The 288,358-nt window shown below is 38.8% G+C and overlaps 12 protein-coding genes, 1 long non-coding RNA gene and 1 pseudogene across 18 annotated transcripts in view; 7 read left to right on the forward strand and 7 right to left on the reverse strand.

Moving 5' to 3' along the window:
* LOC132154214 (melanocortin receptor 4-like) overlaps positions 1 to 1,204 on the reverse strand; it is a 1,459-nt gene extending 255 nt beyond the window's left edge. Inside the window, exon 1 of the mRNA XM_059562799.1 lies at positions 1 to 1,204. This exon is cut by the window's left edge and continues 255 nt beyond it. Coding sequence (XP_059418782.1) covers positions 1 to 898 — 898 coding nt within the window. The 5' untranslated portion in view covers positions 899 to 1,204.
* A 16,067-nt stretch (positions 1,205 to 17,271) lies between these two features.
* Positions 17,272 to 24,851, forward strand: gad3 (glutamate decarboxylase 3). The gene is made up of 15 exons (XM_059563625.1): positions 17,272 to 17,371; positions 17,898 to 18,049; positions 18,644 to 18,886; positions 18,966 to 19,056; positions 19,656 to 19,768; positions 19,884 to 19,999; positions 20,261 to 20,340; positions 20,431 to 20,485; positions 21,765 to 21,881; positions 21,964 to 22,028; positions 22,978 to 23,056; positions 23,537 to 23,686; positions 24,136 to 24,243; positions 24,396 to 24,485; positions 24,560 to 24,851. The coding sequence occupies exons 1-15, from the start codon at positions 17,364 to 17,366 to the stop codon at positions 24,731 to 24,733; spliced, it is 1,641 nt and encodes a 546-aa protein (XP_059419608.1). The 5' UTR covers positions 17,272 to 17,363; the 3' UTR covers positions 24,734 to 24,851.
* Positions 24,852 to 27,588: 2,737 nt separating this feature from the next.
* On the reverse strand, positions 27,589 to 34,392 carry LOC132154903 (E3 ubiquitin-protein ligase rnf152-like). Of its 2 annotated transcripts, XM_059563627.1 has the most exons (3): positions 34,289 to 34,362; positions 28,944 to 29,305; positions 27,589 to 28,865 (listed from the first exon to the last, which is right to left on the reverse strand). In XM_059563627.1, exon 3 carries the CDS (start codon positions 28,732 to 28,734, stop codon positions 28,126 to 28,128), a length of 609 nt encoding a protein of 202 aa, XP_059419610.1. In that variant the 5' UTR covers positions 28,735 to 28,865; positions 28,944 to 29,305; positions 34,289 to 34,362; the 3' UTR covers positions 27,589 to 28,125. The 2 variants fall into 2 exon arrangements, with proteins under 2 accessions (XP_059419610.1, XP_059419609.1); XM_059563626.1 differs by lacking the exon at positions 28,944 to 29,305 and having other exon boundaries at positions 34,289 to 34,392.
* A 3,415-nt stretch (positions 34,393 to 37,807) lies between these two features.
* buc (bucky ball) lies at positions 37,808 to 41,003 on the reverse strand. Of its 2 annotated transcripts, none has more exons than XM_059563628.1 (7): positions 40,850 to 41,003; positions 40,645 to 40,698; positions 40,344 to 40,499; positions 38,771 to 40,267; positions 38,530 to 38,631; positions 38,326 to 38,427; positions 37,808 to 38,242 (listed from the first exon to the last, which is right to left on the reverse strand). In XM_059563628.1, the coding sequence occupies exons 2-7, from the start codon at positions 40,649 to 40,651 to the stop codon at positions 38,211 to 38,213; spliced, it is 1,896 nt and encodes a 631-aa protein (XP_059419611.1). In that variant the 5' UTR covers positions 40,652 to 40,698; positions 40,850 to 41,003; the 3' UTR covers positions 37,808 to 38,210. The 2 variants fall into 2 exon arrangements, with proteins under 2 accessions (XP_059419611.1, XP_059419612.1); XM_059563629.1 differs by having other exon boundaries at positions 40,645 to 40,719; positions 40,850 to 40,924.
* A 191-nt stretch (positions 41,004 to 41,194) lies between these two features.
* On the forward strand, positions 41,195 to 60,848 carry LOC132154905 (E3 ubiquitin-protein ligase RNF31-like). 2 transcript variants are annotated; one of them, XM_059563631.1, is made up of 23 exons: positions 41,195 to 41,329; positions 42,024 to 42,223; positions 43,574 to 43,720; positions 43,804 to 43,959; positions 44,052 to 44,108; positions 44,820 to 44,973; positions 45,081 to 45,240; positions 45,334 to 45,479; positions 45,647 to 45,789; positions 50,618 to 50,851; positions 50,938 to 51,252; positions 52,394 to 52,579; positions 52,888 to 53,094; positions 53,448 to 53,621; positions 53,785 to 53,883; positions 54,048 to 54,137; positions 54,435 to 54,549; positions 55,303 to 55,415; positions 55,638 to 55,748; positions 55,911 to 55,959; positions 56,653 to 56,749; positions 59,481 to 59,646; positions 59,735 to 60,848. In XM_059563631.1, the coding sequence occupies exons 2-23, from the start codon at positions 42,026 to 42,028 to the stop codon at positions 59,783 to 59,785; spliced, it is 3,168 nt and encodes a 1,055-aa protein (XP_059419614.1). In that variant the 5' UTR covers positions 41,195 to 41,329; positions 42,024 to 42,025; the 3' UTR covers positions 59,786 to 60,848. The 2 variants fall into 2 exon arrangements, with proteins under 2 accessions (XP_059419614.1, XP_059419613.1); XM_059563630.1 differs by lacking the exons at positions 54,435 to 54,549; positions 55,303 to 55,415; positions 55,638 to 55,748; ... (2 more) ...; positions 59,481 to 59,646; positions 59,735 to 60,848 and having other exon boundaries at positions 45,183 to 45,240; positions 54,048 to 54,332.
* Positions 60,849 to 63,675: 2,827 nt separating this feature from the next.
* Positions 63,676 to 65,793, forward strand: LOC132154907 (uncharacterized). Its single transcript, XR_009437207.1, has 2 exons — positions 63,676 to 65,032; positions 65,438 to 65,793. It is a non-coding gene; the product is annotated as an uncharacterized LOC132154907 (long non-coding RNA).
* A 12,294-nt stretch (positions 65,794 to 78,087) lies between these two features.
* On the forward strand, positions 78,088 to 134,703 carry LOC132154908 (XK-related protein 4-like). Its single transcript, XM_059563632.1, has 3 exons — positions 78,088 to 79,357; positions 118,439 to 118,638; positions 132,301 to 134,703. Exons 1-3 carry the CDS (start codon positions 78,672 to 78,674, stop codon positions 133,251 to 133,253), a joined length of 1,839 nt encoding a protein of 612 aa, XP_059419615.1. The 5' UTR covers positions 78,088 to 78,671; the 3' UTR covers positions 133,254 to 134,703.
* A 3,156-nt stretch (positions 134,704 to 137,859) lies between these two features.
* LOC132154909 (monoacylglycerol/Diacylglycerol O-acyltransferase-like) lies at positions 137,860 to 144,446 on the reverse strand. The gene is made up of 8 exons (XM_059563633.1): positions 144,340 to 144,446; positions 143,934 to 143,989; positions 142,044 to 142,435; positions 141,146 to 141,313; positions 140,231 to 140,424; positions 140,091 to 140,151; positions 139,839 to 139,978; positions 137,860 to 139,065 (listed from the first exon to the last, which is right to left on the reverse strand). Exons 3-8 carry the CDS (start codon positions 142,363 to 142,365, stop codon positions 138,961 to 138,963), a joined length of 990 nt encoding a protein of 329 aa, XP_059419616.1. The 5' UTR covers positions 142,366 to 142,435; positions 143,934 to 143,989; positions 144,340 to 144,446; the 3' UTR covers positions 137,860 to 138,960.
* A 479-nt stretch (positions 144,447 to 144,925) lies between these two features.
* On the forward strand, positions 144,926 to 159,815 carry LOC132155416 (trimethylguanosine synthase-like; annotated as a pseudogene).
* A 5,755-nt stretch (positions 159,816 to 165,570) lies between these two features.
* On the forward strand, positions 165,571 to 174,909 carry LOC132154910 (tyrosine-protein kinase Lyn-like). Of its 2 annotated transcripts, none has more exons than XM_059563634.1 (13): positions 165,571 to 165,728; positions 168,908 to 169,041; positions 169,196 to 169,247; positions 169,332 to 169,428; positions 169,529 to 169,627; positions 169,723 to 169,826; positions 169,909 to 170,058; positions 170,388 to 170,540; positions 171,703 to 171,885; positions 171,977 to 172,053; positions 173,026 to 173,179; positions 173,371 to 173,502; positions 174,426 to 174,909. In XM_059563634.1, the coding sequence occupies exons 2-13, from the start codon at positions 168,913 to 168,915 to the stop codon at positions 174,626 to 174,628; spliced, it is 1,533 nt and encodes a 510-aa protein (XP_059419617.1). In that variant the 5' UTR covers positions 165,571 to 165,728; positions 168,908 to 168,912; the 3' UTR covers positions 174,629 to 174,909. The 2 variants fall into 2 exon arrangements, with proteins under 2 accessions (XP_059419617.1, XP_059419618.1); XM_059563635.1 differs by having other exon boundaries at positions 168,908 to 168,984.
* A 966-nt stretch (positions 174,910 to 175,875) lies between these two features.
* On the forward strand, positions 175,876 to 184,316 carry LOC132154912 (uroporphyrinogen decarboxylase-like). 2 transcript variants are annotated; one of them, XR_009437208.1, is made up of 11 exons: positions 175,876 to 176,038; positions 177,051 to 177,163; positions 177,267 to 177,346; positions 177,433 to 177,495; positions 177,586 to 177,783; positions 178,166 to 178,327; positions 178,458 to 178,595; positions 181,347 to 181,447; positions 182,635 to 182,701; positions 183,262 to 183,478; positions 184,096 to 184,316. XR_009437208.1 is itself a non-coding variant. In XM_059563637.1 (10 exons), the coding sequence occupies exons 1-10, from the start codon at positions 176,016 to 176,018 to the stop codon at positions 183,424 to 183,426; spliced, it is 1,110 nt and encodes a 369-aa protein (XP_059419620.1). In that variant the 5' UTR covers positions 175,877 to 176,015; the 3' UTR covers positions 183,427 to 183,523. The 2 variants fall into 2 exon arrangements, 1 of the variants encoding a protein (XP_059419620.1); XM_059563637.1 differs by lacking the exon at positions 184,096 to 184,316 and having other exon boundaries at positions 175,877 to 176,038; positions 183,262 to 183,523.
* A 5,096-nt stretch (positions 184,317 to 189,412) lies between these two features.
* On the reverse strand, positions 189,413 to 229,692 carry LOC132154911 (zinc finger SWIM domain-containing protein 5-like). Its single transcript, XM_059563636.1, has 14 exons — positions 229,124 to 229,692; positions 201,282 to 201,638; positions 199,978 to 200,126; positions 199,429 to 199,579; positions 198,103 to 198,279; positions 197,839 to 198,015; positions 195,396 to 195,542; positions 195,067 to 195,204; positions 193,330 to 193,587; positions 192,606 to 192,741; positions 191,260 to 191,417; positions 190,983 to 191,146; positions 190,584 to 190,665; positions 189,413 to 190,332 (listed from the first exon to the last, which is right to left on the reverse strand). Exons 1-14 carry the CDS (start codon positions 229,620 to 229,622, stop codon positions 189,470 to 189,472), a joined length of 3,456 nt encoding a protein of 1,151 aa, XP_059419619.1. The 5' UTR covers positions 229,623 to 229,692; the 3' UTR covers positions 189,413 to 189,469.
* Positions 229,693 to 271,984: 42,292 nt separating this feature from the next.
* On the reverse strand, positions 271,985 to 274,971 carry elovl8a (ELOVL fatty acid elongase 8a). Its single transcript, XM_059562800.1, has 8 exons — positions 274,651 to 274,971; positions 274,428 to 274,494; positions 273,962 to 274,149; positions 273,807 to 273,887; positions 273,609 to 273,665; positions 273,399 to 273,513; positions 272,349 to 272,476; positions 271,985 to 272,253 (listed from the first exon to the last, which is right to left on the reverse strand). Exons 1-8 carry the CDS (start codon positions 274,663 to 274,665, stop codon positions 272,086 to 272,088), a joined length of 819 nt encoding a protein of 272 aa, XP_059418783.1. The 5' UTR covers positions 274,666 to 274,971; the 3' UTR covers positions 271,985 to 272,085.
* Positions 274,972 to 277,186: 2,215 nt separating this feature from the next.
* On the reverse strand, positions 277,187 to 280,397 carry LOC132155417 (uncharacterized). The gene is made up of 3 exons (XM_059564267.1): positions 280,248 to 280,397; positions 277,857 to 277,982; positions 277,187 to 277,770 (listed from the first exon to the last, which is right to left on the reverse strand). The coding sequence occupies exons 1-3, from the start codon at positions 280,395 to 280,397 to the stop codon at positions 277,396 to 277,398; spliced, it is 651 nt and encodes a 216-aa protein (XP_059420250.1). The 3' UTR covers positions 277,187 to 277,395.
* Positions 280,398 to 288,358: the final 7,961 nt, after the last annotated feature.

Below are 288,358 nucleotides of genomic sequence, written 5' to 3' on the forward strand. Positions count from 1 at the left end.
AGATGAGAGGGTCTATGACTGAGTTGCACATAATGAGGATCAGATACATGTTGAAGTGGGACATGAAGCAGATGCAATAGGGATTCCGGGGGCAAGATATCATGAGGATGAGGTGCAAAAAAAAGGGAGCCCAGCACACCACAAATACTCCCAGCAGGATAGTGATTGTGATGGCCCCTTTCATATTTGCCGCCTGCCAGATAGGGCCATTGCCAGGGAGGGCGGCAATGCGCTTCATGTGCAGCCGGGCTAGAAGAAACATGTGGACGTAGAGTGAGGCCATAAGCGCCAGCATGGTGAAGAACATGCTGATGAGGCAGATGAGAACGGTGGTGCTTTCAGAGTACACAATAAAGAGCACGCCAGAGACCGTACACAAGGTCCAGATGCAGGTGATGATGGTGCCTGCCCGCCGTTGGGTCATGATGTTGTGGTAGCGCAAGGCGTAGAAGATCGTGATGTAGCGGTCTACCGCTATGGCCAACAAACTCCAAATGGAGGCCAACAGTGAGCTGCAGATCATCGAGTCAAAAATGTTGTCCATGTTCTTGATGATGCTCTCGCGATAAGTTAGGTTGCCCCCCGTAATGAGTGCCATCACTACCGTTTCGGAGGCATTGGAGACACTGACCAACAAGTCTGCTACAGCTAAACTGCAGATAAAGAAGTACATGGGAGAATGAAGGTTCTTGTTCTTGATAATAGCAGCAATCACTAAAATGTTCTCCAGGAGACTGACGAGCCCGAGTGTGAGGAAGACCTCTGTGGAGATGAGTAGCTGCTCGTAACATCCAGAGGTTGATCCTCTCTCACCTTGATCAGGCTTTCCCACTGGCAAAGCCCCCAGGCTGTGATTTCGGTATGAATGATGCGGTCCATGATGATGTGAGGTGTTCATTTCTCTGAATATCCGTAGTCAGTGCTTTGATCTCTATCTACTTCAGTCTGATAAATTCAAGTTGAACATCATCTGTCATATGGATCAAAGAAAGCAGGAGCTGTATGAGCATCTGTCACCTCACCTCAGTGATAACATCCGGCAATGGTCTGCAAGAGCCTCCTACACGAAACGCACACCCACAAAAAAAAAACAACAAAAAAAACAGAAGCATGCAGAATGAGGATCAGTGGATAGGAGACAGCGGCAACTGACTGAATCTGAAAACACTGACTCTGTTTCAAAACTGTTGAAGTGCAAACAGAAACATGCAGCATTCAGAGTGAGGCACTCAGTCTCCAGAGTGTGTCCAGCACTTAGCAGGCAGGCGAGTGAAATACTCACAACCACTGAGTGGCATGCTGCGCCCAGGCTCCTCCCCCAGCTCTCTTAACCAATCAGAGGAGAGTTTTAATGGTGAATGTATGCAAATATCAGACGGACATCAGTGCATGGATTGGATTGCCTCTGTTTTTGACAAATAGATAAAATCCTTTAAAAAAAAGTAAGTGTAAAGCATTTAAGGCATAAATTTTAAGCATTTTGGTGTCATGTTAATAAAATCAAGGAACAAGCACTGAGTGTGAATCTTGCAACTATGATTATATTTATTTATATATAAATGATTCAGTGATTCACTGTGACAATCACTTGTTTAATTTCCGAATGAATCAGTGTTTTGAAGGAATGTTATATTAATGATTCCGTGATTCACTCAGATTCTGAATTAATCTGAAGATATTAAAGAAATTGTACAAATCTGTAAAATAAACGATTCAGTGATTCACTCATAAAGACGGACAATTGTTTAACAGTTTAATACCTCAGGAATGCATAAAAATGTGAAAATTATTATATTATATTATAATTAAGTAATTGGTTATACTTGTGTTCTGTCATACTGCAAATCTACTGTATACACAGCAAAAAGCAGTTCCAGGTTCCATTTCAGCTCCAATATTCCCACCTTCGTCTCAAATGCAGCAAAAGAAGTGTGTAGCACCAGAACATCAACAACCCCACAGTGAGGTTGACCCCATTAACCTGCAGGAATTCTCAAAGGAGTGAAGCAAGTTTATGTATGACTGCTAGGAAAATGACTCATGCTCATTCCGAAGCCCAGTAAACTCTTTAATTGGTGACAACAGAACACAACACCTTGACGAAATCTTGGTTTAAACTGTATGTATAATGGGAATGTTCAGATTCAGAAGAATATACAGGTCACAGAGTACAAGGGGAGAGAAAACACAACAAACAGTCCTGGGGTGTGACACTTGAGAATATCTGATTATGTTCTGAGTTCTTTCTTTGAACTACTGTAGCTAATGCACAACATGAAGGAAGTTTCTAACTTCATTTCTAAATTAATCAGTGTTTTAAATTATTTGGTTATATGAATGATTTAAAGAATCACTGGTTTTGACTGTGAATAATTAAATGCGGTTGAACCAATTTCTAATCAGATTCGAGTACTGGAACCCCACATGGAAAAAACCTATATAAACATATATGTTTCAATATAGGTTTTGATATAGGTTTTTAATATATGTGACATATATAAAATTGGCCGCTTTCCTATATTATATGTACATATATGCATGTATATATGTACCTATATGTTCACCTATAATAGTAAAATTAAAATCCATAGCTGCTAGGCAACATAAATAAAAGTCCAAAATGTAGAAATTTACATTATTTATTTACTCAAGATCAATCAAATAGTACAAAACAAAAAATATAGTACAAGAACAAAAATAAGACAAAAAACCTGCCAGGCAACATAAATAAAAGTCCAAAATATAGAAATGTACATTACGTATTTACAAGAACAATCAAATAGTACAAGAACAAAAATAAGACAAAAAACTGAACAGAAAAAAAAAATGATCTTTATTATTCTTTGAAGGTCTGTCAGTGTCATGACGCGCCTCATCCTCCTCCTCCTCTTTCTTCCTGCACTATCCAATGACGTTTGATAGGGTGTCCGAGATTTTTATTTTTTCGGTGCACACATTTTTTTAGCGGATAGGCATTTTCGTCCACACGGAACTGGCGTTTTGGAAGAGTGAAACCGATGTTTTGAAACCGGGTCCCAGAGTGGATATATTTGAAAACGCCGCCTTTGCGTTTCATCTGGATTGCGAATCCTTACATTTTCTGAAAATATGACGTCTTCAGCCCACGTCTCGCCCCTAGTCAAACACCACTACATCACGTAACAGCAACAAAAACACTGAACGCTAACATTAACACAGATTAATAAATGTATTGTTCCATGTTCGTTTGTGTACCACGAGCAAGGTTAATCAGCAAATCCATGTCTTCTTCTCCGTTTTAAGTGTATCTCTGTGGCAGAATTACAGCGCCACATGCTGGTCTGGAATGTATACTACATCGGTTGCGTGTGGATGCGAGAAGGGTATTCCTCATAGGCAGTGTTGGGAAGGTTACTTTGGAAATGTAATAGGTTACAGATTACAAGTTACCCTGTTTAAAATGTAATAGTAGTGTAACTTTTTCAATTACTTTATTAAAGTAATGTAACTAATTACTTTTGAGTACTTTTTGATTACATTTCTTAATTTGTGAAAATTAAAGAATAATAAATAAAAGCATATACATCAACTTAAATACAGTTATCTTATAAGTATGTGACATATTCTGTGTAATAAACTCCTGAAACATTGGTGGTTTTTTTTAAACTTCTGTCTCTTGTATATGATGATAGTTTTCTCAAAATAAGTAAAATGCACATGAAGTGACACAGAGCAGTTCTAGAAATTGTGTTTATGTGCTCGTGTACTCCTATATTGAAGCGGCAGAGGTTGAAAACACTGCGAGCTTCAGTAGGCCTATGTGTAGTAAATGAAACCATGTCTTTGCCATTCATTTACAGGAGGGGCGGACTGGGAAAAAAATTCAGACTGAAAAATTCAAACTCATACAAACAAATTCATGGACAAAACTATTTTTTATGTATTTTAAATCTTTAATTTGGGGACATGCAAAATAATTATAAGTTCTGTCCTGAACTGCACCTTCACTTCCATTTTTCTCATCAGTCTCTTTATTTTGCCCTGTTATCCATCTCTCTCATGACTTTAACTCAAGATTGAACAAAACTATACTTTACAATACAATACTCTACAATACTACAATATCTTTATAGAAAAATCCTAATACTGTACACGAGTCATATTTTTCCCTTACAAAAATTAAGCATGCTTTTATTAGCCTATATAAAAGTAAAATAACCTTGTTTCATTTTTTTTTTTTTTTTTTTTTGCAAATGGATTTGTATTTATTTTTAAATAAATACATTTGTAAAATAATTTTACATTTTTGGTTATCACAGTTAAACAATAGTAACCATTTTCTCTGGATTTATAGTTAAATATTAAAATGTTAATTTTCGTAAGGGTTGTGTTGTTGACTGTCGTAGTTCCCCCTAAACCTATAAAAAAAAAATCGGAATTTTTTTCAGCTAAATTACTACTGTAACATTACAACTGCTAATAATGATGTCCTTTATATAGTATTTTGAGTGATGACTGATGAGCAACGTGCTGCTGCTTGATTAAATAAATAAAAAAACAAAGACATAAAAGCATCTTTACAGATGAAACTGACCTGAAACCCTGAAAGCTTCTTTGCTCCAGCTGTGCGCTTCCACAGTCCACTCTATTCTCCCTCTCTCTCTCTCTCTCTCTCTCTTTCTCTCTCTCTCTCTCTCTCTCTCTCTCTCTCTCTCTCGCATTGATTACTCTGAGTCTGATCCAAACCGTTTGGCGGAGGCGGGGAGAGCGCGAGTCATGACTAACAATTCATGATTTATTAGAGATCAAATGGCGGATTCGCAAATGATCGCTTTAGTACATTCGGCAGGCAATTATACAATAATGATATTAAAATAGCGGGCAAAATCGACTGCCAGGCCACTGGGAATTGTCCCGGTTCTCCCGGTGTCCAGTCCGCGCCTGATTTCCACAGACACGCAGAATGTGCAAGTCATATATTGCATTTTTGGGGCTTACTATTCACAGACACTAGTCCATGTCATGTTTTGATTGAAGTGTACTGACCTACTTTTGATTTAGTCATCCAAAATGTGGCATATTGCGTCCGCGTTCCGTTTTAATGACTGGATTCTACGAACCAGACTGTATTTCCGCATCCCAGAAATTATTAGGGCGGTATGTCTTAGAATAGTCAGTGCAATTTGGGAAAGAAATCAGTTAAATCTGTATGTGGATGTGTGAAAATATTCAAATGTAATCCCCTTTGTAATCGTTAAAAATTTCATAAGTAACTGTAATTTAATTACTCATTTTTTCGTAGTAACTGTAACTAATTACAGTTACAATAATTTTGTAATTAAATTACGTAATGCCGTTACATGTAACTAGTTACTCCCCAACACTGCTCATAGGCTACGTTCACACTGCAGGGCTTAATGCTCAATTCCGATTTTTTTGAAAAAAATAGATTTTTTTGCAAGGTTGTTCACATTTCCAATTAAATGCGACCTTTTGTGATCTCCTGTGTGAACGTGAAATGACCCAGAAGTGATCCGCATGCGCAGAAGAGTACTCAATGGCCAACGACGTCACTCGTTGTTTGCGGAAGTAGCTAAACATGGATGTCAACAACAGTGTAGTCAACAGCGGAGCTCGTTTAGCAATATTAAAGTTATTTAAGCAGCATCGTCCGCCATGGTTGTTGTTTATCTTCTTATTCCCGCCTACTTCAACGCAGAATTATGACGTTTGTAGCGTATCAATGACGTACGGGTCGGATACATGTGACCTGGCCGTTCAGACGGAGGTCGCATTTCAAAAGATCGGATACGTATCGGATTTAGGACCACATACCCAAGTGGCCTGGGTCACATTTAAAAATCTGATCTGTGTCGTTCAGACTGTCATGAAAAGATCAGATACAGGTCGCATAGGGGCAAAAAAATCGGAATTGGGTCGTTTCAACCTGCAGTGTGAACGTAGCCATAGACAGTAAAAGAAATGGACACAACGACCCCATTGAAACTCAATTGAGACAAGTGAAGCCCATTTTTAGCTATTTTTAGCACTTCCGTTTCTGACGCGCAGACTCAAACTAAGCTTGATGATGTCAGCAACCTGTCTGACAGATGTAAATCTTCTAGTAGCTGTGCGTGCAAACTGCCATCGTTAATCTTGCAGAGACGGCGAGCTTGAGCGGGGAGTTCTTTGGCGTGAGTGAGCAGTATAGTATAGTATTTTAAAATGTAACGCCAGTACGCCATATTAAGTTAATTGACTGCGAGCTTCTACTCCTGTCTGTACGGTAATTTCTCTACTGTGCGACAGATAGTCGAGTGGTTATGACGCAATCGTTAGCCTATTTTTACAAAAACTGTTTCTACGGGGCCATAATGTAACATAGAAGGTAATGGAGCCCTTTATACATTGTCGTGTATCTTTAGAAATAAATAATGGACAAATGGAGTCTTTAAACGCCTCAGATGTAAAGTTATTCGCTGTCAAAGTGATGCCAAAATGAATGGAAGGTCAACGGGATGCTAACGCAAGTGAAGTTCTGCTACAAGATGGCAGCACCCGGCCGACTTCAACTTCCGGTCGGCTTCCTTGCCGCCTGGTATTCCTGCACAACCGGAGGCTGCAGTTTCAGGACCACAGTTCTTGGACCACAGCTTTAGGACCCTAGTTTTTTTGTGACAGCGCCACCTACCGTACTGGATTAACACTAATTAAAGATGGACGACGTGGACCGCAATCAGACGGTGAGTACCGATATTTAATTAAGTTTTATTTTATAACATTTTAACGGTGCGAAGATTACATAGTGAGAACTGCTAACTATGAATTAATGATTAATTCCCACCAAATTAAGAATTTGTGAGCTAGTTTTATTAATTACTACGACGTTAATTCGTGGCCATGATTTCATAAATCCTTGTTGAGTTTTAATGACTCAACAAGTTTTAATGAAAAGTATTATAAGTGAACCTAGCCTGCACATTAATTAAACTTATCAGATGACAAGAGTATGGTTGATGTAAGGTTTGTAAGATTTACCTGCAGCTTAATGTATTAGTGTGAATACTGGCTTAATAGTCGTTGTTTTACCATATTTATGTATAACATATCTTTCATAATTAAACTGCACTGACTGCCTAGTTGCAGTATGTGTTAGCCTGTTGTTTTGGCATTGTTTTGCAATGATGAATGAGGCGTTTGGCAATTTTAATAGCTTGTTACAATTTGGCCTAATCTGCAGGTCTACTCCATATATATTCCATTGATATCATGTGTTAGTTCTGTCATGTTCCGCATGGCCAATAGGAAATGATTTTATGGATTTGGTTAGGCTCATTGTAGGACAGATGATTAAAAAAGCACTAGGGATATTTTCATCATCTCAAAATATTCTAACAAGTAGGCCCCCTTTTTTTCAAGATGCATATAACAATCCAAAAAGGGAGATCCCTGCCCAAATTGAAGAGATGCACCACATGCTGCAAGGACTTTCACTTTTCATATATATATATATATATATATATATTCCAGTTGAATATGTTAAACAAATGTTTCTTATTTATCTCTCTCTGTCTCTCGCTCTCTCTTTGTCTAGAGTTGAAGCCTACAGCCATTCTATCCATGCAGCAACTGACGGAAAAGGGGTTCACTTTGGTGCTGTTGTGATGTTGTCGCAAAAATGACATATATATATATATATATATATATGTGTATATATTTATATATAAATAAACATTCTTGAATCATTCTTGTGTCTTGTCTTGCCTCTCAACAACTTTTAAAATATTGGCTGTAATTTAGTGACTCCATACACTGATTCCAACTTTACATTTACATTTAATCATTTAGCAGACGCTTTTATCCAAAGCGACTTACAAATGAGAACAATAGAAGCCATCAGACCAACAAGAGAACAACTACAGTATACAAGTGCCATGACAAGTCTCAATTAGTCTAGTATAGAACGCATAGCCAGGTTTTTTTTTTGTTTTGTTTTTTTATAAATGAAAAGACAAGAAAAGGAAAAGTGCTAGTGTTAGTTGGTTAAGTGCTGGTGAAAAAGATGAGTCTTTAGATGTTTCTCGAAAATGAGTAAAGACTCGGCTGTATGAATTGAGATTGGGAGGTCATTCCAGCAGCTGGACACAGTCCAGGAAAAGGTCTGTGAGATTGATTTTGAACTTCTTTGGGGTGGCACCACAAGGCGTTGTTCACTTGCAGAGCGCAAGCTTCTGGAGGGCACATGAGATTTAACCAGTGAGTTTAGGTAAGTTGGTGCCATGCCACTTTAACTTACCTGATAATGAGCTAATTCACCTTAAGGAGGTTAATCAATATACTGTATAATTCAAGAGACTAAGACTTTTAAGGTTCTTCATTTTTTACAATTGTTTTAAAATTGATATACATCAATTTTACAAAATTGATATTTCATTTATATTTTGTGTAAATTCATGTTTAAATTTAAAATTGTGACTCAAAGCACACTTAGTAATTAACCTCTGCTGCATTTTGAATCAAAAACCACATTTAAAAACAAATACTACTGAGATTAATATATTGATGCTATATACAAAGTAACATGACTGCAAACTAAACCAACAGGGTACTAGAACTGCAGTCCTGAAACTGCAGCCATCGCTATATCGCCCAGTACGGTAGATGGCGCTGTCACGAAAAACTAGGGTACTAGAACTGCGGCCCAGATCTGCAGTCCTGAATCTGCAGCCTCCGGTTGTGCAGAAACATACTATTGTGGATGTGGATATTTCTTGAGACGAGGGAAAAAAAAGATCGGGGTTCCATCTTCGTGTGGACGGGGCCGAAGAAGAATGGGTACTTACGGTTATGGATAGAAATGTAGCGGAGTAAAGAGTACAATATTTGCCTCTCAAATGTACTTGTGTAAAGTCATGAGTACTCCCCAAAAATCATACTCAAGTAAAGTACAGATGCCTCAAAATTGTACTTAAGTACTGTACTCAAGTAAATGTACTCCGTTACTGTCCGGCTCTGTATATCATGTTAATATATTGCCATAGTTAAATTCCATAACATGCCAATTACATGTGATACCAATTTCACATGTTCGCACATAAGTTCTTGCATAATTTTTTTCGTTAATTCTTAGTTTTTGCCTTGATAATCGAAAAATATGAGCTAGGCATCATGAATGACAGTCAAAAATGAGATATGAGCTACAAAATGACCAGATCCTGCCATTAGCTATATAGAAGACATATCTTGTATGTATAGGGCTTATATGTGGATATGAAGAAGCAATGCAGGAGACCTATATTTCCTGTATATGCACATATATGCACCTCAATTTTGCCTATATGTGGCATATATACGCATATATGCAGCATATATGCAGTATATATACGCATATAGGTTTCATATATGCGCATATATCCACATATAGGTTCTTTCCATGTGGGACTAACTGTTAATAATAAAATAATGTCCTGTTGTTTTATTTACAGGTTCAGATTAGAATCTAACAAATCACCTCGTTCACATTTTACAAAAGCTTAATGAAGCTCATGAATCAGAGCTGACTCCTCTCTCTTTAGCCTATTGATTATACTATTGATTATATATATTTTTATGTCCAAATGTAGAAAAGTAATTACAGTCAAAAGAGGCTGATGAAAGGGACTGACCCCTTCTGTGATTACCACATGGGAATAGGGACTATGAATACTGCACAAACAACAGCTTATCCAGCTTAGTGCACAGGTGAGAGAAATGTTTTTTCATTGAGCAAAAAAAAAAATAGAATCCGGGAAAAAAAAAGATTTTCGTAATGCTGGTATGTAAGCAAAAATATCTTTCTTTAGAGAACTTGACAATCATGACATTAAAGAAACAGAACCAATAACAAAATTATCTGAATATTGCTTAATAATGATCTTATAAAAGTGTATAATAAAAGAGTATTATATATGCACACTTTCAATCCCCTGAAACAGAGCATACTTGATATCTTAATTTCTATCAAACCTGTAGTGAAATGATAATGACACATGATCCATGTATATTTTTACTTGCAAAATGTAAAATTAAATATATTCTGAATCTGCCTATTTTCCCTGTGGTTCAAGTAGGAGTTCTCACAGGGAGAAGTAGCCAGTGGTGTGCCCCCAAGCAAAATCTGCACATAATCCACATAATGCCATACATATTTCACATTCAGATACATTTTTTAAGGCAAAAATAAATGAAAAAATAAATACATTTAAAAAAACAAAGTTGCAATAATGGGTCTTCCAGAAAAAAAAATCTGAACTGTTATATAATACAATTCCACATGCTTTAAATTCCTTGTGAAACCCTTAAGCAAGCTAGAAGGTAGAATGTTGGATATGTTCTTATCAGAGCAGACTTCTTACACTCTTTATAGCTTCATGAGGTATTCTACCGGAACATGTCACTAAATTCGAAAACTACCACCTTGGAAACTAGAAGGTTGATGTCAGGAATGTGGGCCTGTTTGGTTGTGTTTTCTCCCATGTGCTCCCCGTGACCCAGTTTTTCCCGTCTCGTTGATTTGTCATATGATTCACCTGTGTCTTGTAATTACCCCTCGTTAAGCCCTGTATTTTAGTGTTGTCTGCACCCTGTTTCCCTTGTCCGGTATTGTTCATCTCCTGATGGCTAAGTGTGTGTTCCTGTCTGCCCAGTGTTACCCCTGTTTGGATTATTAAAGACTCTTTTTTCGTGACGCTCCTACACAGTATGCTACTGTGACAGTTGAAACTAGAATGTTCATCTCGCACCAGCACTGTAACATGGTCTAAAGCAGGGATCCTCAAATCTGGCCCATAAAATCCACTTTCCTGCAGGATTTAACTTTAACCCTAATCAAACACACCTGAGCATGCTGTCTTCAGGATCATTAGAAAATCACAGGTAGGTGAGTTTGATCGGGTTTTGGAGCTAAACTCCAGATTTGAGGAACCCTGCTCTAAAGTGTCTTGGATATTACTATTCATCACTGACCCCCAGTTTAATACCTCAGAAATGCATAAAAATGTGAATATTACATTATATTAAATTATTGTTACGTACATGGACTATGAGTTTCCTTATTTGGTCTTTTTCCTGTTCTAGTTTGGTTGATTTGATTAATCCCCACCTGTCTCCATTTCCCTGATTACCCCCCGTGTTCTTAAATACCCTGTCTGTTTAGTTCCTCCTCGTCCGTGATTATGTCTGTATATTGTATTATGTTGGATGTGCCCTTATTCTCCTGTGATTATTAAAAGTACCCTTTATATATCTTCTTCCTCGAGCGCCTTCAATCACACACCAACAACCCGTAACAATTATATTATATTATTCAAAGTGTTTCTGTAGGCCGTCTATACCTTCCTATATCATCTTCTTATGTTGTCACGTAAAGTGTAGTTCAGCAAGCCTTTAACTTTAGCTTTAGCTTTTAACTTTAGCTTTTACCATCCACAGATCGATGTCATCTCCTTGAACTAAATGCCACAGAATCACAGAATACAGAAAAGTGTTCAGAAAGAGCTGCAGTGGAAGAATGTTCTAAAGTAATTGGTTATACTTGTGTTCTGTCATACTGCAAATCTACAGTATACACAGCAAAAAGCAGTTCCAGGTTCCATTTCAGCTCCCATATTCCCACCTTCGTCTCAAATGCAGCAAAAGACGTGTGTAGCACCAGAACATCAACAACCCCCCAGAGGTTGACCCCATTAACCTGCAGGAATTCTCATAGGAGTGAAGCAAGTTTATGTATGACTGCTAGGAAAATGACTCATGCTCATTCAGAACCCCAGTAAACTCTTTGATTGGTGACAACAGAACCCAACACCTTGACGAAATCTTGGTTTAAACTGTATGTATAATGGGAATGTTCAGATTCGGATGAATATACAGGTCACAGAGCACAAGGGGAGAGAAAACACAACAAACAGTCCTGGGGTGTGACAATTGAGAATATCTGATTATGTTCTGAGTTCTTTCTTTGAACTACTGTAGCTAATGCACAAAAATGGTACAATAAAACATCATGCTTCTTGCCATTACAACCACCATCTAGTTGCCTGCCACTAGGGCCATAGCTAATATTTTGGGGAGAAAAAGTGAATGTTCCTAAAGGCTCAAATAATTAGTCCACAAAGAGTACATGATGCAAGTAGTTTCAATACTACTAGCTATGGCCCCCTTTGTCAGGATATGAGATCTTTATAATAAATATGCTGCTTATTATTTATTCCATAAAAGCTGCTCGAAGCAACCAATACAATGTTGTGGTTGACTGAATACTGCATGCAGCACTTTGTCTCTGCTGAATTCCAAACATCAAGAAATAAGACAGCTTTGATTTGACAAATAACAAGATAAAATATATTTTTTTTATTTGTTGGGATTCACATACACAACACAACATGCTCTCCACCAGGCCAAATCCTAATATTACTTATGTGCATTAGAAAGCAATACACAGGCTCAGAATACCAGGCTACAGCTCTAATTACCATGTAAATTGATCAGTAGATGACGCCACTCTCCTACACAGTAACCGAGAACAAAGCCGGACACATCACAACTCTGACAACTGGCTACTACTTTGCCTTTAACGTCATCCTATTTTCTAAATCTCACACCTCAGGCTGTTAGATTAGGCCACCAGAGGGGTTTACACGGAGCATCCATACACTCTCTCTTCAGTCTTGAATACATACCTTCTCCCAGCTCCATTATCAAGTGTAAAGGTTCAGCACAAATGGTACAAAAAGACTCACAAACTCAATAATTTCCAGTCTGATCAATTTTTCTGACAAATCCTGAATAGATAAATTAACTCACTGAATTAGTCAAAGACTTTCACACTTCACTTCCATTTCAATGCATCATTTATATATAGTCATTAGGCTGTTTACCCTTGCTATGTTCATGGCTATCCTAATTTTAATAGTTCCCCATAAGCCTTAATTATGTGTAAATGACAATAAGACCTACACATTGTAATAATACATTTCTCACTAAAATGCTATTTTTGGGTATTGAAATCAGTTACCTCTTTATAGGTCCTAAACACCTTCTGTATACTTCAGATACTTCAGTGTCTGTATATTCAAATATGAAATCATACTATGAGTATGCATAAAAATTAATATTCAAGCACATTTACATTATCTGACCTTACACACTCATTCTTACATACACAGGAAGTGAAGTTGCAGAAATGCATCTAGGTAGCTTTTTTAATGTTATTCAAGACATCCTTTATGAAATTTCATATCAAAACTGAACACTGAGTATAGCTGCTTTTAAGCGAACAATGGCACAGAACAGTGAATGTATATGTACAGTGCATAGAGTTCATATATGCTAATACCACACAATAACTGACTTAATGCACTCACCCTCTCTCACTAATGTAAGCTTATTTCTTTTCAGTATATAGACCTGCTTTTCTTTGAATTTATTGTTTTGGTACATGCAGCATCTTGTTTTTGTTGCTTTTTGTTGGTTTAAATTAAGTATTTTTAAACGTGTGCAGTGGCAATTGGAGCTTGTGTTCATGTAAATCACTTGTACCGTATGTTTACTTGATGAGAGAAATTTCTCTGTAGCCTTTGTAGAGTTGTCAATTCCTTCCTTTCTCACAAGCACCATTACATTTTAGCCTTTTGCTCAGTTTTCAGCTTGCATTTAAATATCAGATTTCACACAATAACATTATAAAACATATTTTATTTGTATTTTTGCACAGCATGACAAAATGACATTGATTGGAAAATATGAACAAGAAGATATACACACAGTATATATATATATATATATATATATATATATATATATATAAACTGGGATGTGTTGAAACCTTTCCTCAGATGAACTACACTGGAAATAGTGAGTAAATTAAACAAAATCAGGAAAATGTTATTTAAATTGCACAGGACATCAGAATGCACAAGCAACTAATTTGGTTCTCAGGAACACTGTGGTATGCTATAAAGTAAATAAAGAAAACACAGATAAAAGAAGGAATAAAATAAGCATTTTAATGCATTGTACTGTATCAAACCAGTTGTGTGCTGTGCCTTCATTGGCAGATCAACTATTCAGTTAAACAAAACTTTTATTCCTGATGTGTGCAGTCCTGTACCTTCTTAGGACATTAAGTTTAAAAGTCTTTGTTATTATGGATTTTCATTGTTCCTTATTCATAACTGTTAGACTGTCTGCATATGATGTGTCTAAATGGAGTGTGGGATAAAACACCATGTGAAAATTTAAAAGTTAAAATATGTTATTAGCATCAATTTTTCTAATTGCACTTAATCAAATTTTTATCAGCATTTTGTTAAAAGCCATTAAGTATTTTACCTTATAACAAAACCCTTTTATGAACTACTAAATCTAAATGAGAAGTTTTTTCAGTAAAATCAGTTTTGTTGACTCAAAAGTGTACTATTTATCAAGATTTTTGTGCTATAAAACTTAAAATGTTAATTCTTAACCCATTAACTTTGGCAGAATATAAGAGTGCAGATCTGTAACGGGTGGTTTGAAAAACTCCTTTCCTCAGGTAATTTCACCTGGAATGAGCCAGCAAAGCAAATTCATGTAAATAGCATTTAAATTGCAAAACACTATTTTCAAATGACTACATTTGCTTAAGTGACTTGTTGTCATTTACTTTGTTAAAACTTCTATTTATGATCATGGTGGATATGTGGTAAAGGCCCACTGAACTGTTAAGAAAAGTTCATTTGTGAATCTGGTTATCCAAAAACACATGTCTATAGATCCTAACTTATATAGCTAATTAATCCCAAGCTTGGTGAAATTTAAAAAAAAGTAATTTAGAAACCGTACAGGCGTGCTGTGAATACAGTTTTCACAGTGCATAAAAAATGCTAGGTGCTCAAGCAAGCACACCAGACTGCGAGGCCTGCTGGGATGGGAATTCTGGATGCCTGCTTGAGGAAACAAATTGCTTTTCAACTTGACTGTGCACCAGAGGAGTGATTTTCAACATACCTTTAGACCTAGGAAAAGGAATGAAAGTGTGGTATATTTATTCATGGTCACATTACATGGAATTTTACAGCGGGCTATATCACAGGCCAGCTACTGCGTTTTTTTACTCGTATTTGCATATATCTGGGATTCCTGAATCTAAAACCAGCTGCACATAGGCCAAGTCTACACAGTAGAAGCAGGATGTGGTTCTTAGTCCCATTTTCAGTACTTAATTTTGTTATGTCACTACTCACAACGGTAATTTTTCACAAGCCCCATTTTTACAACAATTGTCTGAATGGAACTTTTCTAGACTGGACATCTAATCTAATCTCCACTGTGTTTTACACTGCATATTTACATCTGTGGTTTCGTTAACATACAGAGAGAGAGGTATGATATGAACTGTATATCATCTGAAGGTTTCAGATCTAGTCCCTGTCTTTAGAGCTGCTCCTGTCTGAACTGTGCGAAACTTCGATAGTATCCAGCATACACTCACGAACGCTAAGCTATTCGGTTCTTTCTGTTTATTGTCTGGTGCTGGTTGTGTTTTGGCACACACGGTTGCTTCGTTACTCATCTTTTGTGTGGTTTAATTAAACTGTCTCTACTATTGGAATGTATTCCTTCTCTTTGACATCCTTGGTGGACAAAATTGTGACAACTGTATGCACGTTTTAAATGGGACCGTTTGTGAGTCTCACTTGTTATAAAACACAGTTGTCAATTCCAGACACTGTTTGTGTGGATGTAGCAATTTTTGTTTGTGTGCTTTATTGCTTTAAAATTATGTCAGTAGCATTGCTAGGTTTTCTGGGGTCCCTTGTACATTTTATTGCATTGGACCCCTTCTATGGAATTGCTAGAAATGAGGGCCCTCACTCACACTTTTTTTGGTGACACTGTTCTTAAAGACTGTGTACACCGAGGTCAATAACTATAATGATGAATAAAAGTTATCGAAGTTATAATAATCATTTTATGAGAAAAGCAACTTCCACACAGTAGCTAACAATAATGAAAAAGAGAACTGGTTTTGCTTAAGCTGATGAACAGTAAAAACATTTATAGACAATCAAAATACATCCCACTTTATAGAGGTCAGGCATTTAAAGCAGCAGTGCATGCTTATAATAAACATAATGTTACCATCTCTTGGCTTGGACACTAATATAGCTATTTTTCTCTTTATAGTTATCATTCTTGGCATGAATGATGAATGAGGCCTTTCTGTGCCATGCTTGTCCTTCAGTTTCTACTTGTTATTTCATTCATTTTGATTTGAAGCACACTTCAAACATAGAAAATTAAAAAATCTTGCAGTATAGTGGGGTATAATAAAAGATAAAAATCAACCAATTATACAAAAAATAGTATGTTGTCTCTCATGTCTTAAACAAAAACAGCCATCCATCCATTAGTGTTTTACCAATGTGTGGAATCTTCATTTACAGATTAATGCACAAAGGGATTCTTCCATTCAATGAAGTTACCATTGCTGCACTTGTTCTAGGTAAGGTAATGTTTAAGCACTAAACATAAGAATCGTTTAAAAATCATGAAAATAAATAATAAAAAACCTTCATATCTCACTCACTGTGTCCTCTATTCACTTTCTCCAAGCTATTTGCACACCATTTGAAAGACCGAGCTCCTTTGTGCTCCTTTTAACTAGGATCTCTGCTGGCCTGCCCTCGCTGCAAAGCAAAGTCACCAGCTTTTATATCTCAAAATGTAGACATATGGACGAAATTAAATCTGATTTGCATCAAAAATCTGAAGAGGTTTTTACATTGTATCTGTTCTGTCAATACTGTGAAGTTTTAAAACATTTCCTGAATTGCAGTATGCATGGTGTATTTTGTTAGTTATTTGTCAGTAAGAATTTAGATTTAGACAGAAGCCTCCTTGACTTTTAGCAACAGGTCGGAGAGTTTGAATGTTTTCCTGATCTACATACAGCTTGTAAAAAACAAGCCAGCATGATTTATAAATGGGAGATCTTTGGCTTGAAAAGTGAAGCTTCTGTCGACTGAATGCCTCAAGATTTGGCCATCTTCACATAAACCTGTTTTTTTTTTTTTCATGCCTATAGGCGTCTGTCAGTGTGAAGGCACGGCAGAGCATGAACACATTCATATCAATTAACAAAAGAAGAGACACAGGGTCATAAAAGGTGATGAGGCCATGGGCGTTTTTATCTTTATGTAAAAGCATTGCTTCTTCTGGGAAGGAAAGCCATGCAATATGACCACACCCAGTTTGACTGAGGGTTGGTTGATTTTCAAACCTGGGACAGAAGCTGGGGCTTTTAGAACTCTCAGCCATTTGACACAAACTCTAGATATTAAGAGTCTACGAGAGTGGATGCCTCAATGAGAAGGTAAGCTACTTTGACCTAATGTTGTATTTTTATTCTAACATGTTAGAATGCCATTCATTACTTTCGTTTTTGCCATTCTGTAAAATTTCCGAATAATTTTATGCAGTTATTTTTGTTAACGTAAAAAATGGCTATTCACAGTGTGCTGATATTAAACCATTTCATTTTGGTTTTCTAATTGAAGTGGAATGGTGTCATTTCTGAAGTTGTGTTTGTGTGCATCTGTCAGTGTTATTATTGTTAACTAAAACTATTAAAAGTTGTTTTTGTTAGTTGAAATAAAGTAAACACCAAATATTAGATAAAAAAAAACTTCAAAGGAATTTAGACATTTTTTGAAAGTTTTCTGAAATAAAGTTGAAAATGAATTAGTGAAATTAGTGAAACTAAAACTGAAATGAAAATAAAGCTAAATAGAAATATAAAAAATTAACAAAAACAACAGAAACTAAAATACCTGAGAGTAAAATAACAGGTGGTCTCTGTGCCTGTGGGAGTTTGAGCTTGTATGTTGATGTGTGTGCAGGTCTCCAGGAGACATTATGGAGTTAACACAAGCTGACAGGCAGCATTTAGACAAGAGCAAACAAGACACGGGTTCTTTAGGAAACACAGATGACGGCCTGAAATATGATAGTGGGCGCGTAGCCCATGACTTCAGCTGCATCCACAGCAAAGGTACAGCAAATAATCAGATGAAAGGGTGTTGAAATGTCTGAGCTTCTTTCCTGCAGTACAACAATGGTAATAGAAAATATTTCTGAAAAGAAATAGAGCCCAGCATTGTGGGATATTTTGCTCTTTTCAGTTTAATACCAAATGTAATGAATGTTTTGAGTGAACATGCTCAAACGTAGAGAAAGCTTGTGGAAATAGCATTGTCTTACATTCAATTATCTATTCAAATATTGTTCCAATGAAATTAATTGCTATAATGTATAAAATGCACACTAAGCCGTCTTGGATAAAAGTGTTTCCAAAAAAAATTGTAAATGTAATATTGATCTAAATTAAATAATGCTTTCAAGAGACTCATTTTAATTCAGTTACAATTACTTACACAAAGTAAATATTGTCATTCAATATGGTGCATTCAAATAATTTTCATTAGCAACGCTTGCAAGTGTTTTACAGCTTTCAAATGAAAAATGCAAAATAAACCACAGAACTGTTTTGCAGTGGCTCTGGATATTGTAGCCAATACATAGTGCTCATACTGGATCTGAAACACAAAACATTTGTAAAAATGGCGTGCATTTTGTGTTTGTTCAGATCTGTTCCCTGCTGAGGATGGAGAGGAAGCAACCAAGCACTTCCTGCGGGAGCTGGTAAACATCTTGCTGGACTACATCAATAAATCCCTCAAACGCAGCTCAAAAGTTCTAGATTTCCACTATCCTCACCAGCTTAAGGAAGGTCTGGAGGGATTCAGCCTAGAGCTCCCTGACCAGCCAGATAACCTAGAGCAGCTGCTGGTGGACTGCAGAGACACGCTTAAATATGGGGTTAAAACAGGTTAGAACATGCAAAATAACACAAGTCACAGTTGTGTGTAGTGGAGGTTTTTGTTAAAGCTGCCCTTTAATGTTGCCAGGTCATCCGAGATTTTTCAACCAGTTGTCAACTGGACTTGACATCATTGGTCTTGCAGGCGAATGGTTGACTTCCACAGCAAATACAAACATGTAAGGCAGCTGTTTAATTTCTTCAGCATTCATATTATAATTATAGATGAACAAAAAATAAATGTGTGTCCAGGGATGAAATTGTAAATTAGGTATAGGGATGAAACTATATATATATATATATATATATAGATATAACTTTTATCAAAGCCAAACTCTTAAACAGTGTAACATGTAGGTTTTTTTAGCTGCTAGTTCTGGGGAAATTATTCATTATACTTCTAATATCAAGCTTAAATAAGAAACTATTAAAAAATAGTATAAAAACAATGAGTTATGTATGTTAAAGTACAGATCCTTTCTGCCACATTGTGAGATACACCTGGACAAACATAGTATGCATATGTTAATTGGATTGAGGCAGATCTGAATGTGAGCTTTCAGTATGTGGTAAGTGGACTAAATGATTGGGGAAGTCATGACATTTATGAAATTTTTATTATAAAGTATGAGGTCAAAAAAATCTATAAGATTTTCTGAAAATAAATGTTCCTTTTCCAACCTGACTGAAAGCAGCGTTTGTCACAGTTCCCATTATGCTCGATTTCTTTTACAGCTCTTTAGAGCACATATGAGTCTAAGTTCTTCTCTTTTTACAGGTTCACTTATGAAATATCCCCAGTCTTTATACTCATGGAGGAAGTAGTTCTGAGAAAAATGCATTCAATTATTGGATGGCCAGAGGAAGATGGAGATGGAATATTTTGTCCTGGTAACAAGCTGAAAGCACAAAAATACAGGACACATTTATATTTGTGTTTTGAAAATGAACATTGGAACTTTTCTATCATTAGTTTTCATTAAACAGCTAATGGCTTTCTCTGCAGGAGGCACCATGTCCAATCTGTACAGTGTGTTGTTGGCTAGGTTCCATCTCTTTCCGGTGGTGAAGACCCACGGGATGTCTGCCATACCTCGCCTGGCACTGTTCACCTCCGCGCACGTACATAATCTCATTATTGTTTCCTCCACTCTCAGCGGGCATGCTGTGGCAGTTCCACTTACTCAATGAGACACATAGCTCAACACATTTCAGCTATTACCTTCTCACCCACTGATTGGGAGGTCAGACGTAACGTGTCACAGCACAGCAAAGTGCTGATAAACTGACGTTAAATTAAATATTTCTTGTTATGGTAAAGCAAAAGGTCAGATCATGTTAGCTGTTTGCCTGTGCATGTTTAACATACGTTTTTCTTATTAGAGTCATTATTCAATCAAGAAGTCTGCTGCAGTTCTCGGCATCGGCTCTGAAAATGTTATAGTCGTCAGATGTGATGAAAGGTTAGATTGGTGGATGGAATCATAGGTTCATAATGTGCAATGTGTCCAGTTTAGCAAGAATAATACAACATTTTGGTTTCTCTCTGTGAGGGGTAAGATGATCTCATCAGAACTGAACTCCAGCATCGAGACTGCAAAGTCTAAGGTTGGTCAAATGAGCTGACTTTGAGCTGAATATTTTTATTTGTATTTTTTATTTATATTTAAATATTATATTTAAATTTATATTTATATTTATAAGTTTGTTTTCTGGTTCCTGTACCATTTACGGATAACAACTCCATATAACATGCAACATTCATATAACAGACCTTAGTCAGGTTAGACGACATACTGAATTTAACATGAGGCAAACAAGACTGTTGACACCGCATGAAAGCCCTAATTTTTCCAACTAACAATTTTCTAAACTGTTTTATGGAGTTTTAGTTTTATTTTGTTTTGATTGTTTTCATCAGAAAAAATCATTATGTTGTTAAACAACAGCACAGTCCATTGAACGTACTGTACTTCTATTTATCACAGTCTTGTTTTAATTCCTGTCAAAATTAAATATGTCACTATCCTCATCAGATCAGTAGAAATGTATCATATCAGTCCTTCAGTGAGCGCTTGGAAACAATTGTGATTTTATTTCACTTCTATCTCTTTATGTTTTCATTATTGGCAACAACAGTATATACAAAATGTGGGAACTGGGTTACTGGGAGATAGTTGCATCACCTACTGATTCCTTTCAAATAAATGCAAGTTCTACCACTTTAAGGGGTAAGCTATAACATGCAAAGTGAGGGGTTTATCTGTTCTACTGTAGCCAAAAACTTTGTTTATTATAAATATATCCTGCAGTGTAATAAATGTTCATAAATGGGACATTTTGATGCTTTTCTTAAGATTTTCTTGAAGGGTTGGTACAACTATTAAGATTTTCTTGAAGGGTTGGTACAGCTATTAAGATTTTCTTGAAGGGTTGATACAGCTATTGCATATTAAATTAAATGCCAATGAAATGTAAATTTCTGCAGTGCACACATAAAAAAAATGAAGGGGAAAAAATAGTCTAAATCCCAGCAGCTAGGACCTTGCACACCTGATATTCAGGTCAACAATAATTTTGCTCATGTGACTTAAGAAATTTCACACAGAAATTGTAAACATTTACTAAAAGACAGTAAGTAACACTGAATTAAACAAAAAATAAAATAAACTTTAAAAAGAATATTGGAATATGTTTAACAAGAATTTCTGTTTCTGTCTTTCTATTTCAAAATTTCATGTTTAATTAAATGTGTTATTTGCTGTGTCTTTGTAATTAATTATGAAATTTACTGGCAATTTCTGAGTAAAACGTTTTCTATGCCTAATTTTTTCAGTGTATGATATATTGTCTTCTACATTTAGCAATCCCTGTTTGCTGTCTATAGGGTCTGGTGCCATTCTATGTCAACGCAACGGCAGGAACCACAGTCTATGGAGCCTTTGACCCTCTGAATGAAATTGCAGACATCTGTGAACACCATGGCCTATGGATGCATGTGGATGTAATGCATTTTATCTTATTATGTACATTTTATTAAATGTAGTCAAAATGAGGCAGTGCTTTAATATTCTCATCTGATTTAGGCTGCTTGGGGTGGAGGCTTGCTTCTGTCCAACAAACATTGTGTGAAACTGCAAGGAATTGAAAGGTAACCTAAATCAATCATTATGATTGTATAATGCGTTCCTGTTACTCAATGGCACAAGCAACGCAAAGGTCATCCGTTTGATTCACTGGAAAATCATTAAGTGATCAAATTTATAGCTTGAGTGCAGTGCTTTGCTTGGATAAAAGCCTCCACTAAACGCGTAATTGTTAACTGGGAAACAGAGAAACATTCAGTCAATTTAACTGTCAGGAGTGCAGATATCAAGGTTTTGTGATGTAATGCTTTAGCGTAAGCAATGTCAAACTCCAAAATAAATCAGTTACCTTTATCTGAGATTCATTGACACTTGTAAATTGCTGTGTGCCATATAACAATAATAGGGTGACTGTTTACAAGGCTTGTAACATTTCCTGATCCCACTGTCTCTATTGATAAAATGGCCAAATATTTTTAGCATTTACCTGATCACGTTCCTTTTTTACAAGCTACCTTGTTGGACTCTCACGTTGCTTTTAAATCTTGTTGGCTAATACAAGCATGGACTGCTTCATCTACCTTAAATGTCAGCAGTCAATTCTCGGAATGCTTCTTTAACATCCCTCTGTTTCATTTTCTTTAAATCAACACAAAGTGTTGCCTTCATTGCCATTACATTTGGTGTTCTGCAGAATAATTCACATAATTTCTCTACAATTTTAGCTCAAAAAGGAGTGTGGTGAAAGCACATCGACATTGACTCTGAACATCGACATTGAACTGTCAGCCTAAACACTTTCTTACTTTCGTTTATTTTGTACTGATGGTTGGCCAGAACCTGCAATTACAGCATGCTTCTACATAAAATTGATACAAACTTTGTGTCTTATGGATTCCACCTCCGCTTTCACCTCCATTTCAGAAATCATTTTATATTTTCAATGTGTATTTTAAATTGGTTGGATTATTTCAACATCTAACATTATCGTTTTATTCATATGCATTCATCCAGAGCCCATTCTGTGACCTGGAACCCACACAAGATGATGGGCGTCCCACTGCAATGCTCAACCATTCTAGTGAAGAGAAAGGTGAGCTGAGAATAAGGAGATATAATATGCAAAAAAAATAATCATGTAGTAAAAATATATATACTTTTGTAAGTTTTACTGCTCTGAAGAAGCTGATTAACATACATTTACTTAACATATACAGGTATAGGTGAATTTACACAAAATGTTTTTTTTCAAAAGCACATGCCTTTGATGGCTTATATAGTGCCTCAATGTCAGTAATGTCAGCCTTTTGTGATGGTTGGATTTTTCCCTAAATTTTCCTGCATGACAAAGTTCACAGATCTCAATATCAGTATCTGAACACAAATGATGCAGACTGCAAAGCATGCAAGACAGTCACATCTGGAATCTAGGTTTTGTCAAGAACAGTGGGCAGCTTTACTGCTCAGGACAAACCAGAAATTTCATACACATCACAACAGGCTGCATAGAGTCATTGATTCTTGAGGAGGTATTGAAAACCTAGGCTATGTTAAGGCCATGTGTTGTTCTCAGGGCCTCCTGCAGGAATGTAATCAGCTGTGTGCCGAGTATCTCTTTCAACCTGACAAGCACTATGATGTGTCCTACGACACTGGGGACAAAAGCATTCAGTGTGGACGGCACGTAGACGTCTTCAAAGTGTGGCTCATGTGGAAGGCAAAGGTCTGACAGACAATCTCCTTATTCAAACTAAATGTGCTTTCAACGACCATCAGAAATGTGATCTGGAAAATGAGAGCTCCCAGATGGAAAACACATATTTATGTACTTATTTTTGTGGAGAAGTGAAGAAGAAAGAGGTGGAGGCAAAATATTGTTTGAAATAGTTTAATATCCAGAACTGAAAAGTAGGAATTGTACCCCAATTATTAAAAAGGAAGAAGAAGAAACGACATATTTGATTTATTCTTTGATGTAACAATATTCTATTATTGTTTTCTGGCAGTGAGCCTTTGGTTTCATCTACTTTTAAAATGTTTATTTCTCTTTTTTGAAATGTTTAGTTCTCTTCTGCATTTTTAAAGACTTATTCAAAGATTTCAAAGATTTACATATGGTAGAATGGCACATTTTCTTATCGAGAAAGCAAATATTTAATTAATTCTTTATAGGGTTCTGAGGGTTTTGAAGCACAGATCAACCACTGCCTGGAAAATGCAGAGTATCTTTACTACAAGCTGAAGAGAAGAACAGACTTTCAGTTTGTCTTCAAAGGAAAGGTAATTGCCATGTTTCTGTCCATTTTCAGCATATTTCAGTTGAAAATTGCTGAATAATTCCAACAGTTGTTAGAGCTCATGGTGAATTATTGGTTCCCCGTGCATGACTTAAATCATTGTTTTATGATTTCATGTTTCACATATCATTTCAGCCCGAGCACAGTAATGTCTGCTTTTGGTATCTCCCAAAACGACTGCAAAGCATTCTTCCAAGCCCAGAGCGAGACAGAGAACTTCATATGGTAAGTCAAGAAATTAAGCCGTTTCATTTCATAATTAACCAGTAAATTCAGGAAGGCATTATGAATTCCCACAGGTGGCTCCAAAAATCAAGACGAAGATGATGGAGGAAGGATTCACAATGATTGGCTATCAACCTCTCGAAGACAAAGTGAATTTCTTCCGTTGTGTTTTCTCCAACCCAGCCACTCAGAGGGAGGACGTGGACTTTCTAATAGATGAAATCGTTCGTCTGGGCTGTGAACTGTGAAAATCTTTCTTATAATAATCACAGGATAAATATTTATTTATTTATCGCCTTCTTTCTTCATACATCTGAATCCAGTTACCAGTACATATACATGGCATTGTGAGCAAAATAATTTACAGAATAATTCTTTTTTAATCTTTATAATCTATATATATATATATATATATATATATATAGGCTATATATATATATATATATATATTAGCAATTATTAATAATTTATTCTTCATCTAGGTGAAGTGTGCTATATGTGATCTCCTTTACAAATCCTGTAGCTTTTGACTAATGAACGTCTGAATTAAGTTATAAATGCGGTTTGAAAGACATATTAGTGGAGCCACATTGACCAAAGGGAATAGATGGTCACATGCTGATTTTCATTAAACCAACATGCTGCTTAGAGATGAGTCATTCCTTATAACGTGACTAAATGGCACCTGCTCTTTATCAAGATCAACAAATAACGTGCATTTTGAAGGAGAAGAATTCCGTATTTCTGCTCATTTGTTTTGCAGTGTAGCCTACTAGTGCCCCCTGCTGGTATGATCTACTAATGGTCGGGGCTACTAAATTGATAACTTAATTATGTAATTGTGAGAGACTGAACACTGTAAAAGTCGCAAATATTCGTGATAACATCATAAAAATAAAAAACTTTTTCAATGCACAAATCAATCACATTTTTTTATCTCTGTATGTCTGAATTTGTTTGTAGCTTGTTGGTTTTCATGCTTTGCTCTTTGTCCTGCACAAAAGGAATTTTATATGAAAGTGATTTTACACATTTATTTATTTGTATACCACCTCCTGTTCAAGCTCCATTAGTAAAAAAAAAATTATAGAGCATGCAGGTCCCTCTGAATTTAGGTTTCTTATTGCAGCACAAGCAGTCAGCTGGGATTAATTTGTCTTCTAGCCCACAACTGACAGTTAAGATTGAAAATCAGTCAGAACAGATGATTTTTTTAAACCCTTTTTTATCCCAAGCTCTTTGTCCTGACAATATTTTTAATCTGTATATTTCCCAAATATATTTTTCAAAAGCAGATGACAACATCCTTGCACAGAGCATACAAGGATTTGTAAGGGTGTGTGACTGTGAAGATGGATTGTGTCAGTGTTGTGTGTTAATGGCTTGTTAAAGGCCCCTTTGGATAGGTGATTTACTCAAGTTTGAGGAGAAAACGACATGTGGACAACACCATCAATCATGTACAGTGCTGCCTGGCACTTTGCATGATTTCAGCAAATGCATGCAGTTCTGTAGCATGTTGACATACAGGCCAAGGTAAATGAGGTGTGCCCTTTTGGCAATTTTATATCCATCTACTCACAAAATAACATGCTTAAAACAAACATATTTTCATATGAATCATTTAATTTCAAAGCAATGCAATTAATAAGTTGTTCCTTTTTTTGCTGCTGTTAACAGCTGTCACTCTTCTACATACACACTTTATTTATTTATTTAGCAGATGTTTTACCAAACAAAGCCCTTCCACTATATGTACAATCAAATTCTTTAAAGTACACTGAAAAAAAATATTTTACCTGTATTTTTAATTTGCACTGCATTACATTATGCTGTCGAGTTAACAGAAATGTCTGTAAAATTAATGGATAATGTTCTGGCAGAACATTTCCAGTACACTTTCCTGAACGTAGCTTTTTCACATTTCTGAGTTTTAAATGTGGAATTAAATGTAGCAGGATGAACGTCTATGGTACACATGGAAGCCCATTTCTATGCAATATATTTCTTTAAATTGTTACATAGAAAGCTGAAATTGATGAATGAGAAACAGTCGTGACATACAAAGTCAAAAGTCACAATTATGACAAAAAATTACATTAAACATTTTTAGTTTTTCACTAACCACGCATACATTTTTTTTTCTCAAAAACACAATCATGCACATACATGCTGCACACATATTATTATAGCCCAGTATGTGCTTATTACAGTGAGATTAGACTTTAGCCATTTAGGTATTTATAAGAAACTGAAAAAAAGCACAAATGTCAGGGCATGACAAAACTTCTCCAGGCCCCAAAAATACCCTTAGACTCCAGAGGGTTAAAAGGACTTTGCTTAGATGTACATATATTATACATGAATCAATACTATTGATTTAGGCTTAAAACAATAACATAAAACTATTTATTATGAGAGGAATCTAATTTAATTTAATGTCCAACAAGTTGCTGATAACATCATTCATTGTGTCTGGGGAAAATACATCTGTGATTCATACTACCATTAACAAATTTGGGGCCAGTAAGATTTTTAAAGATTCTGAAAAAAAAGTTGCTTAAGCTCAAGGCTGCGTTTATCGGATAGTAAAAACTGGAATATTATGACATTTTAGTATAATTTACAATAACGGTTTTCTTTCTTAATCTATTTTTAAATGTAATTAATTCCTTTGATGGCTAAGTTGAATTTTCAGCAGTCATTACTCCATTCTTCACTGTCACATGATCTTTCAGAATTCATTCAATCATTCTAATACTGCTCAGGTGCTCAAAAAAAAAACCTTTCTTATCAGTGTTGGAAACTGCATTTTTGTGGACACTATCATATGTTCTTTTTTTTTCAGGCAGGATTCTTCAATAAATAAAAAGTTTAAAATAAAATGTCTTAGATTTTTTTTGTATCAATGTAAAAGTCTTCACTGCTGAATAAAAGTATTAACTTTTAATATAATAATAATATTTGGCCCCAGTGATGAACAGTACTGTATTTGTGCAGCTTCTTAAGCAGCATGTAGAGGAGTCAAAAAGTTCTTTCTTGTCATATAAATATTCATTTGTTTTGAATGAAGTATAAATTGTCAAACAAATCAATCTGAGACTGATGTTTTCTCTCATTTAATCAAAGGCAAAAAAGTAAAAAATGTAAAGAAACTGCTTAGTTGAAACACCATAAAACATACACCAATCAAATACATAAAGCAATGATCATTATTTAAAGGCAGTGCAGCTATGTAGTAATATGTAATTTCATTTCTACATTTTATTTTTCTGTCACAAACTGCACAACTCAATAACGCACAACTCTACTCTAGTATTAGAGACCAAGTTAATTTCCCTCAGGTACAAGACATGCAAATACATGGAGGCAATACTGCTAAAGAATACTTCTTTAATGACATTTCTGCACATTCATTGAACACATTCCCTAAGAATGAATGAACCAGGGCTTTCATAGACTTTTGAAATTCCACAGATTGCATAGATTGTGCCCTTGACTTCTTTCATTCCCTTCTGCTCATCTACTGTATATAATCACCATAGGTATGTGATGTACCTAATCACAATCACATCTGAAATCACATAAGAGATTGAGCCATATTGGTAGGTCCTTTACAATTGAATTTGATTAATCGGTCTCATCCACAGGAAATAATAGTGAAGCGTTTGGACACACAGGACATGTTATGCAACACGATACCGAGCAGAAAAATCAAAATGAATGCCACAAGTAGTACAGTGCAAATCCCTGTCCATGCTGTGGTCTTAACTGCCACCTCCTCCATCCCCTCCATCCCCTCCATCCCCTCCTCACCCGTGTCATCTCCCAGCACAAGGCTCCGGCCATCAGAGATGTTTAACACCCCAATGCTTTTAGGAACAAATCGGCATGCTGGTTCTCCAGGAAGTAACGCCCCATCTGTGTCCAAAGGGACAGGCAGCAGGTAGCAACTGCTATTGGGTAAGTGTATAAAGATGGGAGAGTGTTCGGAGGAGTGAGACAGACCGGCATAACTGATAGTTACTTCCGGGTCATCTGGAAGATGTGAGACCGAAAGGCCGCCGGGGATCTGCGTCACACAACGACACCAAGGACAGCGGAGCTCTCTCTGGCGGAGCCTCATCTGGCTCAGACACACGGAGCAGCAGGTATGCTGGCAGTGCAGGAGTTTGGGACGGCGCCATTGGCTGAAGTAGTTGAAACAGATTTGGCACTCAAGCCTGGAGCTCTGGGACAAGGTGTCCATCGTCCTTAAAATGTGGCTTCTCGGTTGCTTCGATGAAGGTATTCTTGCCGATGTGTTTTGCCAATACACTTCTCTGTCAAACACTCTGTGTTGATCTGGTCATCAGTGCTTTAATCCACATCAAGCTCTTCCTGCGGAAGCGAGACAAATATGTTGCATAAAAACAGACTGTCAAGGATTTAATCCAGGGAAAAAGCTTTGGCACATACACATGCAGGCAGAGGGGCTAATTTATCATGCGCTAGCTGTGAGCTGGATCGAAATTCTTGTCAGGCTCGAGTTTGATGTAGACGCCCCGGATAAGTAAACAAATCAGCAGGGATTAGGACCCACACAATCACCCTAGACAACAATGGTGAAGAATGCGGAGGTTAAATCGTGTGTGTGAACTAAAAACAAAACATCTTAATTTGTTAATTATCTGTGATTAATTCTTTGATTATGTGAAATGACTTGATCGCTTCACGAAGTGATTCTTACCATGGGTTTAGCACAGATCCAAGCAGGGTTTCAAATCATTCAATGAGCACAGCTGGAAATAAAAGCAGTCTACAGGAATATCCTTCCCCATCTAACAATACATGATAATAAAGAACAAAAGAAATAGTAATTTAACAGGCGTAAAATGAATCCCTTCCTAAAGTAGGGAGAATGAGGTTAAATGTGCCCGTTTTTAAGTTGTGCCCTAAGTGAAGAGATATTAGAGGTGAAACTAAAATGCCTAATAATATTTTATGATTAAAATTTTAGATTTTAAAATAGAAGAATGCATCTATAACATGGCCACACAGTATGTCTATAAATAAATAAATAAACTTGCCCCATGTTACTGGTAAACTGTTTCATATCAAGAGGTAAATTCATTGGGGAATATGCAAGAACATTTTGTGAAATAAAAAAAATATATATAAATCATAAATGGAAACAATATTTACTAATGAAAATAACATTCTAACGTAATTTTGCTGTACATTATTCAAATTTCATAAACCAATCAGGAAAACAGCATGTCTGAAAAGTGAAAAATGTTTTATTATTTTCTAATAATACACAGTCCCCAAATGCATCTGACACTTTCCACCACAGCTACATTTTTAGAGATTTATTTAATAATTAATTTATTCTTAAGCCAACCATGCATGGCCATACTTTGTTTAAATGCATTTATATTTTACAAAGAGCATATTTTAAAAACACATTTAGCATTTTCTCAAATTGTATTTCAAAATTGGAAATGTACTTTCTGCCCCTTTAAGCACATTTTCTGGTTCAACATTTTCAGTTTGAAAAATCTGCACTGTCAGCAACCTACATTCAGCATTTATTTGAAATATTTTAGCTGGAAACAATATTTTTTTGCTGAATGGATAAATATTTGCTGTATGATACATACAAGTTAATGTAATATGAGAAATACTCATCACTTTGTGCATCTCCCAATCTCCGCAAGATGAATTATTCCTAAACACATGATTGATAAGGGGGTGTCATACCTCGCCCAGTGACACATCCAATACTCATCCTCTCCTGACTTCTGATCTGGGTCCGATGTTAGTTTTGTCTTCACTTATATGGTTAAATATTATAATATCATGGAATTTAATGTTTCAAACCAAACTATATAAATTAAATACATTAGTATTATGGTTTCTGTTATCAATGTAACCTTGTAATCAGGGTTGTTTGTTTCATTGCCAAAAAAAGCTGTTCTACTCAATGGGCAGTGTAATCCACGTAAAGTGTTTATACTAGTGCTGTCAATCGATTAAAAACTTTAACTAGATTAATCACACATTTTTCTGTGATTAATCGCAATTAAAAAAAGAAATGTTTTTGTACGTTTTTAATATATTTTTAATGTAATTTCACAGTTAATCAAATTAATGTAGAAACAACAAAGAACAACATAAATATTTTAAATACTTGTTTAAATGGCATCTTTTTATGAATGAAGGCCAGTATTACTGATATTAATACAGCTCCTGATTTTTTTTATTTTTTTACATTTATTAATTAGGCTTCAAAAATATAACAGTTTTTAATTTAAGTAAACTTAAAACAATGCTAACATAAACCCATAATAAATGTCATGTTTACTCCTGCCCTTCCTGTCTTAACAGTTAGGAAATATACAGAAATTTAATAAAGTTATCAAAGTTATATGCAGTCTGCACTGCATAAACTATAAATTAAATAGTTAATCCTTATTAAAACTACAAAAGTTATTTAGTCAAGAGCAGCGATTCATTTTCTCTGTTCCCTTTGTTCTTTAACTTTACTGACAGGAAGCTTTATTGGCTGCTGTCCCTTTAAGAGCAGACAGACACGCGGATCTCACAGTTTATATACTGTCTATGGATCTCACTTCATTCTCTCACAACTCTTTTTGTTCATTTTAGACTTTATATAAATCATTTAAGATTGCTCTTATGAGGATAATCGACAAAACTGGCACTTTGGGATGTTTATTGTTAGTTCAAGCGCTTAGGAGAACTGGATTCTGGCGCCCTGTCTATGTGTGTGTGTGTGTGTGTGTGTGTACGTGTGTACAGTATGTGTCACATAAGGGCATTCACAGACAGCGCATTCTCTTGTCTTGCCGTGCTTGAAATGTTTAAAAGCATTTAAATGAATAAGAGCGTGATCATATAATGTAAAGCTAGCCAACGGATGGCAGAAAATACGGATGCTGCGTTAATTGCGTTAAATATTTTGACACGTTAAACCAGACAAAAATTAATCGCATGCGTTAACGCGTTAACGTTGACAGCACTAGTTTATACGAATTTTCACTGGATGGAAAACTTCCTCTTACAAGCAAGAGCAAAATGTTACCTAGTTTAATTTAAGCCCTTAGGCACAATTTCTGAAACCTGCATGACACATGAATATTTGCATGCATGAAGCTGACCAGTGAATGAGAGTTCAAAACCCCCTCCGGCATTCATGCCTCCTTCTGACCATAATCAATTCAGAGCTTAAAAATATTTCCTGACCTCATCTAAAATTTATTTGGGGGCATTTGTTTCCTTCAGGTACTGTACAGCTAATATGCATTTTAATTACTTGGCTCAATGCTTGTCACTAAGGGATGAGTATTCAAGGCGAAATGAAGTGTGCCGGTACTACACGTCAATCACCTGAGAAAAGAATGAACACTTACCAAGTGACTAATTTAAAGTTAAAAGACTTGTGGTCACGTTTTCAGCATAAACTTCACTCCAGACGTCCTGCTGTTACACTTCTAACTGACCATGACATGCAAAACAAAAGTTACCACATCGTGTTCTTCTCTTTCAAGTTCAAAGGTTTATAAGATGTAAGTAATTGCTCATATACATATAATTCCACTTCATCCCTTGAGGGGAAAAATAATTAATAATGCAATTAAGCCTGCTATTGTGGCATGAAAGGACAGACGCCTCCGAGGGCTTATCCGTTATTAGGTGCACATTATCTTGTGACGGAGAAGTGGAAATATTTCCTTTCTCGTTGGGACTTCCAATCAAAACGCATTACGTAGAAGGCTTTAGAGACTTACAGACATGAATACTTTTCATTTACCAAAACCTTTTGGCTAAATGAGCCCAGTTCATCATTTGAAGTCATGATTATTTCATGCTCTTCAAATTGGTGTCATTAAAAATCTGAAAAAAAAAGTGCAGCGAAAATGAAACAAATGTGAATGCTACCAATCCAGATCACTGTTATAGAGAATTCATGTGGTTCGTATTTCAGTAACCATGAAAACCATTCCAGCTCAATTTCACACAGCATAATTTCCTTCGGCACACAGGGGAGAAAACGTGCCAATCTATTAAACATCCTGTGGGCACATTTTCCAAATCATATGAAATATCTGAGAAGGTGTACCCTTGTGAACATGTCCTTTGAGTTCTCACTTCTGCACTGGCATCAGTATCTCATTTTATACTGAGCAAGCTAGCTTTCATCTGCCATATTTTCTACACAAACTGGAAATATTTGCTTATTTTACATTTACTTTAAAACAATAGAGGATTAAGAGTATGACTAAAGAAATGCAATGGGACTGGCACACTAGATGTGCCTCACAAAAAATATTATCAAATGTGAAACTATGCCTTTACGATTATATCTTTAAAGAAACATGAATCCCATGGTGGACGCTTCACTGAGGGTCAATCTTCGGTCCAACGTCTTGAAAACTAAGACAATGAAACAAGCAGATAACAAACCGTCAGCTGTGCACTAGCATCAACCTGATGGATGCAGCTGATTCAGGGGATTTGTCAGAAAGAGGGGAAATGAAAGGGGGGAAAATGAAAAAATATTAAGGCCGCGAGACATTTCTCAAGGGTCATGCGCTGACTTGAGCAGGTGGGGAGGGGCGTCATTCATGCATGCCCTTGGCATTTACTTTTTGATGCCTTTTTTCATGCAACATAACACACCTGTGGGATGTTGGCGTTACAGCTTGCCACCTCCAGCGTTAACCTGCGTAAACAATGCAGAAAAGTGAAACATCCCAGTGTGACACAATTTATGCGGCAAAGTCACACAGATTTTCCTCTGTGTTTATTTTTGAATCGAAACACACTGAACTTCAGTTGAGCAGGGTGTGTTTGTGACAGGAAGCAGATAAGTGTTTAACTTTGTACTAAAACATCTTAACAAACGGGTGTCAAATGAACAGAACTCTTAGAGTGATTAAAGTACATGCAGATCACCAACACAAACCCATGTTAATAAGAAACCAAATATATAGAGAACAGGAAACTTGAATGCTGAGTGGATCAAGCAGTGTCTGATAGCAAACCACTGAGATGAGATAATGCAAGATAATACCAGTGGAATGTACTAATGAAGACACAAGGAAACAGTAAAGTCAAACAACCAATTTCTGTTGAAGTTGAATGACATATAAACAGACTCTTTGTGCTGAAGTTAGGGATGTATAAAGATAACCCACATATTTTGGACTGCGTGACATGTACAGGCATTATCAGGGCACGTCTGTTTTCAGAAACAGACGTATTTATAATAGTTGAAATTGGCTGTCTCTCAAAACCTAGCAACCTGCTCACATTTCTGGGCATTGAGCGAGCCTATGTCACCCAGAAATACCGCCTAGTTAGGAAGCTCGTTGTGGTTTGACACGCGGCCATTGCAGCGTCTCTAAACAATCAAAACAAGACATCAGCCGGAACAGAGACAGAAACTGCCCAAAATAACCCTGCTGCAGTGTAAAAGAGCAGGTTCCTTCCGTACTGCACTGATGCATAATACAATCCAACACTTGATGGGATGCTAGAGGCTAAACTTGCTTTGAACAAACAATAATGTGCTCCAATAAAAGTTATACACGCTCAGAGCAAACCGCGGTTGAAACGTAATGCATAGGCATCGATGCAGTGGAACTACACTGATCCAAACAAACAAATTTTGTTTGATGTAAACTCTGTTATTGTTTAACAAGGAATAAAATCTCAGAACAAATTTAATGCGAGAGCACGTATAGGAAAGCCAAGTAGTTTTAGCCCTTTCTTTGAAAAGAGTGGGGGGGGGGACTCACCTTGCATATCGAAAGATGTTTTCATCTATGCAAACGCAGGAAATCGCATGCAGAGCAGTCTCATCTATCATACTTCACTCTGCCTTCTTCAAAGGCTGTAGTACGCGCTCTGCTACACCCACAGCGAAACCAATAGCGAGCGACCTCTGCGAAGAGAACAGCCAATAGAGAAGCCCGCTAATCATATTGCCACGCCCCTTAACCAGAGCTAATCAAGTCTAAACAGGTCTGATCGTTTAGTTGTTTGAAGGCGGATTACATTTGTTTCAAAACAAATACGTAGGCTACTTGCCTTGAACAATATGCACACGATCTTCTCAATCACAGTCCTCAATTTAAGTAAACACTAAAAAAAATATTAAATCTTTCCTTTGTTTTTTAAGGATGTTTTATAAACGTATAAAGGTTAAAGGCAAAATATGTAAGTTATTTTTATTTAATTAAAATATCACGTCATGATTGTCACGTGACAAAGCATCCACAATAGTACTGTATAACAGAAATATGTTTTATTTTATTCTTTCTTATTTGAAATATTTCCAAACATGTTAACTATCAGGAAATCTCGATTTTCAAACATGTGTAAGTAAATGTGATTTGCACTAGATTGTTATTTGATCTATAATTGGTTATGGGCAAAGTAGAGCAATAGTGTACTATTAACTACACATAAAACCCCAACTTTTTACTTAAGTACCAGATATGGGTGTTATATGCCATAAAATATTTGTTTAATGTGTCTGGCTTTGTATTTAATAGGAATTTAATAACATTAAATTTAATAACACTAACAATATTTAATAAGTTACTATAACATTTTCATTTTACAAAGAGCAAAGAACACTTACATTATCAAAGGACATTTTCACTTCAGTCTAGCTGGCACTCTCATTTAAGACTCCCATTTAAATCACTGAAGCTGTTTACACTGTGAAATGAATATCTTACTTACATTCGTATGCCCATCTGCTATAGTTCAGTCAGCAAGCAAATGAACAAAACACGGGGTTTCAGCGAATCACAGCGATGACTCATCTGAATGTCTCTGATTGGCCATTGCATTCAAAATCTCAACAGAATCATGTGTGTTTGTTTATAATGCAGCGCTGTACAAAAGCGGCTGTCTCTGGCTCAGTGCCACCCAAAAAGCACATAACGATCTAATCACAAAAATATTGGTCGGCTATTTTTTTGTCTTTTTTGGAAGATGCATTTAAAATCCACTTGGCTCAGAAACTTTGAATGGGCATGACACCTCTGCGAGGTAGCTTAACGGTTTAACAATCTACAACAAAATAGAACTAAATTTTGTGATAACTAAACGAATACTTAATTACTATAATACTGATTTCTTGCTAGAAATAATATCAAAAGGGCAAAAAGTTAGTCAGAAATATACATTTACACACAACTGGCAACCCAACGCAACTTTCAGATGCCATCTTTATTTTTTAGCTCAACAGTCACGGAATGGAGCGCACAGGATTGTGGGATATCAAAGGCAGCGATACATCTTTGCTGCCTTTAAAATTCTATCAGAATGTGATGCCTTCCTGCCTTGGAATGCTGCCTCCCAGACAGCAAGCAGTTTCGGCCCATATTCGGCCCACATCATGGATTTCATGTGGGCTAAATGTGGGCCAGATCTGGGCCAAAACTGCTTGCTGTCTGGGCTCCATAGGCAACATTTTAGAGGTTTCGAATGCAGCCACGGACTGTGTCCATATAGGTTGCATCCGAAAACTGAAAAATGCTGCCTTCGGAGGTCGCATTCCAAGGTAGGAAGGCATCAAGGCACGTCCGAAATCAATGTCAGCTTCATTTCCTGTCTCCAGAGATGCCTTCGTCTGGCCGGTTTTTGAAGGCAGCATAGATGTATGCTTCGCTGCCTTTGATATATCACAATCCTGTGCGTTCCATAATGTGACAGCTAAGCCAAAAAATAAAGATGGCATCTGAAAGTTGTGGTCGGTGGTCAGTTTGTGTGTAAATGTATGTTTCTGAACAACATTTTCCACTTTTTATGTAATTTCTAGCGAGAAATTAAAATTGCAGTAGTGAAATATCCACTTAGTTATCACCAAAGCTCTCTATATTTTGCTGTCGATCATTAAACCATCATCAAACCTCAGAAGCCTGTGCGAAATCCGTTTCATGAAGTGCCTTCGGGCAAAAACGCTGCCTGCAAAGTCATTGCCTGATTAGACAGCAAGGCAGCAAGTCACCTGCCTAAGTTTTGGATGCAGCCATAGTGTCATTGTGTCGCCTGCCAATGATGCCGTACACCCTCAATTTCCGGTTTTGTTTTTGTAGAGACGCTTTAATGTGTTGTGCATTTTAATAGACAGGTGACGACCTTACAAAGTAGCATTATAACAGAACTTTCAATTCTAGTATGATAAAACAGTGCTTCTTTTTTCCCCCATATACACACGACCGGAAGTAGCAGAAGCAGTCGACTGTGGCATTATAAAAGCTCTGTTGCTTTCGGCCCCTGTGTCACGCTCGTTCAGTGGCATCGCTTCCTTCTATGTTAATAAATCATTAGCTCATCCATGAACATGATTTCTGCCTGAGTCCCATCGGACTGCATTGGCTGTGGGGATGAAGACGACAACTCCCATGATTCCACACTCAGTCACGGCATCAACAAACTTCTTTGTTTTGAATACATCCTCTATAGCTAGTGGCAAAAAAAATAATTACATATTGTGGCTTTAAGTGATTCATAAAGTAGGATTTATAGCATTAAAGTAGATCTTGAAAGGGATAAACTACTGGGAACTAATGAAAATGCTCAGTGTTGTTAGAAATAAACTTTTACTTTGTACATTGTTGAACAGTATTGCATGACAAGTTGTTTATCCATTTCTATATCATGCCTCTGGGCAAAATCAGATTAAATTTAGGAGGAAGCCCTCAAACTGACTTTTTAAATGTCAAAGCTGTCATTCAAAGTGACATAACGTATTGCAGAAAAATAAAAATCAGATGGAGAATCTGAGAAGCCTGTGACATTTGGGCTAATACGTTACCTTATTTTAGACTCCGATTTAATAGTCTGTGTAACTTCTGCAAATACAAATATGGTCAGTTGGTCTTAGCATTGTCCTCATGGAGAACTTTGAAAAATTAGAACTTGCAAAAAAGCACCATGCTTTAGTATATTTGGGCAAAAAGGAAGAACAAGCACTAAAATAGGGTTTCAGTTTTAAATTCACCAGAGAAGCTGGAATCATGACTAGTCCATACTAATGAGCCGGCCCTTGCAAATGAGAAACATGGACAACAGCAAACAAATGCACATGGCAGAGTTTTATTTTAAATAAAAATAACACTTACTGGACACTGGTCAAGTGCAATGTCAAGACTTTAATGACACAATAACACTGTACAGCTAGGTGGAGTTTTCTGCATGTCAGCATTACACCGATGTATAAAAATAGCACGGTAATAAAAACAAAAGACACATTTGGACTAAGAGTGGTCAAACTGCCAAATTGTCCACTTTATTTCTCATCCTCTTTTTTTCACATCACCACTTAAACCAGCTGAATCTCTAGTGCCCAACATTTGAAACTGGTCGCAGTGGGCCAGTCCTTGACCGCGCCAAAACTCCGAGCCCTTACACACCAGACAAGATCCACACCTCCAAGATCAAGCCACATGAGAAAAAGACCTTCTAAGCAGAGGTCAAGGCCTGGTCCGGTGAGAGTAGTTTCTGTATAATATTAAGATGAATGCAGCGCACCCAAAATAGAAAAAAAGTTAACTTGAGCACTGGAAATGCAGCAAGGTGTACATCACGTCATACTTTAGTTACATACAGTCAAGAACAGTGTCCATGTGTACATTCATAGTGAGGTGCATTTTACACAAGTTTCAGGTAATACATTTAAGTATTACAGCAGTGCATTGTGGTTTAGTATCTTGTGCCCCTTTTCTTCAAAGCACCTGATGGGACAAAGTTGCACAAATAAAAACTAGTTAAAAAAAAAAAAAAAAAAAAAGTGACCGGTTTAACCCCCTAAACTCACCTCTGCCTCTCTGGCAGTAGGTAAATTGTGTCTCATCATATTCACTTCTTGGCCTTTGCTGGTGGACTGTCTTACAAGTCGGCCTTCTCAAAGGAGTTCTCCCTTTACAAATCAAAAAGAACATTGTAAAAGACAAGCCATACTAGACACTTCAATTGAACAATTTTAGACATCCAAGTAGGTAAAAACCAAAATCAACCCTACCTTGATCCTGAGGTCCACTAACTTGCCTCCAAGATCTTGGTTTGGCACCATAGCTCACCCAATTCTCTTGCTCGGAGACAACACCCTCTCTCCATTTTCGTTCTAAAAATATTTTTGCATGAGTAGACCACCTTGTGACAGCATTAAAGTGCAAATTCAAATAAATAATATATATATATATATATATATATATATATATATATAAAAAGAAAAAAAAAAAAACCACCACCACCACCCTTACCGATACAAGGCCTGCACAAGGCACCCTTTTGAATTCTCTTATCTGCTTTAGCCAGAGAGCCACACTCCTCAAAGCACTCTCCTTTGGGATGCACATGAGCCTGCTCATGTAGACCACAGCTCTCTTGGCCTTCACACAGCAGCTTCCTGTGCCGGTGTTTGGCACAGTGATGGCCACAAGAGGGAAGGGCATGCCTACTGCAACTCTTCCTCTTCGGTATTCTCGGAGACTCACAGTTACTCCGCACATCTGCGTCGAGGTCATACTCACAGTCTTGATCAGATGCCTCATCTCTCTCAAGATGGCTGTGTTCGGCCACTTTGCACATTCCTACTTCATCCTGCAAGCTTGAGCCGCAGCACACACACATTTTCTGGCAGACAGGGCAAGTTTTGTCTACACTCAGGAGCTCTTTTCTGGAGCTAACAGGAACGTCAGTGGTTTCAGCCAGCTTGCCACCACCAACATACACATGCCCTGGAATGAGATCAAGATCCTCCACATCAGTGGAGAACAGTTCATCTCTGGAAGAGAGCTCATCTATGGACGGACTCAGGACACTCTGGCGTTCTTGGGTCACGGGAGGGTAGTAGCTGTAGGAATATGCACTGCTGATTGAGGACAGATAGTTTTGTGGAGGCAACAGCATAGATGGAGTATCAAAGTAAACAAGTGGGTCAATCGCTCGTTCAAGACTAAGGCCAGTTGTTGTCTTATTGCATGGCAAGCGAAGGATTTGATATGACAGGTCAAACTCTTCAGAGAGCTTTATGAGAGGCTCCATAACATCAGCATCAGTAGATGCAATATTCTGTACCAGATCATCACCTGGTTTCTCCAAATCAAGGTTCTCCGTTGGATCAGCAGGGTCTTTGACACCACTACAGAACACATTGCCAGTTGCATTGGTTGTTGACTTTCCATTTTGGCAGCACGTTTCATCAGGAACACTTTGTTGCTCATTATCCACATTGGCATCCTCTTTCTCATGGACAGAGGAACTGTCAAGGGGTAGCACATCTGATAGCATACATTCATCCAGTCTACCCTGGCTAGATTCAGCATCATACGCAGAGTCGCTGTAGGTTGTGGGCCTTGTGACCTGATCCTCCTTGCCTTCCTGAGAGGTGAGCTCTAACTTAGAGTCTTCATTTAAACAGGTGAGTTTATCTCCTTGTACTACATCAGGGGTAGAGGAGACCACAGAGTTAAGCCCCTTGTCACCACCTTGTTCACTGGCCTTCAGACTCTCAATTTTGTCTAGCAGTTTGTTGACTGAATCACTAGGATCAGTTTGGACCTCAGAACAGGCAGTCTCCCGATGCGTCCCTGCATGTTGATAGTGGTGGCGGACACGCAAATCGTAGGATGCAACAGAGGGGAAGTGGGGGTTGATTCTTCTGTAATCGATAGGCTGCATGGGTGCATGTGGGATCACATACCCAGGATACTGCATAAACTGATAAGGGGCCACATATGGTCGACCGAATTGCAAAGCTGGAACAAAGAGGAAAAAAATGGTGTGGTAAATTAACTGATAGTCAACGGTTATCACTGCCTCAAAAGAACTTACCTGGCCCTGGAAAGCCATAGTGGCCATATGGATTCATGGGCCATTGATACATATAATAAGGTTGAGATGGTGGCTGAACATAGAAAAAAGGCCTGGTGTGGTTTACTGGATGGTGAGGTTGCCCAACTCCCATTGATTGTGAAGTGTTGTTTATGCCTAAAGACAAAAACAAAAAGTTACATTTGCCAGATCATTATAGGCTACATAATTAGCATTTGCCTGGGTGTAGTTATTAAGTATCCCTGTCGTTCAAACAATAGAGCATGACGCTAGCAACAAAGTCATGGGCTGAGAAGATTACCTTCCATTTCTTGTGAGGAGACGAAGAAAGCACAGGATACAAAACACCGCAATACTGTAAAACAAACGTTCCACGCTCAAAATCACGATATATTAGACCAAACAAACAATACCAGTAAAGGAAAAGATCCTTTTAAAATGGACAGGCATGCTATTAGCAAATTTTATATTACGACAGCAAAAAAAAAAAAAAAAAAAAAACTAACCTCAGATGTGAAAGTGACAAAGTGGACTTAAATGTGTATAAAGCGAGAACAACTAACTCTTGCAATAAAGTTTTTCACTTCAGATTTATAGTTTATGCTTGTTTTCAGCGATCCACGCAATCAAATGGCAGCCAGCAGGTGTATCCAATTTGTCCTTTATTCAGCAAAGCACTGACGTCGGACTTTATCATAAGCAGTCTATGCCTCTAACGTTTCTCATTTAAAATAATAATAATAATAATAATAATAATAATAATAAATATATAAATAATTATTATAGTGTTTCTTCATATTTCACATAGTCATTTGTTACAATTAAACTTAACCTGTTTACATTTATGTACTCCAATTTCACTAATCTACCCATTGTTATGTTGATGAAATGCGCTTCCTCACAGTCACAGCGCCTCTATGCGGATAGATGAATGTTTCAGTTTTACGTGTGAGTGAAGGAGAGCGCTGCTCCCCTGTCAATACACGGTGAGTACGTTATTATCAATCGACAGCTCATAAAATACTTCAGACAGTTGAGTTGACTAAAAAGTATTAACAGAGCCACATGTAGACGGTTCTTTGTAATGTAGGTGACCAGTGTTTTGATTATTAATCCTAAGCGTTAGCCTGCTAGCGTACTAGTATTCAATATCAGCGGGCAAGTTAAACAATAGTAGGGGTTTGATTTTAGTATATAAACACGTCTGTCCGTACGGGTTGGACAAATAACAACGAAGACAGTAAAACATCCGTTTATCTAGAAACTGAAAAGTATGTTAGAAGACTTAACGTTAGCTAACTAGTTTCGTGTGAGTTGTTATGGTTTCACTTTCCAATTCAAAAGACAGCTAACGTTAGCGTATTAGCTCATGTGGATTTAGTGTAAACACATCAATACTGGTTATTTACATGATGTGACATTCATCTATGCAAAATATTAACAATGACTGCAAATAGACGATAAAATGACGTATGTTTGACAAGATGATCAACAAATGTGTTGTTGAACTTGTTTATGCTTCAAACATAATAAATCAGTAAGCCACCACGTCTAATGCCACTAAACTTTAACTATAAACCCATCTACAGTGTAATTAGTTTGTTTTCTGATGCATAAGAAACAATGAATAATTCAGGCCCTGCATGTTTTTAACCTAAAGCTTTGATGACTCTCTTTCAGCTATGGCCTCTCTCAGTGATCAGCTGGAGAAGCTGAGGGTGAATGTGGAAGTCAGCTTGTCTACTCCAGGTTCTGCCCAGGAGATGAGGGCAGGGGTGACAGCCATGGCCAACATCCCCCTCCCACCCTCCAGCAAATATCGCTACATCGCTGCTGAAAGCATGCTGACAGAGAACAGTAATGGAAATAATAGGAAGGAGGTGAGAGCTGGTGTAATGATTCATTTTCCTTAGCAATCCAAAGAGTGTATGATTATATATACATCAGGAAGCAAAAAAATTGACTTTTTAACAATTTGCATGTAGTGAATGCATACTAGGCTATGACCATGTCTTGAAGATTGGGGGACAAAGGGGGGTAGTAGTTAGCCTGGTTCTACCAGACTCTCGTACATTTCATTTGTACAGAGAGTCTGGCCTCGCTCCATTGAGAAACGTTTACTTCCTTGTAGGCGGGTTCTCTGTTAAAGTTCTAAACTATTCGATCTGCCCAGAGTCACTCAGGATGTGCCATAGCCAATCGCTAACGTGTGGTCACTTTTCCCGAACCCCGTGGGAAGGAGGGCCACAACATCATGGCCACCAACAAAACTTTGCAAACATTGTTCTTGCTCCGGCTTTAACTTCTGTATATTCGGCAGTTTTGCAACAACGGACCAAATAGCATTACTCACTTTTATCTCCGCGGCCATTACTCCAACTTAAACTGACGCACTACATCAACGTCATCGTTCTCAGCCACTCCCTCTGTTCGCTGATTGGTCCTACAAAAAATTTGGTTCTGGAAACCTAAGAATATACTGCAAACCCAGACGGAGTACTGAAGGGAAATGAAATTGAGCGGAAGTACGTAGGAGGGCGGAGCCAGGCTAGGTAGTAGTAGTCCCTTAAATAAAAACGAATTAAATAATTAAAGGTTTTAAAGGAATAAAGAAAAAAAAACATAAAATATCTATCCATTATTGAAATCAAAATATTTGCAAATACTATTTTATTTTAAAACATACACACATTTACTCTTTCTAATATGTTAAAAATGGCTTAATTAATGTTTCTTGTACTCAATTTTGAATTACAGTAATCACTTATATGGTGAAATTTGACAAAAAAAAAGTTTGCTTTAATGGATATGGTTTTTAGTTGTTTAACATCTCTGTCATAGAACAGTTATCAAATGTTTAGCTACTCTTATATCCTACTTCGCACTTCCTCTGTTAAACAAGAAGTGTCATGAAAATATATCTTATACACAATTTGTCCATATCCGATTATTTGGGGGGGAACTGTCTTTGGTGGTTATGGGCCTGACTGTATAAATTGGGAATGTATGGGTTTATATTGGCCATGTGAATGATTGACATTAAGCGCATAATAATACATAGCTCTGGGTAATCTGTCACAGTTTCCTCTCGTGTTTCGCAAGAATTTGTTCTCTTTCCACTCATTTGTATGACTTCCTAGTTCATTTTTACCAACTGTTGTTGTTTCTGGGTTGTAATGTATTCTTGTATGACTATTCTGTTGTACATTAATTTCTTCTGATCTTTTTAGTCCCTCAGCCTCCTGCAGAAGCTTTCCACCGCTCTTAACATCTTGGAGAAGTATGGCTCCAATCTTACCAACCCCAACAGGCCGAAGTACTGGCGTACAGTAAAGTACAACAATCCTGTCTTCAGGACCACTGTAGATTCTATTCAGGTGTGTGGTGGATGAAATTATGAGGCTTTTTGTATGAACCATACAACTTTCTGTGGTTACTATTGTTTATCTTCCTCTTTCAGGGTGGCAGAGCAGTACTCAACCTTTATGGCTACACCAATCATCAGCAAGATGGCTTGAGCTTTCCTGATGATGTTGTCCAGCCAGATGTTGGGAAGGTGGCATCAGTGACTCTTGAGGTCATGTGTCTCCGTATGGAGCTGGACATGCTAATCAAGGTCTGAGGCTGTCAAGTGTAAGCACTTAGTGGGTTTATCACAAAATCACAAATAACCATTCAGCTCACATAGAGTCTTTCTCTTTTCTGTAGGGTACCCATCCTTATCCAGAGTTTTTTGAAAGACTTATTCCCTCCCTCACAGTGCTGGTACAGTTTTTTCCCATTCTGCACTTATTTAAATTTGTCGGATCATTTATATGGTTACAAAAACTTGTCCATGCACTTTTTTCAACATCAAAATAGTAGGTTAAAAGTGATATATACACTACCACTCAAAAGTCACTTATTTATTATATATTTTATAGAAATTAATAGATAGATTGTGAAATTAATAAATAGAAATTAATACTTTTGTTCAGAAAGGGTACATTAAATTGATCAAAAGTGACAGCAAGGACATTTATAATGTTACAAAAGAAACAACGAAAATTATCAATTAAACATTTTTTGGAATCGCCACAAAAATATTAAGCAGCACAACTGTTTTCTGTTTCTTGAGCTCAAAACCATTATAGGATCATGTGACCCTGAAGGCTTGAGTAATGGCTTCTCAAAAAAGTCAGCTTTGCTATCACATGAAGCAATTAAATTTAAATTCAATTTTTTTTAAATGCATTACTTATTTAATAAATATTAACCGTTTTTTTTTTTTTTTTTTTTTTTTTTACAAAATTACCGTTTCTGCTGTATTTTTGATAAATGCAGCCATGGTGAACATAAGACACCATGGCTGTTAAGATTCTTAACAGCCTAAAACTTTTGAATGGTGGTGTTTGTATAAGGGAAAGTGCTTCTGTTAGATTTGTTAGCCTTTTTGCAAGTTATGTTATAAGTGGTGTCCATATAATGTCTATACAGGATGAGGGAATCAGCACAGATGCAGTTACCTTCTCTCCTAGTGAAAGTCCATGGGAAAAACAAACTCCCTCGCCTGCATTGACTCCTCTTCAGCCTAAATCTCCATTCAGTCCAGCCCTCTCTCTCTCTTCTCTAGTGCCCTCTAATCAAACAGGTAAGCATGTCACAATTACCAACCCTGGCTTTCCTTTTAAAGAATAGATTTAATTGTGAGTGTCCGCTTTCATCATTTCTATTCTATTCCGTGGAATTGCTCTGCAGAGATCTGCACCATATGTGGTATTTTTCCGGTGTCTGCTCACTGTCCCACCTGTACTCAGCGGCTGTGCGTAGAATGTGACAGGCTTTATCACTCCCATTCAGGGCGTTCCACACACATTAGGATTCCTGTGACTTCCTCAAAAGCCACAAAACGGCTCAGGTTAGCACTGTTACTCTGGAAGGCTGAGAGAACATATTTGTGTAGAGGATTTTGTTGAACACCTCTGTATGTCGCCATTTCTTTTTTCCTTAGCTCATCGCTGTCAACATGGCAGTGTTCGTACTGCGCTACAGTAAATACAGTTCAGCAGATTTTGTGTGAAAACTGTGATCGACCCCGCTTGTCCTCTGCTGCACCATCTCTACAGGAAGAGCCATCTCAGCCCTCTACAATATCTGGTTAGTCTGTACCACCTCCTTTTTTTTTCAGTTTACTTTCACTTTTTCCCCATTAAATAGGCCATCAGTGCTGTATGACCTCTTGGTATGTCAAGTTGATATTTCGACATGACATAAACATCTGAATTCAGTTTCTTATTTTTTTCCCCATCACTTCCTTCAATTAGAATGGCAATGTAAAAGCTGCACTGTGGTGAATTCAGGCAGCAGCATTTTGTGCGAGGTGTGTGAGCGTCCTCGTCTGGCCACCAGACCCCCTGTCACACCCTCACGTCCGACCCCCTCGACTGCAGGACTAATGGACAGCCAGGTGCCATGATCCACTACATACCATATGCAGTTTTCTTACAGATAGTTTTGTTTACATATATAGGTGAAGTGTATAATTTATGTACCAATAAGTCAAATCAAGCTATAGCGCTTCATACAATACCGTTTTCAGAGCATTTTCACGGTAACACATGGCTAAATAACAGAAGCAAACTTCTTTAAATACGAGACAAATTCAAATTCTGCTTTAAAGCAGCTCTAAAAAGAAAATAGTGTCATTGTTTAGCTCCAGTAAGTTCAGTGTTGATTCAGTTCAATTCAGTAAGTGTGTAAGTTAATTAATTATTAAATGAGTTCTACAGAAGGCAACATTGTTATTCATCTCAAGTCAGTTCAATGTTGATTCAGTTTAATTCAATAACAGTGTTAAAGGGTTAGTTCACCCAGATAGCAAAATTATGTAATTAATAACTTACCCTCATGTTGTTCCAAACCCGTAAGACCTCCGTTTATCTTTGGAACACAGTTTAAGATATTTTAAATTTAGTCCGAGAGCTCTCAGTCCCTCCATTGAAACTGTGTGTACGGTATACTGTCCATGTCCAGAAAGATAAGAAAAACATCATCAAAGTAGTCCATGTGACATCAGAGGATCAGTTAGAATTTTTTGAAGCATTGAAAATACATTTTGGTCCAAAAATAGCAAAAACGACGACTTTATTCAGCATTGTCTTCTCTTCCGTGTCTGTTGTGTGAGAGAGTTCAAAACAAAGCAGTCTGGATATCCGGTTCGCGAACAAATCATTCAGTTCACCAAATCGAACTGAATCGTTTTAAACGGTTCGCATCTCTAATACGCATTAATCCACAAATGACTTAAGCTGTTAACTTTTTTAATGTGGCTGACACTCCCTCGGAGTTCAAACAAACCAATATCCCGGAGTAATGCATGCACTCAAACAGTACACTGACTGAACTGCTGTGAAGAGAGAACTGAAGATGAACACCGAGCCGAGCCAGATAAGAAGAATCGAGGAGCTGATGAAACTGCGCATGTGTGATTCAGTGTGAAGCAGTTTGACACACAGAGCGCATGAATCGAACTGATTCTTTTGGTGATTTATTCTGAACTGATTCTGTGCTAGTGTTATGAGCGTGGGTAAACCGAAGGCTTGAATCAAGGGCAATCATCGCAAATGACCACTGTTGGGAACGTTACTTTAAAAAAGTAATTAGTTGTAGTTACTCACTACTTGTTCCAAAAAGTAACTGAGTTAGTAACTTACTTACTCTATAATAAAAGTAACTCGTTACCAGGAAAAGTAACTATTTGTGTTACTGTTTAAAAAAAAAAAAGTTGCTATATGTCAAAGAATTTGTATTTTTTTTTAGCAGTTTTAACAAGTCAGTTGAAATCAGTAGAACAGACAGGTGTTCGTACATAACTTTCGATATTTATTGCACGTCAACAGACAGCAAGAGTTTTATCCTGCACTTCAAATATTATCTTTGTGAGAAAATGTTTTTGGCCACTAGCTTTGTAGATGCGTGTGTCGTTGTGAGATGCTTCATTAAATTAGAGTTGCTTACAACGGATGTCGACAAAGTCTTCGCTCCTGGACATAATGTACATATTACATGTACGTTCTTGCCTTTGACCACAATGAATTTGAAGTAGTGCTTATATCTCCACCTTGAAAATGCCAACTTTTCATCGGATTGCTCCTGACTCGCCATCTCGGCTGCTGCTGCGATGCTGTTGCTTGTGTGTGTGTGTGTGTGTGTGGCGCCGCTGGCGCGTGTGCTGGCATGTGTGTAAAAACACTGGCTTTGATTGGCTAGCATGAAACACATGACTCTGCCTTAGCCAATCATAATCGCTTATCTCGTTATTAACCCACCTCCTCACTCGCTGTTTGAGCCAGGGTTGTGTTCGGATTATACAGTTTATTCAATCAATGCATAGTAACGCACCGCATTTAACGTTCAGTAATGTTAACGGCGTTGTAACTTCGGGAAAAGTAATTCGTTAAATTACCCAGTTACTGAAAAAATAACGTCGTTACCTAATGCCGTTCTTTTAAACGGCGTTATTCCAAACACTGCAAATGACGCCATTACGTCGAGCGCAAAATAACCGGTGAACCGTTTCTTCAACCGGTTTATTGAATCGAACTGTCCGAAAAAACTACTGGTGATCCGAAAACCAATGGAACCGGTCCTTGACTCGTGAACGAGTCAGTCTATTGTTTGCTATCTGGCTCGGCTCGGTGTTCATCTTCAGTTCTCTCTTCACAGCAGTTCAGTCAGTGTACTGTTTGAGTGCATGCATTACTCCGGTATATTGGTTTGTTTGAACTCAGAGGGAGTGTCAGCCACATTAAAAAAGTTAACAGCTTAAGTCATTTGTGGATTAATGCGTATTAGAGATGCGAACCGTTTAAAACGATTCAGTTCGATTTGGTGAACTGAATGATTCGTTCGCGAACCGGATATCCAGACTGCTTTGTTTTGAACTCTCTCTCACAATAGACAAGGAAGAGAAGACAATGCTGAATAATGTCGTCGTTTTTGCTATTTTTGGACCAAAATGTATTTTCGATGCTTCAAAAAATTCTAATCGAACCTCTGATGTCACATGGACTACTTTGATGATGTTTTTCTTACCTTTCTGGACATGGACAGTATACCGTTCACACAGCTTCAATGGAGGGACTGAGAGCTCTCGGACTAAATCTAAAATATCTTAAACTGTGTTCCAAAGATAAACAGAGGTCTTACGGGTTTGGAACAACATGAGGATAAGTTATTAATTACAACCCGAATTGCGGAAAAGTTGGGACGTTTTTTAAATTTTAATAAAATGAAAACTAAAGGAATTTCAAATCACATGAGCCAATATTTTATTCACAATAGAACATAGATAACGTAGCAAATGTTTAAACTGAGAAATTTTACACTTTTATCCACTTAATTAGCTCATTTAAAATTTAATGCCTGCTACAGGTCTCAAAAAAGTTGGCACGGGGGCAACAAATGGCTAAAAAAGCAAGCAGTTTTGAAAAGATTCAGCTGGGAGAACATCTAGTGATTAATTAAGTTAATTGATATCAGGTCTGTAACATGATTAGCTATAAAAGCTTTGTCTTAGAGAAGCAGAGTCTCTCAGAAGTAAAGATGGGCAGAGGCTCTCCAATCTGTGAAAGACTGCGTAAAAAAATTGTGGAAAACTTTAAAAACAATGTTCCTCAACGTCAAATTGCAAAGGCTTTGCAAATCTCATCATCTACAGTGCATAACATCATCAAAAGATTCAGAGAAACTGGAGAAATCTCTGTGCGTAAGGGACAAGGCCGGAGACCTTTATTGGATGCCCGTGGTCTTCGGGCTCTCAGACGACACTGCATCACTCATCGGCATGATTGTGTCAATGACATTACTAAATGGGCCCAGGAATACTTTCAGAAACCACTGTCGGTAAACACAATCCGCCGTGCCATCAGCAGATGCCAACTAAAGCTCTATCATGCAAAAAGGAAGCCATATGTGAACATGGTCCAAAAGCGCCGTCGTGTCCTGTGGGCCAAGGCTCATTTAAAATGGACTATTTCAAAGTGGAATAGGGTTTTATGGTCAGACGAGTCCAAATTTGACATTCTTGTTGGAAATCACGGACGCCGTGTCCTCCGGGCTAAAGAGGAGGGAGACCTTCCAGCATGTTATCAGCGTTCAGTTCAAAAGCCAGCATCTCTGATGGTATGGGGGTGCATAAGTGCATACGGTATGGGCAGCTTGCATGTTTTGGAAGGCTCTGTGAATGCTGAAAGGTATATAAAGGTTTTAGAGCAACATATGCTTCCCTCCAAACAACGTCTATTTCAGGGAAGGCCTTGTTTATTTCAGCAGGACAATGCAAAACCACATACTGCAGCTATAACAACAGCATGGCTTCGTCGTAGAAGAGTCCGGGTGCTAACCTGGCCTGCCTGCAGTCCAGATCTTTCACCTATAGAGAACATTTGGCGCATCATTAAACGAAAAATACGTCAAAGACGACCACGAACTCTTCAGCAGCTGGAAATCTATATAAGGCAAGAACCAAATTCCAACAGCAAAACTCCAGCAACGCATAGCCTCAATGCCCAAAGGTCTTCAAACTGTTTTGAAAAGAAAAGGAGATGCTACACCATGGTAAACATGCCCCGTCCCAATTATTTTGAGACCTGTAGCAGAAATCAAAATTGAAATGAGCTCATTTTGTGCATAAAATTGTAAACTTTCTCAGTTTAAACATTTGCTATGTTATCTATGTTCTATTGTGAATAAAATATTGGCTCATGTGATTTGAAAGTCTTTTAGTTTTCATTTTATTAAAATTTAAAAAACGTCCCAACTTTTCCGGAATCCGGGTTGTACATAATTTTGCTATCTGGGTGAACTAACCCTTTAATATTGCAAAAAATCATAAATTGTTAAACTAATTTGATTCAGATATAAGCTGCTTATAACGAAAAACAATAGTATCATAATCCAGCTAAATTCGAATTCAGTTTTGTTCTCATCTGAGAACAAAACTGCTCAATGCACTATGTTGCAAAAAGTAATGTAAAGATTCCCTCCATTCTCTACTGTTTATCAGGAAGTTCGGCTGTATAAACTTCTAATGAGCCAGTGTTATTATGGTGTGCTAAATAAAGATCAGTTATTTTTGGTGCTGCTGCTGGTGGGTGTTACAGATAATCTATTTAACACTGATTAATTGATGAGAATATTCTGATATGTCATTGCAAGTGAAATGAGTCTCATGCTGAGTTTTATCCTGAATGTAGGTTCCTGTTTTGACTTCTCCTATTTTCCTTGTCATTTAGTGGGTTTGCCAGTTTTGTACGTATGTCAACCACACACTATCACCTGTATGCGAAATGTGTTGTCTGTCGAGGTCAGAGCCTGCTTTGTCACTCCCTAAGCCCCTCCCACTTTCACCAGTCAAGGACATCACACTGCTTCCAGCCCCACCTAAAGTCATTCCTACTGAGGACCCTGATTTCAAAAGGCAAAGGCTGATGAGGGAGGAAGGGCTTAAACTTATTCAGATCATTCGTGTAAGTCTGATCGTTTTTGTTGTTGTAGCCTGCGCATCATCCTCAGAACTTTACAAGTATCCTCATTGCCAATGTCCTTTTTTCAGGAGGGAGAAAAGAAAGGAGTGAGCCCAGAGGAGGTTTACACCAGCATGTGTGTGTCAGGAAACAGTAATGTAACACCGTATGATTGGCTGAAAGCAGAGCTACCTCATGTGCTTGATGAGATCTGTGTGATGGCGGCATCCTGTCAGCAAGAACCCAACACACAATCAAACTGTTTAGGGGGGAACAATGGCAAGGATGGACAAAATAGCAATGCAGTGCCCCTGTCCAGAGCAGAAGCTAAACGGGCCTGGCTGGCAGCAGGGGGCGACAATGAGAAGGCTGTCAGACAGGCTCTCAGAGCCCGAAGAGTTAAAGTGAGTAAAGACTATTCTTGTGCATCCAAACACCATAATACTGATACTCATACTGATTAAACATCTATGGCTATTATTTGGGGAATTTCATCTGTGTTTCTAGACTTTTCAGAATATTTAGTGATGTAACTTTAAATGCTAACATTAAAATTGAAGGGATGGCAGAAGGAAAGAAAGCTTAATTTGGAGAAGCTGTATGTCAAGCTGTGTTTTGGTACTATTTTAGGCAACAACTTTTATTAACATTTACAACAGTATAAGAATATATAATGCTTAACAGATAAGTTTTCTATATGTACAGGTACATATTTCAAGTTCAAGTTCATTTTATTTATATAGCACATTTTATAACAGCCACTGACTGACCAAAGTGCTTTACAGAACTACAAGATTAAAATAATAGTACCATGCATAACTACACAGCACAGATGCAGCAAATCTAAGAGCAGCCTTAAATGGGAGTAGCAAAAACATTGTCGGACTTAAAATAAAAAAATAAGAAAACAGAAATGGCAGAACAGTATCAGACTCATCAATAAAAAAAACAAAACAGAAATGGCAGTATCAGACTTAGATAAAAGGAAAAACAGGAATGGAGAAATGGTAAAACTAACCAACCTTAATTATAGGCCAAGGAAAACAGGTGCGTTTTTAAATGTGACTTAAAAGAAATCACGGATGGGGCTATCCTAAATTCTAGGGGCAAATTGTTCCACAGCCGAGGCACAACCACAGCGAATGCTCGAACCCCTCTGCGTTTGAGTCTTGAATGTGGGACTAATAGCAAGTTCATAATTGTGTATATAAGCAAGATATTAATAGTATCAGCTGATACTGGATATTTTATTAAGCATGCTCATTTCCCTTACTTTTCAGAGTAAGAACACTCACTTTTAAAATCTTTAAAATCACTAAAAATGTAATAATATTGTTAAATGTCATTTTTAAAATAATCGTTATAATGTTGCCTAAACTCACATTTTTTAGTGTTTTATTTTTTCAGTATATTTAAAGAACATAATATTGAGTATTAATGTTGTTCGTAACATGAAAATAATTATCGGCTTATCAGTATCGTCTAGAATTGTAATATAGGTGCATTCCTGTTAAATATGACATTTTGGCTCTTTTTGTTTGTTAGGTAAAAGAGCTTGGCTCTCTAGGCTTTAATGATGTGACCCGCTGTGAAGAAGCCCTGCGGCAGAGTGGAGGGGATGTGAGGGGGGCTCTTGCTCTGCTGCAGCGCCCTTTACTGGAGCCATTCCATCAGCGCATGTGGAGTGACGAACCAGAGCCCCCCATCGACATCAACCATCCAGATAAACAGGTGACAGGCCTTTTACCTTAATGGAGCTTCACTGAGACACTGCATTGCTTTCTCACCATTGGATGTGCCAAACAGTTTTTTGTGAAAACTTAGTCTGTATCATTTTTTGTGTGATATATATATATATATATATATATATATATATATATATATATATATATATATATATATATATATATATATATATATATATATATATATATATATATATATTTGTTTGTCTTTAATTACATAATGCTGGCCTCCAAGAATGTTCAAAGTGATCAATGGTGAAAATGTTAAAACATTAAATTATTATTTCTGTTCAGCATGTTTGCCGTAGGCTGCTAGCAATGTTTGACCTGCCCAGCTGGGGGCGCTGTGAGCTGGTTCTGTCTTTGCTGCGGGACCCCACAGCCACATACACACTGGAGGATGTGGTTCAGGCAGTGCGTGAATCACCTGACCGGGACTTTATTCGCCGTGTGCTGAATAAGGAATGCCCCATCTGCCTGTCAGTTTTTCCCCACAACAAGGTACTTTGCATCAGCTCCTTCTATGTGATTGACTCCAAATCTTACACTTTTTACATCAGAATGCCCATACTTTTAGGCATATGAACTGTTAAAGGGAAAGTTCACCTAAAAATCATCATCAAGTCATTTACTCACCATTATTTTGTCAATTACTTCACCGTTACTTCAGTGGAATGCAAAAAGAAAACATTTTGAAAAATGACTACTAGTCATACTGTCCCACTGGGTCCAGTTCACAAATGATCTCTACAAGGAAAAATGCTTACATTAAATTTTTTGGGGGTAATGATTGTGTTTGACAGTACCCTGCATTAAATCATGGCTATTTTTTGGTGTTTTTCTGTCTTTCTTAGATGCGGTCTCTGACATCGTGCCAGTGCTCCGTGTGCTGTGGATGTTTCAAGCAGCATTTCACCATAGCGGTGAGGGACAAGCACATCAGAGACATGGTGTGTCCTGTCTGCACAGAGCCTGACATCAACAACCCTGAGCACCTGAATAGCTACTTCTCCACTCTGGACATACAGGTACTGCAAGAGAGAAAAAAATAAACAGGGTCAGTGCAATACTGGGACTTGAAACAGCAGCAATATAGCTGGGCTTCAAGCTACTCACTGTGATTTATGAAACAATCTTTTGTGTGTTTGTGTCCGTCTCTGTGTGTCTCTATGTGTGTGTGTGACTGCCCAGCTCAGGGATTGTCTCGAGCCGGATGTGTACGATCTTTTCCACAAGAAGCTGACTGAGCAGGCTCTCATCAAGGACCCAAAGTTCCTGTGGTGCAGCCATGTGAGTGACACTGCCTCCCTGCACTTCCTCACTGTTCACTTCTTCTCAGAGATAGCTCTCTTGCTCAAACTGCTTTAGTCTCATTCAAGCATAATTTAGTGATCTGAAAAGAGGTGCATAATGTGATCTCATGCATGTCTTTCACTCTCTTCTCATTTCCACAGTGCTCATATGGCTTCATCTATGACGGCGATCAACTCAAGGTCACCTGTATGCAGTGCAGGAAAAGCTTCTGTGCGCAATGCAAAAAACCGGCAAGTGTTTTCAGAAAGCAAGAAACGGATATACAGGAACCTCACATGAACACAAGACTTGAATTTCAGTGTAGGGGAGTAACTAAAAGTAGCGGCACTATCAATTCACCTGTGTTTTTCAGTAGAAAGGCAGTAGTCAGTAGCTTCAAAAGAGCATCACATAATGCAATAACACATTAGGTTTACCAACAAGTCCAAAACAAACTCTCATATGTATGTGTAATGACAAAAAAACGGAATGAATATTTAATTGAATGATGGTAGTTAATGTCTTACTCTGTCTGTCTCTGTTTGCAGTGGGAGCCGCAGCACATGGGGCTCTCGTGCGAGCAGTTCCAGCTGTGGAAGCGAGAGAATGACCCCGAGTACCAGAGGCAGGGCTTGGCAGGATACCTGCGTGACAATGGAATCAGTGAGTCACCTTTTGATTTGCTTTAGAAGCCTGTCGGACCTGTCCTTTCACTCTTCTAATCCAAATATACTCACAGCAAACAGTATTGCTGCCATCACTGCCCCTGCCCCACTCTGACTGCCAGAATGGATCTTAACCTTAAGGAACAAATTGCCTGCATACACAGTCTGTTTGTTTGTTTGTTTTTGTTGTGTTTAGTCCAGTGGAGAAGGAAAACCAAATAAAATATTAATGTTGGGTATTTTTTCACAGGCATTTTTATTCTGAGAGTTACTGATTGCTCAATAGTTGTTTTTAGTGTAGCGTTTCACGTAAGACTTTTTCTCTCCCTCTCTTTTCTTCTGAATCCATTCATCTGGATTTCTTTTTATCTGTATATCTGTCATTCTGTCTATACATCTGAAGGTCCTTTTAATGATTCAGTATGCTGAAATATTAAAAATGGAGTTCTATAGGTGGAATTTCAAAGAGATCTATTTATCAGTCTGCCTGTTCAACTCTATCTGTCTGTAATGCAGATTGGTATGTGGCATGTGTTAATTGTGACTATATATATATAAAAAAGAACAACTCAATTTGATCTGTTACCTGTCATGACAATAGACAAACAGTCTGATTGATTATGTAAATTATGTTTCTTTTATCAAATGCAAAAAAGTAAACATTCACAGTATAGGCTGAAAAAACTGTCACAACAGCCCGTTCTTTCTGTCATGTAATGCTTTTTTCTATATGTGTTTTTCTGTCTTGTAGCTTGCCCTAACTGCAGGTTCCAGTATGCCCTGGCCAGGGGTGGATGTATACACTTCAGTTGTTCTCAGTGCAGGTATCAGTTCTGCAGTGGATGCAACAACCCCTTCCACACAGTGAGTTTCTGTCTTGTCTTGTCTTGTCTTGTTGTCTTAGGATTGTTTGTGCCTATTTGTAGCTCTATGTGCATGTTATACGGCGCTGTGCGTGACTGTGATATTCAGTTTGAAGCCACCTATGGCTGGGCTATAAGTAGAAGCCTTCTCGGGAGCACTTTTTCCTCCCACCTTTTTATTCATCCTCTTTCCCTCACATCTTGCTCACTCCTTCTCTGGCAGACGTGTGCAGTGAACCAGTGTACTGTGACAGGTCTGCATGCCCATCACCCCAGAGACTGCCTCTTCTACCTCCGAGACTGGGAGCCTGCCAGGCTTCAGGCCTTACTGCAGGTACACACACACACATACACTCGCTTTAACACAGGAACACACATTTCCTCGTAAACATTCACACGCACAGCACTTGGGTGCCAGATTTGGTGATGAAATATCACTTCTTATCTCCACTGATTTATTCCGGAGATTTGTTTGAACGTCATTTTGTTTCCTCAGAAAAAGGGGGTGAACTACAATACTGACACTGCACCAGGAGCACAGACTGGTACGTCTTTATTCATAAAATTCGTAAGGTTTGTTCTAACAGCCTGTTCACAAAAAGAAAGATAACTATATTAGCGTCCACACCAGTGAACAATAATGTTCTGTGTTTTGTAAGCGCGTACTAAAGTTATGTTGTCTGTTGGCTGTTAAATGTTCTGAAAGTGATTCCACTGATATCGTTCCTTTGTGGCGTTATCGTTATAGATGTGGTTCGGACTTCGCTATTCTCGTAGAATTAGAATGATTAGTAAAGCTTTTTAGCTATCGTTAGTTATCGTCCTTTGTGTGAGCAGGCCTGATTTCAGTCTGTCTTATCTACCCAGTACTTCTCTAATTTGTTTATCTGTCTGTCTTTTCATCTAATTTGTCCATCTCTGTCTTAAAGTCTAGATTGCTTCCAGTTTCACTTTTTATCTCAATTGCCCAGTGGAGCAAAATTGCTTTTACTGTAATGAAAGCCTAAAAGCTGGACATCATAAAGCAAAGCACTGTTTTCTGACTAAACAGCCATCCAATTATCGCTTCTCAGCCCGAGGCTATATTTTTACCATGAAATCGTAGTCAAACACACACATACACCTACTCCTCACAGCTTTATTTCACGCTCCCTTCCACTTCTCTGTCCTGAAAATATCTTTCTCAAAATCTCGACCTTTCCCCCAAATGCATCCTTGCTGTGGTGTTTTTGCGTCAGGTGTGTGTGGAGTGATCGAGCAGAAAGATGAAGGGCCTCGTCAGACTGATTCGCCGTGTGGGGCTCAGACTAAGCCAGCCCAGGCAGGACTCTGCGAGTGAGTGACATCACTGTTACCATGTTGACTGCTCCCTCTACACTCTTAAAAATAAAGGATCTTTATTAGCATCTGTGGTTCCATGAAGAAACTTTAACATGCATGGAACCTTTCCATTCCACAGAAGGTTCTTCATAGTGGAAAAACCAAAGACTGTATAAAAACATGGACGTAGCGTCCGTGACGTCACCTGTAGACTCCTAAAGAGCGTTTTTGAAGCTCAAAGTGTGCAGAGCGGGCCGTTGCCTTCTTGGCAGCGCGTCACCGCGCGACTCCTGGACAATCGAAAATGGGCAAAAAGGCGGAAGCTGGTTGCTGAAGCCACACCCACCTAGCTCGATAGCAGTGTCAGCAGCGGCAATCCACCTGTAACTCAAGTGGCCATGCCCTTAATTATGCAGAACTTTAAGGCTTAATATAATTTAAACGGATGAGTTATAAAAAAAATTCACCTCCTCACAGTTGTCATGAAGGGCAAAATTAGCAATATAGTCCAAACTCATTTTTTGAACCAGACTGTAAACATGTTTTTTCCACTGTCAAGTTGGGCATTTTAACATGGGGAGTCTATGGGACTGACTCCCTTTTGCAGCCAGCCTCAAGCGGCCAGTCGATGAAATGCAGTTTTAGTCACTTCCTTGTTGGCTTCACGAGAGGGAGCTAGAGGTTGCCGCTTGGGAAAAACAAGAATTCTTAAGATCGTTAAAATGTTCTTTTAATAACTGAAATTCTTTAACAACAATACACAAACATGTTGAAAAAAGACCATACTTTTAATTATGCACTTGGTTACATAATTTTTGGCAGTACCTTCACCTCTATTAATGTGAATCATTTTTAAATCAGTCTTTCTTTGGAATACCGTATTTTTCAGACTATAAGTCGCACCTGAGTATAAGTCGCATCAGTCCAAAAATACGTCATGATGAGGAAAAAAAAAACATAGAAGTCGCACTGGAATATAAGTCGCATTTATTTAGAACCAAGAACCAAGAGAAAACATAACCGTCTCCAGCCGCGGGAGGGCGCTCTATGTGTTCAGTGTAGACTGCAGGAGCACTGAGAAGTATAGAGCGCCCTCTCGCGGCTGGAGACGGTAATGTTTTATATTGGTTCATTTCTCTTGGTTCATGTCAAAGTAATTTTGATAAATAAGTCGCACCTGACTATAAGTCACAGGACCAGCCAAACTATGAAAAAAAGTGCGACTTATAGTCCGGAAAATACGGTAGGTAGGCAATAAATGAATTTCAACATTACTACCACTAAGCTTCTGACCGCTCTTTCAATTTTTACGATCTACAAACTTGAGTTTAGAATAGTTTTGCACGATCACTAGTATATTATCTAATAGGCTGGACTGGAAGTGGACTAGTGAGTAGGAGATGTTAAAGTTTTTACGGTTCCTAATATTGTTTTGGGAGTCTACTACAATAGGATCACATGCATGCAAGGTCCAAAAATGCTTTTGTTTTTTCAAATTATGCATTTAATATCACTTCATTTTCTAGCGATTCTCAAACGATTTGTTCGATGCAGTTCAAAGTCTCGAAACTCCTCCTTTCCGTGAGCCTGCTCTGCTCTTATGCAAATCTGTTACCTTGTGACTTGTAGCCTCGACAGATGTGGGATTCGAATTATTGGTATTATTCGAATACTGACAACTCGTTTAGGCTGTTCAGAGTAAATTTTTTATTTTCGGAGTCAATAACTATATTTATTGTGCACTTTAACCTTTACAACTCCGCAGATCGTTTACATTCACATACAGCTTTCATAAAGACCCATAGGTATCACGTTACAGTAAGACCTCATTAGTTAACTATTAACATTCACAATGAGCAATAGCTACATTTGCTACAGAAGTTATTAATCTTTGTTAAAAAAAACAAGTCTTAGTTCATGTAAGCTCATTTAATAATACAGTTGCACCTTTAGATTTTAACAACATTATTAAATATTGGATTACCTAAGCTTAGTGAATGTTCAGATAAATTTTTCATTGGCAGTTTATGTTAACTAATGAATTAACTAATGTTAACAAATAAAGCCCTAATGTAAAGTGTGAATTAACAATAATGAATCAAAACACTTTCAAACAATATCTAGGGCATGTTGTAGTCCAGATTAAACTGGGATTTTTTTTTTTTTTTTTAAATAAAAAGCCTATTAAGTCTTTGGCACTGTGGTAAACACCATATCGAATCCACAAATCTGAATGGCTATTTAAAATTATTTAAATATGTTTTAGAAAGTAGTGCAGCTGCTAGATTTATGGGGTTTCCAGGGTAAGGGCTGCACTTTCTGCAGTTTAGTGTCATCTGCTGTCAGATAGTGAATGTGCTTTCATTCATTCGCCTTTATTAAATCCTGACAGTACTAATTTCACATCAAAAGATGGTTTGCACTGGCACAAGATGTTAGTAAATATGGCCCAAAGACTCTAACAAATGTTTGAATACTTGGAATATGTCAACGCTTATATGAAGTATAATATTTCATTTGACACATTGTGAGTGAATATTGTAATCACGTTTAAATTTTGAACACGGTATGATCTAGTCTTGAACAGGATTAGTGAGACAGTTATAAAAACATCAGTTGCAATGCAATGGCCAAAGAGTTCTGTTGACCTTATTAAAAAAAAAAAACACCTGTGTACTCAGCAAGACAAAATGACCCAAATTCCTTTTATGAAGTAAATAAAATAGTGATATCATCTGTGTTTCAGGAAGCATTATCGAGAGTATATGGTCAGCCTCATTAATGGGCATTCTATTGACCCCGCCCACCTTTACACTCTTGATGAGCTGACTGTGGCCTGCAGGAGATACCATGTGGATGTCAGACAGGGGGACGGAGAAGACGAGAGAGCATACTTTGCCAGACTGCTTAAGGTGGGCTGATAATACCCTTTTTTAAGTCAATAAGCATTTCTTTTTTTGTACAGCTATCAAAAGCTTTCTTTACCTTTCACATCTGCAGAAACTCATGGATGACGTGCCTCTGGGTGACAAGGTCCTTCGCAAGAAGTGAAAACTTTTTTTACCATGATCATTTAACCTCTGGACTATTTTAAATATAGCTTCTTTATGCTATGAGCTGCGAGGCCGAAGGAATGTTAAACACAGTGCTTCCCTGTTCTCAGTGTGATGTAGTTTCACACATTTGCACAATGAACACACTGGTGAGTTTTCTTTTTTAATCTAAAGTTTTGTGATTGGAAATTGTTCCTTTTAATCAAATTAGATTTTAATCAACTTCAAATAGCTGTAACTTGATTTAACAGAACAAGAAACACTTTTTCTGTGAATGGATATACACATTTGATTTTATTTTGTCATTTTAAATTCATCAAAATTGTAAAACATCTGCATTTTAAATGGTTTTAATGGGTGAACCCTTCAGCTGATTCTTAACTGTTCATTAGCTCTACTTAAAGCTGTTCATTAGCAGAGTTTATTTAATCAGTTAATTACGAAACTAAATCTTCAGATTGATAGGTGTTAAATGTTGTACAAAGTTATAATGGCATGTTTTGAATGTGGGTCTGTATGTAAATATATATGTGTGTGTGTGTGTGTGTGTGTATATATATATATATGTATATATGATTAAACATAATTTATAAAATGATGAATTTAGTGACTGTGTTTCAAAGAGAGCAAAATAGTCAATAACTCTTAAAAAGATGAAGCAGTAAAACCACCAGTCATGCTGACATCACTCGATCAACATCTCAAAGACGTTCTTTATTACTTTTCCGTCCAGTCACATCAAAGTTGTCTCTGAGATCATAGCCCTTAACATTTTTGCTCATCTCTGTATAAGTCATAAAGCCATTTACAGTGGGGTTGTAGTCAGGGAAACCACTGATCAGTTGCTGCTTTTAGTCAGAGGACATTTGTGCAGCCTGATATTCCCGAATATATTAATTAAGTTTTGAAGCGCATGGGCCGTTTTAAGCAAAAATTATATGCACACATACTGAGAAAATCAATTATATTTTAAAGAGGTCATTATTTTTAACAATAAGAATTACATTTACTGTAAAGTTGTATAATGCTGATTGGTCACATGCAGTAGTTGAATTCATTACCCCCCCCCCCCCCCCCCCCTTCCTTAAATCTGACATATCACTTTACCTTAGGGCTGGACGATTGTGGCCTAAAATCAAAACCTCGATTAATTGAACATTTTACTTCAATTACGAATAAACGATTATTTTGTTTCTGTTTTTTTGCTCTCATAGTTCACTGACAAGGTTTGTACTGTAAATATGATTGACTATTAAAGGTGAGATATTTTTTCCTATTTATGGAGCGATCTGACATCATAGCTCACTATCAGCAGTTATTTTATCTATGTTTGTAACATTTCTTACAAATTATTGCTCGATGTAAGAGATAAATAAAGATCAGATAAAGATAATTTAGCACAGAACCAGTACGGGTGATTGCGTGTGTGAATTAGTCATACCATCTATATATAATTGTGAAGCTGTGGGTTGTAAATAGCCTAGTTCCTTCAAAAGTAGAAAAATATGCTATAATAAGTTTTGAGATTCTAAGCTACTTTAGTGATAAATCACAGGACAGCGCTGACAACTAGTTTCTGCATTCCTCTGTGCACGATCTTCACAGCTACTGTTTATATGAGTGTTCGTGCCACAATGCAGCTGCGCGAACATGGTAGCTCGATATAATAATACACATTCGATCGTCTAATCGCTTGAATGCCCAAACCATAAAACAAATACAACTGACAAAGTTTAGTGAAGACGCAAGGCACACCGCTTGCGCGGCATCACTATGTGTTGAACCGGCGTTTTTTGCTTTTATGCCACTGATTGGATGGGGCAGAGTCATGTTGCTACACACACGGTAGTATACTTTTAAGGGGGAAGTATTAACAGGATTAAAAAAACGGAATAACCGACACAGGAAAATTACGTCGGTTAGAGGTTCTGAATTTCGGTTTCAATTACTTTGATTAATCGTCCAGCCCTACTTTACCTATATAATAAATAATACTCTGTTTAGCTGATGTTCACCAATGTAGTTCTTCAAGAAGCACACTTAACTGCTCAGCTGTGAAATATTGAGTTTCCTATCAGGATATAGGATATCCGACCAGCCACTTAAGCATGCATAAATCAGGCAACCATCTTGACTTAATTTACACACGCAGTTGTATTGCAGACAACATTTTGGTAAAACCCCTACATATCGCTGCCCATTTCTTCATTACATTTAGACTACATTTTCCTACCTGTGTGCCCCCACCCTCCATACCAGTTACTTTTAGACGAAACCTTCACTGTCTTTCCCCCTCCCATCTTTCCTCCATAGTATCCTCCTCTCTTCCCTCACCTACCCATTTCTTATCCCTGGATGTGAATGCAGCAACTGACACTTTATTCTCTACTTTAACCTCTTGTCTAGACAACATTTGTCCTCTCTCATCCAGGCCAGCAAAGGCTGCCCCTTCTAACCCCTGGTTATCCAATGTTCTTTGTGATCACCGGACCAAACTCAGGGCAGCAGAGAGACACGCGTGATCTCTTCAAAACATTAAATTCCCTCTTCTGTCCCCCTCCACCCCACCTCCCACCACTTCTAACAGCTGATGATTTCGCCACATTCTTCATAGAAGAAGGTGTTCGGGGTGTAGGTGGTTGCGATGGGTCAGGTATTGGTAAACATAATGATCGCTCACCGCTGTCAACATTTTTTGTGCCTTTGAATCATGTCGTCATGTCACTCCGCAAGTAGTCCAATAATTTGTCACGATTGAAGTTCAAAGTGTACGCGCACTGTTCTGAATATGCACACACCCAACCATCTACTCAGGTGAACAGCTTCAGTTGACTGACGAAGTGATTCATGTAAGCAAATCCAAAATATTGTCTTTCATTTTTATATGCAGGTCTAGTAAAATTTAACCAATCAATTGATCACTTTTGTCATGATTCCATAACATTAATGTTAAACGATTCTGGGCTAACTTAGCAAAGTAACGACATGTTGGTTATTGCTTACTTCTAGCTAGAAAGTTTAGCAGCTACTACAAGGCTCGAAATTGCCAACATTTTTGTCGCATGTGCTCCTGAAATGTAATCTTTGCGACCTAAAAATATATTTGGGAGTAACGTTATATGCGCGGAGCATATCTGTCCACTAATGACTCGTCCGATTTGCAAACTAATGACTCCTTTGAACCGATTCACTTTAATGAATGCTTAAATCTGATCTGGGTCGAGTTTTCCGATAACAATGTATCTTAGCTCTGAAGAGCGCTCTCAACGTGCAAGGTTATAAACGCTCGCCGCAATTCCACGCGCTTTTCCCAAAAACTTTACTTGACATGAACACGTTCTACGTGCTACTTAAGAGTCGCTGTCCATTCGCAAAATTCGTGCTGAAATATAACCTATGGAATCGTATTCTGAACGTTCAACCTAATAATCGTCTTCTGTTGTGAATTAGCAATCATAGAAGTCTATAATAAAGCACTGACAAAATTTTTAATAGATGTAAAGGACACCATAGTAATAAGGAAAAACAAAACATCTGGGAGGACAAGAAATGCCCAATAAATGGCTAGTTTTGTGCACGTCAGCAGCAAGTTATTGACAGATTTTTTGGATTTCATCCCTATTTTGCCCAGTCTTTGAAGCATATTTCCCACATTACTCCTTTTATGATTTTTTTTTGTTCAATCATTTAATTTAGATGTGTATTTAATTTTTTCTTCCCTTTTTTAATTATTTAATGTATAAACTCATTTAAACAAAAAACAAGTACAATATTTTTTTATTAATTTATTATTATACTATATAAATTATATCACTGTGTGCGTGGGGGGTAAGTGCACCGTATAGTTTCCTGCTTTTTTGTCCTTTGTCGATCACACCGATGCTTGGGGAGGGGAGGTATCCAAAGCACATCAACTTGACACTGGTGTTCCTCAGGGATCAGTTCTTGGACCCCTCCTCTTCTTAGTATACACAACATCACTGGGTCCCATCATACAGGCCCATGGATTCTCCTACCATTGCTATGCTGATGACACACAGCTCTATCTTCCATTTCAACCAGATAATCCAGTGGTAGCTGCATGAATCTCAGGCTACCTGGCATAGATGAAAGAATATCACTTACAGCTCAACCTGGGAAAAACTGAGCTTCTTGTCTTCCCTGCCACTCCAACTCTACAGCATGATTTCTCCATCCAGCTAGGCTCTTCTACAATTTCCCCATCAACTTCTGTCAGAAATCTTGGTGCAACCTTTGATGACCAGCTGACCTTCAAAGACCACATTGCAAAGACTGCTTGATCTTGCAGGTTTGCATTGCACAACATCAGAAAGATCAGGCCCTTTCTAACGGAGCATGCTGCACAACTTCTTGTCCAGGCCCTTGTCATTTCTAGACTGGACTGCTGCAATGCTCTTCTGGCTGGACTTCCATCAAGCACAATCAAACTTCTGCAAATGATTTAGAATGCAGCAGCATGACTGGTCTTCAACGCACCCAAAAGAGCCCATGTTACACCTCTCTTTATCTCCTTGCACTGGCTACCAGTTGCGGCTTGCATCAAGTTCAAGAAATTGATGCTTGCATATAGAACAGCGACAGGCTCAGCACCCGCCTAGTTCCACTCACTATTACGAATCTACATCCCCTCCAGAAGTTTGAGATCCGTTACCATCACAGAGAGGCTCAAAATCACTTTCCAGAACATTCTCGTTCACCATTCCTGGTTGGTGGAATTATCTTTCCATCCCTATCTGGATATGGAATCCCTGACAATTTTCAAGCAACAGCTGAAAACTCATCTCTTTCGAAACTACTTGGCTTCATCGTAAAAAAAAAAAAAAAAAACTTTCGCTTTATTTATTCATTCACTTTTTCTAGCTTGTAATAATTTGAACAATGTCTAAAATTTGGTATTACAAGCACTTCCTGTGTCTGTTTGCCTCTTTAAGAAGAATTTCTTTATGTATCCCCCAATTGTAAGTTGCTTTGGATAAAAGTGTCTGATGGAAAAACACAGGCACAAATGCCTTTGTGTGACAACTATTCTTTTGAGTCTTCTTATATCACCAAAACCTTGATAGCAACAATCCAAAATGAATCCGAGTTAGTGTGTAGATTGTTTTGTCTGGTTTTTCAGCATATTGATTGGCTCTGCAGAAAGCACTGACATAATAAGGAATGGATGATGGGAAATGGTGATAGAAGAAACCCCATGAGGAGCAGAGGACAGGCATGTTCTGAGGTAATTGTCTGTGTGAGGGCACAGCAGTGAATGAGATACTATTGCTTACAAAGAAGCCTTTATATGTTTATTTTGATAACACTTTTACAATAAGGTCCAATTAGCTAGGCCTAATGTTAGTTTGTGTTAACGGGCATGGTTAACAAATGGAACCTTATTGTAAAGTGTATTTTCTTTTTTTTAGCGAATTAGCTTGGGAACAGAGTCAGTCAAAGCAGGGTTAAAGGTTAAAATGCACCAATAGATGTAATCAGTTACAATGCAAATAGTTTTACATCACGCTGTCTGCGACTGAGGCAATAGTTCAGTAATTTTACCCTGAATAAGCACACTTTTAGTGACTTTTTCTCCATGATTACCACAGTTGTGGCAAGCTGTGATGTGACGTCTAACTTGTTTTGACAGATGGCCTGTCTGGTGTGGGGACCTGTGTCTTGGGGGCTTTGGGGATAGATGAGGTTCTGGTCTGTAGCAAAGAAGGGAGAAGAAAGAAAAAGACAGAAATCCAGCCTAGCCCAGCTGGGTCTGTGATTCTGCTTAAATGTTTCCACATCTTTGACACCCCGAGCCACCACTCGAAATGGAGCTAGTTTAGTGTGCAGTCACAAGATATCTTTATAATGAGCTTATGTCCGTGCAATTTCATTTTCTCATTAATTTGCATATTTCAATGTTTACATTCTTAATGCTCGATTCATTGGTGCATGTTGTTTCAAATATACTTTAACTCTAGTGGATAAAATAAAGCCCTGTCCAATACTTAGTATCTAGTTTTATTTGAAAATATGTCCAATTATGAAAGTAAACTGGGTTTTGAATGGCATTTCATGTTGACTTAAGGATTCCTGTAAGCTCTTAGTGTAGCAGTGTAGATACTGTATGTGTACTTTATGCTCTCCATAGACAGATGGCCCTGAGAAATGGGTTATACATCACTAGGATCACTCTGATATGTCTTCAGGCCTTCCTTCTTTTTTTAGATCTCAAATCTGGATTGAACCTTTAATGAAGCCAGGAGAATCATGGATATCATCATACAAAAGAACAGTCAGTCTTACTGTGTTAACAATCTTTGTTCTGCATGTGAATTATTAATTAAAAGGTGTGTACACAATTTACACCAATTATATTTCTAACCAAAGTCTGGGTGGCTACAACATTAAGAACTAGTTAAAAAGTTTGGCTGCTTGGTTTTTATTTCTGTTGGTCACGTAGCCTCGCCCAGAACAGACGCTCCTCATTGTATATTAATCACCAGAGCCCATGGATTGCTGTAAATGTAATGAAACTGCTGTCTTTGCTGCTTAATCCCATTCAAACTTTACAGTTGGAACATTTGGATTGAGAGTTCCATGAACCATGTGACCATACTGCGGCGAGATGTCACAAATCTGTTTTTCATCGGCTTTGTAATAATCAAGAATGGATGAGAAAACACTGATCTTGGAAGTTTAGAATCCATCTGGTGAAACATTATTGAAATACAAGGTATGTTTTCGGCTGCAGTGCATTGCGAAAAAGTGCGTGCAAACAGAGACACCGGTTCTGAATGGCTGTGTTTTGTGATTGACGTGGCAGCATCAGGGCATCTTTTTGGACATGTTTTGCGTCTTGAATGTTTGTGTGTTCTGACACGATGCTAGTGTGCTTTGTGTTAGTACAGACTGCAGACTTTGGTCAACACACACCGCGTTTGTGAGTGGGGTCAGAACCTCCTGAATGGAACTGGAGCTCTTTAACATGCACCGCACCTCTCCTTTGACCTTCATTATCTTGCATAACCAGATAGCACTGCAACTCAAATGTATTGGTGGAATGCTGATCAACCAAATTAAAATAAATTGGCACCAGCAGTCAAACAAAAATGAAAACATTCAATGCTTCAAAAAAAAAAAAAAACCTTAAAGGGGTCATCAGATGCAAAATTCACTTTTGTTGTAGTTTAAAAAATAAATGTGATCCAGCTTTGTCTATAGAATAAGCAAGTAAAAGCGCTTTTTTTTATGAATCTTTGCAAATCACCTTTCCTTATATATGCTAGTTAGCAAGTTTTGCGGCTGAAGTTTACAGTCTCTTCATCCCCCCCAGAGAAGAGAGGGGCGGGGTCAGCAGAGCTTATTAGCATTTAAAGCAACATGGACTAGAATAGCGTTCTGAAAACAGCGGATTGACAGGGTAAAAAGGGTGCTTTTTACACTACCATTGATCAATTTAAAACAAAGTATGTTATAGACTTTTCATTTAGACCCTAAAGAATCATACCCACTTGTGGATAATGGGCATCCGATGACCCCTTTAAGCACCATGTAGGCCTATTATGTGAACTCCAGTCCACACTTGTGATAACTTAATATTATGATATATATAAATATATAAGTTTTTTTTTTTTTTCAGTAATAATTACATATTTTAATAACATCCTAACTTGATTATATTCTGTTATTGAAAAAACTAAAAACTTCCATTCTGAGCATATCCTAAAGGGGCATATAAGATATTTTGACTGAATCCATTATATTGAAATGAGTAACTGGGGCTTCATGCTTGCTGGCTTTCTGACTGGCATTATCTACACAGCTTCGACTTTCTAGGCTGCAATTATTATTAAGACACGTCTGTTTTGGAGCTGTGCAGTATTCAAAAGTTGCTGATATCCCACAGGACAGTCAAATGCAATGGAGGCAGAGCAAAGAGGGGGAAAGACAAGGGGTGAAAGGATACTATGGTTACTGGAAAGCTTTCTGTGATTTAAAAAAAAGGCAGCTTCTGGAAACTCTCATACTTAACCTGATTGAGGAAGCAAATATATTGCTCTTTGAAGCTGGCATTAAATAAATGTTTACCTTATCTGTTTTCTAGAGTAAATGCTTGTTATTGTCATCATTTTGTCCTCTCAAACCCATCCAATAAGCAGCCGATGAATGAAACAAAGTGCAGACACATTTGTGTCTTTTCTGACAATCTGTCAAAATGTATGTAGTTGTTATCCATTGCTCAGATGTATGTATTTAAGATGTACTTTAAAGTCACATGAAATCAAAGGGGTTTTTTTCTGCTGAATTTCATTGGTAGATATGGTCTTTGTAATACTTATTTAAAACAATATTTTGCTTATCTTTTGTAACGATGTAAGGATAAACAAGTAGCTGTTATATGAGTGAAACTTTATTTTATCTGACTTTATTTATCTTTCTTTTCACCATCCAATCAAATTGTGAATTATTCAGTCAAGTCCTGCTGTTTTTTCCACATCAGGTATCAGAAGTAATATGACTTGAAAATACCAATTCACACTGACACGTTGATCTGAAATGGACTAAAAGCACAACCTCCCCTGCAGTGGTCGCAAAAGGTTTTTAGATACTTAAGACAATTTAAAAATGTCTATGTATTTGTATTAAAACAAAGCATTGAAATATGGCACAAGCACACTTTTTGATCAAAAAATTTAACACAAGATAAAGGTTTTTTTAGGTGTCAAAATAAGAAACAATTAAGATTTTGTTCAAAATGACACACTTTCTAGCTGCAAAATTTTTTTGAACACATTTATTAATATTCATGTTTCTTGGTGGTAATTCTGCTGAGATTGAACTTGAAGGAAATTGATTTCACACATCTGAAAAGTGACACTAATTGGTTAAGACTAATTTAAAAGTTTTATTATTATTTTTTTTTTTTTGTAGATGACAGGAATGATATTTTGTAAACTACCATTCAAAAGTATGGGGTCAGCATGTTTTTTGTTTGTAAACCAAGGATGCATTTCTATTTTCTTTTTCTTTCTTTTTTCATCAAAGAATCCTAAAAAAAAAAAAAAAATTTCAGCATTGATAATAATAAGAAATGTTTTTTGACAACCAAAATAATACTAATATTTGCAACACAAAATTATATCACTTAAAAAAAAACTTATTCTGCTGAATAATTTTGCCATTCTTCTTTGGTAATTGACCAAACCCTTAATTGCATGTCTTCTAAGTAGATAGTAATTGCTGAATTTGTAAAGTTGTTGATTGATGTTCACCAAGGATCTAGGTTCACCAAGTAAACTAGTTTAGTTCCAACTGATGCGTAATTCTCTCCAGGAATCAGGAGCTGCAGGGACTGCATCAAGGCCAGGCTGCCTCCTCCTGTTGCCACACATGACCCTTGCACAATCTCCCTGGGGCTCTGACCATCAAGGCATGTCTGTCCCTTTCCCTCACTCTCACTGTTGCTACAGGGAAGCTTGACATGCAAAGCCATTTGTCCAAATATACATGTGCACAAACCACTCGATCAGTAAGCGGTGGGTACCCAATTTCACACCTGGAGGTCTCAGGGGTACCTTGTTTGGTTTCTGTCATGTGAGCACTGTGAGCACTAGGACCACATGACCTACCGATCACAGAGTGAGATGGGATGAGCTACTACTCTACTGTGGGGCTTCAGCTCTTTTCGTTCCTTACAAACACAGATGTGTGAGAATATGGACCTTAAACATGATGATGTGAGAATTTCTGTGATTATCGCAGATGCCTGATGTTATGCTCTGTAATGAAAAATCATTTTCCACCAAATTTAGCTACTCAGTTTGAGTCAAATTATGATTCCCATTACAGTTGCTGGTCACCCATGACAAGGTTTAAATATAGTGTCTTAAATGACTCCCTAACAAGCGTCATTTGCACAGATGCTGTGTATGACAATTCTGTTTCAATCATGTGGCGGCTTCTCCTCGTGTTCTCTATTTAGCTAGAGATGACGAGGTTTCATTTTGAAATGCCATGGCAATTAGAGCTGAGCTAATGAATTGTGTGGTCCCCTGTGCCCAGTTGTGATTTGACATATTTTCTCCGGTGCACTGACCGTGAGTTGCTGCTCTATGGACCACACTGTAGTACTCCAGCATGACAGGCTTGTGACACACACATATTTTTTTATAGTATACAGTGGCCGAACAAAGTGTTTGGATGTATATGTATATGGATGTGAATGTATATAATTACAATAGAAACAATACATAAAATGGCATCTGCAAATGAATGATGCTAGACTTTTCTTATTCATTTTTGCATTAATTTTTACTCATCTGAGTGGGATTTTTAGTATATATTATTATTTTACATTTTTTATATAATGTGAAACTTCATCAGACTGAAATCTTTTGTTTGAAACGTGAATTTGTACTATATTAATGTTTTTAAAAGAAGAACCACTTGGTTTGATATTTGTTATGTCATGCAAATACTATAGTGTAATATAGTATTGTGAAACACACCAATTTGAAAAACTAATTGATTGCATAGTCGATATAAAAAACTGGATGACGAGTAATTTCTTACTGCTAAATTCTGAAAAAACAGAGGTGTTAATTATAGGACCTAAAAACTCTGCTTGTAATAACCTAGAACACTGTCTAAGACTTGATGGTTGCTCTGTCAATTCTTCATCATCAGTTAGGAACCTAGGTGTGCTACTTGATCGCAATCTTTCCTTAGAAACCCACGTTTCTAGCATTTGTAAAACTGCATTTTTCCATCTAAAAAATATATCTAAATTACGGCCTATGCTCTCAATGTCAAATGCAGAAATGTTAATCCATGCATTTATGACCTCAAGGTTAGATTATTGTAATGCTTTATTGGGTGGTTGTTCTGCACGCTTAGTAAACAAACTACAGCTAGTCCAAAATGCAGCAGCAAGAGTTCTTACAAGAACCAGGAAGTATGACCATATTAGCCCGGTCCTGTCAACACTGCACTGGCTCCCTATCAAGCATTGCATAGATTTTAAAATATTGCTTATTACTTATAAAGCCCTGAATGGTTTAGCACCTCAGTATTTGAATGAGCTCCTTTTACATTATAATCCTCTACGTCCGCTACGTTCTCAAAACTCAGGCAATTTGATAATACCTAGAATATCAAAATCAACTGCGGGCGGCAGATCCTTTTCCTATTTGGTGCCCAAACTCTGGAATAACCTACCTAACATTGTTCGGGAGGCAGACACACTCTTGCAGTTTAAATCTAGATTAAAGACCCATCTCTTTAACCTGGCATACACATAACATACTAATATGCTTTTATTATCCAAATCCGTTAAAGGATTTTTAGGCTGCATTAATTAGGTAAACCGGAACCGGAAACACTTCCCATAACACCCTATGTACTTGCTACATCATTAGAAGAATGGCATCTACGCTAATATTTGTCTGTTTCTCTCTTGTTCCGAGGTCACCGTGGCCACCAGATCCAGTCTGTGTCCAGATCAGAGGGTCACTGCAGTCACCCGGATCCAGTACGTATCCAGACCAGATGGTGGATCAGCACCTAGAAAGGACCTCTACATCCCTGAAAGACAGCGGAGACCAGGACAACTAGTTTAGTAACGATACCGTTGACTTGATTGCAAACACTATTTAACTGAACAGAGATGACATAACTGAATCCAATGATGAACTGCCTTTAACTCTCATTTTTGCATTATTGACACTGTTTTCCTAATGAATGTTGTTCAGTTGCTTTGACACAATGTAAGAATGTTCTCAACTGGAATGTCTGACAAAGAGCTACAGATGTTGTACTGATGTGACTTCAAGCTATTTTATGAATAAGTATATTATAGGCCATTTTTATGATACTTTCATGGTGCTTTTTTGTAATTTTGTAGCTAGTTCTCATTTACTTGTATTATATGCACTTGCACCTATAGGGTATATATGTATCTGCACTTCTGGTTAAAAGCTAGCAGTATTTCAGTATTTATACTGCATAATGATAAAGTGTAATTCAATCTAATTTAAAAGGCAAAAAAGTAAAATGTCCAAGGGTCGTTTAGTATTCCATCATTCCTATGCTGCATTTAGTTTAGTTCATTTTTTTGTGGAGGAACTGTTTGGACAGAGGGAACAGGGACAGAAAGCATCAGATAATTTTAGGGGGTGGAAGCACTAAAAATGTGGGTGGGTCCTCACCCGGAACGATTTTAATGGAGCATGTTGGCGTTATAACAACATAGTGTAACTGTAATTCAGTGCTGCAACAGAGTACATGATGCTTTTAGAAGCAACAGATGGACAAATGATGCACATTCACTTAAATACCAGCTTGTTTAGTAACAGTATGTGAGCACACAGCCAGACCTACCTGAGCAACAGATATGCTAAGATGCAGTGAGTGAATCTGCAGCAGGTATGACTAGTTCGAAAAACAAAAAAATTATTAGAGAAGTCACAGAGTTTTCGCGACAAGAGGGATACAGCTTATGGCACCTCTCGTTCATTCCTACAGTATGGTGTCTGTACATGGCGATTGAATGTGGCGCACAACTCTGACTGAAATGCAGTGACATCAAGGCTGTAATTGTGTGATTTGTTATCAAGGTTATACAAGTTACCATTACACTTTCTCCAATAGTAAGTAATACAGACCCTCTAGTCTAAACTCCTAGTAAGAAATTCCGTCTATGCCTATAGTAAAACCTTCATTCAGGTGTGTTTCATTTGGGTTGGAGCTAAACTCTGCAGGACACCGGCCCTCCAGGACTGAAGTGCTGCACATTTTTATTTATTGATTTTTGTAAATACATTTCTACTTTATTTAGCAAAGGTCATTCTGAATATGGAGTCATTAATCCTATGATACTGTTACAGCTCCATGATTGGCCGTTTGATTTGTATGAGATGTGTTACTTCTTTTGTTCACAGTGGAGCTGTTTAACTCAGAAGCATCCAGAGGCCAATGGCCCAGTTTCTGCTTGACAACTCACTGTATAAGAATCTCTTCCAGGGTCTGTCACAATGGGTTGCTGTCTCACTAGAAGCTCATGCACAAAACCTGAGAAATGATGGTGTGTTGCTGAGCAACTACGGGCTGTCATTCATGTCACAGTAGAAGTGTCTACAGAACGTTGCCATATTTGATAGTAATGCAGCATTTATTCTGTGTGAAACACTATTGTGGCAGCAGGTTAACCTGGAATAGTCACTGAAACTGCATCTGCGCATTCATGTTTGCCTACAAAAAAAAAAAAAAGTCAATGCCTTCAACCCAGGGGTGTCCAAACTCGGTCCTGGAGGGCCCGTGTCCTGCAGAGTTTAGCTCCATCCCTAATTAGACACACCTGAACCAGCTAATCAAGCTATTACTAGGCATACTAGAAACTTCCAGTCGGGTGTGTTGAGGCAAGTTGGAGCTAAACTCTGCAGGACATCAGCCCTCCAGGACCGAGTTTGGACACTTTCCGTTTTTGCTGAATGGTGAATAACAATAAGATCCAAGTAATGTGATTTTCAGCAGAGCATCACATGCCACAGAGGACCACATGCAACAGCCTTTTATGTTTCCACATGGCTTGTTTCAATGATCTCTCTTGTTTTTGTTGTACATGTCATGACCGAAAAGATCACGTACTAGAGGTTTATACATGCCATAATGGTTTTGTGTGTCTGTCAAAGCTCTGAAGGGGAGAGCGAGTGTGGCTGGATGAAGTCTGTCTGATAATGCTGATGTATGGAAGCAGGAGAGCCACAATAAATTCACATAGCTGAGCATCTCTGGCATGATTTTCTAGTGCTGTGTAATGACAGCCTATGATGCTGGATAACATTTGCTCTGAATGTCACACAGCTGACATTCGAAGAGGAACAAATGCTAAATGCACACCTTCTTAATGAAATAATCCTGGACTGAGACCTCCATTTTCATGGAGGATGCTCACTAGAATCTAAATGCACACATATTTAATTTATGGGCCGAAACAGTAGTTTGGGATTGTGTGATGGCTGTCTAACTGTCTGATTGCGGATGACATTAAAATTGAATCTTTAAATGGCTGCTGTGAGCATATGAAGGGCTGTGGAGCTGGGTACAGCCTTTTCACAAAGAGCCTGTTCAGATCAATAACAGAAGACAGCTGTAATTATATTAAGGTAGCACAGGGAGGCCACAAACGCTTCTTAATAGCTAACACAGACAACCTCTGATATTCATTCATTCAGAAAGAAGGACCAGCCTAAGCTTAGACCAGCAGCTCAAACCCACACCTGAGGTGTAGGTGATAGCTGTCTGGGTGTCAGTGGGGCCTGAAATGCACCTGCTAAAACATTGCCCACAAGTCACAACAGGCTGCTTACCCCTGCCATGTCTGATGATGACAGATGGCATCATTTCTGAAGCTTGTCCAGGTGCCATACAGGCAGAACTTGAAGAGCCTGGCTGTATTTATGCTGAGAGAGCTAGTGATAATTTTATTTGTATTCATAGCTCTCTTTCCCTCTTACTCTCTCTAGCCTCCTAATTAATGTTTGACTCAGACTCACCCACCTGTATTGTGTCTGTATTTTAAAGTATGTACTATTTTAGAGAAGTGTGTGTGTGTGTGTATATATATATATATACAGAGCATAGCATAAATGAGTACAGTCCCTCTAAAACTTTACAAATTCAGCAATTATTCTCTACTTAGAAGACATGTAAGGGTTCTTTGAAGGTATAATGTTTCAACAAGTCCGTTTGATCAATTACCAAAGAAGAATGCCAAAATTAATCAGCAAAATAATATATATATTTTTTTTAATCAAAGTGATATAATTTTGTGTTGCAAATATTAGTACAGACTCCTGAAAATATCTACATTAAAAATAATAATAGTAAATAAACAAGTGTATAGGTTTAAAGCTATTTTTGATCAACAGGTGTGTATCTTGATCTGAGACTTTTAAAGACAAGTAATTTCATGGCAATTAAAAGTGTTATTTAGCCCACTGAATCATACTCGACTTAATGCTGGCAGCAGTGGAACCACTTGGGAGAGAACTGCCAGGTGTCTTATTTCTTAGCATAAAAGAGTGTCCTCTTACAAGAGGAATACCAAATTATTGTTTAAAGTGTTAAATTATGGCAGAAGTAGCCCTGCCATTCAAAAACAACAGACTTGTGACAAGGCTCCTGAAATAATCAGGTCTTAACTTTAAGATTTTATTTAAGTGATGAGTGTATTTTTGCTAGAAAAAGAGCAGGAGAAACACTGTAAAGGTGTCAGAGTCATAGCAAAAGCTATGAAAAAAGTGACACTATATCACAGAGTATGATGCAGCCTGCAGAAGTGACATGCATGGTTGTTTATCCAAACCAGAACTAAAGAAAGTAGCCAAAGCACAATAAACTCATTTAACCTCTTCCAAGGACCATATTTACAAAATAGAGACTTCTGAAAATCAATACTCTGGTCTCAAGAGACCAAGTCGATCATTTCAGATCCAAAAGCATCCAAAATGTTCTGGTCTTGCTAGAGGAGGTGTACAGTGAGAAGTGCTTGGTACCCACATGAATGAGTGCTGCAGGTGTGAGGGAGTTGGGGTTTTATCAATGCTGGCATGAATTCACACACCACTGTGTGATTTAATACAAAAACTTGTATGAGAGATGCTAGCCTCCCATCATTCCCTGCATTATTGGGCATTTTTTCAGCATGACAATGAAGATATACATTCTCACAAGGTGAAAATCCTTCAGTGGACATGTATTTCACCCAGTCTTAATGCTCTTAAGCAGCTGTGGGGGATTCTGTAGAGACGAGCTGAGCAAAACTCCACCATTAAAGACCAGAGCATTTAAGGAGGTCGTCCAGGAGTTAAACAGAACAGATGTGGAAATTTGTCAGGAACTTGAACACTCAGTGCCAAGAAGAGTAAGAAAAGTTTACTTTAAGTTCTGGAAGACATACTAAATGCTAGAATATTATACATTTTCTGATTTAAATCTCGGGTGTACTCATTTCTGCAATCCTTCATTTAAACAAAATTGGCTAATTTACTTATCTTACAGAAAATATTGGCATATATTTTGTTGTTTTTATTAAGTATATAATAAATACTTTTAAATGTTGCCATTTTCCATTGAATTATATTAGTGATCATTAAGAAATTATATATTTTAGATTTATTCATCTGATTGGTTGAACTGTACAGGAATGGCATGCCTGGAAACAAAGCTGTTGTGATGCCAAACCGTGTCATGGAATAAGAAAGCCATCTTGTTTACAACTATAACAATGATCAGAATCAAATTAACCCTCGGTGTTCAAAAGAATATTAAGTTCAAAGACTCTTGGCGACTGAAGACGACATTCTGGAATGATTTATTGGTAGCATGCCGGTCTGTTATAGGGACAATGACTTTACATTTTTACGCTCCTAAACATGACTCTGAACAAAACAAACTGCTTTTCATTTTTACATCACAAACTGCAAGGCTGCTTTACATGTGAGTCAGATGTCCTCCAGGGAGGTCCTTGGCCAAGAAAAATTATATATGGTGTCCAGACCTTCTGCTGTCAGACTATATTGAAAGTTATGGAATACGCTACATGATTTTAAAAATCTGAACAGATTTTAAAACACTAGACTTCATACTTGCTGACTTAATAAATGGTTACACAAAAATGGGCATCATACACTAAACAACTAAAAATCACACCCTACCAGACTTTCACATTGCTAAATGAAAACAAAATGTGTTTTATAATCGGCTCAAAATATAAATCTACTCTGACTGAATGAATTCCAAGTCTGAAGCCAAAAAAAGTCTTAATAGGCAGTGTCTACCCATCATACATTACGCGATTTTCTGTGGAATCACTCTGAATTCTGCAACTAGGACTGAGTTGATCAGACTGCAAATTGGGGACAAAACATCTTGACAAAACTCGTCTACTATTTCAGCCTTAAGTCCAAATGCCTAGAAAAATGCTCGCGAAGTCGCGTTAGCCTGGAGAGTAACCATAGCAACTGTATGCGTTAAAAGCCGCTCCGTGTGTGTGTGTGTGTGTGTGTGTGTGTGTGTGTATGTGTGTGTGTGTGTGTGTGTGTGTGTGTGTGTGTACACAGAGCACATCATGGATCGTGGTATCTTAAATGCTGCATCGTCCATCCTTTAATTAATTATAGAGAATTAATCTCTTTTGCATCTCTCAAGCAAGTCTATTATTGAAGTCAATTCACGACAGCCCACTTGTTGACGGTTTGACGCCATCTGTTCCAATGCCCGATCCCAAACAGCAAGGGGAGTTTAAAACCTGAGGCATAATGAGCTCATGGCTATCAAAATGTTATAGCTGCGAACGTCAGAGCCTTGCTGATTTATCTTTTATAACGTATTTTTGTGGGCAATGTGCCTCATTAATGCATATGATCCTTACCTGGCAGCAGCTGCTGGTGTAATATGCTTCTTTTCTCCCCCTTAGACTTGAATCAATACAATATCTTAACACCATTCAGTGTGTGTGCGTGGTGTGTCTCATAGTGGCTGTTTTTCAAGGCGAGTGACTCGCTTTATGTGTAAGCGGCGAGCAGAGGGCGTGTCAACAATACAGCGCCGTACTCAAGGGTGCCAATAAATTCACTAACGACGCCAGTTAGCCCCCTCAGCACAATAAGTCCGATGGCACTGGAGCGTTGATATATGAAGCTCCGGCGCGACTTGTTTATGGCAGATCTTCTGCATAGTGCACAATGAGCCACACTAATGAACTGAGAGTAGGAGCTTTCCGTGGTGCTGAACCATTAGCGTATGGAAGATAACGGTTTTTATTAAAGTTTATTTTAGTTTATATTCGGTTTGTTGAACTCCTGTTCAAAATATCAAACATGGAAGTGTTTTATCCTCTCCAGTTAATGCAAAATTGCACATTTTTATTGTCTAGATTCAAATGCGTCAATACAGCCTAGGCTATATCCATGTGTTTTTGCAAGGGTTGTACGTTACAAACGCAGGATACACATCGGACGCGACCGATCCCGCGACCGATCCCGCGCCTCGCCGCAACGGCTTCAGTCTGTCTTCAGTAGAACGTTCACTAACACGGACCAATCAGCTGTTAGCTCGATGACATCAATAACTCTAAAATGGATGGATAACAATACATATAACTGTAACGGAAAACAATTGGTAGGCATAATACAAATGTACTTAATTATATAATAATTAATTATTAATATTGTTAGCATGAACTGCATATATATATATATATATATATATATGATTTAAAAAAAGTTATTTAAACCAGAAACTACTTAAATTAAAATTTAACAAATAAAACTGACATCGATATGATATTTGCATATAAAATAATTGTATTTCAGTCTGAGCTGAATAAAGAGGCTGCAGTAGCTGTGCATCACCACAACAGACGCAAAGGGTTTACTTTTGACGAGCTGCTCGCGTCCAGTGGACAGTGTTCAGTTCAGGGTGGAATTCAAAACGGCACGTTTATAAATGCCATACCAACCGAGCGGTCACCTATTTAATATACCGCTGCAGTAGACAGTTTTTTCTTTCTTTTTTTTTATTTTTTTTTTTATTTTTTTGCCCGAATGCGGAGTTAGCAGAGGGCTGTGCTGCAATAGCTTGATAATCTAACACCATGATGTGCGTCTTAAGAAGAGTTGCAAAGCAATGATGTCATAGTTTTAAGTAGGAGCCATGGGAGAGCATATGGTTCGTACCCGCCACCGAAAGGAAGTGTTGCTTTGTTATGAGCAGGCGGCGCTGTAGCTGGCGGAAGAGGAGGTCGCCCAGCCCAGTGTCTCTTCGACTGGAATAGAGAACCCGAGGAGAAGACGCGAAAACGGTGAGAAGACAAAGCTGCTACAATGGCCGCGAAATCGGACGGGGTGCTAAAGATGAAGAAGAGCGATGTAGCATTTACGCCTTTGCAGAATTCGGATCACTCGGGATCAGTTCAAGGGCTAGCTCCGGGTTCGCAGCCGGATTCTGGAACCGGAGAGGCGGACTTCGTCAACGGGGAGTCGCGGTGCTGTGGCTCAAATTCGACCTGTCTCCGCCTCGACAGGGAGCAGCAGAAATACATGGTCTGGGACTGTCTGTGGATCCTCGCCGCAGTGACGGTGTATTTCGCGGATGTGGGCACTGATATTTGGCTTTCGGTCGACTATTACCTCCGCCGCGACTACTGGTGGTTTGGGCTTACGCTGTTTTTTGTGGTGCTCGGCTCGTTCTCCGTGCAGGTCTTCAGTTTCCGTTGGTTCGTCCATGATTTCAGCACCGAGGAGAGCTCCGGCGGCGACGGCAGCGCGGCAAACTGCTCCCACATGGACGGGAAGCTGCTCAGCTGCTCCGCTTCGCACGGAGACGTTGGAGCCCACCCGACTACGCCTCAAAGACAGGCGTCCACAGCGAGCAAGAGCAACACCACAAGTAACAGCAGCAACAGCGCTACCGCAGCCCGGACTAGTAAGACACGCTCAGCGTCCTGTTCCCTCTGTATCTGGATATTGCAGTCCGTCATTCACATCTTACAGCTCGGACAAATCTGGAGGTGAGCTTGAGAAGGGCTTTATTTTCAATGGCACTTGTGATTTGACGAGTCGAGGTCGGGTATTTATTGCTTGTCCTCTTTAAAATGTAGCACCTATTTTGTTTAGAGCAGCGTGCTTGAATGACATTCTAAGCGTGTTCTTGAGTTTGGAATGGGTGACACGTTAAGGCCTACACACACATTGTGTGGGCTGGAGAGCTAATTTATCATCCTATTTTTACTGTAAAGCTCATAATCATGGAGTATCTGGTATAAAATTGCTTCTTATCTTCTCTTGCAGTGAGAGAAGGGTAGTATGTGGTGTTGTATTTGTAGATGACCTGACTTGTTACAAAATTAAAAAGATTTCTGGATTGAATGAAGCTCAAATGACTAAAGAGTTAGTGAGGATAGTAGATGTTCATTGACCCATTCCATTTAAATCCATTATTAATGTAATTGAGAATTAACCTCATAGGGAAATAAAGACTATTAGTGGGCGATTGATCGCCTTGTATGAAAAGTAGTTGCAAATATTTCCCTGGTGGCATCTTATGGTGCATAAGGTTATTGGCTCACCCATGGAGTTGTATTCTCTCTGCAGGTCAATACATTAATTTGCCCATGGTTGTACTCAAAGCTTACATCAGTGACAGAGTTAATGAACAGGATTGTGGAAACCTATTGGGTTTCACAGCGTCAGCCCATCAGGGTCTTCAGAAGCCTGAATGAGTTCTGATCAGCATGTTCAAAAGAGTTATATATCCATTTACTCTTAAGTCTTTGACCCTGAAGATTGTGTTTGGATGCTGTCCAAACAGTAAAGGATGAGGAGTTGCTATATTGGAAGCAGGCCATCAAAGCTGTGTCTGATATATAACAGGGATTGCATAGACAAGGTACATCGTAATCAGTCTTAAAGATCCCATTATGAAATCACACGATGCTGTCTTTACTTACAGATGTGTTTTTTTCAAACTGTTGTACAGCTGCTTTGGTTTTCTGTGCCCCGTCAGCTCTGTGTTTGAAGAATGTTGTTTGGCAAGAGTTGCTAATTGAATAAAAGCTAGAGGAAAAAATGAATGGAATGACTTAATAGCCCACTTCACAAAATTATAGGCCATAACCTCACCAATGCAGCCCAAATCCTGCAAAGTGCTCTGAACGCTTGAGCACTTCACCTGGGTATTTTCGTAAAACATCAGTATTGTTTTGCTTCCTGAGAAGTGGCTGATTTGGAGGGTTGCTTCCATACATTTTTAATTTTTTTCCCTTTTCTTTCTTTCTTTAATTTTTTTTTTTTTTGTCATCTTGGTGCTGTCACATGGTGTATGGTGACAGGAATGAAACTGACAAAGTTGTGCAGTTGTGTGCTTTCAGACAGGGAGGATGGTTGAGACATGCACTGCACGTGGCACTGTGCAAAAGGTTCACAAGTCTGGGGACATCACACAAAGCAAAGCAATTTAAAAATAGCATGCTTTGCTAGTTAAGTTCTTGATATTCAACAAAGGAAATATATTAGGCTGAGAGCTAGAATTGGAGTTTGATTGTGCAAGGTGAAGGTGTCATATATTGATGTATACATATTTATGTATTTCCATACTAATGTAAAGAGAAAATCCTAACAGTGGGAATATGCCTTTTGAGTGTTGCTTAAAAGTAGTTAAAAGTGCTTGCTTATATATATATGACCTTTAATTCAAAGGAATATACCTGCATGCATAAATAGATTTCAGGTCGACATAATAGCAAGTTTTTGTTGTGTTGTTGCTGAATCAAGCCATACTGTACTGATCTGGGCAGTAGCTCTGTTTTTCTCTTCATCGTGGTGCTGAGAAATTGAATACTGTATGTGTGATCGTATATTGTGAGTATATCCACATCAGTAACCGTGCAGAGAAATCTGTGCATGTAGGTATAGCTCTTAAAAATAAAGATTCTTTAACATCCATTGAAAGGTTTTTTATAGTGGCAAAAAAGTAGTTTTTAGTCTTAAAAGCTTTATTTTAATAATATTACTATACCAAACTATGTTCTTCTTGAAATACTACTGGCACCACTACTCTCAGTGTTAAGAATAATTTGGCTCCAATTGTGAAAAAGCCTGTTTAGACAAAGTCAGACTATTTGCATAAAGTTATATTACTTGTAAAGGGCTTGGAAGTACGAAAGTAAATTAAGCTGGTGTTCTAAAATAAAAGCCACACTATCATACAAAATTTCAGTGATCACACTAACTGGTTTACTGCCACTTAAAATAGACTACTTTGAACAGCAGATGTCAACTCTGATACTTGACCTGCATTAAAGACTCTGTGTAGATAATGTACTTTCATTTGCTTTTACTTAAGTTTTTTTTATTTTTTTATTTTATTTTATTTTTTTACTAGGCCATATACTCAGCCCTTTTTTTGTGGGTGGTGGTGGGGTATACTTAAGTGCATCATCCATGTGTTTAAAATGTATTTTCAGTGTGAAATCACATTTTCCGTGTGATCACACTGCTCGCACTATAAGCTAAAAATGGCATAGAACAGTGCATAAGTAGGCACATTGGGAATTTGGGATGCATCTTAAGAAAACATTTACATTTTGTCCACGATAATAATCAGCAGTTGTGTATTTTCAAATATTATTTTCAATGACAACGCTGCTGGAGCTGTAGAGTAATTTATAGGGCGCATGTCCTGATCGGATTTGAAAATTTCCTGTCTTCCAAAGCAGTCTCATGGCAATTCTTGGCTACTTTGTTTTGCTGAATTGGTGGCCAGTTCATATGAATTCGTATTTATATTCCTATTTAAAACTTGACTCTTCCGTAGTTACATCACGTACTATGACCGACGGAAAATGAAAAGTTGCAATTTTCTAGACCGATATGACTAGAAACTATATTCACATTCTGGCGTAATAATCAAGGAACTGCCTGAAAATAGTCCCCAGTTAGTTTGTATAGTTGCAGCAATAGCAGAGTGGCTGGGGACTATTTTCAGGTGCTGCATAATATCACTGCGCCTGCTGCACCCAAGGTACGGCAGCAAAGTTCCTTGATTAGGAAAAATATCACTGTTTGGTCATTTTTGAGTGAGATGCTAACGTCTAATCTGATTCAATGATTTATGCTAAGCTAAGCCTAAAAAATGCTACCGGCAGACCCAGAGATCGGCTGAATGGATTCGAAAACGGTAAAACACAAATGTTTAACTCTAGGGGAGTTGGAAAATAAGTAGATTTTAAAAAAGTGAAGTTTTTTATTTTTTATTTATTTAACCTTTATTTAACCAGGAAGTCCCTTGAGATAGAATCTCTTTTTCGAGGGAGACCTGGCCAAGACGGCACACCAGTTACAATTTAAATACAAATACAACATAGTGTTCCTGAAGTGTTCCTGTAAAGTCATGCGTTTTCATGCAGTTCACATTGTAAAAATGGATCCTTTTATTTACTGCTGTCAGGCTTATTAGGCATAAGATGGAATTCTTATCTCCTTACTTCAGTTTAAGACCAATGTATATCTACACGATGCATATCTACAGATAAACCACTCTCTTACAAATAGTATATTTCCATCATATGTCTTACAAGCTAATTATTTTTAATTGCAGGTAATAATTAAATCCACTTAAAATTTTGAAAGTCATTCTATATCTGTTTCTGCATGTGGAGTCTTGCTGATTGCACTCCAAATGAGCGTGCACCAAACCACAGTGTGCATGCTACTTGTTGTTGACTACATGCTGTGTATATGTATGCATATAGGTCTGAATAAAGTATGAAGCATTTCTATTCGCACAGTAGGGGTCTACTTGGTGCTGGGGTTGTAATCCATGCCTGTACTTAACACCCCATGCTTTTCCACTCCATGATCACCATATATTTGTGTGGTCAAGAATGCCTGCAGGTCACATAAAAAAATATTTAAAATTATTGCAGTATTGGAGTAGGTTTTATAAGGGGTGTTCGATGATGAAAAAAATTCTCTCTCTCATATACATATATATATATATATCGCATATCTTTTATACAACAATTATGATATTATCGTAGACTATATATCGCACACCTCTACATTTTACAAGAAAATTCTATTTCAGTCTTTCTACTTTAAAATGTGATGTTTAATTCAGTGTTACTTGCTGTTTCTTTGTAATGATTTGTGAAATTTACCAGCAATCAAAATGTCTCGGTTATTACAAAATGTTACTTAGCCCAGAAAGATTTATTCTTTTCAAATAAAGTTTTTTAAGTCATTGAGTGAAAATACCTTTATCACAATGCCAGTTTTTTTTTTCTAATATCATGCAGCATTAGTGTAGACATTTCTCTTCCATGCAGTTACTCAGCTAACATATTATGGATTTTGATATTGATTTAATACAGAAACATTAACAGTGTAGGACTTTATTGTCCTTTAATTGATTATGGTCTAAGATGGAAGTGACCAAAGAGAGATAATAACCGTATAATAAGTCCTCATCACTCCTATAAAAAAGCTTTTTTCTAAGCAACAGCTCTCCAGTTATCTCAGCCTGCATTACCATATTAAGTTAAACATGGAGATTTATGCCAATGAGTGTGATTTTATGTATATTAATGCAAACAAATGGAATAGCTGAGCCAGGCCATTGCTATTTAACTCCGTCCATGTCACCCATGCTCCCACCCACATTGTCTGCCACATCTCATTGAGAGAAAGCAACATGTAGACCAATTTAAAAGCACAGTGGCAGGCATCAGCAAGAAGGAACATGCATTCAGACAGATTTCATAAGTACTCATTTAATTCTGCTCTTATATTTTGAGCTGAGATCCTCTGTGAAGTGCATTCTCTGAAAGATGTCAACACACCAGTCAGGCGAGCATTAATAATCAGATGTTTTTATTCACATCGCACTTTTCATGAATTACACTCCAAGCAACAGTAAATCAAAACAGAGTCAATCTACCTAAATGTCTGAATAAAATACAAAGAAAAACACAATAATGCAATAACACTTGTCAAAAAAAAAAGTAATAAAAGAAAAACAAACGATTTAGTTTGTAGCGGTAGGAATGAACAGCAAAAATATATTCATCTTTAGTGAGTAAACCGAGCTTGAGAAGATAAAAGCTTATTATCACTCTTTTAGTATCACATAATAATAAAAAAGACATGACTGTAATGACTCTAACAGCTCTCACGTGAGAGGTCAGACAGATCAGATCTGTGTATAGTTGCTTACAGCCGAGCTGGGAACTTGTAGTGAGAATCAAAACTATAATACACATTGGGCCATCATCTAACAATGCAAACATTTAACACAACTCAACTTGGATGCCATTAACATGAATTCCACAGAGAAATGGGATGATTGACTATGTGAGGGGGTCATTTCATTCCAGCAGTAGTAGAAATAATGAACAGTTGTCTTTCACAGGTTTGCAGTTGGTTGGCAGATTTTAAGGTTTCAGAGAAGTGTGTGGATATTTCACTGAATCATAAGAATTTAGTAGTTTGGGTGAGGTCTCATCCTAACATATATCATGACATATAAAATATATATTTAAAAAAAATACCTGAACTTGTCGGTGGTCACTAATCACCATACATTAAAAGAAAAAAAATCTCTCAGAAATTTTGTAACCATCTAGTCCTGAAAAACCCACAAATGCCTGTACATATACATATACAGACTGTATATGCGATCCATTTAGCCTCCTTAATACATTAATTAAACAGTCAAATTCCATACTGCTGCTACAAGTAGGTCATTTAAATGCAATGTGCTTGCTTCGAATTGTGATTATTGTACATTAAACTTAAGTGTTCACTTAATCAATGTCAGTCAATTTAGACATTGGGCAGTCAATATAGACATTGGGATTAAAATCAGCTGAATTCAGTGCAGGAGCAATAAGTTAAACTCTTATTATTCTATTTTAAACTGAGTTCCTCAAATTAGAGTTAGCCTTTAAACATAGTCTAAAAATATGAAACAAAACATGCATGTGAAAAAAAGAATGTCAAGTGTCAAATAGCAGTTTTGTTGACTAGTTGACTTGTCTTGCACATCCCTAAAACAAACACACACACACACATCTGATACACAATTTGATATCTCTGAAAGAAGTGTTCAAAAGGCTTCTTTTTTAACAGTTATATTGGGAATATTATTACCGTTTTTTTTTTTCATTTTAATATAATATGTAATATATGTAATATATGTTAAAATGTAATTTTTTCCTAAAAAATAATTTTTCAGTAGCCATTACTTCAGTCCTCAGTGTCACATGATTCTTCAGAAAAATAATAATAATTCAAATAAGATTTAGGTTGATTTAAGATTAAGATAAGTAGAAAGATTATTATTATTAATGATGAACAAATTTGTGCTGCTTAATATTTTTGTGTAAAAAAAAATAATACTTTGATCAATGGAAAGTTTAAAAGAACAGCATTTATTTGAAATGTAAGTCTAAATGTCTTGGTTAAAAAATCCCTAGCATAAATGGTCTTGATGGCGCTTCTGTGCGAGCCTGTTGGCTGTTATGTCTCCTGTCACTATTGATAAATATTGATGAAATGCTATAGTTGTCGGTTGAGACATTTTAAAGTACTTTAGACTCCTTTTGATTTTTTTCCTTTGTAGGGCGGTAAAGAAAGAATCTGTGTCATCTCTCAAGATACATTCTTGCTTTTAATAATCTGATTGGTGATGACTACATTGGTGGGCCCAAATGCTCGGGCTGATGCAAGTAAGGCACAGCATCTCTCAGGGTAGATAAAATAACTGGTTTCTAATTTCTGGATCATAAATCTGGTCTGTATTTCCCCTGAATGCATTTGCTTGGAGCGCTGGGCATGACAGGTCCCACCTGCAGCCATTGTTTGAGTGTGTAGTGTGCCGTGTGCTACTGCTGATGACCTGTTTTCTCTGAGCTGGCCGCTCAGGAGACATCAGGAAGCATCTCACCAGACGCAGCCCTGCAGTCCACCCTTGACTGGCATGTCCTATCGCACGCCCACACCCATACAATTATAATTAATGTTTGAAAATGTAATTATGAATGTGAGCATGGCTCATTTAACAAACAAACAAGTTCAAAATGATGCCATCTGTAATGTATATTTATGCAGAACAGGACCAGAGTGGATGCATTAGTGGACTGATCCTCTGCAAAAGCCTTCCTCGCCTTTCTCCTGTCTCTGAGAAATGGCCCATAACTGGAGGGTGTTACATGTTAATGATATGTATTTTTATACAAGCCAAACCCTCAGAATAAGCTTTGAGTTAATCGTCCTGTTCCTCAGGAAGACGGTTTATTGACATTTTTTAATGTGGGAAGATTGTATCATTTTCTGTGGATGGATATGAAGTCTGATATTGCATGTCTCTGACAATATCCCCCTTTTGTTTCCTTTAAGTGTGTTGTGTGTTGTGTGATCCAGACCAGATGATAATTGGTCCTCATTATGTGCCTGCAATTTAAACCATCTCTACATGCTTACAGGCTTTTATGCCCTCCGTTGTGCTTTAATGCTTACTGAATTGTGTTTAATATTGTATTGAATACAATGGCCTGCCCTTATGTATGTATGTGAGTGGTAAAAAATTATTGCTGATTGCTAGAGTTTAAAACAAACCATTTTTAATAAGCTGTGAAATTGCTACAGATTCAGATATAGAGATGACAGAATGGCTGTCTGGAGCTGTACTTTAATGAAGGAGGTACAGGAGATGACCTGTTGAACCTTATAATAATGAAAACAACTGTTTGGGGCTCAATACCTGGATGAACAGTCTTTGTTTTGCTCAAAGGTGAAAGGAAGTGAGAAGGTGTAAATGGAGCCCCCTTCAGAAGACAAAGTCAATAAAGAGGCGCTCTGTGCCCTTCCCTTATCCAGATCCTCTGGGATTCGACTTCAGGATGGGTTTCTCTGAGAAATGTGCTTGTGGATGGTGATCAGATGAAGATCAAGATGCTGATACCAAAGTTAAATCTTACTTAATTAATAATCTGTTTCTTATCGCCACACTTTGTCAGGTCATCTGTTGACTCTGCAAAAAGAAGAGAAGAGCAGTAAGCTGTGCACTCCTGCGGCTCAAATGAATGTTGTTTAAATGGTCTCCGGGTGCATGTTTGCATTGAAATGCTCTGTTTTGTTTGGCTGAATGCTGGTGACAAGAGACATTTAATGCTACAAATACAAGCAAGGCTCGGCACGGGTTGCCCACCTTGGATGAATATTTAACATTGCATGCTGTGAGAGACCTGACTGCCATTTCTTGCATTATTTACCACATTCTGGCTTGTCTGTAATGCTCATGGGGTGCATGGCTTAAAGTGACCGAAAAACACCAGCACCAAACCACATGGCTTAATCCGAACATGAACAGAATATAACAAAGTGTGTATCTTCTAAGCCAGCTTGCAGTTTAACTCAATTTCATTTCCACTATGAGTAGATCTTAGAGCAGCAGCTTTAAATGTAAGTCATAAGATTCATATAAATTATTACTAAATTAGAAAATTATTATTAAAATATTCATTTCATATTATTTCATCAAAACATTCATATTATTTGCAAAAAGTTAGTCTCCGATTTGCCAAGCTGCTAAAGTCTTCAATTAAAAGTAAGAAATTTCTGTATGGACAAAATTATCTTATTTTTAAAGCCAAATTATCTGAACATGCTACGCTATACAGACATGAATTATTTTGTAGATATTATCTTATTGTGTCCATTTTTTCCAATTGTATCCATTGTATCCACATATCTGAGACAAAGCTAATAGTAAAAGCATAATTGGGGATTCTGTTATTATTAGATATAAAAGAATAACTTATGAGAGATGAAGAGTGAATGAATAGTCTGTAATTTTTATGGTAGGTTTATAAAGGTTAGAAATTGATTTGCATTTCAGTGAGTGAAATGAGTATTTGATCCCCAAGCAAAACATGACTTAGTACTTGGTGCAGAAACCCTTGTTAGCAAGCACAGAGGTAAGACTTTTCTTATAGTTGGTCACCAGGTTTACACACATCTCAGGAGGGATTTTGATCCACTCCTCTTTACAGATGCTCTCTAAATCCTTAAGGTTTCTTGGCTGTCATTTGGCAAGTCGAAGTTTCAGCTCCCTCCACAGATTTTCTACAGGATTGAGGTCTGGACACTGGCTAGGCCACTCCATGACCTTAATGTGCTTCTTCTTGAGCCACTCTTTTGTTGCCTTGGTGGTATGTTTTTGGTCATTGTAATCCTTGAAGATCTGGCTGAGGGAAGGAGGTTCTCGTCCAAGATTTTACAGTACAATGCCCTGTCCATTTGCCCCTCATTGTGGTGAAGTTGTCCTGTACCCTTAGCAGAAAAACAGCCCCGAAGCATAATGTTTCCACCTCCGTGCTTGACTGTAAGGATGATGTCATAGTCAGCATTTCTCTCCCTCCAAACATGGCGAGTCGAGTTAATCCCAAAGAGCTCAATTTTGGTCTCATCTGAGCACAGCTCTTTCTCCCAAGCCTTCTCTGTATCATTTTGATGTTCTTTGGCAAACTTTAAACAGGCGTGTACATGTGCCTTCTTGAGCAGGGGACCTTGTGGGATTTCAGTCCATTGCAGCGTAGTGTGTTACCAATGGTTTGCTTGGTGACTGTGGTCCCAACTGCCTTAAGATAATTAAAAGCTCCTCCCGTGTAGTTCGCGGCTGATCCCTCACCTTTTCTCATGATCATCCTTACCCCATGAGGGAAGATCCTGCACGGAGCTCCAGACCGAGGCCGATTGATGGTTGTTTTGTATTTCTTCCATTTTCCAAATAATCGCACCAACAGTTGTCTCCTTCTCACCAAGCTTCTTGCTGATGGCCTTGTAGCCCACTCAAGCCTTGTGCAGATCTACAATCTTGTCTCTGACATCCTTTGACAGCTCTTTGTTTTTGCTAATGGTGGTGGGAGAGGTTGGAATGGAAAATACAGATGATTTGGAGTTGACATTAGGAGTAACTTCATAAAGTGAAAGGACTAATCTTGTTGTCCACATGGGCACATAACCAATCTGTGGGAGACAGAATTCTTGAGGTTGGTAAGGGATCAAATACTTATTTCACTCACTGAAATGCAAATCAATCTCTAACCTTTATATAATGTGTTTATTTCTGGATCTTTTGGTTGGTATTCTGTCTCTATCTGTTAAAATAAACTTACCATAAAAATTACAGTCCCTTCATTTCTTTGTAAGTGGGCAAATGTAATATTGTGAAATATTTAAACAACCTTTTTCAATTTTAATTTATATGAATCCTTCAAAAATCATTCTAAAATTGTTGTTTGATGCCCAAGAAAAATTTCTTCTTTATATTAGTGTTAGAAAAAAATAATAATAATAACAGTTGTGCTGCTTCATAGTTTTGTGGGAAAAAAATAATATTTTTTTCCCCATTACTCATTATAAAGTTCAATGGCATTTGTTTGAAATATAAATATATTCATGGATGGTATAAATGTCACATATGATCAATTTAATGCATACTTACTGAATAAAAGTATTGATTAAAAAAATGTCAGTGACTCCAAACTATTAAACAGTAATCTACTGTATTTGTGTATTGAGTACATTTGAATGAAATATAGTGTAACCTTCCTGCACATTTATGAAATGACTCCATGAACTCCATTAAATCAAAATGACAGTTTTGGCTTCTAGCCCATGCCTGTTAGCATCTACATCTACATGCCAATACAGTATACTGATAAAAAATAACTTAAAGGTGCCAAAGAATGCATTGAGAGAACATTTAAAATTTTTCTTTTATGTCCCCAGAGTGTGTATATGAAGTTTTATCTCAAAATAAATATAATAATCTTTTATAGCTTGTTGAAATTGCCACTTTTAGGGTATGAGTCAAAATGAGCTGTTATTTGTGTTTAAATGAAAATGAGCTGGTGCTCCTGCCTGACTTTTCGTGTGCACAACTTACTATTTCGTTCCCTCAATTTAGAAATTGTGCTCACGATTTACTACTTCGTTCCCTCGATTTGCTAAGTTGTGCACACAATTTATACATTTAGATGACGAATTAGTAAATTGTGCACACGATTTAGCAAATTGAGGAAACGAAATTGTAATAGTGTGCAAGTTTTAGAACATTGAGGAGAACAAATTAATTTTTTCTTGCATATGATGTTTGGGGCTCTGTAGACTTCACATTGCTTCCAAATGCAATTTTTTACTACCACATTCCTATTCACGACAATCCTGGTAGCATATGAAGGCAGGATTAGTGAAAACAGCCAGAGACAATGGTAGCTTTAGCAACATTAGCCTTACAGAGAGCCAAGAAGATCTTTTGGGAAAACAAAAGATGAATCAAGCGTGATGCTTACTTTGTAGTCTGGATATTTGCGCACAATGCATTGGTATCGATCCCTCTTTCAGAAGCAATCTTTGCACAACTCCAGTGCTGAGTTGAACCTTTGTTTGTGAAGCAGTCAGGTTTAAAATGTTAGCACAAATGTATAGGACTCTTCCATTTTTTTCTGGGACATTTCCTTCGAAAATGGAAGTTAACCATCATGGCCTCAGTGGTCTATGGAGACTCCTATGTTCGTTGGTGCATCCCTACACATGACACTTTTAATGGCTCTTTGGCGCTGACATTGTACCTCCAGCAGCTACAGCAAGAGAAAAGTAATGGCGGACCACAGCTTCTCACTCAGGGCTGTGTATATGCTAATAGGGCAGAGAGCATCACAAATGGGCGGGACTTTCACCGACTATGTCGTCATAGTAGTAAGAAACCTGGAACTGCTAGTGTGGAGAGACTGTTTATGAATTATTGGGATTATAAAACAATGAGTGGGTGGATTTTTACCATTATAGGCTGGTTGCTTTCACACATCTGTGTTCATATACCTTATAAAAGTGATTTTTGCATTCTATGGCACCCTTAAATTAGCTTCTACACATTTATTTGTATTATTCTAGTCTTTCTTTTACAGAAAGCTGTTCTCTTAAGATGATTTTGTGTTCTTTAATGATCTGCTGATCTCAGGTGTGTCTGTGGAGACAGAAGAGGCTTTAGTTTGGGGATTGTAAGTGATGATCAATCCATTAAGCATCAGGATCTTTCCATCTGCCCAGTTCCCAAGATTATGTGCTTAAGTCAAATGTGAAGATGTGGAATAAGAGACTTTGAGATATTGAGTTCTTCCTCCTTACTGTAGTCTTGGCTATCAACTGCATTTATTAATTCGGCAGTGAGGGCAGCAGGAAGCAGGTCTCTCAAGACCAGGTACAACTTTTCACAAGGACTACTGTCAGTCAGATTGTCAAAGGCTCAGTGGCAGAAGTACTGAACCATAACTAGATATTCATTTCTATTAAAGGGTTAGTTCACCCAAGAAAATTACAATTCTGTCATCATCGTTCCAGATGTATGATTTTTTTCATTCTGTTGAATGCAAAATAAGATATTTTGAAGAATGTCGGTAACCAGACAGTTGCTGGTAGGCAAAGGCTCTCTCTCTTCTCTCTTCTCTCTCTCTTCTCTCTCTCTCTCTCTCTCTCTCTCTCTCTCTCTCTATATATATATATATATATATATATATATATATATATATATATATATATATATATATACAGTACAGACCAAAAGTTTGGACACACCTTCTCATTCAAAGAGTTTTCTTTATTTTCATGACTATGAAAATTGTAGATTCACACTGAAGGCATCAAAACTATGAATTAACACATGTGGAAATGAATTATATACATAACAAAAAAGTGTGAAACAACTGAAAATATGTCATATTCTAGGTTCTTCAAAGTAGCCACCTTTTGCTTTGATTACTGCTTTGCACACTCTTGGCATTCTCTTGATGAGCTTCAAGAGGTAGTCACCTGAAATGGTCTTCCAACAGTCTTGAAGGAGTTCCCCGAGAGATGCTTAGCACTTGTTGGCCCTTTTGCCTTCTGTCTGCGGTCCAGCTCACCCCTAAACCATCTCGATTGGGTTCAGGTCCGGTGAATGTGGAGGCCAGGTCATCTGGCGCAGCACCCCATCACTCTCCTTCTTGGTCAAATAGCCCTTGATGCCTTCAGTGTGACTCTACAATTGTCATAGTCATGAAAATAAAGAAAACTCTTTGAATGATAAGGTGTGTCCAAACTTTTGGTCTGTACTGTATACATATATACATATATAAATATATTGATATATAGATTTCTACTTCAAAAAAAAAAAAAAAATACTGAAATTTAGAACTGCCTATTCATCAGAGAATCCACAAAAACACATCATAGTTTTCGGAATAAATAAGCAGCAAAACCTTTTCAATTTCGATAATAATATAACATAAAATCAGTATATTAGAATGATCTCTGAAGGATCATGTGACTCTGCGACTGGAGTAATGGCTGCTGAAAATGCAGTTTTGCCATCACAGGAATAAATTCGATTTATACAAAATATATATAAAATAAATATTAAAACTCTCACTTAAATTATAATGATAATTCACAATATTACTTATTATTTCTCGTATTTGTGCATACTTAAACTAAATGGTACTACATTAAAATATAAAGCACTTCACTCTACAACAATAATATATATCACACAGTAAGCATCAGTGAGTACGATAAGCACATAACATATAACAATATGTGAAAGCATTAATATGGTATTATATGGATGTTTTTTTAAGGCATGCTTAACATACAACACTCAGTTTTATACAGCAAGTAATAGATGGTCCCTGCTCCATCTCTCTCATATGGGTGTTTGGCCTGAAAATAGTTGAAAACCCCTGAACTAAAATGCTTTAACTGTCACACTTCTGGTTGTCCACTGGCCTTTCTGTGAGTTTTTCATTCTTTCCTTTGTGTTTTTGTGTGGGTGTTTCCATGTAGACTCTTGTTGCTCAGCTCACAGGCTGATGGCACTCACCTGTTCATCATTATCAGCTACCTATATATGCCCTTTTTGTTTGTCTTGTTCTTTGCCAGATTGTTCTTTGTGATTTTGTGCAGTTTTAGTGTTAAAACTCCAGTTCGTTTCTAGTGTTTGGTCCTGGTTACTGGTGTGTTTTTTTTTTGTCTTTTGGATTTTTCCCCTCTTCAGTGGACTCAGGTTCTAACACACTTTACAGATCCCATGGTGTTTCCTCCAGCCCAGTTTGAGCCCAGTTTGTACCCATAACTTTTTCTTCATGTGCTGCAAACCTTGAAGATTATATTGTTTCTATATGAACAGTTCATCCTCTGTTAAACTGTTTGCTTTATTCCCTCTTTAACTGAGTTCATCTGTTCTATAGCCACGTAACATAAACTTGTTCTGGATTACACCATATGATAGCTTAAATGTAGAATTAAGCGTAAAAGCATCGAAACTTTATTGTATCATAACAGATGTAAAGAAGGAGAAAATAATATGAAGATGCAAAAAAGAGAGACTTGGTGGACAGCAGACAATTACTCTGTTTCCATGGCAATTGACATGATGACATGGCAGCTTTTTCTCAATTACCTATATTAATCTGTTTTGCCAAAAGAAGCTGTCTTGTTTATTTGCAATGTTGAGAGTGTAAGCATGTGTGTGTATTGCAGTAGCAGTCCTGGGAGACCGAAGAGGTTCATCTTCTAGTGATGTCATCAGTGTGATTTCAGTTACATGGGATCTGCAAGACTAGAGTTGAGTCCGAAATTGCATACTGTCTAGAAGGTAGTATATAGTTTAATAATTACTTTGTGACCAGTAAAAAAAAAAAATCTATACTATAACAAATTTGGACATACCATGCATCTCACATGCTGGTATGTCCAACATCAATGGCCCAATTCAGAAAATTAGGAAAGAAGCAGTTCTGCAATGCATCTCTCAAATCTCCCACTCTTTAATGTGCAAGGAGATCATTTCCATTTGATTTGAGTCTGTTGCTCTGAAATGGAGAGCTCTTAAATATATTTCTCACACCTCTTCATTCTGCTCTTCCTAAAAGATGCCTGCTGTTAGACTTGTTGCCTCATAGTTGGACAGAGCAGAGTTTCTCCCTCAAGCACTGAAACAATGCATGAGTTCATCATGGCACTGATTAAACAGGTCAAAGCTTTGGTTATGAATTTCACTCCCAATCCATGGAAAAACACTTTGACCTCTCTGCATATCCTTAATTGCTCTCTAGGCTTTGATTATACATTTACTGTCTGATGTGGGTCATTTGAGATGTTGTGTCATAGAGGTCAGAATTCAGAGAGAAGTAAAAACAGAGCAGGGCCATTGCAAGTGGGAAAGGTGGTGATGATTATAGGGGTCCATGGCTGTAAGAAGCCCCTGGCAATTTCAACCAACTGCCCGAGGCCAGCATGAAAGATGCTCAGGACAGTTGACGGGCCACTGCTGCACATCATCATGAAAGCATACAGGCGCATCTCAATCAATTAAAATGTTGTGGAAAAGTTAATATATTTTGGTAATTCAACTCAAATTGTGAAACTTGTGTATTAAATAAATTCAGTGCACACAGACTGAAGTAGTTTATGTCTTTGGTTCTTTAAATTATGATGATTTTGGCTCACATTTAACAAAAACCCACCATTTCACAATCTCAACAAATTAGAATATGGTGACATGCCTATCTGCTGATCAACTCAAAACACCTGCAAAGGTTTCCTGAGCCTTCAAAATGGTCTCTCAGTTTGGTTCACTAGGCTACACAATCATGGGGAAGACTGCTGCTCTGACAGTTGTCCAGAAAACAATCATTGACACCCTTCACAAGGAGGGTAAACCACAAACATTCATTGCCAAAGAAGCTGGCTGTTCAGAGAGTGCTGTATCCAAGCATGTTAACAGAAAGTTGAGTGGAAGGAAAAAGTGCGGAAGAAAAAGATGCATAACCAACCAAGAGAATTGCAGCCTTATGAGGATTTTCCAGCAAAATCAATTCAAGAATTTGAGTGAACTTCACAAGGAATGGACTGAGGCTGGGGTCAAGGCATCAAGAGCCACCACACACAGATGTGTCAAGGAATTTGCTGAACCACAGACAACATCAGAGGCATCTCAACTGGGCTAAGGAGAAGAAGAACTGGACTGTTGCCCAGTGGTACAAAGTACTCTTTTCAGATGACAGCACGTTTTGTATTTCATTTTGAAACCAAGGTCCTAGAGTCTGGAGGAAGGGTGGAGAAGCTCATACCCCAAGTTGCTTGAAGTCCAGTGTTAAGTTTCCACAGTCTGTGATGATTTGGGGTGCAATGTCATCTGCTGGTGTTGGTCCATTGTGTTTTTTGAAAAAACCAATGTCACTGCACCCATTTACCAAGTTATTTTGGAGCACTTCATGCTTCCATCTGCTGACCAGCTTTTTGAAGATGCTGATTACATTTTTCAGCAGGATTTGGCACCTGCCTCACTGCCAAAAGAACCAAAAGTGGGTTAAATGACCATGGTGTTGGTGTGCTTGACTGGCCAGCAAACTCACCAGACCTTAACCCCATAAAGAATCTATGGGGTATTGTCAAGAGTAAAATGAGAAACAAGAGACCAAAAAATGCAGATGAGTTGAAGGACACTGTCAAAGAAATCTGGGCTTCCATACCACCTCAGCATTGCCACAAACTGATCACCTCCATGCCACGACGAATCGAGGCAGTAATTAAAGCAAAAGGAGCCCCTACCAAGTATTGAGTACATGTACAGTAAATGAACATACTTTCCAGAAGGCCAACCATACACTATCTTTTTTTTGGTCTCATGAAGTATTCTAATTTATTGAGAAAACAACTTCAGTCTGTGTGCACTGAATTTATTTAATACACAAGTTTCACAATTTGAGTTGAATTACTGAAATAAATGAAATAATGAAATTACTGAAATAACTTTTCCACGACATTCCAATTTATTGAGATGCACCTGTAATATATGGAGATGTTTTGGCATGTATTATGCTGATCATTAACAGTGGTCACATACTTCCTCATTTAGAATAATTTGTATTCATCAACATTAGGGTAAGTTAAAGTATGTGCATACACACCTGTTATGATTTTGGCTGAGTTCTTTCTTGTAAAAACATTAGTGAATAAGACCCAATATTTGTGTGGTCACAGAGGTGGACTACATGTGAAAGCTGCTCTACCTCCTGCAGTGGTTCAGTTATCTGTGAGAATAGTGTTCATGGGTGGAAACAGTTGTCAGTAAACAATGCAATGCCTCAATCGAGTCTTTTCCCTTTAGAGCTTTTCAAGGCTTAGAGAGGATGCAGCATTTATTGGTGGCTGAAAAGGCAGGCCGCTACAGACTTAAGGGAAATGGATGCACTCAGAGACGAGGATTAAGAAGTGTCTGGGAGGAATGACAAATCCCATATTTCTCTTTTAATGCAGAAAGAAGCTGTTAAAACCGCACTTGATGAAGTGTAAATGCAGCGCGTGTTTGGTTATGCAAATTAAAGCAAGCCAGGCCCTATTGCAAGTTTGAGTGGCAATGCAAAGTGTCTTGGTATGCATGTATATTTAATGTCCTTGCAAAAAATATGGAGATTTATATACTTGGAGATGTATTCCTGGTTATGGACCTTTCCAGCTCCAGAAGTCATCATAGTTGGATACATTTCTATAGCAGTGAATAGGAGACTACCACAAATATATATTTTTTGCATTCCTATTTGCTCATAACTCCAGAAAAATGTATTCACGACATTCAAAAAAAAAAAGGGCGAAATAAGAGCGAGACTGGTAACAAGGTTCGGAATAGAGAACAATGTCACTTTACTGTCACTCCCAATAGAAGCAATATTAGAAACAACATCGCATTAGCATGGCTAAAATACATGGCTAAAATAGTCCATGTGACATCAGTGGTTCAACAGTAATGCTATGAAGCTAAAGAGAATAATTGTTGTGTGCAAAGAAAACAAAAATAACAACTTTTTTCAACAAGTCCAGTCAATACAGTCAAGAATAACTTATAGAGGTTGCCAGGGTTTACTAAAGCTTTGGACTAGCTTTGATTATTGCTGCTGATTTGAATGGCGATGCTTCCCGATTTAAATGTCTGTTGATGGCCTTTCATTTTTAACCAGAAATGTGTATGCTGCTTTTTTGATGTTGATTGAATTGTTCTGTCTTTTTTCCAGTTGCCAAATCCAGTTATTGATGTGTCCATTTTGAATCATTGCAAAACCACATTTTAAATAGTTAGTTTTTTATGCTTTCCAGAGCATAGTGGATAGTTTGCAAGATCTTTAAATGAGGGTGTTTTTGCTTCTGTTTGAGGATGTATGAGATTGGCCATCCATGACTACTGATATGTCGCCCCTGCTGATGACCATTGAAACGTATCATCACAGTCTTGTGAAAAGGGACCATTCTTGTATTTTCTCACCTCAGGTATCCGCTATGCAGTGCTTCACTCCCATTAATGTGCTCTCATAGTAACCTGTATAAATAGGAATAAGGCTTTGTGTGTGAATTCTTGCAGAAAATGCTTGGTATGTATGACTGTCGGCATGGACTGGTCTATGAACCCATTTCCATTATAATAGCTCGAAAAATAAACATTGAAATGGGCTGATACTACGTAGTTGGCCAAATGCCATCTTAATTTCAGTTTTCCTCAATGAAAGACATAAATGATATTATAATGATATAAATGGCTATTTTCACCTTGTCTTTCCTACACATGCTGTATATAAACCAGTATTGTGTAGTTTGAATTCATGATGCCAAGTTCAGGAAGTAAAATTCAACTAATTTTTAGCTAGAAAAGCAAAGTTTGTCAAGACAAATGTTAAAGGTTTCCTTGAAATTTTTTGCATGTAATACAGCCAATATGTTTTGTGTGACTATGTGTCTATATCTGCAAGAAACCCTTGAAATTTGTGTTTATATAAAAGTGCAATAATTCTGATGAAATGTATAAATTACAATGATCATTATATATTTTTGGTAAAATAATCATGATAAATTAATTAACCATTATCGTTCAGTCTTTATTGTATAAAGTTTTTATACTTCACCATATTTTATTAACTTTTGTGGACCAGGGCTGCATTTCCCAAAGCATCGTAAGCTTAAGTTGATCGTAAAAATGATCGCACAAATCATCTTAGACTTGCGGACCGTATCCCAAAACCATTGTAACTTTAGTAGTACTTGAAAATCTTTGTAGATCTACAAGTGCTCTGGACTCTGGAGTAATCCGAGCGAATATATCTGAGCTGTCTGAAATGCAGCATTAGCTTAACAGTACAATAAACGAGCGTGTACTACAATTACGGGCAATTCTATAAATTGACATTTCAGCACTTGACAAACAGATAGTGTCTCCTAAGTAGCACTTAGAGCAGGGCTACGTGCGATTTTGTTGAGCTCATTTTTTGGGAAACACATGTGAAACAATAACGAATGTTCATAAAATGACTTGTAGAAAATGCTCTTAAGTGCTAAGATCAATCATTATCAAGAAACGTAGCCCAGGATGGAAGAACATTTCATTATTTTTAAGGAATGCATCACCTGTTAAATTTCTTTGAATCACAATTTTATTAAATTCCTCTTCCAGTCATTCGAATATAACTTCCTTTGGGATGTGAGCTGCATTGCAGTGCATTTACTTTTGAGAATGTGTGTTTGTGTGTGTGCAGCAAGCTAATTACGTCATTCTTGTCCGCCACAAATCACAGCCTCAGCTGGTGCACGTGTGCAGCTGGAGCTCAGCTGGGAAGGACTGGCAGCACACTGTGTGTGTTTGTAGAACTGTGAGTGTGCCAAGCAGCCCAGGGCTGCCATCACATGATGGCATGTTTTATGAATGTGCAAGTCAAGGGTGTTAAGTGCTGTTCTCTACAAAATAAATTCATGCAAGTAAAGAAAATTGTTTTACTGGAAGGACATGCGCATACAAAAGATCGCTTCGTCCATGTAAAGGCCATCATAATGATGTTCTCTTGCAGATTTTAGTTTTCAAATACTCCATTGACAATGGAACTTAATTTCATGCCTCATTAGGTTTATTTGTAATGAATAGGAAAGGGAAAGTACTGATGATAACTGGGACGGGAACCTCAGGTGCCCTTTGAAGTGAGATCTCAGAGTTCCATTTATTTCTGTGTAGAGACTGATCAGCAGAGAAAACCATTTTTCACTATGACAGACCAGTGGAGGAACCTCTCCTATTCTGAGCTTCCTCTTATTATAAAGTACAGCATGGGACATGTTCCATGAATAGGATGCAGGGTAGGGCCCTAAAAAAGCTGAAGTAAATATTTTCTTTTCAGTAAATGAAATGGTAAGTGAAAGGACTTCTTTAACCTTCAGCAAAAGTGGGATTGATAGCTTCAGGTAATTCTAATTCTAACATTTTAAATGAAGTTTGACATTTTTGTGACCAAAAAGGCAAATTTGGACTGAAGTATATGATAAAACCATAATTCATATGATGTTGTTGTTTTTATTACTTAATAATCAATTAGAAATTGTAAACTATTAGTACAATGTAATATTATATATATATATATATATTTAAAAAATATGAATGAAAAGTATTTTGAAAATATGAAAAAGAAAATAACCGTTTAATACAGTTAAAAAGGTCAGACCGATTAGGTAGGAGGACAGACCAAAATTCCCATTTTTGTGGGGATTTAATGTTTAAAACAACTTAATTTTTATGTTCTGTTAAATTTATGTTAAATAATAGTTTAGCACTACATAAACACACTACATACACTTTCGGATTTGTGCGAATAATGCTTTTCAAAAAGTAAGTGTAACCTTATTTCAGATCAGGAAGACATAATAAGTGCTGATTATCTGTAAAGCTACTTAATTGTCTATGAAGTCTTTCTTTTAATAATACAGTGATCTAGCCTTTTGATTATCATCTATTATGCATGACTGTCAGCATGATTCTGTCTGTCTGTTTGGAGCCATCAGCGGGCATGCTGATCTACAGCTGTCAGTCAGTCAGTCAGTTATTGTGTGTATCAGGGGAGCACTGGGTGAAATCTAGTGCTGGACAGGACAGAATCATCAGTCCTGATCAATATCCCAGACAGCTTGTGAGTAGCGTTGTGGAAGAAATTATTTGTGAGAATTAAATGGTGTCTGCAGTTTTCAGAGGCAAGGATGGATGTTTTTGCATATTTATGTCGAATATTTAAAAAGAAATGTTCCTCAACAGGGGGTAGTTTTAGCGATGTAAGGGCAATTTGAAATAAAATAAAGGAAGTTTGAAACACCATGCATCTTTTTTAAATCTTTCCACTATTTATTTTTTCCCCAAAAACTTTATCATCCCTGTTTCATAAATGTTGCTAAATTAAAATATAAAATTTTCTAAATATATGAAAACATATATATATATATATATATATATATATTTTTGTAATAATACTGCCATTTATACTGTATTTTTGATCAAGTAAATGCAACCTGTGTTTTGAAAAAATCCCAAATTTATGAATGGTAGTATAATACATCTAAAACTACTCTAAAACTAGTAATTTTCAGTTAGTGGCCTACTGTGCTACTGTTCAAAACCTGAAGGGGACTTACGCATTGCTCTGATTTGTGTTCAGCACAACACTTAGAAGAGTTCAGATAGGGGTTGATTGATAAACAGCGGTATGAATAAATAAGTATGAATGAGTTCTGATTTGTGTTTTACTGTGACCTTTTTTTCCATGTACAGCATACAACATACACAGTATCAGCAGAAATACAGATTTGAGGATTAAATGATGTTTTTATTAACAAGATTTGGGAGGAGCGCGTCAGATACTTAGCCTAATTGACACAGGTGGACCATAATCAAGTAATAAATCCCATAGTATAAATATTGCTGACTTACCTCTATCCATTGACAGTTTATCAGCATGCTGGCTCGCTTCGTCTGTCACCTTACCACAGACCCAATTTTCCTACCAACGAAGAGAGCTATATCGGGGATTTATCAGATCTAATGCTGTTGCCGGACCTGCGATCACTCCTACCCAGCCAAACACGGCCCTTGAGCACCATTAAGCGTCATCGCGACAGCTGCTCTCCTCGCAAAGCCACACGTCGTGGCAAATAGACCGTGCAAGCCCTGAGCTCGCCTCGCTCGACACAGAGATCGTGCCGCCCAAGACCGAGCTCTCCTCGAGCGCTGGATTGCAGCAGCAGTAGCAGGCATTCAACCAGCCTGGGCCGCACCCCAGTCCTCACCGCAGCAAGCCTCTCTCACTTCCTGCCGCGGCTCAGCCTTTCACCACGGCTTTTCTGGCCGAGGCGCAGTTTGAGGCCGCTTCCTCTAGCGGCGCAGACCGCATGACGTAAACCAATACATTTTCAGGCGAAGACGCTAAAAGCAGGTTCGCGGCTAAAGTTCGTTGAATGACGTCATGATGCAGTTCCGTCTTCTTCTTCTACTATTGTTTTATGGCAGTTTTGGCAAACCAGCGCAAAGGTGCGTTACCGCCACCTGCCGATCTGGAGTGTGGAGTGCGCATAGATTTGGAAGACAGATACAAACGTAGTTCCGTCGGATGACGATGCCACTTTAACCACGAAGCCAAGGCATTATTTCCAGAGTCTTCATCCACACTGAAATGTCCAAGACATTACCTTCGCCTTACCGCGCACGTTTATACCTCACTAAAACGATACAGACATAAGTTTCATGATAGGTAAAAAAAATTTTTTTTAAATGCCAGAATGCACTGTAAGTCGCTTTGAATAAAAGCGTCTGCTAAATGCATACATTTTTAAATTTTAATTTCCATGCAAGTATTCTGGCGGGACCTATGTCACCATTCACTGGCGTGATCACTCAAAATTCATCTAAAACGCAACTGCCCTCTTGTTTTGACGCAGGACAGCAAGCGTGAGTAAAATTTCTGTTGCCTTTTTTGGACCGTAATACAAAAACAGGCAAGTAAATATCTTAAGAAACCACTTGGAAGTGAATAGCAGATAACTGCTATTAACCCATTTGCTTGCAAACATCGCCAACAGGCCCAGTTTTCACTTTCACAGCACGTTAAACATCACTCTCTTACTTGATCTGGACAAACCGTGCATAAATTGAAAGTCTAAAGACTCTAGCTTCGATATTTGATCAATGTTTCGATAAAACATTGTTTCAGTGACGGTTATTTAGTAATTTATGTCAGGAAAACGATTCAGATTCCTGAACAGTAAACGTCGAAGTGTCAGCTTGTGGACAAATGTTGATCATGTATCTAGTCAGAAAGAATCATGAGCAGAAACATTTTTATTTTGGGTATGTAATTTCTGTCTCCATGGCAAAAAATGGGGGGTGACTGGTAAGCGCAGTGTCTGCTCCCGCAGGAGCCTTTTCCGTATCTCCTCACTGCCGCAGCAGTGTCTGCTCCCGCAGGAGCCTTTTCCGTATCTCCTCACTGTCACAGCAGTGTCTGCTCACGCAGGAGCCTTTTTCATATCTCCTCACTGCCGCAGGAGCCTTTTCCGTATCTCCTCACTGCCGCAGCAGTGTCTGCTCCCGCAGGAGACTTTTCTGTATCTCCTCACTGCCTCACATCACCTCCGCTTGAAAGGTATGCCATGCATCCTAGGTTGCGGTGATAGTATCATGTATCGACGATAGCCAAGACGATATTAGGCTCATTCTCCAATCAACGTTTTTTATTATCATTTTTAGGCGGCCTACCATAATTCAGCTATCAAACTGCTCCGTTATCCCATCTTAGCACTGCATTTCACACTCGCCCATGCTCTCAAAGGATAATTCGAGCCCGTAGGCGGTGAAGAAGTCTCCATCCACAAATAGACATACATCGTTGCAGATATAAGGTATTCCATTGTACTTTAACAGGTAATCCGATACGTGCCATATTTTAAATGAGCTCTCACTAACGGAGTTTAATGCCACAGTTACGTTAGAATGCATCTCATTCTTGTTTCCGGGGCGGCGCGTCGGTCCCATCATGAGGCACGTGGTCCGGAGCGCGCATGACCAAGGCATCAGTTCAACTGAACTCACCCCAAATATATGAACTTACCTGTTTTTGAACGCCTTAAATATATCTTATATTTAAGGCGTTCGTTTATGTCCATATTAGGGTTAAATCATTGGACTTTAAATGAAATCTACTATTGTTTTTGCACCGACTGATTTTGCAGAACATTTAGACTGATAACTTCTGTGCGCAGATGCGGAAAATTTGTCACAGGACAAGTGAGATGACAGTAGTGCCAACTACATGAACTAGCTGTTTTAAATATAGTATTTTATATTTAATGCCAGTTTATCAGTACGTCTGAAAGTATATTTTTCGATTATTGGTGATTCCATAGGCTCTTTTTCGTGCACCTGCATGGTTAAAATGGCAAAAGTAAGCTCTGACAAGAATAAAGAATCTTTCTCTTACTCCACCCATGCACGATTACATCGTCGATATGTACCATCGATCTCACATGCTGACAATATGACGATTTGACAATGACCACATCGCTGATTCATGGCACCTATTCGGGGTACACTGGCACAGGAAATTCCTTTTATTTTTTGCACGCTTAATTTAGAATACAATGACTGCCCCAAGATTTTTCTGACTCGTTATCGGAAGCAGCTCATTGGATTTGCTAAACAATTATCCAAGTAAGCCTCACAGCGTCTACCCTCATAGACAACCAAATCGTCCTTAGTATTGAACTCCCTGTCAGGCGGTGCAAGAGTGCTCCTTGTTGAGCCAACCTTTGCCCGCTTAAGCAATCTTGGACTTTCCATCCAACCACCTGCAAAGCTTACCCGATAAAAAAAAAAAATCCTTTCAGTGACACGTACCTATCGAACACCAACGAGTACATCGCAGCTAAAACAAATTTTCCCTCCGATGGCAAGACGTACCCATCCAATAACAATAACCAACAGGTGCTTTTCCCTCTGATGGCCGGAGAGACTACCCATCCGGTGTCTCAAATTTAAAAGTAAATAAAAAAATAAAATAAAAATAAATAAAAAAACACTGGATGCCGGCCATAGCCTCCCGGCCAGATAACCTTACCTTTTCTATCCTATGGTCGGCGAGGCTTCTCTCTTCGATGCCAGGAGCTCGAGCTCCCATCGGATGCTGACGAGGGCCTCCCGGCCAGACAACCTCACCTTTTCCATTCTGTGGCCAGCAAGACTTACCCGTTCTTTGCCAGGAGCCACACTCCCTTAGGACGTAGGTGAAAGCCCCCGGCTACCTTTCTTGCCTTTCTGTCTTAAGTACAGAGAGGTTTACCCATCCAATGCATGGAGTCGGGGCTCCCATTGGATGTAGGTGAGAGCCTCACGGCTAGACAACCTTACCTTTTCCGTCTTTTGGCCAGCGAGGCTTAACCGTTCGATGCCGGGAGCTAAGCTCCTGTCGGACGAAGGTAAGAGCCTCCCGGCTAGACAACCTTTTCTATCCTTCAGCCAGAGAGGTTTACTCCCATCGGACGCTGGCGAGAGCCTCCTGGCCAGGGGTATAGGTCGCAAAACCGATTTACCCAATAAGCAAGCCGTCCGATGCCGCAAGTACCAAACACACAAACAAACCCTCCTTCCATCCTATGGCCTGCGAGGCTTACCCAGTTGTTTCCGGGTTGGATGCTGGCGAGAGCCTCCTGGCCACTTAATGTTACCTCTTCTGTCTCACATCCGGAGAGGCTTACCCGTTCGATGCGTGTGCTCCCTTCGGACACCGGCAAGAGTCTCCCGGTTAGACAACCTTACCTTTTCCATTACTATGGTCAGCGAGGCTTACCCGTTCGATGCGTGTGCTCCCTTCGGAACCGGCGAGAGCCTCCTGGACAGACAACCTTTACCTTTCCACTCTACGGTCGGCGAGACTTAACCCGTTCGATGCGTGTGCTCCCTTCGGACGTCGGTAAGAGTCTCTCGGCCTCGCAACTTACCTTTCCATTTGACAGTAGGCGAGGCTTTACCGTCCGACTCTACGAGTCTCGACTTCTCGTCAAATCCTGCAAAAAAAAAAATCCTCTCAGCTATCCTCACATCTTTTAGGGCTTACCCGTTCGATGTTCTGAGTTTAATGCCCCATCGGATGCTGCGAGAGTCCTCCCAGTCGGGTTTTCCTTTCCACTCTCCCCGTCCGGCGAGGCTTACCCGTCTGATGCGTGCGCTCCCTTCAGACGTCTGGCGAGAGTTCTCCCGGTCGGGTCTATGCTTGCCGGCCGCAAGCGAGTCTCATCCATCCGATGCCGTGAGTCGGGATCTCCCTTCGGATGTCGCCAGAGTCCTCCTTGTCGGCCAGCCCAAAGCTTTTTATCTGCCAAACCGAGAGGACCCAGACGTCCGTCATCCTGAGTCTCAATCTCCTGTCGGAGGCTTCATGGGCCCTCTCGGTCAGCATTAGGCCCTTCGCCCACTGAATAGCAGGGGCTGTCAGCCAGTAGGGCCCGTACGCCGACACCGTGACCTATTCCGGTCGAGGCAACTCGGGTCCTCCCTGTTGGGCACCACAACCACGCTGCTCCTCCTCATCATCCAGTAAGGCTCACCGTTCCAACGACACAAGCTCCCGTTGAGCATCGGCTCGAGCCCTACCGACCGGGCGCCCACAACCACGTAGTTCACTGCCTGCAGCCGGTAGGGCCTTCTTTTCCAACGCCTAAGTCGCTCCCACCGGAGTACTTAGGCCCTTCCGGCCTGCCAACGAGACGACTTCTCAGAAAATCAAAATCAGCCCCCGCCAGAACTCTATGTTATTTTTGGGGGGGCGTTCTTTAAACTGGCGGCTGTCCTCTTGTAATTTGCTTTTTGGGGGGTACTCTAGGTTCGGGCCATTCCCGAGCTCGGAACCCTTCCCCGGACAGCACGGCAAATACGCATACCATACCTCAGCTAATTATATGTAAGCGTGAACTAGTGAAATTATGTTTTTATTAACAAGATTCGGGAGGAGCGCATCAGATACTTAGCCTAATCGACACAGGTGGACCATAATCAAGTAATCAATCCCATAGTATAAATATTGCTGACTTACCTCTATCCATTGACGGTTTATCAGCATCCCTCCTCCACCCCATCTCCTTACTTTGAGTTCACTTTATGAATAGACGGGTAAGGGGGTACTCTAGGTTCGGGCCATTCCCGAGCTCGGAGCCCTTCCCTGGACAGCACGCCAAATACGCATACCATACCTCAGCTAATTATATGTAAGCGTGAACTAGTGAAATGGAAGCAAAAGGCTGATTTCTTATTCAGAGGCCTTGCTGCTCAGAGACAGTATGATTCATTCGTTCACATAAGAGGAGTATTCCTGCGAGTCCTCTTTGGTTTACTTAGATGGACAATTGTGGTGTTCTCAAATGAAGGTTAATGAAAGTACATTTCTATTTCGTGGCCCATCTTTGTGTTTCTACAGAGGGCTTTTATAGAAAATCTGAAAATCTGCCACATTGCACTGCAGGTCTAACTCAGGTCAAACAGAGTGTTTAACGTTAGTCAGCTTGAAAATATGGAGCAGATATCATGCTCTACTGCATGTATCCTGTATATTTCAGCTGGCAACGAAACATCAATATTAATCACTTCGTTAATCACCCGCTGTTGTATTTAAGGGCCGTTGAATTCGTTATTCATGGGGCTGTGTGCACACACACACATTGTCTTTCCTGCTCTCTCTCTTTCTCTCTGCTCGCTTGCTGTGTTTCCCTTATACAACCATTTCTCTTAATCAGAACAGGGAATAGACATTGTTTCAGAGAAATCCATGATTTGAGTGTGATGATGAAAAATAATTACATAAAAAGAAAAAAGTTGACTTGAATTTTGAGCTTTAGTTGTGCTTCAGTTATTGTGACATGTCATGATTAGTTTGTCTGTTTCCAGTTTTTGCAAGGCAGCACTGTGTTTTGAGGATGAGGGATCATGCGATGTTAGCTAACGGGTATGATGTCATTACATTAAATATTTAACTGTGATTGGTCTTTCTTATATATATATATTTGTATACTGAATTATGATTGGTCCTGTATTCTGTGTACTTATTTAACACTTATAGAGTTTACTTCTGGAACCCAACTGTTGTGCTCTGTAGTTGTTTATACTGTGCTGATTTTTATGTGTAGCCCAGGGGCATCACTAGAATCCACTGATGTATATCAACCTGAGAATGATTTTCTCTGATAATATTTCAACAATCATGTCATGTCTGTTGTCTATAAGCTGTTTAGAATCACTCTTTTGATCTAATCATCAAATGGGTGTGCAAAAAGGTCTGAAATTGTTTATGATTCGGTTTGATTCATTTAGACAGTTCAGCCTTGCACTGTATTTCTTGCAGCGGTTTCTCACACTGCAATAGTAATAGGATATTTTGTAAGACAGAAAACAAAAAGACTGCTGGATTATATGGATATTTACCCTCAATTCATTGTAGAGAACAAAACTTGCAAATGTCTTCTTTTATCATTTGTCAACGATAAAGCAGTGCATGCAGCTTGTTGTAAACATTATTCTTTTTCTTGCAAGCACTGGTATTTCCTTTGGGAAAGTATTTTGCTTGTTTACTGGACTTATGGGACAACATTTGAGTGCATCTGTGAGTATGTTTTATGTATAATCAAAGAGGAAGACTTCTATTTTGACAGGAAGACTTTTTTTAGTGTTTGCCATAAACAGGAACTCTGGTCCCTCTCCAGTTTCTGAGTGTGGTGTAGCCTGTAGGCACTGGCTCTTCCTGCATCTAATGAAGGCTACATTTGCCAGGGAGAAAACCTACCCAACAGCCCCTGCGCTATCAGTTCCAGTTCATCACTGTGTGCGTGGGGCAATGCACCTGTCATCTTTCTGTTCATTGTTCTTGTTCTTTAATTTGTGAACCATTGTAACAATGCACTCATGGCGTCACCTTTCTTCTAATGACACAGCTGAATCTTTCCTTTGGCATGAGAGGATGACTTGCTGACTGATCTATTTTAGACCAACTGCTTATCAGACAACCTAAAACTCACTCAGTTCATTCAGCAACCTCCCAATTCGGTTTTTTTTTTTTTTTTTTTGAGATATAAGCTTCTGATACACAGCATGACTAACTGCTATCATTATTAATCTCATAATTAAAGTACATTATACACTCATTTTCAAATATGAGTCCTTGAAAACCAAATTGCATTTGACTGAATTATGTCTGGGGTGTGGGTGTGTGAATAAATTCAAAGGAACGTTTGTTTATTATGAGTCTTTTATGAGTTTAATAATTAAATTCCCAAATGATCCTGTTGTGAATCCAACCGTACAATTGTTGCTGATATTTTTATTTATTTATATTTTGGCTTGCTGTCACTCATGTAAATTTTTCTACCATAAATCTTTTTGCCGCTGCAGTTCTCCTCACAAGCTTCTAACTTATATCCCTGCAGACAGTGACTGGGTAATGCAGGAAAGATGGGCCATGTCAAGAATTTATTATACAGCAATATTCAGCGGCGTTGAGTATTTATGATACATTGTCTGCCAGTGACCTTCTATCCGTCATCATGCAGCAAAAAGCCGAGCGTAATTGTTGAATAACAAGGTTCAATTGATTTGGAATGAGTCAGTCCCTCTTGGCAACTGGACAGCAGACATTTTTTATTGGATAGGCTTTGGGCAGCTATAAGTATATTGAATTCTGGCCTCCTGTCTGCAACGAGCCCCATGTACCGTGTGGAAGTTTAGATTTTCAGTCCAAACTTATGTCTGCTGCCATGCTGGACTTGTAGCTATGCCTTGAGATGTTTATTCTGTGGGTACATTCAGTGTCATTCCTGCTGAAAAGACAAAAAAAGCTGGTCAGCATTGGATGCGTTAGCATGTGTTCAGCATGTGTTTTGGATTCTGGCCTTTAAGGACTGTGTTCCAACTTTGCAACTAGTCCACCATGTTAACCCACTAAGCTTGCTAGTGAACAACAAAGTTCAACTTAGTTTTAGTGTATTTATATTATTTATTAAATTGATCGAAAATGATAGTAAAGACAATCATATATTACTAAATGTTTATGTCAAGTAAATGCTGTTCATTTAAAATTTCCATTAATCAAAAAAAAATAATCTGTATATTAGAATTATTACTGAAGAAAAAATTGTAGTTATGGCTGATATAAATTCAGCTTTGCCATTACAGGAGTAAATTACACTTTAAAATATATTATAATAGTAAATCATTATTTTAAATTGTAATATGTCCCAGCATAACTGTTTAAATAGCCATGACGAGCATGAGAGACGTCTTTCAAAAGCATTAAAGGGGTCATATGATGCTTTTTTAAAGATCATTATTTTGTGTAACAGAATATGTTGACATGCTTTAATGTTCAAAAAACACTTTTCAAATACTGTACATTATTGTAGGTCCTCTATCCCCCGCCTCTCTCAAACATGTTGTTTTCTACAAAGTCCCTCCTTCCGACAAGCGCAGTCTGATTGGCCAGCTGACCCAGCGCATTGTGATTGGCAGAACACCACAAGCACTCGTCGGAAGTGTATTGCCCTTTTCCATAATCAGAGGCTTCATCTTTCAAAATAAATATAAAGACAGTTAATAATGTCCTTAGTTTTACCATCAGTTCAAGCCTGAAAGGGGAAAAGAGTCACGTGACAGACACACTGATAAAGCCCATATGTGTTTGCAGTACACAAGCCACGGACAGTTAAGACAGCTGACTCCAATGAGATGTGACCCTGCCTCTCTCTCACACACACATGCGTGCACACACACTCGTGTGGCGCAGATAATACTGGCAAAACTCAGCATTTGAACAGTTAATAGCAAATACTTAAACTAATAAAAAAACATACTTACAGTAGCTGATTCAGAAGCGTCAGATTGTCATAGCAAAGTCAGAATAACCTCCTCTCCTAGATTCACGTCCATAAAATGCGTTGCTTTTCTGTTGTAAGTAATCTTAAAGCTTCCTAAATGCATCTTCTTGCGGAAAGGCCAAATAAAGTGCTTTTGATTTCACCTAGATACACACAGCATCTCACTGACATGGCTGCTTCAACACTAACTGCGGTTACTGAAACCTCACCTTCTTTCTTTGCTTGAACATTTGGGTGCCATTACACAAATATTTCCACATAGTGATGTAGACATGTGGGGGCATGTTTGAGTGAGCCGTTTTAGAGGGGCTTGACCGTGTTACTTTGATAAAGAATATCTCTTTGGATTTGAGACTTTAGTCTTTGCAACTTTACAGATCTTCTTCATGCACCAAGAGCTTGTAACACCCCAAAGAGAAAGGAAAAATTGAAATCGCAACATATGACATCCTTTAAAAAAATCATCTCTAAACATTTAAACAGTAGTACTTAAATAAACACTGTTGTATGGCTTGGCGTGGTAGGATGGATAAGATTTTTCTAACTAATATTTTCCATAGCAAGGGCCAGTGTTGAATGCTGGGATTGCTCATCTTGCATTACACGGACAAAGAAGCAGCGAGGTCAAGAGGCTTTATGCTCCAAATGAAAAAGTACAACCTAGTTGCCTGTTTGTATAGTCCAAGACCATGAAAGTTCAAAAGTCGTATTGACTCTTGTGACGGTTGAATGAAGGCACACATTATATCAAACACATGTCCTCCTCCCATTTTGCTGATATGCTGCTGCCATCTCTCACATGCCATCAGAGCATGGCATTAGTCCATCCACCATTGTGTGTCAGCGCGCTGCCTACACAGTGATACTGATATTACTTTACAGCGAGTCGGAGTTGAGCAGGCATCGTTCCATGCATCGCCAGCATATTGCTGTGAATGTAATCTTTCACTTGTATGAGTGATGATAGCCGTTACTTGGCGATGTTTAGTTTTTTAGAGTTCTAGCAGATTGCTTTTAAAACAGTATATAGTATTGCCTGGCAATAAAATAACCATCGAGGTGTTTTTTTCCAAAAGTTGCACTTTCTCTCCAGAGTTTTAGTGTGCCTAAGTTTGTGCGTTGAGAGCAGCAAAGCATAATCCTTCCTCTGGAGAAGTGTGGACTCCTGGCACCCAGAAATCAGCTGAAGAGCAGGCGCAGTCCCTTGTGTGACCTGTAGACCGTCTGCAACTGTCACTCATGCCTTCCCTCTCACCTGTAAAAGCAAAGTCCTGTTCCTCACCGACTGCTCTTCCAGTTGCCATTAACAGGTCATGTTCTTTTAAGCATGAAATGTCTGCATGTCACTGAATAACCTCAGCGTATAAACCCAAATCCACTGAAGTTATAGTATATATAACTTCAGTGGATAGAAGAGGATTTGATTTTATACCATGACGGTCCAGTGCAGCTTTATTGATTGGATTTCTCTCCTCTGAATCTCAAATAGTGACCACCTGTGAGGGAGGTATATAGAGACGCGAGAGCTATGTTTGAAGAGGAAGAATGATTTGACCGTAACGGATACACTGTAAACTAGACAGAGGCATATATATAAACTTTACAGATGTTCCTGTCTAAACATCATGAAGTACATTTTTCTGAGGGAGCATGAGTTGTATTTTTGAGTCACTTGGTGGCCCAAAGAAACAAAACCTTTTAGAAGTTTATCCTGACCAAACAATTGATATTTAGTGGCTAATAAGTGTGAAAAAAAAAATTATATATATATATATATATATGTGTGTGTGTGTGTGTGTGTGTGTGTGTGTGTGTGTGTGTGTGTGTGTGTGTGTGTGTGTGTGTGTGTGTGTGCATAAATTGAAAGTATTTCTTTGAAAAATATGAATGGGTTGTCTCAGTAACCCATAATGTTCCTTAAATTGTTGATGGTTTAATATTTAAGGTATACTCCACCCCAAAATGAAAATGTTCTCATTAATCACTCCATGTCGTTCCAAACTCGTAAAATCTTTGTTCATCTTCGGAACATAATTTAAGATATTTTGGATGAAAACCGGGAGGCTTGTGACTGTCCCATAGGCTGCCAAGTAAGTTACATTGTCAAAGTCAGAATAGTCCATCTGCTATCAGTGGTTCAACTGTAACGTGATGAACTGACGAGAGTACTTTTTGTACAAGACGAAAACAAAAATAACAACTTTATTCAACAATTCCTTTGTCAACAGTCTCCTCTGTGTCTCTCCACATCATTTAAACTGTCTATGCTCTTCTGTGTCAGCCACGCCACAAGGATGTGCTGTTTTCTTTCAAATCAAAGAATAAATACACGTAGAAACAGCACATCCTTGTGGCCCGGTTTGATGACTGATTAATGACAAAAATTTTATTTTGGGATGGAGTATCCCTTTAAAGGTCAAGATCAGGAATGGATCAAAGGCTGTTTCTTAGGTTGATACTTGATTGATGCAGTTTAAAAAAAGCTTAAAAAAATGATGCAACTTATGACAACAAAAGTACAAAAAATTCTAAGCGCTCTCACAGGGCTGTTTTACACTACCTGATTGGCAGGTTAGGGAAGCACTGAGCTCTCCGCTGTGCCAAGGGATGATGCACTTGTGAGTGTGTGTGTGTGTGTGTGTGTGTGTGTGTGTGTGTGTGTGTGTGTGTGTGTGTGATGGCCAGTAGCGCCGATGGTTGGGGAGTTTAAATGAGACAGTGATGAAGAAGAGGCCCCTAGCCTGAAGAGAAGAAGAGAAATATCAAGAGAAAGAGGAAGCATCTTTTCTTGAGATACAGCAGTGCACAGCTAAAGGCCTCAGACCAAACCGACAGCTTCAGTGTATGGGCTCTTACAGGACTAACAAAAAGACAGGTTTGCTGGATAACTGGATTACTCTTGGCAGGTGTGTTATCATGTGTTTTTGGGTTTCTAATTATAGGCTGAAGTCTTCTGGCCTCCTTTCATGTCTTGCAATTTCATATAGAAATTTGTGATACATGTTAAGTACACGTTTAACAGATTATCATTACTTAAAGGGATAGTTCACCCAAAATGTTTCATTCTGTCATCATTTATTCGCCCTCATGCTGTTCCAAACCCATAAGAGGTTGGTTAATCTTTTTAACACTAACGAAAACGTACCATTGAAAATCCAGGTAACCAAAACAAGGAAGATCCGAAAAGGTCATAAAGGAGTTGAATGAATTTTAATCCAAGTCTTGTCAGGAGATATGATTTATATAATGAACAGATTTAATTTAGGCAGTCTATATAACCATTTGGATCTTCTAAAAACTTGTGTTCAGAAGACTAACCAATGTATTATTGGTTTGAAAGAACATGAAAGTATAAGTAAATAATAACAATGATTTTCAATGTTAGGGAACTATCCTTTTAACATTTTCCTGAAATTAAAAATTTAATTAAATAAAGTTTTTATTCATTATTTTTATTTCATTTTCTATTCCATAGTTATATTTATATTTGCATTATTTATTTATTCATTGTTGTTTCAAATTATTATTAAATAGTTTAATTATTATAAAACTATTGAGTTGACAAACAAATAAGTTTCTTAATTTGTTTTTTTTTAAAAATCAGTACATTTAAATTTATTTAATAATTTTTAATTTTATTAAATTAATTTATTTTTATTTTATTTTTTACATCTCTGCACATGGTGGTCTTTGACTTATGTATGATCTGATTGTATATATGAGTCGTTATGATTTCCTCAGGCAATTTAGCTTTTTTTGTTACCTCCCACCCCTCTGCTGAGATGCAGGAATAATCCAATCAAGGCAAGAGGATGCACATCAACATCTGTCTAATCCCATTCTGAATGGGGATTTGGTTGATAGCATGCTTTAAGCGACATGCAGTAATATAATTCAGTGGCTGGCCAGACCTCATGGTTTCAGTTGGACACTAAAAGAAGAGGATACATATTGCAGAGACGGAAACATAGACGACCAGTGGCTTATATGAAATCCAAACAACGGTCATATGATGGGCCTCTCTTAGTTTGGGCTTTGGGATGAGCGGTGGAAATGCCAGGAGACTGAGTTTTCAGGCGCACACCTCTTCTGAATCCACTTATCTGATAAAGAAGCTGGACAGACGCCCATTCTTAAGGTCAGCCAGAAGATCATACTGTGTCCCTGCTGCTCTGCACCAGGCAACTGTGATACTTTTGTCATGGTTTTCTTTTGAATTGGTCACTACTGATACAGTTTCCACTATGACAGAGCCAGAGGACATCATCTATAGACATGATCTGCCCTTGTTGCTTCATATATATTTGAACAGTGTCTTTACCTGCACCTTTGCTTTATTTAAAAATATCATCTGCCCTTCATGTTTTTTTTTTGCTGAGCACTGCCTGCTCTCTGTTGAGGATCTGTATTAATTGTATTCTAGGCCTAGTTGCAAAGGCAAGACAGTATCAGAAAATAGGCCATGGTTTAATACCATGAACATCCAACCTGACACATCTAGAATAGTGTTTCCTAACCGTTTTGTCTTGCGTATCCACACAGCGCCATCAGTAAGAAACAGGGCGCCTTCACTAAACCAAAAATGTAAACCTGTTAACCCAAACTAAATATCATCCTGAATGATCATAAATCTTATTAAAATTAAAATTTTTGCAATGATTCACTAAAAACAATCAATACAGTGGATGAGTAACAGACTTCAGCTTCTTCTCAATTGGAAGCAGTCCTGGAAATTATGGTTTTCATTATTTCATGGTAGTCATTATTTCTGTTTTATGTATTTATGCAAGTTTGTATTTATTTACATTCATTTACAATTATCATGAATTATTATAAATTATTAAATATTCCTTTAAAATTATTTTGACAGCCCTAATATGTTTGAAATTATAACTTGTTTTATATATTTGTTTTTAAATTAATTGTATTTTAAAAATGTCTACAAATATATTATTATTATTATTCATTATTAGAAATTCTTGTAATCTTCTGACAGCTCATATTTTTAAAGTGATAAATTCAGTTTTATAGATGTTTTTATACATACTTATAATTTTTTTTTTTACAAATATTTTTATGTCTACAAATATTAATTGTATTTTTTATTTTTGTGATTATTATTCATTACTAGAAATTCTTTTAAGCTTTTGACAGCGCTAATATTTTATAAAGTCATAAGTTGATCAAAGTGTAGGTTAAATGTTCAACATTCCACAGTGCTTGGGAAACACTGATCTAGAACCCTTTCCTAATACAGAGTAAGCATGAAGGAATAACAGCTGGGCAAAATGTACAGTGTGTTCTATGCATTTATATTCAAGAATGTGTTCAACAAACACAATACCTCAAGGCATGCAGTTTCATTCTGATATGAGTGTTGTGCTCCACATTTACCTTAGTGAACTATTTTTTTCTGTCCATAAGTCAACGTATCCATTATCTTTTACTTGTAAACTTATTGCCTCTGAATTGATTGAAGTTGGCAAGTAGTGTACTATAAAATCATGCTTTGCATTCAAATGATCAAAGTGCAAACTGTAGTAGAAAGAATCTGGCAGACAGCGCGGGCGGCAGCCACTCTCAAAGAAATCAATGACACACAACATTTGCACGAACAAGACTGCATCCCCCATAAGCATGTATACATATTGTATTTGAAGCCCTCTTGTTAAGGTAACAGCCAAGCTGATGCTCTTAACTTCCTGTTAATGAATCTCTGGGGAGAGAGAATAAGTGTGTGTAAATGAAAGTGTGTTTCTGTTCTTGGCTGGATGTCTATTAGGGTCAAAGGGTAAACTAAACAGTGGGGATTGCTGGGGAAAAGACAGGGATGGGTCACTTGGCAAAGACACGTCACTGCAAGCAGATGCCTTTAGCATCGCACTAACCCACGGGCCACAGTAACAAACATCAAACTGAGAGAGCTTAACACCATTCACCACCAGTCCATTACTGTTAGCAGATGACACAGCGCTATTAAAACAGTCGTGCATTATGAGTGTGTTTGTGTGCCACATACTGGCACATTAAGCCTTTTATTTTCTTGTGAAAGCAGTGGGTTCGTTCAATTTTCTAGTATTTTGTTGCAAAGGGACCAGTGTTGCCATAGCATTTCCTACAGATTTTCCACCTGCAAGCAAGAATTTTTAACAGTGAATTTGTTTGAGATTATTGCTGCAGCTTGCCAAGTTGGTACCATTAAATATAGATTTTTTTCAGATAGTTTTTGGTGTTTAAGGCAAAGATTTTATAGTAAGTACAAGAAATCCTTCAAGTAAAGCAAGCAAAATTCATTTTACCTATTACCTAAGGTATCACATGTGAACTCATGCAATAAATTTAGTAGTAGCATTTAGCATATTATGTTATATAATTCTTTTTAGTTTCTTTTTTAATATCTGTATTACTATTTGAGTGTATTAAGCAGAATAACTGTTAGTAGCTCATCTGTATTCCTTATCTTATTGCAAAGGTGTAAATTAAATTTTTTATTAATTTGAATCATAGGAGGAAGATGAGGAAGGTAAATATAGATGTGATAATTAGTCTTAAATACCTCAGTTTTTGCACAGGAACTTTTTCACTTTATGAAAGGAAATTAAGAGCTTTGTATGCCTAAAAGGGCAGAAAGTCCCATGAAGAGCTGAGTTACATCCAACTGCAGACATCCTCACCACGATTCACATGATAGTTGGGCAAAAAAAAAAAAAAAAAAGATGGCTTCTGAAAGTTGCGTTTGGTGGTCATTTTTTGTGTAAATGTATATTTCTGACTAACTTTTTACACTATTGATGTTAGTTCTAGCGAGAAATCAGTATTATAGTAATTAAATATTTGTTTAGTTATCACAAAAAATCTTTCTATTTTGTTGTAGATCATTAAACCGCCTCAGAAGTCTGTCCGAAATCACTTTCATGAGTCGCCTTTGTGCAAAAAAGCTGCCTGAAAAAGTCATTGCCTCACATGGCAGCGAGTTTTCGGATGTGGCCTTAAAGCTTTCTCACCAGTAAATGACACATGATGTAGCCCAGCGGTTTCCAATTCCAGTCTTCGCGTATATTGCATCATATTTTGCATCTCTCACTTAGTTAACACATCTGATTCAGATAACCAGCTTGTTAGAAGTGAGCTACGTGCTTGAACTGTTTTCCAATCGATATATTCCTTCACAGTGTTAATTGCTCCTAATACCTGCAAGCAGGGGAGATCCATTGAAGTTTACTGAGCAGCGTCTTCACACAGAGACAAAGCTTACTAGAGAGAAGTGTGACATAATATTCCTCTATAAGTAAATACTATTTAAATAAGGGGTGGGAGGGCTGGAATTGAGAACCGCTGATGTAGCCTATTGTAGTAACGTTGTCTCTGGTATTCTGGTCTGTGTGTGCATTCATGAGCTCAGGGAGCGTGGCTTTGGACAGCGATTTGCAGAAAGGGTGGGACGTTCCCTTTCAGTGCTATCAGGCTAAAGTTAGCATTTTCCAAAATCTACTACTGCACCTTTATCTGTAGTACAAACTCTTTAATTGTTCATGACATACAAAAAATGTTTAATTGTTAATGGCATACTATTAATTTTTACTAATTTTACTAAGTTTCAAATATTTTGTGTCGCCCTGCATCTTTTGATCTCACAATTTGCAATTTTAATTGTTTTTATTAAAAAAAAAATTTCTTTTTATTGAGGTTCATTTATGCTTATATCTATAAAAAGTTTAAAACTGTTTGCAGATATGTATTAAATTCGCAAACCTCATATAAAAAGAAAATGGAATAAAACATAACAAACAATAACAAAACATTCAAATATATAATATCATTTAACTTCCTTTAGAGTTAACAATTAACACAAAACACCTCCTTTCACTGATCATTTTTTTAAGATGAATTAAAAAAGATAAAGGTTAAATTTTGTGGAAAGTGTCTACTGTCTACACACATTATAAAGGATTCAGTGTTTAACTATTCATGCTGCAATGACATAATGTTCCATTTTTGGTTGAATCCTTCTGAGATGTGTTGAGTCATCAGCTTTGACATTAAATCATATAATTCATCAGCAGTTCAAAATGGGCAAATCTTGTTTACAAAACAGCACAGAGACCAACACAGCTGGGAACAGTCTGTCTGGTTGTAAGATCAGGTCTAAAAGAAAAGCAGACAAAACACTGAGAGATATTCTAGCCGTGTGTGTGTGTGTGTCGCAGAAGCTGATTCTGCCCTGTCATTGAGAGTTCAGTGAGAGTTCAGAGAGAAAGGGTTTAAAGGGCTTTTCTTTGTGTCTCACACAGGTACTTCCATACCATCTACCTGGGCATCAGGAGCAGGCAGAGCGGAGAGAATGACCGCTGGAGGTTCTACTGGAGGATGGTGTACGAGTATGCTGACGTCAGCATGCTCCACTTATTGGCCACGTTCCTGGAGAGCGCACCTCAGCTGGTGCTCCAGCTCTGTATCATCATACAGACTCACAAACTCCTGGCTGTGCAAGGTAACACAACACAAATGCACTTAAACACACTTATGTTTGTGTCACTATATTAAGGAGAACATCTCATGGACTGCCATTGTTTTTACAGTAGATCACCTAAATGGGCGGTCACATTTACCGTTGCTCTGTGAAATCCAGTAATTTCGATAGGAATCTGCATGTTCAGAAGGGCAAAATAGTTCCCCACTCAGATTTTGTTCATGTTTAAGTCACGTGAATTCACCACATTGTTTGACAGAAAACTGCTTAGTTTGAAAGTAAGCTCTTTGTGAGCTGTGTTTAATATATCTATACGCTGTTGACAAAAATTTTACTGAAATATCGCTTGACTGCAAAATTGACCTGACTCCTACTTAGTGTTCATTTTGTCAGCCATTTTTAATTTTGTTTTAGTCGTCTCATCATCATCTCATCTTAGTCATGGGAAAGAAGCTTTTCAATGAACATTTTCCACCATACATTTCAGTATTATTGGGAGACATGCGTGCCGCGTTCTTTAACATTCCATCTAGAAATAAATATGCCATGACGCCAAAGCCCCTCATGTTAGAAGAAAGCCATCGTATTTACAACTGTGATTATGAGTGCTTATCAGGATCAACGAAATGGTGGATTTTTAAAAGTATGTGACATATTTAAAGTTCATGGTATAGAATCTTTAAAATACTTACAAAAGTTTGTCATTGTGGGGACATTTCCACTAGCTTTGGGCTAGTTTTGACTAGCAATTGGGCGGGTTTTTCTGTGAAAACCTGGCAACCCTGCTTCTGGCGTCAGTCTGAAGGTCTGGCTACACAAGACTAAGTTGATTCTAGTTAAACCTTAACTTAAATCAGCCTAAGGTGGTTTACTGGTTTTAGCTAGCTAGTTTCGAATGTAAGATTTAGTGCTTGTTTAGCTGGTCTCCTAATCTGGCCAAACTGCCTTTAAGATGGTTTAAATTGGCGCCCAGCTGATTTTCCAACCTTAAGTGTCTTACTTCTTCTTTCTTCTTTTTGGATACTATCACAGTGCTGCCATACTTCTTTGTAAGTGTGAAGGTAGGAAATGCTGAGGAGAGAGAAGTCCCAGGTTTACTGTCATCCTTCACTTTGCACATTTCATCCTGTCCATATAACAGTGATGGAGAGGGACAAAGTGAGGAAAAACTCAACTGCCACTGAACATAAACGACTGCTGCAAGGAAGGGGAGTGCTTTTTTAAGAGTGTTGCCAAAAGTGGGAATTTATAAGGGAAAAAGCAAATCTTTAAACCAATTCAATTTTGTTTGGTTACCTTTTTGGAAATGCACCATCTTTGGGCACGGTGAAAACCAAATTATACAGCAAACAGAGGAACTATTTTATAGCATTGTTTAGCTATCAACTTGTTTATATCACTTGATGTTTAAAATCCTGTAGTGTCAGCCACAGTTCATTTACTCACCATCTGATGCAAGCAGGTCTATACCTGGAGAAAGCTATCCGGTAACATTCTAATTCATTTTAATGACAGTTACTCGGCTGACATACTCTATGATCCTCTGGAAGATTATGATTTGAAATCTGCCATCTTTGCTCATGGGAACTGAGATCCAGACAGTATATTTTTTTCTAATCACCAAAGCCTGGTTTCATCAAAACCCAGAAGATATAAACCCCTTAAATTAATATTTAAGCACTAAGGTTTTCTTAACTATAAAGTTGTCTGCTCACTCTAAAGTAAGGGGACCAGATTTCTGAAATGAAAACCAGGGACATTTAAAATACACTATAGTTCAGTGTACTTTATAATGTCCTACCAGCAGAAACTAACTTTACTAAGCTAACCAATCCTAACCCTGTTGGTCTGTTACTTATAGTACACAAAAATATGCCAAGAATATTGCATGTTCAGATCTGGGGTGTGTTTCCCAAAAGCATTGTTTTGCCAACTGTGGTCGCAAGTTCTGTCATTACCGACATAGTTTGAAGATTCAGTGTTTCCCGAAAACAGTTCCAATGAACATTTGCTAACAGCATCAAAGTTAGAACTACAGCTCTCGGCCTGTGGCAAGAAGCATTGCTCCTTGTTAGTAATGAGATGTGGACCTAACAATCAGATGCCATGTTCAGTCTCGAAATGATTCACTAGCAGAATTTATTAATCCATGTGATGTAATTAATGATTTAATTTTATATTGTTAAACCAATGTGGTTCAAGCGACTGTCATATATTGTATAATCAGCAGTTACTACATTTGGAAGAACATAAATTCTTTTCACTTGTGCACTCACATTTTTACTGATTTTCTGATTTGATTGTTTTTAATGTACAGCCACTTGCAAAAGCTACTGAGATTATTTGAATTATTTCTATTTTGTATACCCACCTATTACTGTGGATTCATTGATTACTTAAAAGGCATATTAAACCAACAAACCTGCTTTACAGGTAACAATTTAGATTAGGGACCAATTCTCTCTCTTGCTTATTAGCATGCATATAACTAGTTTATTAGTACTTATAAAGCACATATTTTGCATGACCATATACTACATCAATTAATCCTGCCCAATACCTAAACATACCAACTACTTAACTAACTATTAATAAGCAGTAATTAGGAGTTTACTGAGGCAAAAGTTGTAGTTAAAAGTAACAATTGGACATTAAAATAAAGTGTGACCACTTTACCTATCTGTCCTTTCCAATATAAGTGGATGGCACTTGGATAAGAATAATAAAGCTTTTACACTGCATGGTACAGCTCACTTTTAGTGGGTTTTCTACTGTGTACAGTACCTAGTACCTGGTCCTTTTTTAGTACCACCTTTGGTTGAGTTTCCAAGCGAGCCATAACAATACTAAAATGTGATGTATAAACACTGCAGATCACTGATTGGTCAGAGAGAATCGTCACTACCAGTATCAACAAGCGGAGACACCAAACCCGCTAGATTTAAATAGTCAGCAACAGCCACCACAGTATCATTTGTTACTGTGAATAAATTGCTGTATTGTGGTCAGTAGATGAGGTGGCGACGCAACTATAACAATCAGTCTATAATGTACTAAACTGCAGTGGAAAAGCAAGCCAAGCCACATGTACCACACAATGCAAAAGAGACACAATTGGATGGGGTTATGTAGTTTCACAGAGTCAGACTTTTAGAACAGAATATAATCTCTTCATGTTTCTCATTGCTACTAAGAACACTAGGGTAGATTTATGTGACACCTTAAAACCTTCAACTTGACATTGTGGTGACCTTTCAGTCAGCCTCCATTAACCAATAAAAAATGGTCATGTTGCCAGAGCTGTTCATAAATGGCTATTTTGTTGATTTGTGCTTTTGGGCTTTGTGTATTGCAGAGCCCTGCCTAGCAGTTAAAGCTTCAGTGCCTTTATGTGCTGTCTTCTGTTCTTCATAATCTTCCATAAACAAAAGTGCCCAGGGACTGTCAGATTTTTCTCCCATCAAGGCTGAGAAATGATTTATGAAAGCAGGGGTCCTGGGTTTCTAATGCAACAGAGCTGTGAATATCCTCTTTTTTTGAGCATGAGGATCTGAGCGTCTGCTCCGTGTGACAGTGGGAGCGGGTCTGGAGGCAGTTTTGCTCGTGGTGTTTGGTAGAGCAGAGCAGAGAGCCGTCTGATGCTCCAAACTCTTTCATCTGAGACTTTCCTTTGAGATTTGTCGCTCCTACGCTTATAAGTCAAATAACAACATTGAGCAAAGTGTAAAAATTTAACCCAGCAGTACAGTCACAATTCAAAAGCTCAGTGTCTTCTAAATAGATAAATCAACTTGGGTACCATTTGACGGCAGATGGCAGACACGCAGTAGTGAAATGTAGGACGCATTTGATTTTATTTTTTTTTTTTACTCAGACTGTCCCTTGTTCGCTCTGCAAATGCATCATCCCTATCTTTACCAGCAACTGACGCTATCAGTCAGTAAGGCCATATCTTTCTCACTATTTTCCCTTATGTAGCTTCTCTCTGGACCCCCGCCAGAAATAAAATCTCTCTACCTGCTCACATAAATAATGAGCCACTCAGCCTAACCATTTCCTCCAACACTTCAGTGTAGGAAAAAGTCTTGCTCATAACATGTACCCAGCAGACATTTTTTGTATGTATGTCATAAACAGAAATGTGTCCCCTGTCACACCATTAAATGGTTTGTACTGATTTTGCATTTTTTTTTCTTTCTAGTTACATAAGTAATCACTAAGGCATCATAAGAATCAACTGTATGTTTATTGTAAATTTTAAACAGGGCTCTTACATCATTAATGTTTATTTTATGGCTTTACCGTGTACAAATAATAAAAAATATGCAAATACATTTATATGATACTGTACATGTTATTATAGGTCAGGTTAAAAAACTAATTTAATACATTATGAAACAACTATGTCTCTCCATCATTAGCACGGAAAAGGTTGAAGATCCCTGTCTTAAAACAATGTTACTGTGATTACTGAGAATTTTTTTTAATCTGTTCTTTAATTGTTTAAATTGTATTTGAAATCAAAGAAGCACCAAGCATTTATTCAAAGTGTTCTTTTTTTTTTTCAACAAAATATTTTTCTAGATGCTTACTATGTGCCAAATTCACATTTTTAATTCACATCTCAAAATTATTGCTGGTGGTCTCATATTTTATGTAGATCTTAGCCAGTGATTCGATTTCTAATTTAATTTTGTAAATGCAGATGAAATCATGTTAATGTACCATACAATATTTTATTTTTTAGTATACCTCCACTGTTGGGAGCAACAAAAAAAAGAAGAAAAAAAAGAAAGATTTTCAGTCACGTTGTGGCCCAAGCATCTGTTTTGACTGCATTTCTGTTCAAGTGCATTTGTAACAATTTTTGTCAAATCAGCCAGCCATATGTTGGTATGGGAAACATGTATATTTGCCAACATAAACTGTAATATTAATAGATTTGCAATGAGAAAGATTCAATTCAAAATATTGAATTAAAATAAAAAAAGTTGAAAAAAAATATATATATATTTTTTTGCAGCTCTTTAGTATATAGACACATGGTCAAAAAGGACAAATAAACACCATAAAAGCAAGTAGTCCATAAGACATGCACCATATTTGAGATTTTGTTTATAAATCCATACAATAGGCTTGAGGAAGATTCCTCTAAAATTCTTCTTGTGTACACAGATAAAATAACAACATGGAATGTTTGGAACAGCATGAGGATGCACAAATGTTGAGAAATGATGACAGGTAAAACATTCCTTTAATTTGAACGGATTTGAAGGGCCTGTAGAAGTAGATGAAGAAGATACTGCAGTGATGCTGTGGTTTGCATAACTCTGCTGCTACTACACACCCTACAAGAAACATACAACACTGTCTATGGCCTCCTCCCCTCTCCAAATTACTGCAGCCCTCATGAGCAGGAGCAGCAAGGAGCATTACGTCACTGTTGCCACTCTCGCAGCCTGACACGCTGGACTGTGGCAGGTTCCCGTGGCGACGTCTCTTCAGGATGCGCTGCACGTGCACAGGATATGAGGGAGGGAAGAATAAATGCTCCCTCACTGTTGTAGAGAGCACCGGAGCCAAGCCACAGGCCAGATAGCCCACAGAATAAGAATTATAGCCTGGCCTCTGTCAGTTAATTACCCTACTTTGCAAAGTAGTCATTACACCCCCTCAGCTCTCTCCAGCTATAATGGGCCAGATTTAATCTAAGTGGGTTAAACACGTAAATAAGAAAAAAAAGCTCACAGTATAAACAAAGATAGACAGACAGACAGACAGACAGACAGACAGACAGACAGACAGACAGACAGACAGACAGACAGATAGATAGATAGATAGATAGATAGATAGATAGATAGATAGATAGATAGATAGATAGATAGATAGATAGATAGATGAAGTGAATGTATTTTAGGACTCAGTGTCATTCTCCTGCTGTAAGGAGCTCTACAGAGGACGCGACCAGTGCTCGCCACTCGCTCTTGGAGTGTCGTCATCACATAACACAGTCATTTCCACAGATAAGATTATGTGCTTTTAATCGCTCTTCAGATGGTCAGGGTGCACATTCTCTGTTATGAATTTACTATCTTATGCTATCAATTAATATCTTAATCATTGATCATCTGTTTTTTTTTTTTTTTTGCTGTAGAGTGTCCGTAATGCACAGCTCATCTGAATACAGATGGCAGAGAAATAACAAATCTGTCTGTCGCAGCCTTTTTGACGAACAGTGAGCCTGCAGCCTCTGCAAAATGAAAATAATACTCACCTTTATTTGGACACAAATTAACACATCTTTGCATTCATCATTTTACATGAGGACTCATAAAATTATTCATTGCCGTAGACCGCGATGGTGTTATCTTCGGAACGTGAGAATTTGCATTTTTACTGATACTTTTTTAAAGGAACTGATCGGCACTGAAGCTTCCTGTTATCTCTACTTCTCTTCTGCTTGCACTACAGCATTATACAGGCGATTAAAAAAGACATTATTCTGAAAGCTGTGTGTAGTGTTGATATGATTTGGGTATGAATATCAACCTGAGAGGTAAAGACAAGAATATTTACACTTGGTTTTCATTTAGAATTAATGAGGGAACTAATGAATTCAAAGTCTGTCTTGGTATCTCAGGAACAGTTCAATGCAGTGAGAATGTCAGATTTATTAGTCTTTTTCTGACATGAGAAATGTTTAATATGTGAGAGAGCCATATGCTGCCTGTCTAGAACTACAGATGAAAGACAGCATAATATTTTATAAATGCTAAAATTTTAATTGATTAGAGAAAAATTAAATGAAAAATAAGACGAGGTTCAACTCCATACAGGTATTTTTGTAAATTGATGTTGACATGTTTGGTTCCCTTTGAATAATCTTGTATGTGTTATTCCCAATTTTATCCCCCCATGTTATAACCCCCCACAAAAAGAGCAATGAAATATAAGTGCTATAACAAGTCTCAGTTAGGTTAACACAATACACGTAGCATGGGCTTTTAAATAATATAATAAATAAAAACAAAACAGATAGAATAAAAAAGAATAGAGCAAGCTAGTGTTAGAGGTCTTTACGTACACACACACTTACATATACATACACACACACACATATATATATATATATATATATATATATATATATATATATATATATATATATATTTAATAGGGGTGTAACGGTTCACAAAATTCACGGTTCGGTTCGATACAATACACTGGTGTCACGGTTCGGTTCGGTACGTTTTAGATACAGCAAAAAGAAAAAATTGGCAGATAAATTTCCTTGATTTTTAAAAAATGTTTTATTTATTAAAACTAACAAAGTATGTTTGTTTGTTTTTTACATTGAACAGTGATGGAGCTTTTCTTTACCCATCTTCTATGGTGTTTTCTTAGCAGCATACTGTATAAAACAAAAACAGCTCCTTATAAAAAAAAATGAAAATGTTATATTAGTTATGAACAAATACAAAGATGTAACTTTTTATATGGAACTCTATAACTCTTTATATTGAGTGTGTTTTTACTCAATTGGTTCTCTATAGGGCTTGTGTTTTTTGGAACAAAGCAGGAATTACGGTCTGTCTGAAATGGGCTCGTGAAGGAATATTGTAACGGGGCTCAATAACATTAAGCATGTTCTTAAAACCTACGTTTTCCACTACAGAGTAAGGCGCTCGCTCACTCAGTACGCGCTGAAGGCACGTTGCAAAATGGCTAATGCGTTTAACAGACCAGAAATAGAAGATCCTCCAATAACCAACAGGTCTGGTGTTTGGGTGCACTTTGGATTCCCTGTAAGCTATAATGGTGATGATAGAATGAATGGTAAATAGTAAGGTCTCATATCCGCGGCTATAACGATCGCCGTGGTGATGTCTTTTGCCCTGTTTGAATCCGTTGGAAATGTCTGTCTGCTGCGGGGATAGTTTGTTGTGTGTATGTTTTCTCCTTTTTTCCGTCTTTTCCCAGATACTGACACACTAAGGTGATGTCGGCGTAAATGAGTTGACATGTTTCAAGTATTCCCGCTGGTGTTTTCTTTTTTTTTTTGTATTCCCGCTGGTGTACCCTAGACGCGACATATCGTTGTTTTTTTATCCACCACTCTCTTGCCATCACCATTATAGCTTACAGGGAATCCAAAGTGCACCCAAACACCAGACCTGTTGGTTATTGGAGGATCTTCTATTTCTGGTCTGTTAAACGCATTAGCCATTTTGCAACGAGCCTTCAGCGCTTACTGAGTGAGCGAGCGCCTGACTGAGTAGCCTAACATAAACATATAAGTTGGTGTTTTTTTCTTCTTCGGGGGTGTCAGGGGCGTTGCCTGCTATGTCGTTTGGGTTATTGGGCTACCTTGTTGAACGCATATCATTATATTTCACAATTTTGTTTATTTTCCAAATATAATTAATTAGTCCAACGAACCGTTCGGTCCATAATGCGTACCGCGTACCGAACCGAAAGCCTCGTACCGAACGGTTCAATACGAATACGCGTATCGTTACACCCCTAATATATATATATATATATGGGCGAGGCTAGCCCCTTTTTAGGGGTGCTGGAGCACCCCAAAAAAGGAGCTCAGCACCCCTAAAACTTGGAGTAAGAAATTTTGTAATTCTAAAATTTTTGTTCGTCTTTTACACGGTTAAATATTGTCCAAAACATACTCCGTAGTTTGTGGTTTAAAATGTATGTGTTAAGGAGGAAAATGAAAACATTCCCGCATAGCAAATGGTGTCATCTTCTTCTCTTCTTCTACTTCTGTGTACCTGCACCGCTCAGCACGACCGTCATCCAGCGCGAAACACACGCAGAGTGAGAACCCGTGATGTAGTGTTGTGATCGGTTGTGGTGCAACTAAGTTCCGAAACCATATCGGTGAATACTGGAGTCAGTATCCTGAATCACCATGGTGGTACATCTATAATAAGTGTTTATTTTCAGACTATTTTAGTCCGGCGGGTCGCCGCCGCTGTGGAGTAGCACAGGACCTGGGTGACTCGTCCATAGTCATAAACGGAGTGAAGTAACGCCGGTTACAATGTTCTTCCGCAAGACGCATGCAGTTCTGTTTATTAACTGCTAGAGCGTGAAACAAAAACAGAAGCGCGACAAATAAACTGCGTACCTGTGTACTGCGTACGTGTGTCTCTGTTGTTAAAGTTTATCGTTAATTTAATACTCGGGAGTCATGTAAACATGAAGTCACGTGCGTCTTTTCTCGTCAGTCGTCATGGAAACATGAAGCCCTGGCGTTTTGAGTGAAAACACGTATCACTGAAAACACTCACTGTGGCTTTTTAAAAGAATTGTTATTAATTCCTAGATTTATATCTGTTATTTTTCAGTTGTGGCTGACAATCAAACTAGACAATAAAAGAAAGTTTCATGTTTTTCTTTTGCTGTATTTATTCATTCATCACACACAGGATTTAACCTGAACCAGGCTTAACTCCTGAACTCCTAGCATTACTCTCTCTCTCTGTGTGTGTGTGTGTGTGTGTGTGTGTGTGTCTGTGGCCTGGCAGTGAGCAATGGACATACGACAATTCTTTAAAAGAAAAAAGACAGATTCAGGTGAGAGACGAGACAGTCCATAATGACCTCTGTCTTGTTTTTTTTTTTCTTCTGCTGAAAAGAGTTAAGTTAAAGTAACAGATAATGCAAACCCGCTGCTTTTGTATCAAATTACTTATCTAGGCAATGGTCCCCTGCTTTTATTTTTTATTTATTTATTTCAAACTCACAAGTTTCTCTTGTGAAAGGAATTTGTCATTTAAAAAACGTTTCTAAGCCCAATAATAATACTAATAAAGACATTTAAAATGACTCTTGATATGAAGCTTGTTTTATTATTATTTATTGATGACATATTGGTTTATGAAAGTTCAGACAGGCGTGCATCCAGATATGTTAGAGATGGCCATTTGTAAATAATTTACAGAAGATGAATTACATTTTGTTGTCCAAGTACCTGTTACTTTGTTCAATGACAATAAAGTTGAATCTAATGTAACCAATCTGATGACTGTTGATACAAAAGGAGGCACATGGAGTTAACGGTCAGGAAAACCAGCTGAGTGAAGAAGGTTTTGTGTTTGTTACAGAGGGCTGTCTGTGTGAACTCTCACAATTAAGCTGTTGTTTTGAAAAGGTCTCAAAAAAAATAAAAATAAAACTGGATTTTGGAGTTAGTTGAATCAATGTTAAAATTATAGTTATTTTTCAATAGACATATTTTTTGTTTTCGTGTGAAAAGAGGGTGGGTGGAGGCATTGGGGCTCATTGGGTGCTCAGCACCCCTAAAGCTCTGACCCTAGAATCGCCCCTGTATATATATATATATATATATATATATATATATATATATATATATATATATATATATATATTTACTATATTAACATTTTATCTCAGTATCTATCTTAAACATGAATGTAACACTTTTTTCTATGCAGTGATTATTTCAGTGAGGATATACTGGACAGTGTGTGGAATCTTTTTATTCTGTCTCACTCACTCTTTCAAGAAACTGATCACTCCAGCAGCTTGAGCACATAACCATGGCAGCCAACTCCACGAGAACAGAGTGTCACAGTGGTAAAGACGGGCTTCACGCACCTGTAGTCACTGCTGGCTGCTTTACTGTACTCCATCTGGTGCAGATGGCTTGTAAAGCCTCCTCCATTAAGCACAAGCAAGTTTTTTGGAACATGACTGATAACATCTCGCTCATGGGCCAGTGAGTCATAAACGTGGAAAGGTGACATTAAGCAGAATTCCACAGAGGCTGTTTTCCCTGAATAGAAAATAAAACACAATTCTCATTTCTTGAGTCACCATTTATCAGTTTTGATTAGGGCCAAAGCTTGTAAATCTTGTGACTCACCAGAGAGTCTAGATATGAAATTGCAAATGAATTCATTATAGGAGGGTTGCTTGTGATAAGCACTGGAGCATGTATCCAAACAGTATCCTATTGTATCTGGGCAAGAAGTGCTTCACATGTCAAGCTACATTTATAGCTGGTTAACATGAAATGCACTGGCTTTTTCCTATTTACATAATGGAAATGCAAAAATATGCTTTCAACAACCCGAATTCCGGAAAAGTTGGGACATTTTTTAAATTTTAATAAAATGAAAACTAAAGGGATTTCAAATCACATGAGCCAATATTTTATTCACAATAGAACATAGATAACGTAGCAAATGTTTAAACTGAGAAATTTTACACTTTTATCCACTTAATTAGCTCATTTAAAATTTAATGCCTGCTACAGGTCTCAAAAAAGTTGGCACGGGGGCAACAAATGGCTAAAAAAGCAAGCAGTTTTGAAAAGATTCAGCTGGGAGAACATCTAGTGATTAATTAAGTTAATTGATATCAGGTCTGTAACATGATTAGCTATAAAAGCTTTGTCTTAGAGAAGCAGAGTCTCTCAGAAGTAAAGATGGGCAGAGGCTCTCCAATCTGTGAAAGACTGCGTAAAAAAATTGTGGAAAACTTTAAAAACAATGTTCCTCAACGTCAAATTGCAAAGGCTTTGCAAATCTCATCATCTACAGTGCATAACATCATCAAAAGATTCAGAGAAACTGGAGAAATCTCTGTGCGTAAGGGACAAGGCCGGAGACCTTTATTGGATGCCCGTGGTCTTCGGGCTCTCAGACGACACTGCATCACTCATCGGCATGATTGTGTCAATGACATTACTAAATGGGCCCAGGAATACTTTCAGAAACCACTGTCGGTAAACACAATCCGCCGTGCCATCAGCAGATGCCAACTAAAGCTCTATCATGCAAAAAGGAAGCCATATGTGAACATGGCCCAGAAGCGCCGTCGTGTCCTGTGGGCCAAGGCTCATTTAAAATGGACTATTTCAAAGTGGAATAGTGTTTTATGGTCAGACGAGTCCAAATTTGACATTCTTGTTGGAAATCACAGACGCCGTGTCCTCCGGGCTTAAGAGGAGGGAGACCTTCCAGCATGTTATCAGCGTTCAGTTCAAAAGCCAACATCTCTGATGGTATGGGGGTGCATAAGTGCATACGGTATGGGCAGCTTGCATGTTTTGGAAGGCTCTGTGAATGCTGAAAGGTATATAAAGGTTTTAGAGCAACATATGCTTCCCTCCAAACAACGTCTATTTCAGGGAAGGCCTTGTTTATTTCAGCAGGACAATGCAAAACCACATACTGCAGCTATAACAACAGCATGGCTTCGTCGTAGAAGAGTCCGGGTGCTAACCTGGCCTGCCTGCAGTCCAGATCTTCAACCTATAGAGAACATTTGGCGCATCATTAAACGAAAAATACGTCAAAGACGACCACGAACTCTTCAGCAGCTGGAAATCTATATAAGGCAAGAATGGGACCAAATTCCAACAGCAAAACTCCAGCAACTCATAGCCTCAATGCCCAAAGGTCTTCAAACTGTTTTGAAAAGAAAAGGAGATGCTACACCATGGTAAACATGCCCCGTCCCAACTATTTTGAGACCTGTAGCAGAAATCAAAATTGAAATGAGCTCATTTTGTGCATAAAATTGTAAACTTTCTCAGTTTAAACATTTGCTATGATATCTATGTTCTATTGTGAATAAAATATTGGCTCATGTGATTTGAAAGTCTTTTAGTTTTCATTTTATTAAAATTTAAAAAACGTCCCAACTTTTCCGGAATTCGGGTTGTATTTAAATGTATATTTTTATACTCAAATTTATACAAAAATAAATAAGTAAATTAATTAATTAATTAATTAAAAAAAATTACAATTCAAAAAAGACATGGTAAGATAGAGGTGCTCGATACTTAGCAAAAAAAAAAACTCTCTCTCTCTCTCTCTCTCTCTCTATATATATATATATATATATATATATATTATTATTATTTTTTTTTTAATATTATGAAAATAATAACAATATTTTACTTAGTGTTTTTATGCTGGTACCTTGGCTGATTAAGGCCCGTCATGGATAAAGAAATATGGCAAATATTGCCAATAGGAGTTGGCAAGTCCCTGTCTTAATGAGTGATTAATGGTTAGTTGATTCACTCATTCATTGAATCATTCGTTCAAAAGATTTGTTCAAAATGCCTGATTCATTTAGTCTTTATAAATGGATTATTGAATCATTGACTGAAATGATTTGTTCAAAAACATTCATTCAGGAACAAAGTGCTGTAGTGTTGCCCTGAGAAGCACAAATGTTCTACTCTGGCATTGTTTGGAACTATTTTTGTTGGTGTAACAGAAAAAAATAATAATATATAAAATTGTATCTGAAATTTAACTCATTCAATAATAACTTCATGTTTTTTCAACTGTTGGATAAAGTTATTATCACATTCGTGATCGCACTATATGTTAATATTTAGGAAAACGGCACTCTTGCTTGTGTGATATTACTTAACAATGTCATATCTTTTAAATATAAAAAATAAATTCCATACAGGGATTTTTTTTTTTCATAACTTGGATTATAAGAGCTGATACGTTTCAGTTAAAGAAAAGACTAAATAAATAATTTCAAATTTTCTTAACATTCTGCACATAAAAACTGTGTGTATTTTTCTATTTGCTCATATTTCTTGTGTTGGTTAACAGGGGGACAGTATTGTGATGTTCAGCCATAATCGACACTTCTCTCCTTTTATTTCAGGGATTACAGCAGCTGCTTCTCTGGTGTCACTGGCCTGGGCTCTGGCCTCCTACCAGAAAGCCTTGCGTGATTCCCGTGATGACAAGAAGCCCATCAGCTACCTTGCAGTCATCATCCAGTTCTGTTGGCACTTCTTCACCATCGCTGCTCGCGTAGTGACCTTCGCTCTCTTCGCCTCTGTTTTCCAGCTCTACTTCGGCATCTTCATCGTGCTGCACTGGTGCATCATGACCTTCTGGATCGTACACTGCGAGACCGAATTCTGCATCACCAAGTGGGAGGAGATCGTCTTTGACATGGTGGTGGGAATCATTTACATCTTCAGCTGGTTCAACGTGAAGGAGGGACGCACCCGCTGCCGTCTTTTCATCTACTACTTCATGATCCTGTTGGAGAACACGGCCCTGAGCACATTGTGGTACCTGTACCGCTCACCCCCCAGCACAGATGCATTTGCCGTGCCTGCCCTGTGTGTCATCTTCTCTAGCTTCTTCACTGGTATTGTTTTCATGCTCATGTACTATGCTTTCTTCCATCCTAACGGGCCACGCTTTGGCCATTCGGCCAGCCTGGTCCAGCTCGAGGACCCTACCGCTAACTTCACTCTGCCCCCTGAGGGTGCCACCAACTCCCTGCGCTCCAACCGTGGAGGCACGCTGGCCCGGGACGCTGACCGCGAGGCCAAGTACAGCGAGCGGGACGGTTGTGTGCCCGTCTTTCAGGTGCGGCCCACCGCACCCTCTACTCCTTCCTCCCGTGCCCCACGCCTGGAGGAGACAGTTATCAAAATAGACTTGTGCAGGAACCGCTACCCTGCCTGGGAGAGGCACGTACTGGACAGGAGTTTACGTAAGGCCATCCTGGCCATCGACTCATCTCCGACCCCACCACGCCTCCAATATAAAGACGACACATTGATTCAAGAGCGTCTGGAGTACGAGACCACCTTGTAGCCTGCGCTGTGGAAACACACAAACATGAACACATTACTGTCCTCTTGAATAAACAGCAGGACTGTGGCAATAACGTTCCTTGCATACATAGCATCTAGCCATGATGTTGATTGTCATGAACAAACATAGGCACAACATATTTGTGGACCAAACAAATAATCTTTTTAAACTGTTCTCTCGTTGCTTTTGATTTTTTATTACTTCTGTCTTGGCAGGGAATATCTGGGATTCTAAAAGTCATTGCACTGGCTGATATTGACCACAAACCCCATGGTCCTCCTGAGTGTTGTACAGACCTTCATTCCCAGAGTTGATCGTTTTCAAGCCAACGTCTCCAAACTGCAAGAGGACATCCAGAACACTTTATAGCTTGTCTCTTGCAGCAAATGCAAAACAAAGGCCTTTCCCTTTGAAACCAAGCATCTAGTGCACACAAACGGCATTTAAACAGACTACCCACCGCACTGGAGAAACAGTGGTCCAAATATCACATCGATGGTACACAAATAAAAGAGACTGCTGATTAGCCTCGAGACGTCCTTGTTTAGGGTGCTGTCACCTATTAGTAGTGTTTCATCAGCAGTTCTGTACCAGTGCCAAATGCTTTGCTCACACTGACTCCACGCTGAACTGTGGCTCGTCCACAAACTGTATATATAAACAGGGCAGCATTTCAACCATCTACTTGAATCCTGTACAAAGAAAAAAGATAAGAAAAGAAAGTATGCGATCATCACAAGAGTCCAAGACACTTGGGATGACAAAACAGGGAGAACACACACTTGTTTTCTTGTTCAAGAGAAGACAGTAGGCCAAGAAAACACTTCCAGGCAGCTCCCTTTGGCGATCCGGCCTCATTCACCTCACCCCTGTGGGCTGACAAGGATCCGTTTGGTTCACAGCAGAGTGACCATCACAGTTCACACAGTGTCTGCTAAACTGTACCTGACAGAACCTGGATGCGCTTCATCTTCTAGGTTAAAGATACAGTGTTCTTCTAGGCTTGGTCAGGTTCTTGGCGTGTCTGTGTTTTGTGTGCTGTATCGATACAGTAAAATGAGTTAAAGGCACACATAGACAATAAACAGGGTCAATTTTCAGCCTCTCAACACATCCAGACAGCCGGCGAAGTGTACTATTCCAAACTCTGCAGTGCAGTCAAGACCTTCTCTATAAGAGACTCTTCAAATGCCAACTCACAGTCTACAAATCAAAAGTGTAAGGGATAAGTAGTCTGCGACAGAGTCCAGACTTGCTAATGGGCTCTGAATGATGTTCCGGGCCCCATGGTTCAACAAATCGCATCTGCCTAAAAGAGCACTGTATCTTTAAATCAGCCAAGAGCATCCGTTATATGAAAGTTTTGGAGATTTACATTTTCCGTTCAGTTGCAAGTGCTTCTTTGTGTCTTTATGTTGAATATTCAAAGGCATTTATGGAGACATGGAAGTGAGAGCAGAAAAAAAAAAAAATTCATAGAAAACAAGCACAAAACTTGCCACAGGAAGGAGTCTCAGATTTCTCCGGTTGTTGTTACACTAGCATTGAGAGACAAGGTGAAATTTTAATGCGACAAAAGCTAGATGTGCCTATAGTTTGCGATTTTGAAAGTGTGGGAAAAATGTTTTACGTGTAACATTTTTTTATGCTATATTTTCTTTAGATTTTTTTTTGTGTGTGTGGGGGGGTGTTGTTGGTTTTTTAAATGTGTCTTACAAAATGGTTGATCTTAAGGTGCACATTATTTTGCTAAATGCCATTTAATTGTTTGGAGATGACTGATATAGGACAGTTCAATTCGTTTTGCTTCAGTTTGTCATATCTGAACTGTAATTTGGGTTTTATTGTAGTTTCAAAACACTCCTGAGGTTTTGTAATGTCCTACCATTGGTGACAAGTGAACTGAAAGCGTAGATGTTTTAGCCTGCAGTGATCTGCACACATGCAGATGAAGATCCTAATTGTGTTGCAACTAAAAAAATAAATAAAAAAAATAAAATAGAACACACACAAAAAAGATTTAGATGAGATCATATGAATCTATAATTAGTACGACAGTGAAACATAGATCTGTATATTTGAGGTATTTTGCTACTATCCTATCTCGTCAGCATTTTTCCCAAGCGTGTCTTATACTTTCATTTCTCTGTGTGATGGATGATGATGATACTTTGTCTATTTGGCAAAATTTTCCAAACAGCCCACTAAAAGAGTCCCCTGTAGTCAGAGCACTAAAAAACTTGTGTTAGCACACAAATTAGGCAATTTTCAGATTTAAATTGCCGCACCACCTACACAAGACCATTTTTGAAGGAAGACGAATGATGCATCACACACCTCTGCGATATTGCATATCCATCATTTTTCAAAAGCGACCTACATTTTTTTTTTTAGCTTTCCCATAAATACTGTAGTATTTTTGTTTCAGTGATACACCATGCACACTGCACAGATTAAGAGGAACAACCTATAACACCGGCTGTCAGTGAGTTTTGGTGACATTCTTTATTCAGCCATTTATCAATTGCGAGGCCTCAATTTTTTTTTAATGTTGAAATATGACATGAATTTAAAACACTCAATGCAATGTGATGCGTTCAGCACATGCAGAATGAATCAAGGTCTTTACACAAAAGGCTGTGCTAATGTTTGGAGATGCCGAATAGCCTGTTTTGATGCCATATTCCCCACACATGCCAGATTATTAATTGAATACTATTAAAGTCAAAATGATTGGAGGGGTCCTGCATAGGTCACAAGAAAGAAGTCTGATCAGTTCAAGTATGACATTTTAATTAAAAATTACAAGGTCAGAATTGCGTACGTAGTTCTACGTCTTAACGTGGTGACGGAAGACCAACAGTGATAACATTTAAGCTAATCACAACGTTACAGCTAAACTATGTATATCTTTGTCTTGCACTTCTAGTTCTATTTTTCTATCTGGGTTTTATCGATAAACCTAGAGATATCATAGTCAACCATTTCTTCACTCTGGAAAAACTGAATTCATACCTGTAACCTACCTCAAAGCTGTATTTTAAACAGACCACTCTCCAGCTCTTGTAGTTGATGTGGCTGATATGAAGGAATTTATTGAGATGGTGTCCCGGTGGATGAGCGGAGGAGTTGGAGGCTGTTCTGTTTATTACTGGTACATCAGAAGAGCCGAGTTCAAAAGCTGGACTTCTTTTACAACAATTCACAGCAAGAGAACATTCAATTCATGGAAGCTGATTCTGTTTTATTTGCCTTAAATGACGCTCGCCTTTTTGCGGATTCATTATTCGTAAATGGCATTTTCTGTTTTGTTTCTTTTGGTTTAGTTGCTGTCATGCTAGTATGACGATGTTGCATTATTGATTAGCATACTTACTGTGCTTATACTGCAAGTGGACACAAAGAAAGCAGACTGAAATGAAACTGCACATGCAGATAAACAATCAAAATGATGACCCAGACAGTCAGGGGTAAAGGGCCGTGCTGTTACAAGATTGAGAGCATTTTAATTCAGTTAGCAAACATCGAATGACTCGGAGAGCTGAAATGAACAGTGGCATTATTATTATTATTCACCGGAGAAGCTTTCTTTTGTTGAATAAACAAATTGATGATAGTCCCTCATACGTAGACATAGATACTTAGATAAACTGGAATGCCATAGATTGGGGTGGGGGGGGGGGGGGGTATTTACATTTAGATAAACGATAATCGGTGGTTATTTATAAAGCACGACATTAGTACAAGCACAGTAATTCAATGAACTCGGTGGCGTTCAGAAATGATGTACAGACTTTACTGGTATTTCAGTTACAACGGAAGTTCCATAGTGACTTGCAAAAGGCTATTTAACTGTAAATAAATGTATGCAAATGTACATGTGTAAAAGAACATTCCTTTCTGAGTCCTGGTCGTAAAGGGTGTCTATTGACTAGAGATCGACAGTTATATATTACATAATACAGATATAAACTAGTGTGATGTATGTGATGTATTAAATGACACAAAAAAAAAAAGCTAAAAAAAAAAAAAAAAAACTTTATTATTGGTCTCTTAAGTCAGTTGTATTGTGTGATGAAAGTCTGAAGTGCGTAAAATGCATCAAATCTGTTGTCTGATTTCATTGTAAATTGAAGAGTAAAAACAAAAAGTTACATTTTTGTACATATTGGATTTTTGTAAATTTTTATTTGATTCTAATGCAACAGAAAAGTACCAAATTCATTTAATAAAGTACACTGTGGTCATTTTGTTAGACTTACTTGCAATCTTCTTTCGGATTCGCAGTTGATGTGTGAATATGTTGAATTTTTAGAATGTCTAACTATTTCAGGATTGGAAAAAAAGCACTTGTGATGAGCAATGCTGCTTTTTCAGAACCAGTCTGTCACAAATGCAAGGCTTCGTGATTAGTTTGTCTGAATATGTCTTCTCACACCTCGTATGATTTAAGGTTTTACGCCTTAATTAGAAGAGACTCCTGGAGAAGCTGAAAGAAAATTAGGAGCACGTGTGTAATGCAACGAGAGATCATGAATAATAAAGATTGTCTTCCAAAAAATATTTTTTATTTATTTTTTTCAACAAGTTATTTTTTTTGGGGGGGGGGGGGGGGGTTACAATGGTTGCACAAATGCTGCAAGTTAATACCAAACAGATTTATAAATAGCAACACTGGTGCATTTGTATATCATACACCAAACGCACCAAATGTGCACAGAGATCACAGGACAGGGTGACTAAGACTGCACTCATGCTGACATTTGATCTTTGTCACACACAAGACATCGTCTCCCAGAGGATCATGGGAGAGTGGTTTATTAAGCACAAGAGTGCATTAAAACTGTTTTACCAACACTGAATCCACAGGAATATTCAGTTGTCTTGTGAATAACAAAATCTTTTATAAAATCATACATTAACTGCCATTATTTGCACACTGGTCAAATTTCACAACTTATTATATTCAACAGCCTTTATGTAATGAACTAGTAAATCAATACATTTCAGGAATGTTACAAAATCTTAATGAATTCTGAAAAACCTGTATGCTTTGTTGCCTGAATAACATCATTAGCAATTGCATACGTTTTTTTTTCTTTCTTTTTTTCATCATCAGAATATTATAATAAGCTCAGAGTGGGACAAACCAATATCAACTGATGCTTAAATAGATAGCTGTTCACCTAAAGTAAAAGTAAAAAAGTAAAACTGTAAATTGATCAACATCAAACAACAAATGTTCAAGCATCTATCGCTCATCATTATTATTAAGTGTGCTTCCAAAATCCCAAAAATCACATTATGCACAATTTTCCTTCAGATAGATAAATATTATCGATTTCCAGGACACAATGTTATATTTTTAAAAGGACATAAAAAAAGAACACACACACAACACAACCAAAGGCTTTGTGGAAACTATTTTGGCAGTGGTCCTTTGAATAAAATCAAAGTGTGCAAATAAGCTGTAAATTAAAAAAAAAAAAAAAACTCTTTGAAATGCACAAGACCAGATGTAACCAGATGTTACAAAGACACACACCATTATTTGATATACAACACTGCAGTGCATGCTAATAGTCCCACTAGTGTCAGTAACGTAGTTGCTAATCTTATAATGTAACAATATTAAAAAATCTCTAGTATTCAGATGAATTATGCTTGAAGCATATTTATTTGTTCAGTCTGAGAGAAGGCAAGTGTGCTAATCTTCTTTGTGTTCCCTTTGGAATCGCTCTAGAAGAGCTCGCAGGATGTTTCCAGGTATCTTCTGGTGTTTGTCGATAAGTGCTTGAACTGCCTGTTGCACCTGAACAGATGGGTTCGATTGAAGAAAATACACTAATTCTGACAAATCCTGACTCAACAGATGCATTAATTGAACACGTGACATTATCACTGCCTGCTTACAGTGCGCTAGTTGTATTTGCTGAAACATGTTCTGCACATGAGCCATAATTCTATTCATTAGGCACATGTAAGAAAATAATAAAATGTCCAGAGGTTTGTGATTTTTAGCAATGGCTTTTAAATCTGGCTTGAATTAAAAATGTATATGGTTTTCAACATTGGAAATAATAAATGTTACACAAGCATCATTAGCATATCAGTATGATTTCTGAAGAGCCATGAGACATTGAAGCAATGCTGAATGCTGAAAATTCAGCTTCTCACAATAAAAAAGGAAGAAATTTTGAATATAAAAGTCTCCCACATCCATTGTGAAAACAACAACAAAAAAAGTTTTAAAGGAGGTTGTTTTTCTCTGGTGGTAGAATGGGATTAGATGTGGCTACTGTTCTTTTTAACTACATTAAAAAAAAAAAAAAAAAAAAACTTGTGTACACCTGCATATATGATGAATGGCGATCACCAGTCTTGGGTGGAACGTTCCCTTAGGGGACGGTGTAAACAAATGGTGCTGGAGTATGTTATGTAGTCAACAGTAGGTCAGGACATGTCGGGACGGTGTAGAGGTCTTCTATTTATTAATTCTTTTGCAAAACACCATCTCAGCAAATGAACAAAAAGTCAGTCCTTTACAGAACTAGAGTTATAAAAACGAAACTTCTGGAGTCCTACCTTTTCAGCCAACTCAGCTGCATTGAGTTTGGGGTCGTATGGAATGGGGTCACCCAAGTATGTGCGAAATTTGACTGGAAATCCTCCATAAATGGGTGCTATCGGTAGGCGAAACCTCTCATACACCCAGCGGTAAAATCCTGAATGAATATCCAGATGAATTAAAGATTGAATCATTGAGCTCTTTCATAATCTATTCAGAATGCCATTTACAATTGTGTGAAAGTGCAGCTTTTTTTGTCCATGACTCACTTAATGTTCCAAGAGAGCGAAATCCCTCCCTCAGGTTTCGAGTAAACATGGGTATAACTGGCTATAGGGACAAAACAGGCTCTTAGTACAATAAAACGGGTATGCATGAAAGGAGCAGAAGAAGAGGGACAGTCACTGACCACTTTAGAGTCAATGGCCACTTGTGCAAATCCTTTGCGTTTGCCCCAGAGTAGAGGGTATGTCTCGTCACTGAACAGGGCCTCCCGAACTCCTCCAGGAGAGATTCCCAGGAGGTGGCCGTTCTGCAGGGCCTTCACACACTCCTCCTGCGGCCCGTGGATCACACTAAACACCTCCAAGAGGAGCTTAAACCCTGCCGTGGTCAGTATACAGACAATATGAACACAATTAAAGCAAGTTGAAAAATATAGAAGTATTAATCGGAGTGTATGTGACCTTGTTGAATTTACTGAAGGTATAATATGGAAAGGAACGTCACAATGTGGAATAACTTTACAACAATGCCTTGACAGAAGTTAGTCAGTGCTTCTTGAAAAGATACATATTTATGTTTAAGGTTATAAATAAATCATATGTGACCCTGGACCACAAAACCTTAAGTCTTAAGTGTATTTTTTTTTTTTCAAAATTGAGATTTATACATCAAAAACATCTAAATACTGAGAAAAATCATCTTCAAAGTTGTCCAAATTAAGTCCTTAGCGATGCATATTGCTAATCAAAAGTTATGTTTTGATATATTTACAGAAGGAAATTTCCAAAAAATATCCTCAATATCCTAATGATTTTTGGCATAAAAATAAAAATCAATAATTTTGACCAATACAATGATTTTTTGGCTATTGCTAAAAATATACCCCAGTGACATAAGACTTCTTTTGTGGTCCAGGGTCACATTTGTGTTAAGAACAAAGTGAGATCGTTGCTAAACTAATGGCAGATAAAGTTGTAGGACACGTTTTGTCCCAAAATACAGTTAATCAGAATGAAATTAGGAAGAGAGTAAAGACTCTGTCATGGGTAAAATGAGGCTGATTGATCACTTAATTCACCAGTATGAAATTTGTTTTTACCTGGGACCTTGAACAGAATATGATCAGCCACCGAATGACAAGTTCTTCCCTTTTGAATGATAACACTTGCCAAGAAATAATAGTAGTCTATAGGAATAGCTCCATGATAGTAGACTATAAGAGCAGGTCCTTCATCTGGAATCTTTTCTAAACCATGGATTTCATAACCTGTCACAAAATACATACCTAATTAATCAGGGGGAAAATATTCAAAAAAATTTTGTGAAGTATGACACGTCGCAAGACCTTTCATGAAATATCATGGAGATTAATATTTGACAATGCAAACCAAAATTATGGTCCAAAAAATTTAAAAGTACACTTGTTATAATGTTACAAAGATTTCTAGTTTTAAATCAATATTTTTTAACTGTCTGTTTATCAAAGAAAGAAAAATGAATCGCTTTTTCAACAACAAAAAAATTACTTTGTGTTGATTTATAATCTTCAGAAATATCATGCACTCTGTGAAATGAATCAGATTAAATTGGTACAATGAATCAGACAAAACAGTTATTTAGATGCTCTTCTTGATAAAAACATTATGCATTATGGTTATGCATTCTAAAATCACAATTTAATGCGAGGAGCATCAAACCATTATTGATTGTGCTGTCAAAGGAAAAGATGGTTTATGGATGGGGGGGGGGGGGGGGCATCCATGGCCTGATAATACACATGCAGAATATAAAATCTTGCATCATGTCTTTAGAAATCACTTTTTAATTATGATTTGACTATTCTTATCTATCACTTAAAAATAAAATCAACAGCACACTGGATGCAAAGTATGTGAGCACAATGAAAAATCCCAGACCAAAGAAGTTTAATTTAAACAAGGTAACAATCCTGATCTCAATAAATGCATATAAAAGGAAAAAGCAAATCCATTACATACCGTGCCAAATAGCTCCATGTCCATCCCATAGGGTTGCCAGAGTTTTCCTCGCACCATCCCACAGGTTATTGGAATAAGCTTCCCTCAGCTGGTTCTTACGTTTGTACACATGGAGGAAGAGTATGGACAGATAGAGGAGGATGACTATGAGAAAAGGCAGGATGAAGACTATGGCTAGAGGTGTGAAAACCCAGAGCAGATACTCAAAGAAACTGAGGTAGTCTTCGAGCTGCACGAGCCCAGCCTCCCACACATGAACCAAGCAGGAGAGGAAGCTGACGGATCCGTTCTCAAACAGACAGGACTCATTCCCACTGGACATGCTGCTTCCCTGTTAGCCTTTCCGTGTGGCAGATGAGCTGAGCAAGGCAACAGTCTGCCAAAGGGCAGACCTGGGTATGAAAGACACAAACGGACAATAGCAGACATTAAGATGGCAGCTGAAGCATGTCATTTTTATGACATTAGAACAATTTTTCCTATCTAGGTTTAATATGCGGAGTCAAACAATAAAGAAAAAAAAAAAAACACTATGATTTTTGTGGTGCTATCAAAACATTACTGCTTGTTTCAGCATCCCAAACAGCCACAGGAACTTTGGCTCAATAGAATTGTCTTCTAAAATATAAATGAATGAATGCATGAGAAAAAAAAAATACAAATCAATGATTTTTGTGGGTTCTAAAGCAACACGGACCTTCATGAATGGATCAAACTCATGACTTTTGATACATGTGCAAGACTTAAAGGAGTCATATGATGCGATTTCTCGTGGTGCATAAAGAAGCTCTGTGAAGTTGCAAAGACTAAAGTCTCAAATCCAAAGAGATATTCTTTATAAAACTTAAGTCAACCACTCCCTCCTAAAATAGCTCGTTCTAACACGGCCCCACGTGTCTACATCACAATGTGGGAAGATTTTCATAACACCGCCCAAATGTTCACGCAAAGAAAGAAGGTTGTACGTTTATTCTCGCTGTCGCTGCCGGCGCCATGCTGTGAAGACGTGCTGTGTTTCATTGTGAAAGTGAAACTACTTTGTTCGGCCTTCCAATAGAGGACACAACTAGACAGTCTGAAGCTTCTGACTCACAGTCTGTAATACGTTTACATATTTAAAGAATTTGCCACTGATGAATCAAACGCGAGTTTTGAGCAGTGTAGAGTAGCGCTTGTTGTTTGTCACTTCTCCGATAACAAATACAGACGTGGTTTTATGTTTACGTGGCGCGATACGCAAAAGCGTAAAAAGACAGTATAACTTAAGTCATTATAATAAGTAATTTTGTCCCCACCGGATACAACAAATGCCTCGTTTGTAATGGGTTTTATTGGTTTTGTCTTGTCGCACCGGGACACGGCATCACAATAAGGCACTTGGCATAACATTTCCGTCACACTATTGAGGCATTCAGCTAATCACAATGGACTAAATAGCTGGCCAATCAGCATACACCTCATTTTTAAGAACGATGCACATGGTTGCTTGTTGATAAGGTAAGGTAAATTATGCCTTGTTCCTTCAACCTATCAGCTTTTAAATGTAACAGCATACATTTATTAGACTACTAAAGACTCAATAGCGTCAGGTCAATAGCGTGAGTCTGGGGAGGGGTTATCTGTTTGTCCAACCAATCACGGACAGGTGACTGTTTGACAACAATCATCACATTTGCAGTGAAATACAATGACACCAGTGGTGTCTAGAAATGACACACTTCAGCTTTAACTCGCAAATCTAATTCTATTAATTTGATGAATTGTTATATTATATATATATAATTGTGTGTATGTGTGTGTGTATATATATATATATATATATATATATATATATATATATATATATATATTATTGCACCAAGAAAAAAGTACAAAAAAAAAAACACAGACCTTCTCCAAACGAAAATGTGTTGATCGGCCAAACATACCAACTTCACAGCAATGCCCTAAAATCAAACGACATCGATGACAGTTAAGTTACCTGCTCATTGTTTTAATTCATTCTCAGTCACTCGTGAGACTGGTGTATATCATTTACATGAGCAGTGTCAAACGCATGAACAGTGACGTGGAAAGGCATACCATTAAGCAGTTCTGTCGCACGTTACACAGTGGATAGCGACCATAAACAAACAAACAAACAAACAAACCTCACAACAGCTCCAGATTTTGCGTTTTTAAAGCTCATACTCTTCTTCAAAATTACACACATGATCACATCACATTAAAAACTAAACATATAGATAGATGTTTTAAAAGGATCGCCTAAAAATAATATTTTCTCAAATCTACTTACATTTTGATACCTCGATGAAATAGACACTGTTGCCCTCAATAAATGTTTTCCTTCCTGACTGAACCGGCTCTCTTTACATGTGACACAAACAGGAAACAGCTCCTGTCAGTGTCTGGCCGAAACATTTAATAATAAAAGTCTTAAACCCTCATAAAAGCCTTATCAGTGTTGTAAATTTACTGCTAGTGTCCTTTAACTTGACGGGCAATTTCCAAAGCTTGAGTTTGAGGGGGGAACTCGCACAGCGAGATTTAAATGTGTGCATAGTACTTTTAATAATCCTCGTTTTAATTAATCACTATATTTATATGTCGCTGTATATTTCGCGGTCGTTTTTATTTATAAGATTAACGATGAGAAAGGCTTATAGAAAGGTCTTAGGTAACTTAGATCCTGTTGACAGTTGTCATCATGATTGATTAAAAAAATCATGTAAATTATGTAATTAGTTATGTAATTTTTTTATTAAAACTCCATGAGCATTTTTATAATGAATATACATCTGCTTACTATTTATTTATTTATCTTTAAATGTGTGTAGAAATTCTTAATCCTTATCCAAAAATCACAAACATCAGGACAATTCATGGTGCCTTTGGATAATGTTGTGGACAATGGGGGTACCTGGAGTCAAAACGGTTGAGAACCTCATTTAACATTGATGTTTTTTTCTTGATTTTCACTTGAAATTTTCACCAGCAATGGGTTATGGTCAGGATATAGCTTATAATGATCAAGTAGCTACACATTACACTTTTATTTTATATTTATTTTCTTCAGTAGATTTTGAAGCTAATGACGGGGAAGAGCTTTTGGAGGACCTTAGCTGTTCTGTGGCTGTTGATGAGGAGAAGGACGAGGAAGAAGAGGCTGTTGTTGATGAAGAGACCATGCTTATGTTCAATTTGGGGTTTCCTGTAGAGTTTGCCAGCTCAACAAAACCAAGGAAAGCTGTATGTCTGTTGTCTATGATCTTGATGTCATATTGGAAAACCACTGCTGTCCATTTATGTCAACACTGCTAATATTAATGTTCATGCAAAATGTCTTGTCCCTCTATTCCTTTGAGTCTTCCACACTTTGGAGTCATAATGGTGCATTTACTACTGGTTAGTAGACTATCCACCCTAGTGTCTACTTTGAGCGTGCATGTCAGCTGTATGGAGTTGCTCTTGAGCACACATCTATACCATACAGTTACAACTGAAACATCCATTTGTTCTCTGTAAAATAGAAAATTCATAAGAACAGAATTTATTTGAAATATAAACATTTATAAATGTTTTTGTAACATTAAAATTGTCTTTACCTTCGATCAATTTAATTTGTCCTTTATGAATAAAAGTATTCATTTCTGATCCCATACTTTTGAATGCACCAAACCAGAAATCACTGAATGTTTGGCTTGCTTTGCATCACAAGAAGGCATTATATTTTAAAATAAATTAAAATAGTTATTAAATCAAGTAATAAAATTTTTTGAAAAAAAAAAAAAAAAACACAGCCTTGGTGAGCATAAGAATCTCCTTGAAAACAACATTTTTAAAAATCTTAATAATTCCAAGGTTTTGATTTTTTAAGTTTTAAAGTCCTTGATTCTTGCTTCGTTAAAGCTTTTTGCCTTTTCCTTTTGCATGAGCCCCTTTAAACCTGGAATTAACATAAATCTTGTATTCAAATAGTGTCTGAATATTCTTTAACTGGGTTGCGTTTGCAAATAATGAAAAAGTGCATTAGCATTTACTCCTTTGTCAAATATGGTTCAGTGATCTTATCACAATGTGTCTCAGGTACATTTACACTTTTAATATATGCATATAAATGGAATGTTAATACCCTGATGTGAAAGGGTCCTGTTATCATGGATTATCCTGTGCAGTGAAGCTGCTCACTTACAATCTTTTTTGTAAATTTTCATTAAAGACTGTTATTGTGAAATTTTACCTTTTACTTTAGGAAATTGCTTGGATGTTGCCCAAACTAATGTTTGTTTCTCATCTTTAAGGGCCAAGTTTTAGGGGACCGAAGAACAAAAGAACCATTAGGCAATTGGAAGTCTCCATAGATTATGCCAACACACACAACGACTCTAAACAGAAACAGCAGTGTGTTGTGAGTGACATTACTGAGACCCCCGCTGAACAGACATGTCCCACGTCAGAGGAGGCCTGGCTGAGCTACTGGCAGCAGCATGGGGAGGGTCTGCTGTGGCAGAGCTGGCTGGAGAAACAAGATGAAATCTCCAGCAGTACAGCACAGGAATGTTCCCGCTCAGAGGCCGACTGGCACGAGCACTACCAACAATCATACCAGTACAACTGGGAACACTTTCACTACTGGGCCGTCCAGGGCTGGACAGTGGATGAGTCCTACAGCCCCACCGCTGTTTCTGAGAAATATCAGGGCATTCGAGGAGAAGCAAAACCACTCAAGAATCAGATAAAAGAAAGATCAAAGGCAGATGCAACCAGTGTTCACATCTCATAAGCAGCCTGAGCTTACCTACAGAGGACCCTGACAGCGAGGATGGCGACCAGCAGTTTTTGGTCTGTAACTGTGCTGATGAGCCCTGTGATGGTGCAAAAGGCCATCGTCACATACAGCCTGCACTGACAGTTCTGGTTAGTGCATGTATTTTGGTAATTTAGGTCTCTCTATGTATTAGCTATGGGGACTGTGGTGTTCCTGCAGTGATGCTGAACCCAAATATGTCAACACCCTCCTGCTCCATGACCTACTTTCAGCTTATTAAATCTAGTGCAGTTGTGATATGTTAAAACTGATTTTGTCAGTCACAGCAGAGTGTGCTCAATTTTGTGCCATTCAGAACAGAAACGATGTTCAGACATTTTTCTGATAATTAATAAAAAAAAAAAAATACATAGAAAAATCCAATGATTATTATTTTATTTCTTCTGGGAACACAGAACACAAATATTTTGAACAATGTTTCGGTAACCAATGGTTAACATTGCCTCTTTTTTTCTTTTCTTTTTTTTTCACAGGCAAAAAATAAACTGAGACATTTATCAAAATATCTTATTTTATGTCCCACAGAAGAAAGAAAATCATACAAGTTTGGAATAACATGAGGATGAATAAATGATAACAGAATTTAAATCTTGGGGTCAAATGTGTGTTTGTCATGTAATTCCAATTAAGTCTGTGTGGGGTTATTCTTATTCTTATATGCATTTGTGCATATTTTAAAGAGCATTGATTGTGTTTATGACAGGAAGAAATGGCAAAAAATGTTGTTGTTGTTGTTTTTGGTGTAACAAATATATAAATCCAATTTGGACAAAAGGGTTGCAAAAGTAAAAGGTATTTGTGATCTTAGTTGAAAAAAAAATTATCACAAAGCTTGTATTGACATAAATAATCTATTTTGGTGACCTTTTTTTGGTGACTTTTTAAAGTTCAGCTTATTTTTTGGGAGTGGGCCTGCTCGATATGCTCCAACAGAGACACCTATGATCATGATGTCATCATCCACCTACTGGCATCGCAACAACATAAAGCTAAAATTCAGTTTGCTGTATGACAACTCGCCCTATATAAAAGCAGATCATTTCCCCCAGAGGTCTTATTTTGCAGCCTAAGCTTGGCTCTGCCTGAATGTTTAACGCATCATATCAAAAGAAGTCAGCTGTTGAGTGAAGGGAGCATGTGACTATGGCCTGTGCATTTTTAATGCTGGTACCTGTGAAAGAGAGCACAGGCTCCTGGGTGCTCGAACTGATCACAATCCACTAGCAGTTGGTCTAAAAATGGCTCTTGTCATCCTGATTGACGGGCCAAGACTGATACCATCTGAACAGTACCACTGGAACGGCTTTTTTTTTCTGTATACATCAGGCAGTATAAGACACATTTTGTAATGATGTTAACATAGCTATTATTAATAGTAAACCGAAAATTTGTGATTTCAGATGGCAGCATAAAACAGACCTCTGCGCCATTGAGTAATTGGAGTGGACAGCCCATGAAAAGGAGATCTAACAGTGAGGATCAGAGTGATGATGAGTGAAGAGAGAGTAAGCTGCCATGCTGTTATTAAGTCAACTGTATAATATCAGATTACATAATTAATGATTCTGTTAATATTTCGGTTTCAAGTAAATGCTATGTTTTTTTATTTTGTTACCATCTCATTATTAAGGAATCCTGAAAACCTACAAAATTGTGTGTGTGTGTTTGTGTGTGTGTATTATATTTATTCAGAGTGTTTATTTTTATAAATTAATAGCATATGGGTTTGGAACATCTTGAACTCGGTAAATAATGACAAAATTATAATTTTTGGGTGAAAGACTATATAAGAATATATTGTAGCCGCACTGGGTTGTACATAATAATTAACTCAAATGATATATAGGGAATTTAAATAATTAATCAGGAATATGATTAATATATATATCTCATATGACAGTTACATTAAAATTATTGAAGATGAAAAATAGCTCAATTGCATATATCAATAACTCATTACAAGGCACTGTAATTTACTCATTAATATATCAATACTCCATTCTTCATATCAATTATAGTGATATCTCTTACTGTAAATTACCGCAAATCAAACAGTGGTTTGTCCAGCAAACAGCCGTAAGATTAACTTATCAATTTTCAGTAAAGTTATCACTTCTTATAATTCAAGGAAAAATATTCTCTGGCCATGAAAACATTATCCTATCATTATGAAATTTAGGTTACTAAAAAGTAAAGAGCTTGTAGCTAAAGATCAGACATTTCATTGACTCGTGAAGTGAGCGTTTCAGTCAGAAGCAATTATGAATATATATTGGTTTTTAATAATTGAACTAATAATACATCAAACTACAAATCACACAGGGTAAATACGCGTATGACAATATAGACAGTAAACTTTGTACAAAACATAACGGAATCCAAATGAGGGAGAGAGAGAGAGAGAGAGAGAGAGAGAGAGAGAGAGAGAATGAGTGAGAGAGGATGAATGAGAGAATAGGCGTGATCACAGAATCACGCGCTCAGTTATGCAAACTCACAGACAGTAACCCTTGAAAGACAACAACGAATCAAAGCACCTTGAAAAGGTAATATACAAACTTTAAGCAGCATTTAAATCTCTATAGAGAATGATACTTGCATATGTCTCGTTGTGATTGGGCAGACAAGCGTGCGTGTGAGCTGGTCCTTTGTGGCTAGGCGTGTTCTCTCGTGTCTTCCGGGCTGATGCGGAATCGTGCGGTATATTTGAAAGGTTCAACAAAGCAATGTTTCAGAATTCGTCTTCCTCGTGTGGAGAGGCGAATAGGTGAATAAACTTAGTAATGAAAAGAAACGAAAACAACGGAGATGAAAGCTCCCGAAGGAGCCATGAGAATGGCTGTTCGCTCAGCTGCCGTGCTGAGAGGGACCAGACAGGGACAAGAGGAGACAAGAAGAGCGTAAGAGAGCGTAAGAAGAGTAAGAGAGGGAGGAACTTCCTGGGTCAGCTCTTATGGCTTGACTGGTTCACGCCTCTGTTTGTGTGAACAACCAATGAACGTCTGCGAAACTTCCTTTGTCTCTGGGGAAACACCCACTCTAATAAATTCTGGCTTATCAGATTTCAGCAGTGATATTCTAGCAAGTTCGTAATTCCAGATTAATACATTTTACACTTTCATATAGGTGGATAGTTGGGTCACAACATGACAATTCCAAAGATACCAAAAATGACATATATAACTCATAGAAACACGACGTTATATTCATATGCAGAATTACACACATTTAAAGATTAACACACAATAAAATTGTAGATACTCAAATTTTTGATTATGGAAAACATCTAATGCACCAAAAAGCAATACTTAATACATTTAGAATACAGTACTAAAAGGTGCCAGTGAGCTGGCTTTTTCCTGTCCTGTTTGTTAAGTCATAAAGTTTTACGACTTGCTAAGGGGGTAGGGTTACAACTCATGATTCTATTTGACAACATTAAAATTAGGAGAAACATTTTCCATTTACAAATCAGCAATTTATAATCCTCGCCTAACAAGGATTAACCATTTTATGCAACACAAACCTATTCAAGATACATATTATTAAGGACTTACATAAAGAGCATAAAGAAAAGTTTGTTTGTGTGTGTGTGCTTATGTGTGTGTGTGTCTTGTGGAATGTGTTTCGTTTCTCCTTTGAGGCTGCTCACATGACTGTGGAATGTCTCGTCCAGTGTCGTAAATAATTTAAATCCAGCCAGGCTGGCGCCGGGCCAGGCATTTAGCTTAGAAAAAGTTGGGTTTATATGCCTGAATTCAAAATCCACAAGTTTTGGGTTTGCATTGTTTTAGATTCAACGAAACGTGATTCATTAGTTCAGAACCCATGAATCTATGACCTGCATATCCGTTACATCATAATACAGTGCTGTTTAATGGCTGCTGTGCTCACAGTCATGAGCTGGATTTTGAGGAGCTTGCGGAGGGCATGGTTGAGGAGACGTGGGGTGCTCTCGGTCTGAGACGTGGTCCACGGCCCAAGTAAGACCCCAGACAGAGGCTAGACACCTCTTTAGTGCATTGAAAATAATCAGGGCCTCTATTAACATCCAAATGCTTTTTCTCTTGTGAAGCTGAAACGAGGCCAAGCTCCATACGCTGGCAGAAGGAGTGAGGAGAACAGAAAGCCTCCCGAGGAAAGAAAAAACGCAGCTTGCAGAATCAACAAGCACATCTTCTTTACTATGGACCACAAACCCCAAAGCCAAAGATCAGCAAAGTCCTTCAGAAAGTAAGCTTTTTTTATTTTTATTTTTTTGCTTTGTGTGGATTTAATTTTTGAAGAAATAAGTCATGCAAGTTCAAATATGAAGGAGAAAAACAAAAACAGAATTTCAATTCTTTGCTGAACTCTTCCTTAAATGTTTTGTTTATGTTGATTGTCTTAGTTAGTCCTAAGACAATTGCATCAGCTCAGCCAAAGACTATTTTGAATGTTACAGCTGCAGTGAGAAGATTACATTCAATACCTTTTGGGATGCAGTATTCTAATGAACACTCTTTTTAATTTTAGAAATAATATATAAGTATGAACAAAAATTAAAAGAGTGGCATTTAACTTTTCATTATTTCTCACTGAAAGAAAAATAAATAAGCAATAAGTGCGAGGCCTATTGCTCAGAGCAGTGTATTTTAACTACAACAACAAAAAAGTTTGTAATTATTTATTTAATTTTTTGTGCATTTTGTTTATTTTAACATTAAACAAAGTGACTGTTTACATTAATAACTGCCAGAAATGGGCGATTCATGTAAATAAGTATATAACCATACTTTGTTCAGGTACTCTAGCATTCAAAACCTTATTTATTTATTTATATAGAAGTCTATTATATTTACAAAGTGACTTCAAATACTATTTTTTTTAAATAAACTGTAGTCTAATAAACTGTAAACTAGTCGCCTTAATACGGATCAGTGAAGCCCAGTTTAAATTGTTCTGAGTTTGTGTGTGTGTGTGTGTGTTAGAGGAGAAAAAGGTAGAAAGAGAGTGGGCATAGAGCCAGCAGCAGTGGTGAGGCTGACACATCATCAACACCCCCCACCCCATCACAGCGCTGTCCCGCAGCACCTGCTTACTGCACGCTGTCAGCTCCCGCCAGAAAGACAGAACCGCTCTAACCTCCAGTCTCACCCCTGACACTAACACACACGTTCCCAGCTGTCAAACACACACAGGACAGGATCAAATGCTTGGTCATCATCACTGGCATGTTGAATATTCAAGAGGAAAAGAGATTGTTGTGTTCAGCCCAGTACATCTAGTCATCTTATGGATGGACTTTTTCAAGGTGAATTTCTGAGTTTAATGCCAAACCCCCAGCAGCCAGCTTAGGTTTCAGGCTGGATTTTAGCCAGTGAAGAGACTAGACCAATTTTCTGCAGTGCTCAAGAATTGATTTCTCTGTAGCACAAATTGATCTGGTAGAGGACAAAAACTTTACTGCATCAGGCATTATCACTAGTATCTTTTCGGGCTGGATGCCTAAACAAGACTTTGTTGGGGCTTCCTTTATCACATTGAGGCCTTCAGTTCTGCTGCTTTTAGTGCTGCCAGCTAAGGCTGTTTTCTTTTTAATGCCAGGGACCCATCAGATTCAATGAAGTAGTTTTATTGTAATGTAAGATGCTTGTGTCTGCCACTTTTATACTTTTATTTTAAACTACATTGATGAAAAAAGCCTTTGGTGGAGATAAAGCAGTAAAATAAATAAATAAATTCCAAGTACCCCAAATATGATGATCCTTGAAATGAACTCTGTTCCCTGTTTATTTATTTATTATTATTATTACTTATTATTTTTTTTTAAGAAATTAATGCTTTTGTTCAGCAAGGACACATTAAATTGATGAAATAGTTACAAAATATTTCTATTTCAAATTAAGCCTGTTCTTTTGAATTTTCTATACATTATATCATATTATATCATGGTTTACACAAAAAATGTTAAGCAGCACAATTGTTTTCAACATTGAAAATGATAAGAAATATTTCTTGAACAAATCAGCAGATTAAAATGATTTCTGAAGGATCATGTGACACTGAAGACTCAAATAATGACTGAAGAAATGTAAGTTTTGCGATCACAGGAATAAACTGTGGATTTAATTATTATCATTATTATTATTTTAATCAAATAAATTCAGCCTTAGTGAGCATTGGAGACAAATTTCAAAAACATTAAAAATCTTAGAATATAAAATAATCATTTCCAATTTTCCAATTTTCCATTATGATTGCTTTGCATAGCTCTTTTAATGGTAAATTATTATAAATTATATAACATAACAAATATAACAAAATTGTTCCAAAGCAGCATAACAGAAAATAGTGCCTAGTATAACTGGTGATTAGACCAGTTCCTTCCTATAAAAGCTCTTTATTCTCTCAAACCCATTCTTCAGCTGGTCCAGTCTGATGCTGACTCTGAGGAGGTGACGCCGTCTTCCATGCCTAAAGCCCTTACTGTGCCATGTGAGAGAGCAGAAGATGGAAGTCTCTCCACATGAAAGGAAGCAGAGTATGAGAAGACTCCCAAGCTCAGCAGAAGATGTGAAAAAAGTGGGGAACATCAGCAGAACATTCAGCCAGAGCCAGAAGAAAGACAGAACAGTGATTCAGATCCCCGAGGAGAGCTGCAGCCCTTGGACGTCCCTGACTTCTTACTCCCTGATGCTCCTGAGGATGCCGAGAGAGATCAGCATTTAGCGCCCTGCTTTTACATGATACAAATGAGATAATCAAGGCCTGTGCTCCTGTTACATACAAACCAACCATTAGCACAGTTAGGCTTCTTATCTGACATAAACATACTGTTGACTTTCCCAGCAGAGAGCATGCAGGCCTTTAAAAAGTGTAAGAGAAGGAACAGGAATGGGAGAAAGGATGTGGAGATGCCACCTGAGATTGCAGCAGATCCTGAGCTGGCCAAGTACTGGGCACAGCGATAACGTATGTTTTTGCGAACCGTCGGTTCGATGAGGGCATCAAGCTTGACCATGGTGAGTCAGCAGAAAGCCAACTTCTTTATTTTAGGCAAGTCATTGCTTTTATTCAATTAGCAGATGCTTTTATCCAAAGCAACTTCAATGCTGCAATATCAGGGACATTAAGTTTGTTTTTAATAAACAGTGGAAGATTAAAAAGACAGCCAACCTATTTAACTATAAAATCATTATTCTTTGTAGAGCTGGCTGATAAAGCTAAAAATGTGTGAACATTTTCTTTTTATATGTTATAACCCAAATTTCAAACAAAGCCATTGTAGCAGGTTCAAATGTTAGAATAAAACACAGTAAAAGTAGGAAAGTCAAGTTTTCCACTAAAAGAATATTTAAACAATTTCATTGCACCAATGCAACAATGCAAATATACAGCATAGACATAAAAACGTATTAATAATAAACGTTTTAATGGATAAAGATTTGCTTTGGTGAACATTTCTATCAGAAAGACTCAGAGAGAAGGTAAACGTTTGCATGGTATTCATTCCGTAAAATGCTAACAAATGGTGGTGAGTGAGATACAATAATTAGTGAATAGCTGTATAGAAAAATTATTTTGGCGTAGGCCCACTTTGTCCAATTTCTGGGGACGTAGATTTGGTTGATACTGCCTGAAGATGAATGCAGGGGCGGAGCCAACCTCTTATGGATGGACAGGGCCAACCTGGTGGTGGTGGGGTTATATTCCAGGTGCCAAGCAGTGATTGGTCAGACCTGTTAGTATGAATGAATGACGAGGCATTGGAGTCTTCCTGACAGAATTTGCCCTGACTCTTTCATTTCTTAATGATGGCGTAAATGAATTGTTATTGTTATGAATAGAATTAATTTATTTAGAAAATAGAATATTTTGCCCAGCCCTAATTCTTCTCAGATTTACACTGATAATGTGATTAGGGAAGTGAGACATTTAACAAAAAAGGTAGAGCAGGATTTGGGAATTTCCCAATCTTATACTTTGGGAGTTGATAGGATGGTGAAACTGAGCAAATAGCTATATGGTTATACATAAACCAACAGCCTGCAGAACCTCTGGAAGAGACGTCACTGGAAAAGGAAAGTCATTTCAGAGGACGAGCAGTTTGGTTAAAGATTATGAAGATGAGATTTATTCTTTTTGGAACATAGACCAATGAATTGTTCACAGTAAAATCAGTGACTTTAAATAACAGATAGAGGGACACCTTGAGAACTGAGGAACAGAGTATAATGTCAGTGGTGAGATGTATTTGGATGGTGAGGATGTAGCAGCTCAAGGTGTTGGCCGTCTGACTGTGCTGGCTCTGTCTGCAGTGTGTGTGCTGACGCTAGATACCTCCTGCGTCAGACCAGAGAAAAAGGGAGAGAGAAAGCGAGCGAGCAAGCGAGAGGGGGCAAGTGAGAGCACGGCAGCAGGCAGCTTTTAGAGCGCTCAGGAGAGCACTCTTTTCTTTCCCCACGCTACACTTTGCACAAATAGAGTGCTCAGCCTCAGAGGAAGACAACCTTTAGCCCTGGTGCTTTACCTGTGTTCTCCTCTCCATTGCCGCCTGCAAAGTGGGTCACTCTCTTAATGGACACAGTGTATTAAACTGAACAGAAACCTGCTTTTTAATCGCTTTTCGCTTGTCAAATGTTTTCTGCATATTCTTTTATACTCGTCCTTTGACCATTTTTACCATTTGGTCTTTTCACCATTTATTTATTTTTATTGTTTTTACTGAAGAAAGTACAAGAGATGTTGGGGTAAAGGGGATGTGACCAGACAAATTTTAATACCAAGACTTGTTTTCATAGACTCTATCTTAAGTGTCATTGTTACCCCTTTTTAGAACTTGATACTTAATATTAATAGAAAAGATCTGCCAGCACAGTAAAACAAAACAAACTTATGAATTAATATTGTATCAAAGATATATCATATCACAATTAGAATGTCATGGAAAAGTTTATTTCAGTGATTCAACTCAAATTGTGAAACTTGTGTATTAAATTCAATACACACAGACCGAAGTAGTTTAAGTCTTTGGTTATTTTAATTGCGATGATTTTGGCTCACATTTAACAAAAACCCACCAATTCACTTTCTCAACAAATTAGAATATGGTGACATGCCAATCAGCTTATCAACTCAAAACACCTGCAAAGGTTTCCTGAGCCTTCAAAATGATCTCTCAGTTTGGTTCACTAGGCTACACAATCATGGGGAAGACTGCTGATCTGACAGTTGTCCAGAAGACAATGATTGACACCCTTCACAATGAGGGTAAGCCACAAACATTCATTGCCAAAGAAGCTGGCTGTTCACAGAGTGCTGTATCCAAGCATGTTAACAGAAAGTTGAGTGGAAGGAAAAAGTGTAGAAGAAAAAGATGCATAACCAACTGAGAGAACTGCAGATTTATGAGGATTGTCAAGCAAAATCGATTCAAGAATTTGAGTGAACTTCACAGGGAATGGACTGAGGCTGGGGTCAAGGCATCAAGAGCCACCACACACAGACGTATGAAGGAATTTGCTGAACCACAGACAACGTCAGAGGCATCTTAACTGGGCTAAGGAAAAGAACAACTGGACTGTTGCCCAGTGGTCCAAAGTCCTCTTTTCAGATGAGAGCAAGTTTTGTATTTCATTTGGAAACCAAGGTCCTAGAGTCTGGAGGAAGGGTGGAGAAGCTCATACCCCAAGTTGCGTGAAGTCCAGTGTTAAGTTTCCACAGTCTGTGATGATTTGGGGTGCAATGTCATCTGCTGGTGTTGGTCCATTTTTGAAAATAATTTCATGCTTCCTTCTGCTGACCAGTTTTTTTAAGATGCTGATTTCATTGTCGAGCAGGATTTGGCACCTGCCCACACTGCCAAAAGCACCAAAAGTTGGTTAAATGACCATCGTGTTGGTGTGCTTGACTGGCCAGCAAACTCACCAGACCTGAACCCCATAGAGAATCTATGGGGTATTGTTAAGAGGAAAATGAGAAACAAGAGACCAAACAATGCAGATGAGTTGAAGGCAACTGTCAAAGAAACCTGGGCTTCCATACCCCCTCAGCAGAGCCACAAACTGATCCCTTGCATGCCACGCCATATTGAGGCAGTAATTAAAGCAAAAACAGTAAGATTAAACAGTAAGATTAAACTGCATTAACATTTTAATAATCTATTGATAAAACAAGTGTTTTCAGTTTAAGGGACGAATTCATCTCCACAGTAGTAGATGCACCTGTCTTCAAATTTCGTACAGATTACCTAATCTGAGATTTTTATTTTATTTTTTTTATTTGAATTGTTTAATTTGAAAGTAGACATTTCACTCTATATAGATATATTTTTCATGTATGTAAGGCAAGTATACACAGAGTTTCCTGCTCAAGTTAACAGAGGCCATGACGGCAGAAAGCACATCCTGTTTGCTTTCATTATTTTACAAAAGCGCAATGTTTTGTTGTTATAGTGAGTGCACACAAATAAATGTAGAGGCTTTACAGATTCGAAAAATGAATAACTCTTATCCATATAACCAAAATGAGGGAGTATTTTAAAAGCCTCCATCTGTCCTGCTGTGAGATGATAACCGTAGTATTGGGTTAGGATTTAATTTTTAATAGGGCTGATCTTTGGAAAGATGCCTTTTAATCAACACCAAATGTCAAATGGTTTGCCTTTGGGATGAATTTGGGATTCAAAAATCTCTCCTCATGGACGTTGGATTTCTCTTTGAATTCTCCAAAGTACCATGACTAATGTGTTTTTATATGTCTCTCTCACTTTTGAATCATAACTCTTTCACTAAGCATCTGGAATTCTGTTTGAAAGTGAGATCAGAGCCTCGTATCTATTCACTTATTCATGTCAAAAGAGGCAGTAGCCCATAGCCATAGTGAGCCTCTTTTCCTTCAGCACTGCCTGATAGGACAGAGGAGAGCGAGGGGCATATTAAGAGCGTGGGCTGAATTGTGTGTTTCCTACACCACCGCCTTAGTGAGGTTACCTCAGGGCTACAGAGATGCAAACCCACTCTTTTTACTACTGCAATTCCCACTGAGAGGAGCCAAACAACAAACACAGCTATGACGACAACATTATGGCAGTCAAACGGCAGGTTGTAAACGGAAGAAGAAAATTCGGAGTGATTTTTATCAGAATGTGACCGCACTAAAGGGCACAGGCATGCATGACCACATTTTACAGGTTGGAGGGATTAAATATCGCAAATCAACATGAAATGGCATTCACAAGCCATTTTCCTCCTGTAATGTGACATGTCCATGTGAAACATGATGTTGAGCCAGGAAGAAAAAAAACAGGTTATCCATTTGTTAACATTAACCAGTAGTCTGAATTTTTCAACATTTTCAACATGAATGTTTTTCAACATTTTAAATGTTAGCTTCTGAAATGTCATTTTCAGTTGTTGTTGTTTATATATAGATAGATAGATAATTCTACAGTTATTTATTGTGACCTTGAATTATATGTGTTCCTGTAGCTCAATTGGTAGAGCATTGCCTTATCAAGCGCAAGGTTGGGGGTTAGATTCCCCAGGAACACATGATAGGTAAAAATTGATAGCCTGAATGCACTGTAAGTTGCTTTGGATAAAAGCATCTGCTAAATGCATAAATTTTAATTTAAATTTAATTTAATATAGCATGGCAGGTTTAATGTGGAACGTTTCAGTTTTAAAATGTTTTCAGCTGGAAATATCACTGCACTTATAGAATGACACTAATAAAGTTATTTGTTAATTGTGTTGACAGTGTGTTTTTCTTGTGAGCTTGATATGCAAATTTAAGGTACCACTTACTGGATATGTGCTTAGAAAAGCAATTTCTCTTTACTCGGGGGCACCTGTACTTGACGGGCTCTTGATGCTGCCCGCTGTCTGGACCTCACACTGTAAACAGGAAGTGCTGAACGTGGTTGCTCCAGACCAGTGATTGTTACTTTAGCAGGTGTTTTAGTCTCAGTGGAGAGAAAAATACGAGAGGTGGAAAAATAGAGATGCGTTTGTAGAGGCTAAAAGCAGATGGTGTTGGTCTCCACAGAATCAAAGGAGGACATGCTCTGTTAAACTCCACTCTCTCTGTGCTCTCTGACTGCTTCTGCCTCAGCTCTCTCTCACAGACACATTCACCTTAAAAAGATGAAGATCCAGAGAATGAGATCCAGTGGTCTGATGCCATGTTTTAAAGTGTCACAGCATTCAGGGAGTCTGCTTTAAGCTCATCATATCTTGAACACATTGTATGATTTTGTACAGCTTCTCTTAGAAATATACATAGGGAAATATATGGTTTTCTGGCATCACATGATGTTGGGGTGATTGCTGATATTTTGAATTAACAAAATAAAAAAGATCAACCTTTTGTCAACAGAGGCTCCTCCTAATATGAAGCAGAGCTATATATTTAGAGAGGGAGTCTTTGACGTAAGCAGAGCCATACTTCATCTCTTCAAATAGAAAATGAAAACTGCACAGACTCCCTCTGGTGGACAAAGTGTCAAACTTTTACCACATTTGTAATTTTAAAAAAGTGCATTTAGGTTTAACCATAATTTGAATAGTATTCTGCTAAGCTTAATATTTCGTTTGAGAAGGAAAAAAATGCATGAACTGATAAAAGCCTTTTGCTTCGAATTATGATGTGCATAATCTGTAACTATTCTGTCCATAGAGGTGCTGGTTCTCAGTGACTCCTGAGAGGATAGCAGAGCACATCGCTCTGAGAGTGCAGGACAGCTTCTGCACAGAGCTCATTATTGATGCCTTCTGTGGTGTAGGTGGAAATGGCATTCAGTTTGCCCTCACTGGGAAAAGAGGTACAGTTGCATTTCATACTGCCATCTCAACACATTCCTGCCATGCTAAAACCAATATATTGACTGAATTTTTTATATTTTTTTATTTCTTTATTTATTTTTGTGTACTTGTTTGTTTTTGAAGTTGATATTTACCATCCATGCTGCTATGTTCAAAAATCACCTGTCACCTGTCTGTGATTTTCTAATGATCCTAAAGACATTGATTGGCATTGATTAGTATGCTCAGGTGTGTTTGATTAGGGTTAGTGCTAAACTCAGCAGGAAAGTGAATCTCGAGGTCCAGATTTGAGGGTCCCTGTTATATATTCGTACTTTATACATATAAATATGTTGAAAATGCAAACCTCAAATAGAATGTTTTTCATTTCTGAATTAAAATTTGTTTAGATATTTTTGGAATTTTTTTTTTTTTTTGATATCCTTAATATTTATGAATATTCCAAATCAGTGCTGTCAAATCAGTTAATTGGGATTAATCGCATCCAAAATAAAATTTAGTGTTTACATAATATGTGTGTGTACTGTTTACATTTCTTTATGTATGTACACAAATACAGTGTATATATTTTGAAAATATTAAAGTATACTCACTGGCCACTTTATTAGGTTCACCTTGCTAGTACTGGGTTGGACCCTCTTTTGCCTTCAGAACTGCCTTAATTCTTCTTGGCATAGATTCAACAAGGTGTTGATTTTGGTCCATATTGACATGATAGCATCAAGCAGTTGCTGCAGATTTGTCGGTTGCACATCCATGATGCGAATCTACCATTCCACTACATCCTAAAGCTGCTCTATTGGATTTAGATCTGGTGACTGTGGAGGCCATTAGAGTAAAGTGAACTCATTGTCATGTTCAAGAAACCAGTCTTAAATGATTTGAGCTTTGTGACATGGAGCATTATCCTGCTGGAAGTAGCCATCATAAAATGGGTACACTGAAGTCATAAAGGGATGGACATGGTCAGCATCAATACTAGGTAGGCTGTGGCGTTTAAATAATACTCAATCGGTAGTAAGGGGCCAAGAAAATATCCCCCACACCATTACAACACCAGCCAGCAGCCTGAACCATTGAGACAAGGCAGGATGGATCCATCCTTTTATGTTCTTTACACCAAATTCTGACCCTACCATCTGAATGTTGAAGCAGAAATCGAGACTCATAAGACCAGGCAACGTTTTTCCAATCTTCTGTTGTCCAGTTTTGGTGAGCCTGTGTGAATTTTAGCCTCTGTTTCCTGTTCTTAGCTGACAGGAGCGGCTCCCGGTGTGGTCATCTGCTGCTGCAGCTCATCTGCTTCAGGGTTCGACGTGTTGTGTGTTCAGAGATGGTATTCTGCATACCTTTGTTGTAATGAGTGGTTATTTGAGTTACTGTTGCCTTTCTATCATCTCTAACCAGTCTGCCCATTCTCCTCTGATCTCTGGCATCAACAAGGCATTTTCGTCCACACAACTGCCGCTCACTGGATATTTATTTATTTTTGACCAGTCTTTGTACACCCTGAAGATGGTTTTTCGTGAAAATCCCAGTAGATCAGCAGTTTTTGAAATATTCAGACCAGCGCCTCTGGCACAAACAACTATTCCATGTGAAAGTCACTTAAATCTCCTTTCTTCCCCATTCTGATGCTCGGGTTGAACTTCAGCAAGTCGTCTTCACCACATCTAGATGCCTATGTATGTAAACACAAAGTTTTATTTTGGATGCATATTAATTGCAAATAATCGATTTGACAGCACTATTCAAAAATAAATTTATATTTTTGAAAATTATTTTATGCTTACCAAGGCTATATTTATTTAAACAAAAATGCAGTAAAAAGTGATAAAATATGATTACAATTTTAAATAAATGTTTTGTATTTTGATATGTAATATTTCTATTTTAAAAATTTAAATGTATTCCTTTAAAAGCAAAGCTGAATTTTCAGCATCATTTCTCCAGTCTCCAGTGTCACATGATCATAATGATATATTTGTGTCACATGATCATAATGATATATTTATGTCACATGATCATGATGATATATTTGTGTGACATGATCATGATGATATATTTGTAAACCATGGTTATCCAGGTTATCTGCGGGTCCCCAGGTTATGAGACGACCTGCGCATCGGGGACATCACCCAAGTTACATTGCTACAAAGGCCCTCGTATTGTAACCTTATCGAAGAACCTAATAAAATATGAAAATAGATATTCCAAATATTTAATATAGGCTATAGGGAATTGCACGCAACATACATTTTTTTTTTGTTTTTTTTTTTGTCCCTTTACCTGCGGGGTCCGCTGGTTATAAGACGACCCGCGCATCACTTCTATAAATCTTTACTGTCAATTATGATCAATTTATAGGGCCCATGCTTAAAAAATTAAAAAGAAATCTTACTGACCCCAAATGTTTGAATAGTAGTGTATATTTGTTCGAAGGTATTCATGGTGTAAAGTAAATATGTTAGTACTTGATGGTTAAACCATATGAAAATCTTAGCAATAATATAAAACTTTTCTTGAAAATTGTATTTAAAAAAAAAAAAAAGTTTAATACCAACATGAATACAAAAAGTATAATACTAAACATGGGAAATTTGTTTTAAATTAGGTTTTTATTCTTTTTTTCTTTATAGCGGCCACTCTTGTTTGTCATGTTTGACACTTAACATCCAGTGATCGCCATCAATATCAACCATATATATATATATATATATATATATATATTCTGATATATTTTTTTTCTTTTTTTTTTATAATTTCTTAAAACACTATTTTCTTTTGTGTACTGATGTTAGATTTTTTTCACTAGTAGATGTACACAAGCATATACAGTAGATGACCTCACTGTTAACACGCATGACCATAAAACCATCAAACTCTAATTTCAATTTGAATTGTGCCCTGTATCTGTTATCACAGAACCGTGCATTTTTTATTTTTAGCTTTCTTAAACAGAAGTTTTAAGCATGTTCTATCAGGACAATCAGACAGTGGTTTAGTGGTCTCAGTGACCATCAAGTCATCTGATTAGTCCTGTAGATTGCCCCTTTTACCATTTTAATATAAGTACAAATGGCTGCTGTACTTGGATTCTTAGGTATATATCTAATCCTGGATATCAATTATTGTTTGATATCTGTCAGGCAACACAAGATAAACTTAGTGCCAATGTCCATTCGCTGAAATCGTATTCTTATTCAATCAGAAAAGGAGTTATTTTCACAGAATGTGTTTGTTGACTGTGTACACCTAGGTTTAGTTTAGTGCATCTGATGTATGTCAATTGCAGCTGTTTAATGGTCTTGTTGACTGGTGCAGTGTGGTTTGAAACCACACTAACTTCCGGGAGTATTCTCTGTTTGACTGTAGCAAATGTCATCACTTAAATCTAAAGTAATTTCATCATTACCTTTTGCCCATACTGTCTATGTTGTTGAATGTTATGTGTTAGCATGACTTTCTGGTGATTGAATTCAACAACAACTTCCCCTAAACCAAGATACTATGTTTATATTATACTGACATGTTGATATTGGTAACTAATGACCACATTGCCCATGATGGTATCTCAAACCTGCTCTGGCTCTTTTCTTCTTCCTCTTTCTCTGCATACCACTCTCCCTCTCTCTGTTTTTCTCTCTGTGTAGATCGTGTCTCTCGCCGGCCCGGGTGGGAAGGTGGAAGGGGAATAGAACTTTCTGAACAACAAACTGAGCACAACTACTGCATACTTTGACAACTTCCTTAAGTCAAAAACATAAAACCTTTTATTTCATTATTATTATTACCTGTTTTACAGACATATGTTATCTGCACTTATTGCACTTAAATTGCACTTGTACACATTATCTGCACTTTACTGTTCTCTAAAACAACTGATGATGAATTTTGAACATTTTATGTGTAGGCTACTTGTGATGCTACTAGTTTAATGTCTATTTCAAAAACTTATTTTTTTTTTATCAAGCATTTATATTTACTTATTAAAGTTCATTTGAAGAAGCATTGAAGGTTTTAAAATTCTGTCTGTCGGTCAATATGTCTATAGTGTTGTGGTAGTATTATGCAAGTTTGTGCCATATAAAACAATAACTTGGATACAAATATTTTAATTTGTTATACTTATAAATATTATAATATTTATTACTCATTTAAATAGGCCTACATGTATTTATAATCACTCAGAAAGTATTACAAAAGTCTATTCAATGTCTCAACCGTCAACATAACACCCCTTCTGCCCCTTGGTTATCTGATGTTCTACGCGAACACCATTCTAAGCTTAGAGCTACTGAAAGAGTGTGGTGCAAATCCAAAAATACTACTGACCTTAATGTGTAAAATGTGTCACTCCTATCTTCCTTCTCTGCTAATGTCTCCACTGCTAAAATGACATACTACCATAACAAAATTAACAATTTGTCCAACTCTCGCATGCTTTTTAAAACATTTTCCTCACTTCTTTGTCCTCCTCCTCCCCCTCCTGCTTCATCTCTAATAGCTGACAACTTTGCCACATTTTTCATTAATAAAATTAAACACATCAGTGCACAATTTTCCACACCACAATCAATCAAGCTCATATCACCAGCAAACATACACTCATTTACATCCTTCTCTTCACTCTCTGAGGCAGAACGCTTGATCCTATTCCATCTCATCTCCTTCAAGCCATTTCTCCTGCAGTTGTACCTGCACTCACTCACATCATCAACACATCCCTCATCAGTTAGACAGGCTCGTATAACCCATCTCTTTTAGAGAACTACAGACCAGTTTCCCTTCTTCCTTTAATTCCAAAAACACTTGAACGAGCTGTGTTCAACCAAGTCTCTACATTTCTCACACAACAACAACCTCCTTGACACTAACCAATCTGGCTTCAGAAGTGGACATTCAACTGAGACTGCCTTGCTCTCAGTAATTATCCTGCTTTATCTGTCTGCTGCTTTTGACACGGTTAACCACCAGATCTCCTATCAACCCTACTGGCAAAAGGCATCTCAGTAACCGCACTTAAATGGTTTGAGTCTTACCTATCAGATAGGTCCTTCAAAGTATCTTGGAGAGGTGAGGTGTCCAAGTCACAACATCTAACTACTGGGGTGCCTCAGGGCTCAGTTCTTGGACCACTTCTCTTCTCTGTCTACATGGCATAAATAGGTTCTATCATTCAGAAACATGGCTTTTCATACCACTGCTATGCTGATGACACTAAACTCTACCTCTCATTCCATCCTGGTGATCCGACGCTAGCTATTCACATCTCCGCTTGTCTAACAGACACACACACACACACACAGACACACACACACACACACACACACACACACACACACACAATGTTCTATGGAACATTCAGTATTACCTTATGCATAGATTCATGCTTCTACTTAAAATCTTTTTTGGGGGGGGTTTACAGTCATTCAACTGCACATCACAGAGATGCTATTTTATGTTTGTGTGTGTGTGTGTAAAGAGCTCTAACACTAGCTTGCTCTATTCTTTTTTTATTCTATCTGTTTTGTTTTTAATTAAAGCCCATGCTGTGTACTATGTTAACCTAACTGAGACTTGTTATAGCACTTATATTTCATTGCTCTTTTTGTTGTTTTTGATTCCTTCCACTGTCCTCATTTGTAAGTCTCTTTGGATAAAAGCGTCTGCTAAATGAATAAATGTAAATATAAATGTCAATGTAGCCCAATGAATGCTTACTTTCCTTCCACGTCATGTGATTACGTATAGGCTATACTTTTTTGTTTAGTTTTTTTGTTTTTTGTCCCCAATACTACACAGAGTTGACACTTGGCAAACGTAATGGCACTGCGGCTTTATGCAAACAAATAAAACTGAACTCTGTTCAACATGGTAAATATTGTACCAGGAAGTTGAAAGAGCAGTGAAAACAGCAGCGTCCAGTCTTGTGTTCCTCATTCTGTGTTTGTATCGAGTCGCTTCAATGAGAGAAACAGCGCGCGCTCATTTCACTCAGAGACTTTTCCTTTTAAATGAGAGTTAACCACTTTTTCTGACATTTGACAGGTGGGTGAACTACTTTCCTTGTTTGGTTTACTATTGTAAATACTTCTGGCAGTCTGTTGTGCTGGTGTTACAGTAGCTACATGGGTGTAATTTAACGTTTCTCCTGTGTTGTATCAATATTAACGAAGTTTTAACCCGTAACGTTACAGTTTGCCTTTCTTCCTAATGTAGACGTTTAAATATCGATTCAACGCGATGTAAATGTGTTTTGATGGGACAAAACTTACAGCGGCCAAAATAGGAAATTCCTGCTAGCCTAATAATTTTCCTGAAGTAATCCGTTGGCTGTAAATTCTGAATAATTATTAACTCAATAGTTTTATATGATCACTTTGACCGCACAGAATGAGTTTTAGAAAGATACACGCACAACGTTACAAACCACAACTTTCCGATTGGAAAGAGAAATCACTTATGAGATCTCATCGTTTCTTCTCCATCGCAAATAGATGAAACTAAATTCTCCTGCTGCTTAGATTCGTCTCTTAAAAAAAAAAAAAAAAAAAAAAAAAGACTTTAATAATTTCACGTCTCCTAGATTTTACACAGAGTTTCAGACGGGATCTAAAAATGTCTCAAACTGGGCTAGATTTTCTAAGATACCATCGTGTCAGAGATTTGATTATGAAATAATTCTCAATAAATACATCTAAGATCAAGATATCGCACATTTCAATCTATTTTAATTTCTCCTAATGAATGCTAGGAAAAACATCAGAGATAAAGTTCATGGTAAAATGAAACAATTGAGAAATGCATGTTGTCACCATTAAATTTGACCGTTAAAATTGCATCAGGACATATCTGTTTTTCTGTTTACTCATTTTACAGTTTGTGTCTTGCATGAAAAGATCATTTGAAATATCAACTTTAGTAAAGGTCAGTGGGTTTCTCACGGCATGCTTCCCTCTTTTTGTTTTTTGATGTTTTTTTAGCTGAGGTGGTGAGTTTTTACACCATGACACTTGAACCTGAGTAGTTGCAGAGACGCCCCTTTCTATATTTTGTTTCTCAGATATTAGGCCTATACACTAACTGGCCTTCCTCAAGCCTCAGGTTTCTGTAGAGTTCAATAGCCTAGATGAAGTTTCATCATTCAACAAGATAATCTCAAGGTACATAAAGCATTTTTATATGTGCAGACTATAGGCTGAAACTCAGAAGTAGTTGAGAGGTCTTTTGTGTCTCTGTCTTTCCTGTCTTACTGAACACCCTAGAGACGCTGGCCAGAGAAGGAAGTGTGCAGCTCCAGTGGCCTGCTTGCTCTTGCATTAATCTACCATTATAACCCTGTTACAAGTTTCCTGCTGACATCTAAAAATACGGTCTCATCAGTAGAGTCCAGCCACAAACATGATTTCAGCCTAGTGTTCTTTAGCCATTTGACCAACTTTAATGACATCTCACCTTCAGGAAAATGGATGGCACTTTTTACCCGTACTTCTGACATCACATGAATTGCAGGCTAAAGATAACCAGAAAAACACGTATGTTGCTTTGAGAGATATTGAATTATCTATTGTGGAGTTTAATGAGAAATGTTATCCAAGTACACAGACTTAATCATGGATAGGAAAGGCTTTTTTGGCTACTTTGAGTTAAAACTGTGGTCAAAAGGCAACAGTGTTAAACATTTCCTGAAATATCAAAAGATGCAGAAAGAATTGGCAAGCAATCCTGACAGAATTTCCCAGAGGGAGGGCAATGCTAGGTCAAAATTTAGGATGTAATTATGTATTAATATATATATTTATTAAATCATAAAAAAAGTTTTGGCATTATTTTAGAAATTCACACTGCCATCTGTCTCTTCTCTTATATATTCATTATATCTATTTCTATTTATATCTATCGTCACCTTGTAGAAAAGGAAATGAAGTAATTCAGTGTTTGCTGCTCATTGACTGAAAGTCCATTGGCCAAGAGATTAATGGTACATGCATTTCCTCCTGATAGTCCTGTTGCTGTTGCTTTGGTAAAGCCGACATCCAGCATTTATGAGAATGATTACCTCTCCCTAATATACTCAGCTGTGAGAATAAGCAAAGGACATATTTATTTTGCAGGGGAATTCCTTGTTTTTTTCCCTGTGAAACTCTAACCTTGAGTAGCTCTCCACCATCTTGGCACATGAATTATATTATATTTAAGGGGGAATTGCTTGTTTGCTATAATGTGTTCACCTGACCTTCCGTTGGGTTTTCCACCCTGCAAGTACTCTTTATACCATGTTGAGAGGGTGTGTTGTTATTATTTAGAGGGCAAATTGTTATTCAAATGATGCTTCTTCTTAACATATATGTTGGCAATCTTATGCTGAGTGACTCATTGCTTATCGGCAGCTGACCTATTTAGATGAGCACACGCCACGTCTGTTCTCTGTGACTTCGGCCTGGTTGGTCATGAATTTAGGTACCACATGAATTGTAATGTGCTCTTTTTCTTTCACTTTAGTTTAAAGACTAAAACGAGCCTTTAAATGTTTTTTTTTTCAATTTAATGTCATGAAATATGCCTTTTAAATAAAACAAAACAAAAAAAAGTTTTTTTTCCACTCCCCAAATGTATTCAGCCCCTTAAATGAATATACACAAATAACAACCGTACATTCTCATGTGGGAAATATGGATCTTAAAAATTGAAACAGAGATTAAACAACTTTGTGTGTGTGTGTGTGTATATATACTACTTATTGTTATTATTAATCAAATTGTATATTTAATCATGTATTTTTCATAATTTTTAAATATATATTTAAATAAATATTCATTATAAATATTGTTTTCGTTTTGTAATATAATGAATTCTTTTTGTTCTTTTTTTAAAAAGCAGTGATAAATAAAAAAACATTTCATATCATTCGTCAAATATTCAAATGAATAAATATTAATACATATTTAAAATAAATAATATTTTGTATTGTATCTGCTATGTAAAAGAATTATCAGGGAAAGAGCATGGGTCTGGAATCTCCTCCGCATCAGTTGTGTTAATTTGAATTATCTTTACCGAAGCGGTGACATCTATATTTACAGAAGTCTTATTGTGTAGGCATAATTATGTAATGCACTGTAGAGTTATTTTGATGTAAAAGTGTTTCACGATTTGGTTTGTTTTGATTTGATTCCAATTTCTGTTCATATTTCATTAAATGACAACGGTTAATCTTCTTCTTGCAGGAAACATGGGTTGTAAAAAATCTAAGTTGGACGGTGACCGAAATGGAGGTGTGCTTGAAGGGAACAAACACCAGCCAGTACGTACTGACCAAACTGTATATGTGAGAGATCCAACCTCCTATAAGCCTCATATAGTAAGTAGTGAGTAGTGATGGGGGGAAAACATCTTGTCATGTTAAGATCAAGTTGGCTGTTTTGACTTTCATAGACTCTAAAGAGAAGGGGTTTTATACCTTTAAAACACATTCCTGATTATATCATGATTATACGAAATGTTTTATTTCACAGAATAATCCGACTCCAGGCCTTTTGCCTGGTCAGGTGTTCCAAAATATGGAAGGTAGGTCTGATGAGCTTTATTCCACATTCTGATGCTATTGTAAAACTGCTTTTATTTATTTATTCATTTATTTATTTAATACAGAGAAGGACAAAATAGCCATTGCTTTGTATCAATATGACGCCATTCATGCTGATGATCTGGGCTTTAAAAAAGGAGAGAAGTTAAAAATTCTTGAAGAGTGAGTGAATGTCATCATCTGTTATTTTTAGTTGCCTTATATTGTTGCTCTATTTGAAGTGTGATGTTTATGTGAGGTGTGATATTTTTTTTTTGTCCAGGCACGGAGAGTGGTGGAAGGCGAGGTGTTTGACCACAGGAAAGGAAGGATACATTCCTTCAAACTATGTTGCAGAAGCTGACACTATGGAAACAGAAGCGTGAGTGCTGCTCAATACAAGTGTAACTATACATATATGTTCATCTTTATCGTATTCATCTTGGTTTGTCTTGATTTACCATGCATGCAATTTAGATGGTTCTTCAAAGATATCACACGGAAGGATGCAGAGAGGCAATTGCTGGCACCTGCTAACAAACCTGGGTCTTATCTCATCCGGGAGAGTGAAACCTCAAAAGGTGCACACCGTTTACTGTCTGCTAATGTCCTTTCTGGCAAAATAAATGTTTGGTGTAATCTATTCTGTATTGTTGTGAACAGGAAGTTATTCACTGTCAGTCAGAGATGTGGACGCTCAGAGGCAGGATGTTGTTAAGCATTATAAAATCAGATCGCTGGATAATGGAGGCTACTACATCTCTCCAAAAATCACATTCAGTGACATCAGCAGCATGATAAAACATTACCACAGTAAGTCCTAAGGATGCCAAAAATAAGCGTTGATAAATTGTGTAGCTGCATAAATAAAATGTACTGTACGCTTTAATATTAAATGTTTTTCATTTATACATGTAGAAATGAATATTCATGCATATAATAATAACATGTACTGTACATGTGTGTGTATAGTCACTTTAATAAAATGCATGTTTTATGTATACATATATTTAATGCATTTATACAGGTATTGTTATTTCTTTTAGTTTAAATATTACATATATATCTATATAATATGTTAATTGATGTGTGTTTATGTATGGTTTGCTAAAATAAGAAGGATGCACATCATTTTGTCACAGAACAAGCAGATGGATTGTGCCGAAAACTAGAGAAACCATGTGAGAAGCCGAAAGCACAGAAACCTTGGGACAAAGATGCATGGGAAATCTCTAAAGAATCCATAAAGATGGTGAAGAAGCTCGGAGCAGGGCAGTTTGGAGAGGTGTGGATGGGTGAGTTAAAGATCTGGAATTTGCCTGAAGTCACAAACATTCATTTAGCCATGGAGTGTTTCCTTAATCAGAAGTCCATTACGTGTTCAGCTTTGCTAAACTACGGCAAAAGTATTGCTCTCTTCTTTATGGTCTTGTTATTCAAATTCTCTCCATCTCTAAGATCCCCCAAGCGCTTGATCAAAATCCCCACTGTTTTATGGGCTCTTCAGAGGGCTTAGAAGTGGCATCCTTCAGTGTTCGTATCGATTAATCAACCATCTCTGAACATGTGTAGGCTTTTTGTTATTATCTAATTCTTTGAGCCGTAAAAGCTTTGACAACTCGCATTCAAATCTCGAGTCTTCCTGCCGTGGCTTCTGGCTGGCATGAATGGCTCCCTTGTAGCTCAGACCGAAAGACACAGACGAAACTCTTATCAGTCAGATCTGAGGAGGAAACTGCTAGGATTTGCATTTGGATTTCGTTATTATTCATATGCCTCTTTCCCTTTCAGCTGACATGATGAATTGCAGGAAGCGGCCTTAGTAAATATACAAAGGCCTTGTTGGCACCTTAAACACACTAGAAGTCCGTATGATGACCGATGCACCTGACGGAAAGGCTTCCTTCTGTTTGGCGTGCCTCACTTTGTTACGTCTCAGCAATGAATTTTATAAACTGTTAGATTCCGACATTCCAAGTCCAGTAGATAATTAATATGCAAACCACTTTAAAGCTCTGAAAGTTGTCTTTAATTTTGAATAATGAACAGGGAAATGGCATTTAAGTGGAACAAGGGATAAGCACAAAGTTCAAGTTGTGCAACATGTCTGATGTCTTTTAACTTCCCCGTGGTCAGTAACTGTCCTTCGCATCCTGGCACCGTGTCATCACTTCTGAGAAATGTAGTTTATGAACATCTGTGAGTTGCGTAAGATCCCTGGTGAGAAAATGTGAGGATTCGGAGGAGTCAGTTCCTATAAAAGGCTTTTCAGGACCGACTGACAGTTCCTACATCTCTGCTGATGAATTCTCTGTTCCATGGTTGCGTTTCGTGTTAGACTCAGCCTTTAGTTCGCTGTTTTGTGGCTGGACTGCGACTGTGGCATTGGAACAGGAAGATTATTTATAACCACAGAGAAGTGTCACACGTTTAATTGTGCTTTCTTTTTGCTTGCAGCCTACTATAATAACAGCACAAAAGTGGCGGTGAAAACGCTGAAGCCGGGCACAATGTCAGTGGAGGCTTTCTTAGAGGAGGCCAACCTGATGAAAACCTTACAGCACGACAGACTCGTGCGCCTCTACGCTGTCGTCACCAAAACTGAGCCCATCTACATCATCACTGAGTTCATGGCAAATGGTACAAGAAACACATACTCTTTTAATGAGAGTTACAGTTCGAGAAATCCTGAAGAAAATTGTATTCTCAGTGACTTTCTTTTTTTCTGCAGGAAGCTTATTGGATTTCTTGAAAAGTCCGGCTGGCTGCAAAGTACAGTTACCGAAGCTAATAGATTTTTCGGCACAGGTAAAAATCCCTCAGTTTCCGGATTCTGGGGGTAACTTTACGGGTTTTTGCGTCATAAGGCTGACATCACTTTTTCCATTAGTAAAAAGAGGAACAGATTCTCTTGTCTGTGCATATTTAAAACAGAGAATTATCAGTCTGTAATTTTCTCAAGAATGAAAGATCTCATTAGATTTACAAATCCGAGTTTAAGATAGAATTTCTATGTCATGTGACAACCAGAATATTGATGATGTGACTTGTGTTAATGATTTGGACAAAAGAGAAAAAAAAAAGACTGGTTAAAGTATTTACAGTCATAACCAACTGTTTCAAAAGTCAATCCTTTTAAGTGTCTTTTGAAGAAAAACAAAAACTAAATGTAAGGAAGAATGTTTCTTTTCTCTATGAGTCTTAAGGACTTTAAAGATAGCCTAGAATCTGATTTCTTGTGAAACAGCACTAAATGGCAAAATTGCATATCCTGTTTCAGAGAGTGAAAGAGGATGCCAATGGGGAAGTGAGACAACACAATTTTCCCTTTGTTTAAGCAGCTTTTACTCTTTGCGACTACACCCATTTCTGAAGTGAAAAAAAAAAAATCCTGCTTATTTACTATGATCTACTCCACTAACTGGCTAATTCAAGTCCTCACTCAGATGTGTGTGCATATGCTCTTATGTTCAAAAGTTTTGGGTGTCAGAAATCTCTCATGCTCACCAAGGCTGCATTTATTTGATCAGACATACAGTAATATTGTGAAGTATTATTACAATTAATTTATTCTATTTCAGTATATTCCTGTAATGACTAAGCTGAATTTTCAGCCATTTTTAGTGATAAGGTGCTGATTTAGTGATTCTTTTCTTACAAGTAGCAATGCTGAAAACAGTTGTGCTGTATAATATTTTTGTGAAAACACTTTTCAGGATTTTGTTTTTTTGAGTATGTTTGTTTATGCCAGTGATGCTGAGTTTGTGTGTGTCTCTGCAGATAGCTGAAGGTATGGCCTACATTGAGAAGAAGAATTATATCCACCGAGACCTGAGAGCAGCTAATGTGCTGGTTTCAGACAGCCTGTTGTGTAAAATAGCTGATTTTGGCCTGGCCAGAGTAATTGAGGATGACCAGTACACAGCCAGAGAAGGTGAGTGTGTGACACCTTTCAGTGGTTTAGCGGCATATTGGATGGATGAGTCATTTTCTACAGCAATAACATGTCAGACGGCGCTCCTGACTGTTCCTGCTATGGGCTGTTAATCATATTGATATTGTGATAGTTTTCCTGCATCAGCAGACCTGACTGATCTGTGTGAATTTGTGTGCTCTGTGTCTCAGGAGCAAAATTTCCTATCAAATGGACGGCACCCGAGGCCATCAACTACGGTTCTTTCACCATCAAATCAGATATGTGGTCCTTTGGGGTTCTCCTGTATGAGATTATAACATACGGGAAAATTCCGTATCCAGGTAATAGAATTGTGTTAATGGCACCTTGATTACATTTGAGTTGAACTAAAACATTCCAACTGCAGTATATTGAGAGCTATCAGCAGATTGTTTTGTCAGGACTTTGTCGACATCTTCTGGTCAAAGGGTGTTAAGTACTTTAAGCGTTTCGGTTTTGCTCAATTTGAAATTTCTGAAACTGTGAATTGTGTCCTTTCTGTGATGCAGATGTTATTAAATGTAATTGTACAAATAATGACTTGCATCCTGAGCACTCATTGGTTAAGAAATATATTTAGCTCTATATTAAGCTATATTAAGGCAAAATACTATAAAGGCAAGTCAGTTTTATTCACTGGTCAGTTTTGAGATTTTGGCCTATTTTGCTTTCATTACATGTCTTCCTTTAGACTGGTGGAAACAGTATGCAAAGTATACATTTAATTTATTGCACTGAGCCAAACATCTCCACTTTTTCTAGAACTTACATAAACCGAACTTTACCGTTTTCTTCCTTTTTGTTCCTAAAAACATAACACATTTATTCTTGTATTTTCTGATTTACGGAGATATCCAAAATCCCCTTTGTAACAATCTTTAATATGTCACAAAATGAAACAAGAATTTTGAACCTGGCTTTATCCAATGTTACAGTTTCTGCCTTTTAAATGTATGCAAATGAGTGCATATTTAATTAGATAATGTATCAATTGCAAATATATATAAAAAAAAAAACGTTGTGTCATCTTGTACTGTGATTAATCAACTAGGAAAGTATGGTGATGTCTATTAGTTAAAATTAGTCCAAACACCTGTGGTGTCTTGCCGTAATCGTAGACAAAAATACCTTTCTGAAAAGATTCCTTGTGACATTTATTACTCAGTTTTTCTCTTTCTCTCTATCAGTCCACTTACACTTTCACTACTTTCTTTTTCTGCCTCAGGCATGAGTAACGGTGAAGTCATGAACTCTGTTCAGAGAGGTTACCGGATGCCCCGTCCTGAGAACTGTCCCACTGAACTTTATGACATCATGACCACATGCTGGAAGACTAAACCAGAAGACCGGCCCACGTTTGACTATATTCAGAGTGTACTTGAAGACTTCTACACAGCCACCGAGAGTCAATACCAGCAGCAGCCATGAGAATGCAAACTCATCCGTCATATCTTTGTACTGTTTCAAGATGATCAAAAGATCTATGAATCGATGTTCTAATATGTAACTAATAATGGGATCAATCTGCTTATGTGTAAGCAAGGTTCAGATTTTCTATTTCTGCTTCAAATTGAAGTTTGAACAGCCTGTTTTGCTCTTCACATTCAAATTTCAATGGCTGCATTTCAATTTGTAAATAATTATATATTTCAAAGTAGCCTACCAAAGTTTAATTGTTAGTTTTACACATAAAAAAAAAAAAATAATAATTAAGCTAGGGCTTTGCAAACTGGAGTCCGGGGGCTACTATAGGGTCCGCAAATAAATTCAGAGCAAATAAAAGAGTTTACTTTTAGGGCTGTCCAAGGAAGGATATTTATTGTAAATGGAGCTAAACCAATACATTTGAATCAAATTAATGTTGTTGTTGTTGTTTTTTTTAAATGGAATGAAACATTTATAAATGACATTATATCTCTGCCCATGTGTTTTTGTAAGTAGGACCCTCGAAAAAGATCATCATAGTCTGAGGTTCTTGGAAACAAAATGTTTGAAAACCTCTGGTTTAAATTAAAATAGTTGGATGACTTAATGAAATCCATGCACTCTAAACCACTGTTTGTTTGTTTGTTTGTATTGCTTTTTAATTAAAAATAATAACATTTTAATAACAATATTGATAACGCTACAATAATGAACAGTGACAGAGGGCAATATTTTGTAATTAAGTAAATTGCTCAGTCTTTGATTAGCTATGACTGAAATGCTTTGTATATTTTCAATATTTTGCACATTTGTACATTATCTAGAAACCTAATAAAAAAATCTTTTGTGATCGATAACACAGTTCTAGGTTTTACAGACTTCTATATTAAAATACATATGCATAAAATACAGAAGACATAAAATACAATGCTACCAAAACTAAGGAAATTACATTAAATTGTTTATCTGATGGGTCTTTAAAGGTATAGTTCACCATTCAAATTCTGATTTCACTCAAGTCCCCCTCAATTTATTCCCTACCTGTACGATTTTCTTTCTTCTGTTGAACATAAAATAAGACATTTTAAATGGGTAATCGAACAATTGATGGCCCCCAGTGAAATACAGATATTTTTTTAAATATCTTTTTTGTGTGTTCAGCAGAAGAAAGAGAATGATACAGGCTTGGCACAACCTTTCATTTTTGGGAGAACTATACCTTTAAGTCCCGCCCGCCCATTCATGGTCATGTGACCATTTCAAGATGGCCGCGCCCTCAGTTTGGCGACATGGCGTTGTTCATTTTGTAACAACACAGTGTCAGTCAGTGTAAAACAGCTTGTCAAAGCCTGCACACTCTTATTCAAGCCCTCCTTTGACGCTGGCAGTAATGGATAAAGACAGCTTGATTCTGTAAGTTCATAATGAATGAATGCTTATCGGCGTGTTTTCATGATTTCATTATTCGTGTTGTTGTAGAACCACAGCTCACTGACAAGATCAAATAATTCTGTATCTCCGCATTCAGTAATGCTAGTTGAATCTGTCACTGTGTTAAGATACAAGCAAGTTAATTTAGTAACTGTAAACCGTGGGAAACTCGTATCCTTCAGCTGTCTTATGTTTTGAACAGATGTATTTTCTTGATGTGTGCAAGTGTACCTTGGACGTCATTGTACAGTTCAAAGTTTTCAAATGTCAGAAATTAAGTGTAAAAGAAGGAAAAAGATTTGCTATAATAATGATTGCTGATTACTGATTAATGTGTTTAAATCACTAAATAAAGTCTATTATTATATAACCATTGAGCATTTTATCTCCGTATTGATAATAAAATTATGATTATATATTACAATTATATTTACATTTCAATGTACATCACATACACTAATGTTATAGTTCAAAACTGTTTATTATTATCGTATTTTAAAACAGTTGTTTTTTGGAGACACTTATTAAAAAAAAAGATTCTTTGAAGAATAGGGAGTTAATTCTTTTGTTACAATGTAAAAAAAAAAAGTGGTTCATTTTGGTGCATTAATCCTTGCTGAATAAAAGTATTCTTTTTTTTCAACAACAACAAAAAAAAACATACTGACCTTAATCTTTTGAACGGTAGTGTGTATCTGCATGGCTTTGTGATTTAGATCGCAGGGTGTGTTTTGTGTGGCTCTATCTGCACAAATGCTTATCATGCTGTGAATAAAGAGGTAACCGTCAGTCACCTAAACTCTCGAAAGCCCTTATCTACTCTCTTCACTTGCTGCTTAAAACAACTGTGAAACCTGATCATCTCAACCAAAGGGAGGGGAAACACATGAGTACAAATGAATTCCACTACAGTACAAATGTTTATTATGTGTGAAAAGTAATGTTATGTGAATTAGTTACTGAGATATTTTGACACTGCTGTTTTCCATCCCAGCCCCGAAGACTTTCCAGAGCTGAAGAACGACACATTCCTCAGAGCCGCTCGAGGAGAAGAGATCGAGCACATTCCAGTGTGGTGCATGAGACAGGCTGGCCGCTATCTGCCAGGTACGTATGTACCAATCATGTGATTGTTTACCTTAAAGTTCTTCTTTTTATTCACTATATGCAGCATATTTACTAACTAGTGTCTCTTTGGGTTTATTAACAGAGTTCAGGGAATCGAGGGCAGGGAAGGATTTCTTTGAGACATGCCGCTCCCCTGAAGCTTGCTGTGAGCTGACGTTACAGGTCAGCCAGCACCACTGAGCACCTTCATTCTTAGCTGCTTCTTATAGCATATTGAGTTCTAACAATGTCTCAATGATCTGTTTTAGCCACTCAGACGATTCCCATTGGATGCTGCCATCATCTTCTCTGACATCTTGGTGGTCCCTCAGGTAATTTAAGGTCAATTGACCTCTGACTTACTATATTATCAGTTAACATTAGTGTGCATGTGTATTCATGTATAAAATGTGTATGACCAGGCCATGGGAATGGAGGTTCAGATGAGTCCAGGAAAGGGCCCCACTTTCCCAGAACCACTGAAGGAGCCTGAAGATCTGCAGAGACTAAAGACTAAAGTGGACGTGTCGTCTGAACTCGACTACGTTTTTAAAGCCATCACACTGACACGACACAGAATCGAGGGAAAAGTGCCTCTCATCAGCTTCACTGGAGCTCCGGTGAGAAACCAAGCAACAACCCTCACATGAGTAGAGAACATGCTTTGACAATGCACAGGGTGTTACAAGCTTTTTGAGGATAACAAATTAAAAGAGAAATCGTTTAGCATTTCTTTTACTTTCAATACTGATAATAATAAGAAATGTTTCTCGAGCTCTATATTAACATATTTGAATAATTTCTGAAGGATCATGTGACTCTAGACTGGAGCGATGACAGGAATAAATTACATTTTAAAATATATTAAAATAGAAAATGGCTAATTTGCATTGTAATAATATTTCCAAATATATTTTATATTTTTATCAAATTAAATGCAGTCTAGGTGAGCGTAAGTCATTAACGATCTCCATCATCTGTTGTGTCTCTTCTGAATGGCAGTGGACTCTGATGTCCTACATGATTGAAGGAGGAGGCTCTGCGACGCACTCAAAAGCTAAACGCTGGCTCTACAGGTACCCAGAGGCCAGCCACAAACTCCTGAGCCAGCTAACAGACGTCATAGTGGATTATCTTCTCGGACAGGTGAAAGCTGGAGCTCAGGTGAGAGAACCAATGAACTGCGATTTAAAAAATCTGTAGCACTATTCAGACGTTCAGTAAAGAATTTACAAACCCAGAATGTAATTTCAAATCAAATTGATCTAATTTCCTTCAAATGTCTTTCCTTTAGGCTCTGCAGGTTTTCGAGTCTCATGCTGGTTGCTTGGGCCCAGTGGAGTTTAAAGAGTTTTCTCTGCCTTATCTGAGAGACATTGCTCGCCGTGTTAAAGCCAAGATCAAAGAATCTGGTTTGGACAATGTGCCTATGGTGAGTAGAGTTTGACGTTCTAATATCTCTTGAACTTTAACACCCTTTTAGGTTTTAGCTTTAACTGTATTATGAAGTAACACTTAATAAGTGATTTGAAATGTAAAACAGCAGCATATGTGATTCATCCTAAGATGTCAGTTGCATGAGAAGTGATGCAATTTATTTTTAAAGTTAAGCTGAAAGATAGGTACTGTGAAACTACAGTGATATAATGGGTTTTATTATTATTTTAATTGTATAAACAGCAGTATTTTTAAATGATATGCTTAAATAAAAGTGCAAATAGCGATAGATTATATTTGCACAATTTAAAAATGGGGGTATTTTATTTCCAATAATAGGAGTTAGATGCTGTTTCTAATACTTAGTGCAAATAGTGGCCGATATCTGAACCCCAGTATTGTAAAACAGAATGCAATAATAACGTATTGTGTAAATTATAATTTTTATTAAAATGATTAAATGGATGCATCTTTGGGACAATAAAGCCCGTCCCTACACCTAGCCTAGTCTTAACCGATAGACTAGACAGAGAAATTTTATTTTCCACTTTTCGATTATATTCTTAATTTTTATTTAAATTAAATGCATTTTCAATGTTACAGTGGGGAAAATATTTATTTGATCCTCTGCTGATTTTGTAAGTTTGCCCACTTACAAAGAAATGAAGGGTCTGTAATTTTTATGGTAAGTTTATTTTAACAGATAGAGACAGAATACCAACCAAAAAATCCAGGAAAAAAAAAAACTTAATATAAAGGTTAGAGATTGATTTGCATTTCAGTGAGTGAAATAAGTATTTGATCCCTTACCAACCTCAAGAATTCTGGCTCTCACAGATTGGTTATGTGCCCATGTGGAACACAGATTAGTCCTGTCACTTTATGAAGTTACTCCTAATGTCAACTCCAAATCATCTGTATTTTCCATTCCAACCTCTCCCACCACCATTAGCAAAAACAAAGAGCTGTCAAAGGATGTCAGAGACAAGATTGTAGATCTGCACAAGGCTTGAGTGGGCTACAAGACCATCAGCAAGAAGCTTGGTGAGAAGGAGACAACTGTTGGTGCGATTATTTGGAAAATGGAAGAAATACAAAACAACCATCAATCGGCCTCGGTCTGGAGCTCCGTGCAGGATCTTCCCTCATGGGGTAAGGATGATCATGAGAAAAGGTGAGGGATCAGCCGCGAACTACACGGGAGGAGCTTTTAATTATCTTAAGGCAGTTGGGACCACAGTCACCAAGCAAACCATTGGTAACACACTACGCTGCAATGGACTGAAATCCCACAAGGTCCCCTGCTCAAGAAGGCACATGTACAGGCCCGTTTAAAGTTTGCCAAAGAACATCAAAATGATACAGAGAAGGCTTGGGAGAAAGAGCTGTGCTCAGATGAGACCAAAATTGAGCTCTTTGGGATTAACTCGACTCGCCATGTTTGGAGGGAGAGAAATGCTGACTATGACATCATCCTTACAGTCAAGCACGGAGGTGGAAACATTATGCTTCGGGGCTGTTTTTCTGCTAAGGGTACAGGACAACTTCACCACAATGAGGGGCAAATGGACAGGGCATTGTACTGTAAAATCTTGGACGAGAACCTCCTTCCCTCAGCCAGATCTTCAAGGATTACAATGACCAAAAACATACCACCAAGGCAACAAAAGAGTGGCTCAAGAAGAAGCACATTAAGGTCATGGAGTGGCCTAGCCAGTGTCCAGACCTCAATCCTGTAGAAAATCTGTGGAGGGAGCTGAAACTTCGACTTGCCAAATGACAGCCAAGAAACCTTAAGGATTTAGAGAGCATCTGTAAAGAGGAGTGGATCAAAATCCCTCCTGAGATGTGTGTAAACCTGGTGACCAACTATAAGAAAAGTCTTACCTCTGTGCTTGCTAACAAGGGTTTCTGCACCAAGTACTAAGTTATGTTTTGCTTGGGGATCAAATACTTATTTCACTCACTGAAATGCAAATCAATTTCTAACCTTTATATAATGTGTTTTTTTGTTAAAATAAACCTACCATTAAAAACTATTTTTATGAGAGGGCCATCGAATTTGCCATTTTCTTTTGTGCTCTACACCTTGTCATCAATCCGCCATTCTGGGGACAGCACTCGTCATTAAATTATGCACACATCCAAAATAGAATACTAGAATATTAGCCATGTATTAGTGCTAAATAAGAAACTATTAACGCCTTATTCAACTTGACCTTATTCTACATCCCTAATCTTACCCAATACCTAAACCTAACAACTACCTTATTAACTATTATTAAGCAGCAAATTAAGAATTTATTGAGAAAAATGTCGTAGTTAACAAGTGTTACCTATTCTAAAGTGTTACTAAAGTGTTAATTTTTTTATTATTTTTTTCATATCCTGTGAAAGAATAAAAGTCAAAACGGCTTGCCATAATCATTCTTAATCGACGTGACAGAACTAATTCATACTAAAATATAAACAAACTATTGAGCTGTTATTTAATGATTTATTAAGGAAAATTACTAAATATCGTTAACACTTTCTTTTCGCGCGCAGGTATCCAGAGAACAGAAATGTCACACGCTACACACACTACACGTGCACACTTGTAATAACACTATTTGCCACTAGTTGTCAGTATCAGGTCAGCTTTTCTTCCAGGCATCTCTTTTGAAAGTTCCCAACGATCCTTCAGTTCCTTCAGATCCTTCAGATCCTCCTCAATAACTTTTGTCTCTTCTGTTTCATTTATCAGATCGTTTTTGCTAAAGATGGTCATTATGGGCTCGAGGACCTCTCTGAGTCTGGTTATGAAGTTGTGGGTCTTGACTGGACCATAGATCCTCGTTCAGCACGGTCAGTCACAGAAATATGATGTGAGATTTTGTTTTTTCAGATTTCTGTGTCTACGCATACAGCGCCTTGCAAAAGTATTCACACTCATTCTCGCTTCCAGGTGCTTTACCGCAGTTTTGTTCTTCATCCTTTTATTTCAAAGAAGTGAATCTCACATTTGTGTAGGTGTGATTTTTGGCCTCATCTTCTAGGCAGATTGGCTCCAGATTGGTCAGCTTTATTAGATGACATTTGTGCACCTCATATTTCAGATAGTGTCACAGCTGGAGTAAGAACAGGCCTTTGGCTGGCCCATTGTAAGACATTTTCCTTTTTGTTCTTTAGCCCTGTTTTTAGGATCACAGTCGTATGTGATCAAGTTTTAGTGTTTTTTTTTTTTACAGATTGTATCCATTTGTACCATCCATTCTATTTTTTAATAAAAATAAGATGCTCAATCCTGCTGATAAAAAAACAGACGTCTTACAGCATGTTTCTACTAGCACCTCCAGCAATTCAATTCAGTTTATTTATAAAGCACATAGTAATACACACAGTGCTAATAATTGACCACAGTGCTGTACACAATATTAATAATAATAATAAAAAATCTAAATTAACCAAAATAAAAAAATCAGCTAACATGTATTAAAAGAAAGCCCAAGACCAGTACCAATGTTAACAATACCTCGTCTTTAGATATTATCAAAAGCAAGTGTATTTTATTTATTTTTTTATGTCTTTTATAATGTGGAAGTGTGGACAGTGCTAATAATGAAACATCGGACCATGAAATCTTTTGCCACTTTGCAACTGAATCTGTTTTTGGGCAAACTACGAATGAAGTTTTTGGGCAAACTACAAATGAAGTGCATTCAAACACTTGGACATCGTTGTGGTTCTGGATAAAGAGCTTTTTTTTGGTCCGTATCACTGCTGTCCTTCAGATTCACAGTTGCAATTCAAAGCCGGAATGTTAAGTGTTCCTTGTTTCTTTATATATTAGTTATTTCAAATGCTTCATAGCTAAAAGTAAAAAAAAATTTAAAAGCAACTTATAGATCTTTTTTTTTTTAATAAAGATTGTGATTCAAAAAGATTCAAAAACTGTCTTCAAACCTTTGCCTTGTTTGAGTGTATTGTGATGTTTGGCTATTTCTCAGTGAAAGAATTGTACTTATATATATTGTCATGTTTGTGTTTTTCAGTATCAGGACTGGAGGAAAAGTTAGTTTGCAAGGCAACATGGATCCCTGCGCACTTTATGCCACAAAGGTGAGGAAAGGAACATCAAAACAACAGCCAACAGAATCATGTTTCCTTTGAAACCCAACCTGGGGCCTGTTCTTCGTGCGTCGCTAACTCAGTTAGCTGGATTTGATTGTTGACGATTTGGCATGAGCTTGGATTATTTGGTTCTTCGAAGCTCACCCTGGACTTGCTGTCTAGCTTTTTAAGTGGAACTGATATCGCTGCATTGCTGATCGTGGTTTCAAGTATCTTTACACATGCAGTAATCTTCGACAACTTAATCCAGATATTTTAATCAAATCTGCAAATTTGTTTGAAGAACCCATTTAGCCAGATATCAGTTATCACGATTAGAAGATCTGGCATCTTTTAAATCATTTCAGATGTATTAAGTGAGGTACGTAGAACGGGCCCCAGTTCTCCACTTCATTTCACTTTAGTCTTTGTTGTATAGAAGTATGTTGTGCTTCAAAAGCATTACTTTACTTGTGTCTAAAACCCTGGAGCTCATCGATTTTGAGCAGAGGACCAACCTGATGTATGAAATCCAACCCAAATGCTTCTTTTCATTTGTGTGTGATCAGGAGCGCATATCAGAGATTGTGAAGAGGATGTTGGAGGCCTTTGGCACCAAGGGCTACATCGCTAATCTGGGCCATGGCCTGTACCCTGACATGGACCCAGAAAATGTGGGCGCGTTTGTAGACGCCGTTCACATCCATTCTCGCCAGCTCCTCAACCGCAAATAAGAGGTTACTCTCCCATCAGAAGACCTGAACACAAGAGAAGCAGCAACTGTTGGTGTGCATGGCTTTATCATTAGATATATCACTGGGTGAACCTCTCTCAAAATGTGTCAAGAAAATCTCCAGTTATATTTCACTCCAAAATGAAAAGAAATAAGAAAATATTTTTGGCTTAATGAGAAAGGACCATTAAGGCTTTGCATTTCAAGTTCTCTTTAAAGGTATGCAAAAAAAAAAATCTCATTCACAGTACCATAATATGAAATATATCTAACATTTCAATTTAAAAAAAGCTGTTTTTTAAATACTGCATTACAATAATAATCATATAATGATATTTCAACTCTAAGTGAGAATTTAGGGGTCAAATATGCCTAAATGCCAGATATCTTAATTATCTCAAATGTAGGCTTCATTTTCTTTATGCAAAATGGTATTTCCTTTTTTTTTCTGATTTTGTGGTGAAATATGACCCAGATATTTCCTGACAGGCTTTTGAGAGATTCGCCCATAAGGCTGTTCCCGACTCATTTCAGTGATCATGTAGGCCGTCTTTCTATTATACCTACTTTTTTTTGTTTTTTTAATGGCTCCACACCAATCCATCTAATCTTTAATATAATTTTCAGTCAAAACATGTCTTTCTCAGTTGGATTGATGTGTTTTCATTAGAGCCGATGCACTGTACGATCACTGAAGAATGTGAGGGATAAAATCCGATCAAATCCTAAGAGCTGTATGCATTTGTTTTTGATGGAGTACCACAGTAACATCTGGGCTTGAGACTGTGTTCACTGGAAGTGACTGACACCAGAGAACCTCTGAGAATGTGTGTACATATCAATGGATGTTTTATATGAAGCGCAATAAAGAGTAATTCCTTTAATCACAAACATCCCTCAGGGCAATGTCTCCGGTCTGAATATCAAATACCTAAATCATGTGCAACCTGGTTTGTTTTTTATTCCCTTTGTTTTGCATGAGTCTTTCTGTGGGGGGTTCATTCTCTTGATCTATGATTACGGTCTCTCTAACTGCCCTTCATGTTTAGTAACAGAAAAGTTAATCCCAGAGGACGTAATACCAAGCAAAGGTTTAAGCAAATCCTTAAATCTAGTTGTTTTTGGGAGGGTGGGAGTGGGATTCCCCGTGTGATGTGACATATGCGAGATGTTTTGAAGAACCCTGAACTTCAAAACAAGGATTTATTGGGATTTCTATAGATTTTCAATCATGTTAGTGCTTTCGGAACCCCGTTTGTGTGTGTGAAATTGCATGGTTTTGATGTGGGCTTGCAAATCCAGCGTTTGTTAGCATAACAGAATGATTACTAATTGAGTTTTGGTTAAAGTTGGTAACTGTCTGTTTTAGAAGCAACCACATGATGGATGTTTTTCTGTGCAGCTGCAGCCCTCTTTTACCCTCATCCTCCAGTTTGTGGTGTGAATTCAGGATACGTCTGGCCTTGTTTGTGTGTTAGGTGCTGTAAGCCCTGCTGAAAGAAGAAATGTCCTTTAATCAATTTGCTGATTAGTGCTGTTGGATTTTCAAGCCCCTGTCGCTCACCATTAGTTTGTGTCCATGGAGCACAGCAGTGATTTGGGGGCTGGGCCCGTTTCCTAGTGAGGCACAAGCACGCGCACATGTGCACACACTTATTTGATGATACCTCAAGGGGCTCCTGGCATTATTTTTAATTGCAACAATGAATCCACTATATATATATATATATTTATATATAAAGCTCCAATTGGAAACCACAAGGGGGATGAAAGTGTGGGTTTGGGCTCAATCTCTCAGCAAATCAGCAGGCCTGAAAATCCGATATGTTCCTGAAGACAGCAGGCTGTACATCATTTGTCAGGTCCTGGCAATATCACTGCTTTATCATATGGGAGGGTTTTGGGGGGCTTGGCCAAGATTGGATTTCAAGTTGGTGTCAATACTGTGGAGGCCATCTTGTAAAATCCTAAATGATTGGTCAGTAATAATTTGTTGATTCTAGGCTGATTGTCTCTTACACAAGCTTACACAACTCACTTTCAATTCAAGCAGGTTTCTATTGGTCAATGCGGCAAATGCGTGACCAACTTAAATCAGTCACAAAATAAATACTTCACCATCAAATGACATTCCACGAGTGAATAATATGACTTTCTCAAAATCAAAAGTCTACATTACAATGTTGTTTACAATGTTGAAAAGTTCATCTCAATTTTTCCCTCGGTTTGAATAGATTTTTTTTTTTAAACAGTGCTGCCCTTGGAATGCCGCATGGCTAATCAAATTCAAAGACCGGATGTTACTTGTATGAATGTATAAACCACTATATTATGACCATTAATTAATTGTAATTGTCTAATTATATATATATATATATATATATATAGTGATGTGTGTAACCAATTACACACATCACAGCTGTTCATCTCAAAATGTCTGTTCTTTTGTAATCCACTACAGCTTTACATTCCCACTCGGCCCACCCCACCTCCCACCTAAAAAACTCCCAAGCTGCCCTACCCCTCTTACAGAGGGATTCTGGGAACATCAGAGCAGCAGAACGAAGCTGTGTAAATCAGCTCCCCTATGAACACAATGCGTGATTACGCTGACAGCAGAACCTGCCATGCAGGGTACAAAGGACAAAGCTTCCTCTCACTGTACAAACCTGCCCAGAAGCACAACAGTTCTCAGAGTTGCCTGACAGGCTCCATGACTGCGTCCAGACATCCTCCTTCTGATGATGAGTTGGGTTCTAATGAAAGAATAGCCTCAGTTACATTGTTACACTTATAAACAATGCTCGTTTTCCCCCACCAAGCCCATCAGCTACTCTTCGCTCCAATCTGAAAGGCTCAGTCCGCGCTGGAAGCTCACAACAAGGTGGGAAAGCCAATTACTCATCTCTCTTTTCCTGGTGTGTCACTTCTGCTAAATCACTGATCTAAGAAAATGCCTTCTCTTTGCAGCGTGTCTAACTGAGCCAGCCCCATCCATATTTCAGCGGGCAGCACTGCCAGGCTTGACAAACACTTACTCCGTGGTCCTCACAGGAGCACAGCGCTGCATCGGGTCCAAGACACAATGAAGAGCAGCAGCTGTGAGGGACCCTGATGGATGGGATAGTTTGTATAAGCAGGCCCAAAGAGCATTGTTCCTGTCGACTGCATTTCTAACACAGTCCATCACTCTGACACAAGGTTTTCCTGCCGTTTCTTTCTTTTTTAAAGAATACTTTGATAAACAAAGTTCAAAGAAACAACATTTATTTGAAATATATATTTTTGTTAATGTCTTTACTGTCACTTTTGATCAGTTTTCGATTTATTTATCTACACACAACTATTAATTAAAAAATAATTTGGCCGTTCAATGTGCCAAATTCCTACTTTAAGAGGAAAAGTTGCATTTGAGCTAGCTGCATATCATAGTAAGTTTAAAGAGGCAAAGTTGTGTTACACACTTTATTCATAGAAAAGCACTGAAATTCAACACAAATCATATAAAATGGTAGTAGCATTACATAAATAGTAATAAATTTTTGTTTATAGACATTAGCTCAAGAGGTTGCACAAACAGAAAGTGTTGTTGAACTATACTTTTGTGGCAACGAATACTGGATACCTTTTTATAATTCAGTAGCACAAAGAGGCGACAAACACTTTCCCTTAAATTAAAACGAAACAAAATCAAACAGTAGATGAACTAGTGAACAATCTCTACCAGCGGTTATTTATTTTTTTTCCTTCTAAACTCTAGGACAGATCAAAACACTGGTACAGTTAACACATACAGACACTTAAAGAGTATGGAAGAGAGAAATCAAAAGCCAGAGGAGGTTATTCTCTTTTTGCAATGCCATTGGACCAACTAGTTAGCTACAGAAAATGCTCGCTTTTTCTTTTTTTATATTTATATATTTTTAATTTAACAGGCAGCAATATTATCATCCTGCAGATGTCTTAATTAAAAAAGAAACAAAGTAAAAATTCCCTAATCTGTGAGCTTTCTCTAGAGCTCCCTGACAGAGCTGGGTGAGGAATAAAGGCTGCATTATGTAACTGACACCTTGTGGTTCAAGTATGCCACAGTTGATGCAACTAGAATGCATTTTGAAAAGAAAAAAAAAAACACAAACCAAAAGTGGAAACCAGCAAACCATTTAAATGAAAGTGACCAACCCTAACCAACAACATAGAGAAATCTCCTCAAGATTTAGCCATTAATGAAGCATCTATCAAAGTCTTGATTAGGCAATGGTAAGTCGCAACCTTAAAACAGACCTCATTGCCCCTTAAAAAGCCCCAATACAAGATAATCACGACCCTAAAGTATGTGGACCGTGTCAAAGCGAAGGAGAATAGAACAGCAGATGCCCTTTTTCCTTGTTCGGGCCAGTTGAAGGTGTAGGTCCGTTTTCTCTTTGCTGTACTCCACTGACATTGGCAACACAATGTCCTGAAACACATGCAGTGCTTTCAGAGAAGACTATAAGGCTTCAAAGTAAAGAGTTGTACGTAGATCAAAGGCAAAGTCCATCCAAACTCAAAGCTCGTGCAGATTACTTTACTTACAAAATACAAACGGTTGAATTTTGGGAGAGATCGCCCCCAACCCCCGAGCCAAACGAGGAGAAAAGATGGAGGAAGATCGGGGTGAAGAGGGCAAATCGTGAAGTGGTTCTGCATAGTCTGTTCATAAACATTTGTCTTCTCCTCTCTTCTTCTTTACATGCTTCCTCTTGCAAAAATGTATTACAAAAAAAAAAAAAATCAGAAATGTACACAGGAGCACCTGAGAAATGTTTCTGAAGTCTTTCCTCTTAGGGGTCGTCACATTCCCAGCCCGACAAATTCAAGTATCCGAAAAGAAAAACATACAGTTATCATAAATAATTATAACTTTACAATTTTTTTGAATTGACACTTTCATATTTACAATATCATAAATGCTTATGCTACTATTTTTTTTTTTTTTCCGGTTTTGTTTCTTTAAGTGATTCCCTGAGAACGGAGTTGAGCATCTTTTTTCTCTTTTCCTCTCTTCTCGTTTTCCTTCAGATGGAAGCCGCGGAGTGCATTCTAAGTGTTCGGATCCACTGGGGCACTTGTGGAGGGTCGGAGGTCATGGAATGTGGAAGATATTACGATACAGTTTAAAGCCAGCTAATTCCTCGCTCTGCCAATACAGCCGTTTTTGTCAAATGCATTTATAAAATTCACCTAATTTATACACGGCAAGTCATTGCTGATCCGAATGCGTCGTGTAGGGGATGGAATTTAATGAAGTGCTAGTACATATATATTATTACTGCTTCTCAATCTCACACAAGTCTTTTCGTTTCTGTTTTTCACTGAGAGGTAACAGAGACACATTATATGGCTGATATATCTCTTTTGTTCATATTCAGCGAGACCAGGAAACAGTACGGAAGGATTGAGCACACAGGTATTCTCTTATGCTATCGTCTTCCTCGCACTGAATTTTCGAACAGAGGTTAAGATGAGCCGATAGTAACAGATACAGGAGAGAGGGGAGGGCTCATGTGTTGTGCCTTGCTTGAGCCGTGGTTAGGACATTCGGCAGAGCATTTGAGGTGATGTGCCCGTCTCACTCTTTAAATCAGGCCTTTTCCGGAGAGAGAGAGTTAAAGTTGATCCGTAAATTATGATCGAGGTATGACAATAACACTGTGTGCGAGTGTGTTCAAGCCCCTTCCAAAACCAACCAAATGCCTCCCCCATGCTCAAAATGTACCACATAATCATTTGGTGTCTCTTTATGTGCCACTTTAACATTTTTATCACAAAATCTTGATTAAACAAAATCAAGAACAAGCCAAAACAAAAACCTAAATGGTCATGATTACAGTTGTTGTTCTCCCCTCCACAGGTTCGACCTGGTAGAATAACTTGGTGAACAGGAACTGTTCGCAGTAAAAAAAGAAAAAAAAGGAAACATTCACCAAAGATGACCAAAGAAGAAAGAATAAAATAGATAGAAGATTGAAAGAAGAACAATTTCCCCTGCAATCAAGCGAGGTTCAACCGAAACGTTCCCGTACCAACATCATGAGTTTCTTCTTGCCCTTATAGATCTGTTTGAGGTTGTCTATAAACTGGGCGAACTGAATGTGGCCATCTTGGGCCAAAAGAAAGGTCTCGCGCGCCTTACTAAGGAACTCTATGAACTCTCCGTAGTGGCGCGGGCTGATGTGCGTGAGGCGGGAGTGGGTGGTGTTGATGTAGGCGCTGATGGTGGCGTCCAGTAACTGTCTCAACGGGGCTTTGTCAGTGCTCATAAGCTTGCCCGAGTTGCGTCTGCCAGGGATGCCGGCCAGGCCGGGGGCCGTCATGGTGCAGCGCCGCAAAATGTCCGAGAGCACCGTGGCGCAGTGAACGCTCTTAACCACCAGAGGGATGATGGCGGCCAGCTCGTTCTTGCCCAGCGAGTGGCTGAGCGCACAAGCCCACAGCACATCATTGATGGCCGGATGCGTGTCTTGGTTGTAGGCCAGGTTCAAGTGGGTCATGGCGAGAGACGCCAGTTTGAAAGCTCGAAGGGGGTAGCCGCGGTGCTCCATGTAGCGGGCAATGGTGAAGAGCTGAGAGTAGGTCATGCCCGTGGAGGCGGCGTCGATGACTATCTGGTAAGCTGTCTCGAAGGCGATGTGGTCCTTCTCGCAGAGGGTGAGGGCGGACAGGGCGCAGTTTTGAGGGTCCTTCATGGCGCACTGCAGGGCCAGGGTGCGTGCGCAGCTGGCGAGCTCCTCCCGCTGTGGGTAGTCGAGGCTCAGGCGCAGGATGGTGTTGTGGGACATTACTGTGGCTGCCACTATGCTGGTGGCTTCGGTGGGGGTGAAGAGAGTGTACCAGCTCTGCAATATGCTAACCAAAGCTCTCAGACCTGCAATGAGACAAAATAATCAATCAGAACAAGTTTTATGTGCTTCTACAACCATTTAGCTAACCACATGACAAACCACCCAAGCCATTCAACTCATCTACAATTTCAGGGAAACAATCGAGTGTTTGAAGGAATAAATACACAAAGTCTGGCGGAGCATGCGCAGAGGTCTATTGTAGTCTGAATATTGTGCATACATGCTGGACAAAGCTGAGATACAGTCGCATTATCTAGATCAGTTTGATACAGACCGACTTCAGTAGCACATGTGACAAGCCAGCGAACCATCTCTCGCCGCCTCCAGTTGAGAGTGGACAGAGTCATCCTCATCACCTGCAGAGAAATGTTATATTGCATTAGAAACACAAAAATGCCAAATAGTGAACTGCAACAAATACACATAGTGAGTGAATTTCCATGTACACAAACACACTGACCATCATATAAAACCAGACAATAGAAGGTTCAAAAGGTTCAAATTGTAATGATATTTCCCAATATTACTTGAGTCATTGAATGTCTAATAAAGGAACAAATTAGGGTGACCTTATGTGATCACAACATGCAGAGTTGGTGTAAGGTCACGTATGTGAACACACTCATTGATAAATAAACCACACACAACATAAACAAGATCAATTTAGACTTACCTGAAGACCGAGCTCCAGTGCTACATTTAGCAGTGTGATATCAGGAGGGTTATCTGCAGGAGTAGCGATCTTAAAGGCATCCTGGGCCAGTTTGAAGATAAGGGAAGAGGAGTGGATGTGCTTCTGAATAGCCTCCAAAACAGTCCGCAATCTCAACATGTCACCTAAGACACAGCACAGATTTCTCTTAGCTAAGCACTGGAACAATTCATAAATGTTTGTTTAAAGCAAACCTCACATGTGACTCATCGTGAGCTATCGGGTGTGTAGCACTCACCCTTAGCAGCAGTAAGCATGGTGGAGGCCAGTTCACACTGCTGAGACTCCAGGTGGCCCAGTGTAAACCAGCGTGGATATCTGCTGGGCACTATGGAGATGCCATGGTGAGGGTGTCCTCCGTCACCTGAGGGAGCCGTGGACTCCAGTACTGGAAGCCTACAGCAAACATGATTATTCTGGATTAGTCACACATAAGATTCTTTAACAAGACAAATTCGTATCTTTTTTCATTCATATTCTGTTGCTTCTGTTTCTACAGTCTTTTACTCCGCGTACTCAAACATGACCGTGTGCTACTTCCACACACTCTGGTTTCTGCTATCTTTGTCTGATGTCAAGTGATCAGAAATGGTGCTCAGCTATTCCTGTCTGAGTGATCATATTAGACTACACACTAGCTCAGACTCACAGAAGCTTGTGCTATAAAGGGAGATGTGCTATTGATCATGTATTAGTGAGGACTGTGATGAGCTAGACTCGGGTAATGAGTAATGTATGAGTATGTAATAAGGTCCCAAGGAGTCTTTATAAGGCCGGAGTCAGTGAGAGTAACACATCACGTGGAGATTCAGTGTAATGTGAGAAAATGTGCTCAATAACTAATTGGTGAAAACAATTGCACACATTTTAAATGAACATGAAAACATGACAGAAAAGAATATCAAACACTTTTTTTCAAGTTGCTGCATGATGGTGTGATTTATAAAACCAAGTTTTCTTTCCAGTTTTGATGTTTAAACTCAAAGTACTACTGTTTAGGTCAGTAAGTGTTTTTTATTCAGCAAGTGTGCACTAAATTGCTCAAACCTGATACTTTTCAACAATGATTATAATAATAAGAGCAATCAGTATTATTATTAGAATGATTTCTGAAAGATCGTGTGACACTGAAGACTAGAGTAATGGAGTAATTCAGCTTTAACGTCACAGGAAAAATATAAAAATAGAAAAGTTAAACTATATTTTTGATCAAACAAATACAGCCTTGGTGAGCATAAGATCGTTTAAAATCATATCATTTCAAAGTGTTAAAAAGCACCCATCCATTTTTTTTTTAAAGGAAAAAACAATAGCGTTAATTTAGGTTACAGCCAGAAATTACATTTATTACTTGCTTGTAATTAGCAGGTGTTTAGGGGAAGGGACATTCTCATCCTAAAGAGCATTTGATTGGACATCAGTACAGTGCAGGATGAGTCAACAATAGTTTTGGTTTTCCTACATACGAAACGCTATGCATTTTATGAAATGTGCTAAAAGTGAATTCTGGAAACATTTAGGATTTTAGCATATAAAGACCTCGAAGCTAAGACACATGGACTTTGGATGTAGAGAGAGTCTCACCTCATTGCACGGAGACCCAGTTTGTACGCCAGGTCTGTGTCGTGTGGCAGGAGAGCAGTGAAGAGGTACTTGGCAAACGTGTGCATGGGAACACTCTCTCTTTGGATGACCTCCCCCAGACCACTGAAGGGACCACCTGGACATACAGAGAGAGACACAGCACATCAGGACTGAGCTGTCCATTATATCAGATTGCAGGGTTGAGTCAGGCTTGATGGACAGGAGGCTGGAGAGTCAGTGAGGGCACGCATAGCAGGTGAGAGAGAGAAATCTGAGTGGAGCGTATCACTGGGGCGGCTGGGGAGGACGATGAGAAGGCAAACAGGCGGCTAGGCCTCATGGGCTTTGACAGAGTCTGTCCTCCCTAGTAGCAGCGCAGATGTCTGCTCTAAGGTTTCACCGCGTGTCAGTGGGAGGCTCAGATGCAGGGTGGCCTGTTTTGGGAAGGGAGTTGGGGACACTGCAGAGGCCAGGCTGCAGATCTTTTTACAGGCATAGCACTCCCTCTCTCACACACACAAATATATATCCAGGCTAGAGATGGGGAGGAGGAAAAGATAAAAGTAGACAGAGATCCACAAGGGGTAAAAAGGTTGTGGGAAAAGCAAGAGAACAGTAAGGAGAGAAAACAACTCCACACAGGGAGGATAGTGCTGACTATAGGGTGATCACAAGAGCAAAAGTTTAAAAAGACGACGTGAAATTGAGAACAAAGAGTCTGTACCTTCTAAAAGGAGGATGGCTTGTTTGCGGAGTGTCTGCACTAATATGTCATCCAGCTCCATCTCTTGCAGCTTGGCTACAATTTGTTCCTCGTTCCGGCACACCTTGTCCTGTGCGTAAAGGCCCTCGGGCATTAGCCGTTGCTGCCCCATACCCATCAGCGCCACCTCTAGGGCCAGTGCCAGGTACGACTCTCCTCCATCTGGACATCCCCACACTGGTACATGCTGGTACACTGGAGGCTTGGGCTCACCGGAATCTATTAGCACACAAAGTGGCATTTGTCAATGTCTATTTACAGCTTGTTGCGAATGTTTTGTTTGTTCGTTTTTTGTAAGGAAAAGGCCATAAAGAAATTTTAGCAAATACAAAAATGCATTGCTAAGAATAAGGCAAGCAATAATTTATTCCTGAGATGGCAAAGGTGAATTTTCAGTTTTCAGTGCCACATGATTCTACAGAAATCATTCTAATGTGCTGCTTTGGTGGTCAAGTAACATTTCTTATAAGTGATGAAAATTGAGCTGCTTAATATTTTTGATACTTTTTTTTCAGGATTCTTTAGGTTTTAAAAGATCAGCATTTATTTCAAAGTTTGGTAACAATTTAAAAATCTTTCCCGTTACATTTTTAAGCAATTTAATGCATTCTTGCTGGATATAAGTATTTATTAAAAAAAAAAAAAAACCCAATTTACTAATCCCAAACTTAAGTATAGCATTTAAAAACACCACAGACACCAAGTCATTTGTATCAGCATGAAAACTGAGGAAAAACACCATCTGTTTGGTAAGAATTTAGACCCTCATCACCAGCTCACTTTAATCCCCCTGGCAAATTTATCCTGTTGGCCAATCCTGTTTGTACAGTGGGCAATGGACAGGGATCAATGGGTTCACCATGATCTTGCTACACTGGAAAACAACATCTCTACTGGTATCAAACAATAATCCTAAAAACCCCACACTAAACAATTTAACCAAGTTCTGCTGTTCTATCCAGAGATTTGGTTTACAGTAAACCTCATAAGTAGTAAAGCAGAGGTGTTAGAGAGAGCATTGTTTTGGCTTTCCACACTGCTGCTGCCGCTGCTACAGCTGCTGTTGCTGGTCCTGCTAAGCTAAGATCCTGACCTTCGGACATTCTGATTGGATAAAACCAAGAGTCCGCCCCCATCCCAGCACATGCCAGATGTTTCCAACTGTGCAACAGAGTCAAACAAAGAGCTATGCTCTCTAGCACACATACAATCATACAGAGTAATGCACAACAGACACACACACAACCCAACACCACCACTATAGCGCTGTGGCCAAAAGGGAAGCGCTACGACGGGACAAGCACACAGATATGAACAAACTCTTCCAAGTCACCGTACCATTTGCCAGTATTATTCAGGCACACAATGCCTCTCTGTGGGTTCCTCACTACAGGAATAAAATGGCTGACACTTTCCATTGGCCTGAGCTGGGAGGGATGTATGGAATGCAAATGCTGATTGATTTTATACGTTTTACACCACTGAGTGGGCAGAATGACCTTTGTGATAGAATAGCACCCCTTAACACTGCTCAGAAAAGGAGGGCAATTGTAAAGAGTGAGGACATGGGGCTCCAGCAGACTGAATGAAGCTCTCAAAGACACAGGCCAGTTGCTGAACGAGGAACCGAATAATGCCCAAGGCTTCTCGAAGAGTCGTAAAACAACAGAACCCCAATGACAGCGTATAATTGTGTACCTCCGGTATCCATGGTATTGTCATCCTCCACTCGACACGTCTCTGTGAGAGTGGCGAAAAGGCAGCCAATGGGGTCGAGGGGGTGGCCTACCCAGCCCTCCAGATTGGTGGTGTTGGTCATTCCCCTCTGCAGCAGTTCTGAGGACAGAACAGATGATGTTGACTTGTATTAGGAACATATGAATCAACATGTCAGTACTTAAATTACTATGAAACCTGGTCATAAAATTATTCTGAGAAAAATAAAAAATTCCTGCAATTTTCTAATTAACAATAAAATTCGTCATGAAAACTTGGGAGCAAAGCCAAAGCAGATCAATGTCGGTTACCTTTCTTCTGATGCTTGTATATGTCTAATTGCCGTTGCTGTTGGAGCCGGAGGGTGTTGATTATGGCAACAGCCAGTCGCAAGGCTTCTCTGGGGTAACCATGGGAACGCAGAGCATCCACCCTGGCGCATGCTGTAGGCACGTGATCTGGAACAAGTCACATGACAGTATAGATAAGGTGGGGCTCCTTTCAGATTTTTCGATTTCAGACAAAACTGTAATGGAAGCTGCTGGATCATGCAGAAGTGAAATCAGACAGATTAAGTCACACAGCAGAGATGATCTCACCGAGAGCGACAAATTCCTCTCAGACTTAAGGTTCTTAAACACTGGAGAACAAAGTTTGTTCTCCAGCTGAAAAAGTGATTGCAACCATATCATATCTCTGTGTCATTATTGTTATACCTGTGGTGTGGACTTCCCTATTCTCATAGAATTAGGGTGATTATTAAAACTTTATAGCGGTGTGAACGTGCCTTTATATTGTTCAAGAGAATGATGTAGGAAAATCACGATAGAGGTTTCCGTATCGACTGGCTAATCTGAACAGAATCAACATGGAAAAACATAGCTTGAAATGGCTGAGAAGTAGTGTTGTCACGGTACCAAAATTTCAGTATTCGGTACCGATACCAGTGAAAATCCACGGTTTTCGGTACCAATTTTGGTACCAAAGCAAAACACAAAAATATGCTAATTAAAAATAAATAACTTATCACTTAAAATAAAACCAATGCCATTCTTTATACTTATTTACAATTGTGTAAATATGGTAATATAATTAAATATAGTAATATAATATAATTATGAAAAACAGTAAACAAGTTTCTCCCAAATTTAATTTGTCTTTTAATTTATGAAATTTAAACATTTTATTTTTTGGTAAATAAAGGGGATTTGCTTTTAAAATTAAAACATGGAAGAAATATTGTGTGATTAATTTTTAATTAACAGTAGTAGCAGTATCACATACATTTTACTAAATAATAGTAATATTTCTAGCACAATGCCTTTATGTAAAAATGAACTTTTAATGAATGCATATTTGTCATTTTAACTGAACTTAAGACTGGTGGTGATGCGTAAGATATTTTTGGTCATTGAGGGTTTCTGTATAAAAAAAAAATAATAATATTGTAATAGATCATATTAATTATTAATAAAAGATAATACTTCTACTAATTCTACTACCATACTAACAGTATACAATGCACTATGCATTGATGAGCTGCTGGTTCATGAATATTAATCACGTTGTCTGCGTTCGGTCGAACTGATTTGCTGAAATCAAAACAGGGACGGTATAATAGATGAGTGCCAGCCAATGAAATTGGCATTTGCGCATTAGGTCCGCCCACTACCGGAGAAACCGGCATATCTTCTGCTTGTTCGAAAAATATGAATAATTCTAAATGAACTCCATTATTTTGACAGGAGAAGACAAAGAATATAGTTTACATGTAGCATGTCGATTCAGCGTGGTAAGACTCTCGCTCTCTCTCATTGCATGTGTGAGAAACAGAGCTATCAGCAAAGCGACGGCGAGTCGTGCTCCTTCACACAGAGTTTACAGTTCGGCAAATACCATAGACAGTAAAAGAGGCAAATACAGGTGTACTGTGCGTCCATTGAGATGAATTGAAAAGTACAGATCACTTGATGGAGATAGAACTCTGAAGTGCTCAGTCAGTGTTCAGCGAGTGAAAATATATCTGCGCCAATCTTATAATAGCCTCGAACACACACAATGGCGAGTAAAATCTAATTGATTAGCCAATGGCTAACAATAGACATAATTTAGTCACCCAGAGTAAAATTTATTCACATATGCGAGTGATTTACTCGCAATGTAGAAGCTGTTTTGAGGGGTTGCCGTGATTACCTTTAAATTGACACAGGTTTTACTCAAATGCAATGGTAAAATGCTTATGAAGTGACGCAGAACAGTTCTGGTGATGTTGTTTATGTATTAATGTCCTCATTGAGATGGCAGATGCTGAAATTACTGCAAGCGTCACGCGCTTCAGTCTATATGTAGTAAACAAACCCACACATCTCTGCCATGCATTCATTCACACAGAGACGTGCAGAACATGCAGGATTCAGATTTCAACCAACGTTTGCGGCTTAACAATTATAGATACTGGTCCATATGGAGATTTGATTTGATTATTTTATGCTAACTTTGACAAATTCCGTGACTGTCCATATTAAAATGTAAGTTTCATTTTCATGACTGGATTTTGAGATTCCGTCCGCGTTTTCTGCTTCGCGGAAATCATAGCGCTGTATGCGTCAAGAACCGGGTTTGGACGGGTCCTCGGTACCACCGGTACTTACAGAAACCTGGTACCGTGACATTTTCTTTTTTTTTTAGTACCGACTTGGTACCGAAGTACCGGGTCTTTTGACAACACTACTGAGAAGTATATAAGATACGTACCCAGCCACAGTGGCAGGCCCTGGGGGTTGAAGAGCAGGCTCTCTCCCTCTCTCTGGTAAGCCGGGGACATGTAGAAGTCACTACTGATGATTCTCTGCAAGTGACTGTCCTGCCAATGCAGGTCACAGGCCTCCATTGCTCTCGTGAACACCGTTCTTCTAGGCCGGGCCAGTGAGTCTACACAGAGTAAAACATAGTTATATAAGCAACAGACATCGAGATAAGTGGATAATCTCAGGTTTAGATCACTGAACGGAGGCTTACCCTGAGCCAGGTTGCTCTGTGGCAGAGCATTGGTGATGTTGGGCAGCTCGCTGCCGTAATTGCCATCCTCTAGAGGGCAGATGTCCATGTCTCCCCATTTCTTCAGCTGTCTCAGCCAGCCGCTCTTCTCTTCACTTTTACAGTGCGGGTTCAGCACGATACACACCCACAATGCACCTGTAAACCCACAGTGCACAGACGTCTTTATAACTGAAGTATGGCTTATAAATGAGTGAGGGAGAAACTAAAAAGGTGAAATGAGCATAAAAGGAAAAAGAAAGGAGATAGAATTTTAGGATGCCACTTTCCCCATTTTTAAACTCTTTTAAACCGTTTAGTCTTAAACGCAGCTTTTGATGTGCTTCGAAATGTGAAAAGGAAAATCAGCGCATTTAACAGATCAGGCTCTAGCGCACAAACGTAAAACACTGGCACTGGGGAGCATATGAAATTTGGCAGGTGTAAGGTTGTCTGGTGGGCTCGTGTAACTGCCGATGCCTTTTTGTATCTAGGTAACAGATGGCTGGCCTGCATCTTTTTCCATTGCGGTCATGTACACGCAGCCCTGATTGGCCAAATTGCTGAGCTCCGGCCAATCAGCATGGCTGTCAACTAAACCGCTGAACTGTCTTGCACATTTATTAGATGCTCCGGTCACACTGATGTGCCTGCTCTTGCGAAATCAGAATGCGTGGTCAACCCGACAGGTGTGCCTTGTTTACAGCTACAACCGTTTCGAAGGAAGAGGAAGACAGAGACGCAGCTCTCAAATGAGCCTTTTCAGGATGTGCTCTCATCAACCTCTTCAAATGGCCCGATCAATAGGAGGCAGCTTTAAAGCTCATTGATCTTGGCCCTTTCATGCCATCCCGATAGCGGCAGCCGGCCGGTCCTCTGCATGTGCTGCAGACGAAGTCAGTTGTGCTTTGATCCACTTGCACTGACTGAACTGCTGCAGGTCAGACGGTGCACATGCACAGATGTGCTTTAAGCTAAGGATATTGAACCAAGGAGCAGAAGAGTAAATACTAATGATTAAAGTTCAATTCTGTAAAAGTGAAGAAGAGAGATGAGGATGTATGTCAGTGTTCAAATATGAAATTGGGCTAATTGTTCTATGTTGCTCAAAATGTGATTTGGCTTAGTAGGACATGTTCCTGGATCAACATGTGTTGTTGATAAAGGAACCACATCCTATTAAACAGCCATAGGCCAAACCTTCTAACTAACCCATAAAATCTCTGGTTGATAAGAATGTTGTTTAAGGACAAATAAGAATGATGATTGAGAAACGTGCCCTACATGTTGAGAAGAAAAAAAAATTACCCAGCTCATCCCAGAGTTGTCGGCATTTGTCGGTCATGCCCGTGCCCTGTTGTCGCCATAGAGATAGGCGCGGGTCAGCCATGAACTGCTCCGTGATGAGCGTGAGCATCCGAGCCCCGTTTGAGTCACGCATCCTCAGCATTTCCCTCACCTGCACAAAAATCCTGGTTTAGCCTCATACATCACGTACGGGACTACCACACACCTGTATCTAATAAAAACCAGCATCATATTTTGAAGAACAAAGCAAGTCATTAGTACACCTATCAATTAGTACAAGCATCTTATACAGTGAAAACAGCACAAGTGTTTGCATGTGTATGTGTTTGAGCACTAGATTTAAAGGCTGTATTGCAGTCCTTCAAATCTTCAGATGGCAGACTGGTAAAGCAATGAACGGTGTTGGTTACTGAAAATAAGAGGCAGCTTGACATTTAATTAAAATACTGATTTAAATGGGCCACCTATGATTTCATGGACCCATAATTCACCATAATAGCAAATTTCTGAGCATTTCACACACATACTCACAAAGCGAGAGCATCTCACCTTGGCAAACATGGAGTTGAGCTGCTTGCCTGAGCCATAGTATCCTCCCTGAGAGAGGAACTGCTTGACCTGTTCCCTCACTTGCTCCTCGTCCAGGTGCCAGCAGTTCTCATCATCAATACTGGCACCTGCTGTGGGATCCGGGGCCCCTGGGTCAGAAATACACCTGGTTAACTTAGGATACTTTCAGCAATAACATATATGATCATTTATCGGTAGAAAAAACAGAGTGGAAGCTTCGGATACAAGTTTATGTAATTCAACAACAGACAGAAAAATCTGCTTGTACACATCAACACCTTGAAAAACGGCACTTCCAAACCTGCTTACTCTAAACCACAGCCGAAATCAATAAAATCACTTCCTTTTGGCAGAACACCAATATATTCTTTTACCATTACAAACTTATAATACCACTGGTAAATCAAATTATAGATATCAAAGCTCAATTCTTAAAAGACTGCTTCCAATTTTCACTGTGATTTACAAAAGAAAAAAAGGGAAGAAAAGCAAAAAGCATTAGAAGAAATCACTTTATCTGAGGAAGGTCTTATTGTATTTCCAATATGTCGATGCACTGTTTTTCCCTGCCCTTGCAATGTGTTATATGATAAGAAGATCCATCTTGAGTTAGAGATTAGCTCTTAAAGGGCTTGGGTGGACTTAGGGGAGCAACAATAACTTCCATACAGTAGATTATCATCAGTGTGACATAAGCATCGGTGTTATATACTATGAGCGTATCTACAATGTACAGGATATCTATGGAGCCAGCTGTGCTGGATGTAAAGTGCTTTGAAATAAGATCACTTGTTGTAATGCTTAAGATTGCGGTAGACTGTAACCCTGTTCAGTATAATAGTAAATTATTAGTGTACTTAATGGCTTTATAATGGCTGCAATGGGCTAGTGAGGCACAAACTGCTATAAACAGAAGGTGCTGTGTGTCCTTGTATAAGCAGGACGTAGGTGTCCTTTTGCACTTTTGAACCAACATCTTGACAGGTTAACACATTCTGCACATTCCGGATTTAAAGTGTAGCCTCTGATTAAATATTGATAAGGGGCATTCTGCCTGACCCCTATATTCATATTTAAAACAAGGTCAGAGGGCAAGAAATGGAACTTCCTGGTTTTGGAGGTTCCTTGGATAAGCGATCAGGAAGAGGTGGAATTTATTTTTGCACAATGTGTTGAATAAAGCTTTCAAAAGGGTGTATACTTGCTTTTTTTCTAAAATCTATGAAACATTTGACTGTTGAAAAGGCATTTTGGTCATGTGATTCTTCATTTATGCTACTCACCATGTACTTGGTTGATCTCAGAATTGGAGGACAGGATTTCATCTGCCAGTTTTTGGGCGGTGGGCAGTACTTCTGTGTGGTGGGCTGTGATAAGGTACTGCACCAGCTTTTGCAGCTGGTCTCTGTTCATCTGGAAGAGTGTCTCTGAGATGGGCAGCCGCAGTTTGACTTGCTCGGGTTTGCGGATGCGGTATAAGGACAGCGCCACCACGTGTGCGCAATAGAAGATGTCTCGGTTGCCACAGCCACATGTTACTGACGTGATCTTACAGCGGTCGAAGCTGATGGCCACCTTATGCGTCGTCTCAGGCTCGGATTGTGTTGCCGGCTCTGTGACTGTGCCACTGAGGTGGAAACCTGCATAGGAAGAGCCAGAGAGAAAAAGTTTAAGTTAACAATGACATTTGATGTAATTTGAGCAGCATTGATTCTATGTCTTTCATTGGTCCTAAAAAAAAAATCTCATTCTGGATCTGGAGGTTGCAAGTCAAGATTGGTTACCAGCAATGACTAAAGGGAAAATGAGGGTGCTACTAAATCCACATCTGATTGTTTGACTGTACAAGAGACTAGTTTGGTAGTTAATGGTTACCAAACCACAAGATATGTGAGATGCTATCCAATTGCAGCAGAGTGCTATCTCCAAATCCTAGTAGATCATGCTACAATAGAGCCCTATAGGATATTGGCTGTGAAAGGCCCTTAAAATGTAAAATGTTAAAAAATCCATCACTTTACATCACTCATATAATTTACTGGTCCTTTTTGGAGACATTAGATTATTAATTAACTATTTAATATCAAACATGAAAAGATGTTGCTTTGGTTACAGTTTCTGCAACATCCTAGAGAACCAAAAGCATGAAGGAAGAAAGACTATGCATGTCTCTGCGGCCAATAGGAGAGCTCATTCTTCACTTTGACTCTTAAATTATTAAAGATGGAAGCCAAAGGAAGGGGGCTGGGGGACTAGAATTACTGTATCATTCTAAACCATTACAATAGAGCTGTTCATCACAATCCACAGGAAACTACATGGGTTCGCAAATCACTATATAAGCTTACATGTAACAGAATCAGGATGCCATATATCCTTGCAGAGTCAACGGCTGAAATGATTCAAGGAACAGGCTGTCGACAGGAACAGGCAGGGCAAGTCTCATTCGTTTCCACCCCATATGCCCAGAAATGTGTCCAGCTGACAAATAAAGCCTCCGTGACAGAAAAAAAATACACCAGAGCTAGAAGGTGTTTTTACATGCGCCCACATATACACACACATGTGCAGGGAAACAGACAACTGCACACATCACAATTCATTCTAGGGTTCGGCTGGTGCGACAGGGGTGCCTAATAAGCTTGAGCAAAGCTGGCTGTTCCCTTGCAAAATCCCACAAAAGGCTTTTCCAGACGAGTTCTTCTGAGAAGTCAGCCCCCTCCTCAGCCCCGAGATTTTGGAAAAGCCAAACCCTTTCAGGCACAGCCAACACAACAGATCCATCTGATTAAGGGGAGTTTATAGTGATGTCTGTTTTCATTTTGATAAAAGAGAGAAGGGGAGAGGGAGTGCCCCTATGTGTTGCAAATTACTTTTGGCACAATGCGGAGTTCAAAGTGAATTTGGTTAGAGAGACAATTGTCCACAGGATGTGTGTAAGGAGGAAGTGCATATATAGGGTTCATTTTTCTTTTAAGGAGTACAGCAAGAATGCTCAAACTGTGCGTTTTCACTGCGACCGCAACTGACGGTGTCGCAACGTCTTTACGGAGCTGATGCATTGACTGTGAGTGTGCTTTAAGGCTTATCCTGTTTGCAAAACATGATGTATGGAAGGGCTTTTTCAAACATGTGTCAAACCCTATTCATGTTTGCAAGGCAAACAATGGCTCATCTTGCCTACCACAACGTATGCAAAGACTGAATTGTTTTACATTTCAAAAATGCATTATCTTGAACTGCAAAAACTACAGCTGAGACTAAGCAGGCCTAAATTTGAAATGGCTATCACCTTCAGTTTTGCTTGATCTTTCCAAACGCCGAGTCGCATTAGTCACATGAAGGACACATCCCACCCAGTATCAAATGGAGCCGATCGTGCCTCCCTACAATGATAATGTTTAACGGTAATGGTGGCTGAAATAAGTTCATTTCCCAGCAGCTTTTAGGAGAAGTCATTCTGCTGTTCTGTGCTGTCCAGGTCCACTCCTCCTATGTGTCAACCCTTATCAGAAACAGAATCAGCTTTTTCAGAGGGATGACTTGGGGCTTTTATGTTCATAATAAAGAGTAAGAGAGAATAAGAGTTGAAGTGCTAATTAAATGTTTTCCACAATCCAAAACATTTTGTGATTCCTTCCTTTTACATCACAACTACTAGTAAAAAAAAATAAAAGCAATTTTATGTATAGTTATTAGAGATGTGACGAGACACTTATCCCACGAGATGAGACGAGATTTAGACTTTTTTTTTTTTTTTTAAGAAATTCTTAATGATGAAATATATAGGGAAATATTTTCTTTTATTCAACTGAAAAACACAATGGCAAAAAAATGTAGGTTGCATTTTGAAATAAACTTTTACTTTATGAAATTAAACATCTATTTAAAAAAATATGCAGAAATATATATATATATATATAATAAAAACAATTAATGTATCCATTTATCCAGCAAGGCTGAGGGGATAGTTACGGCCCCAAGAAATTACATGTTTAGGGCCCTATGAAATGAAATTTATTCTCACTATATTATTTATATTTTTTTATTGTTACCAAATTCTGTGTTTAAGCATGTATAATTATTTGAATGTATAAACAACTTAATTTATTAATTAAATTTATTTACTTAACTACTACTTACAGTAGTCTTATTAATTTTTTTTCCTTCAGAATTTCTGTGTTGTGTATTTACATTTTTTGGTTATCAAATGGAGGCATAAAACATTAATTTCATTTATCATTTATCTTTTTGGCAAACAAAGAGGATTTACTATTAAAATTAAAACATGGAAGAAATGTGTGATTAATCCTTAAAAATTATGTTTGTTTAATTTTAGTTGTAGTAGTAGGCTATGTACATTCTACTGAAAAACAGTACCGGACTTTTATTTTGACGGGTTGCCTCGAATACTTTTACAATTCTGTGTATGTGATATGACTGTAGTTTTACTCGAATCAAACGGTAAAATGCTCATGAAGTGACTCTCAGAGCAGTTTTGGAGATGTTCATGTGTTTCCGTCCTCATTTAATGAGACAGCAGACGCTGAAATCACCACGAGCATCACGCGCGCTTCAGTGTGTGTGTGTGTGTGTGTGTGTGTGTGTGTGTGTGTGTGTGTGTGTATGTGTGTGGTAAATGAAACCGCGCCTCTGCGCCATTCATTAACCGAGACATGCAGAACATACAGAATTCATATTTAAATCAACTTTTGTGGCTTTATATTTAATTAATTCAAACTAATTTCCGTGACATTCCGCGTAAAACTGTGAATTCTGTTTTTATGACTGGATAAAGACTACATTTGCCTGATGTGAAGATAAAATATCTTACATACCACCACTGGTGAAAGGGCAAGTGTAATACAAATATATTTAAAATGCCCACGAGATCTCGTCACACCCCTAATATATATATATATAATTTTTGTTATGGTATTACTGGTCCAAGTAAACCGATATCATTCATGTCCACAGTACAAAGTCACACTTTATACTGAAATTTAATGTTAACATTTATATTGTAATAGTACCAATAATAATAATAATAATAATAACAACACCAACCGCCTTAAGCCCCTTTCACACTGCCATTCCGGCAAATACACAGGTGAAGTGTTCCGGCAATTGTTCCCGGGTCGCTAGATTTTGCACTTTCACGCTGCCAGTGATTACCCGGGATATGTGCGTGCTTTCACACACAACCCGTAAAGATCCCGTAATGACACGTGACATCAGGGCGTGACGTGTAATGTACGAGACGGAAACGTTAGGCACGTTATACTTTCACTGAAGCAAGCGAACGATCTCGGCCTTAGCGCGGAAAGTGAGGAACTAATTGATCTCTCCTTCTTTACAGTTTGCACATATTTTTTCGCCGCAAACGTTGATCTTCCTTCAAAACAGCCGGTAAAAGAGTCGCACGATAATGTGCGTCATCACTTCGACACAGCATTAGATCTGGCTTTTGTTCACACAGCGCTCGTCCCGGGTTGAACCCGGCAATGTTACTAGGTCCCCTGAGCGGGTTCAATGCCGGAATCAATCCCGGGACATGTTTGCTTTCACACAGAAGGCGACCCGGCAATGTTCCGGCAATATGCCGGGTCCGACGTGCAGTGTGAAAGGGGCTTTAGTTAGCACAGATATTACAAAATAAGCTCACTGTGTTTTTCTGTGTGACGTGTGTTAGAATCAGTCAGTGGGGTTATGGAAGAGCAGATGAGCCCATAGGCTCATGTGACAGAGGTTACATTGGAGAGAGCGTGCATCTGCTACTGATGGACATGAAGAGCCCTCCTTGTCTTTTTATTCTCTCTCATATTGCTGGCCTTTTGTTGCTCAGATGCAGCAATAAATGCTGCTCCACCATCGTCTCCACAACTGCTTTTTTCAGGCTAATCTCCATCATGTCTGCACCAGACACATCACATGATTTCGGCATTTTCCAGAGGCTTGCTAAACTGTATTAAAGATCTTGAGCATTTAAAGCAACAGACGAGATAACTGCAACACACTTATAATAAACATATCGTTACCGTGCATTGGTATGGACACAAATATATCGTTAGCATTCTTGGTGTGAACTGTCCTTAACGCTTGTGATGCACCAAGAATGCTAACTATAACGATAACTATATTTGTGTCCATACTAATGCACAGTAACGATATGTTTGTTATAAGTGTGTTGCAGTTATCTCGTCTGTTGCTTTAAATGCTCAAGATCTTTAATGCCAGGTGGATTCTGCTTGACTGTCAACAGTCCTCTGTGATGCTATTGTTCTAGTTATGGTGTGAATTTTGTTATTTCCATAGAATTGAAACAATAATCATTTTATTGTTATTAACAACAAGAGGTTTTTTATGCCATATCACAACTAAAGATTATTTTAAATAGCAATAAAAGAATAGCATTGAAAAAGAAAGAACAATGACAAACAATAGCCAAACCTCTAGTAATGTGAACTTTAAACTGGCAGCAAAGTAAAACTAGGTGAGTGACAAAGTAGAAGAAACTAGAACATCAAACGAAACTCCAACGGCAGAAAAAGTGATAAAAACAGGTGTGCATCCTTTCCTCATGCATGAGACACAAACAAAAACATTTAAAAGTAACTTCAAATGGATGTTCTTACACATTTAGACAATCAAAGTGCATCTCTGGAGAAGGATTGTGGGCTTCCTTAGTCACCGTCCATATGACAGAAGACGGTTTTCTCTCAGGAAACTACCCCTCTTGGGCCGACTCTAATCACTGCGCCAAGCTTCGTAGCATCATCACGACACAACAGAGTCCGCCGGCCTCGTTACGATTCTCTGTTTATGTGTAACAGTCATAATTAATCCGCTGGCAATGACCACTCATCCAACCTGGGCGTTTGGAGTCATTTTAACCACTGCGCTCCAATGGCCATCTGTTGGGGAGGGAGGCGTACAGGGGGAACTCACACCGCTGCGATGGCCACTGATCAGGGAACAGGAGAGGAGTCCCCCTTTTTCATTCATTTACGTATAGCCTCACTCTATCCACGCCATCTGCCACCCCTCAGACACGCCCACTCAAGAACATTTTGGCCAATCATGGCAGAGTCTCCACACACTCTTAAACCATTAACCTCTAATCAGCCGTGGAGGCCAAACGGGGTCCTGTACGGCAGGCACTGAGCCAACGCCGCATGCTCCTCCCCCCCACCACCACCCTCTCCATCTTCCATCTGTCCCAGCAGCAATATGGTTAACACCGCATCAGCATCCTAGCTCCCCCCACCAATATAGCGCCCACACAACAGACATGCATTTGCACAGGCACATACATTCAGTGCATGCACAGGGGGTTTTATTTGCCCTGATAAAGGCTTGATTGATTCAATTGTGATATCCCTCAAACAGCAGGCCCCCCTAGTCATTTGTCACGATCACACATAATTGATTTCTGATCCAGTGAATTGTGAACCTTGAGAAAGAGGTGCGTGGGGGTCAATCAGGATCTTTTTCAGCGGGCTAGCACCAAGCAGAGGGTCTGACGTCCGTGGAAATAGCAGATAAGACCCGGAGAGGAGAATGTGGTCTCCATAAGGCCGAGCCGTGTGCATTATGGGTGAATTGAAGGGGGGAATAAAAAGCTGGGCTAATCATACAGCGCCAGGTAGTTCAAAACCAACAATTTAGCATCTGATGAAAACTAGCCCTGGCTGAAGAGCCTTTATTTTCAGATAATTCACCCAGCGAAGCCTGAAAACAAGCCGGAGAGGTGGATGAATTTGAAGGTGAACGGGTCAAAAAAGGAGGAGATGAATCGCACTTTTGGACAGGCAGTAAGCACAACCAGATGTCCTGCTTGAGATAAAAGCAGATGCACTTGAAGTGAAACCGTACGGTGTGGAAAGAGAGGCGGGGGATATCCTTTCATTATTTCTGTTCAAGGTTTTATTCTATGGCATCTAAAAAAGCTAGCTATGCATACGTTTCCATTTGCCTGCACAATAGGGATAGCATGCTAGTTCAAAACAGTATGCAGTACACAGAGCGCACAAGACTGTAATACTTGAGCTGTTCTCGTCTTTGTGCAGCTGCTATAAAGAAAGCAAATATGCCTTGCAAAAACATGGCACAAAAGAACGACACAAACACAACGTCTTGTTTTCTTTTGCTAAATGGATTAAAAAGATGATCAAACAATGACTAGCCATATTATTAAACTACAGTCAGTATCAAGCCTCATCTAGATGCTGTGCATGAATAAAAAAGCAAAGGTTTGGTATTGTTTTGAGGGTAGTCTGCATGTATAAGACAATCTGACAGCTAGGAAAGGTCACCGGCCTGCACACTCCCTGATCACTGATGGATTGTTTGTGAACAGCCAACCACCATCAGCCCTTGTGCATCAGCATGTGCCCTCCAAGACTTTCTACAGCACTTTGGCCTTTTACAGCTCATTTCCCTAAATGCAGACTTGGTTCCGTTTAATATGCGAACATGTACAAACCATCTGCTGGCCTGCAATTGACAAGCAGCAGTCTGCAGGACACAATGGCTCTTCTGAGCTCTGCTCACACTAGAAGCATAGCCTGCACTGACAGATAAAGCTTTAAGAAGCTTATATTTCATGACTCATCCATTCAAAACCAAAAAAAAAAAAATCCCCAATCAATACTTGAAAAGGAAAGAAACCCGATTGACAGAGGAAACGGCTTTGCGAGTAACTTGTGTGGGCCTCACAGCGTCAAGACTCTTTTCTGCTCTCCCAAGGCATTCCATCTTAAACCGTTTCCTTCGAGGAGGTATGACTTCAGTTTGCCCTGCAGCTGTAAAACCAGTATCAGATAAAAGATGGAAAAAACCTTCTGAGAGTGAGGACCAATAAGCTCACATCTGTTGTGTGCTTTGTGTTTTCATCTACAAGGTAAGAAAATGTCAATATGTACTCTGGGCTTGTCCCGGCAGCAATACTTACATGCATTTCATTCCTCTCCTGCTGCCTTATAAACTAAACTATTCTTGCTTAACTCTCATATAAAGCAGGGATGCACTGATATTTCAGTGACTGAAAAAAATTGTGACCAGAAACCTTTAACATCTAATAAATGTTTATAGCAAAACTATTTCATATTTGTGTATCCTAGTTATACAAGTCCCTATACTCTGAAGCAACCACTCTCTTGTTTTAGTGTATTAATAAAGAATAGTTTCTCATGTGGGACCATTTAGTGCAACATCTCATCATATATATATATATATATATATATATATATATATATATATATATATATATATATATATACATATATATATATACTATTTAAAAGGCTGCTAAACACCAAAATAATTTAATTATTCCAAACAAAGATTAAAATTTAATTTAAAGTAAAATTAGCATTTAAGGATTCAGTTTTCTGTACAATGTTTGGTTTCAGACAAAATTTTTTATTTCAATGTACTGCTATTAAAGAGGCCTTAACTGTGCTGAGAAAACCATACTATATTACCTTTCAAGTTTTCCATTAAATAGCACTAAAACACCACATCCAATCAGCCCCTCCTTACGATTTCCTGCAGAAAATGCTCAACAAACCAAAGCATATGGACAAGGACAAAAAACAAGGGAGGGGAATGCAAACACAAAAGGAATTATTCCCATTGAGCCCTTCCAGCTTAGCTGTTGCATGCATTACGGTGATGAGACCCTGAAGGTGTGCACAGCTAAGGAATCAGCTGAGGCAGCAATGGCAGCATCTCTAATTACAAACGCTCCTCCTCCAACTATCCCCCACCTCCTCCTTAAACTCCCCATTGTCTGTAGCCTCCCTCCCTCCATCTCTCTCAGGAGTGCCTTTTGAGCTGGCATGCACCCGTTAGCCCTGTGCTGTGTTCCCCTCAGCACTCTTAATCTGGCCCTGACCTGCTTTATTCCCCTTGCACCGGCTGCCCACTGGGCCTCCGATTCACAGGCCCCCTTTGTTGTTGACGGGTCTGTCTAGGCCTCAGGCTGGGGCCTGGCCTGCCATTGTTGCCCACAAAGAGCCAGCAGCAGTTAGCAGGCGTCAGCTTGGAAGCAGAGTCCTGTGTGACCACCGCTGCTGGGAGATCGGTGGCCCAGACTGAGAGGAGAGGAGGAGGACAGGAACGGACAGATAGGAGATAGAGGAATGAAGACTAGGGACACTGCTGCCAGCAAAAACTATAGCATCCAAGCGGCCTGGAGTGCATTGGTGTTCTCTCAAAGTGAGACAATGCCCTATTGTAAGTGCAGAATGGTTGCCCCCGGTGCATTGTGATGATAGTTTTTCCAGTTTAGGGACAAATTACCAACATAAGGCAAAAAGCTCAAATGAAACATTTCAGATAAATAATACTATTAAAATACAAATATTATTAGATTCTTCACATTCTTTAAATTTAATGAAGCCAGTTGAGCAAGACAGAGCTGCCATAATTCATTAAAGTTCAATAGTGACTGAATAAAATTAAATACACATTAAATAGATTGTTTAGTTCAGGTGTGCAATTATATTGACACATTAAAACCAAAACACTGAGAAAGGAAGGGACTGCTGTCATGATAACGGCTTTTTGTTGTGCGATGTGTTGCCCGAGAAATAAATGCGATAAACGATATTATTGGTCATTTCAAGGCCATTTTATGCCACTGAATATAAAATCATAATTTAACAGCATAAAATTCAAGAAGGCTTACACACTTTCAAATGACAAACAAACTTTTAATTCTTAAGAATATTTAGTAGAGCCCGACCGATATATCGGCCTATATGAGCTAATTGCATTTAAATCGGCATCGGCGTTTATAACGGCCGATGAAACATGAGAAACAGAGTCTCATGCTTCACTCATGTTATGAGTGTTGCATAGTTTGCCCACCAGAGGGAGCTCTGCAACTCCCCAGTTGACAACAGCGCCAGAAATCCACTACAGAAGAAAGCTATCAGCCAAGCCACAGGAGGTGCACTCTTTTGACGGTGAGTCTGTCGTTCGTCATGTGAAATGATTGTAGATTTAGTTCATACACTGTATATAAAAACAGTGTGGTAGTTCTAGCTAACGGTCCTATCATTATCACTTCTAAATATTCTGTAACATCACTTACAGCCGCTAATGCATTGCTATATTAGATTAGCAACAAAGCTAATACCATGTTTATCAGTGGAAGAGCGCGAACGTTAATAAGAGGTCAAACTATAACGTTAGCGTTTAACTTATTCTAAATATATCTGCAGATAATATATCTAAATATATCTGCACATTATGACCGCGTAACTGTGGCAGGGGGCCGCGTGTAGTCAATGACTAGAAATTATGTACAGCGTGCCTCGAAAAAACAACAACTGTTACGTTACTCTAACGCTAATATAGCTTCCTTTTTTAGCAAGCCCCTTAAATGCTTGCTATTAACTTGTTTGAAGGTGGTTCTTCTTAAAATTGACAGCGGTGTGTTCATGACACTAACGTTAACCATTCAACTTCGAATTGATTCCGTAATCTTCCGGTAACAGTAGGCTAACTTTACGTTCGCCAGCGCATGACGATGTTTTGATTCAAACTGCACAAAAAGAAGAGAAGATGTACGGGTCCGTTGTGAATGTGTCTGTGAGAGCAAATAGTGTAGTTACAGTAACTACAGTAGCTGCGTCAGAAATGATTAAACCAGAGGGGACATGTAAATAAATGTGAGCTGAACAAGCGCTTTTTTTCTTTTTTACATATTGTTTCAAAGCAACTTTACAGACATAACAGGAAAATGTTGTAATAATATTGTTAAAGATAAGTAGGTAATAGGTCAAACCTATTGCTTGAAAAATAAAAAAATATATATATTTCAAATTTTTGCCTATGTAGGAGATCCCTGTTTATTATTATTATAATTCTAATGATGACATGAGTAATGATACATGGTGATATTAATACACATGCTTATTCTTTCTCTGTCTCTCTTTCTGCCTACAGATGGCTGAAAAAGGTGAATGCTGTAGCAGCAAAGTGTGGGACTACTTCTGCAAATACTTTAACTTTAGTATTATAATTTATTTACAGTACACACACAGACTGCTAAAACCGGCTTCAACTGGAAGAAAGTAAAAGTGTTAAATGTTTAAAACCAGACTGTTTTTTGATCATTAAAAAAATATATACTTTTGATGTGCAATTGTTTATTCATTGAGACTGTAATCTAAGGCTTTTTTTTAACATAATCCCTTCTGGAAAATGGTTTATACAGCCCACATACATAGAACAGGCAGATATTTTGCTATTGAATGTTGTGTAAGTGCAGTTTATAGGAAATGGGTCTAATATCCAGTTTATTTTCAAAATCAAAATATCGGCTAATAAATCGGCTCTTTTCGAGTTAATATCGGCATCGGCATTGGCCCCAAAAAATCCTATCGGTCGGGCTCTAATATTTAGGTCATGGAAATTTGAAATGTGAAAAATAAAACAACTTGAATAAATAGTAAATAAACATTTACTAACAAAAAGTGCAAAATAACTAAAGTAGAAAAAAAATTCACAAATAACTTGTACAGAGATTTTTACATCTACAGATTTTCCTCTGACCTCCTTTTCTCTGTAATTTAAACTGGTGCACTGTATTGCTGAAAAACACAATCCCTCTTATCAGTCAGATGCCTGTATGCACAAAGGCACAGATCCCTAAACAAGGCCATATCTGCAGATGAAACTTTGTTTGTAGAAGCATTTTTTACATTTGAACTAGCACCGACTACACCACATTATGTATGAGAAACTGCAAAAGACACAGGCGCAAGTGGAATGCAAAAAACATGTTGTTGTTTTTTGTAATTTTTATGTAAATATAATGGGCAATATATTTCATCACCAAAAATTATCGAGGTCATGTACAATGTGCGATAATTCAATATATTGATTATTCCAACATACTAACTTACATGTCCCTCATTTAAGAAAACAAACATGTTCATCCCAAATAAGTAAAACCGCTTATTTCAGACTGGGCTGTTTAAAGGTTTTCATTGACATTCACATGTGCTCGCATTCAGAATAATAGGAAATGCTCTGTAAACAATACAACACAATGCACTTTAGTTGGGCTCCGTGTACAAAGAAAAGGCCTATTGCCAGATACCCATTCATTAAAACAGCCCTGAAGCTTTTAAAAGAGCAGCTCACCAATAACAACCTCTCTACGGCAAGCCAGGAAAGACACAAACGGTTGGGGCATTAACAGTTCCACAGAATAAGATGAAATACATTGAATATTAACAATTTAAAAAAACAACTACACACAGATGATAAATCTAAATTAAAAGTCTTAAAGGGGTCATCAGATGCACATTTTCCACAAGTTGATATGATTCCTTAGGGTCTTAATGCAAAGTTTATAACATATTTTGATTAATTTCTCAATGGTAGTGTGAAAAAACACCCTTTTTACCTTGTCAAAATAATCTCTGCAGAAATCAACCCATTTTTTGCATTTTGCTTTAAAATGCTAATGAGCTCTGCTAACCCCGCCCCTCTCTTCTGTGGAGTGATGAAAGGTGCTCTGAGAGACTTTTCCCTTTAGTCGCATTTTGCCGTGAAACTTGCTTACTAGCACGTGGTTAGGAACAGTGATTTGCAAAGATTCATAAAAAAAGCCTTATACTCACTTCAGCTGAAAGCTGAAGCTGGATCAACAAATGATTTGCACAAACATAAAACACATTAAGGTAGATCTTGGGTGCATTCCCTTCACAAACAGAAGTAATCAACAGTGTCTTCAGCGATGTCAGGAGTAAATGACGACTGCTATGATTATAATTACATCCAACAACGGAACATCTCGATCGCTATGGAGCCGGTCTAAGGTAAAACAGCAGTGTCAATCAACAATCGCGATAGCGGCCTTCGTCTGTGTGACCTCACAAAGTCAAGAAGTTGTAAACATCCTGATTTGAAAAAGGAGATATTATTTTTAGGGATTAAATAAAAACCACTGGGTGGATTTTTATCATTATAGGGTAGATGTGTACACATTATATTCAAACAACATGCAAAAGTGAATTTAGCATCCAATGACCCCTTTAAGATAAAAAAAAAACAACAACACTTCAAATCTTTGACAATGCACAACTGCACTTCATTCAGGCTTTATGAGACTGGACACTGACACAAGGGATTTAAAAACAGTCTCTGGCTGCTTTTAACCAGAACATCGGAGTAGCTTTTTGAGTGTTAGGATCCGTCCTACAATGACAGCTTGATTACTAAGTATGGCTCCTTTTCTTAAGAGTGTCAAAAAAGGAAAAGGCCATCTGAAAGGCGCTTAAACACAAATTATGTAGATTTAAGCACTGCTTTAAGTAACCAACGGCATGAATATTCATATGTCGCCCTCTGTCCCTGTTGGAGAGGGCAACCAAAGGAAGGTCTCTCTGAGAAAGCTGGCCAATAAGGTACTTGTGGTCTCTCAAGAAGTTCGCCAAACTCTGCAGAAGTGCCATGCTGTTCAAAAGCACAACAGCAAATGTCACAAAGCATGATTTGGGAGAATTCAAAGCACGTTTAGAGACATTCAGAATTGTTTCATGAGAATAAAACTATCATGATGCAGTATCTACATAAACGGGCAACAATTACAGCTCACACAATTGGTCACCTCACCCTTTTGCCAAGGTCGTCGCATACCTACTCAGGCCAGTGTCAAATCATTGTGCGACTGAGGCTGAATGCAGAGTGCAGTAAAAACAAAAGGCTTTGCTTGTGCCAGCTGGACCCTTCAAAACTTGGCATGTCACGGGCAAGCTGGAAAAACCTACCTAACCAGGTAAAGGTAGGGCCTCTGGAAGCCCTGAACATCCATTAACTCCACGGCAGAGAAAAATAAGTGTGGTTTAGAAGGGAGAATAAAAACATTCTCCCTCTTATTCAAACTGTAAATGTGAAGGATAAACAGGATAGAGACAACTGGCACCTTTCTCTGACCTGGTCCAACAGCACTCTGATGGAAAGTGAAGAGTGTTTCTTCACCGCCTGAGATTAGAGGACCCAGCAGAGTCTGGCAGGCTTTTAGACTAACCGCGGGCACTCTGGCAACAACAAACACAAAACATACACTCTTAAACCAAAGCATTGTGGCCCCTTCCCTTGACCGCTATGAGGGAGGATGAAATTCTGTACACCCCACTCAAAAATGCCATTCTTTGGGGTTCCCCGTTACATTGCTCACACTCTTGCACTACCAGAGAGTTTATGTTGGTGTACATTTCAGAATGGTTTTTGTAAGTTAATATAGATATCAGGCCTGAGACATTCTAGCATTTGTAAAGTGGAAACCCAGTTGTGAAAGGTTCTTTTATCCCATGAGGTAAGCTGAGGAGGTGCTGCCCTACCAGAGGATCTGTTCAGATAGATCTCTGATAGAAAGCCTATGAAATGGAAGCCCGGAAGCACATCCCAACACCAGATTAAATGTCTGTCTTTTTTCAAAATAACTGCTTTGTGGATGTAATTATGTGCAAAGAAAATCAACAATGCTAGAACATAAAAGAGAAGCAGGGGGAGGAGATTAGAGTTTTATCGACCTCTTCAGGGTGGCAGGCTGGAATGAAAGCAGTCAATCCAGCAATGCAACTCAAATAAACTGGAGTCCTGAGTCAGCAGGAGGCATCTGCCAAGGCCCGGCGGAATCAGGCAGGGGGTGAGGGGTGGCAGGACACCCAATCGAGGGCCACGCGCCAAACATAATGACCCACACACACAGCTGGCACAGCACTGGGTGGCAACATGAGGGTTCTAGTGCGTGTGTGTGTGTGTGTGAGAGAGAGAGGCAGAGGAGGGGTATCCAGTGGAATGTGTTACTTAAATTCCATGGACACACTGCCTCATTTACCGCAGCCACAAAGAGTGGAGTGTGTGGACTTCACAGAAACAGAGGGATAGTGGGGGGAGGGAGGGAGGAAGACATCAATGGAGAAAACCGGGCACAGAGCCAAACTCCAGTATTACAATAGAGGAGAGAGTAAAGTGAAAGAGGGAGAGTAGGGAGCTGAGAGAGGAGATGTAGGAACCAGGCCTGAGGTCTCTTCCAGAGGTGGCGGCAATTCTATTACCAGAGTGTGGATAGAGGTCCAATGAGATTCTAGAGGATGAGCCATTGTGCTCTGTGCCTAAGGAACAGTTAACACTGAGAAAAAGGGCAGAATCATGAAAGAACAGGGAGGTTACCATGGATCTAACAATGTCAATAATTTGAGGTAGGGATATCTGTACCATATAAGATATCAATTTACCATTTATTTTTGGTTTTATATAACAGAAGTAGCAGCAGACTTTTTCTTCCGCACATGACATACATCTCTGAGATTAATGGGAAAAATCACTTGGTTCTTTTCAAAATGAAATGTGCATTTTTATTAGTATATGACATAATGGACAGATAGAACTGCATGTCATGTCATTCACCCATAAATTAATTTATCAGTTAACCAATAATATGATAATTAATTTCAGGTTATGGTATTGACCATATTGTACTGAAGGATACAATGAAAATGATTTTCAAGTTATTGTATTGGCCATATTATAATCTAGTGCATCCCTAATATGAGAATATTACCTGACAGTGAAAGAACATCTGAAGAGCTCTTCCTCCACACACCTGGATTTGGAATCATCAGCAGAAATTTGATATCAATCTGTCACTAGAATATATAAGAATGTGACACCAGTGGTAATCGATATTCCTCAACAAACCAATACAACAAACAACACTACAGCTTCCCCTATCCCAAGTGCTGATCCAGGTGTACAAAAATAAGCCCATCCAAGCACTTCCCATCGCATCTGCAGAATAAGACAAAAATAGAGTTTTACAGATGATCCTGCCGAGCCAGCTGCAGCAGACACCGGTGCAGTCTGTCTCCCAAGGCTGGAAGCAGGTGCTGTAGAGTTAGCACGAGGTTCCTCACGGTCCCCTCTCTGTCAGGGCTTTATTTGCATGACCTCAGAAGTGTAGGACCGAAAGGCCTCACAACCTCATAAAACAAGTCAGCTCTCTAGATTTTTCTGACGGCCGCACTGCTGAGAGAGACTAGACTGGCATGTTCAGGAAACACGATGACAGCCAAACGCTCAAATCCAGGTTTGCATGGTCTATGAAATATACCCAGCCACAGTCTGAAACACTAAAAACAAAGAAAGAGCCTTGTTCTGATGCAAACACTCTATCCCAACATTCTCCACTCAATAGTGTTTGACATGTTCAAGCAAAGTCCCATCTGTGCTGTATCTAGGGTGTTCAACACAGCTCATTACTCCCCATCTAGCACATATTATGCGGACGGCACATGAGTTATGAACATGACTCTGGACTCTGGACCTAGGGGTCACGGGCATGAATCTTCATTGGGCTGCTTTTTCGTGTCCTTGAGACTAGGCTTCAATGTTTCAAACAGGGAGCCTATATGTTTTCATTGTGAGTGCTTGATTCGGTTAATCAGCTTCATTTACAAGTTTAACCAAGCACAGCAAATTTAACTATTCCTTAACTTAGATTGTTTCAGCAGTGTTCCTCATATATTCTGTTAGGACTAATCCTGTTATATCTGCCCTAACAATAAAGGGAATGGATGACAAGCCGGTTTTGTGCTCTGAAGAAAGCTTAAAGTAACAAGGAGAAAGTATGGGACGGGTATAGCAGGCATACAAGCAATGAAACTGTCACTGTAGCATGGTCTGATGTGGTTTGTCTTAGCAGTATGTGTGGGGGTCCTCATTTGAGCATCTCTTTAAAGTTGCCCCAGGGAAATAGGAAGGTTTTAATCAGCGCATTAAGGCAGATCCATCAGATATGCTAATCAGATCTTACCTGAACAAATACCCTCAAGAGCGGTCTCATCCATCTTAATTGGGGGAAGGCTCGTTAATAAATGCAAGGAAGGAGGCTTGGAAAAGAAATATTAATGGAAGGATGGGGGGAGGCCTGTCTTTTCTGTCTAATCAGCACAGACTGTGGAAAATTCAAACAACATTTCTCAATCAAGAAAGACAAGGCAAATCTTTTGAGCATCTCAGGGCACCTTTCCAGAAAGTCTCATGGATGCTGGTACTGTTACTTTAAGCCCTTACACATTAGAACAACCGGTTCTGATGGAGCACCTAACTGATCGGAAAACACAGTGTTGTCACAAAACCGTAGTTGGTACCAATATGGGTAAAATGTCACAGGTCTCTGTAATTTTAATACCATAGCAAAAATAATATATATATATATATATATATATATATATATTATATATATATATATATATATATATATATATATATATAACCTGGAACTATTTATCCATTTGAAAATGTAAAATATTTAATTCTTATAAACATTAAAAATAAACTATTTTCATAAGTAAATAATCAGCATGTTACCTTCAAATCTTTATAAGTAAACATTGCTTTAAAAAGGTCAAGTGAAAACAACATGCAAAATAAAACTTTAATTCAAATTGTGAATAGGTTACAATTCACACTGTAAACTCTAGTGTTTAGGTGTTTTTGTGCTACAGATTTTAGGACTTGGCCTACTTGAAATAACCTGAGAAGTGCTCTTCAGTTCCGGGGGTTAAAATAAAGCATACTGTATTCGAGAACGACATCTATATGCAGGTGCACACATGGATGTGCACACACATCACTTTCATCTGGACATCACATTGGAATACATTATTCCATGACTGAAGCAAACTGCATGCTTTGAAGTTCAACCAAAAGACAGTGTGTTGCACAAAGAGGCTTCTAGGGTTACAACTGGGGGAATTGAGAGGCAGCCGTCCATTGTGGTGATCTACTGACTTCAAAGCCAGGGTGTGTTTATGACACATGCACGCACTATTCGAATCGGGCTGAACTCCGAGAGACTGTGGCACCTGAGGGAGAGGAGGGAAACCCCTTCAACTCCAGCCATGCTGAAACACAGTGAAATAAAGCAGGAACTACATAAAAGGGATAAGGAATAGAATGAGGGTTCACCATTTTGACTCAAGCTGGTTTTAATTTGACAGTAGTCAAGGCCCGCAGCATCCTGGGTAAGTGAAGAGAAGCCAAATCAGCCTTTTATGACAACGACACAAGATATGCATTGGCAGACTTTTTTATTGATTAAAACTGAGCATCTAGGGATGGAGTGTTGGATTGGACAATTCCTGTTGCCATGGTCCAATGACTGTTTAGCCTTAGGGAGTTCCCAAGATTGGGCTTTTGTAATCAAGTATAGCGCTAACCTCCTCAGTTTACTGAAGACTGCAGAATTAGCTTTGCCATCTGAGAGGACAATGCAAGCTTGTGTTCATGACAGGTTATACTTTGCAAATGGTGACTACTGACATGCCAGGTGCTAAATGAGGTCTCTATAAAGCGTTCACGGCGGAACATAATCCTAAACCTTTATACTGGGTACACGGAACAAAAAGAGGCCAGCTCGTATGAAACTATGACACAGGTGAAGATGATGTGGTCTCAAGCCACAAGGATGCCACAGAGGAAATAGTTGCCTGTACATGAACAAGCATTATGAGCTTCACTTCCTGTGTAGGCAGCTTATTGAAACCAGGTTCCTTTACAATGCAATAGAAGTAAACACCAAACCTTATAATGCTAGGATTTATTGTAATTGTGTTTTGGCTAAAACAAAGGGTTTTGAATGTCTGTATTTGTGCCCAAGACTTTCTGGACCCCAGACACTATGACTCAACCAGAAACCATGAAAATAGCCTCTAATTAATAACGGATCCTTTTCATCACAACAAGAGTACAAGTTTCCAATCTGTGACAAAATAAACAAGCCCAAGGTGTTATAAGTGGACTCAATGCATGCAGAATAGTAATGCTGAACCAGTACTCCAGGCCTTCTGTTCATTTCAGCACCTGCACTTAGGGCATTGTCATCCTCAGAAAGAGATGAGCATGTTGGACTGGTGACTGAGGGGCATCTCACTGTTGAAACTGGAATGGTAATGAGAGACCAAGACTCCAATCAAACTGAATTATCCCAGACAGGCCTCTTCAATCCTTAGTTGATCTACCCCACTGACGTTTTCCCTCTTCCCCCCACTTCTTCTTCTTTTTCTTTTCCTCCCTTCACCCACCCGATGAAGGATAGCTGTCATGAATATTCCTCTAAAATCCCTCTTTAAATGAAAACCCCAGCCCCAAGAGGACACCTGTTTTCATCCATGAGTGCAATGAGTGGTGATGAGACCAGGGCCTCAGCCATTGCCTTTCATTAGCTGGTCTTTGTACTTTCCCTGTCACAGCCACAATGATCCACCATTTACTGCTGATGAAAACAAATTGTACACCGGGTGCTTCAATACATGGCCAGCTCAAAATACAGCAAGACAAATCCATTACTCTGTAATATCTTTAGAATGGTAATAGTTTTATAAAGAAGGTAATACCACCAGCTCAATGTCAATATCTGAAGTCAACATAAGGGAAGGCAAGAGCAAACAAACGATTCACAAATAAAGAGCCACAAGTATTAGTTTCATTATATCACGTAGTGCTTATGCTACAGAACAGTGCTTAGAATAAATGTGGTGCCAGTAAAAAAAAAGTAAACTTACATCAGTTTATTTTCATTTGGTTTAAGTAAAAAAAAAAAATGATATTTTATATATATATATATATGTATATATAAATGTAATAGTAGCCTAAATAATACTGCATTATCCACAGATTGCTTTCGATCCTTTGCTAGGCTGCACAGTTTCTGTTCAGTTCTACCAGGATTACTTCCCAATTATACTGACAGTTCAGTGTCTTTCAACCAAAGTTGAGGGCATTCATTATACAGAAAGAAGTAGAAGAAAAATGATGTCTTTCGAACAGAATCAGATCAGATAGTGTTTTAATTGCGGCTTTCATGAGTTGTACTTTAATGCCATTGTTGGAGGCTGGTTTTATCCAGTAGATAAGGCAGTGCGCTTTCTACACTGATTTACACTTTCTGACGCCGCCTGCCGTATTCTGCAGCCACAGCACAAAAAGTGCTTAGTGTTCCTTCCTTCTGAGGAGAAATTATACTAGGCAAAAAAAATGTGAATTTAAAATCAAAAGACAGCCAAGAAGTTACTTTCAAGATGTTTAAGAAGTGACTGTGGTATACTGGTGGATGTGTTTACATGAAGGGGTATCATGGATGCCCTTGCAAAGTGCATTGTTTTAGAATGACAAACAAGTTATAAACTTGATGTTAAATTCAACTTTGTAAATGTTTACTCCATGCTCTTCTCTTAGTCTCTGATGAGCTTTATATGTTTTCCCCAGTGACCTCTGAGAAGTGTCCTCTGCATTTGTCTCTGGTGTAGGGCTCAGAGGACATCACCCCCACAAGACGAGCCCAGCCCGGGTCGGCGGCCCCCACTGCCTTTCTCCTGCAGCATAACAATGGCTGCCCTCTGCGCTCGAGGGTGGAGGGCGCGCTGATCCTGTTACACCCATGACAAGTACCACAATCCCCCATTGAAAAGCACATATTCTCCACCCTCTGAGCCATGCCTATTCAGCACATTGTTTTCTTTCCAGCACATGACTTCTGCGTTGGGCCTCGGCAAAGTCAGGTGTTCGAATATGACCTGGAAACCGGAGGTTGGCCACACACTATGGAGCCTGATTCGGCTACGTTCAATATTTAAGGAGCCCCGAGTGAATCGATTGATTCTTGTGCTGGTGCTGTAGCTTACTATTGTGGGTTACGAGAGACTAAAACCAATTATCTGAACTGTTATTTCTGCTGAATGGTGCAGAAGTCAAACTTCTGTGTCCCACAGCAGTGGTTGTGGAGGACATGGTGAATAACATTTCCGAATATATTAACAGGGAACTAGGGTGCAGGCATCCCGGGAGGGTGTTGAGGGTTGGGGCTCTCAAGAGCGTGGAGCGTGGGGAGGAACGGTCCAGACCTATAGCCCCACGGCTGTTGCACACATTAATCATGTTTGGAGTACGAGCGGATGGGAAGGGATGGGGTAGCCCCCTCTCAGCATGTTTGCATGTCTGTTGCTGCACTGACGTGTTCACCGTCAGTCCCAGAGTCAGGGAGGGCAGGAAGACTAATGAGCTGCTTCTCTTTTTTCCTCCAGAGGAAGGCGGCTGAAGAAGGTGGGGAGCAGGGGATGACAGGTTGGTTATTTACTCTGCCTTTCATATTTGCCTTTTAGGTCTGTCTTTCCCCCCTCTCTCCTCGAACCATTTTCCTGCAGTCATCTGTTCACTCAGCTGCCTGCGAGAAACCGGTGCCTAATGGGCCATATCAGCACAGCCACTGCAGGGAAACAGAGGCCTGTCATTAAGCTATATTGAAAAAGAAGCCAGTAGGCAGGGAGATGGGGAGACGGAAAGCCATTGATATTTATATTGTGTGCACCTAGCAGGGCACTAAGATCAGCAAGTGACGCCTTCCTGCATCAATATTTCATCAGGAATATCTTTTGTAATGTTAAAAAAAGAGGTAGTCCTGTCCACAAGATGGGCATACAAATGTGAGACTGGCTAATGAATAGTCCTTTTATTATCCAGTAGCCAAATCATTTTTCTTTCTCTCATATATGGGTAATGATTGACAGAGAGAATGGGGATGGAAATACTTGATGCTAATCGAGCATAATAGAGAGCGCGGCCATCTGCAACTGCACGAACATGCCCATTTCTTCCACCCCGGTCACATGATGGAGAACATATCGTGCTAAACACCAGCAGTGATCTTGAGGTGGAAGATGTTCGTGTGAAACTCAGCTCTCGGTCTCTCTGATGTGCTTCCTCGCATGCTGTGCTTTCTTTCTCACTGTTAACTACTTCTATCAGCCGTGCACTATTCACTTCAGTTACTTGAGGGGGAGGCAGGATGTTTCAGAGGTAATATGCTGGGGCAACGCAAGAACAAGAGTCATGTTTTCCACAAGATATGCAAAGTCACGGTACTTTGTAAGTCAAAGAGAGGTCATGAAACAAAGTCCAGAGAGATTAGGACAAAAGATACAATATCCTAGAATTTACTTTTGAGTAATGCACTGACCTTGCAGTGTGGTAATCACAACTGTAAGTGCTCATCCTCTTTTGGAAGTTTAGGGAGAAGGAAAGAACAAAAGGCACCTCAGTTAGTGGTGTGAAGGCGTTTGAAGTTGAGAATTCACATACTTTGGGCTTTATGCTCAAAGACCCATCAGCCCTCAAAGACCCCTGCCAGGCCTTCTAAAGCACACTTAGACAAATAATTAAATGCAAAAATAATGGATGTAGGCTGTGCTAAATTGCTGAAATCTGTGCAAAGGCAGCTTGAGGTCTACTTGCTCGCTCCGCTTGTTAAAAAGAATCGTACTCCGAGTATGTTTTGCTTTCAGAGGTCTAAAACTAAAATCCAAGTTCTGGTATCAATGAAGGGTATTTTAATCACATTAAATCAGACCTTTGAACCAGTCAACACAATGCCTAAGTGATCGAAACAACTGGATCCTGCTTGCAGCTGAATAAATATTCACAGTCAGGTAGACTTTTACCATCTGTGTGCAAATTGTAAAGGCAGTTAAAGGGCAGCAAGTAGACTGTGATACCACAATACATATAAAAGGATAAATCTAGGCTAAAACACATGTCAAGTTCTTAGAAATGTGCTCTTTTTGAAATTTTAATTAAAAAAAGATGTAATGTGGTCTAACCTAGAAAAAAGTAATGACATAATAGGAAAATATAAATCTAATTAAAATAAAATTAAACACACCCAACATAGAAAGTTGGGTATTTACAAAATTGCATGCACAAATTGCACTGTTAATTTATTATTATTTTTTTATATATATATAAAGATAATTGATAGGACAAAAGTGTGTCATGTCAATGACCCATTAACCTAAATGTGTGTAACAAAAAAATAAATAATTTCTAATCAAAATCTGCTGTTTTTGTTTTGCTTTTATACTAGCAAGAATATGGTACTCTGTGAACAAGATAAGCAACCCGTGACTGAGCTTTGGCCAGACACCAACGGAATAAAAAGTAAAGGTTGCTGAAACAGACAGGTACAAATCAATAGCACAAGATGAAGCTATTCAATATGCAGAATTAAATAATGGAGCAAAAATGGCTTTAGAATCAATAATCACGCAGAGACCTTTAAAGCACACAGTGCTAATTGTGGGGCCTTCAGTGCACCCGTGTGATTGGTGGCTGGCATCGAGTCAAGCTAAAAACAGGAACTGCAATGGAGGGTTTGTATGGCTAGAATAAACACACATATGAAGTGATGGCTTTAAAAAGTCCACAGCCTCCCATGTGACATTTGCATAGAGGTTTGCACATTGCTAACTGCCACTGACTGGGGCCTCTTTCTTTCACCCTCTGGCAGGATATTTGACCTCATCTCCAATACACATTATCCTTCCTCTCTCGTCCAGACTGAGAAAATTAAGTTTCCATGTGAACTGGCCACAAAAACTCCCCGCACACAAAATCTCAGCTGGATGAAAGGCCTTCAGTGGGGGAGGGTAGCTGCCTGAGTGCTGCTTGAGTTTCCTGTACTCCGAGTTTAGTGTTACAGCCCCCGATGTAAGGATTTTCCTTCACGTCTTTACAAATTGAAGATAGGGGCCGTCCTCTATTTTCTGCCTGCCTAAACATAGCATGTCATAGTATATGATTCCATTTCCTGTGCACAGTCTCACCTCCAAACCGATTTTTCCCCCTTCCTCTGTTCTCGCTTGGCTGATTTGCCTTCTCCTTTCTCTCTTTTTGTTTCCTCTGGAATTCTCTTACATTTGTTAGGCAATTACAGCCAAATGAGGCCCTATTAGGCATGTCTGGAGGCCCCTTCTTAAAAGAGGAGCAACTCTCAGCAGCCTCTATCTGTGACAATGACACCCAAACAGAGAAGCAGGCAGGAGGGAGGAAAAAGAAAGAGAAAAGGGGCAAGTCCCTCCCAGCGATGAAGTAAAAAAAAAAAAAAAAAAGGTTAACAGCACTTCCAAAAGCTTTGAAACATGTGTATCTTGTGTAAATCAGAGCTTTAAGGGCTCGGCAACCATATTCCGCTCCTCCCAGTGCATAAAAGCATAAAAGTTCCATTAAAGCATCTACTTCCTGACGAAATATCAACAAAATAATCAGCCGCCTGTGTGCAGAGATCAAAGAGGTAAAGCTTCTATCATAAGAGACCTTTAACAGCAATTTTAAACTAGGATTGTGAGGGGCAATAATGCATAATGAGTGAATGAGCGTGTGTGCATGCAACTCAACGACTTCCAATAAAACACAGATAAGCCGCAGCAGGGAGACGAGCTCGCTGCAAGCCCAGCTGCACGTGGATATGGACAGGAACCTTGCCCCTGGCTCAAAATCGGAGCTCCATTTTGCAGGAGCAGAGATACTGAACTAAACCAATTGCCCTAAACACAGCTGTGAAGCAGACAGGGCCGGGTCTAAAGAGTGCATCGCTGATAAACTAAAATCAGAGAGTATGGAGCAGGCTGCAGCAAAATGCAAAGAGGGCAAGGTCGCAATTGATTTTCCGAGCCTGGACGGGTGCCAGATCCACTGGGGGAATAAAAACACTCATCACACTGTGTGAAAAACACATATAGCATAGTGATAAACAGGCTTTTCTATGAGCGTACTTTGAAAAAACTAAACATATTTGGGACTGCGCAGATTTTTTTTAATCAAGTCTGAGCTCAGTGTTCGGAAACAAACACCGGATCAAAGTCTCTGACAGGTCTACTGTCCTGGAATGTGGCGAGTTGTTTTTCTCCTAGCTTGAGTCGCTGCTGATTAGCTGACAAGGCAGATAACCACCCTCTCCCCTATTTCCAAATTAATTTCCCTCCTTTGATAAAGACAAGGGGGGTTGGGTTAATGGCCATGTCCTTCAAAACTAAGAGTGCTAATAAGTGTGAAAATGAGATTTGTTTAAGTGATTTTCTTTGAGACTTACAGGCATGGAATTAATTACCTTGATTAAATATTGTCTGTATGGCTGATGAAAGATAGAGCAGAATTAGCTGTCCCTTGTTGAACATGTATGGTGCTGAATGAGATGTGTCCCGATTACAAAGCCCAAAATGATGGCAACACTCAAAGGAGACAAGGAGCTAAAAACAGGCCTAGTGACATCACAGAGCAGCCACAGGCTTAATGCTTAATGGCTGCAATCTTCTAAACTCAAACAAACTGACTTCAATCTATCTTCCACAATAACTTTCTATAATACTGTAATATATGTGTATTAAAACCAAAGGACAGTGAACTGTACTGTGTCCAGTCGCAAAAGGAGCTGGTGGAGTTAAGTCTCCAAAACAACCTTAAGCCTCCATAGTCATTTGACTGAAGAGTAACATAACTCAATTCAGTGCTTGCCTAGGTTTTACAGAGGCACTAAGGGAACTAAACAACCTCTCAGTGGCTCTTCCAGCCAAAATCCCACCGAACTTCTGCCTCCTAAACACAGAAGAAGGTTTTCTAAAGGCTTCACATCACAGCTTTGTGCATCGTTGTGAAAAACTATACTCTTAAACCACCCCAAACACACACAGCGGCTTCCCCCCACCTTTCGGTGAATGGAAGGTGGGGCTCTACAGCTGGGTAACAAGGCATGACCCAATAATCCTCAAGACTGACTCAAAGCTAGAACCTCCTCTCTAAGGACTTTATAAGACAGAGACTGTGGGCCGGGTAGGGTGGCTGAATTACACAAACAAGAATTAATTATTTTTATCAAATCAGTTTCTTGTAACAAGCTGTCCAGCCCTTAATATTTGGGGCAGAAAATCTGACCATTCATGGGCTAACGATGAATTTAACATCTAAAGCATCCCCAGGCTTTGATGCTTCGCTATGGCTATGGCTTTCGGAAAGAGTAGAAATTATGTTGTGAACTCTCTGGCAAACTTCAGAGTAAGTCTGGCTTACTATGAGTAAGTGTCTGTGTATGAACCTTTGCCAGCTTGCATTTTGGATAACATGCCGAATAAACGTTAAAAGTGGTTTACACCGTTGCTGTGCTTTTGAGGGTTTTAAACAGGTCTAAAGGAAACTGTGGCATTGATGACTCAAAGCTACAACAAAAATGGAGACAAAAAGAATATATTGAAGCATGCACGGGTGGATCTTGCAGTTGTTTTGGTGAGAAGAAAAAAAAAACACACACACACACACTGCACTTTTTTGAGATTGCTCATGGTTAAGGACAAAAAGTTATGAACTCCCCTGACAGATGAAGTTTCTAAACCCATCAAAACCAAATGAACAAAATCTACACATGCAGAGCTAAACAGAATGCAATTAAACTTGCTTTATCTGAGTTTATCAACTTGTGATGTCCCCTTACTGTCAGATGACTGATCTATCAAGGATCTATTCTGTCCATTGTTTCTTTTACAATCCAAAAGACTGTGCTTACACACACGTAAAAGGTTAATGTTTAAAAACTCAAACCAAGCTGAAATGCTGTGCATTTTTGTCATCTGCTTATTATCATCAGAATTAAAAATATAAACTATAACTACTTCATGTGATACTATCAAAATAATGTATGCAGAATAACACAAAACTGAGACAGAGGCCTTTAAAACATAATAGCTGTGAAAACGGCCAAGTCTAGAAACTTTTGTAACATTAAAAACTAAAATAACTTTAACTAGATTTGTTTAACGTGGAGAGAAAAAAGAGGCTACACTGACTCGTGTAGGGAGCTTTTCAAGGTTGCTAAATAAGTGCCTATGTTATTTCATTACAGCTAGGTTATCATGTTTCCACTAACACTGGCCTTTTAAAGGGACACAGTGGATCTTTGTGAGAATAAATCAATCATGGATTCTTCATTTAATTAGTTATATATATATATATATATATATATACACACACTTTCACTACGCTCATAACACCTACAATTATAGGAGATTTGGGGCGACTTCAAACAAGCACTTAATTGACAATTTTGTGCTTTATAGAATGCAAAGGTCTGTGCGTATTTTTACAAATCACTTTTTAACCTTCGTTTCACGATAGTATTTTGCCAGTATGTTTACTGAAGTGGAGCGAGTGGGGGAGGAAAATGTATAGACATTTGGGCAGCCATTGAAACTGCCTTCGTGCTCTAAATACCAAAGCCTTTTCGAGTTACTTTGACAATTTTTTCGATTAAGTACGTTTAAATGAAGCTTGAAAATGCTTTTTAAGGTTTTCTATGGTTTGGAAAAACATCTTTACATACCAAAATCAAAAAAAAAATACTGCCATGCGGCTAATACAGAAGAACTAGCCCGATGCGAGGGGGCATTGAGCTATTGTGCTGTAGCCTCTACGAGGATAACCCAACGACATACTTTACCGAATAGTATTTTTTTTACTCATTTTAACGCTTATGTCAACGAAGGGTCTTCGAAATGAAACAACAGAGGGCTAGATGAAGTCTAGATACGTATTTTATCAGTCGTTTTACTACGGCAAATACGAGTCCTTTGTCTTGACTAACCAGCAAATAAACAAAAGATGTGGGATTTGGATTCAAGCGGATTAACCTGGATTTAATTATATCAAGAGACCCAACAACCGTCAAGCAACCACGCATACGCAGAGAAAAGCTAATAATTCTCCGAAAACAACTTTAAACTGAAACATTAGCAACAAAATAGCACCTCTGTGTCCTACAACAGAGATTCATTGTGACCAGCACGTTAGTCTTTTCTCCCTCGCGACCTGGGAAAGAATGTTCCGTTTCGACAGACCTCATTATGTTCGTTCAAATATACAATATTTAGCATCAGCTTTAGTCTTTTCTATAACGTATAAGGCATATGCGTGTTTTATTAAGTGTTATATTAACACTGCAGCCACCGATTTCACGTAATTCCACATTAAAGCCATTGCAACATACCCAACGGGAAGAAGCCCTTTAATTTTTAAAACGTGCCCTCCGTTTCTTTCGCAAAGCGTTTAAACGCTCCCTTTCTGGCAGCGATAAATCACTTTGTAGAAACAAAGCTGCTACATTACAGTTTCTAATTAATACCACTTTTTTTCTCTCAAGAAACTTCGTTCACCGGAAAAGTGAAACAAATATTTCTGATGCAACTTCCAACGTACTCTAGACGGTTAAAGCGGCACTTACCGACTTGTAAGACGTTGTCCACACAACCGGTTTCCAAAAGCCGGATTCCCCGGCGAAAAGGCAGTCCATCTCCGGTAACCCCCGTCCCTGCGCTGACTGTTGTATTAGTAACCCCTCCGGGGACTGTACCAGATCCAACGGACGAGCTCGAGCCAACTACCGGGCCTTCTTCCCCCGCCACTCGGCACTGAAACGACGAATACATACATATTTCCCTTTCGTTCCTCGGGAACGACCAATACACGATACGGCGCTGAACCGGTTCCGGGATCCGCTCGAAGCGCTCCTCCACCCTCTCGAAGGCCCATTTCTCCGCTACGGCCTTCGCAGCGCAGTCCAGTAGAGATTCCGGGCAACGGAAACGAGAGTTCGGAAATCCCGGCCCAGGCCCCGGACCCGGTCCTCGAGGAGCGGGACGCAAGCACGGACGCTTGCTGGCTGGGGGTAAGGAGAGGTGAAGCGGCGGCCGAGGCAATAGCTCTGCACGTCCCTCCGCCATGACAACCAAATAAACACTGAAGTGAGGACCGTGGCTCTAGAAGCGCACAGACGGAGGCACCGCACAACGGGAGGGTCGTCACATACGTCACTACCAATAACAAACGCGCTCCAGCCAATCGCGAGGTCGCGCTGCACCGAGGAGATGCGCATGTGTGCGCTGAACTGACAGGCACGGTGTTGATGGGACGGACCGTTTGTGACAAACTTCTCGTTATTTACACCTCGTGCACTCTAAATCTATGATCTGCTGCAGTGTGTTTTGTTTTTAAACATCTACCGTTGGCTCAAAGGCCAGCAGAAGCACAGAGACGTTTGTTTTTAAAGGGCCACATATTCGTGTCAGCATAACGATACAGTCTATACCGTCTCTGAATGTACAAGAAGTGTGCATTGCATGTTTTTTTTTTCTTTCGAGTATTGTAAAAATGCGGAGAACCCTCCAGCTGCCGTTTGAGTTTGGTGTGACAAAGTTTGAAATGTTTCTATGATAAAGTAACTCAGATGTCTACTACCCACCCTGGTGGCCAAGTATATAATGCCAGTTGATTGTTGCTGTCAAGATCCATCTATCTAATCATGATTAGAAATGAAAACGGCCTATTTGCCATAGCTCATGTAGAACTTGGAAACGTGTATTTCTTTCAGTTATTGCACCCAGTGGATTTTTTTCTTAGGTATAGGCAAAATTTAAAAAAAAAAAAGATAAAAACCTTACCTGTAATGAGCTTGGGACTCCATTCACACATAAAAACTTTAGAAAAGACATGGAGAAATTTGCAGTTTACTTTTAAATCAATGTTAATCAGTAAAAAAAACTACATTTAATTAAAAATGTATAATTATTTATTTTTAATAAATTCATTCAGCAATGACATATTACATTAATCAAAAGTGACAGTAAAGACATTTAATGTGACAATCGAAAAAATCGATTGCAAATAATTGTTATTTTAAACCTTCTATTCATCAAGGAAACCTGCAAAAATGTTTATACAGTTTCTACAAAAATACAATTAATTTCAAGATATATAATAATAGGAAATATTTGTTGAACAGCAAATCAGTATCTATACATAAATTGACTTTCAAAAAGAAAAGCTCCTTTAAAAGTATTCACTAGGGTTAATCTTTATGATATAACATTCCAGTTTTACCTTCATATTGCAAATTTATTTCTCACCTTATTAGACCCCCCCCCCATCTCTCTCTCTCTCTCTCTCTCTCTCTCTCTCTCTCTCTCTCTCTCTCTCTCTCTCTCTCTCTCTCTCTCTCTCTCTCTCTCTCTCTCTCTCTCTCTCTCTCTCTCTCTCTCTCTCTCTCTCTCTCTCTCTCTCTCTCTCTCTCTCTCTCTCTCTCTCTCTCTCTCTCTCTCTCTCTCTCTCTCTCTCTCTCTCTCTCTCTCTCTCTCTCTCTCTCTCTCTCTCTCTCTCTTCTCTCTCTCTCTCTCTCCTCTCTCTCTCTCTCTCTCTCTCTCTCTCTCTCTCTCTCTCTCTCCCCCCCTTCATGCTCTTTTAATTGACACACTTAAGGAACTTAACCTCATACCCTGTAATAACAGTGACTCCTGCAGCCAGCTGTTGTCATCTCCCACCTCTCCAAGCAGCTCCAGGCCAGTGATATGTTTTATTGTTAATTTTGATATCATTTTACTTGATTGTTTTTAAACATTGTCCTATGAGATCTGCATGACAAAGACCATCAAGAGTTCAGATGATACTAATGCTGCCCACAGCATTTATTGGAATTTTCACATGCACAGACATAACAATGGCCTGAGGGCCACTGACAACTTGCTGATATTTGAATCTTGTCTAACTCTGCTGACATGCACTTCGTTAGGTGTCATGTTAACATTCCAACCCGAGAATGACAGAATTAAGTAAAAAAAAAATCACATTTTTTAACCAAACTGAAACTTGACATCCTGTCCATTTATTTATACAAGGGCATGTTTTTCATTTTTGGCTCTAAACATTAGGAATGTTTGTTTGTTTGTTTATATGTTTATTTGTCTGCTGCCTCTTAGGGAACCAGAACAGCAGGTGTGGGGAGAATAATGACAGGACTCCATTTTACTGGCTGTCACATCCCAGCATGCTCACTGCTGTCCAGTCGAGTGCACCGACTGAAAGATGGCAAGCTGACAGCTCACCACACAGGATACCAGGCATCTAATGACATTCTGCGAGTTCACTGTGTGAGTATGTTAGGCTCTGTGTGTATGTGTATGTGTATATGTATGTGCATGTGCATGACAGTCTGGAAGAGGGAGTCTTGTCACTTCTGGTGTTTTTCAAAGCACCCTGGGCTCCCAGTGTAGGGAAACGTCCTTGAGGGCAGAGACATTGGTTTTTTTGTGTGTGTGTGTGTTTTTTTTAGCATAGCACCCCACATGCTAACCACAACAGTTATTATGGAGGTGAATCGAAGGCAATATTCTTCTGCTATCAGACATTTTTATCAAACATTATCATTCTAAGCCGGAGCATTTGTGTTACAATACTGATTACAACCTCTTCCAGCACTTCCCAAACTGATCGCACCATGATTTCTTCTCAGGATCGTTCATCTGGGGGAATGTTGCCACATCAACACAAATCGAACAGTGTACCAAAATATAATGGCGCTGGACGCTACCAGTTACCAAGGCAACAATTGTGACAGATTTGGGGGAGACAAAACAGGTAATTTGAAAAAGATTGATGGGGAACAAGAGAGCTGAAAAAACCCTATCAAAAGAGGTCTCTCTGGGAATAACAACTATACAATAAAGGGTATTGCATCCTTTCGAGCCATCGGTGGCCTCCTGTCCATCTATTTTCGGGCCCAATTCAATGGCTTCAGCACATCTGTCAGTCTTACGTCATGTGAAAGTATACAAAAAGATTGTGTATTTCTAAATGAAGCGGCATAAAAAATTATTCATCTGCAAAGAATATCTTAAAATTACCTGTCTGTTTTCTTTACAGAATTCAGTTTCTCCCACACTGTAAAATTTTTTGACATTTTTACAACAACAAAAAAAAAAATTATCAATTGGATAATTGTAAATTACTTTACTTAGAGTTCATATCACATTATATTTTGTTTTACTGTAAAACACTGTCTAATGTAATCACCATATAACTATATATAAACAGTAAAACAGTTATGTCTATGTAACAAATCAAAAATAGCCCAAAACTAGCCTAATGACCTTAGTCCAAATATCAAAATATGCAACTCCCATACCTAAAATACCTATTTTACAATTAATGTTATGCAATTTGCACAATTCCAGCTTGAAAATCACCTTATAATTATAATAAGCACAGTCTGCATCCCGAGGAAAGAGTTTAAAAGTAGCCCAATCAGCTGGATAACTGCACATGGCAACGCTGCAGTAAAAGCACATTCCCAAAAAGCCCTGAGTGACATATATTTATATGATTATATTATATTTGATTATATTATGGTTAGATTATATTTTATCTAAATTATTTAATAAAAAAAAAATTGTTATCAGTAGTGTACATTAGTCTATTACATTTGTGTTTGTGTTACTTTTTTTCTTTCTTTTTTAGTACACTGTAGTATACTGGTTATGAGTACATTTTAATGTAAAATGCAGATTTTGGTTGTTCGGGTAGCTATGGTAATGGTATTGTATGATAGTATATTAATATATAATTTGATGAAATAAACAGTTGCCAAAATATACAGGCACCTCTAGGGTATACAGAGAATGGTCAAAAATAAATAAATAAATATCCAGTGAGCGGCAGTTGTGTGGACGAAAATGCCTTGTTGATGTCAGAGATCAGAGGAGAATGGGCAGACTGGTTAGAGATGATAGAAAGGCAACAGTAACTCAAATAACCACTCATTACAACAAAGGTATGCAGAATACCATCTCTGAACACACAACACGTCGAACCCTGAAGCAGATGAGCTGCAGCAGCAGATGACCACACCGGGAGCCGCTCCTGTCAGCTAAGAACAGGAAACAGAGGCTACAATTCACACAGGCTCACCAAAACTGGACAACCGAAGATTGGAAAAACGTTGCCCAGTCTGATGAGTCTCAATTTCTGCTGCGACATTTAGATGGTAGGGTCAGAATTTGGCATAAAGAACATAAAAGGATGGATCCATCCTGCCTTGTCTCAATGGTTTAGGATGCTGTTGGTGGTCTGATGGTGTGGGGGATATTTTCTTGGCACACTTTGGGCCCCTTAGTACCGATTGAGAATTTTTAAAATGCCACAGTCTACCTAAATATTGTTGCTGACCATGTCCATCACTTTATGACTTCTGATGGCTACTTCCAGCAGGATAATGCACCATGTCACAAAGCTCAAATCATCTCAGACTGGTTTCTTGAACATGACATAACTCTAATGGCCTCCACAGTCACCAGATCTAAATCCAATAGAGCAGTTTTGGGATGTGGTGGAACAGGAGATTCACATCATGGATGTGCAACCGACAAATCTGCAGCAACTGCTTGATGCTATCATGTCAATATGGACCAAACTCTCTGAGGAATGTTTCCAACATCTTGTTGAATCAATGCCACAAAGAATTAAGGCAGTTCTGAAGGCAAAAGGTGGTCCAACCTGGTACTAGCAAGGTGTACTTAATAATGTGCTTTTTTTTTCTTCAAAATACACCTTTCCATTCATTTTAGTCCGCTTCTTCTTCTTGGCTCTGTTTGGACTTGGCAGACTCGAGCGGGGTGTTGCTCATCCTGACACAGTGTCTAAGAATGCGAAGGAAGCCTCTAGGGTTTATGGTTAAGACTGCGTAACGACACTCATTTTCAGCATAACCAAACCAAACAAGCAAGAACATATGTATGTATCAGGTTTTGACCGCCTTCCCCTCTTCGTGCGCAATGATGTCAGCGAGATCGAGGCAGGTTGTGGCTCTGTGCCGTGCGGCGGTTGGGGAGGGGAACAATGGCGGTGTTGATAGAGAACCCAGCTCCACCTGTAGGGCCGGATTTCTATCTTTGCAGTGGTGTGGCGGTCCCCCTCCCCCAGGCCCTTCTTGTCATCACTCTTTGCAGCATTCATTAAATGGAGTCAGACTTTGGCAAAAGAGGAGAGCCCAAGTCACCCATGTGAGAAAAAAAGAGAATTACCTAAACCTTTTGTCTCACAGAGTGTGGCTCAGCTAATGTCTTGAAGGCATGCTGATCTCTTCACAAAGCCTTCTCCCCACACAATAGAGAAGACAGCATGTAGTTTGGCATGCAAAACGTATAAAGCCCAGCCTCTTTGTTTCCTGTGGTGAGAGGTTTTCAGTCTCATTTGGTCTGTTTGATTGGGCTGATAAGATGTCTGTCAGGGTCAGGTCAGACTGAACATTTGTTGTGCTGATAGTGTGATGATTGAGACATTGGTGTCAATTAGGTGTTTGTGTATTGGGTCCGGTATAACTGCCATTACTTCATAACTGCTTCCTCCCACAAGTGTGCCAGCGTCACCTCCTTTATGCCTCTTTAGTCCCTTTCACACTGAGATTCTGGATAATACACGGGTAATGTGTCCTGGCAATTGTTCCCGGATTTGTGGCATTGATTCTGGCTTTTGTTCACACAGAGCTCATTCCGGGACTGAACCTAGCAATGTTACTAGGTCCCTAACCCGGGATCGATCTCGGAATCAATCCTGGGACGTGTTTGCATTCACACAGAAGGCACTCCGGCAATTTTCCAGGCCCAACGAGCAATGTGAAAGGGGCATTTGTCTGTGTATTCCCTCACTCAGCCTCACAGAAGCTAAATTTATTACTGGGTCCATCCTCGCCCACTCAACCCCCCATCGCTGGCCGGTTTTTCAATGTTCACACCAGAAGCTCTTAGCCCCTCTTCACACATCCTCACCCTCTTTCCTATGTGCCATGCCCTCTTTTTCTTTCCCTCATTCACCTTCTTCCTCCCTCAATCCTTCCTCTTTGTTGTGGCCTAAAGCCATTTAAGGGTGCAGGATGGAGCTGGTCTCATGAGAGGGTCCTGGACAAATAGTAGGAGTGTTTACTGTGGAGGCACTGATATGTCCTTCTGGGCTGTGCTGAGCATGCAGCTGCAGGAAAAAGCACGGATGAAGGCTTTTGTGTCGCCCCCTTTCACCTGTCCACAGGAATCCTCCAGTCAGGGGTGTGTAAAGCACTTGGGTATACAATAACAAAGTACAATTACTCAAGTATTATTTGTGGGAGTTTGTACTTTACTCAAGGCCTGTTGAAATCAATTTACTCAGTCAGGTTTCTAAAAAAAAACAATCCTATTTTAAAAAAAAAATCCTGGAACAAAAAGCATCAGTTTCCACAAAAATATTAAGCAACATTGATTATAATAAGAAATTATTCTTGAGCAGAAAATCAACATATTAGAATGATTTCTGAAGGATCATGTGACACTTTAGAGTGGAGTAATGGCTACTGAAAATTCAGCTTTGCCATCACATGAATAAGTTATATTTTAAAATATATTAATATTTTAAATATATGTATTATATATTATATTAATATATTTGTATAAATATATTTATAATATATATTTTTTATTACATTATAGTTATTTTAAATTGTAAAAATATTTCACAATTTTAGTGTCTTTGTTCGTTTGTTGTAACCATTGTTGACTTCACTAATGTGAATAGCAATTCTAAAACTAATATAACATTAAAATACTGTATATATTTTAATGCATAAAGACATATTTATACTGTCCGATCAAATTAAGCATGACATTATAAAGACTTCATATTATATACAAATGCACATTTATTTATAATGCACATTTGTTTTATATTCTTATTGTTAAAGGAAATATGGCTATCATGTTAAAGGTAAACATGTTTTAATTTTTAATTGATAAAAATGTTGACACAGTATACCCATACTGTTTCTTAAGTATAACTTAAGTCTCCTTTTAGACTCCTAACTCCAGTGTTCGCCAGCCTCTCAGCCCAAATGGTGCCTATATATTTTCATTTTCTCTTTAATCAGTTCTCCTAAGTCCCATAAATCACATTCATGTGAATTGAACAGTCTGTCTCCCTCTCAGTAATCAAGCTTCTTTGAGACAGGAAACAGTTGATGGAAATGGCCAGTCTCCTAAATGAGCCTCTCCCTCAAATAGTTTGAATTGCTTCAAAATGGAATGGACAGAAAGCACTGTTGTCTGTCTCACGCCCATGTAGTGTGATTGCTTGGATGCTTCTAATGGTGTTAGGGGTGATTTTACGCACAGCAGGCCTCTAGGCCTCACTTGCCTCCATGCAATCCAAGAGGCTTAGATGACTAGCGTGATAGTCTATGGGGAGGTGGGTGCTCATCCCAATAACCGTGATGTGTGTATTTGAGCACAGCAGATGCCCCAGGTCTACAATACACCTCATTTGCATGTTTAAATAAGTCAAAACCCACAATAGAATAAATACCACCAAAAGGCCAAAGCTTTAGATGAATGACAATGAGATCAGGTTGCTGAAGATATTACTTTGGAATATCACCTTGATCTGCAAAGCTTGTCTCTATGAATACCAGTCAACTAGATACAATGCAGATATATAACCATGAAAGTGAACTTACAACAACAGTGACATATCTGCTGGATATTAGCATTGTCTTTGTTCTTTTGAGTTGTCTGCCTGAATTCATTCTTCTGCTCACAGCACAGACACAGGTTTCGTGCTCCTGTCAGTATTTTTAGCTGAGTCTTCCCAACATCCTATACATAGGACAAGCGTTTTGGAAAATGGATTTACGGACGGATGTTTCATCTAGATATTGTTTCTGTAAAAGAATATCTTTTAAATCACAGTTTTAATTAATATTAATATTTTAAACAGAGTTTTGAAGTATGTATCAGGTATTTTCGTTCACCAATTTTAGACACTGCCTTTATGATATTCTTAATCTTAATCATGTAAATTTAAATTTCATCAAGAGAATCATAAAACCTGACATGCCTTTATTGTGTTTATTGTGGTTTCTTTTGTGTTCAATTTAAATTTGTATCATTTGCTCACTAATTTTGTATAATATAAAATAATATAAAATATATTAATATAAAATATAATAAATATAAAACCAAAAATAAATAATAAAAAAATATATATATATAGTTATTATTTATTTTATTGGTTTTATATTGAAAAACTGAATAAATGATACCATATTAATTAATATATCCACAGCTGCCTTTAGTGCTATGACTCAAACTGTGTGTTTATTATTTCTCTGTACCGTTTTGTCATCTTTATAGGCTGAAGTGCTTCATTTTAGGTTTTTCTGATTATGTATGTGGTTTTAATAACATGCCAGTACTTTACAAGAAACTGTTATTCGTCATCGTAAGGATGTGCAATTTATGAATACATTCTTTACTCAAGTTCTGTGGCAGCCATTGTTGAACCTTTCTGAGTTCATACCTCCAGCTCTCTGCTATCTTTTCAGTGAGGTCTCACCCTGCTGAGAGTCTGCTCTTCACCGCTGCATGACTGAAACACGGTTTGACAGGAGAGAGAGGGAGCTATTGCTGAGGAAGCACCGAGTCTGGGTGTTGTCAGACACGTACTGGTCCTTCTACAGTACATTAGCAACATTTTAAGCAGCCATATTTAAAAAATAAATAAATAAATAATAATTATATATATATATATATATATATATATATATATATATATATATATATATATATATATATACATACATACATACATACATACATACATACATACATATATATATATATATATCAGATTTACCACTAAATAGTTTTAGGATTCTGTTTGATGTGTTGCAGAACTGAAAAACTGGTGCCCTTTCAGTTCAAGAATTGAATTGGAATCAAATTGGCCACACCCACAGGAAGTTGAACTGGAATGTTCAATTGGAATGACAGGAAAAGGAATGTAATTTAAAGAAATTCAACACAGGTAATGCATTCTGTGTTCTTCCACTCCAAAACATATTTTCAAAACTTACAGAAAAACCACAAACTGCATTTAGCAAGCACATATTAAATATTATATATTTTGGAACATTTCATGGTGTATATGTATGAAGCCCAAGTGATCACGTTTGTTCACATTTGTTCATTTGTAATGACATGGGTTTCAAATATTTACACCATGAAAATGTTCCAAAACCACGTTTCACATCAGTTTCACATATTCACATGTGAATTTAACGTGATTGCACATGTGACGTTCATGTGCTTTTTCACTTTCAAATTCTACTTAAAAAAAAAAGTAGAATATTTTTTTACGCGATTAAAAAAAAAAAAAAGAACTGCCTGCTCATTGTCACTAAAGAGTCAGTAGGCAACACAACTAGCTTTTCATTCTCTTCAACAGCATGACGAGCAAAGGGAATTCTTTGTAAACACAATAAAGCTGTGAAATCATGTTTAAATACTTTCCTGCTGTCTCCAGTCTTTTAAGGATTCCTTCTCAAACAACAGTTTTGAATACAGGCATCTTCCAGGCTGCTCATTTTCCAACACCTGGTCCTGCAGAAATGTCAACATAAAAGCAGCTCCTTCCAGCATTCAGGGTCTGGACTCCGTTTGGTCGGCAGATCTTACCATACCTGCAATAGCACTGGTCCACTTAACATCATGCACTCTGAAAGCACAGTAAATTAAAGATCATAAATCATGCAATGTTCATAAGAGTCTCCTTCCGGCCCTTTCACTGCCTGCAACCCTTCTCCCCCTCTAATGGCATTGAGCGTTCACAGGCCTCTGAAACGCTCCATCCCATCCTGTTGTTTTGACTGAGCATAGTGTTCTGGACCACTGCATTAAAAGCTGATACCCTGAGCAAAGCCAAATGCTCTCCATCAACCCCCATCTCACGAGACCATTGTCTGCTAGAGGAACCACCAGATGGTCTGCACCATATTGGCCAAGGTATCAGTTTTACACCAGGGGAAGCACCAAGGATACACTCCAAAGCAATTATCACTGGAGTATAATTGAGAGATACGTTATATAGCGGTGTGGTTTTCTTAATCTGTCTGGGTCTTACATGTGAGCTTACTAGCTTCAGGCTATATCGGGCTCAGATATATGAAGGGAGAGTGGAGAGAGAAACAGTGAGAATGGTGGAAAGGAAATTCAGCATTACATAGGTCATGGCCCACATAATCTGGTGCACTCTCACTAATGACTGATTGCATCAGCTAGTCTAGGTGTGTCAGCTCTCATCAGTCTTTCTAATTAGAGATGTGAGCACACATCTTTCACAAGCCCTCCCTCCTGAACGCCATTAAACATGTGCACGCATATACACTTACATGCGCTTTAGTCCTGCTGTTGTGAACAACCCAAAAAGAAATGCATTGACTTGGTGTAACTGGTCCATACATCATCATCTCTTTGCTTCACTGTAGACTTCTGCGAGATGTGTTTCCATAATTACTGATGTCCATCTATCTCAGCACCCTGCCAAGACCTCTCAGTTCACTTCCGGATACACACTCTTATGGTGGAGGGCTGCAGGGTGGAATGTGGACTCATCTACTTAAATGAAGAAGGGAAGGAACATAGGTAATTTGTTTGTGCTTTTTAATAGTCTTCATAAAGCCACTCCTCACTGTGTACAACGAGGGAGGTATAAACTGTGGTACAATATTTAAATCACTACCAAGAGGGCATACAAACAACAACAAGTACATAGCCAATAAGTGTTCACAACTGTAAGCTTGTAATAATGTGAGTAGATGTTGCAGGTGGCGGATCATTTGTAGCCTCTTTATACAGCAGATGGAATAATTATAATGAAATAATAGTGTTTAAGTTCTAAGGAATATTAAATTGCTTTGTGAGGTTAAAATAACTTTTTGTATTTTAATTTTTTTGATGACATTCAAATGGCATGACAATAGTGTGTTTTCACAACACAACATCAACCAGGAGGTCAGCCATATTGGTGGCACTGAAGGTAATAAACGATACCATTGAACCGAACGGAACTCGCAAATTTAGCTGATTATTGCAGTTGAAAATGGTCAATAATTGTTGTGTTTTGAGCTGTACTAATCGGTTGGATCAGGACTATAGACTGCCAAAAATTATAACAAAACAAGGAGAAGAATGGAAAAAATAAATGTCTGAGGAAAAACATGACATTTGCCAAGTATGGTAACCCATAACACAAAAGCAGTGAGTAGTGAACGCACACACAGTGGACAGCCATTTGCTCTAACGGCCGAAGCAACAAGAGTGCTGTACATTCACTTCTCCACCTACAAATCCTGCTTTATTGTAAACACACACACACACACACACATATATTCATATATATACAGTATATATACTGTGTTATCTTTTCTGGGTTAACTCTGCTAAAACATCCCAAATTTTCTATGAAAACATTCTTTGTGTTAGATGCATTGTTCATCTTCACGTGGACAGTGTCTCACTGTATATGATATAGTCAGCCTTGAGACTGATTAGGATACTTGCACTGGCCTGCACAGCTGTTTTATCACACACTGTTCATGACCTGTTCTCTGCCTTCCCCCCTCAGGCCTCTTCCAGTGTAAGGGTAAACCAAGTGCCAGACTGACAAATGGAGATCTCCTCCAACAATAAACAGAGGGATGTGTGGACAGAGGAGCCAAGCCTCCAACCAGAAGATAGAGAGCACATGCTCATTTAGAGGAGGTAGGTTACCAGCGGTGCAGTCATTTCACGCTTTTCAAGAGATTTTAACAGATCTGTTTACAAAGCAGAGTAGAAATGATTGGGCTCATTGCGTTTCCAATCACGGACAATTAAAAAACCTCTTGGTTAGAAAGTCACAATAAAAGAAATCTAAATACCTCTGAAAAGAGGGTTTGTTTTGCCCCAGCAAATTTCTCTGTGGAATTTAATGCATTTCACAGTTTGTTTATTAGTGCGCCAGCCATGTGGAATGCAGAGTAATGGCACCACTGAGGGAACACATTGCAAGGACCATTAGCTAACTGGAGCAGCTCAGACACTGAGTTTAGACAGAGCTGTCCTAAGTGTGACACACACATCTACTGTGCACACACACTTGCCCATGCAAATACAATTTAACTTTTTTTTTACTGTTTTGATGAGCCACACAGGTGTTTATTTGCAATATTTGTACTAGCTGAAAATTCAAAGTGTCTTTTACATCCAAACCTTTTTAAAAAAACTGATATGTTGTCTGAAAAAAAAAAAATATATATATATTGGAATGGGAAATAATAGGAAAAAACATTTGATTTTCTACTTAAAAAGAAATAAAGAGAAATGAGAAACGGTTTGATTTTCGTTTTTTCGTTTTCGAAACGAAAACGAAAATTTAGCTGTTTTTTTCCTATTTTTGTTTTTGGGTAAAAAATGAGATTGTGCTTTAAAAGGGTTGGTTCACCCAAAAATGAAAATTATGTAATTAATAACTTACCCTCATGTCGTTCCAAACCCGTGAGACCTCCGTTTATCTTCGGAACGCAGTTTAAGATATTTTAGATTAAGTCCGAGAGCTTTCTGTCCCTCCTTTGAAAATGTATGTACAGTATACTGTCCATGTCCAGAAAGGTAAGAAAAACATCTTCAAAGACATCAGAGGGTCAATTAGAATTTGTTGAAGCATCGAAAATACATTTTGCATTATTCAGCATTATCTTCTCTTCTGGATCTGTTGTGAGCACATTCACAACACTGCAGTGTAGTGATGTCTGGTTCGCGAACGAATCATTCGACGTAACCGGTTCTTCTTGAACCAGTTCACCAAATCGAACTGAATCATTTGAAATGGTTCGCATCTCCAATAAGCATTAATCCACAAATGATTTAAACTTTCAACTTTTTTAATGTGGCTGACACTCCCTCTGAGTTAAAACAAACCAATATCCCGGAGTAATTCATTTACTCAAAGAGTACACTGACCGAACTGCTGTGAAGAGAGAACTGAAGATGAACACCGAGCCGAGCCGAGCCAGATAACGAACGAAAGATTAACTCGTTCACTTACTTTTTATCATAAGCAGTGATAAATACATCTATGCTGCCTTCAAAAACCAATCAGTTGACGATATCTCAGACTGGCTGTAACATGATCATAGGGTTCATACATGCCTCGGTGCCTCTTTACCTCTGTATGCTGCCTGTGGAGGTAGCATTTTTCAGCTTTCAGACACAGCCAGTACAAAGTCTGATTCACACACACACACACACACACACGCACATACACACACACACACACACACACACACACACACACACACACACACACACACACACACACACACATACTGTACTGCTCTAGATCTGTGCTGTCACTAATAATGATGAGACGGGATGAGCCCTGAATTCAGAATGGGGTCAGATTGATAGCACTGGATTCCAAAAGTGATTCCACAGCTTATGATTTCAAAGCGTTCGCTCCTCCGCTCAGCCTCACTTCTGAGGTGAAGATGAAAGCCGTGATGTCACCAATCAACAGCAACAATCATTTGGCACCAAGCACCCCAACAGGTGCCATGACAACCAGCTGTCACGATGGAGGAAGAGAACCATTGCCAAATAGACAAGAGCACTTAAATGCACGCTGTAGCCAATGACACCAGCCAGCCTTCAAATCAGAGGGACGGGACTGCGGCGTGTGGCGGTGCTCTTTGTTTTTAGAGTATGTTCAAGTACTCCTTTCGAACAAGCATGTCACTTTGGCTTTTCCCCAACATACTTTATGCCCACCTCCAAACTGCCATGCATAAAGGAAGATGGGCACTTACATTCTCCAAATGGCTTTAGAAAGGCTTATGTTCCTGTGAAACAAAACGATGGAGAGGCGAAGTGAATTCCATGTCGTTTACTGTGAACAATGCTCAGGGACTAAGAGCTCAGAAGGTTCTGAGGGCTGTTTCGAAAACAGAAGGATGATTAACATGCGCTGTGATAAGAGGCTAGAAAACACAAGGACAGTTTAGAATTTCAAGTAGTTCCACACTTATTTCTGATGGTGGAAAATATCCACGTATTAGTGGACATTTTGAAAAGTGAACATTGTGTGGATTCAGAATGAAATAAAAGACACGGGAAATTGGGAGAGAAAGATCATCAGTCAAGTCTGAACTTCTCACCTCTTACATGCTCTGGATTCTTTCAAGCTCTTCACCACAGCTCCATTGTGCTCCTCTCTGAAAGTCCCGCCTCCAAAGTGTACAGCTCTAGAGGCAAAGCCCTCTCACACAGCTCCCTGCTGCTGTCAAACCTCCAGCCAGTCGACTAGAAAGGTGAGCAAGGCGTTTGATGTCCATGACAGATGTGTTGTCACATCCCTTTTTTCTTCTACCATACGATGACACTGTTAAAGGAATGGTTCAGCAAAAAAGAAGATATTCTGAAGATTGTTCCTGGACTCCGTTCACTTTCACTGTTTGATAAAAAGCATTTTTCTATGTCTTGTTTTTATATTATGCAGAAGAAAGAATGTCATACAGGTGAATACATGATAAAACAATTTAAATTGTAAAGGTGAACTATTCATTTAAAAGGCTTAGAAGCACTTCTCACACAGAAGTCACTTTCCAATCGAGCAGCTTTCTGTTGATCAGTGCAGCAAATCTGTGTGACTAACTCAAACATGACTTCTGTATAAAAAAAAAAAGAAGTTTGTTGAGTGGCATTAAATGAAGTGGAAGGAAAAGGAGTGTGTATATGTGGATGTTACCTGTGGCAAGATGTTTGACAGGCCAGATGCAGTTATGACATGGCAGTATGTCCCAAAACGTCGTCTGCTACACATGTAAAACTAAGCACTTTTTCTTCACAAAAAGAGTACATATATTTAGGAAATTGTATAAGCAGGTGAGTATGTCAAGAACTTTTTTAAAGCAAAGCATTCACTGGATGCACACTTAAAAATCTCAGCAGACGCAGTGTGTCATCCAGTTTTTGTTTGCCTACTGCATCATTAATATTCGGACATCCTACTCATTTGATACGCTTTTTGCATACAGAGTAGCAGGAAAGTGCTCATGGTTCCTCAGCGCTGTAGCTTTTTCTCTAAGTTCTTTTGCATTTCTCACTGGTCTTGACCACCTGACAACATGTAGCCCTCCCCCCTTTGTTTTTGCACCCTATCATGTCTCCTCAGTTCTGCACACTCTCCCTTTCTTCCTCTCCTTTTACATCTCCCCCTGTACCTGCACTCCTCTGCTGCTTTCGATCCCTCGCTCTGTCACTCTATCCCACACTCTCCTGCTGTTGCTCCAGATATTAAAACAAATCAGCCATGAAATAAGCTCCTTCCTCTGTCCTTAGTGGAGCTGTCGGAGCTCATTTCTGTCTACATCAGACACTTTCACCCGCCCACTGTCTGTGCAAAGCTGCCTCCTCCACCCTTAACTTCCCCAACAAACTGGCCAACGCTGTTGGTGTTTCACCCCTTGGCTTAATCTGGTCTCTTCCCCTCCTTCCTTCCTTGCATGCAACATATTAGCTTTGTTTTAAAACCTAGTGAACTGCCACCATAGGCAGAGTTTTAAAGCCTTATAGGGGTCCAAAAGACAAAATAGCTGTTCCAAAAGGTAGGCAACTAGATTATGCACCTTCCCATAATGCACTGCAACAGCAATCTTCCAGAAAGAAAAAAGAAAATGTTGAAAATATGAAATAATTATAACTAATTTGATAGAAAACAAATTATTAATAAGTTGACAAGTCTGTTGCAAAAGGTAGGCGACTTTCTATTAAAAAAGTCTCTGGGCGGGAGTGGACTATGGTGCCCTCCGCCTGTGAGAGGAGATCCCTCCTGACGGGAATCTCCCAGGGAGAGCCATCTAGGAGGGAAATCAGGTCCGAGAACCATACTCGACCTAGCCAGAACGGGGCTACTAACAGCAGCCGGCTCACTCTCTCCAGAAATCCCGGGAGCAGAGCAATCAGGGGAAAGGCGTACAGACGAAGCCTCGGCCACGTCTGTACCATGGCGTCCAGCCCCAGTGGAGCTGGATGAGTCAGAGAGAACCAGAGGGGACAGTGCGATTTCACTCGAGTCGCAAACAGGTCCGCCTGAGCCTGGCCAAAAACTCTCCAAATCTGCTTCACCACCTCGGTGTGAAGCCGCCATTCCCCGGGCCTCGGCCCCTGCCTCGACAGGATGTCTGCTCCCATATTCATATGCCCAGGAATGTGAACCGCTCTGAGCGAGAGGAATTTGTCCTGGGCCCACACAAGGATCTGGTACGCTAGTTTGCTTAGACGGCGTGAGTGCAGACCTCCTTGGTGGTTGATGTAAGAGACCACCGCTGTGTTGTTGGTGCGCACCAACACATGGTGACCTCTTAGGTCTGGGAGAAAATAATGAAGTGCACGCAGCACGGCCAGCATCTCCAGGCAGTTGATGTGCCATGTCAGATGGCGACCACTCCCTAGACCGCGGGCAGGGTGGCCACTCATGACCGCACCCCAGCCGGTGAGGGACGCGTCCGTTGCTAGCATCACGCGGCAACAAGGAGCTCCCAGCACCGGGCCCTGAGACAAGAACCAAGGCTTCCTCCACATATCCAAGGCATATCCTTGATCATGCGAAGTGGGTTTCCCCTCGGGGAGAACCCCTTGGTCTTGAGCCACCACTGTAGGGGTCTCATGTACAGACCGAACCGCCATCTGCTCTGATTGAGCTAAAATCAACAAATCGTCGATATAGTTCAGTATGCGGATGCCCTGGAGTCGTAGCGGAGCCAGGGCTGCATCCACACACTTCGCGAAAGTGCGGGGTGAGAGTGCAAGGCCAAAGGGAAGTACTCGATATTGGTATGCTTCGTCCCCGAAAGCAAACCTCAGAAACTTCCTGTGTAGGGGAAGGATGGAGATATGGAAATATGCATCTTTTAGATCTATCGTGACAAACCAGTCCTCGGACCTGATCTGAGACACAACCTGTTTGAGTGTGAGCATCCTGAACTTCAGTCGCTTGACTGAGCGGTTCACTAGACGCAGATCTAAAATGGGATGCAACCCCCCCATCCTTCTTTGGAACAATGAAGTACCGGCTGTAGAACCCTGACTCCCTGTCGTGAGGAGGGACCACCTCGATGGCCTCCTTCCTCAGAAGAGCGTGCACTTCCTGTTCCATAACCAGAGCCTGCTCGGGACCCACCAGCATGGGTGAAACCCCGTTGAATCGAGGCGGAGGAGAACCAAACTGAATTGTGTAGTCACTTTCTACAGTGTGCAGGACCCATTGAGACACATTTGGTAGTAGATTCCGCGCTGCTAAATAATCTACTAAGTGAGTCAGTCTCTCGAGACTGACCTCTGGTGTAATCAGACCAGCTAGCTCGGTGCCCTGTAACGGCGGACCGGCAGGAGACAACCGAACTAACCGTTCTAGAGACCTCTGCGGAGGCGGCGAGCCACTCAGCACCACTACGTTTCCGGGCGGTAACTGGGCGTGGTGCTCGCAGGAGACCGCTGCACCCTTTAACTCCGGCAGTGTTGGCAGAACGATCTCCTGAGGGCACTGAGGCGAGACGGACACCGTGTAATGCGGTGTAACCTGCTGCACCACAGAGGGGACTGCCTTCATAAGCCCCGGGCCAGTGGCGTCAGGGCTTATTGGCCGAAGACCTCTTAGCCTTAAGTACGGTCCGCAGATCCGGCTTAGACTTAGAAGCCCCTGACCCAGAGCGTCGTCTGGACCCACGGCTCCGCTTAGCTGGAGGAGCATGTGAGGCGACGCTCTGTTTTTGTGCCTCCCTGTATGAGGAGCTGGTACTCGGTGGAGGCTGCCCCCGCCCGGCAGCCTCCGGATTTAGAGAGTGACGTGGGAGGAACCGCTGGAACACCGCCGCCTGCTTGCGAGCCTCCTGGTACCTGTCGACGACAGAATTAACAGCATCGCCGAACAGGCCTGAGGACACAAGCGGGGCGTTCATGAGACAAACCCTGTCCTTTTCTCTCATGTCAGACAGGGTGAGCCACAAATGTCTCTCTGCTGCTACCATTGCTGCCATGGACCGCCCAATAGCACGAGCGTTCTCTTTGGTAGCGCGGAGAGACAAATCAGCGGTCCTCCTGAGCCCCGTGATATCCTCAGATCTCACGTGCTCTTGCTCATCTAAATCTTTCAGCAGATCGGGAGACAGATAGCTCGCGAGCGTCTGTTCAACCCGGGGCATCGCCTTATAACCGCGCTCATTCATCCCTGCTACGTTGCCGTAGTGATCAGAAACGGGGATGAAGACGCAGGCCGAGAAGGTTTTTTCCCACGATTTACACACCTCGGCGTGCAAATCGGGGAAAAAAGGCAGGCTTCGGCGTGGAGGTGGCAGCTTAGTTCGCAGAAAACGCTCATCAAGTTTACTTTTCTGCGGTTCAGCCTTTTTCTCGGCTGGCCATTCGATGTTTAACTTGGCCACAGCACGAGTAACCACCTCCAAAAGCTCCTCATACTAGGGCGATTGAGGGGGCGAATCCTCAGCGACGTTCACCACATCAACCTCCTCGGAGGAAGATAGATGAAACGCCGGGCCCGTGTAACCGGTCTGCTGCTGACCGCTGTCACGATACTCTTTTTCTCTGCGTTGTGTTTAGTAAGGACCAGGACACTGTTACTGCGGTTCATCACAATGACGATGTTTATTCACAGTCACACCCAACATGGGCTTTCACCAACTGTGGATCTGTGGATTACAGCAATAAAGTTGATAAAACGTCGTGTGAGCATCTCACTATTGCATCACCTCTCCCCAGCATGTGCAATGCGAACTAAATGCAACAATTATGCTAACTACACATAACATTAACACAATATAGAAAATAAAACACAGTAAAAGTGAAATACCTGTGGATTACAGCAATAAAGTTGATAAAACGTCGTGTGAGCATCTCACTATTGCATCACCTGAATGATACAACACTAGTTTAGCTGATTAATGACTCAAAACCTAGCTAATACAGATCACAAAACTCACACGATATATCTCCAAATTATTGATCCACACACACATATAACATACAACAGAACATACTAGACAGTCTCCGTACTGTTTACAAAGGATTAACAAATCGATTTACACACTTTACAAACTTAATTTGCTCACAAATCGAAGAGCTCTGCAAAACGCTTACCTCTCCCCAGCATGTGCAATGCGAACTAAAGAGAGAGGCGCGCGCACACTCAAAATGGCACCAATGCAGCAACAGAAAAACATGTCAAAATAAAAGTCTCTAATGTGAATAGCAAAAACAACATATATTGCTCAAAGAAAAACAGAAATAAATCAGTAATAAAATAAGGATTTTAGTGGAAAAGACAACAACAATACATTAAACTTGATTTGTACTTCTAACTCGTTACATTCACCCCTTCCAGATTTCACTAAAATCCGTACTGGATCCAAATCAAATAACAACTGGTACAGGTCTGCAAATGAAACATTCATTAGTTCAACTTGTCAGTTACCCACAAATAGGTCAAGAAAAACCCCAGGGTGATCAAACCTAAGATTATCTTGGAACAATACGGTGCCTTGTACACCATAAAATGACCTGACCCTAATGTTTCATATTTGGAATCAAAATGTATCTTCACATCATACAAAAATAAAACACAACAAAATACTCTTTAAAACAAAGAAAGGAATGACCCAGTTCTCTTTTTCAGATTACTTCCTACACCTTGGAGGTAAAAGGGTTTCTGAGCCATCGACACGATTAATCTGTTCACTTTCTTAACAACTCTACCTGCCCTTGTCCTAACACCCTGAACGTCAGTAACTGGAACTTGGATGTCAGTGTCAGTCTGAGTGTCAGTCAGAACTTGTGGTTGTGTATGTGTATCTGTGTCACAGTCAATGTTAACATCAAGAGATGATGGACTGGATTCAGCTCCACTCTGAGAGAAATCTCTGCTCTTATTCTCTTCAATGTGCAACTGATCACTGGACTCCATTTCCTTCGGACTGCAATGGTCTGTTTCCACAGCTTCCTCATCATCAAAATCTGAAATTACAGAACTTTCAAAGTCTACGTTCACCCATCTCCTGGTTCTCTCTTCCAGATCTGTTGGTTCAAAGTCATCCGCACAAGACTCATTTCTGACGCTACGTGACTCACACTCTGAATCTTCCACAGAGGGCGGAAGACTTTCCTCCTCATCAGGTGTTTCAACAGGTAGGAAACTAATGTCTAAAACCAGGTTCCTGTGCACAATCTTCACTTTCCCTTTCTCATCCTCTAGCTTGTAAATGTGCTTCTGCAGATTCCTGTCTACTACAGTGTACACCACAGGGTCCCACTTATCCGCTAGTTTCCTCTTTCCTCTTTCTCCTTTATTCGCCACCAGCACACGATCCCCAATGTTCAGACACATCCCTCTGACTTTCTTGTTGTAACCTTTTGCCTGTTTTCTCTGCTCTTTTTCAGAATGTCGCTGCGCAATCTCAGCCGCCTCATGGAGGTATGACATCAACGACTTCAGGTAAGTACCATGATCAACAACCACAGGGTCATGTAGCACCTGTCTGAACATAACATCCACCGGCAGCCTTGGTACACGACCAAACATGAGTTGAAATGGAGCAAACCCAGTTGTCTCATGGACCGTAGCGTTGTAAGCAAAAGTTAGCGTTTGTATTTGCTCTGGCCATTTGTGCTTTTCTTTTAGAGGCAGGGTTCGGAGCATACTTCCCAAGGTCCGATTAAACCTCTCTACACCTCCGTTTCCCATGGGGTGGTATGCAGTGGTGTGAGACTTTGCGACTCCTGATAGCTTCAACAACTCCTTTAGAAGGGTACTCTCGAAGTTGGCTCCCTGGTCGGTGTGGATGCGACTCGGGAATCCGTACACACAGAATACACGATCCCACAGCTTCCTTGCAACTTGTTTCGCACACTGATTCGCACAAGGGAAGGCATGTGCCAACTTCGTGAAATGGTCTGTCACAACGAGCACATCCACGGAACGTTTCTTCCCATCCTCCGCAGACCAGAAGTCCAGGCATACCAGCTCCATGGGCATAGAGGTCTTAATACTTTCAAGAGGGGCCCTTGCAGATGGTTCGGGAGCCTTGGCTAGGATGCATCTTTGACAGCACTTGATGTATTCACACACATCGTTTCCCATTCCCAGAAGAAACGTTGGCGGGCTAGATGAATGGTTCTTGCTTGCCCCTGATGACCCGCAAGATCATGTACACCCTTTAAAGCCTGCCCCTTGAGGCTAGAAGGTAAGACCAGCTGATACCGCTTCTGTTTACTGTGTGGATCTTGTGTGACTATGTACAGTATTCCATCCTTGAGCTTTAATTTGTCCCACTGCCTGAAAAGAGATAGGGTTTTGGAACTCATGTTGGCCTTCTCTCGCCTCGATGGTTGACGCTTCAAGTTCACAAAGAACATCGCTCTTGAAATGACTGAATCAGCCTCTTGCATTTCGCGAATTTCATCCGCAGCAATCGTAGGAAGGGTGTCAATACCAGCTGGTATTAAATCTTGGTAAGACTGAATTAGCTGCACGGCTCTTGCTTGAGAAGTCTCTTCCCACTGATCATGTAAACTTAAACAGGCTTTGATAGTGGCACTGTCAGAAGGTAAGACAAGACGGGACTGGAGACAGATCTGTAAGTTCTGAGCTCCTTGACGAAACGCATCTCGAACTCCATCTCCATCAACCGCTTCAGCCTCCACAAGTAAATCATGATATCGTTCCTTCATTAGCCTGCTGCTCACGGTCTTGACAAAAGGGTCTCTACTCAGAGCATCCGCCACCACGTTTTTCTTCCCTGCTATATGCTTCAGTTCAAAGGTGTAAGATGCCAGTTTGGACACCCAACGTTGCTCACATGCAGCGAGTTTTGCCTTGGACATGACGTACGTGAGCGGATTGTTGTCCGTCCATACCGTGAATGTTTGACCTTTCAACCAATGGCTAAACTTCTCGCACACGCTCCATTTGAGTGCCAGAAACTCGAGCTTATGAACTGGATAGTTCCTCTGTGATTTGCTCAGAGTCTTGCTTGCAAACGCGATTGGACGAGCTCGCTCTTCACCCGCAGGCACTTGGGATAATACAGCTCCCAGTCCGTCCAGTGAGGCATCAATCGCCAGGATCAGAGGCAGAGTAAAGTCAGGGTGCGCTAAAACCACACTTTGAAGCAGACTCTCCTTGAGGCAAAATAATGCGCTATCACATTCTGAAGTCCAATCCGTGGGCTTGAGCTTCCTGTAAGTTCCCGCTTTAATGTCTCCCTTGATCCCTCTTTTCCTCCTCTGCCCAGCCGTAAGGGCAAAAAGCGGCCTTGCCAAAGTAGAACATCCGGGAATGAAATGTTGGTAATATAAGATCACCCCAAGAACTGATTTGATCCTCTGCACTGATGGAGTACATTTGTCATCTTCCATAAGATCTGCCTTAGACAGCTTCGAAATAACATCGACTTTGGCAGGATCTACTGAAACTCCATCCCTGTCTATGATGTGACCAAGGAATTTTACAGAGGTTCTCAGTAGGTGGCATTTCTTAGGGCTCAGCTTAAGATTGTACTGCCTCAGACGACTGAACACGATCTCCAGTCTTTCTAAAGCTTCCTGCTCATTCGGAGCGAACACCAACAAGTCGTCGAGATAACATAACAAGCTGCTGAAGTTCAAATCTCCGAAGATGTTTACCATCATCCGCATAAAGGAGGCAGGACTGTTGCATAGCCCTTGCGGCATCCTATTGTATTCATGCAACCCTACAGGGGTCGTGAACGCAGTGTATTTCTTGTCCTCTTCAGCCATGGGAATGTTATAAAACCCTGACGTCAGGTCCATGGTGCTGAAGAGTGTGTTTCCGCCCAGAGCAGCTAAGCAATCAGACTGATGTGGAAGTGGGTGTGCATCCTTTATCGTTCTTGCATTTAGCCATCTGAAGTCTGTGCATAGCCTCAGACTGCCATCCTTCTTCCACACTAGGACTAACTGAGAAGCATACTCACTTTACAGACTTCCTAATTATCCCTTGTTCTTCCATCTGGGACAAAACCTGCCGCAACTTTTGGTAGTGTGCAGGCGGCACTCTACGATAAGGGAGTCTGAATGGACGCTCATCCATTAGCCGAATGCGATGAACAAAACCCTTTATTTCTCCACAGTCCAATGCATGCTTAGAAAACACGTCGTTGTATCTCTCCAGTAACTGTACTAATTTCTCCTTTGTCACATGGCTGACAGAAACAGAATGAATGTCGAGATCAACAAGACCAACCGTTTCCAATCTCTGTTTGAAATCAGCTGACAACTTAGGAGAATGCTGAATCTCCTCCGCAGACACTTCAGCTCGACTCAGCCCTTGGAAAAGTTCAAAATCTTCCATGGCAACACATGGGAACACGTCTGCTAATTTGCGATTCCTCTTAAGGGTGGCTGGCTTATCAGAGAAGTTAGTGACTTTTACGGGAACCCAGCGATCACCCCATAATGGCGTGACGACCCGCCCGACCATAATGTCTCGTGACACAGACCTTGAATTTGTAGGTTCCACTACTACTGTGCTCCCGGGTGACATCGGGACATTTTTTGGCAGCTTTCCCCAGACAAGATGTTCCTGCCTTGCTAAAAGAGTGACACACTGCTGTAGCTTGATTGTTCCCACCTTATCTGGTAGCTCAGAACCCTTCCACCGACACGTGTTGGCCATTACATCCAGGAACTGCTCACATCCTGCCATAGGTTCCACTCTATGATTAGAAACAAGTCTCCAAAAATCATTGCTACCTTTCATCCGATGCGCAAGGAATTTTATGACATTTGTGCCAATGATCAGATCATCCCGCTGGCCAGGTACAACGAGAATGGGCACTAGGCAGCTCTCTCCATAAACTTTCAACTGGACCTCGTACATGCATTTTGGTCTTGTAACCTTGCCACCACATCCTACTAAGATGACTTCCTCCTGAAGTGGTGTGGGTGAAGGCAATACATTCTCACTTAACATCCTTTTTTCCACTTTGTCACTAAAAGTGCAGGCCATGGAGCCTGTATCAAGCATCCCCTTAATCGAAAACACATTATTAACACTGACTGGTGCGTAGAACAAATCGTCGAATGCCTCAACTACCTGGACATTTTGTGCGATCACCTTGGTCCCAGTGGGAGCCTGTGCACGTGCATTCTCATAAAACTGGTGAAGATCAACACTCTCTAGGGGTTCTTCACTAATGCTCACGCATCCCCCTTCCGAACGTGAGCCATCTAGTTTAAACCTGATGGACCCCGGAATGGTGATGGGCCGGGTCCGGACCTGTCACTTGTACAGTCACTTTTACTGTGCCCAGGCTGGAAGCATGCAAAACACAGACGTTCTCGTCGACAATGTGTTACAGTAGAGTGATCGTGAGATTGGCATACTCTACAGAGCTTGCTTTGGGGCTGGCGAGATGGCATTTGAACATTTTGAGACAGCGCACGGTCAAGGAGATTAATCAGAGTTCTCATACAATTGTTGTCATCCTGTATAGTGTGTGCATTACTAACTTTGCTGCACTCACCCGACTCTGTTGGAGAGCCAACATCCACTTCATCCTCATTGAACGTCTGAATGTGAGCGGTGACATGCCTTGTAGCAGGGTGACGCTTAGGCTTGGCTGACATATGCTCTTTTAACTCTGTGTGGTACCTGTCAAGCTGTTCTTGGATTTCCTGTGCAGTCCATTTTTCTGGAGCTTTGAAACGGAAAACTGCAGCAAGAGTGGAATCTGGGCAGTACTTCACGAACATCATTGCAGCTTCTTGACATGGATCTTCCATTCGCCGCCCGAGTCTCTTTAAAGCTTCCTCCGCAAGATCCACTGCTTTGTTCAACCGCACCCAGTACTCGACAGGATCCTCTCCTACTAATGGAACAGTTCCATAGAAATCAGCCAAAGGCATACATGAATAATTAGCATCGCTAAAATGTTGTTTCAGGATGTCAATGATAACCTTCGGGTTCTCAACTGGGTTTAAAGCTGAATTACAGCGAAGAGTGACTTTGACGACATCTTTAGCTTTACCCATCAATCTGCTTAAAATCTCTTGATGCTGCTCTGCTAATGGTATTCCTCTCTTTCTCAGATATGTGTCCATCAGCTCCTCCCACTCACGCACACCAAACTTGTCTGATGCATCACCACGGTAGACTGGGGGCTCTTTTGCTTCACTTTGCATTACTAACCTCACTCCAGTCAAGTTAAGTGAAGGTATGTCTGAGAATGTCTTACTGGTACCTAACCATGGTGTTTGTGCACTCTTATTCTCTCCTTCACCGTAACTAGCCTCTTTTTGAGATGCTAACATGGTCTGCCCCACTTGTTGAGCTATGTGTGCTATCAAACCTTGCCAATTTGGATCTGCTATGTCTGGAACAGCTAAGGGCACAGTATCATGATCAGTCACACGTGTGGAGCTTAATACACGGGGGGTTCTGTTCACCTTACTCTCTCTCACAATTGGAGTTTCACTAAAAAACTTTCCCCTCCCAAGACCTAAACCAGTCATTGTCTCATAAGCGTCAATTTCATCATCTTTTAAACTAAACGCCATGTCTTCACTTGAAAATCTAATTTCAAATAAAATAAACAAATGAAAAATGTCAGAAAATGTGAGAAAAATAAATCACTTAAATGAGAGAATGCATTAAATCAATATTAGAAATCTCAAATGTCCATTTGTATTCTCACTGTTCTTTTATCAACAAAACTGAACCTCAATGCAGCGTCCCTCGGTGACCCAACTAACGTTGATCCTGAAGCAAATCTTCTGGTCCGGGTCACGGCACCAATGTAACCGGTCTGCTGCTGACCGCTGTCACGATACTCTTTTTCTCTGCGTTGTGTTTAGTAAGGACCAGGACACTGTTACTGCGGTTCATCACAATGACGATGTTTATTCACAGTCACACCCAACATGGGCTTTCACCAACTTTGGATCTGTGGATTACAGCAATAAAGTTGATAAAACGTCGTGTGAGCATCTCACTATTGCATCACCTCTCCCCAGCATGTGCAATGCGAACTAAATGCAACAATTATGCTAACTACACATAACATTAACACAATATAGAAAATAAAACACAGTAAAAGTGAAATACCTGTGGATTACAGCAATAAAGTTGATAAAACGTCGTGTGAGCATCTCACTATTGCATCACCTGAATGATACAACACTAGTTTAGCTGATTAATGACTCAAAACCTAGCTAATACAGATCACAAAACTCACACGATATATCTCCAAATTATTGATCCACACACACATATAACATACAACAGAACATACTAGACAGTCTCCGTACTGTTTACAAAGGATTAACAAATCGATTTACACACTTTACAAACTTAATTTGCTCACAAATCGAAGAGCTCTGCAAAACGCTTACCTCTCCCCAGCATGTGCAATGCGAACTAAAGAGAGAGGCGCGCGCACACTCAAAATGGCACCAATGCAGCAACAGAAAAACATGTCAAAATAAAAGTCTCTAATGTGAATAGCAAAAACAACATATATTGCTCAAAGAAAAACAGAAATAAATCAGTAATAAAATAAGGATTTTAGTGGAAAAGACAACAACAATACATTAAACTTGATTTGTACTTCTAACTCGTTACACCCGCTCCCCGGGAGAAGTAGCGCCGGAGCGTGCTTCCGATCCCTGAGAGCGGGCACTGGATCTGGCAGGTGAGGAAAAAGATAGGGACTCGCCCGTCTCCATTCCCTCTGCCAAATCCAACTGCGAAGCCCACGAGCGAGATCGCTGCTCCGCCTCGGCGGAAGCTGGACCAACGCCGCGGGGAATGCTAGCGAAGGCTCCCTCGGTGAAGAGAGCCCTCTGGGAACGGAGAACATGCAGGGCAAGCCGCTCGCAATGCGGGCAGTCGGCCCCCTCGAGAGCCGGCTCTGCATGCTCCGCTGCCAGGCAAACAACGCACAAACTGTGTGTATCCCCGCCTGAGATATAGCGAGGACAGGGAGGAACACACAGTCTGAAACGCTGCTTGCCTTCGCCCATTTTGTGTTTGGTCTTGGAGGGTGCTTTTGGCATACTTTTGGGGGATGACAAACAACACTAAATAAGACTCACAAACGTAAAAGTTCTTTGAACAGTACACACACACAGAGAGCGCTTGCTGAAGACAGAAGGCTGGTGTCAGCTGCGCCTCTCATGCTTTTATGCTTCCTGGTCTCTGACGTCACCCGCCTCTGACGTCTCGCCCATCCATTGGACTGATTACGATGATTCAGAGACGTCACGCTGGGGGCGTTTCCCAATTGTTCTCGACGCAGCTCGAGTTCCTGAAGAGGAACTATAATTATAAAGGTCATTTTTAGTTTGCTGTTTACAATTAATAAATAAACACTTTTGTTAATTCTTAAATTTATTTAAAGAAATACCTCACCAAAATGTTATGCATGTTTATATTCGTAAAGTATTGTATTGTATTTATGAATTTTTCATTAATTGTATTGAAATATAACTGTAGAAAAAGTTGAGCTGTCTACGAAGAGCCTTCCAAATCATCAGTTAGGATGTTGCCTTAGAAGGCAGCTGTCTATGTAGTGATGCAGCTCACTAGGTTTTGGACAAAAGCCACTGAATGCACATCTAATTTGTGTATTATTGTATGATTAAAATGGATATGATAACAGCACAACACCACCAGCAGCTCAGCTTCAGATTGTTTAGATTGATCATCAATGCCTCAAGCGTTTTGATAAAGCAATCAGGGCCTTTGCTTAAACATTAATGGGCAACACAAAATGGAGGCAAGAGCAGGTGTGCGGACTCAAAGGCTGTTTAGGCAGTGTGTGTGTGTGTGTGTGTGTGTGTGTGTGTGTACACTACATCATGGTGTTAATGATTAGTGATGCCAGTGGCGGGTAAAATGTCATATTTCTGCGCACGTCCTTGTGATTTGTTACAGCTCAGTGTCCCTCTGGGGGATGTTGCCTACACCAAATTTCCATTAAACAAATCCTCTACAGGGAGCTTGCAGCACAGCCAGCCCTGAAATGTCTGCTCCAATTCTTTTGGATGGAGGTAACAACAGCAGCCTGGGGGCGACTCCCCACTCTTCTCTCAGCGAATAGGAATCAACCAATCACAGAATGGCAACTAGAGCCCTATTTGACAATACAAGCAAGCAAAAGCCATGTACGTCATATCTGTGTAGCCACATTACAAAATGCAGCAGTTAGCTGTTATTTAGCTAATCACATCTTTTCTTATTATAGCTAACTTTGTTTGTTGGCACGAAATGAAAATTCACCTTCTTTATTTTCTAAATGCATGTGAAATCTGAAAGATTCATCAATGTTTGTTTAATTTTTTTTCTTTTTATTGATATAACTGAATCTACCAGTGAAATGACAGACTTCTCTCTGGTGAAGTATGCAGGACTTCTGCATTTCTTCTGTTTAAACTCGAACCCTTTCCCCATTTTTAAGTGTAACACCCACATCTCAAAAACCAATCAGCATAAGATCTGTAACTGTGTTGCATCAATGACGCGAATTCAGGATTTCCGAATCTCTGGCCTTATTGTAAATTAACTGATATGTCGGGAGCCAAACATTTGCAACAGCAATCCCATAAACAGCTTGTTACGAGTAACCCACAAATTCATGAGTGATTCTCTGTCATACTCACACTTAGCCGAGAGCATACTGTACAATATTTGTTCCTATTGCTGCAAGGCATATATTAATCCCCACCCAAACATTCTTCTAGCACCTTCCAGCATCACACTCCGCTCTAATTGTCTCAGGATGGTCTTATTTAATTATAGGGATCCTGGAACCATAGGTTCATTTTGTGTTAAATAGGAGTGCCTGGGGCTGGATTTAGAATAGAAAAGGCTCCTGTCCCCACTCTATGAACCCTGCCTTGCACATAGGCCTGGCTGCATGGGGAATGCAAGGCATGAGAGGGGAACAAAGCTCTCCACTGTCCCCCATAGAGAGGTGGGGCACGGCAGGCCCTCAAAATGGCCCCTCTCCTCCACAAAATCAGCTGTCCTATTTTGGGGGCGGCCATTACATATGCTGTTTGAGTACATCATGTATGCACAGACTGCTGCACGGCAAAGACAGACAACATAGCCCAAGTGTACAGCAGCAGAGCAGGAATGAGCAGTATCTGGGTGATCTCGTTCTCTGTGCTTCTAGCCACCATTCCACCAACATGGTGCCATTCACTCGGCATTCTCAACGTCTACCTTCCCACTCGCGCACATGCCAGGAATTCTCCTTCACCTGCACAGAGCAAAAACAATGCAGGCTTGAATAATATCTTTATTAATCACAAGATTCCAGCGCCTCGCTCTGTTGCACGATTCAAACCTGTTGTTGTGCGGTGGAGCGAGCGAGGACATGTCAGCTTGACAGAATCCCTTATGTGGGTTCCAGTGACAGAAGGACCTGACATCCTTGAAGAGAACAAAATCCCATAATGCACTACAGCGGGCTCAGTTGTAATCCAGTCTGGGTGGCAGAGAATAGAAATGTTGATTATTAATGTACTTTTAAGACATAAAACTTAAAACGTACAAAATTTTACCCCATGATTGTCTATAATGTATATTTATGCTTATCAGGGTTGTTGTTGTCACAAAAAAACTAGAACCAATAAAAATAAAATAACAATAAAAATACTTCAAATAAAATAAATATGAACTGAAATGGAATAATTTCGACACATCATGCAAGATTTATCGACTATATTTTAGATTATTGTCACTTTTTTTTCACATAAATGTTTGAAAATATCTTTCACAAAATAACATGACGTTATGTGATTAGATTGTCTTTTCAGTATGCATGAATATTTAGAAATAGATATTGGCTGTTTTCCAAAAGCATCTTTAGCCTAAGTAGATTGTATATTTGTAGACTTGTGATGCTTTTGGGAAACGCACCCGTTGTTATGTGGCTGGACAAAATGTTTGAAAGTGTGGTTCCAGAAAGACATTTTAATCAATAGAAACTTGAATTTAAACCGCATTAAAAGCTGCCACTTGACATACTTCTCACAACCCTTACCCTGTGCATTTGGTCAAATCTAACTCTCTTACCTAGATCTTACCTAAATCTTACTTAATTGCCTCTTTTACCATGGTTATTACGAATATTTCCAGGTTATTTATGCTGAGAGTGCCAATCACAAGGAAGACTCAACCATTAATTATCTTAATCAGGTTATTTTCACAGACTGCAATGTGATTAATCACAATTTCGGAGCTTGTACATAAACGGGTTTCTCTTGAGGTGGCCAACAGACCTTCCTTTGACAGTGTCATCACCTTCATGACATGTGAATGGCCCTATGAAAGAGCTGTTTATAATTTCTAACATGCAGCTGCTGTGGAAGCGCCTGATTAAAAGCATAATCTCGGAACGACAGATATCTCTTGGCATTATTTACAAAGTAAACCTGTCAGCTGCATCGCACTAGGTCTGTGACATCCGTTCTCAGAGGAGCCACTTTTACGAGACAGCTTCGCCTGGCCGTACGACACCACCTTCAAGATTTTGATGTCTGAGCAGACTTAATTGTGATGGTGCTGGCAGCAGAGCCCACCCTCCATTTATTCCACAGCAGTCTTCAGCTTTGTGGCTGTGAGCCCGTTCATTGTTTTGTTTGCCATGAAGCATCTTCGAGCAGATTTCCCCAGGATTCCCCAGTGCAGTGGGAGCTGGCAAATTGATTCTTACGATGTTTACCTTTCCCCCATCCTAATAATTAACCCGTAAATTAGCCATTGTCTGGCTTTAAGTCCCTCTGAGGTGTTCCTGAAATGAGCTGGTTAATTACCTTATCATACCTCTGGCTATGAGCCTTGAGGAAAGCTGTACATCATTTAAAAGCATCTTAATAACATCTCCTGCTTTTGATGTTAGCGAACCCATCAGCAACTCTGTGGATGATGATGGTGGGGAATGTTCTTTTAAAGGTGAAGTTTGTCATTTTATGAAAATATCCCAGTTTAATGTGTAGAGACAACTATGCCTCTTTTACATCACACATGAAATAAGTTTTTGCTACATAACTGAGCAGCGCCTTTGTAGGAAATAAGGGGATTTTTATGTAGCTGCATAGAATATTTCCTTAATTAATACATGTTGGCTATTTTCTTCAATAACAATGAATCATTAAATTAAGCAATAATAAATTTGTATTTAATAAAATAAAAAATAAAATAAAAAGTATTTATCTGCTGCATTAGCTACCAAGAGTTGGAAAACTACTACAAACTTCACTGAAATTTTAAATCATATGTTCTTCCAATGATCACATTTACATCCAAATGCTAATGAATTAACTCTAATTCTTGAATGAGCTAACCTGCAGTGCAGTAGTGTGCAGACGAGGTTAAAGTTAACTCCTTAAAAACATCTAATGTAAATTCCTGTCCCAGTCACATGTTCTTGGTCAAATACACATTCACTATCCGAAAAAAAAAATCAATTCAATTGTATATTTTTACATAAACAATGTTATCAATATTCTGTTTATTAAAGCCAAGTATGAATCTCATCAAGTTAGTGTTTTTAAGCATTTTACATTTATTCCAACATAAAACCTGAAGGCAGTAACAATTTAAACAATATATTTTATTTGTGAACTTATGTTTAGCTATTCTTTTTAATAGTTAACTTTGAACTGATTTGGAATTATTCGGTTCATCAGTCATCAAAGCTCAGTAAATAGACTATTGGTCACAGACACAGAAATTTACTTTAATTTGACCAAGCTGATTACTCACTAAAAACTCCCGCTGATCATGTTTTCACGCCATTTTAAGCCTTATTTTGATGTAACAAAGTGATTAGATATATCATATCCTGTGTCCCATTCGGAAGGGCTCATCCCTATGCCCTAATCTTTTCATAGGGTTTGCCCTCCAGAGTGAGAGCATCGAATGGTTGAAGGGTGTAGGGGGCCAAAAAACTGTTACGCAGAAGTACCCTTCATCATCATGTAGGCGCCGTCATCATGCAAAGAATCTGCGCAAATGATCATGGGAGGCCGAAGTGTCCTTGAAGTGGCCATGTTTTGAGCACTTCAGTTTGGAATGACCCTTCAATATGGCAGCAATGATTGTTTTCACTCCAAAGTGCCCTTAGGAGGGCGTTATATCCTGTTTGGAACACACCGCAAGTGTGTGAGTTGTTTACTTACTTTTTTAAAGGAGTCTTCCCATTAATGCCACATTGTTCATTCAGACTGATTCGCAAACACAGAACATGCTTGAACACAAGAGGCGGGATTTATCGCATTAACCAATCCCAGCCAAACATAACCAGTCAGAACCAATCATACTGCGATGGAGGCATTGTCACCTCTCATGATATTTTCCCCCATTCATTCTCAATTACACGCTACCAAACTCACCACAGGTTTTAGTTTGTCTGTTAAAACTCAGTGGGCTCAGGGGAGGCGAGAGAGTTGTGGACTCCCGCTGTTACTTTACCTGCTGGTGTCGCTGTTGGATGGTGTTCTTTAGAAAACCGAGTGATTTATATAGGCTACTTTTTAATGTTATACTTCGTAATATTGCCGTTGTTTTATTTTTGTACTACGATTTTTTTTCTCATCCAATATTTTGAGGAGACACTGCTTCGATTGCCTGCTCAGAGGAAACGCCCCAGCTGCAGTCTTATTTGTATTTTTTTTAAACGTCTGACCCGACACACAAGCAACCAGATAAGTTTGGTTTGTTTTCGTGTCGTGTTTAGAGACCTGAAAATGTAAAGTTGATGTCCCTATAACAGACCGGCATGCATCTTAAAAAGATTTATTTAAGAATGTTGTGCAAGTTCACTGCAACCATTGTGCCGTGCACTTTACATAGTTTTGAAAACCCAGCATTTTGTTGATCTTGATAAGTCCTCATTGTCAAAGTTGGAAACATGACCACATTCTTCTTTTGGGGTGTGGCGTCACGATGGCTTTGTTTCCAGAAGTATCGTAAAAAAAGAAGTGACACACATATTCCAGAAATCCTGTAGAATTAAACCAATCTTTAAAAGTCTTTCCGATTTTATGTGCCTTATGCATCAGTTGCTCATCCAACGGTACTGAAGCCATGGGTTTCGGGGTGGGACTATCTGTTTGACAATCACTAGAAGATGGTGGGAGTGTTTCAAAAAAATCAGTTATTATTTTTGAGGTTTCAAAATGACACACTTCATCTTTAAGATGTACACAAACATACCATTAAATTGGTTTTAGCTCTTTGTTTACAAAAGAAATATGGAAATTGGTCTTTGTTCTCAAAAACGGACAGACAGCTGAACATCTTTTCTTTGTTTATTCTTCAGTTTTCAAAAAGAAAATTTTTCTCTGATAGACTACTTACAAAATGGCAGTGACATTAGGAAAAGTGTTAAGAATCCTTTTGTAATGACACAAACTACATCTTTTGTCCTGATTGTTCTATAATGTCTCGTCTGGCTATCAAGGGCCCTTTTCCTCAGCAAAGCAGCCAACTGCATGACCATTACCTTTCTCTTCACTGTGCCTGAAAACCAAAACAAATCAGAGAGCATTCAGACACGGGCATACTTGAAAGATGAACCATTGATAGGTGAAGAGTAGTTAGGTTTCCTGCAAGAAAAAGATGAACACTGTGTTTTAGATGAAGGTACACAAAACAATAGCTGGTTCTCAGATTGGAGTTCAGCATTCTGTCCATTCAGCCCAGTGTGGAGGCCTGCAGGTGGGGAATCAGATGTTGAGGAACACTAAGCATCTCATACCCTGGTCTGGAAAGGTCGCACATATCTGTTTTACAACAGCGGCGTGCTTTTGCTGGACGAGTGCCCAATCTAGAACTGTTCTGAATCTTTAGACTAGTCCTAAAACACCCTTCCATTATAATCAACAAATCCATTTACATTTGAAACAAAATATCACAAAAAGAAGTTGTTCTCAAAAGTCTCAAAACTTATCTTCATTGTCTATCTTAAATTAAATGATATTCTTTACAAATATCATAAATAAAAAGGTGAATTTATTGTTATTAATTTGAGTTAAATAATTTTAGTTTGAGTTAAAATGTATATGTACGATATAATATAATGATAATAAACTACAGTTCAAAGGTTTGGGGTCAGTAATATTTTTTGAGAAATTAATATTTTTATTCAGGATTAAGTTGGTCAAAACTGATGGAAAAGGCTGTTAAAACATTGTTAAAAGAAATTCTGAAAGAGATTTTATTCTTCACAATTTTCTACCATAAATCCGCAGAAATGTATCCCAGTTTCCACAAAAACTATTTGATGATATCAAATTTAAAAATATAATAATATGAATTGTACTTGACCAAATTAGCATATTAAAATGATTTCTGAAGGATCATGTGACAATGAAGACTTGAGTAATGGCTGCTGAAAACTTTGCTTTTGCCGTCACAGGAATAAACTACATTTGAAAATATATTAAGGTTGAAATGTTATTTTAATTTGTAATAACATTTCATAATATTACAGTTTTAAAGCATTTTTTGTAATTAATAATAAATAAATAAATCAACCATTTAATGATAAAACATTCTCTCTAGCCACTTAATTTCCCCATGAATTTAAAATAAATTAAGATTTGATTATTTACAAATATTGTGTGATTTGATGTGTGTATTTTATTCAGTGTAACTAATAAAAGGTTGCATCAAGGGCAGCCTGTGATATCAAGACATTGAATGAAATAACTTTGAAATTTAAAATATACAATGTATTTGTGGACTGAAATTTATAAAGTAACATCATCATTCGGCCGGTTACAGAGAGTAACTGTGTGAAGTACTGCTAGATAACATAAAAGGGAATAATGGAGATGTGGGCACGGTCTTTGAAAACTGCTGATGGCCCGTGATGAAATCTTGCTTGTGATTGAAATGTTCATGAAGCAGAATGGAGGGGCTCTGTCTTCTCTCACATTATGGAATGTGAAACCTGCAGTGATGATCCAGAAGAGATCTGCATTCACAAAAAGACACTATATCACTCAAATGCGCTGCCCCCATGTTTACACCCCAGCACTTTCATCTAACTCTACATGCATCATATCACCGTGAGAAGGAGGAGGGATGAGACTGGGAGCACTGATATGGGCTCTACCCCCTCACAATCTCTCTCCATCTCTTTTGCAAGTGCATCATAAAAATGGGGGGTTTGCTGGAGTAAATTAACAAGAGCCCTTGATATGCAGATCAGTGCCTATTAATCAAAGAAATGAGATTAGGATTTCAAATGGGGATGAAGAAAGCCTCTATTATCTTGCTGGAGTGTCATGTTTAATAACGTGGAACGGCACTGTAATTCACCGGCACGGCAAGCCCAGGAGGAGAGACCAATCCTCGGCAGGCCCCTGCTCTGCGTCAGGTGACCCTGGAAGCTCGTTCTGGGGTGAGGGGAAACACTCGACGTGAAGAGGGAGCATGGAGGAGAGAGGAAGAGATAGAAGAGAATCAAAAGAGAATGTTCCTATGGGAAAGTGTGGGCCCTGCTCATTTGGCTTTGATGTTAAAGTGTCTTGCCGTGCTCGGTGAGGCCGCGTCTACGCAGCACATAAATAATGGCTGGCTAAATGTAGAATCTGCTCACTCATGCAGCTGGAGAACTGACAGAACGGTCAGCGTGTGTGTCCAATGCACGAGGTGGACGCACATGTTCATCCGCACACAAAGAAACGTGCGCTCACAGATATTTACATTACCGTTCAAAAGTGTGGGGTACAAAGTTTTCCCCAGGAACTTAATATTTTTATTCAACAAGGATGTATATGACTGATCAAGTGTAACTGTATAAACATTCATAATGTAGTTCTTTCTATTCATCAAATAATATTGAAAAAAAAATTAATAAAATAAAAAAATGTATCATTGGTTCCACAAAAATATTAAGCAGCACAACCAAGTCATTTATTGAGTACCAGAGCAGTGTATTAGTATGATTTCTTAAGGATGCTGCAACACTGAAGACTGGAGTAATAGTGTTATCTCTAAAAGTGATCTCTCATTCAGAAGTCACAGGGTAGATTTGAAACTGCAGTTATATTTCACTGATGTTCGTATCATTTAAATGGTCTTTGGGTTTTCAAGTTTAATAAAATATGTTCAATGTTAAAATGTTTGGAAAGATTTTTCTTTGAAAGAAATTAATACTTTCATACAGCAAGGATGCATTGAACTGATCAAAAGTGACAGCAAAGACATTTATAAATGTTACAAAATATTTATTTTTCAAATACATGCTGTTCCTTTGAACATTTCCTTTGCTTAGGTTATTTTACAGTTAAAGACTGGGAACCAATGAAAATCTCAAGATTCACCTAAGTTTTAGATGAATCATTTTTTAAGTAAAACCAAGGATTGTTACAATGATCTCTGCTCTGACCTACTGCTAAACTCTTAAACACGGTTTTAAACACTGAGTTGTCTCACTGCCCTGCTCACAATTGATTTTGACAGTCTTTTCGCCATTGGGAAAAACATAACTCACTGATGACTGTGGGCCTGCACTCCTCAGCTCCTTGGGAACCACAGAAATTATGCTAGCATTAATGTTTAATATAGCTAGGGACTCAAGAGATGCACATGTGTGCAGGGTCCTTTGTCTTTGTGTCAAGCGAAATGTGCTTCGATGCAAGGAAAAAATCATTTCAAATGGAGTACAAGACGAGAGAGAGAGTGCTTCCACTTGGTCACTTCATGGTGAATAATGCAGAAAGGGAGGGGAAAGATGACAACTGGGTCCACACAAACAGACCAGGCCCACTGAGAGCTGACCCACACAGTTCCCTTACATCTGCTCAGTGTATTGAAAACAGCAGTTTGCAGTCTTAGAACTGCAATTATTGAGATGTATGCTTGCCGCATTGTAATCCGATAAGTGTGTCTGCTTGCAGCAGATATTAACGGGACAGTGCACACAATAACAAGTTACCAATAACAAAGCCATTATATCTACAACCCTGTATGGCTTTCTGTGGATCACAAAACAACAAAAAATAAAAATAAAAAAAGAATTTTGAACAATCATAACCTAGACATTTAACATCCCTGCTAAAAACAAAAAGAGTTAAAGCTGGTTGTCTGGTCTCAGTTGGTCTTCCAGTCTGGTTATGACTGGTTTAGCAAATTGGTTTTAGAGGGGTTTGGACCACTTTATTAGTTGGTCAGACTAGAACAATGGCCATGGCTGTCAGGCTCCAAAAACCACTAAAAACACTATAAAACCATAAATCTATTTCATAAATCTAACATGCTGTTTTCCTGGTCTTCTTGAGTCATACTGTTATTTTTTTTGTTGTTGTTTTCTGTGAGGAAAAGTCATTTTAATGTTAGTCCCATTCTGTTTAAAATATTGTCTAAACAATGTCATTACCTTTGATACTGGGAACCAATGAGGTTTTATGTGTTTGGTTTGATATTAAAGTGGGTTTTCTTTATTTGTAACTTTTTGGAGATTTTGGAGAAACGACTTTTATTCAGCATGCCATGGACAAATAAAATGTCTCAAAAGTAAACATATTAAGATGATACAAAAATATTCCTGTTTCTAATGAATGCTGTTCTTTTAAACTTTCTATCCATCAAAGAATCCATATAAAGACTTTAAACCGGTTTCTACAAAAAAAAATTCAGCAGCACATTTATTTACAGCATTGATAATGTTGTAATGGCTGTTGAAAATTCAACTGAGCATTAGATATTTATTTCAAAAACATAAAAAAGCTACAACTTTTGAACAGTTTATATGCATTTTTTAAGTGTAAAGACAACCTTAGGCAAATAAAAGTTAGTTCATGACATTAATTCAAGCAAGGATCAGCAATCATTTCTTTATTGCCCTATGATGACAATGCGGAGCTTAAGCCTAGGACAAGAGGGGAATCATTTAACACACGATTGCGGCAGCCAGATAAAGCATGCCATTAGCCAGGTCAAAATGCTCTGTGATAAAAAAAATTTAAAATAAATAACAAAATGGTCAAGACAGAAAATCAGTGTTCTTATCAAAAGTCCCCAGGACAGCCACAGGATGTGTAGTATGAGCATATCTCTGTGCAATACCAGTATTTGGAGCTTTTGTGAAATCTTGTGACATACTTGGGAGAGAAGAATCATCCACAGACCACAGCTGCCTTTCCAAAATCATCGGCGGCTTATGAAAGGCATGTCACATGCATTGTTGTATTGGATGTGTGTCTCAGACACAGATATGTTTTTGAAATTTTTTATACCCCACTTTATATTATAGAATAAGACAGATGGGTCCTCATTCTTTCTTAAAGGGGTCATGATGCTGCTAAAAAGAACATTATTTTGTGTATTTGGTGTAATGAAATGTGTTTATGCGGTTTAAGGTAAAAAAAAACACATTATTTTCCACATACTGTACATTTTTGTTTCTCCTCTATGCCCCACCTTTCTGAAACACATAGATTTTTACAAAGCTCATCGGTCTGAAAAGCGAGGTATGCTGTGATTGGCCAGCTATCCAGCACACTGTGATTGGCCGAATACCTCAAGCGTGTGATGGAAATGTTACGCCCCTTAACTTATTGTGATACCCTGTCCGGCCGGAGCAACAAGATGTAAAGATAAAACCCATTATAAACGTGATATAAACATGATTTCTAGTCGTGTCCTCTTTTGGAAGGCCGAACAAAGTAGTTTTGGTTTCTCAATGAAACAGGGTCACACACTGAGACCTTGAGGGGGTGGAGGCAGGCAGTCTAGAGGACGGCGTGGCCGGCGGATTCTACTAAGGAGCGTACCTTTGTCTTGCAGCAACCACATGTGACGACCCCGGGCTAGACTGAGCTTCGACCACGGTGAAAGCCGATCCGGAGATCCACACTGCAAAGTTGATGTATTTCTTCAGTGACCAGCACGGATCAGCTCCAGTCATGACGAAGCGGATATCATCCTCATCAAAGTAGTTTTGCTTTCACAGTGATACACACAGCGTCTATACGACATGGCGGCAGCAACAACAATACTACAACGAGAATAGAAAGTACGCCTTCTTTCTTTGCGTGAACATCTGGGCAGCATTATGCAAATCTTCCCACATAGTGATGTAGAGATGTGGGGGCGTGTTAGAACGAGCCGTTTTAGAGGGGCGTGGTTGACTGTTAACTTGTATAAAGAATATCTTTTTGGATTTGAGACTTTAGTCTTTGCATCTTTACAGATCTTCTTTATGCACCAAGAGCTTGTAACACTCCAAAGAGAAAAAAAATTTAATTGCATCATATGACCCTTTTAAATAAAACACTATAAAAAATCCTCCCCTGTGAGAAACATGAACAGTGAGCAAATAAACCTGAGCCATGTGATCTTTTAATATGTACACTGAGCACATAAATAACATATATAAGTTCTGCTGTCACAGGTCTAAATGAAGAACTGAACAAAAAGTCAATTTCAGCATATGCTAATATTCAAATAATATATAAATACATATGAGTATTACCATAGAATTCAAATACATTTGTCTTGAGCAACGCATTCTTTTGAACTCTTTTAGTTTGCTGCATTACAATGTGTCTGTACCCCATTTGGGTTTTTCACAATTTTCCGTAATCTGTCCATTTTTGACAGTACTATAGTAATAATGCCATTTTTTCATACCTTAAATACTAATAATTTTTTCTCTCTCTCTTGCGATGTTTCAGTCCAGTGGTGTTTATAATTTTATAATTAATTTTATTGTTGTATGTGCATACATTGTTTTTTTTTTTACTATATTAATAATACTGATATGCTATATTAATGGTAGTGATTTTGTAATATAATATTTACCACTCTGCAGTACTTTCTGTAAGGATGTTTTCTTAACAAAAAGTGATAAATAAGACTATTAATGTCCCAGTTATTTTTTTATTTTTTTTACCCTTCCTATAGTTTACATAATTTAACAAAAACAAAACAATTGCTAAAATGCTAATGTCATCAAAGGTTTGCTTTTTTAAGATAAGAAGCACACTTAATCAACAACACTTTATTAACAACATCTTTTATGTGTGTGTGTGTGTGTGTGTGTGTGTGTGTGTGTGTGTGTTCAGGTCAGGTCAGGTCATCTTTGCACTACTATCTTAAGCAGATCTTCCTGCAGTCTGAACTGAAACACAATAACATGAGCGTGATGGCCTCCACCTCGCTGACACCACATCCGCCAGACCGCTCTGATCATGTAGTGGCTGTGACCGCTGCTGGAGTTTCTCAGGGAAGCTGAGTGTGGCAGTGGCTGAGCTCTGCTAACCTTCTTGTTAACCCTCTTTGTGTGAGAAAACCGTACCGTAGCTAAAGCACCATCATCAGCAGTTCATTTGCTGGTACTCAGGGCATGTGTGATTACTGACAGGCAGCGGTGAGGAGGTCTCAGCCCCTCTCTGAGTGATTACTAATTACAGTTCAGACTGAGAGGAAACCGACCTCAGCCAGAACACAACACCACACTAAAGTTTACAGCAGAAGGAAGACTCTGGTTCATGTGTGGCTCAATATAGAGATCTATCTATCTATCTATCTATCTATCTATCTATCTATCTATCTATCTATCTATCTATCTATCTATCTCTCCATCTGTCTGTCTCTCCATCTGTCTGTCTCTCCATCTGTCTGTCTTTCTATTGGTCGGTTGAAACTTTTGTGTTTAATATAAAGTAAGATGCTAACACGTTACTACATAAAGACTACAACTACCATCTTCTTCTGGGATCATTTGTTGTTCCTAAAAAAACAAAGTGTGCCTAATTCGAAACAAATAATGTTGAGGGAGGTGAAGAGATTCCTCATCTTCTGTTCATCTTTACAAGTACTTCCATTTCTGTCAGCCTGCATCAGAGACATTTGTTGCTCGCTTTTTATATGCCTTAACAAAGAGAGGCAGAGGAAAGAATGGCTGCGACTTAAAGTGACAGCAACCTTAAAGGATGGCCTTCATCTGGCATCTTGCAGGGAAAGTGACATTTAGAGGTGCACCTTGAGAACTGTCTGTTTACCGCACTGGACTGTGGGATGCATGAAGAGTCGCACGTTGAAGGCACTGTGGGGAATGTAAGCTTCAACAGGTGAAATGCAACCTGGGCACATTTTGTCAGATAACTGACATGTCGGAGAAGTGTGTGCTGCTTTTATTTGAACGAGAGACAGGTGAGAGCTTACACATATTCAAATGGATGCAATGAATTCTTCAGGCTGCATTAAAGCCGAACCTGAGGCACAAACCTATGTCTGCTCTGTGGAAATATATTGCTCACAAATAAAATGGTATTTTAAGATGCTATCATTAGAACAAATAATAAAACTTCATTACATTTAAGAGGTCATTTAGAAGAGCACTGCGATTTTAGATGTCTATAATGTCATGCAATTTTATGCAGGGGTATAGAATGTTCCAGTGCACAATAGTCCGCAATTCAAAGCCATTACCTTCCACTGCAATGAAAGGACATTGTCATTGTTTCGACACATGTCATTTAGGTGACAGAGTTCTTATTTTTTGGAGTAGCCCTTCACTTGTTATTCAGAGCTTACTGGAACAATTTTTCAGGAGAAATCTTCTCTCTACACCATTGATTTTAAAAAAAATAAGTAAATAAATAAGTGAAGTGACATTCGGCCAAGTATGGTGACCCATACTCAGAATTTGTGCTCTGCATTTAACCCATCCGAAGTGCACACACACAGAGCAGTGAACACACACACACACTGTGAACACACACCCGGAGCAGTGGGCAGCCATTTTTTATGCTGCGGCGCCCGGGGAGCAGTTGGGGGTTCGGTGCCTTGCTCAAGGGCACCTCAGTCGCGGTATTGAGGGTGGTGAGAGAACTGTACATGCACTCCCCCCACCCACAATTCCTGCCGGCCCAGGACTCGAACCCACAACCCTTCGATTGGGAGTCCGATTCTCTAACCACCAGGCCACGACTTCCCCAAAAGTCGTTTGCTGTGTGTCAAGCTTTCATGCTTGTGTGCCATTCATAATGTATTAAATGCAAATACTATAAATTAAAGGTAACGAAAGGTATATTTAATAAGGCATAAGGCTGAGACAAGGTAGAAGAGGGCAGCTGTAAAGAAGGCAGAGCCCTAAATAAGCCACTCCCCCAAGCTACACTGTGATTGGCTGAACTGATCCAATGAGTGATAAAACAAATGAGGTGTCACAGTGGGAGATTAGATAAATATGTGAGTGAGGAGCAGAAGGTGGACTCGGGTTTATTTCAATTTGGCCAGATCACTAGAGCGTTGCAGGGTCTCAATCCCTAATGACCGGAGGGGTATGGGAGAGAAGAGATTGTATGGGCTCATGTTTGGAGGAGGGGACAGTACACAGATAAACGTCCTTCAGACAGTCTCAATCTCAACCACAACATTCGGGATCAATGGATGACTTTTATTCAAACATTCAAAGTATATATATATATATATATTTCAGTATCTTCCATCTCCATGCTATCATGCCATCTTGGTCTTCTTGGAAATGTAGCTCTGATAATAAAAGTTGCTGAACAAAGCGATCAGGCTGAAGGCGTAGCTGAGCACTACCATATTCATGGAGTCAGGAAAGTCACAGTCGGCATAGAAGTTGACTGCAGTGTGAATGGTCACAATAAAGAACTGGAGCTGAGGGGGACAAAGAAAGACAGTTACATAAAAGTGACTGATCCTTTATTTTAAGTTATTATTCCCTTAAAAATAAAATAAAATAAGAGTCTCACCAGCTGAAGGGAAGTGAGATAGCGTTTCCACCACAAGTACTTAGGCATTTGTGGGCCCAATGCTGCCAGGCCATAGTACATATACATCACCACATGAACAAAAGAGTTTATGAGGCCAATAAGGAACGCTGAGGGAGAGAGAAACATCTTTAGTCAATTTTTGTCTGCCTTGACACTTTAGAACATATGGCTCTCTGAAACAGTTAAAATAGCAAAATCCATGAGATATCAGCTGCTTAATATCAATACAATAACACATGCATTTCAGAATACTTTTATTGTGTATTGCTGAAGCAATACATCACCTAGTGGCGTCTGAGTGCCATTGCAACTAAATCAACCCCCGATATGAAGATGCCCATTTAGGAGCTGAATATGATCATTTGACATAATCCATTCAGGATTTCAAGTTTCAATAGACATTTTTGTAGTTTATTACAAGATTTAAATATTTTAAATGTTGTCTCAGACTTTTGGACCTACAATAGTTTAACCTAATTGTTTAATTTACAATCTGATTAAAGGAATAGTTCATCCAAAAACGAAAATTTGCTGAACATTTACTCATCCTCAGGCCTTCCAAGATGTTGATGAGTTTAACAGATTTTTGAGAAATGTAGTATTACATCACTTGCTCACCAGTGGATCCTCTGCAGTGAATGGGAACCATCAGAATGAAAAGCTGCGTGTTTGTAATAAATAAATTCATTATGAATCGTTTTTAACTTCAAATCCTTGCTTTCAACTAAAATGTGAGTCCACTATTCATAATATTGAGAATTATGCATAGATCAAGTAACATACAAATGAAAACAGTCCAAAACAGTTATGAAGAAATATGTCGGTGGATTCTAATATGAGAGGACAAAAACTATGAGGGATTAATAATGGATTTGTTTATTACAAACATGCAGCTTTTTTGCTTCAGAAGACATTTATTAATTGACTGGAACTGTGTGAATTGCTTGTGAACTTTATATATTCTTTTAATATTCTGCTAAGTGGACTGTTGAATGTAAATCTGTTCTACTCCAAGGAAAGAACACTTACACTGGCCTCCTGCAACATACTTGACCCCTGCCCACCAGTTGAAAATCATGGTGCCATGGTGATACACGTGCAAAAAGGTCAGCTGATTGTTCTTCTTTCTCAGAATGAAGAACATCTGATGATAATGACATTTACAAATTAATGTAATAAAACATCATGAGACATTCATAAACCATTATCTGACATCAAGGTAATGGATAATCCACTTACTGTATCAGTAAGTTCAATAACTTTGGAGAAGTAAAACCACCAGCACACTCTGGCCATCTGCATGGCATTAAAATGACACAAAATTAATAAAAGCAATAATTATAATTCTTAATCTACTGTTGCAGAAATATATATATATATATATATATATATATATATATATATATATATATATATATATATATATATATATCTTACCCTCATTGCCAAGGGGGTTTCAGAGTAGTCCACAGGCTGACACACCAAACTGTAATTTGCCAACCAAGATGATGCTGTGAACTAAAAGCAAAGCATGAATGAATTTACGAACGAATGGGACATAAGTAGGCTTATTTAATATTTAGCTATCATACCTCATAAAACATATAAGCAGAAAGGCACACCATGGAAAAATTGTAAATAATAAGAAGAGCTTTGATGTTGACTGGTTCTCTGTAAATCATGAGTTTGGGGCCAAGCCAGACGATGAGAAGGTAACACAGGAAGATCCCCCCGACAGGGAGCGGAGAATACACCAAAAGCCATCCACCTGTCCTCTGGTCTGTGCAGGGAATCAACGAATTGCTTCATTAGCTCGTTAAACCGCATTATAGCCTTTGGTTAAAGTAGTTTATAAAAGTATTTTCACAGTCTATTGGTTTCGTAAGGACCAATTAGTCAAACGCAGTTTATCCGCACCGGTGTAGGCTAAATAAAAAGAACTAGCCTATATAGTAGTCTACAACTTGCGTTTTCTGATGTAGTTCATTATGTCGTATACAAATGATAAAGAGTAGATTTAAAGTAGAACACCAGACATGCAATTGCTTGAAAAAATACCCCCGTTTTCTAGGACCCATTGGTAAAATATCTGGAGGCTTTGCCATGTCGACGGAGATACAGACACCTGAGCGATTAATAACAGAAGAGATGAAAAAGGAATTTGTTAACGTATGGACATACTGTAAATGAAAATAAGAAACAAACAAACAAACAAACCCTAAAGTATTTTAGTCACTCAATAAATATATGTGAAATTGTATATTACGCGTAGATGCCTTACCATTGCGCTTGCCATTTATTCAGTAATGCCCAGACAGCGCCATCCATCGGTTACATCTAGGAACAGCGCGAGAGTTCGTTGAAGGGTGTAACTACAGGTGTAACTGTGTACAAATGTCAATTATGATCGCTATTTCATATCCAAGAGAGAGAAAACATGATGTTATTAATGGAATCACGCAACAGAGCCCTTGTTCAGCATGAATCAGTGGCTCAATGAGGAGTTAAGGAGTTCACAGGGCATCCTCCACAAGACGGATTACCAAAATCCCCTATATGACTTTATTCTTTACCATCTGCTATTTTGAGCGTTGTAATGTATTAGCCATTTAACAGTTGTTGTTTTTTTAAAGCCATTATCAACTAAGCCTAATTAATAGGTTACGGAATTAATACTGGTTTTAATCAGTTTTATAAAGTAACTTGCAAAAGACTTCACTATATAGGCTGTATTGTGTTCTCTTAAAAAAGTGATACAAGTTTTGTTAAATTTTTTAATATAAATGTTTAAATTAATTTTAAGTAAACAAAGTTATAATGATTATGTTCTTGTTGTGAATGCTGCATTGGCTCCTTTGGACCACCTGTGCGGTTACTGTTATTTAGATGGTGTTAATGCACATGTTGGTGATGATGATAATGCACATATTGGTGATGATGGTGATGATGATTTTTTTTCTTTTCTTTTTCTTTTTCTTTTTTCTTTCTATCTGGAGAACCTTCAAAAGAATCACATGACCCTAAAGGAAAACTAGTCAGCCTGGTCATATTACTGAACAGATTTAGAAGTGTGTTTTGCTCATACCTGTCATAAACTAAGAAATCATCCTGATCTCCCTCCAAGATGTCCCAGACGTCGTTTTGCAGTGGGCTCTGTTGATACACAGGGATGCCCTCTGCCGTCCTCCTCTACAGCTCCCAGGACTTGGCTCTGGACTGCGCATCCTGCTCGTTGACAACCAGGAATGATATGTTAGGCAGCTTGTCTCACAGGTCTCCCAACCTTTCGAAACAAAAGGAAGAGAATACAATCAGATTTAACTGAGCAGCCAAGATTTTTGCATTGCAGTTGTTTACAAATGGAAAAAGCAAAAACACTGAAATTATACTAGTAATAAAAACTGTTACTTTAATGAGGAGGGTCATTCTACAAAAATGGCTGTAATTGTGTCCCTCATAAATATTGTTATGCTTATTACATATTCTAATTAATTTGATAACAGTTATATAGCCTACTGTAATTTATATGATAACTAAATACTAAAATTTGTATATTTGTATATATTTTATACATTATTTTGTCTTAATTCTTTAAATAGATAAATGTTTTAATAAGTGTATTTTATATTTTAAGCCTTTTATATGCTTTGAAATGTGTAGATATTCTTAAAATTTTAAATGTATTTAAAATATACTGATAAAAACAACATATATATTGAACCAATTTTGTGTCATGGATGAATAATATTTAACTTCAGTTTATTAAAGCTTTCTGTGTTCTCTTTTATATTAAATATATTAAAGACAGTTAAGTGTTTTTAAATTGTGCCAGTTCATGAGTCTTGTATTTGAGTTTCTTTCTTTCTGGCAATTTTTGTTGAGCTAAACATTCATTGATCACGTCATGTGAAAATATATATCTATAGATGTACTGTCCTGTTGAAACGATGCAATGGATCCCTCAGCGACCAATGTTTTACCAATTATTACAGGTCTGTTTAAAAGTAATTCAGCATGGATATTAAAATATATGTGAATGTACTTTTCGGCTCATACCTTTCCCTTAAAACCACAGGAACATTCACAAGATCAGGGGTCTCAGATTCCAGTAAATAAATGAGAACATACATCGATTATTTGTTGTCTGGCCTCGCTGTAGATACACCAAAGTGAACAATCTGAGATTTACACTTAACAAAATATTCTTGAAAGCTCTTACACCATCCCATGGACAAGGGGGAGAAAAGTTTTTTTTTTTTTTTTTTTTTTGGGAGAACTATGCCTTTAAAACACAGTTGACAAGGGATCCATCAAAGAGCTGTTGAAAAAGAACTGCACAGACAGGGGTGGCAAACATGAACACAGGAAAAACTAAAAAAAAAAACAGAACCAGAAATTCTGGTTTGAAGACGCAAGTTTATTATTTAGAACAGCCCCCTCAGTTTGGCAACTGCATTATTTGTTTGTGTGGTTGCTCTATAAATATGTGCTGTTTTTTTGGCCGCTAAACTGATACACCTGATTTACACCACTTTAAAACTGCACCACTACCAACATCCCACTTTAAAATAGTGACTTTACACAGTCACACCGTCATGTCCATTTTACAAATTACCAAGTCTCATTTGTCAACTTCCCCTCACAGTAACAAGCGAAAACTTCTCTTTGTCTCAGTAGTAACAATTCAATTTAGAGTGATAATCTTTGGTTTTCAGGGCACATTCTTAGTCGTTTATGATTATGCGAACAGTTCAGTTATATCAGTTATATCAAATATAACAATTTACCTACATTTTCTCAAAAATGGGTAACAGATGCAGCAAAACCAAATATTTATTTCTGGATGATAGTGAATTAACTCTAGACGGTTGTGGTATTATTGCAAATGCTTTTTAAATGCAACAACAACAATCCAAAATAACTTAACCCAGTAAACAAGCATCCTCTGTGAGTCCTGCCGCAGCTTCACCCTCGGGTGGTTTAACAGTTTAACAGCATTAGTGCAGTTTCTTACAAACACAGTGTCTCAGGTCATGACTCCAATCAGTCCTTCATCACTCATCACGTTGCCCTCTGGACTGTCACAAGCTGTTATGATACCCAGGCCCAGCTCTGCTAGTTCGTCCTGCATACTTGTGGTCACCATCATTTTGGGATCTAGGCGATTACACAGCGTCCTGTAAGAAGGCAAGGGGTAGCCCAGTTCCCTTAGGTACTCGTATCTTTTAACCCCCACTGCACAGCGGATTTTACGGGCTGTCAGTAAAGTTCCATGGGACCACACTGCCCTCCGAGAATGCTTGGCTAACGTTAGGGCACATATCTGATCCTCAAACAGAAAAACCTGTAGCCCCTTCTCTATTTTACTCAGTTTGTAAAGGCGTTTCTTCATTTCCTCCGCCTGTGCAACAAAGAAAAGACAAAATGTAACCTGTGCTTTCAATCGCTAATTTGTACAATCCATGATGATTTCTAAGAATACGTTACCTCTCTCTGTAGTCTGACTGTGTGCTGCTGATGCTGCTCCAGTTTGATCTTATAATGCTGGCAGAGAGAGCAAGGTCGCTCCTCGTCAGTCCTCTGAACCCCATCCTCCTCTGAATCCACCGAGGGCTGTCGGCGGGCATAACCATGGTCCCCCCATGTTCATGTCCTTTTCCACTAGTTGAACAAGATAATATATTCACACAAGTGACCTCAAATGGACTGTTAACCCCTACATTTTCATTATTATTCTTACTGACATTGCATAGAAAAGAGCTATTGAATAATTCAACAAGCACTATTACAGTGCATCTCAAATTAGAATGTTGCCGAAAAGTTCATTTATTTCAGTAATTCAACTCAAATTGTGAAACTCGTATTAAATAAATTCAATGCACACAAATTGAAGTAGTTTAAGTCTTTGGTTCTTTTAATTGTGATGATTTCGGCTCACATTCACAGAGTGCTGTATCCAAGCATGTTAACAGAAAGTTGAGTTGAAGGAAAAAGTGTGGAAGAAAAAGATGCATAACCAAACGAGATAATTGCAGCCTTATGAGGATTGTCAAGCAAAATCGATTCAAGAATTTGAGTGAACTTCACTGAACCCCATAGTGAATCTACAGGGGATTGTTAAGAGGGAAATGACAAACAAGAGACTAAAAAATGCAGATGAGCTGAAGGCCACTGTCAAAGAAATCTGGGCTTCCATACCACCTCAGCAATGCCACAAACTGATCACCTCCATGCCACACTGAATTGAGGCAGTAATTAAAGCAAAAGGAGCCCCCATCAAGTATTGAGTACATTTACAGTAAATGAACATACTTTCCAAAAGGCCAACAATTCACTATTTTTTTTTATTTTTTATTGGTCTTATGAAGGATTCTAATTTGTTGAGATAGTGGGTTTTTGTTAAATGTGAGCCAAAATCATCACAATTAAAAGAACCAAAGACTTAAACTACTTCAGTCTGTGTGTACTGAAATTGTTTAATACACAACTTTCACAATTTGAGTTGAATTACTAAAATAAATTTACTTTTCCAAGATATTCTATTTTATTGAGATGCACCTGTATATATTTGGAACCCACAAGGTATAACTAACACAGAAGGGCTTCTAAATTGCCCTGATATTGTAATAACAATTACAAAATAATAAAATAAAGCAGTTATTTTGTTATCTGTTGAAATTTGGGAGGGCTTTTTGAGATACTCAAAATGATGATGGCTTTGCCATCATAATCACTTACATTTACATTCACATTCAGCATCTGGCTCATATTAGAAATGTAAACATTTTGATGCATTAATCTCATCATCTTCAAAATCAACATTTTGCATCTTCCTCATCAGATCCACCATTAATTGATGCTAACTTGCTCTGCAAGGAATCACTGAACCATGTGAAAATTTGCTGGTGATACTGAAGCTGGTGTTTCATTTAGTTTTATGCTTGCATAATTAGAATTAATTTCAGATATTTAAAATTGTTCCATACATACACTATAAATTTTTTAACAAAAAATGAATCAGAAGACAGACACTTTTACACTGTGCATTTTGTTGATAAATGGGGAAATCCAATGGGAAGTATCTTGGGGGAACTGAATACTTTGCAAGAGAAGGCAACAATTTTAGGAGTGAGCACAAAGAAGAACACAAAAGTTTTGTGAGCAAATGACAAATTTCTCAGGAAAATGCAATATCTTGAGGGAATGCTAAAGACTACAATGGTTATGTGATCGAATCCCAGGTTTCTCAGTTCTCAGTCAGTTCAAAAATTTTGTGAAGGCAAGAATTATTTGGAAAATAGCACCTTTGCAAGAGCAGAAAAAAGATTTGCCACTGAATGCAAAGTCTCTTTGAGAAACAAAACATTTGTGAGGGAATCCAAAAGTTTTGTAAGTGAATGCAAAGTTTCTCTAGGAAACGCAATACCTTTGTGAGAGAACAGAGCAGTCTGGTGAGCAAATTCTCAGGGAAATGCAATAACAATAACAAAGAAAATGAATCCAAAAGTTTTACTAGTGAAATCAAAAGCACTGATTTGCCCCCATCTCCTTGTCCCCTCAGAGGCTCTGTACTAATAACTACCTGGCTCATTTTTAGCAGTTAACAGTGTTTGTGGGGTGACAGGAGAGGGAGGGTCGGGTACATCAAACTGTGTGGGGATGGCGTTGGGTTTGCGTTTCCTTGCCCCTGCTGGTCATCTGGCGATCTCCTCAAACTGGCTTTCTTCAAAGTGGTCCTGCACGTCATGTAAATGAAATACAGCTTTATGACAAAAAAAAAAAATATGCATATAAGATAACATAAAAAAAGAGACTAATATACTAATGTTTTAATTGTCGTCCTCTGTAGAACTGAATGCTCGCATGCTTTTCACTTGCCTGGCACAGTCTGGAGCAGGGAGTCGGAACAAAATCACGATGACAGTTTACAAGCCACTTTCTCATGCGCACGGGGTCTTTCGGAAAGCGAAAGAGCTGCTTTCCAATAGTTGTGGAGTTCGAGCAGTTTGGAGCGGAGCATCCACCCATTTTTATTTACATATGCCAAGTGTTTTAACTTATCATCTGGGCACAACAACGGCGACACGTAGCGGACTGCTAGCAGTGGACTCAGCAGGTGTATTATTAAAAATACTTTACACGTCAGAAAAAGATACACAAGTTATTTTAGCAGACGTGCGCAATGACTTTACGTGCGGTCTCTTTAATGCTTTGAATATAAAATGCGATTCCTTAAGACGATTTGTTTTACTAAAATGTGAAATGCAGAGTTGTTTGAGCCAAAATAGCGTCAGTCAGTTTGGTAGGCTACTTGATTACGGGTTTCCTAAGAGTTGACTTTAGTAATGCCTGTATAAAATTCGTTCACATTTAACAGATGTTAATTATTATACATACGTATGCATGCGCAGCATACTTATATTGTGATAAAGGGACAAATAAGTTATAATTCAACAAGATGCAAAACAATCGTTTAAAGTAGACAGTATTGTTCCTCATTCAAGTTTAGATGCCGAGTTAAATGATCACATTTCATTTTTCAACTGGCCTGATTAATAGTATTGTATTGCATTCAGTGTAGTAACATGAGTTAGGACTTTGGTTAAATACAGAACAAAAAAAAAACCCTCTTCAAAGAATGTAAGAGAAAGAAGAAGAACAACAACAACATTACGGAATAAACAAAAACTAAAAAAAAAAAAAGGTTGAACTTATGAGCAGTTGTAAATATTAAGCTTTATGTTCTCATATTCAAAAGGGGTTAAAAGTATATATTATAGACGGTTTCTTGGATATTCTTGACTTTTTAATGTAAGTTTTAATGTACATAACATTTTTCTGAACTAATTAAAATATTCATGGTACAGTATATTCATGTTATATACATATTTCTTTAGACTGTCGAGAAATTAATAGTATTTAGTAAATGGATTATATTCTCGTCTATCCTTCACACTCTAGTCCGGTAGGTGGCGGAAACGCTCCTCATGCCAATCTTCATGAAACATAAAAGAAACTAGCCGGAAGTTTACAAACAAACTCACATGTTACAAACACGGGTAACTTAACTTATAATAGTGTGAAGAACACATTAACGACGTTTAAGGAGTACATATAGGAGCAGTTGTTAAAACGTGAAATCTAGACACTTAATGACGGGGACATGTAAATTATAGATAATTTACGCCCCCAATTGTATTTCTTAAATATAAACGTGTATGTGTATGTATTCATATATAAATATACACCGTACACACACACACGTTATGTAAAGGCAGAATTTTATTTTGGATACCATTAATCGTGATCAATCGTTTGAACAGCCCTATTCTTAATATGTGAACCGACCTTACATTGATTCTTGTACATTTCCTGATTCTAGGCAGACAGCTATGGAAGCACATGGGTAGCGATATTCAATTTGGAATGTAATATGCAAAATGACAATGCAATATGTAAAATGACAATGCATTTCTGTATTTACATTTACATTTTCCAATACATTTGTGCAACGTTTGGTGCCAAATGAAAATTAAATTACATAATTTTCATTTGCCATTTCATACACCAATTTTAATATGTAAAATGAATACTAATTTTAACGCTTTATAAGTTGCAAAATTAAAATGAAAATGTATTACAGAAATGATTAGATATGTATAACATGTTCAAGCAAAAACTGTGGCAAAATTATCATTTAAATGCTATTTTTCTTAAATGCATTAACACTCACAGTCAAGACACTTACGATTGCATTTTCATTCAGTGTCCCGCAATGAATGTAGCAAAATTCAATGAGCACATTGAAAATGCATTCTGAGCCGATCACGTGTCCGCCCCCTCGCGCCATGTCAATCACTGCGTGAACAAGGCGGGGCTTGTAGAAGGTCAGAGACTCAAATCTCAAGAAGAGGATTCAAGTGAGACAACATGAACAAGACAGTTGGTCCATGTACGTTTTGATCATTTCAGTTTATGGCTTCAATATTACATTCGCACTTGTGGGCGGAGCTGAAACGCTGCTTTCATCTGATTGGTCGAATCGCTCCACCTTCAACTCGGTCTTTCCATTCTTTCAGGCAGAATAAGAGTCAGTGCGAGTGAAGCACTGTAATGTCTGAAACTACCGCTCACTGTTAATTAGCATAATATTTGAATCAGATGTAGCTGGGCACATAATTCGTGCTGCTGCAACTTGAAAGAGACCCCGTTAAATTATTTCTAGGTTATAGTATTGTATAAATATTGTCCCACTGATAAAAACAGTGCAAATAGTTCTGTCTCCTTGGATAACAGTGAAGTGGAAATAAATATAGTTAAATTTATGAAATAAAATTAAATAGGATTTTTGGGAAGGTAAGTCTGGCCAGTTATACAGCAACACGAGTCAGACGAGTCTGAAGATCTGAGCTGAATTTGGTGAAACAATAAAGTTCTAGTCTGTGTCAGTTACTATCATAATAAATAATAATAATAATGTTACCCGTATTTTTCGGTATAAGTTGCATCAGTCCAAAAATACGTCATGACGAGGAAAAAAACATATAAGTCGCATTTATTCAGAACCAAGAGAAAACATTACCGTCTACAGCCGCGCGAGGGCGCTCTGGGGTAGGCTACAGGAGCACTGAGCAGCATAGAGCTAATTTTACTATTTTTATTTCAGAAATGTAACAATGTTAATTTTTACAATTATTTATTAATGTCACACACACATACCTAGTGCCTTATGACTTAAAAGATGAGAGTGGTAAATGTTACAGACATGGAACTGTTCAATCTATTATTGATTTTTATTTCCACTTCACTTTTTTCCAAAGAGACAGAACTATTTGCACTGTATTTATCAGTGGGACAATATTCATACAATACTACAACCTAGAAATAATTTGCAGGTCTCAGCAGCACGAATTATGTGCCCAGCTACATCTAATTCAAACATTATGCAAATTAACAGTGAGTATAGTTTCAGATATTACAGTGCTTCACTCGCACTGACTCTTATTCTGCCTGAAAGAATGAAAAGACAGAGTTGAAGGTTGAGCGATTCGACCAATCAGATGAAAGCAGCGTTTCAGCTCCGCCCACAAGTGCGAATGAAATATTGAAGCAATAAACCGAAATGATCAAAACGTACACGGACCAACGGTCTTGTCCATGTTCTCTCACTTGAATCCTCTTCTTGAGATTTGAGTCTCTGACCTTCTACAAGCCCCGCCTTGTTCACGCAGTGATTGACATGGCGGGAGGGGGCGGAGACGTGATCGGCTCGGAATGCATTTTCAATGTGCACATTGAATTTTGCTACATTCATTGCGGGACACTGAATGAAAATGCAATCGTAAGTGTCTTGACTGAGTGTTAATGCATTTAAGAAAAATAGCATTTAAATGATAATTTTGCCACAGTTTTTGCTTGAACATGTTATACATATCTAATCATTTCTGTAATACATTTCCATTTTAATTTTGCAACTTATAAAGCGTTAAAATTAGTTTTCATTTTACATATTAAAACTGGTGTATGAAATGGCAAATGAAAATTATGTAATTTAATTTTCATTTTCATTTTGCATCAAACGTTGCACAAATGTTTTGGAAAATGTAAATGTAAATACAGAAATGCATTGTCATTTTACATATTGCATTGTCATTTTGCATATTACATTCCAAATTGAATATCGCTACCCATGTGCTTCCATAGACAGCACATACCTAGTTCAGGTTTACAATCTGACCTGTAACGTCTGTATATATCCTTAACAGGCATCTATTAATACTTTAAAGACGATCACTCGTGAGTTCTCTCTGTGTTCGGTTTATTAGCTTTTCAGCATGAACAACAACTGAAACAAACTGTCTCTCTTCTTCAGCTCTGTATATTCACTCTAGATCATTACCAGTCCAACAATGACACCTCTTGGTCATTACCTGTCATTACATCTCCCCCCTAAAAGATGTTGCCCTTCTTAAGGGGGCGTACACGGTGCGAATTCGGATGGTCGGAAGATCGTATGTCCACGCACACGGCACGAGTGAGTTTATATGAAAATCGTACGGACGAGATGATATACGACACGATTTTACAACCTGCGAATTCCAGAAGCAATCGCACGAAGTTGATAGACGCGTTCGACTTGAAGCACCGCTGCACGCACAGAACGATCACTGTATGACATTAAAGTACCGCGAGAGCGATAAGAGAAGAAACATATCCAATGCATTCGAATCGCTCTCGCGGTACTTTGATGTCATACAGGTGATCATTCTGTGCAGCGCTGCTTCAAGTGGAACACGCCTAATATAACTGCTCTCCCTCTCTCATTACTGCATATAAAATATTTATACGAGCCGTGACTGTTTCCTACACGTACAGGTTATTTTTCAGCAATTGGAAACCGGGACGTTTGGTCACCCTGTGTGTGTGTGTTCTTGTATATGGTTTATAAATATCTGAAATAGGTATTATAATGTAAACATGGTTTGTGAGGACAATTACTGTGCCCTCGTAAACCTCGTAAAAAAATGGCTTAAAAAAAATACTATACGGTGTTTAATAGAAATTTTAAACATGCATTTTTTCGTGATGGATACAGGTAGTGTATGGGGATATACAGTATAGAATACCGTTACGTCTATGGAGAGTCACTGTAAACTACATATGCGTGTGTGTGAGAGAGAGAGAACTAAAAAGGCATTGGAACACGTTGCTAGAAGCATCGTACAGTGCTCGCTGTTCCTGTCAGACTTCAGCGAGTTTATCCTCCTGGTCAATAGTCCACATTCGCCGTGGCACTGCCGTCTTCGTCTTTCTTCTTCTGTGGTTTTCCTAGTTTGTGATTGGTCAACTTCAGATAAAGCAACAAATCGGCTCGTTCAACCGCGCACACGTCACGAATTCAAACCGATAGCTCACGAACTTTTTAGACATGTTTAAAAATGATCGGGAGGTCGGGAAGTGCTCGTAAGCCACTCTCGAGCCGCGACCATACGAACATTTCCACACGATTGAAAAAAATCGCATGCGAACTCGTACGACAGCAAAAATCGCACTGTGTATGCCCGCCTTTAGTTAACATGAACGGTTAAGCAATAACATCTCTCTGGCTTAACAATATTTTGTTTTGTAAAACACAACTGTCTTGTTAACTTCCCACCTCAACGGTGTCTAATGAAAATAAACATTACTACTGTTCTTACAAACAACAGTACATTTCCTTTGCAATAACTCAGAACATTTTTTTTCAAAGTCCATACACCCCATTTTCTTGATGGGATTTACCCTCCCCCTCCTCAAACCCAAAGTCCATAATCACAAGTCCAGTTTGTCTGGGCTTTTGCTCACTCTACCAGAGCGAGTAATGGTCACAGTCCCTTGGGTGGGTGTGGGAGTGTTTAGTGTCTCACCACTGTGTGTGTCCACAGTGTTCCTGTTCTCAGGAACAAACTGGTCAGGGCTCTCAGTGGCAGGTGTGAATGTTTTTGGTATGCCCTGCAGGTGTCACCGGTTCCTCCTGTAACGGTCCCCTCGTGCCGTCTCCACGATATAGGACCTTGGATTAGAACTGGAGCTGCGCACAACCGCAGGCATTGTCCACTGTTTCTGTCCATCCAACTTTGTTAGCACCTGATCCCCCGGGTTCAGTGGGGGTAGAGTCCTTACTCCGTTCCTGCGGTTATAGTAATAGGCTTGCCTTTGCTTAGCTGCAGCGTCAGCCTGTCTGATCACATCCTCATTAGGCCAGTTCGGTTTCAGATTGTCCTGCAGGGTGGGCAAGGTGGTCCTGATTTTCCTGCCCATTAGCAGTTCAGCAGGACTGACTCCTGTCGACGAAGTGGGTGTGGCTCTGTACACCATCAGGGCAAGGAGAGGGTCCTGCTGTCTCAGGATAGATTTCGCTATCTGAACTGCCCTCTCTGCCTGCCCATTACTTTGAGGGTAGTGTGGGCTGGAAGTTACATGAACGAAGCCATATTCCTTGCTAAACTCCCTCATCTCTGCTGAAGATAGCTGGGGCCCATTATCGCTCACTATCACTTCCGGAATGCCAAAACGAGCAAATGTGGCTTTCAGCTTTGCTATAACTTGGCTAGTAGTGGTTGTAGGGAGATTCAAAATCTCCAGGTATCTAGAGTAATAATCTGATACTACTAAGTAGTTTTGCTTATTACTCTCACACAGGTCTATAGCCACTTTCTGCCATGGCCTACAGGGCAGCTCGCTGGGTATTAACGGCTCCTTCCTCTGTGTGTTTCTATTTTCTCTGCAAAATGTACACTGCTGTACTGTTTTTACTATCTCATCCGACATTCCAGGGCACCATACAGATTGATAAGCTCTTTCTCTGCACTTTACCTGGCCTTGGTGTCCATCATGGATTCTCTCTAAGATGACCTTCCTCATTTCTGTTGGAATGACAATGCGGTTGCCTCTAATGACCAAACCATCTATCTCAGATAGTTCTCCTCTCACTTGGTAGAAGTCTTTGACTACCTCAGGCACCTTTGCAGCATAATCAGGCCATCCTTTCCGGATGAAGCCTATGACCGTCTGGAGCTGACTATCCTTTTCAGTGTGCTGTCTTAGCTCTGCCATCCGGTGAGGTTTGGCTGGGACCTGACTCATGACAGCCTCGATGTGTGCTGCCACCTCCACATGACAGACCCCATCCCCACAGCATGGCTCTGGGCTCCTAGACAGTGCATCCGTCACTGCTAATGTTTTGCCTGGTGCATGTTCAGCTATGGCATTGAAGCGCATTAATCTCATTAATAGCCTCTGGCACCTGATTGGGACACAGTCTAAGTCTTTACTGTTCATGAGAGGTACCAATGGTTTGTGATCAGTAACCAGTCTAAAGCCATCAAGTCCATAGAGGTATTTATCAAACCGTTCACAGGACCACACGCTAGCCAGGCACTCCTTCTCGATTTGTGCAAACCTTTTCTCCGCGTCACTTAATCGTCTTGAGCAGTAAGCCACGGGCTTCCAGTTATCTCCGTGCTGCTGGAGAAGAACGCCGCCCAGCCCGTAGCTGCTGGCGTCTGCTGACACTATGGTGGGCTTGTTGGCATCGTAGAAGGTAAGTACCGGAGCTGTGGCTAGTGCAGTCTTTAGGTTCCTGAACGCCTCGCACTGAGCAGGTCCCCACATCCACTCCTTGTCTCCTTTCAGTAGTTCGTACAGTGGGTGGGCCACTGTTGATAACTCTTGAATGAACTTGGCTAAATAATTAACCATTCCTAAGAATCTTTTGAGCTCAGTAGCATTTTGTGGCTGTGGAAAGTTTCCTATCCCCGCGACTTTATTTGGGTCTGCCCTGACACCTGCCTCGTCGATTAGATGACCCAAAAAGCGAACCTGTCTCTGCTTGAACTTACACTTTGCCTGGTTTAACTTGAGTCCAGCTGCTTCAATGACCTCGGCCAGTCGTCGGTCATGTTGCTCCTCTGTCTCTGCATGAATCAAAATATCATCCATAAAGATCTCTGTCCCTTCCAGGCCAGCCAGAGTTTCTGACATTTTTCTCTGGAAAATTTCGGGAGCACTTGTTATTCCAAAAGGAAGATGGCGGAAAGCATATCTAACAAACGGAGCAATAAAAGTGGTGAGCATCCTGCTCTCCTTGTGTAGAGGGATCTGATAAAATCCACTTGCTGCGTCCAGTGACGTAAACACTTTTGAACCAGCTAGCTTTGGCATTATTTCCTCTACTGTGGGCAGGACATACTTCTCCCATTTCACCGCTCTGTTCAATTTCCTGAGATCTGCACAGAGGCGGACCTCCTTCTTATTGGGTTTAAGAACCGGGACCATAGCAGCGCACCACTCTGTCGGCTGTGTTACTTTTTCAATTATTCCCTCATCCACCATGCGCTGCAGTTCCTTTTTTACCAGTGGTACTAGTGGTAAGGGTATCCGCCTGGCTGTCGGCACTGCATATGGCTGGGCATCATCGCGCAGGGCTATTCTGACTGGCTCTGTTTTCA

This window comes from Carassius carassius, chromosome 12 (genome assembly GCF_963082965.1).
Source record: "Carassius carassius chromosome 12, fCarCar2.1, whole genome shotgun sequence".
NCBI classification, from domain to species: domain Eukaryota; kingdom Metazoa; phylum Chordata; class Actinopteri; order Cypriniformes; family Cyprinidae; genus Carassius; species Carassius carassius.

Excerpts from the sequence above, each read along its gene's own strand:
- LOC132154910 (XM_059563634.1), top strand. The coding sequence starts at position 168,913 with ATGGGTTGTAAAAAATCTAAGTTGGACGGTGACCGAAATGGAGGTGTG. Across the intron at positions 172,054-173,025 it reads TAATAGATTTTTCGGCACAG|ATAGCTGAAGGTATGGCCTA; the intron begins GTAAAAATCCCT and ends GTGTCTCTGCAG. Across the intron at positions 173,180-173,370 it reads CCAGTACACAGCCAGAGAAG|GAGCAAAATTTCCTATCAAA; the intron begins GTGAGTGTGTGA and ends TCTGTGTCTCAG.
- LOC132154908 (XM_059563632.1), top strand. The coding sequence starts at position 78,672 with ATGGCCGCGAAATCGGACGGGGTGCTAAAGATGAAGAAGAGCGATGTA. Across the intron at positions 79,358-118,438 it reads CAGCTCGGACAAATCTGGAG|GTACTTCCATACCATCTACC; the intron begins GTGAGCTTGAGA and ends TGTCTCACACAG. Across the intron at positions 118,639-132,300 it reads CAAACTCCTGGCTGTGCAAG|GGATTACAGCAGCTGCTTCT; the intron begins GTAACACAACAC and ends CTTTTATTTCAG.
- LOC132155417 (XM_059564267.1), bottom strand. The coding sequence starts at position 280,397 with ATGGGTGGATGCTCCGCTCCAAACTGCTCGAACTCCACAACTATTGGA. Across the intron at positions 277,983-280,247 it reads CCTGCTCCAGACTGTGCCAG|CCCTCGGTGGATTCAGAGGA; the intron begins GCAAGTGAAAAG and ends GCCCGCCGACAG. Across the intron at positions 277,771-277,856 it reads CAGTCAGACTACAGAGAGAG|GCGGAGGAAATGAAGAAACG; the intron begins GTAACGTATTCT and ends TTTGTTGCACAG.
- LOC132154905 (XM_059563631.1), top strand. The coding sequence starts at position 42,026 with ATGGCCTCTCTCAGTGATCAGCTGGAGAAGCTGAGGGTGAATGTGGAA. Across the intron at positions 52,580-52,887 it reads TCAACCATCCAGATAAACAG|CATGTTTGCCGTAGGCTGCT; the intron begins GTGACAGGCCTT and ends ATTTCTGTTCAG. Across the intron at positions 59,647-59,734 it reads ACTTTGCCAGACTGCTTAAG|AAACTCATGGATGACGTGCC; the intron begins GTGGGCTGATAA and ends TCACATCTGCAG.
- LOC132154911 (XM_059563636.1), bottom strand. The coding sequence starts at position 229,622 with ATGGCGGAGGGACGTGCAGAGCTATTGCCTCGGCCGCCGCTTCACCTC. Across the intron at positions 191,147-191,259 it reads CATGCTTACTGCTGCTAAGG|GTGACATGTTGAGATTGCGG; the intron begins GTGAGTGCTACA and ends GCTGTGTCTTAG. Across the intron at positions 190,666-190,982 it reads CACTGGAGCTCGGTCTTCAG|GTGATGAGGATGACTCTGTC; the intron begins GTAAGTCTAAAT and ends ATTTCTCTGCAG.
- LOC132154909 (XM_059563633.1), bottom strand. The coding sequence starts at position 142,365 with ATGTCCAGTGGGAATGAGTCCTGTCTGTTTGAGAACGGATCCGTCAGC. Across the intron at positions 140,425-141,145 it reads TATTCTGTTCAAGGTCCCAG|GGTTTAAGCTCCTCTTGGAG; the intron begins GTAAAAACAAAT and ends TGACCACGGCAG. Across the intron at positions 139,066-139,838 it reads CAGCTGAGTTGGCTGAAAAG|GTGCAACAGGCAGTTCAAGC; the intron begins GTAGGACTCCAG and ends CCATCTGTTCAG.
- gad3 (XM_059563625.1), top strand. Across the intron at positions 19,769-19,883 it reads AGATGGAATATTTTGTCCTG|GAGGCACCATGTCCAATCTG; the intron begins GTAACAAGCTGA and ends CTTTCTCTGCAG. Across the intron at positions 20,486-21,764 it reads TCGAGACTGCAAAGTCTAAG|GGTCTGGTGCCATTCTATGT; the intron begins GTTGGTCAAATG and ends TGCTGTCTATAG.
- buc (XM_059563628.1), bottom strand. Across the intron at positions 40,268-40,343 it reads CTATGGCTTTCCAGGGCCAG|CTTTGCAATTCGGTCGACCA; the intron begins GTAAGTTCTTTT and ends TCTTTGTTCCAG. Across the intron at positions 38,243-38,325 it reads CTACTGCCAGAGAGGCAGAG|GTGCTTTGAAGAAAAGGGGC; the intron begins GTGAGTTTAGGG and ends TTGTCCCATCAG.
- elovl8a (XM_059562800.1), bottom strand. Across the intron at positions 274,150-274,427 it reads ATGGGTCCTAGAAAACGGGG|ACCAGAGGACAGGTGGATGG; the intron begins GTATTTTTTCAA and ends TTCCCTGCACAG. Across the intron at positions 273,666-273,806 it reads AAACCCCCTTGGCAATGAGG|ATGGCCAGAGTGTGCTGGTG; the intron begins GTAAGATATATA and ends AATGCCATGCAG.
- LOC132154912 (XM_059563637.1), top strand. The coding sequence starts at position 176,016 with ATGGATAAAGACAGCTTGATTCT. Across the intron at positions 177,496-177,585 it reads ACATCTTGGTGGTCCCTCAG|GCCATGGGAATGGAGGTTCA; the intron begins GTAATTTAAGGT and ends GTGTATGACCAG. Across the intron at positions 182,702-183,261 it reads GCGCACTTTATGCCACAAAG|GAGCGCATATCAGAGATTGT; the intron begins GTGAGGAAAGGA and ends GTGTGTGATCAG.
- LOC132154903 (XM_059563626.1), bottom strand. The coding sequence starts at position 28,734 with ATGGACACCTTGTCCCAGAGCTCCAGGCTTGAGTGCCAAATCTGTTTC.